Here is a 260734-nt window from a genome sequence, read left to right as displayed (position 1 = left end):
CGCAAGTGGCCACTCAATTTTCCACCCTGTTTGTAGATAGAGAAATTGGGGGGACAATTTCACTGAATTTCTCCAGGGGGAGGAGAAATTCTCCAAATATTTCTCACCAGTAAGCTCCGCCATTGTCAAAGGTTGTAGAACAGCTGCTTCCTTTTTTCCTAAGGTTCTTTGGTTTTTATGCACTGACACTGTAAAAAAACAACTGCAAAATACCAAAACAAAAACAAAAAATCCACACTACCTGGATGGGAAATGCGGGAAGCCAAGGAGGCTACAGAGACGTGTCAGAGACGTGACTGTACAATGAAAGGCAGGACACTCACACACACTCCTCGGGCATCTCATAAGTAAAGTAATCACAAGAACCCTGAACCAAATCCACGAGAATTTCTCTGAAATTTCTTTTCCTTTGAATTTCTTTTTGGAAGCAATTTCTTATCTATCAAATTGAATGAGAATGGTCAGAATTTTCATGGGAGAAATTTTCGGCAAAGCTCTAAGTCTAACCACACGACAAGAGGCAGATTACAACACCTGAACAGGGTTAATGAATTTCTGGGGATTTTCCACTTCATGGAAGCAAAGGGTCCATCTCATTTGAGTTCACTGCTCTCACCTTACTACTTTTAGGCACAGATTGTTTGTGTGATCAGTTCCCCACCCTGCAAAACGCATCATCTGAACTGGATTTAAAGAAGGGCTAGTGCCTTTTTAACTGATTATGCTGAAAGAGGCTGTGTGGGATGCATTCAGAAGACACATCCAGCAAAGTTGATGGGACCAGACCATCTTGATGCTAATGCAGAGCTGGTTGAACACTTGTATATTCAACTCCAATGGGAGCATCATGTATGTGCCCAAGTTAATGGCTAGATCTACATTACTGCTTTATAGTAAATAAAGTGCACTGATGAGTGTTGGGGCACAATCTACATTCCCTATACCACTTCCATAGTGTTATTTCCTGCTTTTTATTCCACATTCTAAATGATTTGACACAAGCTGTATATCTGGCCAAAATGAATAGCCTTTCTTGCAACCTAAAAATAACATGCTCTTACTAGAACATCCTCCGCCCATTATGATCTCAAAGCCCCATCACATGTTAATTAGCCAAATTCTAATCGATGTGTCTGGAACGTCAGCTAAGTGCTTGAAGGCACATTGGGTAATGAAGGCTCCTCGCAAATGGAGCCTTCATTAATATTTTGCCTCTACCTCACCTTTAAAGACAGCGACATACTTCTTTGAATTAGCTGTCAAGCCCGGAATAATTCATGCACCTTCGCCAAGGAGGAGAGCGCCTTCGGGGCAAGGATGCTAACAGCATCTCGTGAAGCAGCTGGCAGCCATGCAGCTATGCTTGCTAATGAGACTAGCCATAACACAACCCTGTGTCTTGGGCTATTGTCATTTCTCAATTATGATATCTAGCTTGCATTATCAAAGGATCATGAGAGTGGAACGGGCCCCCCTGTGTCATCCCGTTCACCCACACCCCGGGCAACGACGTCTGTTAACAGAAGTATCCTCTTCTCCCCCCAAATTAACCCACATCATCCATAATTCAATTATGGGCAGATTTTTTTTTCCAATTAAGAGCATGTAAGTAATAGAAGGATTTTACTATAGAGCAATGGCCGGAACTGCTGTGGAAAAGAACAGGCGACGTCCCTCCTAGCGTGAGTGATTCACACAAAGCAGTGGAGCCCTTTTTACAACTTCAGTGTTTCAACTGGGGGTGGGTGAGAATGTGAAACAACCTAAAGGACAAATGTCTAAATCTGCATTCAGCGATTTGGCCAGTGAGTCTGTGACTCAAGTAATTGCTTTCAATATTAGCCTTAGAAGGCGTCCCAAGACAGAAACAAGCTTAATTTCAAGATTCTTTGAACAGTTTACCTTAGCATTTGGATTTAGACTGGACATACATTTTCTATTGGGTGTACACCAAAGCTACAAAATCGGTTTAACTGTTGGGACTTTCTGCGCTGGCAACAGTAGCTTTGTGAGGATGCTGAGGATTCTCTGTTAGAAGAGTCGTCCCCCAAATCCGATGAGGGAGGAGCAGGGGCCAAGTGGGTTATGGCAGCACAACTGATCTAGGTTTGTACTGCAGATATTCACAGTCCACAAATGTGGTTCTCACTAGAGAACGTTCCAGTTTGAGTGAAGTTGCATCAAGGACTCAAACAACTAGTGATTTGCAATTTTAAGACAGCTGAATGCACGCCAGTGCATACCCCCCCTTCTAATATAAAAGAGTATTCGAAGTTCGAAGCAGCTCTAGGGGAAATTGTCTTAAACTAGAGCAGCCTTCCCCAACCTGGTGCTATCCTGGTAATTTTGGAAATTAATTCCCAGCATCCCCAGTCTGCATGGCCAATAGTAAGGAATGCTGGGAGTTATAGTCCGAAACAATCTGGAGGGCACCAGATGGGAAACAATGGGCTAGAAGTATTCATTGTCACAAAAACTTAATTGTTTGGATAATTTTCTGATTGATAACTGTCCACTAGCTAAAATCTAAGTCTCAATAAATTCAGTGGGTCGTATTTCATGTAAACGTGCTTAGGACTAAGCTACAAACACACAACACATTCCCTCTAAAATGTTTGAAGTTGGTAAGCAAAGTTGGGTTTAGAGAACATGCTGGCAGTAACCACCCCCCTAGAGTTGGGTAGCCTTACCTACCTCAGTCGCATCTGTCACATCATATGAAACGTTTCCTACAGGTAGCCTTACCTATTTCAGTCACATCATATCAAATGTCTTTCACACGAATGTCTTTTCATGATAAGGCTACAATGATAAGGCTTACCTGAGAGCAAGTTTCACGGAATGCATTAAGACTTACTTCCAAATAACAGATCAGGCTAGAAGCCTGGAGCTACATGTTGGCCCCATTCAGAAGACACCTCAAACCATGGCTTTAACCACAGTGGTTAAGTCAGAAAGCCAGGCCTTGTTCAGAAGATGCCTTAAACCATGGCTTTAACCACGGTGAATAAGGCTTTCTAGTTTAACCACCATTGTTAAAGCTGTGGTTTAAGCTGTCTTCTGAATGGGGCCGTTATGAACAATAAGAATGATCTTATGGTATTAGTTCATCTTGTTGCTAATGTTCACAGCTCTACCAGCCAGTGTTGTGAAATGGGAATGAGGATAAATTCTCAACATGGTGACGAATTCACATAATAGCCTAAGAGAGCTTACACAGATGGCACTAGTAGCCCTGTGTCATACGTAGCGTGCAGTTTCAAACTAATGCTCTCCGTTACCTTTTATTTTCAGTAAGCCTGCAGGTAGGAAATAATTGTGCAGGGCACTTCCATATTTAGCTAAATTTATTTTTATTTTTTTTGGAAAACAATTTGAACAGCAAAACATTTGTGATAACCAATCCCCACTCCACCCATCCCTTCTTACAAAAGGCTCTCACGTACTCCGAGAGGCCGTCCATTTCCCATTACGACTAAAAACAATTCAACAGCCATCACAAAATCAGAACGTATTGGATAACAACCTTTAGACATCTCATTTTGAAAGTGGGGTTTGTTTCTCCAGTAACAGGGAATGGACACAGTTGGGTTTCCTTTGAGCCAAACCTCTCCCATTAAAAGGTACACCCTGTGATGCAAACCTCAATTTTTGTTCAGATGTGAAACAGGAATGGGAAAAAAAGGGAAAAAGAACAGTAACACCCTATTTATCGAGAACTTTGGGCACGAGAATGACACATTCACTGCGTAGCTCTTTAACAGAAGAATACCAAAGGAAACTTGGGATTTCGGAGGATGAAGCAACAAAAATGAGATAGCCTAAGTCACCCAGCAGGGATGCCTATAGTTTTGTTGCTAACCAGAACAGGGTGCTTTGGCCCTTTCGGAGAAGCTTGAAACTGCAGCAGTGAGCTATTTTAGTTCCTGTATACCAGGAGATGGGGCTCCAGAAATAGTAGGGATTGCAACTCCCATCAGCCTTAGCCAACACAGCCAATGGTGAGGGATTGTAGGAGTTGCAGTCCACCAACACCTGGAAGGTGCCCACCCCTGTTCCTCTCCTTAACTGCTGGGTTGAGCCTGCCATAGCTGCTTATATGTGGGTCTTCCTACTGTTGTCAGCATGCTCTGCATGCCGCAAAAGCAGTGAAGGGGTGGTTTTCTTCTTAAAACCAAAAAGAGATAGACTTATGTCATGGCCAAGACACACAGCAAGCTGCGAAAGGGAAGAGCGTGGGCTGATTTAGGCTCCTGGCATTAAAAGGGTAATTTCCAGAAGCGCTTACAATTTCTGGATCTGAAAGCTGGTCTCATAAAACGAGGTGGCACCACACACAGATATTGTGAAGACCAAAAAACAGGGGTTAGGCGTGGGAGAGAGATTGTGCTACTCAATTTAAGTGTGCACAAAATTTAAGAGCACAATCGAGTCCCACCAATTTCAGTGGGATAATACGGGAGGTTGGTGCTTACTTTGGATGGACTGAAAGCTTTCAGAAGATCCCTGTCGGAGGAAAAACAAGAACAAATTTGGGCATAATTCAGACAGAAGTTGAGGGCTTTTAAGTCCCACTGATTTCAATTGGAGAGATTGAAGCACATGATTAACTTTTTCAAGGGAATTGATGGAGCTTTAAAGTGCTTAACGTGAGTGGATCATGCCTTTGATGTCTTGGGGGAAAGAAATACGTTCAATGACTTGAAAGCTGTGGGCCTGGAAGAAGATCAGCCAACTTGATCCTCAAATGTCCAGCTGCAGAAAAAGAGGTGTGCTGTCATTACAGTCATGCACAGAAAAAACAACAGGACGGGATGTCACAGGACGGTTTTCAGCTTTTCAACAAACAACAGAAAAAAGTCACGCCTTACGGACAACACCAAGAAACATGCAAACACTCGAAAGACCTGAAGAGACAACTGTGAAAACCAGAAAGGGAGAGTCCCAACAAACTTAAGATTGCTCTTTGCCACAGCTAAAGGCATCTCTTTGAATGAAATATCAAGGTGTGGAATTTCCTCGCTCATGCGGTAATGACAAATGTCCTTTGGAGACCAGGTGAGCAAGGGTTCATTCACTCTTTGCTCAGATTCCAACTTTGTTTCGGTATTCTTTAGGCACAAAGCAGCCTTGTTGCATTTTGCATCATCTTCAGTTACTATTTAGCTGTCACACTCCTCTTTGTTTTCTTTCCTCTGAGGAGCAAGTTCGAATGCTGGGAAGCGGGACTTCTCAGGGGCTAATATGTCAGAGAGGAAGTGGATAGCTCCTGCCATACCTGAAACAGACAAATCAAATCAGTTCAAAAGCCCATAAAGAGCAGAAGCAATCTTGAGTTGTGGATCCTTTGTCCATGACCTTATGCTGACACAGAACTGTAAGGAATCCCTTGGAACAGCCGTGCATACCAAGTACACACACACAAAATTACCAGTCCACAAGGAAAGAAAAAAAATCTTCCTGTCTTCTACTATTACACAGGAGCACAGTGCTTCCAAAGAGAACCCAGCATTAAGATTGGTCAGCATTCCCCAACCTGGTATCCTCCAGATGTTTTGGACTTCAGCTCCCATCAGACCTAGTCAACCAGGCCAGTGGTGAGGAATCCTGGGTGCTGCAGTCCAAAACATATGGAGGCCACCAGGTTCGGGAAGGCTGATTTATATAATCACATTTATACCCTCATTTCCCCTCAAGGTTGGTGTAGATGGGGTTCTCTCATTTTAACCTTTCAATATCCCTGTAGGAAGTGGGTGGCTTCCTGTGGAGGGTGTGCTCACCTAGATATGGCGGTGCAACCATCAGAACTGCTGTGCCGATGAAACAAAGGCTACTAGTATTTATATCAGGAGTGGCGGCCAATTCAGAAGCTTCATCCTGCTAGCCAATCACAAGCCCCGATTCCTTTTTGCAAGATGCAGTGATTTGCTCTAGGCCATCTAAGAGGCTTTTCATGACTAAACAGGGATGAACGCTCTAATAAATTTTCATAGGCCATTACCACCAACTGCTCCTGTGCGGAGGGAGGGGCTTGTAGGCAGGCAAAGGCCACCCTCAGGCCTTACTCTAGATAGACTATCCCCTGCCACAGGAAGGCCACTACCACCAATTACCCTATGGGAAGGTTTCCAGGAGAGAGAGAAAAGTAGGTTCGTAAAGATCACCTCAGAGCCCTGCTCCAGAAGGACTGTTTCCACCTTACCTCACAGAGCTTTCAACCATCAACTGCCACTGTGGGATGGACCCTTATGAGCTGTTATTTTAAATATTGTTTTACTATGGTTATTATCAAGGCACTGTCTTAAGTGTATGCCGCCTCGGTAGAATTTTATCTTGAAAGGCAGGGTATAAATCATTGTAATACTAAATAAAAAATGATGGCCAGGCATTACTGCACATTGATTCAGATAATAAATCTTATATTCTAGAAGGAAAAGCTGTATCCTTTTACATTTGTAAAGTACCTTCAGCATTTTTTGTACTGCTGCACTATAACTAATTTAAAAACAAAATAACTCTAATTTAGGCACATGTGGAACTAGGGTGCTAAAACATTCCACCCCCCACCAAACCCCCAGTCCCAGTTTAGGTAAGAAAAGTTTGGTATCATGTCATCTTACACACTACAACTACATTGTAATACTGCTTCTAGAGAATATTTCTGTGAAGGAGAATAAAGGCTTGCTCTAAATGTGTGAAATACAGAACAAGCATTAGCATCATTGCGGACAATCGTGAATATTTTTTGCAATTCCACTTATTAACAAAAGATGGCAAACAAGAGGCATTTTCTGAAAATAGCTTTTCAGAGTTGAGCATTAATGGTGTGTTTGTGAAATTAAAAAGGCAGAATTTCTATCAGAAGAGTCACACACACACACACACACACACACACACACACACACACACACACTGCTGAGCAATACTCTCCGAACTCCACCCTCCAAAAGAGGACAATGCTGAGCAAACCAGACCCTCCAGGCAACCGTGCAATTCAGTCACTTTGGTAACAAGTGGAAACATCTTCCAGTGGAAGATATAGACCTCACAAGGGCACGATCCAACAAAAGCTACTCACAACTAAATTGGCAAATCTATGCTAAATTTTCCAGGGCTTTGGGCAGCATCCAATGCAGCCGCTTTGCCTCGGCTGGTTCTGTTGCACTCGTGGGACCCACTGCTTGCGCGACAGGGACATAAGGGGTTCTAAAAGTAATCCCGGAAATGCTCATTTCCGGAACGGGAACGATCCGCAGAGCTCCCTTCTGCAAGCTCTACTGATCTGCGCCCTTCCGTAAACGAGTGGTTCCGCTTGTTTCAAATTGCTCTGGGAACTGCTAGGTTCCCAATGCGCTAGTGGTAGGTCCTGCTAGTGCACGGACAGCACTGGATACTGCTCTTAGTCTGTAATCCTAAACAGACTTACCCGGGAGTAGGTAAGTAGACACACAGAGGATTGCACTATTTGCCACACAGAACTGAGGCTTCCTTCCACATCAACATGGATAGCGCTGGGCTGCCTGTCTCTTAAAGCAATGGAATGGAGATTGTGGCGACTTACTTAAATCTCAATATCAATGAGACAACATTTGCTGGACTGTAGCCAAAGTGAACACAGTTAAGCACACAATTCCCCCCTGTCCAGCCTTCCATCCATGAGGAAATATTGGCCCCAGAACCTAGGGGGAAGCCTTAAAATGTTAAGAGCCAAGAGACTCAGGTTGATGTAGAAAGCATCAGGGATACCCAAACCCTCAGCGATGTGAGGGGAAAAATACAATTTTGCATGTCAAGTCTCTGTTTCGCCAAGAATATTATACAGACACAACACAGAATACCATTAAACAGGCTTGCAGTGCCATCCTACACAGGTCTACACAGACAAAACTCCCAATGCGTTTAATGGGGCTAACTCCTTAGTGGGTGTGGGTTGAGATCTGCAGCCGTGATCAGTTTAAGTCAAGGGTAGACAACCTGGTGCCCTCCAGATGTTTTGAACTACAATTCCCATAAGCCCCAGGCAGCATGGCCCATGGTCAGGGATTATGGAATCAAAGTCCAAACCATCGGGAGGTCCTACCACTGGTTAAAGGGAAATTCACTTGCAGCTCAACCAAGCCAGATAGGTTGGAATTCAATCATCATTGCTGTCTTATTGAATGCAGAATTCAATAATAAAAAAAGTCTTACCTTCAAACAATGAGTAGGGCCGGTCAGGAATACGACACCCATGTGCACCATACTCTAGACACCACTCCGCAAACTAAGGGGGGTGGGGGGAAGATGCAATGAAGTAGAAAATAATGACTACCCTGACAACCAAAATAAATGAATAAATATATATACATCCAACAGATATGAAATACTGCAATATGCAAGATGGGGAACACACTGCAGTCAATCTGTCTAGATTAAGAGGTCTAATCTCAGTCCTGGTAAAAGACCATGATTAGATTTCAGGAAACTGGAAGTGCAGATTAAGCAAAATCTACTCTACACTGATTAAAGTTTGCATACCAAGGCTGAACTGACCTTTCCCTCTTTCTGAACATAGTGGAAAAAAGATATTAGCAACATGTCAGTTCCAAGGAGAAATGGCCACCAACTTACAATAGAGGGCAGTCGTGAGCAGTCAGTGACCCAAAGTCTAGAAGATTCCACCAGAAGGAGAGGCAGAGGGGCCTTCCCCCATGGGCTGGTTTCTACCAACGTCCAGGTCAACAAGAACTGACATTTTAATAGGGCCACATTCATGGCCAAGTGTATCATACTGCAGAGAGGGAAAACCACAAGGTCCCTGATGTGGATCAGTGGATGAACGACTTTTTGGAGGTTATGAACAAGTCATTTACCTAAAGGGAGGGAGGGAAGATAAATTCCAAAATGTCTGGCAGAACTTTTTAGAATTCTGTGTGGACTGAAAACATGTTCCTCTGCCTTGCACCAGCCACTCGCCTGCACCCACAACACCATGTTCTCTTTTGCCTTTTTCTTATCTTCCTTTCCTTGTCAAATCCCTTTTCTATTCTCCTTTGCCACCATTCTTTGGTTTTCTTTCTTTTAAAAATACCTTGCAAATTAACAGATGTGAAAGTACTAACTATAAATGGTTTCCCTTCCCAGGGAAATGAAGGCTTATTGTTTTATGTCTTGTATAATTCAACTGTATAATTGGGATGGAGGGAGTATTTTTAATTGTTAAAAAAACCCTCAAAAAACTTTTTATGAACTATAAATAACTAAAAAAACACCCAAGAACTGACAATACAGTGCAAATAAGTGTGGAATTAAATATCTGTCATTACTATGAAGCTCCTGAATTCTACATCCTGCAACTGCAGTCACTGAATAGAGATGGTAAACATAATAAATATCTGTTGCTATTAACAAGAAGCAATCTCTTGGTCTTCAATTCCATACCCTACCCTATCCATAAAAAGCTCCAGATGTGTTGGACTACAACTGGCTGGGGCATTCTGGGAGATGCAGTCCAACACATCTGGAGCGCCCCAGGTTGAGGAAGGCTACACTAGGCCTTGATTCAGTGGCAGGACTTTGGCATTTGAACCAACCAGTCAGAGCAAGCCAGCAACATTTTCAGTCTTGGAAGTCAGTCTCCTATACACACAAATATGTATTTTATCCTGCTTTTCAAACAATTATTGTCTCCCAAAGCAACCCACACCAATAAAAAAGGCAGGCCCTGCCAACATGCCTACAAACTAAAGAAGACCAGACCAGACACACACATGAAGGGGAGTGGATAGAAAAGGTAGATGAGGGGAATACTCCAAAGTCAGAACAAATTGGTGAGCTCCAAGCGGGAATTTACATCCAGTTTGGCCAGGCTAATCTTCCCTTGCTGGTGTTCTTGCCTGAATAGCAGTTAATGGCTCTTGTTCCTTTGGCCAATGCATGGGGCCAGAGTGCTTCCCCCCTTACTTCTGCAGTCCCAGGGCAGTTGGAACTGAGTGTTCTTTCTGGCAGGGAGAGGGAAAATGAGGTCCCTGCATCTTCTCTTTCTCTTGCCGGTGCATGGGGCCAGGTTGGTCTTCCCCTTTTATTATTATTTTTAATTTATACATTGATGGAGTCACTCAGCCAGGATAGGGCCCCCAAGGCAACTTACTTGATATTATTCCTGGGAGGCAGTGGCTGCCACCTCCCAGTGCAGCCTCCTACGCCCGCTGGCTGATGGCAGAAACCAGAGACTGGGTTCACACTACACAGTAACTCGCACTCAAAGGTTGAGTATGGATTGAGTGTGGATTGTTCTCGAGCCATGGGTTGTTGTCAAAATGTAGGTTATCGTGTTGTCTGAACCCAGCCATGCTAACAAACCATGGTTTGTTAAAGATGAACAATCCATGAAGAAAACCCATTGTTTTTTGTTGGATTGTGAACTGTGGTTTGTTTGTGGTTAACAAGCCATGGTTTGTTAGCTGGCTAGGTTCAGACAACATGACAACCCATGTTTCAGTGAGTGTGGGTTATCATTTTGTGTGAACCCAGACACTGTGGGCTTCCCTTCTGCTCTCCAATCCTAGGGCAATGGTCAGTAGCAAACTCATTCTCCGAGTGTGGATACAAATGTAGCCAACATGGCACCATCCACACATAAGGGGGATGTGTCAACAGGCTTGAGGGACACTCACGGTTTGCGGAAGTACAAAAAGTATTTAGGAAAAGCACCCTAAAAGGGTGGGAGATAACCAGAACCAGCTCAGTGAGGACAGAGCATGCCCAGTGGTCACAGAATGCACACTGACTACCAAAGGGGAAAATTCAGGGAAAAAAGAAGTGGGTGGATAGGGAATGGAATGGTGTATCCTGGAAAAGGACATGGGTCGCCATCCAGAACTCTGAGTAGGTGCACCCCACCCACACTGCCACATTTTGTTCCATAGCTGGACATTGAGCACGTTCCTCTCCCTCTTCCTTGTTACTTTTGTTTTATTTCTTTTAGATTGCAAAAGATTTGAGCAGGGACCTCTCTGTTTTATTTTTTATACAGCACAGATATAATTGTAAGATCGTAAAGAAGATGATGATGATGATGATTACTTTTAACTTATTTTTCAAGATATACATATTATGTGATGGAAGATTCCTCTCTTTCCTTTGCAGTATTGATTAATGATAAGGGCAGAAGGAATCTGCCTTCAGCAATAAACCATCCAGGATAGATAGAGAAGGAGAAGATGTATGCAGCAGCAAGGTACCTTGCAAGCTCGGTAGAGGTACTTTTTATCCTGAGTGAGCTGATAGAGGGATAAGAAGGAGTAGCCGTTTCCAGCCGTCCCGTGGCAGATGCCGTAGCCTTTCCTCAACAATCCTCTCTGCCAAATGACATCGCTGCATTCCATGGCATCCTTCAGGTATTTATCTTCTTTGAAAATCTATGGAAATCGACAAACACAGGATCACAGACTTGGACAGAGACCTGTAGGTCACCTAGTCCAAATCCTGCTTGATGCAAGAAAATGTTTTGTCCTCTGGGTGGATTTGAACCAGGAACCTTCGCAGCATGCTTGTTTGTTCCTGCTTTCCAAATTTCACCGCAAGCTTTGCCACAGCAGACAACTAGCAATAATCGTTATAATGTGAACACTTCTGCCCTAAACCAGAAAGTAAGATTCCACACGTGGAGATCATGGCTGTTCCTATCTGTCCTGGGAAACTCACCCACATTCCACTGAGCTGGTTGGATGCATCTTTTGATGCCGAGGTACGCTCTCCTCCAGGCTAGATCTGGATTGAGGCCTTCGATTTTTAGATACCACATTCCAAATGTTCAAAGCTTCGTGCGGCTTCTCTCAGTAACTCTCAAAAAAGCCCTGAAAGGCATGCCAGTTTTATTAACCCCATAATGCAGAGGTGAATGCTGAGAATAGGGGAAAGGAGCCTTCCAAAAACCATCCAGCGAGTTCCTGGGTGAATGAGATTTGAGCCAGAGATGGTATCCTAGGCTGTAGCTCCCCCACCCTGCTAGTTCTGTTGTTCCAGCGGAAAAGGCCACTATTTGAACAGGAGCTAGCAGTTCCAGAAATAACCCTGGAAATTAGTGGACATACTCATTTTCAGAATGATACAGGTCAGCGGAGCTCATTTCTGAATGCTCCACTAGCTTGCTCCTTTCTGCTCCTTTCCAGTTGTTTCAGGAACCACTAATTCCTGTTGTGCTAGCGGTCCAGGCAGTGTAGGATACTGCTTTCCCCGACTCATAGAGCAATTCCTCTGCTGTCTTCCTTCCCACCTCAACTGTCTCAGATTAAAAGCCCCTCAGACCAGGGAACTGTCTTTCTTTGCATCTGGGTGAACAATAATTCTCTCAACCCAAGCAAAGGAAAAAGCCTTACTAGACCTGGAGAAGTATGCCTCCATACTTTGGGGCAGCCTAGAGGTTCCTGTTCAAAATCTGAAAACCCAGCTGTCACTTTAAAATATGCATGTTTCTGTCCCTTAGGTGTGTGGAAAACAAGGCCGTACCTTATATGCTTGCATGAGCATATGGATGACTCCCGGGGCACCATGACACCAGTGCACCAGCCTGTCAGATTCGTTGCTTAAAGACGATGGATAATTCCCCGATCGGAATTTTTTATGACGCACGTAGTCGATGCTTGGCTTCACCAGCTCTGTCAAAGTCTCCTGATCCACATTGGACGCTGGCTAAAAAACAACATAATCACGCAGTAAAATTTCACTCTTCGAAAAACAAAGTGGTGAGGCCTATATAGTACTATGAATCCATGTTCATGAACGCTCATGTTGCGGAATCCTTTGCCTTCAATTATTAACTGGCTCACAGTGAAAGTGGGGCACAACTGCGCTGACAGAAAATGAATTTGCCCCTTGGCAGTGTACTGAGAAGACGGCTTTGCGCATTACAAGAGAGTGTGTGACATGTCCATCCTACCCAGAGACACATCCAAACTCCCTCATTTGGAATGTGCACGTTGCGCAACAGAGGAAAATGCATAAGCACATTAAACCAGAAGTGCAAACATAGCATGTAGGCATGACACGGGCATCCCTGACCAGCACTTCCTGCTTGTAACCGGTGAACCGGCCCTATGAATCAAGCCTCCTGTGAATAGAATATGGAAATAGATGGTAGCCATTTTAAGGGAAAAAGATACGGAAGGGAACCTCCTCTGTAACTGGAGATGCATGTTCCTTTCCTCTAAATGAGCCAAGCTTAAGTCAAGCTCAAGCAAATCCACATCCCTTAAGTGACAGAAGAAACGTGGTTATTTGACAACGTTTCGGCTATCAACCTGGAAGCCCTACGCCTTCCACAGTAGGGCGCTGAAGAAACTCTGGAAAGCGCACAGTAATCTTAGAGTGAGGAGACGTGAATTATACTGACTCCACTGGCACATCATGCTGGCTTACCGTGAATGAACGGCATGCCAGAGCACTCCCACGAATGGCCTGAGGCTCAATAGCCCTAATTTAAGGGATGCTTAAAGGCAGATTTCTCAGAAGGCAACACTGTGCGTGCCAGGTGGCATGCAGGACCGAAAGGAAAGTTGTTGCATGACTGGGAAATGGGTGCAAAGCCCCAATTGCCCCTAATTTTTGTGAACCGCCCAGGGAGCTTCTGCTGTTGGGTGGTATAGAAATGCAATAAATAAATAAATAAAAATTCTTAAAATAGGGCCTTAGCAGCTGGGTTGCTAAAGACGGCAGGAAGGGGATTCTCCTCCCACATGTGCTGTTGCTTGAATGAGGGATTACATCTGGGGCCTTCTGCATGCAAAGCACATGCTCCGCCGTTGAAATATGATGTCGTCCTGCCCACTAGTAAGAGTGGCTGTGAGCATACGCAAAGGGCCTTTTCCCCTGACCAGAGATCACTGGGTGGTTTCCCAGCATCTGTGCTGTCCCCCGCCCCCACTTTTTCTAAAAGGTTGAAATGTCTCTCCCAAGGCTCAGTGACTTTCAAGAAGTGCTTTAAGCTAAAGTGTGCTGACATCCGTGGTATTTTGGCCCCACCCCTCTTACCTTTGGCCCCACCCCTGCTGGAATGCAGTGGCCCCTGAGAACTTCTCTGAAATGGGATTCAGTCCTCAGGGTGGAAAAGGCTCCACACGTCTAGGCTAGAAGCAGGGCAGGGCAGAGAGAGAGAGAGAGAGAGGGAGGGAGGGAGGGAGGGAGAGAGACTCCTGTTGTTCAAGATCATTCACCTGCAAGAGAAGTTTGCTCCATGCTAAGCACCATGAATGGAGGCCAACCTGGGCAGACAATCATGGAACGTTACCTGCATCAGCATGTAGTAGATGCCAGACACGCCGTGGGCTGCACCAACATACTGCTTCTTGTGCCACTGGTACAATAACGGGCAGCGTTCAGTCTTCCGCTCTTCTCTGGAAAGGTTTTTCCCCGATTCAGTGATGGAATCCACCACCTAATGCAGACAGAGGGAACAGTAGGCACAGAGAACATCTCACACCTGGTTGGTACATTTAGCAGCCCAAGTCAATCTTATAAAGAATTTAAAGAAGAAAATTAATATTAAAGTTGCGCTTTCATATTATTATTTCGTCATGTTTTTAATATTATTATTTCTTCATGTTTTTAAGAGGGCCTGTCCTGCACCCCTCACACACATGTGGCCTGGCATTTGGGAAGACCCTTTGTTTTATTTATCTCCAAAAGCAGGAACAGGAGTGCAACGTCCCCCTGGCGGTCTCACCACACGCCTTCCATTATGCCTCAGGACAGAATATCTGACTTGCATTAGATTCTGGGCCAGGCTGCTTCTCTTTTAGTCTCACCAACGTGCCTTCTGGGAAATATTTTGTGATCTGCCACGCCCACTATGGCAGCCATTTTGCGGGACCACCCATGACACTCTCTCAAAAGATAGGGGACCCCTGGCTTAGAGGAAAACGTGGGGACACATAAAAGGCACCCACAAGCCCCATGTAATTTCTCCTCCTAAGGGAACCGACTCAGTGCAAAGCTGACCCTCTAGAACTTCCCACAACTCAAGGAAGTGGGAACTCAAACTCCCCAAATCTGTGCTTTCTCTTACCTCTTTGATAACAGACTGTGGCACAGTCTCAGGACCAATTTCAGTGTTCAAATAAAGCAAGGCATACAGGTAACCGGCTCTTCCATAGAGCAGCTCATCTGGAAGTTCAGAATCTGTGGCGAGGACCATCCTCTGGAGCTGCAGGAGTCTGGGGTAAAACAGAATTGGGAAAAGAACTAAAAGTGGCTCTCAGTTTTACTCTCTCCCAACATCACACCACGTTCTCAGCCGTGATTCATGGAATATGATCCAATCAACGCTTGCAAACAGAGACTTGCCTGGTTGCCATGGTGAACAAGAACTGACACCAGGTAACCTAGTAGAGAAGCTTTATTTCAATGGCTCTCTTTCTCTCAGGCTGTGAGTGTGCCAGCAATAACTAACCGAGTAGGTTTATGTAGCCCGGTGAGCTGGTATAAACCTTTGTGGACTAGCCTCTTTGAGGAACTTCTTCGTGAGGATTATTCAATCTGAGGTAGCTTTTAAGACTTGCCTAGATCAAATGTTTGTGCACCCTTCTGCCTGGTGGGAGAAAAATAGCTTGGAATAAAGGACCAAAACAACATTTTCCTCAACGTCTTCACAGCTTTTTCAGAAAAGGTACACTGAACTTGGGGAACGACCGGTCCCTCTTGGCCAGTGTTGTCTACACCAACTACAGCAGCCCTTCCGAGTGTTCAGACCAGGATTTTTCCCAGCCCTACCTGGAAATGTCAGAGACTGAACTTAGGGGTTTCTGTGTCTAAAGTGTGTGCTCTACCACTGAACTATGGCCCTTCCTGTAGAAAGTGTGCCGAATCTCAGCGCTGAATAAAAATAGTGCATTGGATCCATACTGAGTCATGCTTAGAGTAGGCCCACTGAAATCAATGGGACAAGAATGTCAAGGTTAACTTAAGTCCCATTCATTTCAATGGGTCTACTCTAAGTATGACTCAAATGGGATCTAACCCCAAATCTCTACGAATTACCAACACGCAGATCAGCCTCCAAGCATCCAACATCACACCTGCCTCCAAGCTGTTCCCGAGCACATCCTCCCATTCCTTAGATCAGGGGTGTTGAACCTTTGGGCCTGCCTCCCAGTAGCCTCAATTCCTTTCCCCAACCGCTGAAAGGTTGAAATCCTTCTCCCAAGGCTTAGTAAAAGCTTTAAGATAGAATATGCTGGTATTTTTTGGATAACGTGGCCCCATCCCTTTTGCCTTCAGTGCACCCCCCTTCCAGAATGCAGCCCCCGAGAGCTCTTCCAAAATTGAATTCAGCCCCTAGGCTGAAAGAGGAGTGTCCCCCCTGCTTTACCTGGAGGAGAATGCCCAATGGAATATTGTGTATTGAACCACACACAGGATGCTGTTCAGTGGAGCCAATTCACACATTCAGTTATCAAGGGTACAGTAAACCAAGTGCTGAACATTCCTGTGTGAACCAAGCCATCAAGAGGGGTTTTCTTTGTCCTAGCAGTACCCCACCCACCCCCTAATCATGCTGTAAGCTGCTCCACGTCCCTTGCCTGTCAAAAGTGGCTTATGATGCACTCATTTGGATGGGGGCAGGGCTGTTCAGAAAAAGGAGAAAGATATCCAGCTGTGCTTGCAGATGTGCCCCCATGCCGCCTTCTGGATGGCCGCCACTTCCTTTGGAAGTAAGCCCAATTGATTCCAATGGAATTTATTTCCCATTAAGCAGGCTTAGGATCCTAGCCTTAATCTCATTTTACTCTTCGCTTGCACTCCACAAAACCGTCTGGCTGTTTCCAAATCTAAAAAATAATAATTAAATAAACCACCTCCCTGGCTTTATCCTCAGCAGAGAAAGACGTTCCATTTCAAATGGAAATATTCATATCAAAAGCCGTGGCGGAGATTAATCGCACGGGGTGTGTGTGGATTAGGAGACTGATTAAATGTTCTAAATATAAACGGCATGGCAGCGGCTGCGGGCAGAGCCCTCGAGAGCTCATCTGCAACAGCAGGCAGGGACCAGAGATGCTGGCGGAATGCTAACAGGTACGGCCACCGGGCCAAATGCACATGGGAAGCGCTTTGGGGTTTATAACCCTCCCAAGGTTGGCTCCAGAGCAGGAGAATGTTGGGAAAGCACCCCCTAAAGCCTCTGGAAACAAATATTATTTCCTGGCATGAAAATATTAGAAGCAACATAACAAGAAAGATGGATCTCACATGCTAGAGTGGGATGACGACGACGAAGATGACATACTTTCTACTAGTCACAGGCAACTAACCAAGTCACTTACTTATAACCTTTACGGAGGAGCTTTGCAGGTGTTTTGGCTTCTCTTTAAAACATTCCATGAATTAAAGGGTCCCTGCTCCATGGATGCGCCAAAGACACGTCTAAGCACGGGCAGCTGATTTGTTGGCTTGTTTTTAGTTACACCCAGGGTGTCTCAAACCATTTGTCTCCTAAACTGGGGGAGATCGTCTGTGGCCAAGCTTAATACTTAACCCACAACCAGTTCCAGTATGAAATGCAACGAAAGCTGCAAATGGGTTTGGGGGAGGAAAACACACATATTGGGCTACCGTGCATAAGGGTGCCTTATCAACAAAGAGCGGCCAACCCTCTATGTGGGTTGATTCATTTAGATGGCGTAAACATTTCACGACTGCTACGCTGATTAAATAAAAAAGAGCACTCTTCGCAGCGTGCAGAACCATAAATACTTAAGAGGCAATAAAAGCATGGAAAAATCATCTTCATGTTAAAAATTTTAAATACATTGGGTTGGATCCAGATTTATGTTGGATCAACTGCACTGGTGAATGTAGACATCCCCGCTCCCTCGTTTCTACTGCAGTGGCATTTGTTTTCCATTAAGCAGGCTCCAGCCCCTTGAAAATGTGCCATGGAGAGTCAGGAGACCCTGCTGAATGGGCTAAATTGTGGGGTGGAGGGGAAGGGAAACACACACACCCCAAATCAGGCAGAGGAACTTTCCATAAGCAGATCCTGGATGCATCCCACTATAAGCAATTTACTGAGTTGAAACAATGGACATGCATGCGAACACATGGGCACACATCCATGCAAGCACACAAAAAAGTCACAAGAGCCTTAAAAAACATTGGTGCAATAAAAATATGTTTTCACTGGCAACTTGACTCCCAGATGCTTGGGACAATCAAGATGGGCTGGATAACCCCGCCCTGCCCTCCATGAAGATTTTGACCGGCCACTACCTTGGCAACCGAGCGCTAGACTACATGGATCTGCGTAGGGCAATCCTAGGCGTGCTTCTTTGGAAGCAAGTCTCGCTGACTTCAATGGCACTTCCTCTGCGGTTTGCACACAGAATGGCAGCCTTGGTTTGCTCCAGCAAAGTGTATACTTAATATTCTGCTTCTCCGGTGCTTAAAACCGCCCTGGCCAACTGGTGCGTTTCACGGCTGCTACGCTGATAAAAAAAAGCACGCTTCGCAGCATGTAGAACCATAATCATAAATCCTCAAGATGCAATAAAAGCATGTCCAACTCAAGAGGGCTCCCGGAAAGAACGCCTACCCCCCACATTGACTAGCCGGTGCTTGGAGGTCAACTTTGGAGGCCCTCCTCTGAGTGCCTGCGCCATCTGAGGTGTGGCAGGTGCCGACTGGGAAGGAATGCTGGGGTGTCTTGTCTTAGGCATCCTCCCTCCTCCCCCAAAGAAGAATCGCTTGAGGGCTGTTTTGATGTCCTCTTGGCACCAGGCACAGGCCTTTTCTTAAACAAGCTAAGGGAGTAGGTGCTATTGTTTTACAAGTATTCCTATAACAAAAACTACATGATATAACATTTAAAAAACACATTAAGGGTGAAATTTAATGCCTATCTATACTGAGAAAAGTGTGGGTAATATGAGAATAGTTCGAGAAGTTCACAAGCAGAAGCTGCAATAAACAGTCCGTCAAGACTTATAGGGCTCCATCCGACGAGCGTTTTATTACACGCTTGTTACTGGATTTTTCGCAGGTCCCTCACATGACGTCATCTGCCTCCCGCGCGCCTTCCGGCCCTTCTGGCCTTCCTTGCGCCACAAGAAAAAAACACAAAAAGTCTGAAATATTTTTAAAACCAGAAGTTGCTGCTGTCTTCTGCTGTGTGCTGGAGAAGCAGTGTGATTAGAACTCCAGACTGAATGGGCCTCGTGCTCAGTGTTTACTTCCTGTTTTGAAACAGGAAGTAACTGAGCAATGAAACCAGGAGCAGAGAAGCGACGGTAGGGAGCGTGTTTTCCCACGTGTGATGGAGCTCATAGTCAAGGTGAAAAAGAAAACAGCAAAAACTTTATTCCAAGTAAAAAACATTGGTAGTCATCTCCACTTCTGGAGATAAAAACCAACAGACCTTGTTGCAGAGTGAGGAGGAAAAGAAATAAAAAAAAGAAAGGGAGGAGGCAGATTAGAAGGGAAATGGTCAAGATATAGGAGTGGAAGAAAGGGCAGAACTAATTAACCAATAAAGGCTAAAAGGAAAGTTAATCAAGTTAACCCCTTATTTACCAGAGAGAGGATTAGCCAAGAAGAACACAAAGAGCATTCCTCCCACTGGCCCAACCAACCCGAATTCCAACCAAAAGTCCCAGCATGCCCCAGCCATCATGGTTGGCCAGAGGGATGCTGGGAGCTGTATGATTTTTTTCTGTTCTGAACATGCAGAGGATTGCACCTTAAGTTGTGCTTTAATTTCCACCTCAAATACTTTGGGTCAGAAGCTTGAGGTGCACTGGGACAAAAACCTAACATGGGATACTTTTCTTAGCTTGCTGTTCGCTTAAGACAAGTAAAATAAACATGCTAAATTACACCACTCTCTAGAGCGTCAGGATATTTTCCAGCGCAAACTGGAAAATTTCCCCTATGCAAATTAACCTAATTCACATGAGGAAATTTTTCCAGTTCAGAATTTTTCGAAAAACCCACATCACTATGAAAGGGCAGGGTCTAAACATGTAAAACATTCTGTTTTTTAAAAGAATAGTTTTAACAATGGTGCTTTCTTTCTTTTTACTTTTCATTTCTTATTTTCACTGCTCCGGAATCTGTTTTAGATATGGAGCAGCATACAAATATTGTAAATAATAAATAAATAAATAAAACAAAACAAACACACTTACTTAATCCTCACCAGTTTCTTCCCTTGGCCTCAGAACCTATGCTACTGGAGTCATGCCAACCGCGAAAGAATGTTCTGCTTATCCCTAGTGTTGCTCCCTAACCCAATCACTCCCAGATGCTCACTTGGTCACACACTCCTTGGACTCGCTGTCATTCTTCAGCTTGTGGTACACCACCGCGCCCACTGCCAAGGGCCCAGCGTCGCCGCAGAGGAACGTAACCCGTCTTCCATTCAGATTGCGCAGTATTCTCTTCACGTAGTCCAGGGATCGCTGTAGGTGATTTGGCTCTTTCGTCACACGATACAGCTGAAGGTACAAGAGGGCGACCCCTGGAATCGTCATACAAAAGAGGAATTAAATTTATTTATTTTATTATTGCATTTATATCCCATCTTTTTTTCCTCCAAGGAACTGAAGGCGGTGTACATAAACCTCCTCTTCTCCATTTTATCCACACAACAACCCCGTGAGGTAGGTTGGGCTGAGAGTCTGTGACTGGCCCAAAGCCACCCAGTGAGCTTCCATGGCTGAGTGGGGACTAGAATCCAGATCTCCCGACTCCCAGTCCAGTACTCTAACCACTACACCACACTACACCCGTTTCTCCCATTTCCTCAGCATCCCTGGCCACCATCCAATAAAGTAGGGATGTTGAACCTCTTTCAGCCCAAGGGGCGAATTCTGCTTCAGTGAAGCTTTCCAGTGATGAGCAGGGCCAAAAATACCAGCATATTTTAGATGAAAGTTCTTACTGCTAGTAGCTAAGATTTAGGAGGGGATCTCTTTTTAGAATGGGGTAAACACTTCAAAAAGCCAGGAAACCATCCAAGGAGCTGTAGTTGGGGGAAAGGAACTGGGGGAGCATGGCCATCAGGGGACTCCAGGCAGGCCAGATTTTGGGCCCCGGGTCTGAGATTCTGCACCCCTGCAATAATGAGAATTACATTTACAAAAGAATTAAATCAGTAGTGGCAAATGTCATCAGTAGTGGTAAATCAGTAGTGGACTCACCCTTAATTACAAAAACAACAACACGGGATTCGCCCAATTCTTCACCATGTCTCTTTCCCCGTCGGTTTCTTCTTCTCCCACCCTGCCCTTCTAGCTTTCCTGTGTGTGGAGCTCCGCTCACAGAATACTGCAGCTGGAACAGGGGTGGGCAACTTGTGGCCCTCCAGATGTTTTGGCCTACGACTCCCATCAGCCCTAGCCAGCATTACCAAGAGTGATGGATGATGGGAATTGTAGGCCAAAACATCTGGAAAGCCAGGAGCTGCCAATCTCTGGGTTGGAGGGAGGGGAAGAGATGATTTTCACTGACCTCCCCCCCCCCTTCAGCGCCTCCAAAAGCTGAGCCAGGTGGTTGTAGGAACAATGTAGGAGGTAGTGCTGGGGCAAAAATTCACTCCTCTTCCTCTAGCAGTAGGACAGGGTTCCTGTATCTTTAACTGTTGTCTAGAAAAGGGAATTTTGGCAGGTGTCATTTGCATGCATGAGGCACCTGGTGAAATTCCCTCTTCATCACGACAGTTAAAGCTACAGGAGCCCTGCCCTTAGAGTGACCAGATACAAAACTCCCCATAAACCCTCACTTGGGGAAGGAAATAACACTGTGCTGCTCAGATTCAGGGGAAGGTGCCTGTGGGTACTAGTATTTCCTCAGACATTTTCCTTGACATCACTAAGATGCCCCCCATCTATCTATCTATCTATCTATCTATCTATCTATCTATCTATCTATCTATCTATCTATATTTAAAAAAACACAATTTCTTATCGGCAGCTGGGATTGCTTCAGATCAAAGTGAGGACATCCAGCTACCTTAATTTCCTGTGAATGCTTCTGGGCCACACATGATGCTTTCATCGGCCTCACGCCCATTTTGTGATGGCGCCAGGACAGTTTCTCAAATGGCTAAATGTGCCTACGGGCCCAAAATGGTTGCCTGCTACTGCTCTGTGTATAAATACGTAGCATGGTGTTGTAAGACGCAAGTCCCACTGAGTTCAGGAGGGCTTACCCACCCCAAGTATGCGCTCACAGAACGACAAACTTAATGCGGTTGACGGAAGGGAGGGCGCAGCATATGGGATAGCGCCATGGGGACATGACTCCCATCCAGCAAGAGGAGTATGGGAACACAGTCATGCCTGAGCAGGAATGACAAAGAATAATGCTGTAAGTGGAAGAGGACAGGTGACAACGCAGGGGCATGCAAGGCATCTGCAAAGTCATTTTGTTCTTCCATAGTTTTTGTACTATGACACTGCATGACATCACCACACTTCTTTACCCTCTGAAAATTACCTGCAGGGGGTGATATGTAAGGACGCAATCCTATGCACGTTTAGACAGAAGAAGTCCTACAACTCCCAGCACTTTTTCTGGGAGTTGCAGGACTTTCCCCCCCTATCTTAACGTACATAGCATTGCGCCCTAAATTTAGTTTATGTAGGAAAATATTGTTGTCTTTAAGATGAATCAAGGGCTTCCTAAGTGCTTTAGTTATTGTAAACAGATATTCTCGGAAACTTTCTGAGGTTAGCAAGTTAGCACATTGCTACCAGGGGAGGACACCAAGTGAAACATCCTTGATATTTCATCTCTCTTTTGCATCGTCCTTGAGCATTCTTGTACAAAGCTCAAACCATCCTCCATAGGGCTGATATTACTCATCCATCCAACCTGTTGTTCTAAGGGAAAGGTTGCACTGCACTTTCCCTTAGTTGAATTAGCAATGCATTCTCTTGTGCCCAGCCTCAGAATTTTGTTCCGTTCCACTTCTTAAAAAACAGCAAGTGAGAGGCGGCAATTAAAAAGAAAAAGAATCAGTTCCATAAAACTGCTCCCATTTTTAGATTTTTAAAAACAAACCAATCACAAATGCCACCATTTTCTCACCTCTCCACCTACAGAACCATCTGCTCAGAACGCGCCGAATCCTTCAAAAAAACCATTAAAGAGGAAGAAGCAGAAAAATAATGATCTTCTACTTTCAGAATTGAGTGTGGGCCAAGCCTCTTTCAGATTTAACTCTTCCTAGGGACAAAGTTGGAAGAAACCTGAAGACCATCTAACCCAAGCATCAGTTTCCCATCTCCATCAGCTCTGCTGAGACACCAGCTGCATTGTGCTTCTCCCTTCCACACCTATCAGCAGCTATTCCAACAGAGGGAATGATAGGAAGTGGGGCTATTCCATCCGCTCTGCTGAGACACCAGCTCCTTTTGGCTCTTCCTTTCCTGAACTGTCTCCATCTCAGCTGGTAGTTATAAATACTTCGTAAGTTTAAGAACTGATGCCTGAGTTTGCTTTTTTCCTTCTTCGCTCCCCTTCCCCTTTTATGTCATGTTTTTTAGATTGTAAGCCTGAGTGCAGGGATTGACTTGTTATAACTGACCTTACATGACCCACTTTGGGAGCCTCTGCAGCTAAAAAATGGGGTAAAAATGCTTTAAAGTAATATATAATTCTAGTATGCCACAAGTACAGAACAGGAGTCCAATACAAGCGGTACCCAGGATTGTGTGTACTCAGTATGAATAAATAAATGCTGCACTCTGAAAGTACAAATTTGGTGTCAGAAATCCCTGTGCATTCTGCTTCAATTATAAAAAATTAAGCAGATTTGCATAAATCTCCTAGTTTGCATATTTTACTCTGCATCTTTACTTCCTTGAATTATTCTGGCTAGCTGCTGTTGGGGATGGGCAATGAGCAAAGCACAGTACTGAAGTCCTGCACCCAGGGATTAAAGACTGTTAATCTTTTAGACTGTAAGAGAGCAATCCAGCAATCCCAGGTGAAGGTCCCAAAGACCATAGAACACCTCAGATGGTACGGAGAGAATCGCAACAGCTGCCTTTCTGAGGTTGGAAATTTAATCCTGGAGAGGAGGAAAAGGGAACTTGCCAGTGGGAAGGTTAGAGGAGGAGACCAGAGAGGCCAGGATACAAACTATCCTAAGCCTCTTCCAGGCTTTCTTCCCCTTCCAAAGCACCCTTGCTAGACAGGGTAGCAAAAATATAGGCGATCTTAGAACGGGGAGGCAAAGATCACATCCACTGCTCCTCCCTCCCTGCAGGGCATAGGAATCTCAGAAGTCTCTAAGTCCAAAGGCTTACGAGTCTTACGAGAGTAAATCTTATTCAGCCACTTCTGGTGCTTCAGAGATTCTAGTAGGCATTCCCCATGCACTTTCAAGCATGTTCTTGCCGAGATTCTCAGAAAGCGGATTCCTATGCCCAATACAACATCTGGTGCATCTTCTGTCGAACGGAACAGACAGATACCCTCACACTGAATTCTGTTCATTAAAGCAACAAATTCTTTTTTCCTTTCTTTCAAAAAATCCAGGTGTCTCAATCCACCAGCCAATTAACCCATTCAACTAATTAATTGGATCTGCTTTTCTATGAAGTCATGCCCAGAGTGTTTGACAGGCAAGACATGCACCTCCACCACCAGTAGGGTGACCACATGGAAAGGAGGACAGGGCTCCTGTATCTAAAAGTTGTATAGAAAAGGGAATTTCAACAGGTATCATTTGTATGCATGCAGCACCTGGTGAAATTCCCTCTTCCTCACAACAGTTAAAGGTGCAGGAGCCCTGTCCTCTTTTAGAGTAACCAGATACAAAAGAGAGCAGGGCTCCTGCAGCTTTAACTGTTGTGAGAAGAGGGAATTTCACCAGGTGCTGTATGCATACAAATGTCACCTGGAATCCCCTTTTCTATGCAACTGTTAAAGATACAGGACCCCTGTCCTCCTTTCCATATGGTCACTCTACCTCCAGCCCAGTTGGCTGCTGTATGTAGAAAGTGGGGACCTACTGGGCTCTTCTTGCTTATTTCCCCAGTTAAAACAATGATTGGATGATAGAGAGGACAGCTCTTTCTTGGTCACTGAAGAAACTATGTAGGCAGTGTTCCCCATTTAGAAGAAATACTCACTCCGTTTATTGCTATTTGGCCAGGTTAATTGAATGGTGGTTGATATTTGTGGTATTACAGTATTTAAAGCTGAAGGAGCTATACTAGAGTGACCAGATACAAAAGAGGGCAGGGTTCCTGCAGCTTTAACTGTTGTGATGAAGAGGGAATTTCACCAGGTGCTGCATGCATACAAATGACACCTGTTGAAATTCCCTTTTCTATACAATTGTAAGATACAGGAGCCCTGTCCTCCTTTCCATGTGGTCACCTACTGGAGGTGGAGGTGCATGTCTTGCCTACAATACTGTCAAACGCTCTGGGGATGACTTCATAGAAAAGCAGCACAAAACATTATGAAAGAATGTGATTTCAATAGAAACGAGGCCTGAGCCCAAAATCTAGCATTAGATTGCAGAAGAAGTGGAGCATCTGTGAAGCTCTTGAAAGCCCCACCTCCAAGGGAACCCTATAATTACTGTCAAGTAGTTCAGGCACCTCACCTGTCCACCCAGTGTATGTAGAGCAGTCATGAGGATCTGCTGTCTTTAGCCCTTCTTCCATTTGCTGCAACAGATCCTTAATTTTAGTTGTGACCCTTTTAATGAAATAAGTGCTGAGCTGCAGAAATTAAGGAGAGATATTATTTTATTTATTTACAATATTTGTATACCACTCCACATCCAAAGATTTCGGAGCAGTGAAAAGCAGAATAAAAACACTATGTTATATAACACACACACACACACACACACACACAAATGCTATATAGCATTAAAAGGCATATAAAAGGGCAGGAGAAAACCAAATCAAAACTACAGTTCATTGATATTTCACACTGTCTTTAATGACTATGGAGAAGGGAGATTCGTCTGTTCCAACTTCTCCTAGGATGCTTCAGTAGGGTGTCCACATGAAAAGGAAGACGGGGCTCCTGTATCTTTAACATATAGAAAAGGGAATTTCAGCAGGTGTCATTTGTATGCAGGCAGCACCTGCTGAAATTCCCTCTTCTTAACAACAGTTAAAGCTTCAGGAGCGTTGTCCTCTTTAGCTAGAATGACCAGATACAAAAGAAGGTAAGGCTCCTGCAGCTTTAACTGTTGCAACGAAGAAGGAATTTCACCAGGTGATACTGCTGCATCAGCTCTCGGGAGAGCCCAGCCACCCAGTGTCAGCCTCCTGCCGAGAGGATTCTCAGCTCGAACCGGAGGGCAGGTGGCCTCAGAGTGAAAAACAGAGTATGTGGCTGCTCCAAAGAGCCCTGCCAGCCACTGACTTACTGCAGCACTTGTCACGAAAGGAGAGTGGGACTGGCAGGGCTCTCTGGAGCACCCACTAGCATCCCCAAGTGGGCAGCTGCTCCAGAGAGTCCCATCTGCTACACTCTCCTGCTACAGCAAATGCCTCGGCAAAAGAATGGCTGTCAGGGCTCTCTAGAGCACCCGCTGAAGGCAGCGGTGGCAGTAGGTCACCAATCTGCAGGCTGAGGCTGAGGCTTCACACCACCTCAAGGAAGGCCTGTCTCTGTCCCCTGCATCTTGCTAAACTGTGTGTATGTGTGTGTAAGAACTGTGTTTCTTCTTAGGAAAACTCTTCAGAGTGGAGTTCATTTCCCTTGTGTCATTGGGAACACACTTCTGGCACGATTCAACTGAATACAATGAGAGAAAAGGAACTTCAATTGAAGGAGGGCACAATGACCCCCACACATCAGAGACTGTGAAGCATGGATTTTCTTGATTAGCCTGGCTGGCACCCCTGAAATGTGACTGCCTCAGTCAATTAACTCTACGGCTTATTGGATTGGGCTATCCATGCATGAAAATTTAATCAAGGTGAAATCTTCTGATTCATATGGATCTAAATTCTAAAATATCACCAAAGTTTATTTATTTATTTATTCATTTATTTATTACATTTATATACAGCCCCACAACCAAAGCTCTCTGGGCGGTTTAAAAAAGTTAAAAACGCTGAACATTAAAAACAGATATACAAAATTTTAAACCACCAAGTTGCCATCCTATACCCACTTACCTGGGACTAAGCCCCATTGAACTTAATGGGATGTACTTCGGATGTGTAGGAATCAATCAGCTTGAACTCTCAGTCCCTCTTTGTGTTACTCAGTTCTTGTAGATGGAATTACCTTCTATTAAAGCTTGGCATGTTCTCAAATTAAGCTAAGCAGTCTTTGGATTTAAGGTAGTTTACAGTTCAATCATAAACATGTCTACTCAGAAGTAAATCCCACTGAATACAATGGGGCTTGCTCCCAAGTAAATGGGTATGGGATTGCAGTCCAAAATCCCTTCATAAGACTAGAACGTTCACATGCAACTACTTAGATTCAGATAATCCTGCTCTCGCCGGAATAGGAATCCTTTTTGTTTTATTTGCAACGGGATTGGTCATTAGTGTAAACATTCACAAGCTATATAATAAGGAAGTTAGGTAGAAGTGATGCAGGGGAAATTGTTTTTTAGATTAAAATGCAAGAAAAGCCCTATTTTAAGCAAAACAGAAAATTAAACTAGATTAATTCACAGGCCGCAGCATACAGTGTCTTGCTACACAAAGATGTACTAGCTCATTTGTCTTACTAGCAAATTTGTAAATTAGGGTGACCATATGAAAAGGAGGACAGGGCTCCTGTATCTTTAGCAGTTGTATTGAAAAGGGAATTTCAGCAAGTGTCATTTGTATGCATGGAGAACCTGGTGAAATTTCTTCTTCATCATAACAGTTAAAGCTGCAGAAGCCCTGCCCTCTTTTGTAACTGTTCAAGAGGGCATGGCTTCTGCAGCTTTAACTATTGTGATGAAGAGGAAATTTCACCAGGTTCTCTGTATATACAAATGACACCTGCAGAAATTTCCTTTTCAATACAACTGTTAAAGATACAGGAGCCCTGTCATCCTTTTCATATGGTCACCCTATGTAAATAATCTGTGGAATATTTATGGACTCAAGAGAAGAGAAACAACTACCTTACAGCTTGTAAAAGCTTGTCTGATCATTTAGAAGCAATTGTTACTTGCCACAGGCAACCCAACTGTGTGACTTGCACAGAAGTTGCAGGATTTATCCATCTCTACTCTCTACTAGACAGCCCCGAGCACACCAGATTAGAGAGCCAGTCTGGTGGTGTTGCAAGAGAGATGGGCCTGCTCAGATCCCTACTCAGCCATGAAGCTTGGTGGCTGATCTTGGACCAACTGGACCATCTTTCAGTTTATTTTTCCTTATGGACTTATCGTAAAGTTAAAATGAGATAACCTCACATACAGCTCCTTGGCACAAGGGTAATATAGAGATGCGATAAATAAATCCTGTGGAAAATACACGTCAAAGACACGTCAAAATTCTGGGTGTCATACAAATTCATTCTTTGATGCAGAAGGTATTAAAAACCAATATATAATTGAAGGCGGAATATTTTCTGCTGGGTTTAATGGATGACCAGATGAAAGAGAACTTTGGGACCTTGTTTTTGTATATGACTATAGCTGCGAGACTACTATATGCACAACAATGGAAAGTCTCAATATTACCTACTACAGATGAATGGCTGTTGAAGGTGTTGGAGATGGCAGAGATGGCAAAACATATGTCAATAATCAGAGAAAAGTCAACATCTAGGTTTATAACTGAATGGAAACCTTTCATAGTTTTTTGCAGGGACTAGAAAAAAATAATTTGCTTATCTGTAGATTCAATGAATGAGAAGAAAATGTTAAAATGAAAGAAAGAGGGAAACTCTTTTTCTAATTATAGAGTAAGAAAAAATATTGTTACATATTTTTTGCTGTGGAGGGAATTGGAAGTCCATCTTAATTGTGCATGTTTTGTATGTTGATGTTTGATTTTGTTTTTTGTAATGTTTATTTGTTTGTTTTATTTGTGTTTTAGAAAATAATAAAACATTTAAACTGGAAAAAATCTGGGTGTCATCTCCAGATCAATAACATCCAGATGTTACTCCATAAGCCAAACATAAAGTATGGAGCTATTTAAATCATACCATGCAATTTACCAAAAAGATAACCATAAGTGTCTTTACCACAAACATAAAATGTAAGCAATTCCCAAGCGGCCACCAAACAAACGCCACTAAATCATCTGAAGATGTCCTAATTAACAATTCCCACTAACCAGCAAATGTTTGCCATTAAGTATCATTAGCGTTCAACTGGCACCCAGGGAATCAGTGAGAGTCGAAAATAAGCCTTAATTACATGGTGCGTGCAGTGCAATCCACAAATATGTCAGGGCACATACAAACAACCCATTAGTACTTAATATTAATGTCTTGAGTGCATTCCATTCCCTGGTTTTTGGTTTCAAAACAATCAGACACACAGAGACATCAAGATTTGACGGCAGCTTTTGATTATGCTCTGCAGTCACCTATCATATCGTTGGTACTCAATTTAAGGCTGTCAAAATATTAGGATTCTGGGCCGATGATGCTCCAGTGATGTGACTGAGCCAAGGTAATGGCTTGAAAGAAATGGAAGAGCAGCTTCTCATGAATGTTGTTTCAAGACTAGCTTACTAATCAGAAAGCAGCCCTCAGCTTGGGGAAGAAAAGAAACCGCCCAGAGAGCTTTGGCTATTGGGCGGTATAGAAATGCAATGAATAAATAAATAAATAAATAGATAGATAAGAAACACACAACCTAGAATGGCTACAGAAATCTGTGTGATGGGGAACAAAAGATTGAATGAATGCTAGGCATCCATAAGTTGGCTCATGGGGGCAAGTCACCTGTCCTTCCTCTGCTTCAAATCGCCACACACTTACCTGGAAGCAAGTCTCACTGAGGCTTACTTCCGAGTAGACATGTATCTGATTGCACTGTATAACTGGGTATTTCCAGGGATCTGTGCAATGTTGACATCCTGCTTTTCCCAAAAGTAAACCTTTCTTTTCAACCATCCCTAGTTAGCAACTTCCATTGCTAAACATGGGGCTACTCCAGTCAACTTCAGAGATATCTCAAAGCGCTTTCCACCATTAAACAAAAAGGGCAACTCAGGTAGGGTGACCATATGAAAAGGAGGATAGGGCTCCTGCAGCTTTAACTGTTGTAATGAAAAGGGAATTTCACCAGGTGCTGCATGCATACAAATGACACCTGTTGAAATTCCCTTTTCTATGCAACTGTTAAAGATACAGGAGCTCCATACTCCTTTGCATATGGCCACCTTAACTCAGGGCTACACGCATATAAGCTGGTTTAGCAGTCATTCCCTTTTAACAGAAACCGGGGGGGGGGGGGCTTAGTGGAGGGGAAGAATAGAGATTCCTAACAGCAAATTCTCAGTACTTTACCAAACTATAGTTTCCATGATCCTCTGGGGAAAGCCATGACAGTTCAAGTCATATAAAAGACATACATGTGTAGTGTAGGGAGGCCTGTGGCTCTAAGACAATTGCTCCTCTTATTTATTTGGGTCCCATTATGACTACTTACAATTGATCAACAGGTACAGTGATCAACAAAGGAAAGGACTTTCTCTCCTCCATACTGAGGAGTCTTGTCCAATGTTCACTTTATTATCTTTTAAGTTAAGATATTTCTGTTCTCTCCAAAGGATGCTGTTTTAACCCATTGGAACTGAAGATTTAAATTGTGTATTTTGCTAAATGCATTATTTGCTGATTACCTTTAACTATGGTATATTTTATCACTGTTTTGTTTTAAATTCCGCAGTTACTTTAGCACTACCTGTATAATTTCCCAAAGTGGAATGATGGGATACATCAGTAAGTGGGGATATAGCACTTACTATATAGGTTAGGATACAGGTACTGTTATGGTGGAAACTCTCAAAAGTAAATTTCTCATATATCCTAGGCCAGGGGTGAGAAACCTTTTCAGCCTGAGGGTCAAATTCAATTTCGGAATTGCTGGGATGGGGGCAGTTGCATTCCAGTGGTGGGCAGGCCTGAAGGCAAAGCAGGCGGAGCCAAAGGGGTGGAGTCAAAAATATATTTAAAAAACCCAGCCGATTTTAGCTTAAAGGTCTTACTGCCAATAATTAGGCCTTAGAAGAGGCCATTCAACCTTTGGGAATGGGGGGAAATGTACAAAAGCCAGGAAACCACCCAAGAATCAGTAGTTCAGGGAAGGGAGCGTCACCATCTGGAGAACCCAGAGGGAGGAATTTGGGCCCCTGGGCTTGAAGTCCCCCACCCCTATTCTAGGCTACTATATCATAACATTTGGGTTATTCGATTACAAACACAATACACATGTCACAAGTCTATTCTAGGATTACCAATAAGAGGCCTGAATGTAAGCTCGTGAAAATTCAGAATGAATGCATCACCTCATCACCACACTGCCCCAATTTTACCCACAACAATATTTGCCCCGGAAGTCCCCTGTCTACTTCCCACAGAGTTAGTCAACCTGCATCTGGGTTGAATAATTTCAGACCACAGGTCCATTAAAAATTATAATAAATCCCTGCATATTGAAAACTAGACATCAGGGAGAACGCAGTGATATAATCTTCCTCTAAAATGCTATTTTTCTTTGGAAGGGTGGTGGTTTTTGTATAGAGGAGCATTCAGTCATGTGAGCTCATACCAGCAGTGGTCCAGGTGAGGCTCAGTTCCACCTCACTGAGAACTAGTCGCTTCACTCCATGGTCCAGCAATTTGGTGATGCATGAAAGATCCCTAAACTCTACTTTTTGGCATAATTCTCAGTGATAACATGGAAAATTAAAGGTTCCTATTCAGTTCATAATGTCAGTCTGATTTTATCAGCATGCTTGCATCTTCACTCTTGTGTGTGCATTAAAGAGCAGCAGCTCAGGCTACAGGGCGAGACTAAGGCCATAGTTAGACCTAAGGTTTATCCCTGGATCATCCAGGGGCCAAACCTATTCATCTAGGTAACACACAGGGGATCCAGTACTCAGGGCAGGGACGAAACCTGGATGATCCCAGGATAAACCTTAGGTCTAGCTGTGGCCTAAGAGAGAAATGCAAACGAGTCGGGGGTGGGTGGGGAGAGATCACCATCTATGACATGACACAGAGAGAGGCTGAATTCAGACGACACGCTAATCAACTTGTGAGAGTGGGGGGAGGTAATAGGAACAGAATGGGAAACAACCGTTGATTAGCGTGTCTTCCGAACTCAGCCAGAGAGTTTGTGTCCAGACACCACAGTTGCCATTTTCCTTGGGCCAGTGTTTTGTACTCAGATTAGGCCCATTGAAAAGAATGTTGCTTAAGTTAGGCTAACAATCCAAATACTCGCAAGCAGCAGCCCCGCCCCGCCCCGCCTCTTTGTAACCGGGGCGGGGCAATTCCCCAACGTTCGAACGTTCCAAACACACCGAAACGCCACGAGTCCCGCAACCCAGGCGCGCGTTCTAGAACGTCGGCACTCCGATCAGCAACCCACGCGGCGGCGCCTGCGGCCCTCCCGGCCCGGGACTCCCTCGCTCGCTCGCTCGCTCGCTCACTCACCGTCCCGTCGCTGTCGAAGGGGAGGGCATCGTCTCTCTCGGGCGAAGCCGAGCGGCCCCGCTTGCCTTCCGAGTCGCTGGGGGAAGGCGGGGCAGCGCTGGCCGAGGAGGCGCTGGCTCCGTGGGGCGAATAATCCGGGTAGGGGTTGTTGAACGCCCGCTCCTCCATCTCCGCCTCGCCCCCCAGTTGCACCTTCAGTCTTTTGGACATGCCTTCTCCCATCTCAGCCCTGCCCCCTTGCCCTCCCACCGTGGCACGGCGAGCCGGCGAGGACACACTCCCCCGGCAGGGAGGCGAATAACAGCAACGCGCGCCGGAGGCTGCAGAGCGGCGGCAGCTGTTGCACCACCAATTAACAACAACAACAAGAAGAAGAAGACGACGACGGGGGTGGGGTGTGGGGATGTTCAGCAGGTGGTGGAGTTACCCCCGCGGCGGGGAAGGGTGGGGAAAGGCGGCCTGCTTCAGAGCGGAGGGAAAGGCGAACCAGGGTCGGTAGCTAACACCCTGGGCGGCTACTGGCATCGCTCCAGTCCTGGCACATCTGGGACAAGTGTGTGGCTGTGCTTGGCCCTTCTTTCGCCCGTTCTGTCATGCAACCTGCCAACTCGCAATATACGCGCGCGCGTATGTGAATGTGTGTGATGGGTTTCCTCCCTCCTTCCCTGGGGGGATGTTCGGGCAGGGAGCACCACGCCCTGCCCAATGATGGGGCAGTTTCCTAGAAATCGGGCAGGCGGACCCACGGGGGACTGTCGCACCCGCCCTTCCCCGGATCGATCCTCAACAGCAAAACCAGGCAGAGAGACTAGAAATCCGAGGCATCGTGCCCCTTTCCGACGTTCATCCTGTCTCCCTCCCCCACGATCGAGAGAGAGAAAAAGAGAGATCAGGCCACCGCTGCCGCCGCCACCACCGCCGCCGCTGCTGCTGCGGCAGTTGTCATCGAGCCCCGAGGCTGCCAAACAGAGCTCGTTCCCAGTGCCTCTCCGCAGTCGCGAGGGCTAGTCTCCAAAACCATTTTAGATCATAAGCATCAGGACCATCAGCGGGACAGAAAAGCCGAAGATGAGAAAGTAGACCAGCACATCCTTGGGCAGGGACATCCGAAGCCTCCGGCCGGCTGGAACCATCAGAAACGATGGGGGAGGCGAGGATAAACGAAAGCCACCAAACCACCGCGCAACAGCCCACCGGACACCCCTGTCGCCCTCTTCTCTCAGTCGGAGCCCAAGTAACTGCTCCCTAGCCGCTGCCTCCTGCTGCTGCGAACGCTGCTCTTCAGCTGTCACTCACAGCCCATCCGCCCCAGACAACCTGGTCCACCTTCAGTTCCTCTGATGACTGGATATAACAAAGGACGGGCTTCCGCCTGCCTTTGGTGGCTGTGGAATTGGTGTGTGACTGCCTTGCAGTGCCAGCGGATGAACACAACATCGTAAGGACACGCAGGCGGGGAGGGCCTCAGCCAGCTTTCCTCACAGCTGTCAGGAGTGAGTGCACAGAAATGCGCCACGTACATCTAGAGGATGCGAAACTGTTCTTTGGAAGGGCTTTCGGGAAGAGCAAAACGAACTTCCAGAGCGATCCTGTACATGGCTGCTCAGAAGCAAATCCTAACGGGTGGACTGGAACTTACTCCCAAGTAAGCGGCTACAGAATGGCAGTCTTGAATTTCATGGTTTAAAAACAAAGTCCAGGGGCAATTAATAGTCTATAAAAGACACTGCTTCATGTTCCCGAATTCCCACGACAGCCTTTCATAGGGTCAGTTCCCTTGGCAGGGGAGAGTACCGGAGATTTATGGCGAGATAGATCTGATTTACAAAGATACCAATGACTTGTGCGAGGCAACACAGAAAAAGACAATGCCAGCCTGCAACGCAGGGTTGTCAAATCCAAATGGGTTTGGAAGCCAAACCTACGCAAATGCCCAATTTGAAAATGACTGGCGCTTTTAAAAGTTGAACAGTGGTGGGGGTAGCAATAACTTCTAAAATATACTCCCCTGTTCAGTCCCAGGGTGTCACTCTTCCACACCCTAACTCCCCAAATCCAGTACCACTGAAACATTCCAGACCCCACAGTTCCTAACTCTGCTCTAATCCCCCTTTGTCCAGACCGTTGCTCCAAAAGACTCTCACAGGCGCCAATAGCTCCTTCCCAATCCTGCTGGCACAAACAGCTGCCTCATCCAAACCTCTGTTTCCATTCCTGCCCCCATTTTCCATAGGAAGCAGTGGAGGCTTGTGGCTTCGATGTCACTGGGGCGGTGAATCTAATCTGGGTTTCAGTCAGAACTCTAAAGCACCTTCGATAGCTCCTTTAGAGTTCTGACTGAAACCTGGAACGGACGCTGATATCGAAGCCACCAACGTCCACTGATAGGAAGCTGCCTTATCCCGGGTGAGATTAGTTGTGCATTGAAACCAACACTGACTGGCAGAGGTTGGCCAAGGTCATCATCCTTTTAACTGGAGATACTAGGGTTTGAACCTGGGACTTCTTGGGGCCAGGAACTGGGGCCTGCCAGTGAGCTACCCCGATGTTTTCCCTCTTTTGCTACAAACATGGACTAGTTGTAATTACAATGCTTTACTCTATTCTCCTGTGCTATATACACCATTACTCTATACTCCCCCACACTCCTTGGCATCCATGTTCTTCAAAGAGAGAACTGGATACTGATACATAGAGTAGCCACTGACAAATCACCTCTACTGTGAAGAGATCACTTAATAGTCCCAAAGAGTCTCAAGGCTGCTTTTGGTTAAAAGAAAAACATTGGGAGAGAGATACATACAACTGACATACATGTGGCTTCTGCTTAAAAGCTGAAACATGACAGAGGCAGGTTATGCCTCTAATTGCTGAACTGCAATGACTTCAGCTGGCAATTGGGGGAATCACATTTGTATTGCTCTATATTAAAATATCTGGAACGATATTTGGTACTTTGGTTTTGTTATAACTTATGTCATAATAAACAAATATATTCTTGACAGATATTTGGTGCAAGGACCATCATGTCTTCCATATAAACAACCCAATGCAGAACACAAAGCAAGAACAAGATATGCGTTTGCAGAAACCAAAGGGAATGAGGACTGAGTTCATTTAGGGCTGATTCCCGCAGCTATTCATTTAACCGATTGAAAGCAACACAAGTAACCCTCTTCCACAAATTTGCATACTGACTGAGTTTTGTGAACAGTTCAATCCATACATTTATTTATTTATTTATTCATTCATATACCACTTTTTGGCTTACAAGCCCCTGAAGTGGTGAACAACATATAATAATACAATAAAAACAATAGCACCAATAAAAACAATTCTAGTCCATATTCAGCCTGTGGCCACGGTGATCATGAGAACAACATTTTCCTTTTCGTAGTTTTGATCTTGCTTTTTAAAGACCTTGGTTTTCTTAAGGCACGTCTTGTGAAGTCCGGATAATTTCTATCACAGCGTGACTGTAGTTGCTCATCATAACCAAGAATGATCATTCTGTCAAGAAGCCTGTCTGGGTACCTAATTAACTTTCTCTCCATGCCCTCCCCCTTCCAGCCTAGGCTTGCAAAAGAAGACGGGACAACGTCAGCAATTGCTGGTCTGGTCTTGGCTTGATGAATGCTCACTAATAGGAAATGATAAGCTTGAGAGGTGCTTGCTGAGCTTCAGTCTATTTTAGCTTTCTGTCAGTCACATATTTCCATTTTCTTGTCATCTCTATCATAATGTGTTCCAAGTTCACATCAGTGAGGAATAGCACTAATAATAATGCCACCCAATGAAGCCCTTAATCTCATCTTCCCTGCATTTTTTAAACCATGCTGCTGAGTGGAGCTGCTTTGTGAAGTGGAGAGCAGAAGGCAATGAAGCAGGTAGGGAGACAGCTGGAAACGCAAGTGATGTAAAACTCCTCTGAGTCTAACTAAACCAAGTAATAGCTCATGATTGGGCCTACTCAGGACCAAAACAGACATTACTTTAAATGTGGGCCTAGTATGGATGTCATATATATATAGGTGCTGGGGGGCAATTCAGATCTTAAAAGCCAATTACCTCCACCAGGCTAGGATCCCAATCCAGATCAGGGGGACCTGCACCTACACGAGATTAAAAAATGAAAATAAAATGTAATTGCTAGAAACACTGTGAACCGCCCAGGGAGCTTCGGCTATTGGGCAGTATAAAAATGCAATAAATAAATAATTTTTTAAAGTAATGTCTGTTTTGGCCCTGAGTGGCAGTGAAGAAGTAGTGAGGTCCAACAGAGCCATTCCAAGTGGTTCAAGCAGGGCCAGCCCTCCCATGAAGCAGAGTGAGGCGCCTACATCAGGTGGCAGAGCAAGAGGACTGGCAAATTGTTCCCCCTCCAGCCTATGGGAGCCCTATGGCTGCTCCTTCCAGGCATGTGGCTCTTCAAACATAAGGGGAATGGGGGAAGCAAAAGGGGAGGCACACTGTAGAGGATGGAAAATGACATGATCCAGTGATGGTGGTGCATGTTCTCTCCTGCCTCAGGTGGTGAGAGAGCTTGTACAGGGGCTGGGTTCAGCTTTGAGTTCTCTTGCAATTTGGCCCATATTGGAGCACACTGTGACTTATTTAAGACACACTTTTAGCATAAAATATCTCACATCTATCGCAACTTGGATGCCACTGTTGATTTAGTAGGAAAGGGCCAAGGTTTAGTAGTAGCGCAAATGCTTTGCCTGCGGAAAGTTCCAGCTTTGATCCCCTGTCAACTTCCTGCCGGAGACCCTGGAGAGCTGCTGCCAAACAGCCAATGGAGGTGGTTTTGATGGCATCCACTTTTGGACAGTGGGGTGGTGGTGATATTTCATGCTGCCCTGGGGCTGCAGAATAATAGCCCTGCAGCCTTAGGGAGAAAGTCGGTGGTAGCAATGTCCAATAGACCAGAAACTGGTTCAAGGTCTGAGAGGCCTTTGTCTTGCCTAGTCTCAAGCTGTGTGTGACTCCCATGAAAACGATACAAGATGAAAGGCGAACCTTTGACAGGGTCTGAATTTCCTGAGAAACTGCAGAAGGCAAAAGGAGCACCTGCGTTCTTCAGTTTGCTAAAGCAAAACAAAAGCAAAACCTTTCACATCTCCATTGATTACTGCTAATTACAAACAGGAGCCCGAGGGACTGCTGGTAATGATGTGCAGGCAAGCCCAGTAAATCTCTCTCACTCTAAAAAAGAAGAAGCAAAAACACTACCTACAACCCCATTGGTTATACAGCATCCTCCTGGCATAACTCTCTGTGCTTCTCTTAATGGAAAATTTTAGTTTGCCTGCATTTCAGAAGGAAAGCATATCAATAGTGGCACTAACACTGGCGAACACGTATTGCCAACTAGAGAATGCACGATTTCTCAGAAAACATCATCATCATCATCACCTTTATATTTATTTATTTATTTATTTTATTACATTTATATACTGCCCCGCAGCCAAAGTTCTCTAGGTGGTTTACAACAATTAAACAATAATTTCATAAAATTAAAACAGGGTCAAATCCTAAAGCAACATATCAGGCTTACCTGTGCTATCATCACCCCAGCCATCCCCCAGGGATCTCGGTACCCGTCGTCTCCCTCCTGTTCCTCCTTTTCCCCTCGCAACCCTGTTGGGCAGATTAGGCTGAGGGAAAGAGTGCGTGTTTGAGTGTCCTAAGTGTTGGGAAGTCAGCTGTGACTTACAGCAGAGCTACTTTATATAGAGAGAAAATGTAAGGCAATAAATGCAGGCTAGAGCAAGTTTTAAAAGAAGTCGAAACCAACTTATTTTTTTAGTGTTTCTACACACACTCACATGCTCCATGTGCTGATCATAAAGGCAAGAGGGAGAAGGAAGAGGAAGCTGCAGGGCAACAAGGACAATGGACTAGACAAGCCACTCTTGATGCAACACATCCCCACCCCACTGTTCCTGCTATCCAACACTAAGGGTACTCACTGAGCTTTATGACTGGGTAGGAATTTGAATTCAGCTCTTTCTGTTTTAAGCCCCGTGCTCTAGCACAGCCTGGAGGCCCGAATTCATATTCATCAGGAGGGCCGGATTCAAGTCTGAGGTTCCCCACCCGTGCTGCAACTAACAACACAGTAGCATTTTTTTTTTACCCATTTCCTGTCTTAGGCCCTTTCTATACCTATGGGTGAGGACAGAGGGAGAGGGGGCGATCCCGGACTTACCTGCTTCCGGGATCATCGCCCTCAGTCCACATGGGCCACACGACGTCCCAGGCATTGCACCCGTTGAGGTGGCCTTTTTTTTTTTAAAAAAAGAGAAAGAACTAGAGCGCACTTGTGCTCCAGCGAAAAAGTAAAAAAAAGGCCCACCCCTGCTCCCCACCCCACTCCCGATGGCCTTGGACTCCCCCCGTCCTGGCTCCTTCCCTCTTTTGACCCCTGCTACTCATGGGGAGGAGGGAAGAAGCCGGGACAGGCGCCCACACCACCCATGGTCCTTGGGCTCGCCCCGGGACCACAGGTAAAACAGGGATAACTGGGGTCTCAGTTATCCCAGGGAAATGGAGGGATAATCCCTCCCTGCTCCTGGGAATCCCTGTGCATCATTTGGATGCACAGGGATGATCCCTGGAAAAACAGACGGTGTAGAAAGGCTCTTAGAGTTGTCATTCTTACACTCCCTGTCTGCCCCTGTTTTGTGCTGCTGGTGCTAATGGCCCTTGTGTACCTTTATAAAGGGAATAAATGGATACCACATCTCTCAGCACTTGCCATTCTTGCTTTTTCCCTTGGAAAGACTATTTTCTTAGGTGAGCTTCTCAGCTTCTCCACATATTCATACCATGACAGCCTATTTCCTGTACGGCTGCAACCACCAGCAGGCACAGTATTCGTTTTGTCGGTGATCTGAGGCGAACAAGATTAAATGCAAAACAAGGCTAAATTCTTGCCATGTGTATGGTAAAAGCATAATCATCAAAGCCTGAAAAATGTCATGCTTTTGCAGAATATTCAAGAATATGGAGTACAATACTCAGGAAATGACACTTACCGTGCAGTTCTATGAATGTTTACGCAGAGGTAAATCTCACTGAGTTCAATAGGGCTTACTCTCAAGTATGTGGCTGAGAAAACCCTGCAAAAACCTACCATTTGGTTTTGAAGTGCTCATCAGATATGTTCTCTTTGTCATTGGCACATATATTATTTCATCAATAGGCCTGAGTTTGCAATCCTAAACATACTTGGAAGTAAGTGTGTATAGGGTTGCAGCCTTAGCCTAGATGTGTACATTTAGGGTGTGAGTACCCACTTGTCATTTGATTCAATGGGTCCTAAGTAGACATGCAAAGATTGAGTCATAAATCTTCCTTGTCCCTGTTTTCCAAGGAAGTGATACAAAAAGATCTGGATTGCAGCTGCTATGCTGGCCAGGTAACTGAGCCCAGATGGACCTATTTTCACTGGTTCTGGCCATAAAATGACTGTAAACAGAAAATAAAATACAGATCACCTGCTGGTGAGAAAACAACCTTTCCTTGATCTCAGCACACATATAAAGCCTATCTTGGACCAGAACTGGAAGCCAGATTTTATTAGATTTTTAAAATAGCATTCAGCACAAGAATGTATTAGACAAGCCTGCTAGCAAGGAGATTTATGTGAGGAAGCAAAATCTCTCTCTCTCTCTCTCTCTCTCTCTCTCTCTCTCTCTCTCTCACACACACACACACACACACACACACACACACACATACACATACACACACACACACACACACACACACACACACTGCCTGCTACTGACAGCTTTGTGACATGCTTTATTCTTACTCTGCAGGTTATTTGGCTTGTACAAATGCTTCAATCATGCTCAGCTGAGCTCTCAGGCCTGAACAAAGGATGGGAAAACAAACAGTAGAAAATGTGCAAATAATACTGTGCTGGAAGCTGTTTTGAGTCATCATATCATGAAACTGCAGAGCTGGAAGGAATCTGAAGGTCGGGTAAGGTCGCACACCCTTGGGATAAGATCCAGGAATAGTCATATTTAAAGGAGACCTCTTGAAATCAATGGAACTTATATTAGTTATGTTTCACTTAAGTCCCATTGATTTAAATGAGTATATTCTAAACATAACTAAGTATGGATCCAATCTGTAGGTTGCAATCCTATACTTATTTGGGATTAAGACATATTAAACTGAAGGGGACTTATTTTTGTGCTGTTAGAGCTAGAGTGCATATTATTCAGAAATATCACCCTCCAGGGATTGTCATGCAACATGGGGAAATATTGCCATAAATTTCCTCAAGCATGATATACAGTTTAACCTTATTTTTCCCTCGTGGCGATGGGGTTGCTGTTCCTCCACCCCCCCTTTCAAACCTCCATGCCCCTGTAAAGTGTACCCTTCCACCCCCATGCTTCAGCCCTAATTAGGAAAAGAACAAGTGGGACCTGCAATAAAAGGCTGTAGTGCATCCTCACTTCCTAGCAGGGATGCTTCTATTTAGGTCTCTAGCCAGCCATGCCATCTTCTAACATACTGAGCTGTAAGGAGCTATATAGCAAGGCATTCCACCGTCTCGCCACCCCATGCTTCGTTTTATTTTCTAATTGACATGCAACATTCCATGGCTGCTGTTCTTTGAAGGAGTCAATTGCACTGGTAGAAGTGGACTTTCCTGCTCCCTCCTTCCTGCGACAGCCCCTCCAGCACCCTGAAAATGCTACGCAGAGGGTCAGTTCAGACAACACAACAGCCCATTGTGGGTTAATTAAGCTTTGAGGGGCCATCTACCATTATAACTATGCACCCCCCAACTAGGGGTTGCCCGGTTTGTCGTCTTGTGCAAATTTGACTAGGGAGGGCTATTCAAGGATTAAACAACCTTGGCATGACCCATTGTCTGTTCTAGGGTTATGTGAGGGTTGTTTAATCCTTGAATAACCCTCCCTGGCTGGGTTCACACAACTGATAAGCATATTCATAATGGTGGATGACACACACTGCACCCCCTCAAGGGTCAATTAACCCACGAATGGACTGTTGTTTCATCTGAACTGTGTAAGAGAGTCCAGAAATCTTTCTGAATGGGGTGAGCTGTCGTGTGTGGAGGAGAAAGGCAATCCCCCAAAATCAAGTGGCAGAGTTTCCCACAAGTAGAGCCCTTCCTCTTGCAGAAGGCAGTTCCTTGACCCAATCCCATATGTTCCTTTTAGTAGCCCAGTCCATATGTCCTCCTTTACTGTATCGGGGTGCATGCTCTCTTCTGGAACGGATTATGAAGTTGCAATCCTGCCTCACTGAACATAATGGGACTTTGTTTTGTGAAGACATGAACAGGACTGTATTGTTAGCATTGGGCTGAGGGGGGAAGAAAGTAAAGGAAGTTCAGAAGAACGTTCAAAGAGTGCGATAAACACTGCGATAGAGAGGAATGACAGATGTGAATAAGCTAGTTTATTTGTCTTATACTGTATCAAAAAGTCTTGACAGAAATTCCAATTAAGCATTTCTTTCTAATTAAGTAGTTTCAGCATTACAGCACATTCAGGCACATACATCATTCCAATGCCATCATGCAGTTCACTTGCAAGAACCAAACTACATACAGAAACCTACATACCGAGCAGGTATATCAAGGCTTGTGGCCTTGCTTTCTCACATGCTAGGACATAAATGACTCTTGGAAGCATAGGCGTACGTAAGGGGTGTGCTGGGTGTGCCCAGGCACACCCTAATGTCTCAAGCAATACGTGCCAAATTGAGGACGGGGGCACTGAGTCGGGATCCAGACGCAGTGGGAATGGCCTTCTGGCTGCTCTCCAGCAGCTCCAGCAAAGAACCGCTGCCTCTGAGAGAGCATTATTGCTTCCAACAGCAGGAATGAAAAGGCCAGTGTCACCGCAAAGCCCCACCAATGCTGGGGTTTGAGGAACGGCTCCTCTCCACCCACCACCTGCAACAGCCCTCCCACATTCAGCCAAGCCAAACACGGGGTAGGGCATCAGTGTCTACAGTGTTTAATAAACAAATGAATAAAAATAACATCCTTTATTATTCAATAAATGTTCGTCTTTAAGGAAAAAAAACACCCTGGGTGCACACTCTAATGAAATGTGCTGCGCATGCCTATGATTTGAAGATGGAATCACCAAGGCCCAATCTACAGGAGGTGTCTTCTGACAGTGATGCTATTTAAAAATGCGTTTTCTTGAATTCGCATCTACTCCTTCCATGGCACATGTAGCCAATTAATCCATTGTAGGCTTGATATAAATCTTGCTTTTGTGAGTCAAATGTAATCTTAAACTGAATTAATTTGGCTATGTAGGTAGAGACTTGGGACGTCAATAACTTTCCTTCCTTCCTTCCTTTTTTTTTTTTTTTACATTCATTAATCTTATTCACATGTACGATGATGCATAGGAGTGTAGATTCTGCCCCCCCCATCATCACAAAATAGGGTGACCATATGGAAAGGAGGACAGGGCTCCTGATTCTTTAACAGTTGTATTGAAAAGGGAATTACAGCAGGTGTCATTTTTATGCATGCAGCACCAGGTGAAATTCCCTCTTCATCACAACCGTTAAAGCTGCAGGAGCCCTTCCCTCTTTTGTATCTTGTCACACTAAGCAGGGCTCCTGCAGCTTTAACGGTTGTGATGAAGAGAGAATTTCACCAGGTGCTGAATGAACTTCCTTTTCAATATAACTGTTAAACATATAGGAGCCATGCCCTCCTGGTCACTCTAAAAGAGGACAGGGCTCCTGCAGCTTTAACTGTTGTGTTGAAGAGGGAATTTCACCAGGTGCTGCATGCATACAAATGACACCTGCTGAAATTCCCTTTTCAATACAACTGATAAAGATACAGAGGGGGGATCAAAAGTCATTTTTGTGCCTTGTTTCACAGACCAAAACACATACACAGTATCTGCCTAAATCTTTGGACTCTTTCCCTGTTGTATTATTAACACACATTTGCAGTTGCTTGGCGGCCCTTCAGCCATCAATGCATATTTGATGAGAATACATTTTCATGAGGCTTCGCCTGTGCTTTGCACTCTCCAGCTTCAGTTGAGACCAGATTTAGCAACTCTGAGTAGTTACTAGGTAGTCCGTGGCATCTGCAGCTGCCAATAAAGACGCCTGGAGTAGGGCCAAAGAGCTGGCTGCTGATCTGAAATTCAGCCCTCTGCACAACCTCTTGGGTCCTTTTTCTTACTGGCCTGCAAGCTCAACCTCCAAAGGCTGAAAGGACCATTTCCTTTCCTTTTTCTTCAGCTGGCAGCACTTTTCTTCTCCTCTCCTTAGGTCCATATGCCATTTCTTCTTCACCTTGATTTCCCCCCTTGAGGCCTCAGTGATATTCCTCCACCTCTGTGGAGGCTTCTGCCTTCTCCACCCATCCTGCTCGCTGCCCAATGCACTAAAGCAGCCTTCCCCAACCTGGTGCCTTCCTGATGTTGGACTACCACATCCATCATCCTCAACTGACACAACCTTTAGCCATGCCAAGGGCACCAAGTTGAGGAAAGCTGCCACAAAGCAGTCATCTCTCTGCCAGCTCTGTATCCTTCCTTCAGCCACGCTGCTTCTGGATCCTCTCCCAGTTTGGCTTCCTGCCATTCAGACTTCCTGCTCTCTGCACTCCTCTGCTCCTTTCAAGAGTACTTGAGGCTCTATCTGAGATTTTAAAAAACTAATTTGACCTTTCTCTTCCTTCACAGACTCTTCTCTTGTCAAAATTCCATCTGCTGACAGTTTCCCCCCCTACGCAATTAGATTGTCAACAAATATTCTGTGACATCGCAGAACTCAACCAATGTTGTATGAGGTCAAGAACGAATCACAACTTCTAGCAGCATTCTTAATCTATTAGGTTTTTCTAGCTAAATATATGAAGAAAGACATTAGAATAAAGTGCCTGTCACTTAAAAATAATACAAATACATGTAGCTCCTTCCTTTCCTAGCAATCTACCTGTCCTGTTTCAAATGTTTTTCATGCTCACAGACAGAATGGGGTTTCTGTCTACCTTTAGGCTACCAGTAGACTGGAATCTCTTCCAGTCCTCGTCTTTTATTTATACCTTCCTTGGTTGTTGAAAGATGCCAATGACCTATCTCCCAGGTGCTCTTCTGCATAAATGGTAGGCTTGCCGTTTCTCTCGTGTCAAAACTCTGCCCTTAGAGGTGTGTTCATTTCCCCATGGTAACGCCCGATATGAGGATCCAACTCCCCTATGTACCCCCTCCACTAGTTCCACAGGATTCAAAATTATAATTATTTCCTATGATACATCGGATTGGATCCAGATTTATGCTGGATCAATGGTGTTGATTGAAGTGGACTTCCCCATCCCCTCTTTCCCACAGCAGTCCCTCCAGACCCCTGAAAATGCTACACAGAGAGTCAAGAGACCCTGGTGAATGAGGTGATCTGGGTGAGAGGCAGGGGCGTTCCCCGGAAATTGAGCAGAGGGACATGCAGAGCCCTTTCTCTCATGGAAGGTCCCTTTCTTTTGTGGAAGGCAGATCTTGGATCCAACCAAAGGTCTTCTTCTGAACTTTATTTATTTATTTATTAAGACATTTGTATCCCGTCCTATATCGCAAGGATCGCAGGGCGGCATACAGATAAAATCATACAACCAATATAAAACAATAAATATACACAGCTAAAAACTAATTAAACCACTTCCATGTTGATCCTCACATGCCTGATGTGCCGTGCCAGCTGCTGCTTAAAACATTAAGTTGCTACGTTAGCTTGCTTTTTTTTTAATGCTCTTTGTCTTCCTCAGCTAAATACCTAGGCATCCCAAACCTAGGGCTCATCTACACCAAGCAGGATATTGTGCTATGAAAGTGGTATGAAAGCAGTGTATAAATGGCAGGAGCCACACCAAGCAGGATATAACGGTATAAAAGCAGTATATGGTCTGTGTCAATGGGCCCCAACAGTTTTCAGTGCACTCAATATACCACTATAAATCAGTAGTGTGGCTCCTGCCTTTTCTCTACCACTTTCATACCACTTTCATAGTGCAATATCCTGCTTGGTGTAGATGAGCCCCTAGTCTTTAATACATTTTTTCTTTAAATTGTCTGGTTTGTGGACTGGTGACTAGAAAAGACAAGCCGCTGTGCTTCTCTTCTGTGTCTTCTTGCCTATTTCATGCTATCGAGAGAGAGAAACTAGGGGTCTTGTTAAGGTGCTTCGTCCAGCAGAAACTGAAGAGGGGCGGGTAGATCACCCAAGTAGTTTCTGCGTTCCAGTTTAAAGGGCTTCCCATTAAGGCAGGCCACCATTGCAATGCCCTACAATGTCCCCAATGTAGCAATCCTCTGGGACACTGTGAGGCATTAAAAGGACAGCTAGGCCCAGCCAGCAACTCCTGTTAAGAGCACTAATAAGGGAGTTACTCGGATGGCTTTTTATGTATCACCAAAAAAAAAAAAAAAAAAAGGAAATGTGTCACCCAAAAAGATGACACAGATTTGCATAACATTTGCATATACTTATGAATATGTACAGGTAAAAAATTAGAAATAATAACTATAATTTAAACAGAAATGCAATATACCTCTCCATAGAGGAGAAGGCTGACCATGTGATCTGGGTCCCTGCTCAGCCTGCTGTCCAAATACTCACTGTTGATGGGCAACCTCAAGGATCCTGCGCTCTCCTCTTATGGTTCTTTGGTTTTTAACCAGATTTGGACTGGATATATCTTCAGATATAGTTTTTGTTTTATTGTTGTTTTATTGTTTTACTATGTACAGCACCATGTACATTGATGGTTCTATATAAATCAACAACAACAATTTCAAATACAGGACTGTCTTCTCCCAACTCTCCAAACAAAGGTTTTTCTACCCTCTTCCCTGGGCATACTATAACAAATGGTTCCTCCCAGTTTGGATCCTTTAACTCAGCTTCTCCAACCTGGGGCCCTCCAGATGTTTTGAACTACAACTGCCAGCATTCCTGGCCATTTGTTGTATTGGCTAAAGCTGATGGGAGTTGGAATCCAAAACCTCTGGAGGGCACAAGGCTGGGGCAGGTTACTCTAAAAACACAGAGGCAACTCTTGAAACAGCCCTATCCTCAGACCAAGGATCGCCATCCCCACACTGCTGAAAGATTGTCTCTGTCTTCTAATTTCATTTGTTCTGCAACAGCCATGTAAACTGCCCAGAGAGCTTCAGCTATGGGGCGGTATATAAATTTAATAAATAAATGTGGGTGTGGGTTCTGCCTTAAATATAGACTAGAGACAGATGTCTCATCCCATGCGACAACACTTGTGCAAGATGGGCCTTGCTAGCTGCAGCCCTTCATATGTTAGCTACATTGTGCATTCATTTACATGTGTCAAAATATGCCCCCCCACCCCCTGAGATGTAGTTTCTAGAGACGTGCAGCAGTGGGCTGAAAAATTAGATGAAAGGAAACCCTAGTGCCTTTTTGTGGTTGCTAACAAACAAACAAACAAACAAACAAACCAATGTAAAAGCACTCCCAAATTTTCCCAAATGGTGAAATAGGGATGACAATTGACCACGACAGATAGTCCAAAATAGGGACAGCTGAGCATATGCCATTGTGCAAAGTGAGAGTGCATCATAGATTTAGGGCGTGCGCTTCCTTCAGGGGCTGCTCACAGTGTCTGAGTCTTGGCAAGTGCCCAACAAGGACCAGCTGATCAACTGAATTTGATCAGCTGACACATAGGCCCCATTCAGAAGAAACCTTAAACCATGGCTTTAACCATAATGAATAAAGCAAGAAGCCTTATTCACCATGGTTAAAGCTGGTGGCTTAAGGTGTCTTCTGGACACAGCCTGGCTTTCTGGCTTAACCACCATGATTAAAGCCATGGTTTAAAGAGTCTTCTGAATGGGCCCATACTAAAGAGCTGTCAAAATCCTATTTTTCCTCTTTTGGATGAGCAAAACACTTGTGATGTAACCAGAACCAAACAGCATTTCCCGTGTGCCCTCTTAACTTGTCCACGTTTGTGTATGTGTGTGTGTGTGCTATTAAAAATTTACTTCTGATTTTTTTTCTTTTTGCAGGAAGTTTAATAAGAATATCTTGCTTTCAATCCCCAGTTCTATATAGAACTCTTCCCAGTTCTATATTTTGGGGTTTTGTGTTTTCATTGGGTACATAGCGCTTGTGACAGTTCAATTCTTATGGAAAAGGGGGAACAATTTTTGGGTTTTTTTTTTATGCCAGATCTTTTGTGTTCTGATTTCTTTTTGAAAACTTGGGGTGGTGGTGGGAGTATCTCTTTTTAATCTCCTCTGAACTTAACCTTGTTTGTCAGGTTTGGAAGAAGCCTCCGGTTATAAAAAGGGTCATACACACATCTGCTGCAAATAGGTTTTGTGCTTCAGGCCACATTGAACTGAATTGCTTGAATACAGCATGCTAGAGAGCTGCACACAGCCTTCCTTTGATCTCTTTGGACTTCTAGCCTGCTCCGTCCCTGGGGCTTCAGGCAGTTTACAATTTTTTTAAAAAAAAAGTCACATAAAATGAAAATGAGCCTTGCTGTCTGTTTCTTGCTCCCCATATCCAGGTGTGATAAGAAGTTCCAGGACAGCTTGTTGTTAGAGGGCCCGTTTTCTTGTTGGATGAGGGAACATAGGAGAATGATGGTGTCTTTCATCGCGAGCAGAAATACAAGTTGAGCTGGTAGCAAACAAGTGGGGCATCTCCCACTGGCAGCAGATGGTCAGCTTCGGGTAATCCTACCACACCAAGGCTTTTGAGAGAATATTGATGGAAGGGCCAAGCTACTAGTTAATGTTCAATGCATGATCACTTATGACATGTTTGTTGTTTTCTTAAAGAATAAAAATGGGGAGGGAGAAATTGAGGATTGGGAAGTAGTTTAACCTTTGCCTAGTGTTGTGAATCTGACACAATGCCCCCCCCCCCGCTTTTTGCTGTGGGTGGGAAGATGGAATTGGTAAATAGCCTGAAGGAGGGCAATTGTTCTTGGGATTGTGGTGTGTGTGTGTGTGTATAAAGGGTTAACCCCCTCCTCCCCTCCTGTTTCAGTCCCACTTCTGGGTATACTTCACACAAGTGAAATAAGGCATGCTCATGACTGGCCACTCACGAAAGTTTATGGATCCTTTTGATGTCGTCGTCAACCTCCTGCACGTCTCCTGTGCCTTCTCAGATATACCGATACTTCTGAAATACTGTGAGACTTCCTAGTGCAGCCGAAGTTGCACTACAAAGCATCCACTAGAGGTTGCTGTTCCATTCAAGGCTATGAGTTGGGAAGGTTTTCAGTTATAGACTGTGCGGTCACTCCTCTCAGCATGTGTAATGCAGCCCATTAAAATTGCGCAAGAGAAGCAGGAAGCAAAGCCCCGGTAAGGCAATGCGATTTCCCCTTAATCTCAAGAAGCCCCTGATCCATCACACCATGGCTGCTTTTTTAAGAAAAACAAATTCAGACATGTTAAACATAATCCACACATTTAATTAACTTGCACGTTGGCCCTAAGGGTAAGTGCTTAAGTACATACGGCATAAACAACATGATTAGCAATCACGTCATTGGTTTTTAAAAACAAAATACTGTGTGTGAATGTCTGTGTTTATGTATGAGGGTGACAGTCATCAACACAGCAGCAAGTGGGGAGGGAGGTTTAAGCTTTCCCTTCCCAGCTGTGACATCAGTAAAAATGTGGGTTCCTCCTCCCATGCTAGTTACTGTGCATGAATGTGCGTCTGTGGATTTTACTGAAATTGCAGCTAAAGAGGGATTGCTTGAATTTCACCTTCTGGCACACTATGGTGTTGACAACAATTAACATCTCCCAAGGCTAATATTTAATTAACCCCCCCCCCCAAAAAAAAACAAAATTGCTAATCACATCATCAGAATGCCTGCTTGGCACTTGGTCAGGTCATCAGGCTATCGATCTGTGCCCACCACCCATACTTGCCAGTACTTGGACCAGATTGCCTAACATTTTCACAATTTGTGTGAAGCATAGGATGCTGCAAAATGGGACCAAATAAGTCCTAGCTCTTAAGGCCCTGCCCAGTCAGTGACCCCACCCTCCTTTGCCAGCATAGCTTTGCCATGGCCAAAATAAACGCTGCCCATTTTCACCTGCTTTGCTGGAAGGAATGATGGTGGCCTGAAATCCCACAGTGCCAGCACTTGCACACCTTCTGGACCTCTAGCAGCCAATTCTGTGAGATGATGTACTCCTGAGACAGTCAGATTTATTACCAGTTCCATCATCCCTCCTCTCCCCTGTTCCACTTTAAGTCAAGACTTAACTGAACATCGCTAGAAGCTTATGCTGAGATACTAGTGGTCTTGCAAGAGCAAGCAGTGCAAGATGGTAACTAGCTTGTGGTGTCCACTATGATTACTTTGACCCCTGTTCAGATGACATGCTAAGCCATGGTTGTTATGCATTTTGAGCTAAACATTATGGCTTAGCGTGTCATGTAAACCATTCCTAACTATGGTGGCTACATAAACACAGTTTAAACATGCTCACTAACCTAGGTTGATCATATGGAAAGGAAGAGAGGGCTCCTGTATCTTTAACAGTTGTATAGCAAGGGGAATTTCAGCAGGTGACATTTGTATTCATGCAGCACCTGGTGAAATTCCCTCTTCATCAAAACAGTTAAAGCTGCAAGAGCCATGCCCTCTTTTGTATCTGGTCAAGAGGGCAGGGCTCCTGTAGCTTGAGTTGTTGTGAGGTAGAGGGAATTTCACCAGGTGCTGCATGCATACAAATGACACCTGCTGAAATTTCCCTTTCTATGCAACTGTTAAAGATACAGGAGCCCTGTCCTTCTTTCCATATGGTCACCCAACAGACTAACCATTTACTGCAAAAGGGTTAGCGGGCTAATCATGGCTTAGGAAGTGAGGCAGGTGGCTACTAGAAGGAGGGCTTTCTCTGCTGTGGCACCCAGGTGGTGGAATGAGCTCCCCAGAGAGGTCCGCCTGGCGCCTACACTGTACTGCTTTCGTCGCCAGCTGAAGACCTTTTTATTGTCTCAATATTTTAACACTTAATTTTAACTTAAATTTAAATCTTACTGTTTTAACTCTGTATTTTAATCTTATATCAATTTTGCTGTGTGGTTTTATCCTGGTTGTGCTTTTTATACTGTATTTTGTAATTGTGCTTTTAACCTGTTGGTTGTTTTATTGTGGTTTTAATTTTTGTGAACTGCCCAGAGAGCTTCGGCTATTGGGCGGTATAAAAATGTAATAAATAAATAAATAAATAAATAAATAAGTGTGTTGTCTGAACAGGCCCTTTAAAACAATCAGCAATGAAAATGGTAACCTGACCCCATTATCCTGATGGGTCTGCTCGCCCACTAATCTGAATCTAAAATAACTGCTATGCAGAAGATTTATTTCATAGGTTTTATTAAAATAAAACAATCATGCTTCAAAAACACATTACAATCATTTTTGAAAACAAGGAATATAAAATTAAGACTACATTGTGTATTGCATACAAATAAGATCTTGGTAGCTTATGCTGCCTTCATTTTGGAAAGCATGGGCTAAAGGAAAAACAACATTCAAATGGCTATTTTCGTACAAAGTTCACCTATGAAAGGATTTTAGAAAAGGTGTCTCTTTTAGCTTCAGAATAATAGGGACTTACTCAGACAGCATCTTCACTTTTGTTTCTACTTCCTCTGCGCTTTACAAGATGCTGTTTATATATAGACATTTAAAACAATACGTTTCCCAAGCTATACATCTTATTGCCCATCAAAATGCTAATGCTAATGCTAATAATAATAATGAAATAGGCCCTTGAGACAGATCAACACTACAGATTTAGGCGCAGTCCTATACACACTTTCCTGGGACTAGGTCTCCTTGAGCTCAGTGGGCCTTACTTCCGGGTAGACATGCATAGGATTATACTAGGAACCCTGGGAATTGTAGTTCTGTGAGGGGGAAAACTAGGGAATGCTGAGCACCTCCCCAAACAGGATTCTTCGGGCAGTGGGGGAAATGACAGCACCAGAAAAAAATAGTATAAAAGCAATATAGGTTTGCACTGCATATATGTTTTTGGCTTTTTCACTGATTGCTCAGGTTTTTTGAACTCACAACACAATCCTATATGTCTACTCAGTAGTAAGTCCTACTGAGTTCAATGGTACTCCCAGTTAAGTGGGTATATAGCACTGTAGCTTCAGAAACCAATATTTCCTGGGATTCTGTTGATCTTGGATTTTATATTTATTTCCCCTACCCTTTACCTGTGGATATGAGCCTCGTGTGGTGCAGAGCGGTAAAGCAGCAGTTTCTGCAGCCGAAACTCTCCCCAGGGCCTGAGTTCAATCCCAGCGGAAGCTGGTTCTCAGGCAGCCGGCACGGGTCGACTCAGCCTTCCATTCTCTCGAGGTCAGTAAAATGAGTACCCAGCTAGCTGGGGGAAAGGTAATAATGGCCGGGGAAGGCAACGGCAAACCACCCCGCTATAAGGCCTGCCAAGAAAATGTCAGCAAAAGCTGGCGTCCCTCCAAGAGTCAGTAATGACTCAGTGCTTGCATGAGAGGGTCCTTTCCTTTCCTTACCTGTGGAGACTATCACGAAGATGAAATCTTTGGAACATCTGGCATATCTTTATGTAGCTTCTGCAGAAGCCATATATGGAAACTTATAATTCTCTAAGTCGGTGCAAGTGATTTTCACACATTTGTATACATGGGATACTTATGTGCACTGTACAGGACAACAGGAATAATGATCTTTGAAAGTAAAGCAGTACTTTATTAGTAATTATTATTACAACAATTCTGGTCGTAATACACGGAAGTTCTATTCATCTGGTTAAGCAACTTATTAATTTCTGGTTAAGTCCTCCTCCTGACACAGTATCAAGTGCCAAAAGAGAAAAATATCAAAGACCAGTCATCACCAGTACTTCCACTAAGCTTCAACTTACAAGCCAAAACAGTCCATTTTTCTATCCAACGTAATACACTATATTACAATATCTATTATCCTCAAAACATTAAAGAACAAAGAATGGAAAAGAATTATGCACATCTTTTTTATCACTTAATATACAAATATATTTTTTCTTTTATCAATGCTAAAAAAAAACAGAATTTGGCAATACAAAATGTGGTATTTATTTGTACAAATTGTGCTTAGAGGAATACATTTAAAACGCTCAAACTGTTGCCTCTAGTGTAGACACATGCCCTGTGAGCCCTGCATAACCTCAGTTTATTGCAATGGGGTCTAGACATGAATGGTGCTTGGTGGTTTGAACCCTATAGCTAAAAAGATACACTACTGATTCTATCTTAATCTTCTCTACATAAAGCTCATTGCAACTTCAGAGATCTGATACAAACTTGGCACACGTTCCACAGGATCTTTATGCACCCAGGCCCCAATTCAGCTCTAGTCATGTGAAACAAGTTGAGGCTGTATATGGGGATGTGAACCCCATCTTCTTCAAGAGATGCACTCAACCAGTTAAATGGGATCTAGATGGCATCACCATGCAGGTCTGCATGCAGGGAGATTTGCTTCTGCATTCAGATTTCCGTTGGTGTAGATCAGGGCACAGAAGCTAGGTTCTTAAAAAAACCCAACTACCCACAAAAAGGGTGCACAGCTTTGGCCTTATACTGTTCACATTAAATCTTTCTCAAGACTCATTGGATGAAGTGAGATGAAAATTAGATTTCTTCTGACTATTAAGGTGGTGTAAATGAGGATGATGTGCAAAACTCTCATTTGTTTCCACAGGACCTTTATGGGACACCATCTATGAGTAGATTGTGTCCTAGATGGGACACCTTCTTTTTGTACAAGGTCAGCTCTAGCCAGGCATGGGAGCATGTGGAAACCTGCTTCTTGAAGCATTCACAATTCATTTTATATTTTAACCGAAGTGCAGCCAAACATACTGAATATTTTTGATGGCCATGTGAGTTTCATTCTTTTGCAACAATGGAACCTCATAGCTGATGGTAATATACATTTATTCCTTATATTTTTACTCTATTATTATCATTGTTATCATTATTATTTATTACATTTGTATACTGCCCCATAGCTGAGGCTCTCTGGGCAGTTTACATAGGATAAAAACACTTAAAAACAATATACAAAAATTTAAAATCACAAAAACATACAATTTAAAACCACAAAAACATACAAAAACAAACCCAAACTCTAGCTTTCTGTGTACAAAGGCATCAAAACAATTTTATAGTTCCAATACAATGGATATTAGCAACTTATGCATTTTAATGGGAACTTAGCTCTCGGATGGCTTTCATTGTGCTGGTCCCACATGTTGAAAAAAACAGAAACAATAATATACTGTGCCCTGCTCTATACTGTGTCCTTCTTGATAAGAAGCAGTGCTTATGAAACCCTTTCTTTGGCCGTGACCCTACTAATGTTTAGTTGTGCTTTAACAATCTCAGACACCCTTAAGAATAATAGTCTGTGTTCACAGCTGCTGTAGCATTCACAAACAGATTGTCATTGAGGTGCGTGTGAGAGATACATTTTATTGCTCAAATGCGAAATCCCAACCAGAACTTCTGGGATATAATAAACGAAGGATAGAAAAGTAAAAGTATGTGTGTAGAATCCATGGTCAATGAAGAATATGATGCAGATACAAGTGTGTAAATGCGGTCATGTTTTCACAATGTCACCCATTATCAGAATAATATTTAAAATTAAATTGAACAGAAATGTGAACACTAACGGGGTTCTTATCCAAGTATACCACCACCACCCTTGGGAGATTTGCAGGCATGTCGTATCTTAATGCTGAAATTTGCATTCAAGCAGTCCTTAAACAGGAAAAAATGCTTGATTTAATGAGCATATGTTTTGCCCCTTGTGGTTGATGTTGCCCCAGACACACCTTAATCCACTGTTTTAAACTGGGGTCTAGTAGTTCTTATGCCAGTTCACAGTTGATGGTATTTTAAAATTTACTATAATGAAAACCTATAAAATTGGTGATACATTGACTTTTATTCATGATTTAAACAAAAATGAGACAATATCTTTGGTCCTAACAGCTCATTTTTATGTAAAAGGATAATTAAGCTGTGCATATATACACACTTGTTAAAAAGTTAGGTGCTAGAGCAAAGAACAAAATGAAAAAAAATGGAACGTTACTGGGAAAATAAAGAAAGATTCATGGGATTTCAGTAGAAAAAACACACAATTAATAGTGATTTAAGAGTATAAAACCTTTAAAGTGTCACTCCTGGCAGTAGAATTCTATATAGTTCACAATATTTTTACTACATATTTTAACAAGAATGAGGAGGTGCAAACAGAAAAGACAAATTCTCACTTTGCCCAAACTAAAATATTTTCTCACAGAGAAATATAAAGTATAGAAAAACTAGAGCAATGTTAACAACCGCTGACATTGAAGAGGTAGGTAGCAGTTTTTGTGTTATTGCCCCTGCTGAACTTCTAAATCCCCAAAATGAAATGCTTGTCAGGAAATGCAAAGAGTCCTATACTTAAGGCTGCTTCACACAGAACCAAATTTCTACATAGATTTTCAGAGTAGGACTTATTATGAGATTCTAGTATAGGAATGATTGCATGTGATGATCCTACATGCTTTTTTTTTTTAATGCTGCCTACCTTCTACAACACATGGGTGATATTTCATCTACTTGCAAAACTGATCTGCTCTCATGCACCTCGTAGAAGCGAAGCTGTAGCTACTTGCAAAACAGAGCAGCAAACTTGCAAATAGGCCAGTGTGATGTGATAATGTATACAGGCAGTTTTCAGTATGGGCAGCAGCCCTTTGTCCTCCACCTGCAATGCACATGGAAGATCTTTCAGTCACTTGCAGAACGGAACTGCTCTTGTGCATCTTATACAGGCCCCAGCTAGACCTAAGGTTTATCCTGGGATCATCCAGGGTTCGCCTCTGCCTGAGCACTGGATCCCCTGTGTGTCACTAGATGAACAGGTTTGACCCCTGGATGATCCAGGGATAAACCTTAGGTCTAGCTATGGCCACAGTAAAAGGGCAGTGTTAAAAATCACATCTCAAACTGAAATTAAGGTGGAACATCTTCTATATGTTACGAGATGAGGTAATTTTAACAACAGCTCGGCTGCTTTTTTCCAGCTGTACTACAGCTGATGGCAACGAATCAACACATTTACAAGACTAAGGCTACAATCCTACTGTACATCCATTTACCATTAACTTCAATGGTGTTTCCTTTTGAGGAGACATGCACAGGATTGTGCTGTAAGCCTACACAAACTTTCCTGGGAATAAGTCCCATTACCTCAATGGGGTTTACTTCTGGATAGATATGGTCAGGTTTGCACTGTAATGCTACTTCCATATATAATAACTGGATTGGCCTGAAATTCTTCCAGTATTGGTGTTATTGTGGATTAATTTCTGTGATCAAGTACAGCTGAATAATCCTTGTTTCTGTCCCTGCTTTTCCCATGGGAATCCTGTGTATTGGCTTGTTATTCATCATGTACCAACCAAGACAATTGTCATTGTAGGGCTGGATTTAAATGTATTTTTCCTTGTTTGTAACTGCTTTCAGAATTTTAATTTGAACCCCCATTACTCTCTCCAGTGAATTACAGATTAATGGGAAATTCTTCTGCACAAACTGCATTAAAATAAATGGGACCTAAGCAAGAGCATAAATTTCTATAGAATTTCACAGATTCTGCTGTGTGTGTTCAGTTGTGCCTGTATTCATAACCAAATTTCAACCTTTGCATTTCCTCACTATTTAAATTCACAACAATGTGTCCCAAATGCCATCAAGGCAGTGAGGTGGAAATGTTTTCTTTTGTTTGAATATTGTCATCTTTTCCATGTATGGCTTTTTAGTTAAACATTTAAAATGGATTTTTTTTAAGCAACTCTAGAGAAAACAGTGGAGCCAGGAAACAAAAAAACCAAAAATGCTATTCAGTTTTAGAGTGAGCATTTTAGAGACAGTCTAGTGAGTACTTTATAAGCATTTGTGAACAATGCCTTGTTTGCAGAGTTCCGGCTTCCTAACAGTAGTGGTCAGTTGGCAGTGAGTGCTTTAGGGAAGACCTTCTGCTAAATGGACCAGGGCTACTCAGATTCTCCTTAATCTATTCGGTTTTTCTAAGAAATATCTTAAGCAGAAACCTCCCATTTATTTCCAAGATGCCCTTTTCTCCTCATTTGTATAACAAAATATTAAATGACGCTGGTGTTTAAAGAGCTGGACCAATGCATAATGAACAGTTCTTCCCCCTTTAAATCTTAAGAGGTTGGTCAACTCTATTCAGGAGACACAGAAAAATGCCTTGGATCTCGATTCCTTCCCTCATCTTCGCATTAATCCACATGGCACCAATAGTTCAATATCTGGTCATCTTGACATCATAAAAGCTCTTAAAAATACCAAAACTGTTTTATGAAATACAGAGCATCAGAAGGATTTAAAGTGGATGCTAATCACAGTTGTTAACATTCATCCAGAGGATGCAATTCTATATAGCTTGTTAAGAAAAGAATGAATGCAACAATGACTTCTTGCTTGCTGGATGATTTCTCTTTGTTCCACACTGCATCTTCCGCACAGACAAAGGTAAGGGAAGTCTTAAGCAAGCTGGGTAAAACTTGGAGGAAAGAAGAGTGAATGCTGGTACATTGTGACTGCTCTTTTATCTCCCTATAGTTTGTTTCAACCTGAGCCAGCTCTATCACTTGAATTCCTGTCCTTGTTGTTGGTGCTACAAGAAGTCTCTCTTCTCAGTGGTCATGCTGAGGCTTCAATGTATTCACATTTTGGTGCCGCTAACCTTAGGTATTCGGGATTCTCAGCTGCAGGAAGTTTAGAGATGCCATTAGGTTTGGTCTCCCTGGGCAAGAAGTCTTGCTGGTAATCAGGGTTGTCCAGATTTATTTGGTGGTTGGCTGGCAGGTCCCAAAAGGGGGAACTGTCAAAAACGGTGTTAGCAAAAGGAGAGAGGCTTGTATTGAGATATTCTGGGTTATCCAGTGCTGTGTTATGGGAATTCTGATGGTTTGAATCAGCCACAGGCTTTGGATCAATGGGAGGGGAGAAATTGTTGTAGACTGGATTTTGCATGACGGAAGCAGATGCTTTTTTGGCTGCTAGCTGGTTCACATATTCTGAAATGGTTTCAAGAAAAGACAAGAAAAAAAGACTTTATGAAGTTGAGAATTAATTTCGACAGAACAGGCGTGGCTCCACAATCAGTGCTGGGTTGCTTTTGGAGAACAACCAGGGAAATAACACTTGCTTACTGCATTTGTTGCATTTCAAGGCTGTTCATTCAAGAGACACCACAAACCTGCAACTATTCCAATTTCCCCCGTCTTTAAAGATGTTTTCCTCCTTTTTTTTTGAATTTTTTTCACACTATTGCAAAGTATTTTATTATTTTATGTATTACCTAATACTATTAACTGTTGTAACACATTAAAATAAAGACAGTCCCTGTTTTATACACAGGGCTGACTTTTGAAAACTTCTAGGAACTTTCGGATACTGCAAACAAGTGGCTCCTGGTTACTCTCTGGGGTGATTCTTTAGGGAACATGAACCTTCCAAAAACTCCATTCTTCATCTAAAGCCCTCCTCCAGTTCCCCCTCACCCCACTATGGAAGGTGGAATCAGTGAAGTTCAACAGAGTTCTCAGAGTTCCACCTCAAAGCTCACTCTGCGTCGTTCTCGTTCCCAGTTGCAAGTTTCCTTACACAGTTTGAATGGGAAAAGTATGCAATTGGGGTGTGTTGTTGTTTTAAGTACACACCTAAATATGTACTTTCTCCTAATTGACTAAAGTTTGAAAATGCACATTTCTTCAGAATTCACATTTTAAAAGTGCACCCTTTTCTAAAGTATGCATTTTGAGAATGGGTTCTCAGGAATCTGCGAACTTTGCCCACAAAATGTGCTCGCATTTGGGGTGTGTGAATAGGGCAAGTTCTGGTCTTAAACAAATGGAAACGAAATTCTCATACATCCCTAGTCAGCTAAGAGGTGACCATATTCTGATGTGATATCTCTGAAATGGAATGCTGTTCATGAAGAAAGTTGTTTGACACCATCTTTTTGGAATAAGGCAAATGCCATTTTAAATTAAAAAACCCCAAGGCTTTTCAGCACATTTTAGAGCTTGTTTAATGTTGTTTATAGTGTTAGTGGATCTGGGTGGGTTTTGCTGAGGCTTCTGTGATTTCTTTTTGTTTTTATTTTAGTGTAAGTCGCCTTGAAAGATCTGTTAATGAAGGGTGACTTATAAATAGTCAAAATAAAGTAAAGATTTAAACCTCCCTTCCACATCCCAAAAGTAATTAACCCTAATACTGAACACTGAAATATACCATATTTAATTCATTAAGGAAGATACATTATTCTTACTTTGCTGCATTTTCATTGAGTTGCAGTACAAAGCAAGGAAAACATGGAACTATTTGGAGATTGTCAAGAAGAGACATGGAAAAAGTTGTGCAGATTTTGCCAAGCCTCTCCAGATATACAACAGCAAATCCTCTTGTCAGAGAATGAATACAAAGACTCAGTAGTCTCTGTGTACTCACCTGGAGCAGGCAGAAAGCCGTCATCCAAGCTGTCATCCAGGATAACTCCTGTTGGGTCTGAGCTGTATCTCTGGATAAAGCTGTCTTCTCTCACAGGATATCCCAGCTGGTTAAGACAAAGGACAGATTAAAATGAGAAATGTACATCACACTGTTTCTGATAGCAAGACATGGCCATTCTGGATTACTTGTGGAGCGGGTTTTCTTTTAAACTCTCATCAATGGTAAAGAGAAGCACAAAACATTTTAGCAGTTGCTGCCTGTGATTTTGAATTGTTCAGACTTACCCCATTTCTATCAATGCAGGTTTCAGCTGTAGAATTATTGCTGGTAGCACTCTAAAAACAGAAGAGGAAAAAGTTCATCATTTCAATTTTAATAAGGAAAGAATACTAGATTATTTGATGGCATTCCATGCTAAATGTTTTAGGGAAAACATGCTTGGCGGCAGCACCTTAAAGACTAACACTCATTGTGGCATAAAATCTGGCCCAGGAAAGACGACACCGCAATGCATTTGGAAGTCTTTATGGTGCTATCAGGCCCATTGCAATTTTTGCAGCAACAGCTATCTAGCATGGTTACCTCCCTGGAATGTGTCAAAATGGAATATTTTGGTAAACAATTCCATACCAATGAATTTAAGAGAGGTGTCCGTGAATTTGATGGGCTGCTGAAAAATCCCTGGTGTGGAATGAGGTATTCATCGGCATCCACAATGTCCTTCATATCCTCCTCTTCCATCAGGCTTCGGTAAAACTTCGAGTCCGTTGGGCTTGGTAAGTGCATTCTATCATCTCCCTGTCCGGAAGCAAAGCCACAATTAGAATTTGTGATTTCAAGATGCACCATTATAAACAAGTAGTCTTTCTTTGATAATCTCTTCCTATTGCCTGAGCTGTAAAATATCAATTCAGACTGAGATGAGGAATGGCTAAGCTGTGTATTCTTGGGAACAACTTGACTTTAAGCACATCAGAACATGAGAAGAGCCCTGCTGGATCTAAGATCAATCAAGTCCAGCATCCTGCTTCCCATAGTGGACAACTGGATGCCTCTAGGAAGCCCACAAACAGCAGCAGCGTTGCACCCCAGGCAGCTGCTATTCAGTATCCAGACAATGGTCCAGGCATCCATGGTCTGTGTGTGTGGAACCCACCTTGCGAAATAACCCTACTCTTACTGAAACTCTTTTTGCTTCCCTTCAAATTCCTCAGACATGTCACTTGAGCAGAAAACACCCAATTCAATTGGGTGATAACTTTACACAGAGAACATGTACAAGCATATAGAATCCAGAGAGAGAGAGAGACAGAGAGAGATAGCATGAAACAACTGAATAGTTTTATCTCAAACACGGTTTTAAAAATAAATTGTATTATCTTTGCATGTGCAACTGTAGCCAAACATTTTTGTACAAATTCATTATGAGATTGTAGGGCCATGGGGAGAGGGGAGATACTTTGTGGGCCAGATCTGACCTCTGACCTGACAGGTGACCATTCCTTTATTTGTAGCTAGACCAATATACAATATCATATAATATCTGTTCTTCAAAGTGTTCAAGACCTAATCAGTATTACAACGCACAGGTTTATAAATCCAGCGCTAAAACATCAAAATCATATTACTTGATTGTAGAATTATGTTTAATATAAAATTGTCTTTAATATAAATTTGAGCCATTTAACCTTTTTTGCTTTCCGTTTTATAGATGATAGTTATTTTATTGTTGTTTTCTATCGTTCTGGCCATTTTTCAGAGAAACCAGTACATAAATTCAGTCACAAACCAGTAATTTTAACATACATTTATTTCTATTGTTTTCCTAGAAAAAAATAACCATCACATTACTGATGATCAGTACCTGTATAACCAGGTAGCGTTGGGGGTCCCGAGCCATTTTTGAGAATTCTGCCATCAGTTCCCGAAATTTGGGGCGACTCTCTGCATCTATCATCCAGCCTGAAGGGGGCAACACAAAAAACAAAAATGAAGAGACAAAAAGGGCTTAAAGTGACACACCAAAAGCAAGAACACTTGTTAGTAAAAGGATAAATTACAAGGCCTTCACAGTTTGGTGCATAATACCGACCACTAAACAATCACTAGAAGTATCCACATAGAAATGATAAATTGTGTGAGCGCCTGGCTGCATGTGCCTGTTGGTCACATGGGAAGTGGACCGTTTAGAATATCCTTCCCCCAATTTTCCCAACAGGCAGGAAAGGCTGGACTGGCTTGAAGAGAGGGATTAGCTCTAGTGCTTTCCCTGCCCTCTCAGGAAGGAAAGAGATGGAGACCAGGGCAAATCAAGAGAGTAAAGAACAGCTCTTGGGAGTCTATGGAGAAAGCAGGGAAGATTTGCAATTTGAGAGTTAACTTGTCCTCTTCTGTTAAACATCAGAAAATTTTAAAATAAAGCCTAACCAGAAGTAAGGGGTGACATGGCTCCTTCCCTTAGGCAAGGAATTATTTCCAGTGCCTTTGATTTGTGCAGGGCTATCCCTGTTGGGATAGTCAGGGGAGAAAAACCGCTAAAAAGTCAGTTTTCCAATTTAAGCAGCTGTAGCATGTCTGTACCAGTTAGTAGAAATCATTCAGACATCCATACAATATATATAATTATACCATATATATCACTTTGTCCACCATCTTAGACCAGGGCAAGTGACATATTTGGCCTTTAGAACTGTAGCAGGTAAAAGCATGAAACTAAAACTGAAAATTCCAGAGTTAAGTATCTAGTTAGTTGAAGATGTAGAACCTGCAAAGATTCCTCCTTGCAAAATAAATTGGGCTTGATGGACTAATGGTCAGATTCAATAGGCATACCTATCTATATCTGTCTGTCTGTGTGTTTTACATTTACATATAGTATTACCAGCGTGGTATGGTAAGAGTTATGTGGAAATGGTTTCCATGTTGTCCAGGGAATATTTATTGTGAACTGCTGAGGGATTTTATTATATTCATCAGTATACAAGTGTCATTAAATAAATAAATATGAATCAGCCCTATATTAAGTCAAGGCATGAGACACTGTGGTAGTATTTGCAGTGGTGGTGGGAGATGCATTTACTTAGAGTAGAGTACAGGCTGTCTGTCTCAAATGGATAAAGTAATTTGAAATTATTAAATGTTAATAGGCTTATTAATGTCTCATTTTTAGGCTACAGCCCTGCAATTATTAAACTCAACAGGAACTCCCAATTCATGTCTAAGGCTTTAAGCTTTGAAATTTATAGGCTACAAAATTGACGGAAATTCAGAATGAAGTATTCTAATGCCATCTAGTGGACTATTTATGAAAATCTTTTCATAGTCTGGAAGAAATGTTACAAGTATTTGCAATCCCCTTAAAATGTATTATTTAGGGTATAAAAAGACACCAAATTTCAGTTGAGATTTGAAAAGAGGGGAGTAAAAAGGGTCCCCAAAAGCTTCAGAGAGTACTACCATTGGACAGCAGCCCATTCTCTTGCTTTCCTCCTTCTCCCCTTTTTCCCCCCTTCTTTTTTTCCGCCACTGCCATCAAGATTGCTCTGAGGGAATGAAATGGCTGCTGCCAGTGGGGCTATCATTCTTTCCTCAGAATGCCCCTCAAAATGATGTGGTGTCATGACACAGCATCATTCTGGGGCATTATGAGGGGGGAAATGGTGGATCCCTGTGGCTACTGTTTGTGGTGACTAGTCTTGAGAGTTTCAACACATTCTGGGAAGGATGAGCTGAAAGACTCAGAAGGATTACCTCACCCTTAACCCACTAATAAAAGAGGCTAGTTTGTCTTTATCACCAGTGTACCACTGTAAGAAATTTTCCATTTTGGAAGTGTAGTTATTATTTTGCAACATTATCAGTTATTGCAAATTGTCACTGAATGTGTTAGGTCTACAGGAGTACCTGATGAAGACTTTATAGAGTTGAAACAGAAATACACCGGGGTTCTGTGTTTGAAATAGACCAGCATAACTGATATAATTGTTTTGAAATCCTGATTGACTGTTTCTAATTGTAAACCAATTGGCACAATTGAACCTCTAATTATTATACATTTTGTAACTAACTGGCTTAGTTCTGTGTTGCAGATCTCTCACACCGGGAATGTCTGTACTGATATTGGGGATCTTTTCCTTTTTGTTTTGTATAATCAGATTTTGATCCTGCATATTTATTGTGTTTGATGTTGTTTTGAGTTGCTTTATATAAACTGCTGAGGGCTTTAATTTGAACAGTGGGACAGAAATGACTGTACCCAAACAATCCCCCCTGAAGCATCCTTCACATTTTCCAGGATTCTTTTGAACCAGAGTCAAATCCACCTCACATATATTACTCAGAAATCCACATCAGTATTCTCTCAGTTCAATGTGTGTGTTTTATCGCTTCCCACTTATATCCTAGTAGGCATTTTCATTCTTCCTAGAACACAACTGGTTTTATTATTATAATCTCATGTACTGAATATCTTTGCAAGAGGATAACTTTCTGAGCATCTCTCCCTCTGCTACCTTTTCCCAACCATTTTTGAGGAAACTAATCTTAAAAATGGATCTTGTGACTCTTCACAAGCTTCATGTCAGCCCACACTATTGCACCCCTAGTATATGCAGATGTTCCCAGGAATATAAACTGTAATCTTGCACAATTAGTCATAAGGCAGACACAGTGAAATGAACAGTGTATGCACAACTATACACTAAGTTATATGCAAACAAAAGATATGCAAACAACACATTTTGGAGAGCATTTTGGTGCAATTCACAAGCCTCTTATTCTGGAATGGTCTACCTTGCATCTCACTGATATATATGGCACTACCCAAGAGTATCTGCCTTGTGGATTGTAATTGTGGTCATATTTTCAGATGAACTGCAAGATTAAACACATATACATAATAACTCAAATGAACCATATTTACATGTACAAGAAACTGACTTACATTTAACCATGATCATGTAGACATCAATTGTACAAATGGGAGGTTGAGGCAATCGTTCCCCTTTCTCCAAGACAGAGGAAATGTCACTTGCTGGGATACCATCATATGGTTTTGATCCAAATGTCATTAATTCCCAAACTGTGACACCTGAAATGCCATAGTAGAAGAGGATGTTAAAAGACTCATCAATTAAACTAGAAGGCTGGATATTCCCAGGGCACAAAGGAACTTGCTTTGTTTAGTGGAGGGACAACTCTTCAGAGGTTGGAGACATTGTTAATCTTGGTTTCAGAGCAGTAAGGACTCTTTTGAAGGGTCGTTACTACTTGTTTGTACTCAGGTTAGAACAGAAGAATATGTTCCTTGTTAGGGATGTAGTTAATTAAATGAAGACAAGTTTTACAAAAGCCATGTTGGCTCTTAATTTCTTTCCAGCACTATTCAACCTCTTTAAAAGTATGCATTGTTACTGCTTGCTTTTAATATAAGCATTTTTGGAGGGCAAATTAAAAGACAGTAATATAGGACTTATTTTAACTAATGTCTTTGAAGATAAAATAATAAACTAAAACATTAGCTGAGTTATGGGAGATACAACCTAACCCTTTCCCTTGTTGTTGCTTATATGATAGATGCACGTATCATAAGTAGAGGTGTCAAAGAAATCAGAGCAATCCGGAGAAATCCATAAAAACCGGATTTCTGTTTATTTATTGCATTTTTATACCATCCAATAGCCGAAGCTCCCTGGGCGGTTCTATGAATCTGACCTGTGCAGCAGACCAGCTTTACCTGAGTCACACAGATTCTGCAGACTTGCTTTTTAACTTTCTGGAATTTTACACAAATTTAGTTGTAGAAAAATACATAAAATAAATAAAAAAACACTGGATGAAAACATATATTTCCCCCATAGGCTAAAGCATGAAAATGCCCATTTGGGGGGATTTGTGCATGGGGGTGGGGGTGGATTTGCACTTTTTTTTTACAAGAGTGAACTTGAGCAAATGTGAATTCGCACAAATTCGGGAAATTGAAAAAAAAAATCTGATTCCGTCAGATGAGAAAACTGGTTTTGTCAGCCTACAAAACCTTGTTCCATAAGCATAGACAGCTTTGGAGGAAATATCCACAGGTAGAACTTAATAACTGACTAGACGTTGATTGTTGGATCAAGCAATATAGCTACAAGCTTGCAAGCTTGTAGACCTTTCGGTTGGGAGACATTTATTTACTGATTAAGGCCCTGCTAGACTTTAACAGAGGAGTAACAGAGGAGTAACTCCACATTTTCTGAATGTAGTAGAAGACAGAAATGCAATGAGAAGCTGTTGGGGGTCAGGATAGCTCTTGTGAGGAATATGGTTGTGACAGTGAAGACATTTATTTATTTATTTATTTATTTATTTCTATACCACTCCCTATCCGAAGATTTTGGAGTGGTGAACAAATGAGGTAAAAGAATATAAACAGAATAATATAAACACATTAAAATACACTTTTAAAAGAAACAAAGTGCAAATAAAACTGCAGCTGGTGATTAAGGGAAGGCATATGTTCTCCACAGTTATTTTTGCTCTATCTGAGCTATGCACAAGGAGGTTGTTAAAAAAAAGCATATGGACAGATTGTTAAATTTCCTTCCTTCTATTTCCTTAAATCAGGGTGCAGAACTACTTTGGGGTGGGGCAGAGGCAGATGACCCCCATTCCCCCCATAGCCCTCCACAGGCTGTATGATGTCAGGTGTTCGGACTTGCCTGCATGTGGGAAAAGCAGCTGCTTTCCCTGGGACGGCCAAGTCCAAATGACGCTCCAGCAGGGGAATCCCCACTGATACCTCTGATCTCAGCTCGGACATATCAGCAGTAGGATGCCCTCAGAGGGGATTCCTCCAGGGACTGGGGCTTGGAACCTAAACCCCACACTCTCAAGGAGCCTCAAGAGGCTGCGCAGACCAGATTGGGCTGTCACGCAGGCGCGAGGTTCCGACCCCTGCTTTAAACATTCTAGCATCATAATGACTCATTCTGTGTATATTATGCATGTGTCTATCCCAAGGGGTTTGGACAAAGAGACAGCTGCGCCTAAGCTGTAACACTTCAGACTACAGATGGAGGCTCACATCACTGAAACAAAAAACAAAAAGCCCACTCCTCTGCATTTAAAACTATGTGTTTGGGAGAAGATTACAAGAGATTTTTTTTTTTAATATGAAGGTACATTTCATCATGTGAGCCTCTGCCCATAGTCTGAAGTGCTACAACCCAGCCAGGCTTACCGCCTCAGAGGATCACATCCTTTTTCTGGATCACTCTTCTTTTGAAGGATTGGAAAATGCAGTTGCAACAAACACCTGAGAAATCCTATTCCCCCCTTCCACACACAAACACATAAAGAGGTATTTGACTACATTGCTTGAGTGTACTGTTCAGTGTATTTATAATCATTTTATCTTCAGTTGATTTGCTACTCAAACTATTATTACAAAACTATAAAAAGGAGAAAGCTCTTTTAGGGGATTATAAAAGGAGAGAGTGAAAAATCATTGCAAAACAGCTCAATTGCCAACCCATGGTTAACACTGCATTTCTTTCAGACTTACCATAACTCCAGACATCACTTTGGTGGGTATAAATGCGGTGCAGAATAGACTCCAGAGCCATCCATTTAATAGGAACCTAGGAAGAGTTGCAATGCAGTTGCTGAAACTAACAGAAATCCTTGAGAAACACTTGAGAGGAGGGCCATGGTTTTAAAATTAGTAGTATATTTTATTTAAAGCATTTATTTTAAGTATTTTTATACCTGGGGAACTTGTCACCAATAAAACACTCTCTGCTTAACATATATTCTTGTTATTTATAACTACTTCTATTGACCATTTTAAAGTTGTTTTGTGATAGATGGCTTCCAGGATAGGTGGATGACATAGTACTATGCCAGCACTAAGTTTTCCAGTTTAAATTTCAATGCCCTGTTTTGTGTTCTTTCTTGGCTGAGGCAATAGATTTCTTCAGGGGCAGTTTTGGAATGGTTCAAAGACATTTGGGGCAGTAACGCATGAGATCTAATACGGTGAAGTTTAGAAGTAAGTAGCTACAGCAACAATCTCTATTTAAATAAAGCTATGAGCTGGTCTAGATGTTACTTTGACCTTCTTCAGACAAGCGTTTTATCGCACGCTCACGACTGGCCACTCACGGAACTTCATGAGTCATTTTGATGACTGCACATCTCCCACACCATTTCCCAGTTTTAGCGTTGTAAATTAATCCCCAGAAAAGATGATTTTAAAAAAATAAGACGGTGTTTGTCGGGGTTTCCTGCCATGTGCAGGAAAGTTGCGTTATAAAATGCCCACTAGAGGGCACTATTCCCATTGATCTGTATGGGACACGTGGTCTCTGCTCTCTTTCCCTGTGTAGTTTCAGCTCGTTCCCAATGTGGAAGAAAGCAGTAAGCAAGAGTGACGTTATGTGAAGGTAAGGAAATGCAATTTTCCCCATCTGAAGATGCTTTGTAACTGCACAATACCAGTGAGGATAAAAACTGATGTAAAGCTGAAGACCAAATCAAAAAAGACAGCTGCACCAATGGTAGGTTCCTGACTCATTTCGAGAAAACCTCTTTATCAAGGAGATCTCAAAAGTCTTAAACGCTGCTCAGGAGGATTCTCTTCCCTTTTCCTCTTCCAAGAAGATTCTTTGTTGGATGAAGAAAAGAATCACTTTTGTGATTCCCTTGATAAAGAGGTTTTCTTGAAACGTGTTGGGAATCTACCATTGGTGCAGCTGTTTTTTTTGGTTTGGTTACTTAATCTGCTCCCTATCCACTTCTTTGTATGAATTTGCACTGCACTGTAACATCTACAAGCATTCCCCATTTGATGTGGAAGTTACAAGTTTCCCTACTCCCACCAGTAAAACTGATGCAGAACAGGGACAGTAGAAACTCATACAAGGAAGTAGATCAGATGCGGATATGTTCACAGCTAGACCAGCCCCATATGGATTTGGGAATTCTTGCTTTAACCTTCCCCCCACTCCCCCACATAGAGAGACTACAGTAAGTACCGTATTTTCCGGCGTATAAGACGACTGGGCATATAAGACGACCCCCAACTTTTGAGAAGATTTTCCTGGGTTAAAAAGTAGTCTTATATGCCAGAAAATACAGTATGTATATGAAAGCATCCACTTCGTATCAAGGACACCGAGAGGTAGCAATCTATTATCTTCCTTACTTTTCCTCCTTCTGCATGGTACTCCTTCTCCTCTGCACCAAGCAATTTGGCCAATCCAAAGTCAGTGATCTTCACATGCTGAGGAGTCTTGACAAGGACATTCCTGGCAGCCAAATCACGGTGTACCAAGCGGCGTTCCTCCAAATAATTCATCCCCTACAGCATGTATGCAATGAACAATTAGAAAATCTTTTTTTTTCTTACCACCCAACACTTCTAACCACATTGCAAAGAATGTAAGATAAAGGATGATATCTTTATAGAATAAAAGGCCAATTCCAATAAAAATGATTCAATTTCAGCACAGTGGGAAATGGTTATATGGCAGGAGAATATGATTATATCCACATTATTTGAGTGTACATTGTTGCAAAGATCCCTCCAACTTCTATGAAAATAGGATTTCACCAGTAGATTTTGCATTTCATGGATTAGTCTATTTTCCTGCATGACCAATCTCACATGGAATCACTTGAACTCTGAAATGGTTGTGTTTGCTATATAAGGACTAAATCACATGATCACATTGGTGTGTTAAGGATATGGGTGAAGTGAATGACCATGCAGAGTTTAGTATGAAGGGAGGCTCCTGCAATTGCAATTCACAATTGTAATTGCTTCAGAGGTTTACAATCACTTCTGGCAGCCTTACAATAACCTAGTAGAGAATCATAGTGTTAAATTCTGGGTAAACAGAAAAACAAGCTTAGGAGTGTTTCTCCATGTGCTAAAGTTTGGACAGATCTACTCAGTCACCATTCTGAACATGGCAATTAAGATGTAAATTCATCTTACGTGGTCACAATATTATACAGACATATCACCAGACATGATCCAGACAGTTAGTCATGCTGTAGTCTCACTGACAGCAATAAGGCCTAAATCAGTCATTATTAACTTGTCTCATTGATTACAGTGGGGCTAAAGCACGACTCACTTAGTTTGAATGCAACCTTCTGTGTCCAGCCTCTTTCAATCCGACATCTCATAGAAAGAGAAGTGCAATCAAACGACACGTTAAGGTGCGTTCAGGCGATACGTTAGTCAACGGTGGACTATTTAAGAAACCATTGCTTAAATAGTCCCCCATCGACTTAACGTCTCATCTGTCGGGGAAAAACCATGCCACTGTTAATTATTTTCTAGAAATAACTAATGGAGATAACCAACTGTTTGCAGAGTTGATTACCTGCACAACTGTTGATTATCATGTCATGTGGTGGGCTCCGTGGATTATTTCCCATGCTTACAGAGTTGTGAGGCAAGAGTGGCAGAAACCTCTGCCACTCTTGCCCAGTGGGGCTCTATTGGCATGGGAAATAATCCTGTCCCAGGAAGTACTTGGGGAGCCGCCAACTGTCCAGTCCCTTGGTGAGGCAGCATGATCAGGGGCTCCCCATGCGTTTCCCAGGACAGGCACCTGCCATCCATGTGTGGCTGCTGCCGATCGCGGCGCCCCATGTGTTCACAGGGCCGTGCATGTCCCTTGCCCCTCACCCCACAATCCATCTGGAGACTGGCTGAAGGGGATGGAAGGAGCTCCTTCCATCCCCTTGTGTCAATCTCCAAATAGATCACTGGCGTGGGGGTGAAGGATGTCTCCTGTGGCTTGATGTGCAACGTCAAACTACAGGAGAAATCCATCCACTGATATCGGGGCGGGAGGCGCAAGGATCTGTCCTACCCCTGTGATGAGCAGGAGAGATGCTTACATGTCCCATCCCCATTAGCCACACAAGAAGGGCAGGGGATGCGCAAGCATCTCTCCTGCTCATCACAGCTGCAGGACAGAACCTTGCACTGGCGCACGCCCTTCCTTCCTCGTTGGGGCCGTCACAACAGGGAAGGGGGTGGCATTGCTATAGCCACCCCTTTCCCTGTTCCTATGGCATTGATGACGAAGGACGCATCGGTGCTGAGAAATGTCATGCCCTGTCAGGGATTCAGGCGATGTGGGGGCTGATGCATCCTTCGCTGGCAGATGGATCTTGTCCCCTGACATGCGAGGAGACCGTTCTGCATCTTGTTGTTTCTGCGGCACACACATGCATGGAGGAACATGTGCCATGCCCATTGCAGAATCAACAAACTGTGGAACGGTCGCCTTGCGTGTCAAGGACGAGATCCATCCACTGGCAAAGAACATACTGGTGCCTGTGTCACCTTTCCCTTCGGGAACCTGCAATGCCATTCAATGGGGCAGCCATGGGAGGGGGAGAGATGAATAATCAACAGAGCATGAACACTCCATGCATGACTACTTCCGTGTCACCCAAGTGTGGCACACAAATAGTTATCTGCGGAGTGGACTATTCACACTCTGCTGACGAAAGTGTCATCCAAATGCACCCTTAGTGTAGCAGAGAGAGTACAAACTGTTGCTGTTAGTGGGAAACACTGCATTTTGGGGCTGAGTGGGAGCTGTGCATGCACATTGGGTAATATTCAATTGTGCATGCGTTATTGTTATCTCAGCCATTTGTTAACAGTGCAAAGATGGAGATTATGGGTAGTATCGAATGCCACCCTGATGTGAACAGCCCAGGCATGCGAGCAGTGGCACGCACAGACCCTACCACTGGTGGCCAGGATGATGCACTTCTGGGGGGAAATGCCATAACGGGCACAAATGCTGCCCCTTCTGGAAATGAGCATTTCCGCAAGCTGCAGCCCTTCCCCCTGGAAGTGCTACATTGTGGCCACTATTAACAATTGGCTAAGACAGCATTCGCACAACAGTGCACTTCATTCCATTTGAAAGGAATAAATGGCCAACAGTGAAAACAATATCAGTGCTATTCTACTAATTGGATGTCTTTTTGCTTGTAGTTACTATTAGTACACCAATGCTAATAACTATAACCAGAGTATTTACACAGACATGAAACTATGGTGGAGTTTGTATTCAATCATGAAAGAGTTATAATCACTAACTGTTTCATTTTCAATATACAAGAACAGGGGGAGGGAAATCTAGTGTGTGAATACAACCACCAAATATTTTTGTGCGTATTTTTGCTAATGTGATGATGATGATGGAGCTTTGGGAAAATGTTTTTCTCCCAAATGTTCACCTCCGTTCTTTCTCCATTAACCTTGGATCAACATCACAGCATCTACTAAAGAGTTTCAGATGAACTCCCACAATGTGCAAAGGGCTTCCAATGTTGCCAAACAAATTATCCCAGCAAACTGGCAAAAGGCCACTATCAAAGCCGCTTTCATTAAATAAATGTAGTTTTAATGAGCTGCGATTCTCAAACAAATGGAGTCAACAACCACAATGCAATTCTATTAACGGTAACCTCATCTGTCGAGGCCGCACATAGTTCCTATTTATTAAATCCAGCTATTTTCCTGTGTTTGAGAACATATTTTTAATATGTTCTCAACCCTACAATATCCCTGGAATGATGTGTATTTACAAATATTTTCATTTGATTTAATTCTAGAAGTATAGTAGAAGTTATTTAAAATATCAATAATTTATACACAGCTAGGTATCAAACATATCGGAAGAAACTGTGTGCATGATGCATTTTAATAATGACACAGTTGGACTTTCTTTGCCTCAAGAGTAGTCCCATTCAAATCAGTTGTTGCTGACTCGCCATGAAGAGGATACTTTCTGTAAGAATCAGAGGCCAAACACTTTCTTATGAACTTCCCATAGTACACTGATACCCCTACTCAAAGTTCATTTTTTTTAAGTTAGGAAGTTTATGATCTGCCTCCTGAGACACTTTAGTGCTGAGAAACATTCTGTGTTTCAGATAATTGAAGATAACGTCCATGAGACAGAAGAAAAAAATTACTATTTCAAAGCCACAGAAAGCAAAAAAGAAAAGAAAAGAAATAAAGAATGAACTGCATGGCATAGTACCTTTGGGACCTGGTTTCCTGTTTGTGAGTTAGTAAAAATGAGAAGATTTGCTATGTTTTTTCTAGATAAGCAGTGTTGGCTTTTATCAACGAGAGAATTTCAACGCCACTTACCTAATGTGGGTTTTAATTTAAAAACAATAAGTATGCAGCACTACCCCCATGTTCTATAGCAAGATATTTTAAAATCTCATCTGAGTTCTCAAGCAATTTGCAGTGTGGTATGGAGGGCCCAAAAATTCAGACATTTTGGTGGGCATCACCATGCCTTTGTGTACGCTTCGGCCAACTCTAAATTGTGGCCCACGTTAGATAGACAAGGCTGAGGGTCAGTTCCATAACACTGGTTATTGTCAAACAACTAGATGGAATTTCCTGTTAATTTACCTTTGCAATCTGCACACACCAATTGAGAAGATACTGCGATCCAATGTTATCCTTGTGCTCTCGGATATAGTCAAGAAGGCAGCCATAAGGCATAAGCTGGGTGACGAGCTGAACAGTGGATGTGAGGCAAATTCCCAGCAAACGGCACACATGGGGGTTGTCAACACTCGCCATCACATATGCTTCCTAATCAGGAGAGAAAAGAAACAAAAACAGATTGGAAGATGTTAATTTTGGGGGGATGTAAGAAATGGGGTTGTTAATCAGACTCTTCAGACAACTGGCTGGGTGGAAGCAGACTCCCCCACCCTCCTCCCCATGGCAGCCCTTCCATCCCTCTTAAAATACTACAGAGGACTGCCTCTCCCGCCTCCCCGCCCTGGCTGAATGGGATAAGCTGTGGTGCAGGGGGAAGGGTGGAAATTGGGCAGAGGTACCTTCTGTGAGCAGGAGGTGCCTCCACCCAATTTTGGGGGATTGCTCCTTTCCCCCAGCCCCACAGTCTAACGGCATCTAAGCCATTTTGAGTGTCTTACCAGGCTGAACGGCAAGCTATAAATTAAAAATAAAGCAGCATAATTGTAACAGAGCAGGACATTTCATTTATTACATTTTTTTCCACCCCATAGCTGAAAATCTCTGGGTGGTTTACAAAACTTAAAAACCATTAAAAAAAAATTATACAAAAAAAAAACACATTTACATAAAACACCTGCAACATATATCTGAAAACAATTTGCCAAACATCAGCCAAGACGATCCAAGAACTAATTAAGGCTCAATGTATGCTGCCAAATGCCTGGGAGAAGAGGACAGTTTTAACCTGTCACCAAAAAGATAACAGTGTCGGTGCCAGGCGAGATTCGTCAGGAAGATCATTCAATAACTCTCTCTTGTTGCTGGCCTCTGAGCTTCCCTCGGAGGAGTTACCTGGAGGAGGGCCTAAGATGCTGAGCTTAGTGTATGGGTCAGTTCATGCTGGGAGAGGCGTTCCATCACGTATTGCAGCCCCTAGCTATGTAAGGCTTTAAATGACAAAATCAGCTCCTTGAATTTGGCTCACAAATATATAGGCAGCCAGTGCAAATTGACCAAAATTGGTCTTATATGTACTGATTCCCCCCTTCTGATTCCCCCTTATCAATCCATGTTTTTCTAAGCAGTGTTTTCTTCAACTAATAGCTCTGACGATTTTTTAAAAATGTATTTATTATATTTATACATCACCTTTCTGCCAATTCACTCAAGGTAGTTTGTTTGTTTATTTATTTATTTCTATACCACCCGATAGTCAAAGCTCTCTGGGTGGTTTACAGCTTAAGATATTTATTTATTTATTTATTTATTTATTACATTTTTATACCGCCCAATAGCCGATTGGCTACAATCTAATAAGACATGACACAAATGGAAAAAGCAGGGGAGGGGTTGAAAATATGCAAATTCACAGGCCAACTCTTATACAGTATTACATAATGGTTGCTTAGAATGCCTGCTAATGGAGACAATTTTGGGAGAAACCAAAATGACAGCTGGTCCCAGACAAGCCGACAGAGGGGGCCTCACCATCTCACCCTTTTCTCTGATGTAGTCAGCTGAAATATTATAGGAAAGAAATATTTTAAAGAATAGACCAGGGTGTGTATGGGAAATAAGGAATATATAAAAAAGGAATGGCATGTGGGCATGCATGTAAATGTACTGTATTTATATTATAAATTTATATATAAATAGCTCCTTAAGAAGTAATTTCTTAGAAAGATTGTATTCTAATTCAGCTGGAATAAACTGCAGTATCGTAATGGTAAAGCAAGTCTACTTCTTCCTGTTATGACAGATACATATTTTATTAATTTTCTAGCTAAGTCAATATTCCCCAAACTTCACCCTTAAATACTGCCAAACTGGGAATTTGATTGTATGGACTGTGTGCCGTATGTTGGCCACACAGAATACGGAGCTGTTCCAACATTTGACAGAGGCTATTAAATTTGATACTGCAAAGCGAAGCAGCCATCAACTCCTTGAAGAAAGAATAATGAAGCCATTGTGCGGTCATATGTTCGTTAAACGTTTTGAGAAATTACAGCAGGGCTTTTGTTTTTAAACTTTATCTTGGAAATCTCTGAGGTATGCCATGACCTGCTTCAAGTATGCTTGGTATTTGGCAGCAAATCTCCTGAATTAGCTCTTAGCCTAATAAAGCCATTAGGAGCAGTGGTTGGAAAATGAACTGGATTAGATGACTGTTAATATTTGAAGTGCGCAAAAATTCTAAAACAGCAGAGCTAATGAGAGATCCTGCTGCTCTATGCAACAGTGGAAAAGCAAGAGTGAATACTGACCCTCCTTTATGACAGAACCGGTACACATAGAGACACAACGTTAAGAGGTGGGATTAGGCCCCATTAACAGGATTTAGGACCCGACATTAGGGATATCACTGTGGACTGCATCCACAAGCAGCCAGGGTCATACTGCAGTCAGTCTACATGATCCAGAACGCAGGAGAGGTTGTGTGGAGAAAAATAAACCTGGCCGTGCACAAACCTGATGGGAACAGCTTAGCAGCTGCATGCCTTAAGGGCCACTGACTTGCTGACTTCCAGACAAAAGTACACAACAACTATTCAGATCTTTATCAGAGGCCCTGCTCAGGCTGCACCCAACCTTGGAAGTGAGGTGTGTTTCACAAAAGTCGGGGCTTTCTTGGTAGGAACTGCTTAATTCTGGAACATCTTCTCTTCACCCATTCTGGGCCTTCCTCAATGGTTTTAGGCGCCAGTTTAAAATGCTGCTTTTTATTCAAGCTTTCAATGGAGTCTAGGATCTTTTAAAGTATTTTATTACTGGGTCTGATGTCTTTTAAGCTTTTGATGTATGTCGGCACTGTTCCATTTTTTACTATTTTTATGACATTTTGCTTTTGTTCTTTTTATTGCTGTTTTGGTTTTACTTCTTGTAAGGATTTTTAAATTTTGTTGTATACTGCCTCAGGAATGACGATTGAGAAGCAGGATATAAATATTTTAACTAAATGTCAAATGTGTGAAGTAGTTCCAAGTCTCCATGCCCCCCCCCCTTATTCTACTGGTTACTTTAAGGTCAACATTATGCTGTAATGTCATCTACTAGTTCACAATGGTATGAGCCAGAAGAAAGAAAATATCAGAGTGTTTATGAAATATTCAGGATCTTTGCCTCTCTACATTTTGGTCTATAACCCAGTGGTTACAAACTGAGTCTATTTGCTAGTGTGATCTAATTTGCACAAAATATTCTTAAGAGCTCATTTCCTAAACTCAGTCATCTGATGACGGAGCTTCCGGATGAGTGGTGACAAGGACAGTTCTATGTGAGGCAGTGCAGCAGCAACACACCCAGCCATCTGTTTGCTAGAGTACTAACAACAGCCTAGACCAATGGTTACTACACCATTATTATTATTATTATTATTATTATTATTATTATTATTATTATGTATATAGCGCCATCAATTTTCATGGTGCCGTACAGAACAAAATAAAACAGAATACAAAACACCCTGCCCTATGGCATACATTCTAAAATCACAGTAACAAACAAACAGGGAGGGGAAAGGCCAACCAGCATGGGGGACAATAAAACAAATAATAAAAACTAGTATCGTCACACTACGGATTATAAGCTTTTGAGAAAAGAAACGTTTTCAAGTAAGATTTAAAAACTGAGATCGACGTCGCGGTTCGCAGATGCGGTGGAAGACAATTCCAGGCATAGGGGGCAGCGAGCGAAAACGGGCGAAGATGAGCGAGAGAAGGAGAAACTCTTGGGCGAGTGAGAGACATAGTGTTATGAGAGTGAAGGGTGCGAGCAGGACAGTAAGGTGAAATAAGAAACGAGATATAGGGAGGAGCCAGACCATGACAAGCTTTAAAAGTCAAAAGGAGAAACTTGTATTGAATTCTGTAGGAGATAGGGAGCCAGTGAAGGGATTTTAGAAGCGGGGTGACGTGATCAAAATGACGAGCCAGAAAAATAATCTTAGCCGCAGAATGATGAATGGAAACCAATGGGGAAAGACGAGAAGAAGGAAGACCAGTCAACAGATTACAATAATCCAAGCGGGAAATAACCAAGGCATGAATGAGAGTCTTGGCGGAAGAGACCGATAAGAATGGGCGAATTCTAGAGATGTTATACAAGAAGAAACAACAAGACTTAGCTACAGCTTCAATATGGGAGGAAAAAGAAAGTGAAGAGTTAAAAATAAAACCAAGAGCTTCCTCAACAGGGTAGAGTATAACGTTATTAACAGTGATAGAAAATGAGAGAAGAGGAGAGGGTTTAGGAGGAAAAACTAGTAGTTCTGTTTTTGCCATGTTTAGTTTCACACGACGCCGAAGCATCCAGGCTGAGACATCGGTGAGACAGGCTGAGATATGATCCTGAACATCAGAAGACAAATCAGGAGATGAAAGGTATAGTTGGGTATTATCGGCGTACAGATGGTATTGAGGACCATGAGAATGAATAAGATTACCCAAAGGTAACATATAAAGAGAAAACAACAACGGGCCAAGCAACAGCCCTGTGGAACCCTGGCTGAAAGGGGAAAGGAAGCAGATGAGAGGCCATTAGCCAACACGTTAAACGACCAGCCTGATAAATAAGAGACGAACCAGTCATAGACTGAATCTTGAAAACCAAGGTTGCAGAGGGAGTCCAACAGAAGATCGTGATCGACCGTATCAAAGGCCGCGGCAAAGTCCTTTCCCTTAACATATTTCATAATTATTTTGGCCTTACCTATAGAGAAATATGGCTGAATCATATATGCTGCATTATAGCAACTGCTGAAAGCTATTATATAACACCAATATTTCAAAAGATCTCACAATGTGCATTTGATTTTGTTTTAAATATTAAGAAAATTTAAAAGGTAGTAGGATTGGGTCGTATCCAATGTAATGATAGTAGAAAAATTCAAGAGGTGGCCTAAATTGCTCTGCTGCTGTACATTTGGGTGACCTGTGGCTGCTCTCCATCCAGCCCAGGAAGCCCCACTGCATAGTTTCAGGCCATGGGTTCAGATGCTGCTCTGTGATGTAGCCTGGATTGTGAGGTTCTGCTATGGTCCAGTTTTTAGCAAGGGTTAGGTTAGGGCAGGTTCCTCAGAAAGCAAGATGGGAAGACATCAGCACCACAGGTTGTGTGTGTGTGTGTGTGTGTGTGTAGTCCCTGATCTGCCAACATATGCATTCCTTGAGTCAAAAAGAATGCCCAACCCTGCACTAGTGATTGAGCAAGCAGTAGTGGAACAAGTAGTGCAACTACGTGCACAACTGGAATCAAAGTACTGGAATTGTAAATATGAAAACAGGGTTTTCACAAGCAGTAGAAGCTTTGTGCTAGTGGAATGACATATGGCATACAATCCATTGTACCTTTCTCACATTTCTAATGAAGTTAAAAAAACCCTCTTATCTCCACACCCAGTTTTGAAAGAAATAACCTCTTATCTCCATATCCAATTTTATCCAGGTTAAGGATTTATTTTCTTTGAGCTGAAATTTCCAGGTGATCCAAAGGAAAATTGTCTAGTATTTATAGACTAAAAAGACTAAACATTTTGTTGAAAAAAGTAAAGATCTCTCCCCTCAAAAGAAATAAAAATCAGTTCGAGGATGTGTATATTTTGAGAATAGGAATTGTAGTCATATCAGCAGAACTACTAAAATAATTTCAGGATAATTATGTAAACGTATCCCATTTTACAACAATGCATTTATATTTGTATGCTATAAAACCCCAATAGCCAATATTTCAATGCATCAAAATATAAAATGAAAATGAAACTCACATCAAGAATTTCTTTGTTGGCTTTGGGAGATGTGGCCTCTCTCAATTCCTTAATAGCCACAGGAATTTTAACTCCTTCCCCTTCTGGAATCCAGACCCCCTGTAAAAAAAGAAAAACCCAAAGGGATACGTTTAACACAGAAATAAAGTGCAAAGTTTGCATATAAAGTATATGGAGCCTTCAGAAAGAATGTGAATGAACCAACCAACAAACAGGCAATCTGCCAAGATAAGTATATATCACATAGTTTCTGGAAATGATGAGTGGAATTTGAACTTTATAAGCATAGATTTTTTTAAAAAACTAAAAACTTGAGAATTCAACTGTGCAGCAGCCTGATTCCATGCATGTTTACTTGGAACTAAATGCCACTGACTTCAGTGGGATTTACTCCCAAGCGTATGCACAAAGGATTGCATCTATGTATGAAAAGGTGGTCACATTACCTTAAAGACAGTGCCAAAAGCTCCAGAGCCAAGAACTTTGAGCTTTTTAAATTCTGTTTCCTTTAGAATCCTTAAAAGTGCTTGGTTCGGTGCCTCCCCGCTGGGCGTCAAGGGCTCAACAAGCTATTGAATACCAAAAGAACATGGCTTAAGAAGACATGTTTCCTTTTTAAATACAAGACAGTTTTACGATTACCTTTTTGAGAAAGACAAAACAGGTGACGCAGATTATCTGTGCTCTACTGTTCAGGTTACTTTGACAAAACATTGCAAAACAAAACTGAGTCAAGCCTACCTATTTGCAATGCTACGTAACATAGCAGAACAAGATCTTTGGAAAGACTCTGAATTCACTTTACAGAGAAAAGGGAACAACTTATAAAGCACATTTCATCTGATCCTCCCGGATCAAATTCCAAGAACAATGAGTGCACATACAATGTTGATAAGGAAAAGTATCTACACTAGGCACTATGTTAAGATCAATGCAAGCGGCATGATGGCCCTGAACTCAGCCAACATAAGAAAACACTTGGCTGAGTCTCAGCCAATTTACCTTGGCTGAGACATGAATGCCATCTGTGGCATGTTTCCCACAAGCAGCATGGACAGCATGAGTTTATGGCACTCTTTTATGCCTCTTTGGGTTTTATGGTGCTACTTGCTCCCCAGCGTAAGCAGACTAGAGACAAAACTATTGCAAAGCATGAGGAGCTCCTATTATAGCTCATATTGTGGACTTTTCTTACTGCACACTAGTTAAACAGGTAAGCCATCACTTGTCGAAAAACAGATGTACTCTTTTCATGGCCTACCCAGATGAATTTTAAACCAAGAATTTTAAGATGTCTTGATTGTTTTTTGATATTGTATTGTTTTTATATGCTCTTTTAATTAATTTTATGCATTTGATTTATATTGCATTGTGGTACTATTGTTGTTCCCTGCCTCAATCAAAAGGCAGAGGCGAGTAAGAAAGATGATGATGATGATGATGATGATGATGATGATGATGGTGTGGATTGTAAGTTCTCCTTATCCCAAGCATAAAGTGCACCTATGCAGAGGATTAAAAACTAGACATATCATGCAAAGGTGCAGAACTTCAGGCCCGGTGGTCAAATCTAACCCATCTGGGGTCCCAAAGTGGCCCCCGGAGTTCCCCAGATGGCCACACCCCTTTCCCCTGCCCCTACCCTATTTCCCCCAACTGCTGATTGTTTGGTGGTTTTCTGACTTCTTCTTTTTTTGCAGTTGTTCGACATTCTAAAAGTTGAAATTCCTCTTAGTTACTGGCAGTAAGAGCTTTAAGAGGCAATATGTTGAGTATTTTGGCCCCTCCACTTTTGCCTTGAGACCCACCCACCACTGGAATGTGGCCCTGAGAGCTTCTCCTAAATGAAATTAGGAGAATTACAGGCTGAAAGGGGTTCTGCATTCCTGACATACAAAGTATCCCGGTTAATCGTTTTACTTCCCTGGCTGCTTATACAGGATTTTTATTAATCACGTAATCCCCATTCATGAGTAATGTGGTATATGTAGACTCGTAAAGACATCTTTGAACAAGACTAAACTATATAGTTGTTAGCCCTGGTGCACTTTAGATCTCGCAGTGAAGCCTTGTGAGTTCCAATTCAAAGTCAACATTGTGATGGCTACTCCAAATTAAATGAGTGGGGGGGGATGATGGAACATCATTCCTATAGGATGGCTGTGTTACTGTGCTAGGACAGAATAGCTCCCCCCACCATTTTAAAGGCTTAGTAATGTGTGCAGAAAAGGGGAGTGTTTGGTCTGGAGAAAGGGGACTCAGGCCGTGCCACTTTAGGCTGCTGCTCCCCTATCCCCCCAAAAACTGCCAGCGTACATAGAAGGATTTGGCCCATCCATTTCCCCAATATGTTGCTCTCCTAAGCAGTTCTTTTTCCATGGGGGAGCACTTGAATATGCATTTCAAACAAATCCCACCTCTGGAGACTTAAGTGGCTTAGTCAAGAAAATCTACGAAGGAACACAGGAAATTCCCTTATACTGAGTCAGACCATTGATCTGTCTTGAGTTTTTCCTGCCCTACCTGGAGGCGCTGTGAATCAAACCTGTAACCTTCGACATGCAAAACGTGTGTTCTGACACTGAACTCCATCCCGTTCCCCTAAACCGTTTGCTTTTGCTACTTCACAAGAGGTAACACTAGTTAGCCTTAAGCAATCTGCTCTGTATGTCGGCTGAGAGCTGGCACAACATTGAGGGTGCAGTTGTATTCCTCATCATCAATAGGATCATGGGACTTTTAATATCACATTTCATATCACAATGGTCTTGGCAAGCATGGCAAGCATACTTAGAAATAGTAGAAAAATGTGGAATCTCCCCAAACAGATGTGCTTCCTTGAGGGAAGACACCTGGATTCCATCGAAGAAGTACAGAATAACTGCATCTTTGTTCTGGTATCACCGATAATATGGAAAGGCCCCAGGAGGCTGGCATGCTTTGTTTGAGTCAGTCCCAGCCAGTACATTTCAGAATCACTTTCTGTACCTACCTCTCTTTCTTGTAGCAGTCTGCGCAAAGTGCGCTTCCTAACAATGCGACGCCTACGCAGATAGAGACCAATACCCAGTGCTATCACAACTACGCCGAGGATGCTTCCAACAACGCCAGCTGCAATGGATGCGACTTTAGAGCTAGAGGACAAAACAGCAGGAAATATCATTGAGCCTGTATTAGAGAGATGAAGCCGGCTCACCATCTACTGAGCATTCAGTGATAGTTTTGCTTTTAAAGAGACAAAACAGAACTAGGTTATTCTTCTGCAAATGAGAGCAAAACCTGCCCTCAACTGTGACACGAGGGGCCCACATTGGAGGGAGGGGTTGCACAAAGTGTCTTGGTGCACAGAGGATGAACTGCATCCCCCACTCTGTCTATCATAATGAATGGTCAGTCATAGCTAGTAAGAGAAATACCAAGCAATGTTGGTTTAATCTAAGATAATAGGTTTATGTACATTATAATATGCAGTAATGACTTGGGAGAAATAAGAGATCCTAACCCTTCCCCTGCAAATCCTTCCCAACATTTTTTTTAATTCCCCCCCCCCCCCAGCTGGGCTCTAATTCTGAGACGGGAAGAAACCTGGTTCTAGGAAATATGGCCTGGAGGAGACATTTGTAGGAAATAATTTACAAGCACAGGAAGTGTTACGCAATTTATTGCCCACACTCTGATCCTAATTCTAGAAATCTCTCCTTCAATCCCTCCATTCACATTAACCAATACACAAGGCATTGATCTGGTTTGCATCATGACAGCCCATGGGTCAAATAACCACTTCCACTTTTACTCAGCAATCAATGAGCAACTATATCGTAGTTTGTTTAGCATTGTCTAGAGGTGAAACAACCCAGCTGTTAACTCATAGCCTGTTGTTAGGTTAAGCGCTAGATTTTTAATCTCCATCTTTGGAGCTACAAGGCATCAAGGCATGCGTGATGCTCTAAACAACATATAAAAATAAAATATCAAATTCTGCTTGTCATGACGGCTAACCCTTTGGAGCACTATGTTGTACTATTCAAGTAAATCAGTTTCAGCATCCACTCATTGCTAAAAGTTAAGCTTGATTAACAACAAAATCAGTAACAGCACACTCCTATAGATGCCTACTCAGAAATAAGTCCCATTGAATTCAATGGGGCTTTGATATTGGATTTCAGCTGAAGTCTGACAAATAAAAGAAGAGAGAAACAAGGGGATACAGAATTTCTGCTTAGGACTCCGGGTGTGTGTGCATTTGTGTGTCACATAATTAAATGATGTACACACACCCTGTATACAGAAAACTAGAAATCATGGAGAATTCTAGCCTATCCTTCTACCTGACTTGACTAGCATTGTAAACCAACAGGTTTTCGTTTTGGTATGGAGGAGCATTCAGCGGTGAGCTCTCAACTGCAGTCTGAAGCACAGTTTGCCAAAAATAAAAAGGAGAAAAACAAATGTATTAAATAATGGCTTGAATCCAATGGTGCAAGGCAGGTGAGCATCAAGATGAATACAAAAAGGGGAGAGTAGTCTCAGGATGCTATAAACAAATTTATTGGAAAAAAGCCTGATGCGTTTCAGACTCTTGCTTTTTATTAGGCCTTCTTCAGGGGATTGTAAGAATGTTTGCAGAAATTATTTATGACAGATTGTCTTGCTATAAACACTGGCAACTCCAGTGTTTATAGCAACCAGTGTAACCCCAAGTCTTCTTCAGCAGGTTGGGGGAATCTCCATAGCAGATTGGCGGATGCATGGAGGGCTGCAGGGTGAAGGAGAGACCTGGAAAGTCTGCTTGCCTGATGGGGGATTTGAAACAAAGTGTACACACACCAAAAAAAACCCACGTACATGTTATGTTATGCTTACTGTAAACATATAATTAGCAATACTTACCCACTAGGACAACCTTCAAGTCCTGGCCCTTTGCATCTGTAAAAAGAAAAAACAAAATAAAACAGAATGAATTAGATTACAGCTAGATATGTCGTCAACTGACATTTTAACTTTTGTCTCTCTGAACACCAATAATTTGTTTGCTTGCTAAAGAAATAAACGGCTTGGGAAAATATCAGGAGCCTTGGATGAGGTGCCTTTGCCCAGAGGGCAGGGTACGCTGTATGTTCCACGGAAGTAGCTGCCGCAGACTTGAGTGTCTAACCATATTGGGAAGAGAGCCTGCCAGAACACTATTCAAGTCCATTGTTCAAGTCCTGCACAGAACTTTCAACTACCCACCCCCCGTTCCAAGTACAAGTTCAGTGGCTTATTCACCAACTTCAAAAAGCCTGTTCATCCTGACCACACAAAGCAACCTATCACAAAGAGATAACTGTTTGCTGGCCTACATGAAAGGAAGCAGCAATCTTGCTGTGAGTGGACAAAACGTTCACTCTTAACATTCTTGGAAACCGAAAGGTAAATGGTTGAAAAGCTCTTGGGATGGGGAAATCTCTCAGTAACAGACCTCCGGCTATTCAGTGCAGCTGTGCGCACCCTATACAATAGTACACTTCTGTGTTTGAAGGAAAAGCATTGACCTCAATGACTTGACTTGTGACTTTGGACTAATATTCAGGAACAGAGATTTCATCACTGAACACTATTGAGCAGCAATATTCTACATTATCCAGCAGTAATATTTTAGGAGTCGCTGTTCTAATGAAGCTCTGCTTCTTCTCCTATTGCGATTATATACAAACTACCACCACAAACCATTCCCAAATCCGTTATTTCAAGAATGGTATTAAGTTGCAGCTAAGGTACTTTGGAAAGCTAGCACTCTCGGGGAGAATGGCCAAGCTTTCTCCCTGGCATTAGCTTTCTACATGCAAGGAGTTCTTCTCATGGCGATGCACCAAACATGGATTCTCTGACTGATGGCTGCAGTAGTACAGTTTCCACAACAACAGAACCACGGGTATGCCTGTGCTTGCCAAGACTTAGGAACTGTTTATGTGAATTCATTTACAAAGGACTTTGCCTTTCGTCCACCTATCTCATGTGGAATTTTATGGCAACACTCTGCAGAAGTAACCTATGTTTTAAGGAATAAAAAAAATCACCACTGACATTCTGGAATGGTTACCCGTGCTCCTTCAACTAATCTAAAATAAGAAATGTGGACATAATTGAGTCTTGTTACTGCCAGACTTTGAAATGCATCTCTTTGCTCTCTGTTTACTGTAAAAGTTAAGCCAGCATGCACATCCCTGAAACTATGCAATTAATGTGCTGTCATCATTGACACAGGTTTTCATCAGCCCATACATAAATAGTAATTAACTTTGGACAGACACAGCTGGTTAGGGTCAATTTTCCATCACAATTTTACAAGTTTTTTTTTTTTTTTATCAGCCTATTTCCAATTTAACTACTACAGCCAGATTAGATTTATGGCCTCATATGCAAGATTTATAATGCAATTCTATGCATGTCTACTCAGAAGTAAGTTCTACTGAGTGCAATGGGAGTTACTCCCAGGTAAGTGGATATAAGATTGCAGCTTCAGAAGATGACAGTTCAGGATCCTTTACAGATCATAAATGAAATGGGAAGTCATGGGCTTGGCAAAAAGAAAAGTGTCTCTGGTTGGACCTCCTCTTGACTTAGAATTCTAGATAGCAAAAACAATTCCATCTCAGAGAAGCGGGGGGTTGCAAGCTTATTTCCACAAACTCTATATTTAAAGTCCTTAGAATGTAGACAACAACAGCTAAATTTGTTCAGACAGTCTATCCAAGATGGAGGCAGAGGTCTGCTTCTCATCTTATACATTTGCTGTTGCTACCTAAGGAGAAAAAATAATAAATATTTTACATTTATGTAGTGTTTTGTCTCAGTGATCCTTTCAACAACTGTATTAGGCAAATTACTATCATCCCAATTTTACAAATGGGGATGAGTGGAACTGAGGCTATTGTAATTTTAAAGTGTCATTTATTTACTATATGTTTTTTATACTGACTCCAATTACATTCCCAGGGTGGTTTACAAAAAGAATAGAACAATTAAAATGTGAATTGCCTAAGGCAAACCCTAGCAGTTGTCTTCACGCTGGGTTGGTGCCGTCTCCCTCTTAAACCCTGAGCTTTCCGACTCTTGGGGTGGAGTCAGGTAATCCCGACACCGAGGAGGGAGCGCGGGGCTTCTGGGAGGCCATCCGGGTACTGGAGCTTGACCCTGCCCTCTTCCTGGTAGAAGGTGACCAATTGCTGGTCGCCTTCCACCAGGCACCGCCCCCGGATTGGACCCGGAGTGATGTCAGAAGCTCCGTATTGACATTGCTCTGGTTGAAAAAGTTGGGGTAAACCCCTGACTTTTTCAGACTGCAGCATCGCAGGAAAAGCCTGTGGTGGCTGCAAAGCTGTGACTGCATCATGTAACTGATGCAGAGCAGACCCACAGCCACCGTGGGGCTTTCTCCACAGACAGACAGTGACTTCACAGCAGGAGAGATTTCAACTAGCAACTTCCTGATTCACAGTTTCTTCACTTAGCCACTATGCCACACAACCTCTCAACCCCTTAGATAATTTACATTAAAGAAACCAAACCACGTCATATCATATTACACGATTTCAAATCTCACTGGACAGACAACTCCAGAGGTTTGGGAGGAAACCTTTAACACCCACCCACATCATCATCATCATCCGTATCCCGCCTTTTGCCCAATGCTGGGCCTCAAGGCGGATTTACAAAATTAAAACATATACAGTTAAAACCTATAAATAGAAATATACAAAAGTTTAAAAATATAATTAAACATGCTTCAATATTAAAACATTTAAAATACATAACAATTTTAAGAGTCCTATGCATAGATGGAGGTCCAGACTATTCACCAAAGGCCTTTTGGAACAACAAAAGTTTTTGCCTGCCCCCAAAAGCACATCATGGAGGGAGCCAGTTTAGTTTCCCTGGGAAGGGAGTTCCAGAGCCCTGGCGCAGTCACCAAAAAGGCCCTCCCACCAGGTGTGCCTGTGATGGTGGTGGAACGAAGAGAAGGGCCTCCCCTGAAGATCTCAAAGCATGGGTAGGCTCATAAGTGAGAATACAGTCTTTCAGATAACCTGGACCCAAGCCGTATAGGGCTTTATAGGTCATAAAGCCTATAAAGCCCAGAAACAGACTGGAAGCCAGTGGAGCTGTTGTAACAGGGGAATTGTATACTCCTTGTAACCAGCCCCAGTCAACACTCTTGCTGCAGCTCTTTGAACCAGCTGGAGTTTCTGAACTGCCTTTAAAGGCAGCCCCACATAGAGTGCATTACGGTAATCCAATCAGGATGTAACTAAGACAGGTGTCACTGTGGCCAGATCAGACATCTCTAGAAATGGGTGCAGCTGGTGCACTTGCTTTAACTGTGCAAATGCAGTCCTGGCCACCTGGAGGGGGTGTACTTCTAGATTCAGCTCTGAGTCAGGCATCCAGGCTCAGGGCTGAATCCAGAAGTACATCCCTTGTGGACCTGTGACTTCAGGGGGAGTGTAACCCCATCCAGCACAAGTTGAATTCATATTCCCTTATCTGCCTTTCGAATGACCAGGAGCACCTCTGCCTTGTCTGGATTAAGCTTTTACTCTTCCAGTCAATTACTGCCAACAGACACTGGTTTAGCACCAAAACAGCTTCCTTGGAATTTGGTGGAAAGGAGTACTAGAGTTGGGTGTCATCAGCGTGCTGGTGGCACCGCACCCCAAAACTCCAGACAACCTCTCCCAACGGTTTCATGTATATGTTAAATATCATGGGGGACAAAACACGGCCCTGGGCGACTCCATATGTCAATGGGCAAGGAGTCAAACAGAAGTCCCCCAGAATCACCTTATGGGGCTGCCCCTCCAGGAAGGAATGGATCCACTGTAAAACAGTGCCTCCAAGTCCCATCCAAGCAAGGCGGCCAAGAAGGATGCCAAGGTCAATGGTATCAAACAACTTAGGACAGAGTATTAAGCTATCTTAGCCCCATTCAGGTATTATTTAACCTAGTTAAGTTCAATGTGGAGACAGGGCCATATGGAGGAGCCCTGTCCCTGATGTCATGTGTGCTGAGTAGTTGTGCTGTCTGTGTTAGCTGGGTTCATAGTTGCATGGATGCAGGGGTGGAGCTACCTGGCACGTGTCACAGCCCCAGCCCAGCCCCACTTGTGTGTTAAACTAATTAGGTTAAATAATGCCTGAATGGGGCACTTTTCAGACATTATTCTTGAAAACCATATCCACTCTTGAATATACACAGCTCAAATAAGTAACATTGGCCCGCCAACCTGCTGAACTTTTGCAAGTCCCCATATGACTTACTCATGTAGTTTGTTTATGCATATTTGCAGGCAAAGAAATGACTCACAGGAGTCATCTCATGTCTAAAAGTAGTAAGACAGGAATGTGAAGTCTAAACTGTACTTAAGCCTACAATCCTAAACACACTTACTTGAGAGTAACTGCTATTGAACATAGTGGGGCTTACCTCTGAGTAAGTGACTTCAGAAATTTTCATCTGTACACATAAGTTAGCATATGCAAATGTCATGCCAATTTGTGTCCCCTTTTTCAGGGATGCCTAAGTGGCCATCCTATTGCCGTCATATGGTTGTACTAGTTTGCCAACAATGGGACTGGAGAGAGCCTTGTGTCCCTTCCCTGCCTGACTTGTTACTTTGCCACTGTATTAGGAGCAGAGGAAGAACTGGGTCGATGTATAAGTGGACAGCTACATTATTAATCTGTGGGCACTTTATACGCGAAGATTTTATATTGGAAAATTGTAGCCTGACAATTTGAAGGGCACCAGGCCAGAAAAGGATGATCTAAGAGGCTATAGAATTTAAATCTAGGTATAGCCTATATGTGTGAGAGGGTGGTGGCTTCTGTGATCACATACTAGACTATAAAGGAAAGGAAAGGAACCTCTCGTGCAAGCACGTGAGTCATTGCTGACTCCTAGAGGGACGCCTGCTGTCGCTGACGTTTTCTTGGCAGACTTCGTAACGGGGTGGTTTGCCATTGCCTTCCCCAGTCGCAGTTACCTTTTCCCCAGCTAGCTGGGTACTCATTTTACCGACCTCGGAAGGATGGAAGGCTGAGTCGACCTGAGCCGGCTGCTTGAGAACCAGCTTCCGCTGGGATCAAACTCAGGCCGTGGGGAGAGTTTTGGCTGCAGTAACTGCCGCTTACCACTCTGCGCCACACGAGGCTACACTATAAGCTGCTGTTTTATTCTGGATGAAAAGTGGCAATCATCATCATCATCAGGCATAAACTGAGACATTTGTTGTATAGGTATCTCCTAAAACAGAATGGATGCCCCTTACGTGAAATAATCATTTTTGTGTACCCCCATTTTAAAGGTCTGATAGGGCAACCTTGTGATACTATTAGGGAACCCCAAGATACATTACACCAACTATCCACCAGGTGTCAATATAGTTCCAACCCGAGAGGTTCTCAAAATTGGACATTTTGAGGACCTGCTTTCATGCAACAAAGAGGCTACTAGATGTGATGTGATTGAGAACTGTGATGAAGATGTCCCAGGCTTTTGAAAGTGTTAACAGCTGAGGGAGTGGTACTCAAAATCAAAACAAGACTGTAGCACTGGAGGAAGGTAGTTTTTTTAAACCCATTATTAACCCCCTGTTTAACCTTTGATTAAATGCCCCTCCCAAAAGCAGTTATTTGGCACATGGGGAAAATCATACATGTTACCATATTATGAATAAATCTGAATGAAAGTTAAAATAATGGGATTTCAACATGACAACCTTTCATAAAATTTTGTGGATTGTTCACAGCAACTTTAATGGTACCATTCTTGACTATTACCCCCTTTTACTGGATCTGCTTTTGTGTGTGTGCTATTTTCTGCCTTTCTTTTAAAAAAACACATATCAAAAACTCCTAGAACGTTCTTCATGTTACAGCTCTTTATAATGTGGTGGTTGTATTTGTGTTCTGATTGTACTTTGTTTTAATATTTATGAGCTAGTTAAGTTTCTACTATTTTTCGTTTACACAGTGAAAATTCACAAGTTAAAAAAAATATTAAGCCTATTACTTCAATTTGTTTTAAAATTAAATATTTCTACTCACCCGTGAATACAGTTTGGATGACAAAATTGACACACTGAATTTTCATCTGTATATTTCCATACTAAAGTGTCATTTTCACCTGGAACGCCAGCAGGACAAGTTTTGACACAATGAGGACCATCCATTGCATGGGCACATGCTGTACAGTTGTCTGGACCCTGGATAAGAAACAAGACATTGTTTGTGGATATAAAATACATTTGCCTATAAGCTGACAAATGTTGTAAGTGAATGACATAAATCTTAGCATCAGCTCAGTTTACGTGTTACAATAATCCTGGCTTACTGTAACCGAGCAAGCGTGCTTGTGCGTTGCTTGATCACACCCACTTGGCTCCTTTCCCCAAAGAAACTATGGCTCCTCCATTCCTGGTTTCTTTATTGTGATGTCCAAACAGGTTGTCTCTCCATAAGCAAGCCATAGTTTGTTGTTTGCTTATGACTCGACAGGACAGGGTTCCATGTGAACTGCCCACATTTGTTCTCATAAGGTTTATTTTTTCCATTATGTTACTAATTTCAGTTCCTTGCTCAACAGGTTTACACAGGATGCACATTACTTGTTTATATGCATTCTTCTATATTTTGTACTAAAGATTTTTAAAGAACAAAATGATTACTCACATTGCTCAGTTGTGGAAGCATGGGCAGATTGCTCCACCTAATTGCATGGACACAGGAGTCCCGGACATGCTGAATCTTTCTAGGTGTCTAATCCAGATGACATTCAAATGCCCCATGAACTCCCTCCTTTCTCATCACCCTGAGCCATACTCTAATTTCTTACCCAGGTTAGGTATGAGATGGGGGAGATGTTCATAAAGGTGTGCCAGCTGTTTGCATAACTTGCAAATGAAAACACGTTATTAGCTGCAGCTCTTCAAATACTTCAAAGATGATCTAATGCTAAGTAATTTGCTCTCCTCTGTTTTAAGGAGTGCCTGGATTTTTCAGAAGCAAATGAATGGATGAGGGTGGTGGTGGGAGCGGGTAAGAATTGGTTTCTTGCTTAACATTTCCCAACAATATCTGGAAGTGTTTAGAAACTGCCTCTGGGTTACCAGAATTGAGAAGCAAGTCATTAATTCAGGCTAATTCACCATTCTGCACAATAATAAATTATTAGTAGTATGATAGCCCTTTGGCACAATTACCCTACATAACAGAGATACACAGCTTCCTACTAAAAGTGTTACATGCATATTTATTTCTTTATTACATTTTTATACCACCCAATAGCCGGAGCTCTCTGGGCGGTTCACAAAAATTAAAACCATGAAGAACATAATAAAACAACCAACGATCTAAAAACACAAATACAACATACAGTACAAAAAACACAAGTGTCAAAAAACACTGCTGTCCCTCACAGTAACACACATTCTCAAACACAAACACAAACCCCAAACACACAAAGAACAAGCAAATACAATACCCTTCTCCTGGAAATGAAAAATAAATTAATTAAATAACCCCAGGCAACACACAAAACCCCCTCTCCAACAGGCAAGCCCCCCCCCCCACTAAACACTTACTCTGCCAGGACCACGACAGGCAACACTCCCCACAAAACACCCACAGTGCTCCCCACTACCCCACGTTTCCCCTCTTGCTTTCTTCTTTTAAAAGGCAGCTTGAGCAGGTAGTTAAAAAGCAAATACGGCTTGCAAATGCACTGCCATCTTCCTTTCTTCCCTGACCTATCTTCCCTTGAGCAAATCTGTATATTGCTGGCTGGCAATAATGTATTTATTACTGATCTGGTTGCAAAATTCGCCTCAGCTGCAAGAAAGTTGAGAGCTAGGCACCAAAACTCCCAACAAGTTTCATAATGGAGAGATGGAGAGTTCGTTCCGGTATATGTACCAATCTAGTTCCCCACTCACGAGTTCTTAATGTATGTTAATGTGATTTTTATCTTTATATTCCATTTGTGTTCATTATTTTCATTTTACTTTATATTATCCATTTTAACCTACTTAACTTATTTATTTTAGCTTATCTCTTTACTTGTTTTTATTATGCTGAATTGTGATGGCTTATCGCTTTTAGCAATAAAGATTTCATTCATTCATTCCCTGCAAATGCCTCTGGGCACAGAGTGCATTCTGGAGAAAGGGGAGGAAGAAGGTCTGCACTCCCCTTTCCACTGTGCCTAGCCACTGCTCAAGGTTAACAGTTTGTTGGGGAAAAATAGGAAGGAGCAAGAGGCCTCGACAAGCACAAAGGACAGTGCCTGGGATGTAGGGAGTGCCCATAGGCACCATGTTTGTAGACTCCAGCTTTCAATGTTTCTAAAGTTGCTGTAGTCAATTAAACCTCTCTTATCTGGACTTTCGAACATGATCTATATCCTTCCTTGTTCACTGCATCCTCTAGTACTGACAAGTTGTATGTCTTTTAGGCATTTTAGGTATGAGGAATTATGTTGAATGGACCTTTTGGTGGGGGAGGGGCAACAAGGATGTTTTATGAAAAACTGCACTTCTGTCTTTCACATATACATTTTTGTGGATGAATATTGACCACTGTGGTGCCAAGGATTATAACTGAATATTAACCAAAGATTAAATTTTTCTTTCTTTTTTGCAATGGTTATAGGATTAAATGATCATCTCTGAGTAGCATGGTCATTGTCCCTCATGCCAAATTTCTAAATATAGTCACCTAAAACCACTTTTTAAAAAAATAGCTGTGGAAATTCCAACATGCAAATGGAGCTCAAGCATCTACAAAACCTTCCTCATTTATTTCAGGGAAGGGACCTGCTGTGCACATGCAAAGGGACAGGTGCTCAAGTTCACTGAAATGAACGGGAAGGGGCAGGGGCATGTATGCAAGTGACTAGTACATCTTCCACGTAGAGAAAAAGGATACTCTGGACATGGCTGGGGTGGTGGTAGAGTTGCCCCTAGCCATGTGAGCCCCCCCACAATAGATTTGCATGTACACCTCTGTCTGTTGCTCAGTGTATATTTGAGCACACACAGATTTCTGGACTGAGACAACTGTATGTTAAAGTGTTACTGGGAATAAGTTTGCAAGGTAATATGTACTTACAGATCCTGTGCACGTTAAAATGGATTCAGTTGAATTTTGCACCAGGCATTCCGGATGGCATGGAAGACACTCAGAATGACTTAGAAACTCCCGAGGCTCCCTGAAATGGGTAGGAATAGGAATATAAGCCATAGCCACTAACATATTGCACTCATAGTCACACTCTCAGTTTCTGAGCTATAACCTTAATGTAGCATTTTAGTTTGTCTCTACTGGAACAGATAATGACACCACAAAAGGATAGAAGAGAACTATGACGTAGCACTGAAAGGGGCAGCAGTACAAGAACTAGGACACTCAATCACCCCAGCAATTGTGAGAGGACTAATTCTCTCACTGACAGCCCAAGCAATATGCTTTCTTTCAGAAGCAAAAGATGCACATAGATGACTTTACTGTTCACTGTGCGGTGTTCCAGCACTTTACAGCTTCATTCTGGAAATTCAGGAGAACTGTGCTAGATCAGGAAAGTTATCATGGCTGACAGATTTGAGCTCTCTTTTGCCTTCATCAAACTTTCTAGTTGGCTTCTGTCCATAATCAGGAATACATGATTTATTACTTAAGAGTTGTTGTTGTTGTTGTTGTTGTTGTTGTTGTTATTATTATTATTATTATTATTATTATTATTTGCATTTATATACCGCCCCATAGTCAAAGCTCTCTGGGCGGTCATAAGTAATGACTTGTGACAAAAATGTTCTTAGCAGTTATAGAAAACAGACATAGTTTGGCCAAATAGAGAAAAAGTATAAGAGTGAAAAGTTAGTTGAAGAAATAATATATTATCATTCAGGTTATATGCTGAAGTGGTCAATTCACATGCTTTTTGCCAGGGTTAAATGAAACACAAAGCAATGCTACTATATGTTCCTATTTCTACATCTACGGCCTCATCCAACTAGCGATGCGACAGTCTTTACTCAGGACACACAGAAATACATGTTAGACACTTTCCATTCTAAGAAACAGAGAGTCAGCCAGTGAAGATGCCTGTGGCTGGCTGGATGAAGAAACAGTATGTACGACTAGCACCAGTTGGCCAAGCAAGCAGCCTGGGCAGTCAGGAGGCACCCAAGTGAGTGGCCACTTCTTGGTCCTGCACGCCTCCACCCACCCAGACTGCTCACCTTACAGTGTGCCGCTCCCTGGCTTGCCTGCCTCTCCAGGAAGTCTCGTGTCTCACGAGACTTCCAGGTTGAGGTGCCTGATGTCTTGCAAGAGGCAGGCAAACCAAGCCAGGGAGCAGTCCACTGCGTCCTGTTCAATCTTGCTGCCTCCAGTTCAGGAAAAAGGCTGGAACAGGAGGCAGCAGGATGGAGGTAAGTGTGCCGCTGCCTGCCTCAGCAGACAGCCTGGGTGGGCAGGAGGCGTGCAAGTGGGTGGCAAGAACAAGAGGTGGTTGCTCGCTTGGATGCCTCCTGGTTGCCCAGGCTACTTGCTTGGGTAACTGGTGCTGGCTGCGCTCACAGCTTTTTCATCCTGCTGGCCACGAGCATGTGGCTGGTGGGACCAAGAGGTGGTGGGTGGGCTTGCTGACTGCTCAAAGAAGCAGTCCAGGTGGGTTTGAGCCACCTGGGAGGCCTGCAGGAGTGGCCATTTCTTAGTCCCGCTGGCTGTTTGCAGGTTGCCAGTGGGATCAAGAAGTGGTGAGCGCGCCCACAGGCATCACCATGCCACTCTTCCCAAATTTTGCCACCTGATGTGCCTGCATCAAGCTGCTTCAGGGAAGGCTGGCCCTGATGCATAATCCCAAGAAGTGCCCACCCCTATAATCTCCCAAAGTGCCCACATTTGCATCCTGTTTCTTGGGGGAAAATAGTGTTTAAATGAGGCAATCACAATGCATTTTAAAAAAATCACATCACATGATTGAATTATTTAGGTTAAGCAGAAATCAGATGATAATTAAATTCATACATTCCCTGTATATTATTAAAATATGAAAACTGGGAGCAGATGGTTCAGCTACTACATAACTTATAAGTAATTAAACTATGTCTGCTTATAATTTGATGTGAAGAGACCAAATTTGCAATGTAGGTCAAAGCATTACCTGGAGGAAGTTTACTTTAAAAAGGTAGCATCTGCTGATAGATGAGTCCTTTAAAAAGTTTGCATACCGTATATTTTGTTTTAGGGATTTTATTTTAGACCAGCTACAGAACTTTGGAAAGACATAGCAGGCAGGAAAGCAAGGAAAATATTTTCCATGGCAAGTATGTGGAGGAGTCAGCATTACATAGTTGACGTTAGAGAAGAACAGCACGTTCTTCTTGTTTCAGGATCACAATCATTGGTTCGGATTGAAAGAACTGCACAGCTAGTTCTTAGCTCCCAAGGATTTGTGTTCTTTTTTCAAGTCCATCTTCTAAATGAGTCTCTCTCTCTCTCTCTCTCACACACACACACACACACACACACACTTGGAAGGGGGACTTGAAAGAGGGCCTCAGATGACAACCTTAAAGTCCAGGTAGGTTAATTTTCAACAAGATTTATAACAAAAGGGAGAAAAGACAACTAGGGTGAATTTTTTTAAATTAGGATAAAAGATACCAATTTTCATTGTTTCAAGATTTCACCCTGGAAGTGTTTTTCAAGAATAGCTAAAGAGAACTTTTACAAGAAAATGAAGTATTTCTATGGCCAAAATAATAATAAAATCAAATTAAAATGGTGGTGATTTTAAACTTTGTTTTATCATATCTGTGTGAGGAAAGCTTCACTATATTTTGAATGTTAAAGCTTATATATACCAGAGCACAACCATTTATTCTGGCTTAATCAGAATAGTGATCCATTGCTTCATATAAATCATTGATCCACACATAGAAGTGAAATGGAAAAAACCACACCACCCTTTGATCATTTGTGTGAACAAACAGGATGATAAGAAAACAATAATCCACATTAAGGTGTCTTCAATACACTTCCCTAAATACAAATGTATACACATCTCAATGGAAAATAGTCTTGTCTTGACCTTGAGATTAATGCCTTGCCCCATCATGATATCTACAATGGGACTGCTACCATGGGCAGACGAGAAGGGCACGATTGCAATCCTCAACATGTTTACTCAGAAGTAAGAGTTTAATGGGTCTTATTCTCTAAGAAGTGTGCTTAAGTGTGCAGCTGAAGGATGTCACTGTACATACACTGGGGCAAGCTATATTCATTATTACTACTATACACACTTATACAGCCCGGCATTTTCGCTTATTTAAATAGAATGGAGAGAAATCTTACCCTTGCAAAATGTTGCATTCTTTTATACACTCTCGTTGACGACTAACGTAGAGGCAAGAAAAGCACTGGGAAGGTCCTGGGCCCCAGCAGCCTACGTCTGAGCAGAGGGGATGACAAACCTGTTTTGCAGCAACTAAGAGACAAAAAAAAAGAACCTTAAAAACCAGTAACTCACCACAACTGAAAAAAAGATGGTGTCAAAGTTACTAGAGAGCAGAAGAACTGAGGGCATGATGATTTAATTCCTGCTGGTATTTGTTTAAATAAATTGCTATAATCCAAGAAATCACTAGTCCGGCAGCTACTCATAATGCTTTCACTGTACATCACAATCTCTAGAAGTATTCTCAGCCAGTCAGCTGATCTCCAACTCAATCCTTCTATATGCAAGTTATCAATAAGTTATCAGCACAGCAGCTTTCCCTGCCCTTCAGAGTGTCACATAGAGCTTATGTACATGATGCTGTTAATACACTTTAGCTACTTTCAGTTTTGTCCCAGAATTGAGATCCAAGCATTACACGAGGAGTGATTTTTTTCACTGCTTTTCTGATACATTGCCTCTATGTGGCACTGTGGTATAGCACAAATACACAAGAGAAAATTGCATTGTCTTTAGCTTTCACAATTAAATGACACACTTCCCCTGCTCTAAAAAAAACTCATCAAAAGTGCTGGTTAGACACAGAAGTGAAACTTGAGATTCACGACATCATCTAAAGAACCTGTACCATGAGTAGGGAATGATGAGTGCATGATAAATGCCTGATGTAGAAAAGCCCACAACCTCAACTCCCACTCTAAAGTTAGTCTTCAGAATTTTTCAATGCAGGTATTGTTGAGCTGTTGTGGAAGGCAGATGCTGTGGTTTGGCCCTGCAGGTGGCATTTCTTACTCATCAATAACTTGGTAGTAATGAAGTTGAATGGATGGGACAGTCACATAAGTCATAAACTTCTTCATTCTGCTACAGTGCAAAACACCCCAAACAAACCTGGTAAAGAGTGATTTGGAAGACTGCAAATTTGGCAATATGGATGGATCTTAGAAGGACCATATGTGCCAACTGCACTTAGTAAAGTTTCACCTATCTGAAAGTCTATGTAGAAACAGCAGGAGACAATGAAAGAAAATGGCCTCTTTGTAAGAAAGGGTCAGGAGGCTGCTAACAGAACCCAGTTCTGTGTAATCCATCTGGCCCTGACTACACTTATGTGACACTTCACAAGCCCAGTATCATTCTCTTTAAATATTTAAAGTATTCATATACTATCATTCAGATTGAAAATATTCAGGTAGCTAACAAACAAGGCAAACATAAGAATCAATTAATGAAAGATACCAATAATATGAATTTCTAAGAATAAAATCCTTACAATAAAAAAGCAGTAAAAGCACATTGCAGCAGCAGAAAATAAACAAAACAAATAGTTACACGCTCAGATAAAAATTGTCTTGATGTGGTACCAAAAGCTGGTGTCATGCAAGTGCTTTTGGGAAATGTATTCCTAGTCCACAACTGAGGTGTCACCACAGAAAAGACTCTCTGATTGTGATCCACCTAACCTCTAATAGTAGGAACATCACAATAGGTCCTCTGAAAGTGATCTCAGAAGGTGAGGAGGGAAGGCAGTTCTTATGTCCAGCTGTGTCTGATATGCAGGTGACACAGCTCAAGGATTAGAAAGAGTTGCACAAATGCACACTTGTGAAAAAGCAAGGTATGTAAGCAATGTATATAAACGAACTATGTAAGCCCAGTCTGATGGCAGTGCATTGATAAACGCAGAAATCAATAATGTGAAGAAAATGTGACTGGCCATTACGACGACAATGTAAAGTCAGTTTTCTGAAATATACACATATTTCCAGTAGAATAAATGGACTCTACTAACTTACCACATTGATTCTCATTTTTGTTTTTGTCAATTTTTGCTTTCTGATTTTCTATTACAAAAAGTTTCTTCCAATCAACTGTGTTACCATAGCAGAGCTGGTAATTTTTCAAAATGGTAACGTCTCCATCACTTATTTCCTTGAGAGACCGCAATCCCAGAGAACTTATATTCAGGTTAACGATTGAGAGAGCATATTGGCCCCTAAAATGGAATAAGGATGATAAAACAGTAAGAAAATATAGAAAGAAAAGCACCAATTCCCTCCCTGTGCAGGGAACAATTTGTTCAGTTAACTTTTTAATGCAAACTTGCTTAATTTTGCACTTTCAAACCACTATGTAAAGCAAAATTCAGTTATCCTTCAAAATCCACATTTTTCTGAACTTTGCAATGGAGTTCTCCAATCACAAAATGTGTATATTAGACAAAATAATGTATTATATTAGGCTACTAGCAAAAAAGTGTATATTAGGCAAACATGCATATATTAGGAGAAATTCAAACGTTTTAAAAAAGTCTTAAAGTTTGGGATGAACCAAATTTAAAATTGGGAAAATGAGAAACTTAGAGAAACCACTACTGACCGATTCATCCATCCCTAACTCTGTGTAGCATGAGCTACTCAGACATTTGGAAAATGGAGTGTCTGCCATGGGAAGGCTAGGACTGGGAAGTCTCTTTCCATCAGCCCAGTTGCATGTGCTTAAATCTGGGCTTCCTTCTAAGTTCACATGCCTAGGATTGCATGGTAAAAATAATATTCTGTTTTATATTTAACTACAGCAGTTTAAGAACATAAGAAGAGACATGCTGGATCAGACCAAGGGTCCATCTAGTCCAGCTTCCATTTGCACAGTGGCCACCCAGCTGCCCATGGGAAACTCGCAAGCAGAACATGAGTACAACAGCACCTTCCCACCTATGTTCCCTAGCAACTGATGTACATAGGCTTACTGCCTCTGATAATGGAGGTAGCATAGATGCATCAAGACTAGTAGCAATTGAAAGCCTTGTCCTCCATGAATTTGTCTAACCCCCTTTAAAAGTCATCCAAATTTGTGGCCATCATAGAGGGCATGTCTACACCAGGGGAGGGAGTGGGGAGGATCTCACGGTATGCTGATTGCAAGATCCTCCCCCTGGGTTCACTCGTGGTGCACGATGTCTAGGGAGGAAGCAGGATGTTGTGGCCGCCATTTTTTTTTAAAAAAGGCAGGAGCTGGAGCACACTTGAATATTATTCTACATAGAATAATGAATTAAAGACATATATTCTCCCTTTTTCATACCTTAATGGAAAAAAAAGGAAACATGGGGGCTGTGGTGCTGGTGAATGCCACCTTAGGTCAGCCTGCAATCCAGGGCTCATGAACACCTACCGGTTATCCGAGACAGCGGGGACGATCCCAGGCTTTCCTGGTTCCAGGATCGTCTCCCAGTGTGCACACGCCAGTGCGACGTCCCGGAAGTCTGGAGGGACGCTCTGGTGCAGTGTGTGTGGTTTTTTTTTTTTAAAGCAAGAGCCGATCATGCAACTGTACAGCCCCAATCCTGTACAAAATGTAAGTACAAAAAATCCCACCCCAAAACTTCGCACCAAAAAGCGCCAGCAGCCATCGTGGTGATGGCGAAACTGTGGTCTCCCCACCCCCCATGAGCACAGAGCCACCCTGTGCAGCTCCATACCCATTTGAGGACATGGGAACCTGTGCCACACTGCCTGCGGTACATGGGGTTGTCCTGGGACCACGGGGAAAATGGGGAAACTGTGGATGCAGTTATCCCAGGGAAAGTGAGTGGTCATCAGGTATCCCCTGTGCGTCATTTGGATGCACAGGGATGACCTAGAGACGACCCTGGGATAATGGATGGTTGTAGACATGCCCCAAGTTGTAGACCACGATTCAATCAACGGAAGAGCTAAGGTCTAGCCTTTTTAAAAACAAAACAAAAAAACACACCTATACACAAGCACAGTTTTTTGGCACATAGTTGTACATACAATTGTTTTGTTCTGCCGCGTATAATCTCCAGATTTTCAAACGCATTTAAATCACTGATATTTTGAGGCCAAACCTGGATCGACAAAAAACCTGAAACAAGACAAATAGCATTAAAAACATTTACAATTTTTGTCAAGCAAGAATGCCTTTCCTCTTCTGCTTTTATGAGAACATCAAAACGAAGAATGACATTTCAGGGAACTTCAGTATAGAGCTATTTTTAACACTGCTTTGTAAACAGTTTACATGCAGGCCACCAAGATCGCTAAACATTACAAAGGCTGGTGTCTACAGTCCTGAACAGCTTCAGACACCATAGAAAATTTTGCTTCCCTTAGTAAGTTCTGTTGAAAAGCTGTACGTTCAAGTGTGGCATACACATAACCTATTTCCTGCACTAGGGAAGGCCTTCTAAAAAATGTAGAAAATGTGAAAGGCAGAAAAAGCACAGTGGAATTCAACAAGTACAGCTATGTCCATGGAGCTAACTATAGGCTTGCCAATTTTTGACAATGAGGGCCTGCTCAAGCATTATGTTCCAGAGAGAACTCTCAGACCATTAAGCATCATGACCTGTTTTTTTTGCCCCTCTCACTGCTGGGAGAAAGCAACAAATGAAACAGGCCTGTACCACATTTATTTGTACTATTCTATTTGAAAGTTATTGGTTAACTGGACTATACTACCCAAACAGATAGTGTAGAGGTACAAACAGCACAGCCCAATCCATTTGTTACTTTTCCCCTGTTGTGAGGGGCCATTTTAAGGGGGAAGGATTGCAAGAATCAGGCCACCATGCATTCTGGCCTTGACATGGAGTTCTTGTCTTACAAGTGCAGAGTTCATGCCTGTCGTTCACTATGGAAATTAGACTGCTGGCAACTAACCTGCTCTACAAGACACTTCAGCTTCGCAAATGCCTTGCTTGTTTGAAATTCAGCTAACTTTGCTAGAACCAAGTTGCTAGATTGCTCTGAGCTTTTAGAAGTGCAAATATTAAAATTGCTTTCTTGTCGTCGTTCCCTCCGTTCCCCCCTCACCACACACACACACCTGTTTTGGTACTTTCATCCTAGAGCACATATTGGAGAGGTGGAATAAATAATCTATTGCCCTGTGTCCCCCTCCCCACCGCCAAATTAGGAAGTGTAAATTTGCAGAGTAAACAAGAGTTGTGCAGTTTCTGGTGAGGCTGTCAGGAGATCAACTGAGTGCCATTCTTCAAAGAGTATTTGAGAAGCTAAAAAGATTCTTTAAAAGAGATCTGTTCTCTCTGAGCCATACAGCAAAAGAAACCAAGTTCTGGATAGGTCATTAAAATAAAACTTGCCCCCACTCCATCACTTTTCTCTCTTTCTTTTACTGTATTTTGTCTGTCTCTTTCTTCAGAATATACTTCTGCTACTTAGTTGTACTTGCAGAAACTCAAAATATGTTTTGTTCACTTTAGGGGGAAACGTTGTTATGAAGCGTGAGAATTCCAGGTGTAAAAATGTTTAATTTTTATTTCTTTTGGTGTCAGATACCACCATGGTGTTAACAGCTCCTTTGAGAACAAACACTGTTCTAACTTATATGCATGCAAATATAGAACCGATGGCTCTAAGTATATATCATTAAACAAAAACCCTATGGTTTACAAAACAACGTTAAGGCTCTACAGTTTCAACCAAGCACCAAAACCCAGGGAAATTGGGAGTTAAGGCTCACAAGCCTTAACTCCACATCCTCCCTAAGAAGGCAGAAAGTGCAAGTGAAATTCACATTCTCCCAAAGCAGATAAACCATGAGGACAGGATGGAGAATATGATATGCAGAGGTGACTGTGGGGTTGTGGAAAACGGATGATGAACAACTTAGGGCCACCTACGTCTCTTTTTTGTTTAGAGCAGCCCTTCCCCAACCTAGTGCCCTCCAAAGGTGTTGGACTACAACTCCCATCATTGCAAGTCAGCATGTGTCATGGTCAGGAACACATGTAAATGACACAGTTGGCTCACTAACATAACACAGTGTGTTCTATTGGCATATATGGAGATAAAAATGTCTGGTTGTTCCTTAACAGAGTCAGTAAATGCTAGTCTCCCGCAACCTTAGCCATTTTTAACCTAGACAATTAGGCTTTAAAATAACTTTATATTACTAACCTGTTATTTCTTTAACAGTTTTAAAAATTTCCAGCTTCTTTGGGTCCAAAGGAAGTGTGTTTGTGTATTCATCACTAGAAGAAAGATAACAATGGAATCTTTGATTGCTGATCTAATAGAAGAATCACCTTGAGCTCTTTTCTCTTTCCCATGTTAGACACAGCAACAACTTACCCTGAAAATGATACTTTCAGAAATGTGAGATCTCCATTAATTGTGGTGCAATTTTTGAAATAGTCAATATTGGATGCATTGACAGCAAGAACACCTTTAAAGTCACCTATTCCAATCCCACCGCACACTGGTAAAAAGGAAACAACATAGCATTAGGACTCAGTAGGGACTTCAGGCATCAGTAATTAAAATCAATCTTGCACACAAACACATACATTATACAGTAGGGATCCACAATTGCCAGTCCTTGAAGAGCAGAAAAGTTTGGGGATGAACAGCAGATGTAACAAAGGAACTTGTTCACAGGTCATTTTTGTTTTATGTTTTTGTTTTATTTAATGCATGAATCGACTCCTTACTAGAAAATCATCATAACGAATTGGACATATATAAACAATATACAACAGAAATCTAGTTCATTCTATTTAAAATTTTAACACTAAATTCCTTTAAACTGTTCTTAATGAGCATATGGCTTCACATTGCTGTGTGCTTGATTCATAATCAATAAACTCTGTTCTCTCATCATTATCCATGCCTTCCCTCTTATATTTTTACTATGATAGTAATTTTCACCATTCATGCCATGTCCCAAATTCTCAGTAACAAGATTCAAAGATACATTTAATAAAGATAGTTATTGTTTCATAGTATACACAACCTCGTCGGAATGGGAGAATAAAATTCCAAAAGATGAAAGATACATCTTTTGTAATGGATCAACTTGTCTTCTTTTTTATTTTTCTGACTTACAAAAAAGAAGAAAATGTTTAAGAGATGAAGAATGATACATATGTGCTTGTATATTTATATATTCATATAATATATATATATATATATATATATATATATATATATATATATATATTGTAATAGATATAATAGTGTCATTGATTTCCTATGAGGGGAGGAGGGGTGGAGTAATTATGACTGTTTGTATTTTCATTTCTATTTCTGTTTATTATTTCTGTATGTTATAAAAAAGAAAAAGAATTATATAAAAAAAGAAAGAAGTGTTTCTGCTCATTTCCAGATCAGGGCAGATCAGCAGAACTCACAGAAAGAAGCTTCGCTCACCTACCCTAATCTGGAAGCATGTGTTTCTTCTCATTTCCAGGGGTTTGGGGGGAAAAAAAAGCTAGTTCCTGTTGCGGTAGTGGAGGGTTCTGCTGGCACAACAGAAGTCCATTACCCCCGCTCAGCCAGTAGGGCTTGAGTGGGAGAATTGGCAGTTGCAGTGGGGAAGAGGGGAATAAAAGCCTCATGTGTAGGCCCACGTGAGGCAGGGGTGGGGTTGAGCTGATGAAGGCCATTCCTGTCCCGTTCTTGGCCTCTCTGGTTTTTTCAGCTGCACGAGGGCAGCACTTACCAGAGAGCTCTCGCCTGAGGCACCAGCTTCATCGTGTGCACAAACACCCTTCTAAATACATCTAAACAGGCCTTTCTCTGCCCCTTCCGGACTCTTCTGGGCCTGCCATCTCTTCTGTGCCCTGGCTAGGATCGTAGTTTAGGCGGGGGAGGGGGGACTGCCTGGTGGCATCCTTTTCATTGCAGGTGCAGGGCATCCTTACGCCCCTGACTTTATTGCCCCACTCAGGAGGGTCGGTTTAAGCGTGCCCACACCTCCCTCAAAGACACAAGCCTGTGCTTGGCTTAACATATGAGGGCAGGCTGGCTAAAGCCGCATCCAGATCCCCCCCCCATTTTTTCCTGTCCCTCAGCAGGCGTGAGCCAGGCTTTCCTGCATGGGCTGAGGGCATGGAGAGCTGTGGCCTTTCCGTCTTAACAATAACAGGGCCGGCTGGACCATTGGTCTGACTCCCAATAATAAATAAATGAGAGACAGTGTGGTGTAGTGGTTAGAATGTTCAGATTGGGGACTTGCTCCTCTGGGTGGACTGAGGCCATGAGGCTTTCAGTGTTAACTATGAAGGGCCGGATGGACTGTCGGTCAGACTCAGTATGAGGCTGCCTCCCAATAATGAATAAATGAGAGACAGTGTGGTGTAGTGGTTAGAACCCCGTTCTAATACACCTCCCAAAAGGGCAGGATCACAGGAAGGAAGACTATACTAAGAGGCTTTTTAATATGCTTATTTCTTCTCTACTTGGGTCAGTGGTTTTGGTTTGAGAAGGCAAGAGGATTTCCTACCCTTTGCATGCCACACTAGTGGGGAAGTATGCTCGATTTAGGGAGACAAGGAGAGAGGCCCAGCATAATCTATGAATTCCAATTTCAGCTCATCAAGTCCAGAATCCCCTTACACCAAGTGACATCAATCAGATTTCAGCTCAAATATACCAATGGCCCTGTATCAGATGGCTGCATTGGAGGTAGACTCTCCCCTACAAGTGAACTGGCACTGAGGATACTCAAGTCCGGGATCCCTTTCCACTAACAACTGCATTGGCACAAGGGAATATGCTGCAACATGCATTGCAGGTTGGCCAGTTTGGCACCAATGGGACCTTGCGGCTTGCTGCTGGTTTGGCATTTTTCTGGTCCATTGGTTCTTCGAGCCCAGTGAGGCGGACAGCTCATGGGTGGAGCCAATATGGGCAGTGATCCCAATGGAGGTGGTCTGCTGCTGGTACCCTTTCAGCGCTATTTCACCAGCTGACCATGCTATTCATATTTGTGGCTGATAGAGATGGGGCCTTTAGACACAAGAAGGCTTTCAATTCTGTATTCAAGTGGGATGTGAAGGGGCCTGAGTCTGGCTTCAATTCATGATGCCCACCTGGTCAGTCCTGGGAAAGTGCATCGGCAGTGCTCATGCTGTCCTGCCTAGCTGGTCCTCTGCCAGTGTGGACTTACCAGGGGCACAGTTTTCTGTCTGCTTGGCCCGGAGTTTTTGCTTGTGTGCTTGCACTAGGGAACAGTGCAATTCCACCTCGTATGTTCCATATGCTACAACCCCCATCCATCCACAGGATGCCCTCAGGTTAAAGGAGCTAGGGGACCCAGGGAGCCACATTAGAGTGCAAGCTTGATAACTCCCCCTGCTTTTGTGAAAAAGCTTCAGCTCAATTAAGTTCATGCTTGGCACCTCAGGAGTGGGGCTGGTTAGGGTCATGAGTCCTGGTAGCCCTCAATTAATCTCTATTTTGCTTGCCATATTCCTGGGCTGGATAATGAAGTCGGCGACCCCAGGTCACGCAGCCATGCAGGATCCTGTAGTTCGCCCTTGTGTACCAAGATCCTATGCCTGGTGTGCTTGGGATCTGGGAGAGGTGAGTGACAGAACCCATGCAGTCAATGGCCCTCTGCACACAGCCATTCTACCAGATTTCAGCTTTTTCCAGAGCTGAGAGGAGCTTCTGGCATTATGGCCCATCCTAGTCAACCAAATGCTTAAATTCTGGTTGATACCACACCACCAGGGGCCATCCACTTGAACTGCATGAGGTAAGCTGGCTAGCCCATCCTTCACTGCCATGGCGTAAGAGGTTTGCAGGCAGCATGGCAAATTCCATGTTTAAAGGATGCTGGAAAGGCAGGCAGTATTGTCTGATGGGCTGGTAGGGCTCTTCAATCATTCTGATGCTCAGCCAACCACTGAGTAGTACTACTACAGGTGCTGTGGTAACACCAGCGGCAAGTAAAAAAGGGAATTGGGTTTCTGTTTTATCACAGGAAGGGGCTGCCCAGTAACCAGTACTATTTATACAGTAGCCAAGAAGCCCCTTCAGACATCAGGCTTATGGAACCTGACTAGAGATGCCATGGTAATGCTCACTTCGGTCTCGAGTGAGTGTATATGCCCATTTGCAGTTTGACCCTTCGGGGGAAAGAACAGGGAGTGCTATTTTATCTCAGGAAGGGGTTGCCCCTTATCCTGTTCCATCTTGACGGTAGCCGAGAAACCCCTTCAGACATTGGGTTTATTGGACACCCAGGGCTGGTGCCAGACTATTTTGCACCCTAGGCAAGGCAAGCTACTGCGCACACACGCACACACACATGCACCCCACCCCAAAATTGCCAACTCCGATTTTTAAGAACAGACGTTTTGTAGAAAAAATATTTTCCTTTCATTATGTTTTTTCTTAAAACAGCTAATTTGTATAAAACGGTGACCCTTGAAGCGCAGTACTGCGCCCCTCTGAGGTCTGCGCCCTAGGCGGCTGCCTAGTTGGCCTAATTGTAGCACCGGCCCTGTGGCCACCCATTTAGAATTGGGCCACCGCTGCTGCAGTGCAGCTAGGAGATGACAAGATCTGGGCAGTCTTGGGCATGCATAATTGTACATTCTGTAAGGAAGATGGGTGTGGTTACTGTAGATTTAATGTTGATAATTGTGTCTTTGACAGATTAATGAGTAAGCAGATTAGTGAGGATCCTAATCTGTCATGGCATGGCATCTGGGCCAGCCACAGAGCAACATGAGCAACTGTTGGTACACAGTTTGGGCTCAGTCACATGGCCTCTGCCCAGTGGGCTGGTCGGAGAAGAATGTGCTGGGGTGGTCTCCTCCAGGCATTGTTTTACGTTGATACTCTTCTGGGCCTGCCGCAGGTTTTAGTTCTTCACCTGGGGGGCAATAATTTTGGGCTTCTGAAAGGGAAGGCCCTAATTTCACAGGCTAGGGCAGACTTTGAGACCATATGGAGGCATTGGCCAGACACATGATTGTATGGCCAAACATATTGGCTTGGTGCCAGTGATGTGAAAGATGGGATGCCCGCAGTTTAAATAGGGCTGTCAAGAAAGTTAATAGGCAGATTTGGCAGGCCCTACAGGGTCGACAAGGTTGGGTCATTCCACACCCGGCCATTGTACCTTCCAGAGGGGATCTTTATAGGGCAGATGGAGTTCACCTCTCTGATGCAGGGAATGATATTTTCCTGCAGGATCTGTACGTGAGTTTGCTGGAGTTTTTCCAGAATTGGTGGTGGGAGGGTGCCTAAACTGAGGCTTGGCGCCCTCTGGTGTGCGCATGCACCCACGCACCCCCACCCCCCAAAGAGCCCTGTATGGGAATTTCATATAGCAGAATAGGGATGGTGACACTCTGGCACCTTCTGGTGATTGGCATGTCTGGAGCTCCTACTCCTCAGAATTTTTATGGCTCCCATGTCAGGATATGGTATGCCTTTGGAGATCCTCCTGCCTCATCTACTCAGAGTTCTACAGCATTGAGTGGGGATGACGTGGGGTGGTCTCCCAACACTCTCAAAGTGTCGTATAAGAGAGGGGCTGGGTTTACCCGATTCTTGGCTTACGAGAGTGGCTCACACATAACGCCAGGCAAGTTGCCTGAGTTAAGGACATATAGATTCCCACACTTTTTACATGCAGATCCAGAAGGGGTTGAATATCCCTTATTGTTTAAATAAAGAGGCCCTAGTTTATCCCAAACTCTGGTGTCTGTGTCTTTATTCCATGATTCCTTCTCTACTTGCAACTATTGAAAACTCAGCGGCAGGGTAATCCTACATACTTGGGAGTAAGCACCATTCTTTCTAATAGAGACATAACAGATTAAGTGACAATTTATAATTTTACACTAAATTAGATAATTCTTTATTGAAAATCAATTGTTTCATTTGTTATGACTTTTCACTAATCTGCTTACTCATATTCATTCCAAGATCGAATATGCCCTAAAATATCCGAATTCTCTGTTTCTTCATTATTATAAACCACCGTTAAGGAAGATAGACTGGGAGTAACTGAATTTTAAACTTACAACAGACTGATTAAAGAATTGTTGTACATGCATTATATAACAGCTAGCAAATCTGATTTACTACAATGCCATAAAATGTACCTCGAAGTAGCTGAGACTCCTCTCTCTTCTAATGTTAAAGCTCTATCCTGACTATAGCAAGCTTACAGATTTACTGAGATGGCTTCAAAATAATACTCCTTCACTTAAGGAAAATCCAATCCCTGTACTTCAGTAGATCAAATCAAATCTAGCAGTATTTTTGGCTTGTCATTAACAATGAAGCAGAGACTTGTAGTAGGATATTCAAGAACAGAAATAACAATTCCGGCAATGCAAGGATTTTTATAGAACTCCTTCCAAATCATGATTTTAAAAAGTTGTTCCACTGTACTAATTTCGTTTCATTTTATGCATATTTTTTCATGGTTATTTTGAAGTGCGGGGCTTCATTCCCCTTCTTGTATCCCTGGACCAGGAGTTGCTGATCAGAAAGAACACACATCCATTTTATTAGTGTAAAATTTTATATTCTGCCTTTCAGCATAAAAACTTCTTTCTCTAAGGTGGCTTAATAATAAAAGTTATAAAATCATGAAATCAAAAACCAAATGCACTTTATTATCAGTAAAACCAGAAATAACTGGAATGAAAAGTACCAGCCCCCAAAAGTCCAGCCTCAGCCACTTCCTCTGAAGGGGAGGACACCCAGAGAAGGGCTTCTGATCAAGAATAGGCAGGTTTATATGGGAAGAGGTGGTTCTTCATGCACAAGGGCACAGTAATGAGCACAGTATTATGCATTATAGATGTAAAGAGTTAACTGCTAACTTTATTCATTTATTTGATTTGTATACAACCTTTCTATCAAAAATGGCAACCAATACACCCAATTCAGAGGTGCTGTTAAAGGCTCAGTTCAGAGAACACATTAGTCAATGCAGTGTGAAAACTCCACTCAATGTTTGAGTTTTTAGGGGGCACTCTCCACACATGTTCTAACTCCAACATTGTGTGACTGTGGGCTACCATGGAATTGAGTAAAATCTATCATGATGTTTGATTGATAGTTCCTCCACCCTCTCTCCTCTCCTGGTCCTCCTGATGGTATCTCATCCGCCATTGCTGTGAAAAAACAATCCCGGTGGCTCTCCTAAAGTGGCGCTCTCTCTGCTTTTGCTGCTCTTGCCAGAGAACTTTGTAGCCAGCGGGAAAAGTCAACTCAACGCATCAGGAAACTCCATGGAGCCCACCACACAACACTCATGCAGGCACTCTTCTCTGCACAGCATTGATATTCTCCACAGAGTGTTTTTTAAAAAGAAACCCCACTGTTGCATGGAGTTTTCCCACCAGACAACACATTTTTCAACGGTGGTGTAAAAACTCTACCGTGGAGTTCTAAAACCACCACTGAGAAACATGTTGTCTAAACTGAGCTGAAGTTCGTAATATTTTGTTCTTACCATGTTGTCCCCTGAACTCCCAAGTATCAGTATTAAATGATTTTTGTACATTGTACCATTTTTACAGTAATCATCAGCTTCCATTGATTATGTGTTTCCTCTGATAATTAGAGTGTTCTTTTCATTTTGGGTGTGTGTGTGTGTGAAGTCTTCATTACATCATATTTAGATCTATGTACTCTCTAATGTGGCCATTTTTAAACATAAACTCTGCTGAGGTGAAAGGGAAAGTAGGGAGGGGTATCTTTAAAATGGGTTTTTGTAAAGAACTGTGAAATAGCTGGGCTATTTTAAAATCTGAAAATCTGAGAAATTGCCTCTAGGAAAACAGAAGAATATGTGGATATACACATGTTCACATATTAACACAGAACTTATTCAATCCTGAAAAAATGTGGAGGAAGAGAGGTAGTGAAAGACAGACTTGTGAAACACTTATCCAAACACTCATTGCTAATATATCGCACCTTTCAGTACTGACACTAATTTGTACTAAATTAGTTGAATTGTAACTATAGCCAAGAGCCATCTCTTCATCACTACTACTGCATATTACTATAGTACACTTTTAAAGGTTTTATATTATGTTGTATTTTAGGGTTTCAATTTTTGTGATCTGCCCAGAGAGCTTTGCCTATTGTGCAGTATAGAAATCTTATAAGCCTTGGATAGAGTTTGAGGGCTTTTCTGCAAGAGGTATTTATCACTTCCTTGTCATTCTCTCTTCACATTCTTTACAAGTTCTTTAGACGGTGTTATGACCCTCCAGTTTCACTTCTTTGTCTTAAGAGCACTTTCTGCAATGCAGTATTTAATTGTAAAAGTAAAAGAAAATGCTGTTCCACTTGTGTAACAGCACTATTCTACTATACCACAGTGGCACGTAGAGAATATGTAGCAGAAAAGCAGGAAAGGAAACACTCTTTGTGCAGTGCTGTGATCTCAATTCTGTTATGAAACCAAAACTAGACAGAGTGGATTAACAGATGATTAACAGCCTCGTGTAGAAAAGCTCACAGTCAAAACTGAAAGGTGCCATGTATTAGTGACAATCCTTTGGGTAAGAGTGCATTACACAAAGTGATTCTCTAGTTTTCATACCTTTGCTACATGGGCCATCACATTTTTTACACTTTCGAATGCCATTTTGCTCCACCTCAGTATAGTCTGGACCACATGACCGGACACATGAACCATGGTCTGTTACCACATAATTATCTGGAAAAGATAGGAAGGGAGAGAGAAAACAACAACAGGGGGAAAGGAGAGGTGTTTGCGTATTTAATTGACTGATCCAACTTGTCTTTTGAATAAAAAACAACAATGTACAAAAAAGATAGTCAAATGTACAGCAGCAGCAGCAACAACAAAAACCGTAGGAAAAACACCACTATAAACTAATCAAGATGAGTAGTGTATAAAAACAGCATCAGCAAACCTATATTTAGAAATCTATAATAAGTTAAAAAAGAAAAGAAAAAAGAATTCTGCACCTCTAAACGGAAAAACACAAAAAAGAGCCTCCCCAGATTACTAGAGAAGGAAGTGAAACTCTTATAGCAGTTGGTTCTCCCTACATTTTCTGCAGTGTATTATGAAATAACAAAAACACATCACTACACCTTTTTCATACCAGGTAATTAATGTAAAAACATAGGGCGACCATATGAAAAGCAGGACAGGGCTCCTGTATCTTTAACAATTGTATTGAAAAGGGAATTTTAGCAGGTGTCATTTGTATATATGGGGAACCTGGTGAAATTCCCTCTTCATCACACCAGTTAAAGCTGCAGGTGCCCTGCCCTCTTTTAAATCTGGTCACAGGATAGCTGCAGTATAGCTCCTGCAGCTTGAACTGTTGTGATGAAGAGGAAATTTCACCAGGTGTGACATGCATACAAATAACACCTGCTGAAATTCCCTTTTCTATGCAACTGTTAAAGATACAGGAGCCCTGTCCTCCTTTTCATATGGTCACCCTAAAAAAACACAATTTCAGTGCTGCTTATTGCTTCCCTCTAGAACCAAACTTTGGATGGCCAAGGCAGGCACACTTTGTTTTCCTGAAATAAATGGGAGGAATATTGGAAGAAGAAAAACCCAGGAGGTTTAATGGGCCCCAGGTTTGCTAATTCTGCCATGTCCCTTCATCAGCAGTGATTTCATGACCCAATCTGACCAGATGGAAAGATACAGGAGGATTACTCTCCACAAAAGGAGGCTGATTACACAGTCACTCAGAGATACATTAGTCATTGCATTATTTGATTTCTTCCTCACACCATAGTACAGCCTTCCTTAACCTGGTGCCAAGAGACCACCAGGCTGAAGACTAGCATGCTCCAGTGTACATAGTGCTTGGGAATTACTACACTAGAATAAACAGCTGGGGGCACGAGAACATATCCATCAGACATAAGCCAGGAATTAATTTGAAGCATTGTGAGTAGAAGGCAGAAAGAAATTGACCCCCTTCCTCTTCCCAGACAAACTAGCATTGCTAAGTAATGTTTAAGCAGACTCACGTGGACAGTTCTTTACGCAGGTTGCTCCAAAGCTATATTTTCCAGCTGGGTTGTCTTCCACCTGATAGGTGATAGGATTATACGTATGCAATAATGGGCAAGCGTCCTTGCAAGTTGCATCGTCCCGAAACCTGCGACATGCCTGTCAAGCAATAAGGTAACAATAATGCAAAACCAAACTATTTTCTAACAAGAGAGGAAACAACAACTAGAGATCTGCTTAATAACCTTGTGCCTGCAAATGTCTTTGCTCCCTCTTCTGAATGTATATTTTAACTATAATTTTAAACTTATGTATAATACTTGTGTGGCAAGTGGGCTCCATCTTTTTATTGGAAATACTGTATTGATTGTATAATTCGATGGTCTTTCCCCCCCTTCCCCTCCCTTCTTTCACTGTAACTGTGACTAAAACCTACCTACACTGCTTGCCTAATATATATATATATAGAGAGAGAGAGAGAGAGAGAGAGATCTAAAGCAATTTAAGAAGTTAGAAACCAATCTTGAAAAGCATTCACTAAACCAATCCCAGTTAAAGGTTCCCATGTAATACAAGGGTAACAGTCTAAAGCCTAGATGGAGCCTGATCCTAAGGTTGGAATCTTAAGTTTACATGCTTGAAAGCATATTAGATGGAAATGAGCACATCTTACTTCCATGTAAAAATGGTAAGATCAGGCTCTCAACCTCAAGGCCAATGCTGAGTCACATGAATTCTTAAGTCAGAAGTAAGTATTCTCCGTGGTCACATGTAGAGCTCCATCACACCTGCACGCAGGGCCGGTGTCAAACTATTTTGCACCCTAGGTAAGGTGAGCTACTTGCACCCCGCCCAAAATTGCCAACTTTGATTCAGCTCTTCAAGAAGAATTTCTGAACTATTATATTTTCCTTTTTTTAATGTTTTTTTCTTAAAACAGCTAATTTGTATAAAACAGTGACTCTTAAAGGTCAGTACTGTGCCTCTCTGATGGCTGCCTAGTTGGCCTAATGGTAGCGCCAGCCCTGCCTGCACATTTGCCCTGGTTTACCCTCAAATTATCCGCCATCGTTTCCATAGTGTGTGAAAACCTGATCAACTTACACCTTTGCACTTTCACGTTTCATTCATCTTTACACCTCTCCTCTTGTGCGCACCAGCGTATCGCTGTTCTTCTGTTGAGATGCACATCACCCCCAGGATCTCCTCTGTACCTCCCCCTACAGTTCATTGGTTGGTGATAGTTTGACACTGCACCCTCCCTACATGGTTATTCCCTGTTGCCTAGGCTACGCCCATTCCCCTCACCCTGCCTGGAGGCTTTGGAGCATGAACATACTAAAGTCAGATGCAGGCTTACCTTTCAGTAAACACCATTGAACAGAGAGAGACTTACTTTTGAGTAAACAGAAGTAAGACCTCAGAAATAAGCATGGGATTGCAGAGCACTTCTTTCCAGTTTGCTGTTTTAAGACTTAAAAAAGAAAGCTTCTGAGTAACCACACTATTAAAAACCAGTTCTATATGTGTTTACTTAGAAGTAAGTCTCTCTCTGTTCAAGGAGGTTTACTCAAAGGGAAGCATGCATGGAATTTTAGTATGATGTAAATGAAGTTGAAATCAATGGGATTATTTTTGAGTAAGGGAACCAGCAGATCAGTAGTTTATGAATTTGAAGATGCACAGCTTCCCATGATTAAAGGAATGGAAGATTGATCCTTTGCACTAGTGAACTACCAGGAAAAGGGTTTAAGGGGGGAATTTAAAAAATCATAACCAATCTGATTCAAATTTGGCATGATCAAAGCCCTCCTAAAGAGCTATCACTATGCCAATTTTGATCTCTTTATCTTTAAAACGTATGCAGATGTAAGCATTTGTTTAATTTATATTTTAAAAATCCCTTAAAATCAAGGGATGATCCAATCTTATTCAAACTTGGCATGGCTAAAGTCCCCCTTGAGAGCTATCACTGTGCCAATTTTGATCTCTATCTTTAAAAATGAGGATGATGCATTTCCCACATATCTTTTAAGATGAAAATGCCTACTCAGGAGTAAGAATAGAGTTCAATGGGACCTCTTCTTGCTCCAGAGGGCCTGCTTATAACCCACATGCAAATTTAATCCATAGATTGATTAATCAACTAAAACTCCTATCAGCTGCCACTGGAAGTTGCATAGTGTCACACACTTCCAATAGTGTGTTGTTTTTATACTGTTGTTTTTATGTTTCTGATGGTTTTTTAAATTTTGTATAGTTTTTAATGTTTACCATTTTTAACTGTTGTAAACCTCCCAGAGAGCTTCGGCTATGGGGCGGTATATAAATGTAATAAATAAATAAATAGCACAAAAGGACGCAGGTGCATGGGCGTGCTTATTCACAGTTGCATTCTGTTCATTTCAATGGGCTCGAACCCCCCTCCGCTTTTGGATACTGAGTTCAGGGAAGCCGGGAAGATAGGGATGGCTTGCTTCATGAGAGGGGGAGCCTGGCTGTGATCCTGCGCGTGCTTACTTGGGAGTAAGCTGCACCAGAGCCTTGGTTTGAGGGTGACGTGCAGCCCCCTTTTATTGAAAAAGATTGGGGAGAAGGTGCGGGGGGTGGGTGGGCAGAAGATCCCTGGCTGGGTCATGCGCAAGGCGGGCTGCCTAAAGTGGGAGGAGCCTGTCTGGCAGCCCCCGCCCCAGTAGGGGTGCTTCTACTCCTAAGCAAGCGTGGCTCAGGCTGCAGCCCAACCCGAGCCACATTTACTTGGAAGTAAAGGGCAGTTAACTGCTAAGTCCGCATGAATCGCTGGAGGCTTTTGGGCTGTGAGAGGTAGAGAAAGAGATGCAGCAGGAGGAGGAGGGAGGGAAGCTATGCAGCCAGCCCAGTCCAGCTTAACACCTTGGTGGGGAAACAAGCCCAGAGAGCATGCCAGGTAGCCTCTCCCAACCTCCTAGGGAATGACGGTGAGAAACACCCTCCCTCAGTCCCCCTTCCTCTAAGATGTCACCAATGCATCCCCCTCTCACTTCCCCGCCCAAAGCAAGTCATGAAGCAAAGGTCAACGAATGAAAGTACAATAGACCATTCTTTCATTCACCCCAGAAGCCAGGAAGCAGGAGGAAAGGATTTGAATTTGAATTTAAAAACACCTGCTGGAGAAAAGGCACGTCCCTCTCTTTCATCATCAATACTGCCCCTTGAACACACGCCCACAGAACATTGGATTGAAAACGATGGATGAAAATACACGTTAAAGTTTGAGCGATGTGCTTTTGCACGGGTGGGGTGGAGAAACGCAATCACAGCAAGACATGGATGATGTCATCTGAGTCCTTTACATACAATGAACAGTGACAGTGAGCTATAACGCTGGTGTGATGGAGCCCGTAGTGTTAATTGTTTTTATTGCTTTTAAATTTTTTCCACTGGTTTTAATTTGTTAACAATACTTTTTTTTTTAGCTGTGTATATTTACGTTTACATTGTTCTGATTTTATCTGAATGCTGCCCTGAGATCCTAGTGATATAGGGTGGGATACAAATGTTTTAATAAAAATAAATAAAATAAAATAAGTATTATGCTATACATTGGACTCCTATAAAAACAACAACTGTGTGTTTGGTTTCTTTCACTGTAACATATAGTACAACTTACATGCTGACATCATAACTGTGATTGGGTTCATGTAGGGGGAAGAAGCCATTGTGGCTTCTTGCCTTCCCCCCGCACATGCCATGTGTGATCGCTATTTGCATAATTCCCAGCGCTGCAGCACAGGTTGGTGAGTTGTCCAAACCCGGCATCCAGCATGGCAGGGATGACTTCGTATCCGCCCTACAAGCCACAATATGCAGTAGAGGTTGTAGAATAGGTATAAAGATATCTATGGTGTTCATATGAAAAAGAGGATAGGGCTCCTGTACCTTTAACAGTTGTATAGAAAAGGGAATTTCAGCAGGTGCCATTTGTATGCATACAGCACCTGGTGAAATTTCCTCTTCATCACAACAGGAGCCTGCCCTCATTTGTATCTGAATTTTGTGAAAATCATGCACAAAGAGAATTGCATTCTAATTACATGAAGCAAGATCCATCATTCTAATATTTGTTGGCAATATTTGTTCTTTACTTAACTGGTGATACAGTATTGATATTCAGCCTTACTTGACAATTGTAGCAGATATTATATGCTGATTATCCAATATAACTTCCTTTGCTATCAGAAGCAATTATGCAGTGTCTATTAAAAGATTATGTAAATAACGAACAGCATAGTTTAGTACAGAATCCTCTAACAGTAGCCAGGATAACGGTATCTTTTAAAAAAATGTAGATCAATAAATATTCCATGACACTTCAAGTGTTTAATTAAAGCATGGAACATATGCATGAATAAATTGAGTTTAATGACAAGGAAAAATAACAGCATAGACGTTTATGGTTGTTTAGCAACCTTTTTGTGTGTTTTTTTGACCAACTTGTAGACAAGATAAAAATACACATGATTTGATTTTTGTAAATCTGTAACAAATGTAGTGGTTCCCCCCCATTGTTTTGCTCTGGAAATATTATAATAAATACTCAGCTTAATTGGATTTTAGATTGGCCTGTATAAAACTGGCTGAATTTTATTTAGGTTTCTGCAGCATTCTTACCAGGCAATCACTCTCTTTAGGGCCTGTGCATCCTGCTGCACACTGGGTATGACAACAGTCACTCGGCAACTGCCCCTTGCACCGGCCTGAACACTGTGCTGCACAGTCAACCTTCGTTACTGAAAGACAAAAATGCCGAAATGTTGTTGTTACAACCAAAGAATATGCATAGTAAGGAATGGTGTAATGTATATAGAGTGCTCAAAGCACACAACTACACAACATACATGCAGTGATAGACAGTAATAATCAATCCCATTTATTTACTAATATATAAAAAACTGATGCATAACACCTGCATGCTCATCAATGGCAAACTGATTGCCTAACAAAACTGTGCGTGAAAAGTACTCCTAATACAATAATTCTTTTTCAATAATAATTTCCAATGTATAATATACATAAACCACAATCACAGTTTTTGGACACAATACAGTGCTAGTAATGGCATCAGTATGGTACCTTTTTAGACATATATTTATAATTGGAAGTTATATTTATTATTTTCTAATTCTTATCATATTTATTATTTTCTAGTTCTTATCAGCGTTGTAGATTTTATTTATTGACAGGTCTCCGCAGTTTATTTTCTACAACGCTGATAAGAATTAGAAAATAATAAATATGATAAGAACTAGAAAAATAATAAATATAACTTCCTATTATAAATATATGTCTAAAAAGGTACCATACTGATGCCATTACTAGCACTGTATTGTGTCCAAAAACTGTGATTGTGGTTTATGTATATCATACATTGGAAATTATTATTGAAAAAATAATTATTGTATCAGGAGTACTTTTCACGCACATTTTTGTTAGGCAACTAGTTTGCCATTGATGACCATGCAGGTGTTATACATTAATTTTTGATATATTAGTAAATAAATGGGGTTGATTATAACTATCACTGCATGTATGTTGTGTAGTTGTGTGCTTTGAGCACTCTATATACATTAGATCATTCACACTACTGCCTTCTTTTGTTTGAATAGTAAGGAATGGTGGAAATGAAAAACATATTCGGAATAATTTAATTTCTCTGAACACTTTGAGGGGACGCACACAAGATGTCTCGATGATCCATCATTTTGTTAAATGAAATTTCTTTCTACAGGACTACACGGTCACAAAGTTACAGGGGGAACACGGTGAAATGTAGGCTATCTGGAGATTTTGAGGGGGGGAACCCCCAAAATAATGCTAGATCTATTGTGACAAAATTTCTCATAGGCTTTGAATCTGAAACCAGAATTTGTTTCGAAACCTGAATAAATGGGAATCGTGCAACTAACATCAGTGCTGACATACCCCTTATGCAGTTCATGTAGAAGTGGAGAGAATGCAGGAAGAGGTCTTGCAGCCAACAACTGATCTTTTCATGAAAGAGCTAACATTATTTCTGTACCAAGACCCATTGGTTGGGACTGAAGTGGGTTTGTCTATATATTAGAGTAGTGGAACTAAAAACTAGATGAATAACTATGATTCCTGCATTGAGCAGGGGGTTGGACTCGATGGCCTTGTAGGCCCCTTCCAACTCTGCTATTCTATGATTCTATCATACCAGATAAGATGTTGTAAGATGAATTGGTCTATTTGGTGTATAAGAACAGACATAACAGAGAATAATATGTCAAAATGAAAATATGGCTTGTTCAAATAGTCTATATTAAGTCATAAACACATTTTAATACAAAGAAAATTAACATATATACTTACGTATCTGGCAGTTCTCTAAGCCAGGACCCCAGCAATGCCCTCGTGTACAATTGGGATGGCACTGGGGGGCTAAGAAATGGAAAAACTTACATTTACAAAATACCTCTGAACATAATATATTGTTTCTATTACATTTTTATGGAGAAGATAAAGCGGGGGGAAACCACCCCCACCCCCAAGGGAATCATTGGATAGGCCCTGCCAGTTTTGAATTGTGGATCTTGCTTATTTAAGCTAACTGGGAAGCCCAGAAATAATAACTGCCAAATCTTTCATACTTTTCAGGGAACCTCAACAAATTAGTGATGTCAGGCAAGTTTGTAGCACGTAACTAGGCTGTGTAGGGCAGGTTTGGGGGACTAGTTTTGGGTGGGTGGGGGCTGGATGACCCTCCAGCACTTTGTGGGCCAAATGACATCAGGGGCTATGGCCACACCCGCTGACGTCACTTGGTCCTGATGCGCCAGGTGTATCGCCTTCAGCCAGGAAAGCACATAGCATGACACTTCCCCTCCCATTTGGGCAGTGGACTAAATAAAGGGAATCCCTACTGTTCTCTCTGATCTGGAAGATTGGATGGGAGTGGCAAGGTGGAGTGAGTCCTACCCTCTTTTGTATCTGGTCAGGAGGGAAGGGCTCCTGTTGTGATGAAGATGGGATTTCACCAGGTGCTGCATGCATACAAATGACACCTCCTGAAATTCCCTTTTCTATTCAGCTGTTAAAGATACAGGAGCGCTGTCATCTTTTCCATGTGGTCACCCTAGCTGGCTAGGGCTGATAGGAGTTGTAGGCTAAAACATCTGGAGGGCCAGAAGTAGCTCACCCCTGCTTTAGATGTACTGCTTAAGTAAATGTCTGAATTAGTCCTTCTTTTGTATACCAGGCAAATATTGTACAATATATACAAGCTGTAGCTTCAAACCAGGCAAGAACAATTAGTAACTTGGGTTGATCATATTTTTTAAAAAGTGCCTATGTATAATGCTCCTATAGTTATTATAAAGATACTAGAGATAAAGTCGTTGGGACTGCCCTAGTTTAAGAAACAGATTTGGGCTCCAATGGGCCTATAGCATTTCAATAGGCTTGTGGTGTAAATGTCATTAATTGTATATTATTCAGCACATACTTACAAGTTTTATTGTCCGGCTTTGGCAATGTCACTGTATGTTCAAACCGAATAAAAGGCATGGGATTAAGTTTATCAAAAATGTCATGCCACAGAACGTTATCCATGTTACGGAGATAAGGGTTATTCTTGAATTTTACTCCGCCTTTTAGAATTTCTGCCAAAAGAAGTTAGGACAAAGACGTTAAAAAATAACATGGTTTTCTAATTTTTTTTAAGGTGTGTGTGTGTGTGTGTGTGTGTGTGTAGGAGGGAATAAATCTTTTAATTGCTTATAATGAAATACTAATGAAATACAGCTATTGCATCATCCTACTGACAGTAAAACATTTCTGTCTAGAAAACATGGGTTCAAATTCCACTTCTACCTTAGTGTCACTATGTGTTGAAGCCACTGGCTTCCCTGTCCCAGTTTACCCTTCTGTAAAATGGGAGTAATACGTATTTACTTCTTAAGGCCTTTTTGATTAAAAAATGAAGGATACTCTCAGGATACTAAATAGAGTATGGCTTAAAGACTGAACCAAGAACTACCTGATTCAAATTTCTCTTCTGTCATTAACTTGTTGGGTATCTTTAAGCAAGCCTCTATCTTTCAGCTTGAGTACCATCATCTGCAATACAGGTATAACATTACTGGTTTAAGTTACAGTACTCTTGTAAGGTTTACAGAGCTAATGTCTGTGAAATGCTTTGAAGACTCTACAGCAGCCTTCCTCAACCTGGGGCGCTCCAGATGTGTTGGACTACAACTCCCAGAATGCCCCAGCCAGCTGGCTGGGGCATTCTGGGAGATGCAGTCCAACACATCTGGAGCGCCCCAGGTTGAGGAAGGCTGCTGTACAGTATTATGTATGTGCTAATGAACAATGGCAACAATGAACTGCAATAACAAATGCAACTACTGTTGTTGAAAAATTATAATCTTCATTTGACAATTCATGTATAGTAAGAAGTATGCTGTTTTGTTCATGTCTCAGCAATGAATTAATGGAAAGCTGAGTATTAAGTGTTGGGTCAATTACAAATGTTCAAGAAGGCTATGGACTATAGGCACATATTCTGCTAAAGAGTCAAGGATTTTTGACAAATAATGTAACCATATGCAATATTGTTTGCACCCTTCTCTCTCTCAAATATCTCACCTGTTAAATTTCTCATTTGCAGCTGTTCGAGTCCCCTCGTATCAACAAAGTTTATTAAAACTGCCAGTGCAGCATTTTCATGAAGGTTGTTTCCTCGGATTATCTGGAGATTCTCCAAAGGTATACTTCTCACTGTGTTCATTGCTATAAGCACATATCCACCAACCTCTTTTATGCTCTGGAAGGTTCACAACAGAAAGACAGAGAATATTAGACATGTTTCTTTTAGACTGAGGGAGGAAGTCTGAAAAGCTATTCATCTCTAAGGTTGCTCCCCACCCCTGCCTTTCCGGCTTTTTCTGAACTTGTGAGGAAGTGTTTCATTTCACACTGGGAGAGGCTACACCAGAGGGGTGGACAACCGATGATACCCTGCCAGCCTCCACCCACCCTTGCAAACGGCATACAGTGTTATGCATAAAATGAATGATCAGAAGGTACTTTGTTTAGCATGTCCTATAAAACCATTCTGTCCTATCTGATGCATGGTCCTCAACCCAGTCTCCGGTATTTCCATCATCTGTAGAGTATGATGCTAAGATGCTTTGCTGTAACGAAGCAGCTTCCTCCTAATTCTAATTAGACAGAAATTCAAGCTCAAAGCCTGGATTTATATTATTTCCAAAACATTTCATTCCAAACAAGAGTTGCTGCTGTCCACCCTTCACCAGCATTTGTGGAAAAATGTACTTCTGCCACCAATAACTTTGACTAAAGGATTCCAGAAGCTTTGTAGTCTGTTTAGAACAGATGGAAAATAGTGGGTTTGCTCAGACCCAGTATTTCCAGACCATCAATTCCTAGACCTACAATGTAAAGCAGGAGCTTGCTTGAAGTACAACGGTTCCCAACTGTTGCAATCTGTCTTTGATGGGCTTTAAAAAAGTTCTATGTATACGTCTGTAGTTATTCCTAGAGAGGTCCTTCCAATAGCCCAAGGACAATTGCTAGCCCCAAGAGCGAAAGAGGGATACAGACAAGCAGCACCTGTAACAATATGATGTAACAGAATGAGATTTTAGGAGGTGGGAGAAGAGGAACTGAGCCCGCTGTCAGCCCCTCTTTCCTCAACAAAGTGGCCCACCAGCAAAATTGGTTGCTGACTAAAGTGTACGTTACTGCTTTCAGAGGCTGCCACAACCATGCATCTTCCTTCTCATCTTCATCTGAGCCAAAGCAATATGACTCATCACACTAACCCTTAAGAAACTGAGATTGTAGTTGTGATCCATATAGGTGATCTCCAGATTACCAAGCACCACCTCACAGTCTTCATACATTCTCTTTAGGAGGTTGTAGTGTTCGTCCATAGTTGCAAGCTGTGTTATCTTGTTGTTGGTTCCTTGGCAAACTGCAGAGAAGAGAGTAAAAACAAATAGTAACACATGACACACTGCACAGAAATCAGGAAAAGCAGCGAGGAGTGAGCCCAATTGCATATCTGGATCCAGCCCAATAGGTGCAGAGTTCAACTACTGCATAGATATTTTGAGCACCCCCCCCAAAAAAAAAAGCCAATGCAAAGTATATGACTTGAAAACACCCCCTTCAGTTCAGGAACTTTTAACTAACTAGACAACAAAGTGACTTAGCTTGTCTCTAAATGATGATACTGTTGGTGCCTCCCTTGCAGATTGGGCAAGGGCAGTCCACAAACAGGGTGACAACACTGAGAGGATCCTCTTCCCCATTGCTACCTACTTAAGCCTTACCAAGTGGGGCACGTGGAGAAGGACCTCTGATGCAGATTTTACATTTGGTACAGTTTGGTACAGGAGATGACTCTTTAGGTCATAACGTGTTTAGGCCTTTAAAGGTTAAAAGCATCACCTTCAGTTGAGTCCAGAAATGCACTGGAAGCCAGTGTAGATATTTTAACTTTGCTATTCCTCTCTCCTCTTTAAACTATGATATACTGAATGACTCAAGTTCGTAAAGACTAAAGATTTTCTCAGCAAGCTTGAGGAGTTTGCACTCCTTCCAATATTGGCAAACCAAAATTGTGGGATCCAAGCTAGGGCTTCTCTCCAACCCTTGTGATTTAAATCTGCCAGGGTTTATACACCAATAACCAACATAAAATTCAGGATGCCTCAAATGTATGAGTATTGGCTGGGAACCCAGAAGTATTTCAAAAGGCCTAATTATGCATTTTCAGTAGGGAAAGAATAATAGCTCCCACATAGAGAACAATTAAGGTTATACAGGCTTATGGTTGAGCAATGGGGAAAAATTAGTGTGTGTCTTACAGTCTATTGTTACCCACAAACAATTAATGCAGCTATTTTTAACTTATTAAAGAAGAATAACACTTAAAGTTCATCTACGTGAAATGTAATTTGTATATGGCCTCTAATTCTTCAAGGCACTTATTCTAGAAAAAAGGAAAAGAAAAAAAAACCAATTCCTCCAGTCATGTCTAGGATATAGATAGATAGATAGATAGATAGATAGATAGATAGATAGATAAATTTAAAACAGTGTTAAATACTATGCCCTCAACAATAGCAGGACAAAACTGCATATAACCACACTCTAGTGCCCTGCTCCAAGGGTTAGAAGATCTGGTCTCCCCCATGACTTGGGAGGCAGCAAGTATTTGCAGAATTGTTGGTAAGATGCAAAGTGAGAATCTAATTGCTTGCCTAAGCAACAAGTTGCCCAGACTGAGCAAGTGCAGATGATCACGGTGTTTTATAGTAAGCAGTGGCACAGAATCAGCCACAATAGAATCACCTCTATGCCATTGAAAATCCCTTAGGACTTTGAGGATCAGTACCTGACATGCGTCAGGTTTGAGCTTCTGAAACATTAGTACTCTATTGCACTGAAAGAGGCCATGATTCAATGATGAACCAGAGGAAACTTGCAGAAAAAAGTAGTATGCATGTATGTGCATGCATGCACATGACCACACACACACTTCTGCCAAGTCCACAAATTCCTCATTATGTTTGGGTGACTAACAGGTGGCAGCTAAACTATGGAATTCACTGCCAGAAGACCTGGTGATAGCCATCAACCTTAGACAGCTTTAAAAGTAGACTAGACAAATTCATGGAGGAGAAGCCTATCAATGGCTACTTGTCATTATGACTATATACTACCTCCAGGATATGAACACCAGTTTCTTGGGAACAACAGTGGGAGGTGGCTATTGTGTCCAGCTTGTGGACTTCCCAGAGGCATCTGGTTGGCTATTGTGGGAAACAGGATATTGGACTAGTTGGAATTTTGGCCTGATCCAGCAGACCTCTTTTTATTCTCTTATTTTTTTTAAACTTGAAAGAATACCTCAAGCAAAACTAACCAACTTTTCCTTCTAGACTGCAAGTCAGAGGCTACATGTAGATGTGTATGCTATTTATCATTCTTATTTCACTTTCAGTATGCAGAACACTTTACAATCTTTACCTAAGGCCAGAATGTTTACCTAAGTTAATTTGTTCAAATGTGCTCAAGTTCATTTGCTCAAATATGCTCACATGCAGCCTTGAACTGACTAGGAACAAACTTACTGAGAAAATAACAAAAAGTTTTTGATGTTTCTTTTTGTGATGATAAACAAGGCCATAAAGATGTTCTCTGACATGGGTTCATGGGGAATTGGGGAATTTCTCTTAACAGAAATGAACACTTGCCTTCCTTGCTGGTGCTGGATGGAAGGCGGTATAAAAAATGAGAGAACAAAGGAAAAGTTCCATGAGATAGCACTAACCCACTAGGGTGACCATATTTAGGAAACCAAAAAAGAGGACATCTAGTGTGTGTGTGGGGACTCAGCCTTCTGAGTCCTGCAAAAAGTACATTATTCCCCCACCACCTTAAAGAACCCGATTGGAGTGGAGGAGGGGAAAGGATTTCATTCTGCACCACCACCATCCACTCCAATTGGGGCCTTTTCTATAATGTCCACGAATGACCCACTTTACCCTTTAAGACCTCAATTGGAGCTCGGGGTGGGGGAATGATGTGCCTCAAGAAAGCATGTCATTCCCTCCTACCATGCTAATGGCAGCCTTAAAGAGGAAGGTGTGTCATTCCAGGACATTATTGAAAATTATAGAAAATCCCCCCTGACACCATGGAAAGAACAAAAACCAGGACAAATCCGGGGAAATCCTGACAGTTGGTCACCCTATAACCCACAGAGGAAGTGTATATAACAGCCAGCTTTCTAGTATGGAGAAAGGCTCCAATTAATTTGTGCACAATCACCTCCAAGTGCTTTGTTTACACCACCAGTTACTGTGAAAGAACAAATCTTTAACCTCCATTCTCAAGAGATAACAGGGGTGCTGCCTGGTGTAACAGACCAAAAGGCCATTTAGTCCAATTATCTGTTTCCCACAGCACCCAGTGAAATGCCACTGGAATCTCCCAAGCAGGACAGGTAGATGTTCTTAATATTTGGTATTCAGTAGTATTCTGCCTTTCTACCTCCATTTAGGTATTATGGCCAGCGGCTGTTGATTAGAACTATCATCCATGCATGTGTGCAATTATTTTGTAAAAGGATCTAAGCTAGTGGCAATCACTAACTCTAATGGCAAGTTTCGCAAGTTTCCATATGTGCTAAATGTAGAATTATATTTTTTCAGTCCAGAACCTGCTGTCAAGTAGCTTCGCTGGTTGACCCCAAGTTCTAGTACAATAAAAAAGGAATAAAAATGTCCCTATTGATTAATATTAAAAGACACACCCTCCTTCACTCCCTGGGCAACAAGGCTGCAAAAAGATTTGGACTGGTGGCCGCAGTAATACAGAGCAGCAAAGGACTTACAGTATGATGTGCCACATTAATCTGTACACATGCAAGCATTCCATTTAGCAAGGGCGGGGAAGAGCCCGCTTACTGTTATGAATAATTAAATTACTCTGTGCATAAAATCAGTGAGCTGGACAGAAACATAGATTTTCCCAAGGAATAATTGTTAGAATTATTTATGCAGACTGAACATGGTGTTTTACAGACTTTCATAAGCAAAAAACAGACATGTCACTGTCCCATAGTAGCTTACAATCTAAAATCACATATGATCTGGAAACACTATGTTTACATGTCCCCTCCCTTGATTTCCTGAAATAAAAATGCTGCTGATGGGTGCTTGTGCACCTTATAACCTCTCACTATGTAAAACAGCCAATGGTTATGCAACTTTTTAATAACTTTAAAATCAACAATACATCCTGACTAGAAAGAGCAATAAAGAAATTAGATCAGAGTATGTGAACAACAACAGGGCTTGGCTCCTTGTACTAACAGAAAGATATATGTTACTTCAAGCTTACTAGCTCACACAGTCACATCTGTTTAGCACATGGAATCTCAGAAATAATTTTGTGTCAAATTTCTCTTCTTAAGGAAAATATTTTAACAGGTTCTCAGTTCCCTAAACTTAAAATATACACTGCATTAGCTTAAATCTGGGCCCACAAGGGATAGTTAGCCAATAGCCTTTACCAATTTTTCATGTGTATAATCTACTTAAACCATTTCTAATTACATGTAAAAGCAGCAGAAGCTGATCTGAAATCACCAGGATAATTTTTCAGTGACTGTTACTGGTTTTGAATTATGGCATGGGAGATATGTACATGCCCATCTGGCCACCCCAATGATAAAATCCTTTAAAAATTAAACAGGGATACTGCAGTGAGCAGCATCAGTTCAAGTATGCTGTCACCTGCCCTGGTGCTGACACCAGGCCTGCTTGATCATGCCCCTTTCTGGGACCCCTGGGCTGCAGCACCCTGGACTTTGGTTCCAAGTTCCAGCACTAGCTACACCATCATATTTACCTAAGTTGTATACAGTCACTCCATTCCATGGGTGGAAACAGGAAACTAACATATATTGATGTATTATCTCTTTTGGCTTCCTAAGAGCAGACTTGTTCTGAGTGTCAAAAGGATAGCAGTGAGATCATGAAATAATTCTTGGATGTCCAATTCAATTATCCTGAGTCCACGTTTTGTAGTAGTTCTAGGGTGCCAGAATCTCTAGTGTAATTACAGCTTAAACTCTCCACAGGTGGTGGTGGTTATTATTATTATTATTATTATTATTATTATTATTATTATTATTATTATATTTATTTGTATCCCGCCTTTTGCCCAATGCTGGGCCTCAAGGTGGCCTTACAAAGTTTAAAATATACATGGGTGGGGGAAAAACAAAACCATAAACATTTAAAATACACAACAAAATTATAAGACATTAACATAGATGGAGGGCCAGACTATTCTCCAAAGGCCTGCTGGAACAAAAAAGTTTTAGCCTGCTTCCGAAAGCCCATCAAGGAGGGAGCCAACCTAGCTTCCCCGGGAAGAGAGTTCCAGAGCACCGGAGCAGCCACCGAGAAGGCCCTCTCCCACGTTCCCACCAAGCGTGCCTGTGAAGAAGGTGGGACTGAAAGAAGGGCCTCTCCAGAAGATCTCAAAGCACGGGCAGGCTCATAAAGGAGAATACGTTCTTTCAAATAACCTGGACCCGAACCATATAGGGCTTTATAGGTCATAACCAGCACTTTGAATTGTGCCCGGAAACAGACTGGAAGCCAGTGGAGCTGTTTTAACAGGGGAGTTGTGTGCTCCCTGTAACCAGCCCCGGTCAACAATCTGGCTGCAGCTCTTTGAACCAGCTGGAGTTTCCGAACACTCTTCAAAGGCAGCCCCACGTAGAGCGCGTTACAGTAATCCAATCGAGATGTAATTAAGGCATTATCTTTACTTCTTTTAATATATCCTTTTCTACAACAAAACTGTGTTTTTCCCCAAGTAAATGTGCTTAGCAGAAGGAAGCACAGCAAATTCCATTTTATTCCATGATGTAAGAGAGAAACCAGTTTCATATCTATATAGGACTACAGAAACTCAATGTTCAAGCAATGCTGCAGACTCCTAAGCACTTGATTTAAGTTCTGTCGTTAACTATATACATTTGATGCTATATGCATACAAAATTAAAATACCTAACATAACCATCCTCCAAGTTAAATAAAAACCCTCCCAAAATTCCTCACATAGGGTAAAGAAAGCTGCTCCCTCCCCAATCTTTCAGACAAACATTCCTCGGGTAGTCCCATCCCTAAGAACAAATTGCCACTTTGCTTAAAAGTTTTCCAAGAGCCTCTCCACATAGACACACAATTCATCCTGACTTCATTCTTCTCTCTGAATTATTATTACCTTTGTTCTTGAGTATGTTCAATGTGTACTGTTCTGCAGGGATGGGCAGAAGTTAGATCTGGTTCTACTGGTATATGTTTGGGTGATTTATAGTGGTCAGCAAGGATTTCTGACTCTTAACTGTTTAACAGTAACAGCAACTAAGTGACCCCCCACTCCACCCCATCCTAAAGTATACAATTGACACAAAGAAATCTTTGGGGGGGCGTAACCAGGGCAGGATCTATACTACTGCTTTAAAATGGCCCAGGAGTGGATTTTTATATGGAAGGACTGCAAGCTCCATTCACTTCTAGTATTCAGACAAATTCCTGGGCTCAGAATTCTTCAGTTGCACCAGCTGTAATTGTTGGATCTTGGAGTGCAAGTAAAAAACAAAGTAGATTCTGCAAGCCTGAAGTCTGCCCACAACACGGTACAGAATATACTACTTCAGAGCAGTCAGAAGAACGTATATGCCTAGGGTTTAGCACTAGCCCGTGATCCCAGCAGAGGATAACTAGGCAGATGCTACTGTGGGAATGCAGAAGAGAAGGGAGGAGATTCTGTCATTATTTGTCAGCCATAAGAATGAAGACAGGCTGCCAGGCACAGGAACTCCAGTGTCCATGCCAGGGCGTTGAGTCATTTAATATTTTTTGCCTAAGGTGCTAAAATATTTGAGATTAACTCTGCATTTTCTCAATGTAGTGCCATTCTGCCATACAAGATAATGCCATCTGTGTCTGTTCATTTGTCTTCCCATCATCGCCACAGCAACAGGACCATGGAATCTAGATACCTGAAATTTGGCATGCATACTAAGGGGACCCTAAGGGTGTGTAACTTGGGTTATTTTGTTTTAAAAAAGACATTAATTTTAATGTGTACAGAAGGTTGAAGCCTGTAGTAACATCTTTACCCATAAGGAGAAGACTTCCTTTATGAGGACATAGCTTTGCAGTCCATACCATTTGAAGCCAGGAGAGATTAGTAGGTTTGAGGACAGGATAGTTATTTATACCCACTCCACAGGGGAATGGAATGAACCAACCACTCCTTTAAAGGTGTGCACCTGACAGGGCTCTGGACAAGCAGTGCTGGTGGGCATTGTTTCACTCAGAAGGGGTTGCGCACAACGTGTCCAACACTTGACAGCTGTATGGGTTTGCTTGAAAGCTTTGCTGTATCAAATTAGAGCTATTTAAACCTGTGCAGAGCTGGGTCCATTCAGCAGAATTAGTGTATAATTTCCAATTCACAGAGTTGAAAGTATACAAGTAATTCCATTGCTGCATTTTCCCCGTTTGGCAGAAGGCATCTTGAATCAAACATATAAAACATATTTTACTTGTACAGCAGTTTTTATGTGGCTACAATCTGATCCAATGCTGCTTCTGCCTAATTTATTCTGTTAGTGCTGACTAAACAAAAAAAATTTGCATGGATTTAAATTAGCATATAATCTACACAGAGCGATCTTGAAGTCAAACACTTCAAGTATACTTGTATTTCATTATATATAAATTATTTTGTAAGCCACTTTGGGTGCCATTGGACAAGAAAGCACCATAGATATTTTAACAATAAGTGCACACGATATTTTTTAAAAAGACAGAAGCATCCATGGAATTAGATCACTAACGTACAAGTTGTAATCTTATATTAAGGAAACAGTTTTTCTCTGTTTTACAAATTATGCAACCAATTTCATATCTTGGTGTAAAATGACTAAATTTAGTCCAGTTTACACTAAGACTAAATAAAGATGTTTGGGAACTGGGGAAGCAAATTGTACCAAGCAAGGTAATTGGAATATATGCTGCTAGCTCTTACAGGTACTTCAGTTAAATGAAGCATCTACTGTAGTCAAACATTAACATGTTTTATAATATTAATTTACAATTTTCTTGTTACTGTTCTGTAAAGTTATTTAGATTCAGATCCAACCATATATGTTGATATCTATTTATTTCAAAGGTATCATTAGCAGCATTTGGCTCTTTAGAAAACCGCTTAGCTTAAAAAGAGAAGAGGGAGTGGGGTGCCGTCATGTAACCTCACTCTCCATCACGCATGTTACATAGCATACCCCACCCCACCCATACAGCACAAATATCTGCAGGGACAGGTGCTATGTCCATACAGCTGTATGTGCATAGGCTTGGAAACTTGAGCTATTGCGGTTTCAAATCACATGGAAGCCCTCACACACATAGCTATATGCACCTAGGCGTGCTCTCTTCAAACATATGTGCTGTATGCATGTATGCCAGGAGGGCTGACTATGAAAACACATGCAACATTGGGGCCACGCCATGTAGTCCCACTTCCTGCTCATATCCCTCCCTCCCTCCTCGCCCTGCCACAATCCATGGCTACTACTCTGTCAACTTGGGTCAATCTCCTTTTTACTCAATTTTTCACACATATTTTCAGGTTGGCATTGTTTCATTACACAACATAAATTAAAATTTAATCCAACTTCCTTTTGGACCTTGAAATCATGCAAATAAATATGGGTGCTATAGCCAATAGGGGGAAAAATGCTGGTAAATGAGTTATCTTCAAACTGAACTCATGCTAACTAAAAAGGCTTTGATAAAAAAAAATTAATACTGCCCAAAGGGAAATCTGGTTCATAATTTGAAATGTTTATATGGCATCAGGATGTATTTCAGATCATGATTCCCAAGCCCCAAACCCCTTGTACGCCCCTGATAAAGTCTTGCAGTCAGGTCCCTGTTACCTCATTAAAAACAGTATTGTAAAACTTGAGAATTGGATATTTATGCCAAATATATTTCTACATTTAACAATATATTTCTAGGGAGTATTTCAATGCAGGCAACAGATATTTTATTCCATTCCACACACACCTCACTGCCAATAAAAAATTAGTACCAGCTATTAACTTGGCAATGTGGAAATACAATACATGTATTTCAAGAGGCAGCTGGACAACCATCTGTCAGGGATGCTTTAGGGTGGATTCCTGCATTGAGCAGGGGGTTGGACTCGATGGCCTTGTAGGCCCCTTCCAACTCTGCTATTCTATGATTCTATGATTCTATGATTTTCTGCCAGCATTGGGTTGGATCCAGAGTTAGAGTAGACCCACTGAAATCAAAAGGACTTAGGTTAGTCATGGCTAATTTAAGTCCCATGGATTTCAATGGGTCTACTTGAAGTATGACTAATTCTGGATTTAACCCACTATCTTATGTTTGAAGTATCGCTTATGTGAAAAGATTCAAATCAGGAAAAAAGTCTTTGGTCATCATTCACTATCCTACAGATATCAGTGCTACTGCGATATAACTGCATCAGTAGAATCATAGAATAGTAGGGTTGGAAGGGGCCTATAAGGCCATCGAGTCCAATCCCCTGCTCACTGCAGGAACACAGTATTTAAGAGAGCCTGTTAGTTAAATGAAATATATTAATTGGAGTGCATGGAACAATGCAGCTTTTAAAATGTTTGCTACAAATGCTCTTGTCTATCTTCACTTCTCCCATAGTTCAACAAAGATATGTGTAACCAGGCTAAAGCAAATACTATATGGCTAGAACTGAGAAATCAGTCTATGAGGAGTGGGCCATAAGGTCAGGAGGCTGGGATGACTGATGGTAACGATCAAAGACATCATTTCATCTTGTTTCCTATTTCTCTTAATTTCCCGTTGAAAACACAAGAGAATTTTCAAATGAACAGAACTATTCATACTTCAACAAATACAGCACTTTCATGCCCATTTCTCCATGTGATTTACACACAAATAATTAATGGAAGATATTAAAGGTAAAACTTTGCTCCAGTTTAAATAACAGCAGGTGTCTACAAAACTTACACCCCATTCCTTACCAAATTCAGGGAAATTATATTAATTTAATTCAATAGGACTCCAAATAAATTTTTTTGGGGTTAGGGTGATGACACAAGATTGACGCTGAAATCGTGATTCATTTCCTTCTTATTCAGAATCAGGATGTTCTGTACATTACAATTTCCTGCTGAAACATCACCTCATCACACCCTTGTGCAAAGCTATGGGAGGTGTCCTCTTAGAACTCAATCAATTCCAAGTGCAAATACAGTAAGACAGTAAACCAAATCAAACCTGCGTCAGAGCTTGCTCTGTGAGCAACATGTAGAGGCATAGTTATTATGTTGGGTTAATATCTCCTCCAAGTATTCAGCATTCAGCTCTCTGCACATCTTGCTCCTAAACCTTTGCTTTCTTTCCTGGCACTGATTTGCTAATAATTAATCACAGGTAATCTGATGGACATCATATTATATTTATAAGGAAAAACATTGTTTAGTAAATCAAATGCAAATATTGATTCAGCCAAAGTAGGGATGGGAGGGGGGAGAGGAAATGCTGCCACTTCTGTGGTCAGTTATCTGTTTGTTATGCACTTTTAATTACACATTTGCTATGGTGGCCAGGTGTCCTGCTTTATAGAAGACAGTCTTCTACTCTGGAGAGCTGGAGAAGACAATCATTTACTTGAAGAAGGTGTCCTCTATTTGAAATCTGGTTTATAGTCAAAGAACCCCTAGGAAGGAGAGCAGGAACTTTGAAGTTGCCTATCAACAACACAAGTCATCTAGGGCTCATCTACACTTGCAGCCTTTTGGGGAGTGGGAAGGGATGATCATGGAGTTTTCCACTTCTGGGATCATCCCTCAGGGGCCACACGCCAGCGAGTTGTCCTGGAAGTAAAGAGGGACGTTCTGGGGAACCATTTAAAAAACAACACATTTTTTTAAAAGAGGAGACATTTGTGCAATTGTGTGGGCACGATCCTGTGCAGACGTGAGGTTGTTTTTTAAACAAACAAAAAACAAACTCACTCAGCACTAAAAGACGCCAAGCGCCAATCCAAAGATGGCAAAAATGCTCTCTCCCTCACCCCCAATGCCCACGGACTTCCCTTGCACAGCTCCATGCCCATTTCCTGAGTACCGCTACTCGTGGGGAAGAGGGAGAACCCTGGGAGGGAGAGCCAAACTGCCCACGGAGCTTGGGATGGCCCCAAGACAGAGGAAAAAGCTGGGACAAAAGCAGTCCCAGCTATCCCGGGAGAACTGAGAGCTCGTCCCAGGTTCACTCTGGGATCAGCTGCACATCATTTGGATGCGCAGGGATGACCTCGTGATCACCCCGGGATAAATGGCAGGTGTAGACAAGCCCCTAGTAGGTCTTCTCCACCTCAATCAAATAGAGAGACAGGTAAGAAATAATAATAATAATAATAATAATAATAATAATAATAATAATAATAATAATAAAAATAATAATAATTCTCCACTATGGTGATATACATTGTATTTCTATTTAAATAATAATTGTAATTTCTAATTTTTTTCTGAAACATATAAATTAGCATATGCAAATTGATGTCATCTGTTTTTGATGATTTGTAAGTGTCAGGTATCTAAATAGAAGGATAAAAAACACATCGCAAATTAGCAGTTAAAGTGCTGAAAACAGATTTTTTTTACATATACTTAAACCTCTATCCCTGTACCACTTACTTCCTGTCCATATATAGCCATAGCCTTAAGTTACTTCCAGAAAATGCCAAGCACAGTTCAAATGAAATATGATGGCAGTGGAGTAGCAGCTGCCAAAAACTGCTTCTATGTGAATCACGTTTATAAACAGCAAAGCTCATGGATTGCAGTTATTGCCAGAAATATTTCTAATATAGAAGCAAGTTTCTCTTCCACTTGAATTAGGCTTTGGCAAGCCTCTACAGCAGAGATGGACAACCTTGGGAGAAGGGCTTGGGAGCCACATACCAGCAGCAAGAGAGGGCAATCCTCAAAGTGGCTGGAGCCACCACTTCTCTCTCTTCCCATCTCTCTCCCCTTCATTCATTCACCCTTTCTTCCCCTCTTCCTCACACACGAGTTCATCCATGATCTCACCCAGCCAGTCTCCCTCTGAAACCCTCAGCCTCCACTTGCTCTCCCCAGCCTGCCCCCAGCCTGCCAGAGAGTAGTTTTAAAGCATAAAGAAAGAAGTATGACTTAATCTGTTTCAGTGAGATACTTTCATACAGTATATCATGCAATTCTCTGGCCATCATAGGAGTTTAGCCTGCTAATCTGCCTGCCCTGCTCCTGTCTTCCTTCTGTTGGACTCTCCACCTCCATACAATGATTCACCAAAGATGGTGCCGTCACTGCCACAACAGATAGAAGAGCCAGCAGGAGGCAGCTGAATGCACACGTGAGCTGGGAGGCCAAACCATTGAGCACAGCACCAGGAGAAGGGGTGGGTAACTTGTGGCCCTCCAGAAGTTTTGGCTTGCACCTCCCATCAGCCCTAGCCAGCCTATCCAATAGTGGGGGATAATGGGATAATAGCACTTGTAGTTTTCCAGTTTCCTAGACTATTGTTCAAAAAGGCTACTCTGGTTGCTATACTTCGTGGTTTTGTTGCACTTGTGCATGATTCTCTTTCTCTGGCAACACCGTTCTTGTTCTCTGATGGCAGCAGCAAGAAGCTGCAGAAGGGTGAGTGAGGTATCGGGGGCTATGCAGAGAGAGGGTGTGGGCCACATGCGACCCACGGGTTCCCCACCTCTGTTCTAAAAGAAAAGAGTGTTCCTGTTTCGTTCACTGCAGGTTAATCTTCATATGTGCAAGAACAGGGAATGTGTGGCCTGCCAGATGTTGTTGAACTGCAATTTCCATCAGCCCTAGTCAGTGTAGTAAATGGTAAGGGATGACTGGCATTGCAGTCCACCACATCTGGAAGGCCATATGTCCCCCATCCCTGCATTATGGCTTCCCCTGAGCTTTGGGTTTTTAAGGTATGGGGGGGGGTCCAGTGTCTAAATGAGAGCAACTGGAAAACTTCAAGTGCTGATTCAAAGCTGCAGGGAAAAACTCACAGAAGTTTGCTTTACCTCTCTATGAATTATAGAGGAGAAGAAATCTGATGTTACACTGTTTATATGAGTAGAGATTTCACATGAGCTGCTATTTGTACTAGCAAGCTTGTACTGACGCATGGTCTAATATAAATACATACAGGAGATTTGTCCTCACACCTTCATAAATGAAACAAATAATTCAAACAGAGTGGCTATATGGACCTTGTATTTTCCTCCAGACAGAGCTTGTCAGGGAGGGAGAATTATGACTTCAAAGTACAGTTGATCACTTTGTAGACTCAACAAAAATGAAGATATTTCTTCAAGTTTTACTGTGGCTTGCTGATTATCTGCACACATGGCAAGGAGAACAATGAGTCATCTGGGAAAGAGAAACCACTTAAAAGAATTCTGCAAGTACCTGGGCTCTTAGTTTCATAGGTATTTACATAAAACAGGAAAATCACCATTAACCAATCAGTACAAACCTCACCTTTCAGTTAAAAGCAATGTCAAAACCACAATTCGGATGAAAAGTCTGCAGTGATTTACAGGCAAAAAGTAGCCATTTGAAGTTGTTATGTTCAAACAACTGGCTAAGCCATTATTAATATTGGTTGCTACTGGCCCAAGACATTTTTCTGCCTGAAGCAGAGTCCATCATTCGGACACCAATTCCTGCCTTCATGTATTCCCCCTGCCCTTCCCATTGAGCCATGTTAAGCTGGTTGCTTCACACTGTGGCATGGCAGCCTGGCAGGGCTGGCCCTGATAGACACACCGGCTGAAGAAGAAGAAGAAGAAGAAGAAGAAGAAGAAGAAGAAGAAGAAGAAGAAGAAGAAGAAGAAGAAGAAGAAGAAGAAAAGGCATGGTCTACATTTGCTCCTTCTTGTTCTTGTTTGGGCAAAACTTCAATTTTATGAAGGAAGCGTTCTTTTCTATATAAAATACAACCATGCCAATTCTTACCAAGACATTGCAAGTTAACGATGCTGGTGAACTCTTGGACTTTGTGTTACCATATAAGTGTACAGACATGGGGCACAAAATACCAAAATACTACATCCTTCCATCATGCTTCCCCATTACAGCCTAACTCGAGAGTAAATGTTGCTACCACACAATTTGATTTTGTTTTTACTTCACTTATTTTTAAGTTGAAAAACTGACTTTCCAATGCATACAATTAAAATCATATAGCAACCAACATTTTAAAATTAAAGTAAATGCCATTGTTTTGAAGCAGAACACTTGGATTAAGCAAATAGCATTTTCTTTCACAGTACAGTTTGCCACTAAACCCTTAATGATAAATACAGAAGGCAAAAAATAGAAAATAAAAATCTCTTTGTAATAAAATAACACAGAGAAAATAGTCATAAGTAAAACAGATGTTCCAGAATATTCACTTTCCTAAATGTTTGGAAGGAAGATAGAATTGGCTATATTTAATAGTTAATCTTCTTGGACAAAGGTATAGATTATGAATCATTATATGACCCATTACTATGGAGCAAGTAACACTACAATAGTAGAACAAGCAATAGATGGAGGAAGCAAACACATCTAGACAGAGAGCTGCCATTTCCTGCCTATACATAGTCCTTTCTTGGGAAATGCATTATAGAACAAGAAGTTCAAACTAGCTGAGTTTCCAGAACATTGGGTTAAATCCAACATCATGCTAATGGATGTCTGCTAGTGTGACAGGACTTTCTCCATCTCTCCTCCCTGGACTGATCAAAAATCCTCTCAGGTTTCTCAGTCCTCTGGAGCAGATTTTTAGGGCATACAGAGGATAGGGCAGAAGCTTGGGGAAGCTTCCTCTTCCAGTTCCACTGATGGAACTGATTCTGTCAGCAGTATGACAGCGCTGGATCTAACCCATGCTTACTGTATCGATTTTAAAAAAAAGATAATATAGGCTGAGATGATGTCAAAAGGGCAAACTACTTTTGACAAGGATGAAACTTTCAAAAGGTGTTTACTCTATGGCATTAGTGGGGGGGGTCAGCTGTTTACATAATTCAAAAATTCCACTGGGCATGCACAAACATTGAAATATTTAATTTTCAAAATGTATAAGAAAGAAAAGGATTTCAAGGTGGTATTCACAAAAATCAGGTATTTTATACAATGAAAACCATCTAAAACCTAAACAAAAATATGGTAGAACTGAGAGGAATAAACATTATTTCCAATAGCCAAAAATATTTTTGTAAAAAATACAAATTTAACATTTTAAATGTCTAGGGAAATAAAAAGGGATTGTCCAAAGTAGTTGGTCACTAACCAGCTTTAATATATTATGAATAAAATAGGCAGAAACATCCAGAAACAGGAATTGCCAAATGGCAAATCAAGGAACAGAAGACAGATTTCAAGCAGTCACATTACTTAACAGATGTCTTCCTTTGCACACCATCGTAATTACGAATTGCTCTCTGCTCTGTTGGATGGAGGTCTATAAGAAAAGCACCATATTTTAGAGGCTTCTGATCAAAGTAATAGCTCAAAAGGCCAGTACAGTCATGCACTGCTACTTTGTGAATAGAACAGCTGCAACAAGGGCAGCCTTAAGATTCTCATCTCATGGTTTACAAACAGAAGCTGTTGTCCATACAAAGTTCTTGTAGTGTTCGAAATCTGATTTATAGTTACTAAATTCTGGCCAGGCTAGTCTTCTGATTTATATGTAAGTAGGGTAAAAAGTGTCCTGTGTGAGGTCTACTGCTTGAGAGAACCGCTGAGTTGCACGCAGGAAAGATATAGGAAGCAGGAAATTCAGACATGTATTTTAATTGCCTTGAAAATGGATTTAATGACATTTGTACTGGACTATGCAGAAATATTCACACAAACATAGAGAATTTTGTGGTGACTAGGTGCTGGATCCAATGCTGTGACCTACCCCTTCCAGACATGAGTGTTTTTGCTTGTTTAAGTTTTGCCCCAAAAGAACTGTATTCTGTCTGCCCATGCAAGGGCAGCATTGGTTCGAACTCTAAATATCTGCAACTATGCTGAAGGTCCCCCTTGTCTTGAAAAAATAACTTTTTGCTGGAGACAGGATAAAAGGAAAGACACCTAATAGCTACCAGTGCTCAGGCACTAGGTGGGTCTTTATGGGCTCCTGCAGCAGCATAGTAGAAGAGTTGTTATCTCAACCAAAGGGACCTACCTGCCCAATGTTATAAGCCACAGCATCAGGAAAATGTGTATGCCGCCCTGAGAACTTATTGATATAGGGCGGGATATAAACGTTTTAAATAAAAAAATAAATAATGTTTATTAGGATTTGTTAATGCTTTATTGGACAAATTGTATTTTCTTTTCTTTCAGTTCTGGTGTGAGAAATTTTATGTCATTAACATTTCATACATTGACCATACATGATATGTCTGTTACAGCTTTTTCAATGTCAGAATAAAATGTTCCAGATTTTCCCTTTGACTACATTTTGGAAACCTTCAAAATGATTATATAATTAACCACAATATTAGCCTCCTTTGATCATTAATCATTGGGTGGGTTAAAGTTATAGGAGACACCTAAGCCTTTTAAAGTTAACTCAGGTTCCAAGGAGAAAAGAGAAATGGGTGAATACAATCTCTGTAATCTCCCCAGGGGCATGAGTTACCATTGCTTGTTCTTGGAAAGAATTAAAAATAACACCTTCTGTCACCATGTTGGCCTTCCATTAAAACAAATTAAAACAAATTCAGAGGAAGTAGACCTATTTCACATAAATGTTTTATTCAACGACAGAGTAAAAAAACCCCCACCATGTTCAATTCCAGGAAAATGTACACATATGTTTATTCTTTTTCCGGGATGGTTAAATTAACAAAAGCCTTTATTTAACTCTATTTACTTCTGATGTCACCTCTGAAAGACCGAATAACCATAAACACTGAAAATCCATAGCCAGTGTGGAATAGTAAAATAGAACAATGGTACTGCTATTGTAGTAGCATAAAGTATTTAGCAAAACAGACCTGGTCAGAAGCCAATCTTGCTGAAAAAGAGTCAATGTTGCTTTTGAAAAGGTATATTCTATTCACTAACCATTTAGAGATTTTTGAGAGGGTCACAAGTGTGTGGATTGGGGTGATCCACTAGGCGTTGCTTACTTGGACTTTCAAAAGGTTTTTGGCAAAGTTCCTCATCAAAGACCCTTGAACAAACTTAACAGGTAGGGTTGTCCAAAGATTGGAACCAGTGCTTTTTAACTTGTTCAAAAGTGATCTGGCATTAGGAGTGAGCAGTGAGGTGGCAAAGTTTGCAGTTCACACCAAATTATCTGGTATCTTTGGTAATGCACTCCAGTGGAGCCACTGCAGGAAAGGTCCTTTCGCTTATCAGACTGGGGAATGGTCTTCAAAATGGCAAATCTCATTCAGTGTAAACAAGCATAAACAATGATGCATGCTAGGGCAAACAGTCCTAACTTTGCATATATGCTAGCATTGAGTGCACAGGAAAAGAATCTTGGGGTTCTGGTGGAGAGCTTGCACCAAGTCCAGTTTAAAGACAAACAACCATAAGAACTGTTGTCTGTCACCAGTTAGCTCCTGGACAGCAGACTGAACAGGCAGACACACACGTCACCTAGTCATAGTCTGCCATACTGTGTTGAGACGTACTGTATTTTTGCTTAAATTATTTCTAAATGTGCATTTCTACTAGGGTGACCATATGAAATGGAGGACAGGGCTCCTGTATCTTTAACAGTTGTATTGAAAAGCGAATTTCAGCAGGTGTCATTTGTATATATGGAGAACCTGGGGAAATTTCCTCTTCATCACCACAGTTAAAGCTGCAGGAGCTATCCTAGACTGATCAGATTTAAGAGAGGGCAGGGCACCTGCAGCTTTAACTGTGGTGATGAAGAGGAAATTTCCCCAGGTTCTCCGTATATACAAATGACACCTGCTGAAATTCCCTTTTCAAAACAACTGTTAAAGATACAGGAGCCCTGTCCTCCTTTTCATATGGTCACCCTAATTTCTACCTATAAATTAACAAAGCATATTTTATGCAAGTTGCTTTCCTCTTTTGTCCTCTTTTTGGGTGACGTATTTCCTCTTAGGGGGTGATTCATAAGTGGCCACCCTACGTGATGCCTATTGACATAGGTACAGGCGACCCATTAGTGCTGGTCCTAACCATAGGCCATGAGGTTTCAGTTTGAATTCCAAAGTTGCTGACAAAGAAATGGGAACTGATATATTAGAAGCTTAAAATCTGATATTTTTAGCAGAAAGAATACAAACACTGCTGGTCTTTAATGCATTGAACACACATCTCACTTTGCTGGAGGAAGTTATAAAACAGATTTTAAATTTTCACTCAAGAAGTTAATCAGCAATCTTGGGTTTGCTGAACTATATAGTTTCATGAGCTACTATCAGCAATGCTCATAATGCTCTGTGCTGTGCTGTGCCTCTACAACACACACACCTTTTAAAAACCATTGCCAAAGAAACTATTTCAGAACTTGTGTGTATTCATTAACTTTGAGAAAAACAATGCTCCACTAAATTAAGTCAGGTGGTGTTTTATTAGCTCATCAAGTGATTTTCCAGTTATAAAAGACTCATTGGTAATACACTTGGATACTGCTCTAAGCAGAAAAGAAAGCATATTTTAATTAAGAGAGCAGGAATTGTGAAATACTAGCCTCAGCATTCGGACAACACAATAGTCAGTGGTGAGCTAACAGTCAACTCCACAGTTGATTATCTAGGGGTACTCTCTAGGGATGTGCTCCGCTTCTAATCGGACCGGCGAATTAGAAGCGGAGCAGGGTCCGGATCCTTCGCCTCGATCTGGAGCTCTGCCAGAAAGGTAAGTGGGGTTTACTGGGCCCTGCCGCTGTCGCTGTCGCCCATGCGTAACCCCCTCCCGGTAACCCCCTCCCTCTCCCTTACCTGCCTCCGTCCGTGGTCCCTCAGCTTCTTCAATTGAGCCCGCGGTTCAACCAGGAAGTCTAGGCCGCACGGCCCAGACTTCCTGGCTGAACCGCGGGATCAATTGAAGAAGCCGACGGACCGCGGACAGAGGCAGGTAAGGCCCCCCTCCCCCTTGGTCCCTTACCGGGCTCTGCCACCGTCGCTGCACAGGCGCGACGGCAGCAGGGCCCGGTAAACCCCCCTGCCCTCCTCTCCCGGCCTTACCTGGCACCACTCCCCTCCACTGCGGAGCTCCGATTCGGAGCCGGAACCCCGCGGCAAAGAGGAGCGGAGTATGGGTGGAGCGGAGCGGGCCGATCCGAAATTTTCGGATCGTCCCGCGGGGCAGAGCGGGGGGTCCATGCACACCCCTAGTACTCTCCACATGACATAATTATAATCAACTGTGGTGTGGATTAAGGCCAGTGTCGAGATGACTATTAGTCAACGGTGTGTTTGATTGACACATCCCTCACCCTCTCTCCCCCCTCAGTCCTCCCGCTAGTATCCCATCAGCCATTGCTGTCAAAAAAACTATCCTGCTGGCTGGACTAGAGTGCCAGGGGACTCTGTAGTTGCCAAAAATAACCAGTGGTGTGCAACAAAATAGTCAATGGTGCCTGACACATGACACAATAACCAACGGTGGTCCAAATAATCAGCTGTGCACAACATTAGTTATTTGCATTGCTTATTTTAGCCGAATAACCAACTGTGGTGTGAAAAACTCCCGACAGATGACACAAAACCCCACCATTGCTTATTCAACCCACCGTTGCTTATTGCCATTTGGTCATTTGCTGTAACGAAGTTGCTAGGCACTTCGAGGAGAAAGTTGTTGGTATTCGCTCAGAACTTGATGCCACAGTTATTGCAGAGCCTGAGGAGGTGTCCAGTGCCCCATCTGGTCATGTTTCCTGGGATCAGTTCCAGTTATTGCAGCCTGATGATGTGGACAAGACGCTTGGATCAGTCCATCCCACCACACATAAGCTTGACTCTTGCCCATCTTATAATCCAGCAGAGATGGAGTGATTGGGTGGGTCCAGGGGGTGGTAAATGCCTCACTCTGTCAGGGAGTGGTGCCTGCTGCTTTGAAAGAGGCTGTAGTGCACCCTCTCCTGAAGAGGCCCTCCCTGGACCCAGAGTTATGTGAGAACTACTGCCCTATCGCTAATATCCTCCTTTTGGGCAAGGTGCTCGGGCATGTGGTGACTGGGCAGCTTCAGATGTTCTTGGAGGAAACTGATTATCTCGACCCATTTCAGTCTGGTTTCAGGCCAGGGCACAGCACTGAAACAGACTTGGCTGTTCTGACTGACAACCTACTCTGGATGAAAGACAGGGGGAGTGCTACCCTGTTGATCTTCCTGGATCTCTCAACAGCTTTTGATACCATTGATCATGGTATTTTACTGGATAAGCTCTGCAAGATGGGAGTAGGAGGCACTGTGTTACAGTGGTTCTGCTCCTACTTGCAGGGCCGATTCCAGAGAGTGATATTGGGAGATTCCTGTTCCTCCCCTTGGCTATTAAGCTGTGGAGTGCCACAGGGTTCTATTCTATCCCCCATGCTTTTCAACATCTATATGAAGCTGCTGGATGAGGTCATTAGGGGTTTGGGGGTTGGGTGCCATCAGTATGCTGATGATACTCAGCTCTACTTCTCCTTGTCATTGGAGTCAGTTGGGGCAGTGAAGGTGCTGGAACAGTGCCTAGAGGCTGTAATGGGCTGGATGAGGGCTAATAAACTGAAGCTGAATCCTGATAAGATGGAAGCTCTGCGGATTGGTGGTTCCCAAGTCCAGGAATTGGGCAAACAACCTGTTCTGGATGGGGTTGCACTCCCGCTGAAGGAGTAGGTGCGTAGCTTGGGAGTATTCCTAGATCCATCCTTGTCACTGGAGGCCCAGGTGGACTCCGTGGCCTAAAGTACTTGGGGTCAGCTTCAGCTGATCCACCAGCTATGGCCTTTCCTAGACAGGGATAACCTAGCCACGGTAGAGCATGCACTGGTAACTTCGTAATTAGACTACTGCAATGCACTTTATGTGGGGCTGCCCTTGAAGACGACTCGGAAGTTGCAGCTAATGCAAAATGCAGCAGCTAGACTGCTGACCAGTACATCTTACAAAGACCACATAACACCGGTCTTAAAAGAATTGCAGTGGCTGCCTTGGAATTCAAGGTGTTGGTAATGACGTTTAAAGCCCTAAATGGTATGGGACCTCAATACTTGAGAGAGCACCTCTCCCTATATATGCCTGCCCGAGATTTGAGGTCTGTTGGAGGAGCCCTCCTCCACATCTGGGACATATGCTTGGGTGAAATGTGGGAGAGGGCTTTCTCTGTTGTGGCACCCCGGCTGTGGAATGCCCTGCCCTTGGAGGCTGACTGGTACCAACACTGGCTTCATTTCAGTGCCAAGTGAAGACATGGCTTTTAAACAAAGCCTTTGATGGTTAATATTCACTAAGCCTATACATAGTTTTAACTGGTTTTATTGGTTTTACATTTTGTACTGGTTTTAGCTTATTAATGGTTTAATTTGTTTTTATCACAGTTCCTTCAGCACTGGAAGGAGATTTCGGTAATCTGCAAATTTATTCAAATATTTAAGTTACACATTGATATATTAAAGGCAGATGATATTTTGGAAAGCATTTTGGAATGAAGGTGAGTGAGTAGTCTTACCAACCCCAAAGTGTCATGGGTGGGTGGGGGAAGAGAATGGCTTTGCAACAGTAACAGCTGTACAGAGAAAAATGTTCTTCAAGGAGCAGATGCAATGAAAAGCAGATGCTTACTGAGCTCAGAATCCTTTAGTCAATTACTTCTAACTTATCCAGATGGTACTCCATTATACGCCAAGTACAATTTCTTAGATAGCTAATGGACAGACAGGGTAGTTGAGAACATTTTTATTTTAACATAGCATTAAAAATCCTAACGCCTTTGAAGAATGAGTAGATTCTTCATAAACTTCACCAACTTTTTTTCGTGCAAGCTTATTGGTCAAGTTCAAGAAGAAAAAGTAACAGACCAAATCTTAATGTGAAAGGCATTTCATCAACACTCGGGATTACCAAGGGTCTCTTCAACAAATGGCAGTTTAGCATAATAAGAAAGGTGGTGCCTACAAGCACATGTGCGCACCTCCACCCACACTATCTATTTCGTGCAGGGGTGAGCAACTTATAGCCTTGCAAGATGCTTTGGCCTACAACTTCCGTTATCATTGGCTATGCTGGCTAGGTCCAATATAAGTTGTAGGCCAAAACATCTGGAGAGCAACAAATTGCCCACTGCTGTGTGGTGGAAGGCATACAGAATGTCCTTCCAGTCACCCATTCTAATAATCTATCAACTGCATGATGAGGCCTCAGGTGCTGTGGAAAGCACTCTCAACAGATTGTAGCTATCAATTGCTATACTGAGCAAAGTATTTCAGAACTCTCCTTAATACTTTACCATTTCATCACAGATGGGAAACTGCATCTTTGAATAATGTTCCTCCTTACAAAAAAACTTGGTGCACACAGAAGAGTATCATATCAGGGGAAAGGTGCAAGAATAACATTCCACCAGGTTGCTACTTTATTGTGCAGAGGTTGTTGTTGTTTTTTGGTTTTATTTTTAAAACATGTGATATGCTTGCAGTTTGAAGTGATACTCTACAGCTGCACCATGTGATTTTCCTGCAGATTGTGTGTACTAATTTTGATAACTAGCTTGTAACAAATCCGGTTACTATATTGACAGTTTTGAACACAGCTTAGAATTAAGCCACTCAGACCTCTCAGTTGTGTGTTTAGGCTTGCATTGCACATCTTTGCAAATGTCAATGAACTCGACTCTGCCTCCTTCTCGAGCAGCAGCACCGACCACTGTACGGGTGCTCTGACTAAGATTATCCGAATCCCATTTATTTATCTGTCAAAAGAATAAATATTGAATGCTCTTTGACTGTCTCTTTCCAAATGCAAACATATTAAAAGGCTGAAGAAAATATCAAAGTTAGTGGACGTACATGAAAAATGGTTGTCTATTTGCTTATGGATTTTCATACATATTGCCAGTTCCACTATACTGAAGTCTTGCCATTTGGAAAATAGCCTTAAACAAGAATGACTTTGTCACTACAGTTAGGGTACTAACTGTATAAACTTAGCCATCAAATTGTTGCTATTTTTTTTTAGAAGTTTGAAAGTCAAACAAATGCAACTGATTTGTACAAAAAAGGAAGAGCGTTTATACTAAAGTACTCCATGAACAGCATGGGTACAGGGAACCTTTCAAGCAGTACACAAAAGCTTAGGTTCAGTTCCTGGCACTTCCACTTAAAAAGGATCTCAGCAGAACCAAGGGGGTTTCTTGATGGTGGCGCACCTACGCTGCCAGCCCTCAAACCCTTGCATTTGCGCTCCTTCATGCTGTCCCCACGTGAAGGAGCTAGCGTGGGGTTTACATGGGAGGAGGAGTGAATGTGCACTGCACCTCAGCTCAGGCACTGCCGTTCCTCTCTCCAGGGCAGGGTCTACACTACAGCTTTAAAACAGTTTATACCAGTTTTGATAACTGTTAGGGTCCATGACACACTCTATATACAGTTTTCAAAACGTTTTCAAAGTGTTTTATCTTGCTTGGTGTAGATCTGGCTCAGGTTTTTTTTAAAAAACTTTTTTTTCTTGCACAGTTTTGTGGTCCAGCAAGGCAGAGGGTGGCTGGATCACCCCCTACCCTCTCCCCGCACCTTCCTTTTTAACTTTTAAAAAAACTTTGTAACTTTAGGAAGAGCACATCCTTGCTAAATTCAGGGGGAAATCTTCCTACAGAGAGGGATAGAAAGATAGCAGGGCACTTACAAGGCTGGCGGTGTCCTAGGGAAACCTCCAGCAGAAATGGGAGGCAAGAAGGAACACATTTCTCAAAACATCTCTTAATATGGAAGCAGAAAGTTCCCTTAGAGAAACAGCAGCAGCAGCTCTTTTAAGTGACCCCCTTTTTAATAAAGGAGAATATTGCTCCACTCGTAGATTTGGACAGGATCTTCGAACTACAAATGATATCTTCCCTCATGGCAATTTGCACAACGACCTCATGGTTCACCATAAACTATCATGTTTTGCCACACAGTCCTTAGAAGGTAAAAACTTAAAGGTAGCTGTAGTGGATAAACTTAGAAATACTTCCACCGCCCCTCAAAAAGAACAGTCGGCAGTAATAAGCCCTTAAATCTATGTGGCCACCTGGTTAAGGTGAAAAGGCAACCATTTTGTAGATGAAGCTCTACCCTATTATATTTCTGCTAGAGGGCTTAGGGCACCATTGGGGGGGGGGAGCATGGTTTAGATGGGGAAAGAGGGGCACCCTTCTTCAGTACTACAGATCCTATCAAGGTGGGAACTATCTACAGCTGCTTTAAAGGGAAAAATGTAGATGTCACATAAAATCAGTAATGCAGGAAAAGCATCTTAATGGTAGATTCCACCCCCTAATGGGATTGACAGTTTGAGTCACGTTCATTTATTGCTCCTGTTTAAATATTGATATATTCTGTAATCGGTTTAGGCAGACATTTCATTGTTTTGTTGTATTGCGCTGTTCCTCTACTTACTGGATATTATGGCATTTTAGTTATATTAGCTGTAACTTTTGTGGTTTGTAAGCAGCTTTGAGAGAATATTTTAGTTCTGAAATGCGGCACAAGGATCGTATAAATAAATAAATAAATAAATAAATACTAACATTGGTCCAATATTAAGGATAATATCAAAACATCACTTTTGAAATCCAAAGCTATGCTAACAGATATAGCTAAACAACACTTGCCACAAAACTAGTTAGCAAATGTGAATATGGGAATCTGCACTACAATCCCAGTTCTATTACTTATTTTTACCCATCTGTCACTGATTATCATCATCAGTGAGATCCACATGCCCAGTCAGATCCAGCCCACACTAAACCATAAATGAAAGGAAATCGTTATTCAGAACTAATTGCTCACAAAACAAGTTAATTGTATGCAGCAACAACATTCACTCTTACGCCCAGTCTAAGAGACCACAAACCAAGAATGGGATGGTCTCTTCTATCCTGCCAGTTTCGCTCTTCTTGAATCAATCTCCTGAAAAACACTTACTACACTTTCTTAAAGACATCTTTCAAATTGTCAGCTACTGCAGTTATTTTCTTAGTGTTCACCTCACCTCAGGCAGACAAGATTGGGAATCATGGAAATTTTAACCTATTTGAAATATTCAGAAACATATACAGAATAAGCATTATACAGTATGCTGTATTAAGGAGGGCAGTAAAGGCTGAACCCTTTCAAGAATATGAAAGTAACTTTTCCTATTTGTGGTGGAATGTGATAAAAATAAGTAAGTTGTCAAATATCCAAGTACTATGAGATAATTTACCATGCAGTACGCCAACACTCCCATCTCTTCTATTCACACAGTCACAATGAGATCTGAAGCGTTTGCTTTCATTTTCAATTAGTGTTATGCCCAAATCCTAAACTGTGGTTAAGCTTAACTATGTTTTGTTGAAACAATCCAAGTTCTTATACCACAGTTTGAAGCTAGCCTGTTCCAACAAATTATATGTAAGACTACTCATAGTTTGTTGGGTTTGGACAATATGGCAAACTGTGGTTAATTGAAAGTGGAAGTGAAAGCTTTCAAACTCTCTGCAGCTGTACCAGAGAAAGGGGGAGTATGTGAGCTCAAGATTTGCTATGGCCCATTTTTAAAATGCTAAAGTATGGTTTAATGTTAGGTCTGCACCAGGTCATTATCTTCATTTCCCAAATTACTTTCTTCATTGAATCCTGCCCATGCAGAGGAAGATGGCCAACTAACACAGAGAATTCCTCATTAAAATTTGATAAACTGTTTCTATAACACAAGCTTCTGAAATAACATTTTCTAGTGCTATACATTTGAAAGATCAGCATGAGAACACGATTTTTCAGATAATTCAAAACAAATAGTTCAAAAATGTGCTAAAAATGCTACCACTATTTCCAATGGGTTAGTTAAACCTTGCATAGGAACACCACATTAATAGCTTCATCCTACGTACCTGTTTCCTTCAAATTATCCCTACAGCGCTAAGCTGTCAGCATTGTTGTTGTTGCCAGTCAACAAGATCCTTTGCATACCAGGAAGTGGGTTTAAGGGGGGAAATGTAAAAAAATCATTAAAAATCAACAGATGACCCAATCTGATTCAAATTTGGGATGCTTAAAGCTCTCCTTAATATCTATTACTGTGGCAATTTTGATGTCTTACGCAGATGTAAGCATTTGTTTAATTTTTCTTCAAATCCTGCTTCTGCGCCCCAGTGGCCACTCGGATGATATGCTAGACAACTAGTATCAAAATACAGTGAGTCTTTTGCTTTTATAGCACAATTAAAGCAGGATGCATGGGAGTACTTCAAAATAAAAGCAGATTATAAACTGGAAAACTTTGGAATCCATTGAATGCAGTTCGCAGTGATTGCACAGTATAAAGCTGGTGTGATAAAGCTCTAAAACTGCTGTCTGCATTTTATTCAAGTGCCAGGAATGACATCACTTACTGAAGTAATGTGGTGGCTGTGCAGAAATACTTGTAGCTTCTGGATTACTATCATACCAGGACTGGTTTTGGACTAGATCAAACTGATCTCTGAGGCACTCATAATATTCAAGAACTCCTCGGTCACAACCTTAGGAGTATTTCAGCCCTTTATCATCTTTCACACAGCTGAATTGCTTAACTCAATGAAATCAATGCAATTTATAACCATTGTGGACTGCTGACCTATATTGGCTCCATATTGGTAAGAGGTCAATACAGTCAGGATCATGTTACACTCTGGTTAATTTGGGTCAATAGCTTTAACTGAAAATACCAGGTAGACATTGTCCCTAATTCTGTGAATAGCTGCAGAATATCAGGCCCCACGTGGATAAATTTTGATATGCTGGATCTAAATCTTGTGTCTTTTTTTTACAGATTGGTATACAAGATTTGTAAGCTTCAATTTTACCTTCATGAACTGAAACACTTCCCCCATTAGCATGGAAGACAATAAAATCAATTTTTTATTGATTTTTGAACCTACAATAGCTAACTAACTAAAATATGATTGTATTATTATTGTTAGCTACCATGAGCACTATTTGGTGGAAAGGCAGGATGCAAATTTAAACAAACATGTATTTTCTTCCTCTACTCTTACCTGCCTTTACAATGAAAAAGAAAGCAAGCAAAGCAGAAAGGGGTTAAAGGGGTCCTTTATTAGGATCAACGAAAAGTCCACAAAAGTGTGCAAATTTTTAAGTTCTCCAGAACTATTCATCAAGTTAAGCGGTACATCCCCTGCTTTTTGTGAAGAATCATAGCCTGATTGAAGAATTATATTAAATTAGTACCCCAAAATTGTGTTTGCTTCTCCCAAAGTGCTTCCCCGTGTCTTCAGAATTTCTGAAAAAATTACATCTCTATAGAGTACTGGTCTGCAAGTTTGATATATTCCATTATAAGAGATATCTTTGAGTAAATATCATGCAAGAAAATACTAAATTTGTGAATATATGCGTCATTCTACACAAACTTACCTGATTACTATTTCTTACATGTCACCTATTCATAACTTTTAAATTTAGAAACAAGTACACTGGACATTTCCCCCATAAATGTGTGATGAACAGATGTGCAATAGACAAACATTTGCCAAAGTGTTCCATACCTAATCAACTGTGAAGTAAACCCAAAGGGCAAACATTTACTTTTTTTTTTTTTTAATAATTTTTATTCATTTTCAACACTATATAAACATAAATGAACATTTCCAAAATATAATTGAAACAAACACAATAAGAAAAAGAAATACATCAAATATCTGCTTCATACATATTGAATAATTGTTGAGTACAAATATCAAAAACTATTACATATGCCTTATCACACTACAACATTTTCATTCTTAACATAAAAGTGCACCCCCCACCTCGGGATCATTCTTGAGTCCAAAATCTAATCGTTTCTTCTGATGGTGGTTTCCCATTTCCCTTAGTAAACACGAACACTAGGAACTGTTTCCAAATTCCTTCGAACTCATTTATTTTAGTTACGCCTTTTCTCCACTTAATATTACATGTCAGTTTATCATTAATGGCTATATCCCATACTACTTTATACCACTCCTCAATAGAATATTCCCCTTGGATCTTCCAGTTCCTAGCTATCATCAATCGTGCTGCAACCAACAAACTCGATATCAGCTCTATAGTTCCTTTTCCACACTTTATATCTTCAAATAGTGACAGCAATGCTATTTTTGGTGTTTGTTCTATTTTCATTCCCACTATTTCTTCAATTTCTGAGAACACCATCTTCCATAATCTTTGTACATATTTGCATTGCCACCACATATGTAAATACGTTCCTTTTTCCCCACATCCTCTCCAACAATTTGCTGAATGTTGATCACTTATCTTGTTCAATCTAACCGGGGTTAGGTACCACCTCCATAAAATTTTAAAATAATTCTCCTTTATTCTTACTGATAAACTTCTCAACACTCTTTGTTTCCATAGTCCCTCCCAGCTCTGTCGCCCTATTTGTATCTTCAAATCTGATTCCCAAATCACTTTCTCTGTATTCTCTCTAAACTCCTTCTCTAACAATATTTTATATATTTCACTCATTAATCCTTTTGAAACTATACTACCTCCTTTTCCTTTCTCCTTACTTACTACTAATTCTTCAAACCTCGTCATCTTTCTGCACATTCTATTATCTTTAATCCACTTTTTATTCCATTGTTCTAATTGACCATATTCTAGCCAAGATAGCTTCTTCTCCTTTAACAAATTTTCCATATCTTCTCTTGTTTTAATATCACTTACCCAATCCTTTAATTTTATTTTATTTTTCTCTTTTAATATTTTACATAATCTACCCTTTAGATCCTCTGGGAAATTCTTTAACATTATTATCGGTGCTAAGGGAGAGTTGCTCGGAAGCAGCTTCCCTTTAAATTTGCTCCAAATTTCCCATTGAGTCCTCAGGAGTGGATTATCTATACTTCCAACCCATTTTCTTCCTCCATCTTTAAAAAAAACATTCTCCAGATTCATCTCTACCTTACTTATGATTTTTTCTTCCATCCAGTATAAATCTCCTACTCCCATAATTGCTTCTACAACATGTCTTAATCTATTTGCTACGTAGTATAATTTTATGTTTGGGAGACCCATTCCCCCCTTTTTTTGGCTTAGGTACCAATTATTTTTATTCACTCTTGCTCTCTTTTCTCCATTACAATATTTATTAATAATATTTTGCCAACTTTTTATCTCGGTTTCTGATATTTTTATAGGTAGCATCCTAAATACGAAATTAATTTTAGCTAGTATCTTCATTTTTATCAAAGCTATTCTCCCAAACCAAGATAAATTTAATCTTTTATATTTCTCCAATTTCTCTAATACCTCCTTCTTTAACCTCGTTAAATTTTCCCTTTCTAAATTCTCTAGATTTTTTGTAATTTTAATTCCCAAGTATTTAATCTCATTCTTAACTTTCAATTCCATCCCCTTAAATTCCCAATCCTTTTCTTCCTTCTTAGTATAGTTAAACAACATCATCTCTGATTTAGACCAATTTATTTTTAACCCTGTAATTTCCTCAAATTCCCTCAGCTGATATTTAATTCTTTCTAATTTTCTTAATGGATTCTTAATGGTCAATAAAGTATCATCCGCAAACATGTTTAGCTTTATCTCCCTTACCTCTCCAATTCCTTCTAATTCTTTATCCTCCCTTAGTGCCTTCGCCAAAACTTCCATAACCATTACAAAAAGGACCGGCGAGAGCGGACATCCTTGTCTTGTTCCTCTGGCTAGTCGTATCTTTTCAGTAAGTCCGTCATTTACCACCACTGCCGCCGTATTTTGGGAATATAACTGTTCTATTACATTTTTAAATTTATTTCCAAATCCCAATTTATCTATAATACTCTTTAGTGCCTGCCAGCTCACACAATCAAAAGCTTTAAAAATATCTAATGCCATAATACCTGCCTTAATATTTGCTTTTTTTATTACATTTATTACATTTAAAACTCTACCCACTAAATTATGCATATGTCTTCCTACCACAAACCCACATTGATCTGCTCCTATATATTCTGCCAAAAATTTATTTAATCGTTTGGCCATAATAGATGTAAAAATTTTAGCATCCTGATTTATTAAAGAAATAGGTCTATAAGAATCAGGATTAGTCAAATCTTTATCTGGTTTTGGGATCAGAATTATCACTGAATGTTCCCATGATTCAGGTATCTTCTCTCCTGATAATATCCTATTATAAAGTTCCATTAATTTTGGAACTAAACAATCTTTGAAGACCTTATAATATTCTGGACCCAAACCATCTGCTCCTGGTGATTTACCCACTTTTAACTTATCAATAACTTCTTCAACTTCTCTTTGAGTTATTACTGACTCCATTAACTCCTTATATTCTGATTTTATTTCCTTCTTTATAAACCTTCCAATATACTCCTCCACCTTTTCTTGTTGAATTTCTTTACCCTTGTACAATTCCTGATAAAATTCCTGAAAAATTTTTATTTTAGCTTTCATTGCATGACAATAATTCCCTCGACTATCTTTCAACGTTTCTATCCCATTCCTCCCTTTTTCTTTTTGTGTGAGCTTGGCAAGCAACCTCGAGTTCTTGTCACTGTTTTCAAAATATTCCCTTTTCATATACATTAAATTCTTTTGAATCTCTTCTATATTTAAGTTTTCTAATTGTTTCTTCTTAGCTTGTATTTCCACTAATTTATATTTATCTTTACTTCGCCAATATCTTTCCTCCAAGTTTTTAATTTCTATCTCTAACTTTTCCTGTTCTGCACGTTGTTGTCTTTTTAAACTACATGTTTCTCTAATACAGATTCCTCTTGCTACAGCCTTCATGGTGTCCCAAATGACTGACCCAGCTGTTCCTCCTTTTTCATTAATTTCCCATGCCTCCGACAGTTCCTTCCGAATTTTATCTACTATTTTATTGTATTTCAATATCTTTGTGTTCAACTTCCATCTATATGCCTCTTTATAATCTTTCTTAACTGTAAATTCTAAACTTAACAAGGCATGATCGGTTACTTTTATTACCCCCATTTCCATTTTACAAATCCTCGTTGCAAAGTCTTTTGAAACAAATATATAATCTATCCTGGAGTATGTATGATGAACTGGGGAAAAGTATGAAAATCCAGGCCTATTCCCGTAAAGTAAGCGCCACGAATCTAAATAATCATTTTCTTTTACTAATTTATTCAATATAGTCATATTGTTCCTCTTTTCAGCATTAGTGGGATTTGACCTGTCCCTTTTATTATCCATAACCATATTAAAATCCCCAGCTAATAATGCACACCCCTCCTTAAATTCTTCTATTTCTTTGAACAGCTTTATAAAAAATTCTCTATGCCTCTCATTTGGGGCATAAACATTAATCAAAGTATAAACCTTTCCCTCAATTTTACCTTTTAACATAAGATATCTACCCTTATCATCCTTTTTTACCTCTTCTAATATAAACCCACTTTTTTTTGAAATCAAAGTGGCCACTCCATTTTTTTTTGATGTCCCTAATGATTTTTCATAATAGGCTAACCACTTTAATTTTATCATATTCGAATTCTCGGAGCCTTGGTGTGTCTCTTGGATCATTATAATATCTGATCCCTCTTTATTTAGCATTTGTTCTATTCTCTTCCTTTTCACGACTGCCCCTAAACCTTTAACATTGAGTGTTGATACCTTTATCTTTTTATCCATAATCACCCTTTTGAAATCTCTTCCGATCCCTTGTGCTCAGCAATTCAAACTTGCTTACATAAAAACACAAACTCCATACATAAAACCCACACCCTCCTACCCCGATCCCTCCTCCCCTACCTTCCCCCCCTCCCCACCCCCCCACTCTAATCCCCCCCCCCATATCCCCGTGAGTCTAATACTCCAGCCATCTACTTTAAAGGGGGAGGGGGGAGGCAGTGCTGTGCCTGGCCGGCAGGTCTCTATATTAGCATTTTTATTTGCAATTATCTCCAACATAATTAACAATTCTCTTACTCTCCAGATGTCCCAGCCTCATTCCCTCCCCCACCCACTCCAGCCCCATCTGCTTCCCCATCCAGACCCAGCCTCTTCAGCAAATCTTTACCTTGATCCAATGAGGTTACTCTGTATTCCCTCCTCCCATATGTAAATCTTAAGAAAACCGGGTAACCCCATGCATAAGGAATTTTATTCTTCATTAATGTTTCCGTTATTGGTTTAAGACTACGTCTCCAATTTAATGTGCGTTGAGAAAGATCATTGTAAATTTGCACTGGTTTGCCTTTACACTGTATCTGAACCTTAGATCTCAATTCTTTCATAATTTGCTCTTTTTTGTAATAGTTGCCAAATTTCACCAATATGTCTCTAGTCCCTTTGTAGTTTTTCCCCCCCACACGGTGGACTCGGTCCAGATCCGATCCATCTATTGGAATGTCAGGCGTCAGCTCCTTGAACCAGTTCACGATAATTTCTCTAAGATCTTCTCCTTGCGTCTCCTTCAGCTGCTTTATTCGAAGCGAAGATCTACGAGATTGATCTTCCAAGGCGATCAAACGCAATTCCCATTCTTTAAATTGTATATTAGTTGATTTTTCGAAAGCCTCTTGTTTCTTCTGGTCCAGATCCACTTTAGCCTCTATCTTTTTGATCTTATCCGAATTTTCCATCGTTTTATCCATAATAGTACGCATTTGTTTTCTGAATTCACTCATTTGCTGATCCATTTTTTTAAAAATAATCATGTTATTTTCTGCTATAATAGCCTTGATTTCCATTAAAGAGGGAGGGTTACTACCACTTTCTTTCCCCCCTTCTGCCATGTTTCCTTCTTTATTTGGTATTGTATCCAAAGAGACTGGGTCTATATCTTCCTCTTCCTGTTCAACTCCAGGGGCTGTACTTCCCAGGAAGGAGAGGTAAGCCAAATTATGATTTGAAGGTTTCTTTTTTTGTTTATTAAGCTTTTCCCAACTTTTGATCTTTTTTTTAACATTGGGCATGGGTCCCTTCTGGGTAGGGCATAAATCTTAGAGTCCAACTCTCTTCCTTAGCAACTTATGCTGGCTTCTCTATTATATAGCACTCACAGCTCCTTCTTCACGAGGAGGGGGGAAAAATCCAGTTCACAACAGCATTCACTAGAGGGGATCAGATTTAATCACTCAAAGTCTCTCACATCCCACATCTCCCTCACCGAATGCCAAATGCAGCTTTTTTCACCCCTTCACCCCCCTTCTCGCCACGCCAATAAATCCAGTCAACCACTTTAACCTTAGAAAGCCAGCATTCCAATCGTTCCCATGTGAGATAAAGATGAGAGGTTATATCACAGATCAATGTCCAGCAAACATAAATTCCTTCTTTTTAAACTGCGTCAGTCAGCGTTTACTTTCACTTTTCATAGGGTTGCCGTTTAGACAGACATTGCATTAATCATAGTTCATCTCACCTCCCTTCTCCAAATCTCTCCACTTTCCCGGCTCCTGTTGGTTTTATAATCATTTTCTGTCAGTTGCTCAAAGATTCATGCCCATTAAAAGAGAGATAATTGCCTTTTCCGGCAAGCGCCGTTCAGAGCCTCAGAAGAAACCCGCCATCGCTCAGGCTGCCAAGCTCCGCCCCCCAAGGGCAAACATTTACAAAGAGCAGGCAGATACAATTTACTCAGGTATCATTTAAATGTTATGAGAGATGTCTTCTTTATCAGCTCATGCTAGGTTGTGCATTGGCCTTTTCAAACCAAACAGAAATGGCTGTAAGTTGAAACATTTTAGAAGTTGTAGTTCATTTCAAAATTCAGTCCTGTTCTCTAAATAGCAAGTGAATATACAGAAAACTCATTCAATTAGTACTGCTGAAACTAAAGCCAAAACTGAGTGAATTTTACAGTAATTTGTTATGACATCTGCTTTAATTAAAATAATCACATCTGCTTTGATAGCAGCCTGTCTCATACAGGAAGCATTTCTGATATAATATATGAGTGAGTTAAGGACAAGCGAGTTAAGGGCTATGGTGGGTGTTTAATTGATACAGTACCAAGTTGTAAGGTGTGGGCTTTTTCCCTTTTTTACACTAGTCAGTGGAATCTGTAGTTCCAAATGAATAAATGTTATCACCAGATGTCATCCTGTGGGACACACATTAGGAATTAGGTTTTCCCTAGTAATGCAAAAAAAAATGGTTTAGTGCGTGGTGGGCTCAATGAAACAGTATGTTCTTGCTTATTAATGTGAAAAACAAAACACTTATTAGAAGACAAGATGTAAACTTCTAAATGGTAAATGTTTCCCACTTCCTATAAACAAACATTTGTTGAATTCAGCCATAAGAAAGGCAACTATGAAAATAAGTGAGTAAAATCCAAATGGGTTTCAAATCTGGTACCTTCAAGGGAACACATTCCAGGTTGTTAAACAATAATTTAGCATTATGAAAATGAGCTTAACTCCTCTTTCAGTGCAGCAGTGAGGAGACTGAAGTTTCTGCTTCCATTTTAGATTAGCCACAGTTTAGCATGTTGCCTGAAATCTACATTGTGGTCAATTTTAACTATGGTTAGTGAAAATAAGCTAGGTTCAGAAACTTTGGTTTGAAATTGGCTCATTTCCACTATCCATAGTAAAGATTAACCATGGTTTGTCTGGATTTGGATGACATGGCAAGCTTGGTTAATCAAAAACACATGCAAAATGTTCCAAACTCCTGTGTCTGCTTTGGGGGGAAAGGAGAGCGGTGGACCACACATGTCTGGGTGGGGCTGTAAAGGAAGCACGCACCAGCAAAAGCCGGCCCTTGGACTGGATTTAGCACAGATCCCCAGAACAAACGCTCACAGCTCACAATGTGGAGGTTTAAGACCATTTCTTAAACCTCCACATTGTGAGCTGTGAGCGTTTGTTCTGGGGATCTGTGCAAAAGCCGGCCCTTGGACTGGATTTAGCACAGATCCCCAGAACAAACGCTCACAGCTCACAATGTGGAGGTTTAAGACCATTTCTTTGGAAATGGGTAGGTTACATGGGATTAGCATACTAAAACTATTAAAACATGCATATATAGAAGAACCCAGAAAAAGCAAGCTAAAACTACAGTTCATACATCACCCAGCCTTGGAGTCAGCCAGCCACGCTGAACTCCCCCCACAAAGTATATTTTATAGTTTCTTTTCTCCAACTCCTTCCCCCCTCCCCTTGGTTTTTCATACGTAGATCTTTCACACCTCCGCCTGAGATGTTAATGTCTCTCAAGGCCGGGCGGACATGCCCCAAGCGGTTCCTGCCTCACCAGTCTCCCCCATGCAGCTGGGCTGCTTATCTCCCTTTTCCTATGAACCATAATAATAAAATTAACACGTTAAAAGACAGGCCATTCTCAGTACCATTCACCCATCCCTTACAGGGGCTACGCTCATTCTCATAATGCTAAACTATGGTTCAACATTATGTCTGAACCAGACCAACAGCTTGCTACATCTATTTTTGAGAACTTTTGTTATTCCCTGATAATAAAGCATAAGCAAACTCTGGCTTGAACAAATGATCAGGTAAAAAGCCGTTTCCTCTACCCTGCCCCAACTTTTTCAGGTAATTTCAGGATCAACTGGTAGGTAATTTAAGAATTAATGTGCTTAATTTCCATTATTATAATCAATTTGCATAATATGCAAATTGAGTTGACTATCTTGCCAAGGGTCCAATAATTCCTCAGTTTTAAAGCATTTAAAGCTAATTCATATAGTTCAGAACTGCATTGCGTCTCACAAAGAAAAAATAGACACACATTATTAGACCATAACTTGAAGTGCTCCTCGTAAACTCATCCAATTCATCCTAGCACTGATACAACAAATGTCAAGCATATAAGAGTGTAGTTAGATCCAAATTCTATCTGATTTAAGTACAGATGCCTTGTAAAGGGGAGAAGGCAACATCGCTTCTAACCTGGCTGCAACCTGCCCCCACAGCTTTTTCCTGTATGCAGAATAGTCATGTAATAAATCTATACCTTTATACAAAATGTAAAATCATATTTGCACATAATTATTGTATTGAAGAGTCCATTTTCAAGGGTGGAGGGAAATTACCGCACACAGTGAATTGTTGAAAACCTAAGGCCATCATTCTTCCAAATCACCACAGCTCCTCTAAAGGCTGCACCTGGATCCCAATCCCCAGGAAATTTGTTCTAGGGTTGGAAAGGACCTGTTCCCTTCCTCATCCTTTACTTTATAATGAAAAGCTGATAGGAGGCTCAAAACATGCTGTGATCTCTGAGCATTTTAAATACATATCATTAAAAATGTCTACAGTTGGATTCATAGTTTTCTCCTTTGCATTGAATTTGTATTTTTAAACGTTTCTTCTCTTTACTGGTGTGGCACTGCCCTCATGTAATTTTGTCTTCTTTTACTCTGTTCACTTTTTATATTCTATTAGAGGTTACCAGGCCTATAGCTCAGGACAGAAGGAGTAAAATGACAGCTCCCCTATCTTGTCGATATTCCTTCAGCACCAGGTTCATAGAATGCTCTCCCACTACCACCTTCAACAATACGCCACCATGTGAAAATTATTCAGATAAGGCCAGCTTTAGCAGATTTAAAAACGTGATGATAGGTGATGTCTGCATCTGTCAGTCAAATAGTTACAAAACATCTATAATTTATTATGGCAAGTGATCAATTCCAGAGCCTCTGAATTTATTATTACTTTATTACGATTGAACTAATGGCCAATTTAGATCTTTTGCAACTATTTGAATTATAGATGCAGGCATTACCTGTCATCATATATTTAGATTTTCCTTTCAACAAGAACTCAGATTAGTGAACAATGTAAAGTATTTAAAATCAATCCCTACATCTATGCTAAAAAACAAATCTCATTATCTAAAAGTGCTGACACCCAGACCTCATCAATGATCCAAAGTACACACCCCTCTTAAACAACTAAGACTTGTAAGTAGTTGGTTTTGTACTGCAATTTATGTGAAAGTCAATGAATTTGACTTTGTCACCAGCCGTCACCATGACATGGGTCATCTAACAAAAGATTGACTGAGTCACACAGTTATTTATCACATTAAACAAATATTGGATGTTCTTTTGACTGTGGTTTGCAAAGTTAAGCTCACTAAAAGGCCAAAGGAAATAAAAGTTACTGCGTAAATACAGAAAAGAAGTATTTGTTTATGGATTTTCTTACTGTATTTCCAAATCAGAGTATATGCAAGCCTTTAAAAATGATGTTTTGCTCTTCATCTGAAGAGCATGTACAAAGCCACAGAAGATTTGGAATCAGGCTTGCAAATATACAAATTATTTTGATTTCTAGTTACTCACTTTGGCGGCTTGCACTCTTCCAGACAATGTTAACATTCATTTAATTAAATTAAATTAAAAGCAGTATTAACACATCTCTTAATCATATCTGCACTGAATGTGTTGGAAATTTCCTCATAATGGCAGACTTGAAAATACTGAAAACAGAGTCATATAATAAAAAGCAGTGTTTTGAAAGAAGCAAATCACCACCCAAAATATGATTCACTTTATTATGCTCAGTGGAGAAAGGTTTGCAGTATAGATGCCATGGCAGTCCCCCAAAATAAATCTTAAGTAGGGAAGCTTAACAGTATTTCATGAATACCTAAAGTTTTGCATACTATCATAAAAAAAAGAAAGACTTACTATACAGATGTCACTCTCCCTATTTATTTATTTATTTATTTATTACATTTTTATACCGCCCAATAGCCGAAGCTATTGACTATCTTGTATTTGCAAAACTACTAATTTCAACTCAAATTCATTAAACACTACATTTATTGCATTAATGCACCATATCTTGAAACCTTGACATTTCCATAACTGCTCAAAGCTTTTGAAAAATGGTATTGGACAATGATATACCCATAATCTTAATGCTATAGGGAGCTTCTCCTATATTCATAAAGATTAGGTTATCCATATGAAACACTTCTGAACTCAGGGCATGAATTCTTGCCTTACGAACTACTAAAGAATAGGTTTTTCACTTTCTAGTACTCCTCTTGGAGCTGATGTGTCAAACTTTTTCACCTTTCTTGAGTGTTTCTTCTGTGAAAGGTAACTACATTGGAATAACTTTAGTAAGTCACTACAGCTGCTTTTACTATTGGGTGAAAGTTTCAACAAAGGTTAGGCTGCAATCCTATACATACTTACCTGGGTGTAAATATCACTGAACTCAGTGAGGTGTATTCTGAGTAGACATGGATAGGATTCCACCATTAGTGATCATGCAGAACACAAAATTGATGGACAAGGATTTGGGATGACTAGCATTACCCTTCAGTAGTAACAGCTGCAACTTATTCAGTGTGTGTGTGTGAGAGAGAGAGAGAAAGAGAGAGAATGAGAGAGAGAGAGAGAGAGAGAGAGAGAGAGAGAGAGAGAGAGAGAGAGAGAGAGAGAGAGTAAAAAAAGATAAAGAGGTCAGAATTAATTTCTTTATTGACTAAACCACCCCATCCTCTGCATGATTTTTCAAGTATCTTTAAATGTATTTGATAAGACTTCAGTAATCAATTTATTTCAAAACACCATCATCATCAACACATCTAAAAATGCCAGTACAGGTTCTTCCTCTTATTTCAGGATCAAAAATAGAAGGTTTTTTAATAATAATAATAATAATTCCATATATATATATATATATATATATATATATATATATATATATATATATATGTAATTTGGGGCACAGAGTTAATTCCCATAATGTTTCCTTTTTTGGGAGTAAGAATTGCAGGAATCGGATACACACATCTCATATGACATTGCATGCACAGCTTGGCATGCATATATGAGTAGTCATGATGCTCCACATATATACAGGATCATTGGTTTGAAAAAAACACACACCATCAACTTATCTCTCTGATATGCAAGTAAAAGAAAGTCGACTCTGCTCTGCAATAGGGCTAGTTGTTAGCTGCGTAATTCCAGTAAGTTTTATTCCTCCATTATACATGATTCTGTCCAGAAGCGCAACTATGACCTCCATTAATTCTGGAGTAACTGCATTTATTTCTGAATTTATTTCTGAAATTCTTTTTGGTCATGTCTACACCAGGCGATATCCCGGGGATCGTCCCAGTGCATCCACATGACGCTTAGGAGATCCCGGGAGCAGGGAGGGATGATCCCTCCATTTCTCCGGGATATTGACATACCCTTTTCCCTCAGTTTTTCCCCTGGTCCCAAGATGATCCCGAGGACCGCGGGTGGTGTGGCCACCCGTCCCAGCTTCTTCCCTCTTCCCTGTGAGTAGCAGGGGACATTGGAGGGAAGGAGCCGGGCTTGGTAGAGTCCAGGGCCATTGGGGATGGGGGGGGACTTTTTCATTTGTTTTAAACTTACTTTTGCATTGTTCACATAATACAGGTCCTGTGTTAAAAAAAAAGGGGGCGGGCGCAATGTCCGCCTTCCTCCCTGGATGTCGCACGCCACATGTGAATGCAGGGGGAGGATCTCACGATCAGCATATCGTTAGATCCTTCCCCCTCCCTCCCAGAATACTGGGATGTGTAGACATGCCCTATGTGTTTTACCACAAAATATTCAGTACTGTGCCTATCACACAACACTAGTACCAAAATCTTGCAAATACTCATGCCAAGTTCTTGCACACCACTCCTTTTCTTCCAAAAAGAAAAAAAAAGAGCATTTAACATATTGCTTCCAGTTCTAAATAATAAATCGACACTGGGGGGGAGGGAGGAGGAGAAGGGGGAAGAGGCATCTTAAATGCCCTGCCATCTAAAGTGCCAAGGAGTCATTTTAAGGGGCAAAATCTAAAAAGAACAGTGTATTTGATTGTCAAGAAAATTAGCTAAATTTTAGCATTATAAAGACCCTTATTTAGAAGAAATCCGGGATCTTTTATTTTGGCTGTCAAGTGATAGCAGAAGATATATTTTAAGTGCCAGTTTGTTCAGTAATCACAGGGATGAGATAGCCCTAACCGTTGTGTGCACATGTCAAAGTCCAAAGGTGTTCTACTATATTGTAATTTGTACTGTAAAAATGTACTATTACCCTTGAGAAAAAAATACACATTTTAATTTGCATGTCCAACTGCCTGGCTACTAAATTTGAAATGTCACTGAAATTATCATGGAGAACAAATGCCCACAAGCATTCTTCATCGATGTGTTCTTTGAATTCTCTTAGCTGGTTTAGCCACTGCAAATGAAAGAGTAGGCATGCAGATAACGGATTGATATAAATTACAGAGGTTCAGTTAATTCTTTTGGAACTTTTCTGTTAATATGTTCAATGCTTGGTAAATGAATCTATTGAAATCTAAAAATCGTGTCTATTGCTTGAAGCGATAGAACTCCCAAGGTTCAATTGTTTTTTTTTGTATAAGGATAGGAATAGAATTTTAAACAACTCTCTTAGCTAAACAAGACGTGCATTTTAAACAACCTGCTATTCTCTTTCGCCATAGCTCTGTAGAATAAGTAATGCTTGTTCCATGGATGGGAAGAGAATGGAGGCTGAGAGATGAGGCTAAGCAATTCAGACCATGGTAGAACTGATGTTTGAACAAAGTGCTCAGAAGGTCCAAATTCATGTGTGTGTGTGTGTGTGTGTGTGCACACGTGCAAGAGAGAGAAAAAGAAGGAAGAAAGGAGGAAGGGGGGAGAGGGAGGGAAGGGGGAGGAGAGGAGAGGGAGAGAGAGGGAGAGGGAGGGAGGGAGAGGGAGAGAGAGAGAGAGAGAGAGAGAGAGAGAGAGAGAGAGAGAGAGAGAGGCACCATTTCAAACTCAAACTCAATGTTGGGCCTAAGCCTGGATTTTTATGTTTTTCCAATCCCTTTGCTCCCCCCCTTTTGATTGGAAGATAAGGAACATCATAAGAAAATTATCTAGTTTGCATGAGCTTGTCTCCAATATTTTCCAGTCTTTCAATGACTAGAAGGAAGCTAATTTGAAGACAATCTGGGCCATAACAATAGAAACCACCGGGCAGCTCTACTAGAGTGGATGCAAATAGCCTACAGTTTGGGCCTCTCGGGTTTCCCACTACAGTATACTTACTGAATCCCTTTGCCATATTAGACAGCTGTTAAAAAGATAAATTTTCTCCCAAGACAGTGTTGTCATTGCTCATATAGTTTCATAAAATGCCTGTGGGACCCATTCCAATGCAATGGGAATAAATCTTTAGAATAGAACCATCAATTTCTGTTTTGGGAATTCAAACATACATAATAATCTAAACATACTTTAAAGCAAGCAGCATGAAGTAAAGCATGAATATGAAATGTATATATTTCTACAGTGTTGATGACCCTACTCCTCCCTTCAGTAACTTTAGATAAAATATGTATTTAATTTTTGCTGCCCTAAAATAAACCATGCTGACTAATTTTGAATCAGCTTCATGAAGAATTGCATGCCAGACTTGCAATATGGCTATGGGGAGTAGCCTCATTTTCTGTGACAGCCAAGGAATGGGACTGGGTGGGATTGGGTTAGATAACTATTTATATCTGCCTTCTCTTTCTTTGTCCTCTTGTTTTCGTCTGCTAATATTGCTTTGCAAGCCTTTAGAGCAAGGAATTGTGCCTTTTCATATTTCATATTCTATTTGGTATATAGCCTGCCCCATCCTATATATTTCAGGCAGGTAAGATTTAAAATAAAAATAAAAATAAAGGAAATGCAAACTTCATCTCCAAAAGACCAAATTAAATTTAAAAGGTTTAGAAAATGCTCAGGCCTGATTCATAGATTATTACCAACACATAACTGCAACTAAGCCAGTGCTAAATCCTATACACTTTAGCACTAAAACCTGAAGAACTAAAATGCCTAGGAGAATAAACAGGTCCCAAAGCAACCGCAGTGTAGATGCCAGGTGAGCCTCTCTGGGATTCCACAATCAAGGCGCCACCACCGAAAAGCCCTTTCCTTAGTAGCTGCTCACCTCACTTTATTTGGCGGGGGCACCCACAGCAGGGCCTCTAGAGATGATTTTGGGCTCCAGGCAGGTATAAAAGGGAGGAGGCAACCCTTCAGATCACCTGGCCCCAAGCCGTTTAGGACTTTAGGAACGCTCTTCCAGAACATTTGAGAACTACAAGTTCAACCACAGCTTTTAAAGCTCAGCTAAAAACTTTTCTTTTTCCTAAAGCTTTTAAAACTTGATTTTGTTCTGACTTTATACTGTTAGTTTTACCCTACCCAGTGCCTGTTTACCCTACCCTGTGCCTGTTTGCATTCTCTTCCCCTCCTTATTGTTTTATTATGATTTTATTAGAATGTAAGCCTATGCGGCAGGGTCTTGCTATTTACTGTTTTACTCTGTACAGCACCATGTACATTGATGGTGCTATATAAATAAATAAATAATAATAATAATAATAATAATAACTTCCAGTAACATTTAGAAAGAGGACATGTGTAAGATGGCGGCTTATATGAAGAATGACAGAACCATTCAGATGGAACTGGGCACGCAGGACGGAGCTGGTGCAGATGTTGGAACACCAGTGTAATGTATTTCTGTCAAGCCACACTCAACAGATGTCAAGCTACAGCCACTTCAGTAATATTTTAATCAGCCCTTGGACCTTTTCAATGCACACTTATAGGCAACACAGGTTTCTAATCTACATTAGTAAGTGTAACATATGGCAAAAATGTGGTATTACAGAACACAGCTATGACTCCATATAAAATTACAATTCATCTTCAACTTTAATTCCTTTGTCAAACAAAAAAGGATTATAAAAGCAATATATAAAATGATAAGCAACAGTAAGGAAGCAATTGATTCATGTTATACCTTTTAAATGGGGGAGGGGTAGTTCAGTTTAGTCAAAACTATATATAAGAATGACACACACACCCCAATTACTGCTTTATAATGGCGGAATGCAGAATCCACTCTCCGCTCTTAACTACATGGACACTTCTTACTTCTTCCCTGCGAGTAGTGGAGGTCATCAGAGGGAAGGAGCCAGGATGGGCAGAGTCCAGAGCAATCGGGGTTGGGAGCGAGGTCATTTTTTTTATTTGTTAACTTACTTTTTTAAAAATGGTGGGCGCAACGCACGTGTGAACCCAGAGGGAGGATCTTGCAATCAGCATATGGCGAGATTCTCCCCCTCCCTCTCGGAACACTGGGAGGTGTAGACATGCTCATATAGATATATAGATATAAAGGGTACATTGAACCAAAGCCTTGATAGACCACTTTTTGGTTCACACAGACAAGCCATTTTTAAAATGTCACCGGGGATGGAAGTAAGAGTTGCCCATAGAACTCAATGGAGAAACTGAAGATTTTAAAGAAGATTGACCTGGGAAGCACAATACCTTAGCTATAAAGACTAGAGTCCTTGCTCTTCCTAAATCAGGTTCTATTTAGTATGAAACATTTTAAAAAGTAAAAATCCTGCTAATACAAATTCCAAAGAAGATGCAGTTCATTGTTCACATGATGCAGGTTGGAAGAGGCTGTGGATAGCAGAGAGTGGTGTATGACTGCCCTGCAGTGTAGTTCACTGTTATGCCCCTACTGCAAGCTGGTATGCTGTGCTGAGAGAGAGAGAGAGAGAGAGAGAGAGAGAGAGAGAGAGAGGGAGGGAGGGAGGGAGGGAGGGAGGGGAGACTTACAGCAACCTTACAATGTAGTTCAGTGTTCTATTTCAGGCTAGAGGTGGTCTACCTAAATTGACCCCTCGGACCATGGCAGGATCTACACTACTTCTTTAAAACGGTTTATAACAGTTTTGACAACTGTTGGGGCCCAAGACACACAACATATACAGTTACCAAAATGTTTTAAAAGTGTTTTATCCTGCTTGGTGTAGATCTGGCCTCATGGGCAGGACCTACGCTACTACTTTTAAACGGTTTATAACAGTTGTGACAACTGTTGAGGCCCAGGACACACACCATATACAGTTTTCAAAACGTTCTCAAAGTGTCATATCCTGCTTGATGTAGAGCCAAAAGCCAAATCAAACAATTCCATGCAGAAAGCTCATGCTCCATTGGCTTGTATATAGATTGAATAAACGTTTAAAATGTTAAAACAACAACAACAAAGAAACAAAAATTACATATGAAGACAGATCCAAGTTAGTTAGAGCAGAAACTCCTGTCTTTGATGCTAACTTTTATTTTTCAACCTCCTCAGTCACAGGCTCAGGCACACCAAGGACATAAAGCAGTATTTTGTTGCTAGGCCTCACTTGTCCATTTTAAGCTGATTCCAGCAGCAATACGGCTGGGAATGGTGCTGGTTGTTTCTTCTGGGCAGCGGAAATAGTAAAAGCTTAAGTAAACTATGACCATTAGATAATAGGGTCATTATTGCACTGTACAACTTCCTGAACAGCATAGAAAAACAGAGACAGTCTTGTTTCAGCTTGAAGGAAGCATAGACTGTAGGCAGCTATAACCCTTTGCCTATGTTATTTTAGCGGTTTTTTTTATTTTTTAAAAAAGAAAGAGATGCATTTTGTGCAGCTGAAGGCAAGGGACGAGAAGTCTATTGTGGGCCTGATGAATCCCACATACTTCACACATCACTCTTAGTCAGCACACCATCTGCTTTCGACATTCCCTAGTTGCACTGCAGTGCATTCCGTTAATGATGCTGGCAGCATACACTCAGGGATGCTGTAGAAGCAAAAGGAAAGGAAGCAGCCAGTCACAACTCACTCATCATTTTCTATGCCTTCTGTTGGTGTGAAGGGGGCAATTGGGGTTGGAGGAAGCAATAGCAGAAAAGTTATATGCAAACACCTCTGTTTATGAAATTAACTGGGGTGTGTGTGTGTGTGTGTGTGTGTGTGTGTGTGTGTGTAGAAATAATTATTCAAGCACACTTGTTACACATCATACCAAGAACTAAATAAAATTTGAATGCCCCATCTCTTCATCAAGTGTGATTTGAGAATGCAACAGAAGAAGACTGACTACTGTGCCTCTACATGAAAGTGTAGGGGCTCATCTACACCAAGCAGGGTATTCCACTATGAAAGTGATATGAAAGTGGTATATAAAAGTCAGGAGCCACACTAGTGCTTTATATAGGTATTGAAGTGCACTGCAGGATCTACGCTACTGCTTTATAGTGGTACTGAAGTGCACTGACAACTGTTGGGGCCCAAGACATATCATTTACACCAAGCAGGATATAACACTATGAAAGTGGTATGAAAGCGGTATATGGTTTGTGTCCATGGGCCCCAACTGTTGTCAGTGCACTTCAATACCTCTGTAAAGCAGTAGTGTAGCTCCTGCCTTCTATATACCGCTTTCATAGTGGAATATCCTGCTTGGTGTAGATGAGCCCTAAGTCTGAGGTGTGGCTCCATTTTTAAATTCAGGGGTGGGGGGATGTGGCTGCATTATCAGACATTTGGGAAACCCTCCTTTATGCCATACCACAATGCACAGTACATTATCAGCCTGACAAACCAAATCTGTTACATATCTAGTGTATTTGTTACCACCTAAGCAGGAGATGTATTTTGACTGCATCTTATACACACTTTGTACCAAGTATTGTAGATTCACACTGTGAAAAATTAAAATTAAAATTTCTGGTGCATATGTCATGGTCCAACAGTAAAGTTTGGGGCTTGCTGTAGACAGTGAGGAGAGTTTCATGAAACCACTAGTCTCTGAGGGTTTTTCTTTGTTTAAGGAAGAAGAAAGTATATCTCCCCTCCAAGTAAGTCAGAGGTACATTACTCGGTACAACATTCATGAGCTTATATGTTTTCAGTTTCTGAATTGTGTGCCTTTACCCTCCCAAAGCTGTGCTTTTCTCTTCATAACTTACTTCATCCTCTGCACTCAAACCTCTTCTGTTAAAATCACATTGTCTTGTCCCAAATTTACATAAAATGCTGCAGCCCATGTTGTACTCTATAGCCAATTTGTTTCTTATGCTACACTACTAATTCATCTAAAGGTTTTTGTGTCAAATGAAACAGGATGTTTCATTCCCACAACATTCTTCTAAGACCACACCGCACACTAGTCTTACTTCCTCCAACTCAATATTTGGTTATTTATAGTTCTCAGTAAGTTCTTCACCTAAGTTGCCCTTTTTATTATTTATTTAGATTTACAAGACTCTGTTTAACAAAAGCTGAGGGTGGATTAAAGCATTTTTTGAAATTTAAAACATAAAATGTTAAAATGCAAAACAAAAGTTTTGAGCATGATTCAACATAAGGAGGTACATGAAAATTACTTCCAGATATGGGAATGAAGCCAACAGATAGTTCCAAAAGGGTCTGCTTAGTGAAGAGTCTCTGAGGTATAGGAACATAGGAAGCTGCCTTATACTGAGTAAAAGTCCTTGGTCCATCTAGCCCAGTATCATTGGCACTGTGTGGCAGCAGCACTCTTGGGTTTCAGGCAGGGTCCATTCCCAGCCCTACCTGGAGAAGACAGGGATTGACACTGGGACCTTGTGTATGCAAAGCAGGTGTTCTACCACTGAGCCACAGGCCTTCCTTTCATCACATCATGAACACATGAAGCCGATACATAACTTATTAGATTGTAAGCCTATGCGGCAGGGTCTTGCTATGTACTGTGTTATCTGTACAGCACCATGTACATTGATGGTGCTATATAAATAAATAATAATAATAATAATAATAGACATTCCAGGTCTGACTATTAGTCTGCCTACCCTAATATTGTGCACTTTGCTAGCTCTCTAGATTCTTGGGCAGAGGTCTTCCTCCATCACCAGTTACCTGATCCTTTTAATTGGAGATGACACAGTTTGCATTGCTGATTCCATCACTGGACATCAATATCTGCTTGTTTAACCTTGCTTATCTTCTATTTGCAAGACACATTCGTGTTCGCCGTTTGTGCTTTTTAGCATACTAGTGGTACATGCAGGAAGCAATCACTGTCTTCGGGTTCGTTGCTGGGCTCTATTCAAAGTGCTGGCTTAAACCTACACCGACCACAGTAACTGAAGGGGCACCATATATTTCTACCAGTGACTGCAGATAGTCCCTGCATCATGAGGTGGGGTGACTGGCTACTTTTGAGCAGTCCCTGTCATTGGCATCCCCCAGTTATGGGCTGCCCTCCCCAAAAAAGTCCAATCTGGGGCCTACCCTAATGTCTTTGTGGTGCTAGGCAAAGCTTTTATTCTCACAGGCTTTTCCAAATGTTGTATATTCTTTGCTGTCCGTTTTACATCTTTCAGTGAAACATTTTAGATCTTTTAGTGGTTACTGTTTAGTTCTTCAGTCTCTGCTGGTTTAGGTTGGTGTGTGTGTGTGTGTGTATTGCTTTTGCTTTTGATCTTATGTATGTGGATTTTATTGGATTTTTTTTATTTAAAAAGATAATAAAGTTTTAAAAACTATACTAAAACAACAACATAAAACTACTCAAATCCAAACCAGGAATCTACAGAATACAAATAATAAGCAGGGGCACATTAGAACAAAAACACCCATTTAAAAACAGCTTTAGAGGGGGGCAAATGTACATCTTGTAACCATCAATCTGATTGACCTTAATGGCAAACATGTAAGCACTGATTAGGGTCTCTATGGCCCATTTTATAGTCCCAAACTGAAACGAGTGCAGATGATACTTCGAATAACCTGGTCCCAATTAAAAGTGCTAGCAATGACCAGGATTTTAAATAGATGCCACAAATGCACCAGCAACTACTGTAGGTGGTACAGAATAAGTGTTATTCTGAACTCATATGTAACTGACGGGTGAATACTATAGCACCTGACACTTCTGAACAGTCTTCAAAGGCAGCTCGAGTTAGAGAGTATCACAGTAGTCTAATCTGGATGTAACCAGGGCATGATTAACTGTAGCAAGGTCCTCCTTCACTAGGTAATATCACAACTTGCAAATCAGCCAAAGCTGATAAAAGTCACTCCAGCCAAGTCATCCCACCTGCACCACCACAGGTAGCACTGAGTCCAGTGTGACTCCCAAGCAGTATATTTGGTCTTTCATGGGAAGTGGAGCCCCATCCAGCAGGTTGGCCATGTTGACTGGAAAAGATGGGAGGTGTAGTCCAACAAATCTGGAGGGCACCAGGTTGGAAAAGGATGTCATGGTCAATGGTACTGAAAGTCACTGAGAGATCCAGGAGAACTAACAAGGTTGCACCCTCCCCAATCCATTCCCCAGTTTAAGTGATTCATTAGGTGGCTATTTCTGTCCCCAAACCTGGTCAAACCCCAGTTTGGAATGGATCTAAATAAGCAGTATTATCTAAAACTACCTGGAGTTCAGAGGTCACTACTCATTTTGCTATCTTACTAAAAAAATTGGAATGCTGGGCAATCGTTTTCCAAAATTGTAGCTTCTAATTTAAACAAAAATAGAGGTCTAATTACTGTCCTCTTAAAAGGACAGAAGAAACTACACCCTCCCTCAGAGATCCTCTCAGATCCAGATGGTAACCCCAGTTCAATAGGCAGGAAGGACAAAGATCTGAAGAGCATGTTGTGAGTCTCAAATCTTTGAAATCATGTCCACATCCATATGGAGCACAAATTCAAGAAAACATGATCAGATGGTGTCCTGAATGCATCCATCTGACTCTGTCAATATCATGGCATCCATGCCAGAATGAATGACAGTGATTTTATCCGCAAAAGGTAAAGCGAATTAAGTCACAGCTGACCTTTGAGGATTCCACCATCTGATCAGGTCAGCCTACAGAAAGGAGACTCCTCATCACATAAAGAAGTTCTACTGGCTAACATTGTGCAGGGCCAATGATGGCCAAGATGTAAGATTCCTTTACTGCCATAACTACTTACAAGAGTAAGATAGTTTCTCACCTGTGTTTGGTTCCATTCCTTATGAGTCTTTTGGTACCTTTGCTCTAGTTGTTGATCCAACCATATCATTGCCCTTGGCTTCTCAGAATATGAAAGTGCTTATGTGTATCTACTATTGGGGTGAGGATGGTCGGGAGGAATCATACTGATTGCCTGAGCCATCTCCCCATTCCATGCAGAGACCAGGGTGTCAGCTAGACTGGAGGCAAATGCTGCAATCCCTAGAGATCTCAGGAAACCATCTGGATTCATCAGCCTCTGAGGGTGGACTATTAAAATGGACCGCCTATCCCTGCAGAAGCTAAAATTGGATTTGTTCTTTCTGCAGGAGCAACATGAGACTTTGAAGTCTTGGATACACTGAATGGGTGTGCTCAAGCTCTGGAGAAGCCCACATCTACTGGCACGTGTGTCCATAACCTGCTTGAGATAAACTTGCTTAATTTATTTCAGAACCTAATTAGTTCTCCTGTTTCTCTCGGAATTTTGAATTTAACAAAAGACAGTTGGTGTCTGACCACAGACTATTTTCTTCCTGTTAGTGACCATCTAATCTTGAGGATCAACAGTTATTAAACAAATAGAAAAGTTCATACATAAATCAGGCCATTTTTCGTGTTTTATATGAAGGGAGAATCTGTTCCAGGATTGTGTGCAATGAGTAGCTCCAAGAAACATCAGGGTGATGTCGGAAGTGAGTCAAGGGAAAACACATTCTTTTAAGGCTTTATTTACAGAATTGGATGGGCAGAATGGATAATTAAAATAGTCATTCTTGCCAATAAAAGCACTGTTGTTAGAAAACAGGGAGAAACACAAACACATTGAGGGGTAGTTAATCACTCAATACAGTAGTTTAACAAGGGGGACATATTAGAAATGTAAAAAACAACCACCTATAAATATGACCTATAGATTGATATCATAAACAGTTCCCCATATAAGAAAATGAAACTGCTTTCTTGTTAAAGATTCTATTAATGGATTAGAATGCCACAAAAAGCATTCATGCTTCAATCCTAACAATATCAATAATAACAGCATTAGATTATTGATTATTTCCATAACAGAGTATTTTGCAATGGCAAGAAACGAATTCAAAATCCACCACTATGATAAACAATGTGTGCCCTTTTAAAATTACTACTTTCTTACAATTTCCCCCATTTTCAAGCCAAACTATTGACTGTTTTACACACATCTTTTCTTAGTGATAGCCTATCTTTAGTAACAATGTATTCTTCCAATAAAGCTACCTAGGTACAGCAGGTAAATCACCATCTCAGTACCATCTTTAAAGCAAGATCACTTTATATAGCAACTGGTTTTGTCAAAGGTATTCTGGTGATACAAAGCAGCTCCAAGATTCACACTGGAGGCTATGACGTATCTTGCATTTTAAAAGGAATTTCTTTTGACAATACTGGGCCCATTGGTTATGTGAAAGAAATGTATATCCCCCACTGGTTTTATATAATACAGTATGGCATCTACAGCACTCATGTTATATATAGTAACACTATCTGAGATACTAAAACATCAGTTTGTGCCTCCTGGTTCAACTTCATATGGAAAATTGAATAGATAGTAGTTCAAGGTCAACCACTCTTTCTGGTTGGCTGTTCACATCACATCATTGACAACAGAACTGTAGTAGAATTTTTTGCTCATTTGTGCAGCTCCAAAAACTCAGAGGTTTTATTTATTTATTTTATTTATTACATTTTTATACTGCCCATCACCTGAAGCTCTCTGGGCAGTGCACAACTGCATTGTAGCTCCCATTCTCAATCCAGTTTTAAACTCTCTTTTAGAAAAGTCTGGAAGAGTTCTGTGTCTGCAATGCAATATATATATATATATATATATATATATATATATATATATATGCTAGTTGCTCTACAAAACAGTACTTTTAAATCCAATGTGGCATGATGAAAATATGATAGGATAACAGTGAGTATGATCCAGTTCTGTTGGGGAATGAAGAAGTTGGGGGAACGGAAAATATACATTTTATCCAAACTTCCATTACACTTTTATAGCCTTCAAAACATGAAAGTTCTGGTTTTTGAGTCACACAAAATGCTATTTTCTACCCTGTATTCTCAAGCTACGTAGCATCACATTTAAAAATTGGTCACAATTGGATCACAATTATATTTATTCATCCATTCCATGTTATGTTTTCTAGAATTATGTTTTCTAGAACGGGTTCAAGTTAAAGGAAGCCAGATTCCAGCTGGACATCAGGAAAAACTTCCTGACTGTTAGAGCAGTTGGAATCAGTTACCTAGGGTAACTGATTACCCTAGGTAACTGATGGAATCAGTTACCTAGGGAGGTTGTGGGCTCTCCCACACTAGAGGCATTCAAGAGGCAGCTGGACAACCATCCGTCAGGGATGCTTTAGGGTGGATTCCTGCATTGAGCAGGGGGTTGGACTCGATGGCCTTGTAGGCCCATTCCAACTCTGCTATTCTATGATTCTATGAATCTTTCTTTTCTCTCTTGTCCACAAAGCCAAGTGAGACTAAAACAGTTTGTGGGCAAATGAACACAATATATTATGTTTTTACCAACTGAAATTAAATAGAGACAAAACAAAAAGAACCTGTCCTCTTTCTGTTATATTAAGCAAGAATTGTTACAATTTTATAGTAGGATATAAATAAAACACCTCTTCCAAAATGGAAAAAAACTATGATTACACCCTGCACCCAAATTCATACACAATTACGCAACAGTCAACAGGCTTTATGATGAACAAACCATTAATTTCATTGAAAATAAAACTACTCTTCCTGCAGAGTGTTTACTTTGTTCCCCAAACCAGTCATGGTAGAATAGGTGATATCATTTTTTAAAAATCTGTTTAATTTTACTATAGCAACAATGAGTTTATGATATGAATACTCACTAATGTTGCTTATCCTAATATGTTGACATGCTTTACAAAACTGATTTTATAAAGCTGCATTCCATCTGTTTTCCCACACTCCCTTCAGCACATGTAATGAACTTAGTAGCTTACTTACACCAGGGCTACATTTTGCTCAGAACTTTCTGCTTGCATACCAGAACAGCAGTGCTTGTTCAGAGACATTTGTGGTTATTTCAGTAACATAGAAGTATTTTTTTTTTACCCCAAACACCCACAGTGCGTGAAATTGCACAGGGAGAATATTTCTAGAACTCTTGTTCTGTATTTAACTTTCTCTAGGCTTTGAAGGAAAACTCTTCTGCATCTCTGCATGAGCTGGATTAATGGCAGCTGATCTGTACACTGGCTCCTTATTTGGCTCTGTGGGCAAGAGGGAAGCCAAGGATCACTTTTCATGCTGATACTTGAAGACGTAAGATGGAATAGATGAATAAATAAAGCAAGAGCCAGATTTTAAACATGTCAGATATAAAGAAAACAACACAACTTTGCAGCATCCCATATACTTAACACTTCACTTAAAACAGCTCCTGAGCTTGCAGCATTAGTATGCCAGTATGGCATCTACATCTCTTCTCTTATTCCTATGCAACAAATCTAATATATGAGAAAAACATAGTGAGAACTCCTTGATTCTATATACTGTTTTTAAAGATACACCACTAAAAAGTCACCATTATTTGCCAAATGCTTTGATCCAGTTTCATAGGCTCTCATAGGGCTTTGATAGACGTACCTGTTAATCCAGGTGTATGGAGGGGCCAGCCTGCACTGCACCTAGCGCAGGCTGTCGCTCCTAGCTAGACGTCGGACGTGACGGGGTAAAGGAAGCCCCGTTGCATCCGCCATTTTTTAATGTTTTAAAGGGAAAGGAGCGCTCAGGTAAGTTTTTTTAAAAAAAGGTTTCCCCGCTCACCCCCTGCCCCCAATCTCCCACCCCCCGGCCGTGATCTCCCTTCCCCCGAGCCACGATCTCCCCACCCTGGCTCTGCTCTTCCCCCCATCTCTCCCGCTGGCTCCGCTCTTCCCCCCCCCGGCCCTGATCTCTCCCCCCGCGATTCCCCCCCCGCCCTGATCTCTCCCCCCCCCTTGATTTCCACAGTTAAAGCTGTGGTTTAAGGTGTCTTTTAGACACAGTCCAGCTTTCTGGCTTATCTAGCATTTCACTTATCCAGTGAAATTTTAGAATGTTTTTAGGATGTTTGTTTTAATCACGTATGCTATGTTTTTAATCAGTTTTTAATGTGTTTTATATTCACTGTTGTTCCCCGCCTCGATCTAAGTGGAGAGGTGGGTAAGAAATTTATTATTATTATTATTATTATTATTATTATTATTATTATTATTATTATTATTATTGCCATGGTTTAAGGTGTCTTCTGAACAGGGCCTATGAAAGAGGCTTGAGAGAGGTATATAAAAGGCAGAAGCTACACTACTGCTTTATAGCGGTATTGAAGTGCACTGCAGGGTCTACACTACTGTTTTATAGTGGTACTGAAGTGCACTGACAACTGTTGGGGCTCATAACACATCTACTCCAAGCAGGATATGACACTACGAAAGTGGTATATGGTATGTGTCCATGGGCCCCAACTGTTGTCAGTGCACTTCAATACCTCTGTAAAGCAGTAGTGTAGCTCCTGCCTTTTATATACCACTTTCATAGTGGAATATCCTACTTGGTGTAGATGAGCCCCATGTCTCAAGAAGGTAACACCTGAACTGTGACATTCCCTGCCTCTGTGATATATAGCTCAAAAGCAAGGAAGAGAGCAAGTGCATGAATCCAAGCCTTGTTCCTGAACTTACCACACCCAGAGGTAGTGTTGAGGAAATATCCAAATAGGGGAATGTTGGGAGTTGTATGACTTTTTTCTGTCTAAATATGCATCAGATTGTGCCTTAAGATATATAAATGACATGGATGTGCTTCCTGCATTATAGTCCTCATAGTTAACCATGTCTTTCTTGACCTCCTGCATTTCCAGGCCCTGTTCACCATGTATAGGAATATGCCTTTAATAATAAAACTTTAACTTTTCCTTCCTGAAGTTCCTGCTCATCTATTTAAGACTCAGGGGCTTTCCCAAATGGGCATCATTCTAGGTTCTTAACCAATGGCTAACTGAAGGGTTCAGCATCTCTCCCTCCAAGCAGTATTCCTAGTTATTGTGGTAAGCTCTTCATCCAAAGCTTTGCTTTTCACACACACACACACTTACTTTTGGAAAAGGATGGACTCCACTGAAGTATCTGTATCTATAGGAAAGCCAATCCTCTAGGGCAGGGGGAGAACCATATTTAAAACAAAAGTAAACATGTGAACAAAATACTTAGGTGTTTTGCCTCATGGCTTGCTAATGTATTTGACCTAAAATATTTATTACATTTACTATATATGCAGGCTGCCTTGCAGACTAACCTGTAACTCTTAGAGACAAGCATGTGCATACTCAGCAGCCACATAAAAAGCACTCATGCAATCTATGTTTTGCTTGATCCAATAGGGGAACGATACATACATTATTAAAATATTTATACGAACAGACATATATGCAATCCTTTCAGCTTTCCATCAAAGCTATCCAATCAAGCAACCTGATAGAATTGCTACAGGAGCAACAAATTGCTTCGTTTGCATGCTGGAGGAGGTCAATAGTTTACTTGACAAATAACATCTAAATCTGAATAAAAGATTTTATTTTATTTTAACTGCCAGGAAGCTTCTGCTACCCAGTATATTGCATTCTTATGCTGACCCCTCCGTGGTTATTAATGTCAATTTCACCAACATTACTTGACATTCAATATGTATATCTTATCAACCCCACTTTACCCCAGTGTTACCTGAGTAACTTCAGAAGTTAAATTAATATAAAATCAAAGTAACAGAACTATATTATTTTTAAATTTCAAAATAAAATAGCAATCAAGGATCTCACTATTTCCACCAAAAGCAATGCCAAACATCAACACAAAAAACTATATGTGGTTGTACCCACAAGGATCCTAGATCTTTAGGGACATTTTATGTTCTTTCCATGAAACTTTCAGCTTTCATTGATTAAAAAAAGTAAATCTCTAGCACTTCAGCATCCAAGTTATAGGCAAAGTATGCAGTCAAGCCATGAACAAACCACTTTCTCCCACTTCATTCCATGTTCACACAAGCAGAGAAGCATACTAGGAAGTCACAATTAACCATAGCCCAGGCTGGTAAACAATGGTTAATGGCTTCCAAACAAGCCAGTATTTGAAGCCATGATTTAAAGTTGGGTTCCAAATTTTGCCTTGTTTGGAATCTATTAACCATTAGTTCGCCAGTTCTGATGTAACGGAAAACAATGGTAAACTGCAGCTTCATGGCTTGCTTGCTCACAGAAAGGACGAGCAGATGCGCTGCAATATCCTGGCTTATTAAGACAGGAAGTGATAGTCCAAATATGACTATTGAGTCTAAACATTAAATCAGCACTTTCTACCAGTCTTCCAGCCAATCACTGCAAAAACATTGGCCCAGCACTTTAAATATGTTTCTGCTAAAATTTAATTTGTATTTACATTGCTGTTTCATGTTGATATATAATGCCCTGCCCAATGTATCCTTATATACTCCTCCCATCACTTTTAGGGTCCTGGCTATTGGTCTGCACATTTATTAGAAAGTAAATTGTTTGAGAGTTCACTGAAAAAGTCCTCTATAAAAAGGGCACTTATCCAAGTTAAACGAGAGGGTGAGAGGGAGAGAATCAGTCTACTGAAATAAAGAAAGCTTTCAACTAGTTTTATTTTTGTGGGAAAATATAGTTTTGGGGTTCACTGTAAATACATGACAGAAGTTACTGTGGCTTGCATTAGTTACTAATGCAGCTGCCAGGAAGATCTTTAGAGAGGAAAAATTGCCACAAGAACAAAAACTCTCTCTCTTACAAAGGTTGTTAACTTTAAAAATGTGTGAACAATTATTTAGCCCACTGTGGGATGTGTGCGTTCAGCAGTAAAAAGAGCGCTAACGTGAGAGGCGGAGTTTATATAGTGTTACTGTGACTTTTTTCATTAATTTTTATGCATTACAAGCACTACCATGAAGAAAAATCTGTGTAGGCTCATAAAAATGTTGGGGAAGTGCTATGTAAATGTAAAGTCGCCCATGAATCCTTTGTGCAGCTGCTTTTTACTGTTTCTGTTATGCTCCAAGAGTGGACATTTCACCACAGTGGTTCATATTTACACACATGAGATCTGGTTTGAAACATATTGCAGAGGTCAGTAACACTAAGATTCTTGACAAATAACAAACTTTCGACACAAAAAGTGAAATGAAAAATGAAAGAGAAAGTAAGCAGTGCTGCAGTTTTGAGTGCCAGTATTTATGTAGCTTAAGATACCAAAACACCATTTTCAAATCTATTTTCGAAGTGCGGAACTTTGCCCATAATGTTCTTCTCAACGATGGAATTTTCCACAATTTGGATAATGTTATAGCTTTTCAAAAATCAATGTAGGTAAATCTGGGATCTAGCGTTGTCATGATATACCCTTCTAGAGAACTGTCTACCTTTCATGCCAACCTTTCAACATCCACCAGAATTTGAAGACAACGTGCCTTGTACCTCTATTAAATTTCAAGGAATACCAACTCCTAGTTTCTACGAATGATTTAGCACCGGGTGCCCCACGAACATGCGGTGCACTACAGGCGAGTGGTGGCCCCCTTCCGGCCACGCTCCGCTCCCGAGACGAACGGCTCTCCTCATCGGACCTCTATTAAATTTCAAGGAATACCAACTCCTAGTTTCTGAATATCAAGCTCACACTGGTTTCCTAGTGTATAAATTTTGTACTGACTGTGTTCCACAAAACAGGAAAATTCAGTAGCAAATGTGCTATGTATAGTTGTGCAAAATGTCAAGACCCAAACTGAAGCACAGCTTAAAGTTTAAGCTTGAAACAGAACTTCCTCATACTAGAATTGTGAATGCCATAAAAAGTACAGAAGGTGGGCAGTGGGCAGTGGAGAGGGGGAAATTGTCTCACATTCAGTGTGATGTAGTGGTTAGAGTGCTGGACTGGTCGTAGGTAGGCCTGAGTTTAAGTCCCCACTTGGCTATGAAGTTCAGTAGGTGACTTTGAGCTGATCGCTCTCAGCCTAACCTACCTCTAATTCATTTGTGAATGAATTGGAGAGGAAGGTCATGTATGCCGCCTTTGGCTCCTTGGAGAAAAAAGATCAGATATAAATGTAACAAATACAAACAGAAAAACTTCCCTCAACATTTCTTTTGCTTTTCTAGCAACTGTGGAAATTATCAGATGCTAAGCTATCTGGCATTTTAACTACAAATTCTGAAAATATGGTCATCAAACTATGCATTATAAAAGGATACTCTTTCCTTCACCTGCTGTGGCCTAGACAAAACAACACAGAGAAGAAATACCCTAGTGAAGATATTTGACACCGTTTATAAGGTGGGCAAGCAAGCAGGCACTCTCAAATGTGGAAGTAGTTTGAACACAATTCAATTCTTTCCAAGGCATTTGTTTTCATGGCTGAGAATGTGTGTCTTCAGCCTAAATGCCAGTGTTTTCTAAAAAAAACAGTTTGTGCTCTCTGGCTTGCAAGCATTCTTATAGAGAACCCTACAATAAAAATAATGTCATTTTGTGTTTCCCCAAATAACTATGTGTTCTAAATTTTGAGACTATATCCAATGCTTTCATAATACCCCAAGTGGGGAGGATGGTTTAAGAGTAGCACTTGCATTTAGGACTTGCAAGCAGAAAGAGGTTGCCTCTAGTATATTTGCGGAGAATGCCGTGCTACATCATTCACAGAAAATCTAGTTGGGGGTTGAAAGTCAACACTTGATTTATATTAAGGACTCTTATACAGAAGAAATCTATCTATCTATCTATCTATCTATCTATCTATCTATCTGTAATACTTATATGCTGCTTTACATAATAAAATCTCTAACTGATTCACATATATAAATATTAAAAATCACATTATAACCTTGAACATGGCTCAGTAGCTAATAGGCAGCTGGTGCAGTTCTTTTAATACAGGTGTTATGTAGGGTGGCTATGTGAAAAGGAGGACAGGGCTCTTATATCTTTAACAGTTGTATTGAAAAGGGATTTCAGCAGGTGTCATTTGTATGCATGCAGCACCTGGTGAAATGCCCTCTTCATCACAACAGTTAAAGCTGCATGAGTCCTGCCCTCTTGACCACATACAACAGAGGGCAGGGCTCCTGCAGGTTTAACTGTTGTGCTGAAGAGGGCACTTCACCAGGTGCTGAATGATATGACACCTGTTGAAATTCCCTTTTCTCTACAACTGTTAAAGATACAGGAGCCCTGTCCTCCTTTTCACAGGGTCATCCTATGTTATGTAAACAGAGCTATATGTCCCTCTGAGCACCATAGTTGCCTCATTCAGCACTAGCTGCAGCTTCCAAACCAGGCACAAAAGTATTCCCACACAGAGTGCATTACAGTAGTCTAATTGTGAGGTTACCAGTACATTATTATATATGAGGAGTGTTATAAGAAGCCCTTGTCTTCCATTTTCCCCTTTAACTTTTTTTATTTCTTTAGCTTTGAAAGAAATATTAAGATTAGGTATACCTTTGCTCAAATTTAAATATAGATCTAATAATACAAGGAATTGTTAAAGGTATTCTTACTACAGTTACACTGACAAATTATACTGTAGCATTCACAATGGAATTTGACCAGGCTGATGTAGTCGGTACTGCAGACAGAACCATCTGCTCTTTTATAATTAAATTGTTACAATCATAACTCTAGAGCATGTTCTCATTGTTTGGGGGTGGGGAAGGGAAGTTAAATCTCTTTATAAAATGACAAGTAATATTAGAACTATTTCCCCCTCTAAGTAGGTCACAGAATACCAGGAATTTCAAATCCGTCCATCCAAGCAGCCCAGTCAGTACAGCCATTTTGCCAAAGATAGCATTGAAGGAGAAAAAGAAAATAAATTTCTTACATCCTGCTGCACTTGTTTCATTGGTTTGTTCCTTGCATGGAGCCAAGTGATGGAGAATGCTTTACTACTTTTTTTCTGTGTCAGACTGCTGTTAAGGCATGGATGCAGAGCTGTATGGACTTACATGAGACCTAAATCAGTTCTCTCTCTCCTGTTCGTCGCTGATCACTCCAACCTCTTAGCTGCTTTAAAAATCCAGGAGTACATTTTACTTGGTTTTGCCTCCTTTATCACTTTCTAAGGAAGCAGAATACTTGGAGTGGAATGGGAGGCTGGATTAAAAAAAGGAAACCTTGTCTTAAGTGTGTCCATGGGGGACTACTAAACACAGGTCATTGAGCACAGGTGCATTTTATGCGTTTCAACGAAAGAGGTACTGCAGTGTGGTTGCTAGTGAAAGAGGAGGCTGTCTGTGTAGATCCTGCCCATGAAACATTATCACTTTTTAAGGACTTTTACAGAAAGCAAGGCTCTTGACATTTCAGTTTCTCAACTACTTACAAGAGCAATACACAAAAAGGCAATGATTCAAGATGCATATGCACTACCCATAAACTCATACTGTAGACCTAATTTTAGAGTTACTAGTGTAGATTACATTATTCTTCAAAACAACAACTAGGTGCCTTATAAGAATTTGGTCTTTTTAGTTGCAATTGTGACTTGGAGACAACTCAGCAATAATTTCTGATTTCATTAGCAATGGGATTCTGTAATTGATGCCATGCCAATGGCCAAACCCAGTAACTCCAAAGTTACAGGTAGTAGGTCTTTACGTCATAAATAGTGAACTTACTTTCCATTGTGACACAAAGCACAACACTGAACTCATAATTGCACCCTACATTAAGATGTAAGATATACTCATTAAAATACATGCATCATAACCCATGAAAGGTACTGGAGACTTCGAATTTTTTCATGACAACCAAGTTTTCTTTATATCTTGGCTACAGAGAGGCTGAGATTTACAAGCTTCTTAAGGGTCTATTTAATTCAGGATCCTGAATAGCAGAAATACATCAGGCAGTTGCTTTCAAAAACAGAATACAATGACACCCGGTATTACAATCAATGCTATATCTTAACATATTAGATTGAGGAAAGGGAGTAATAAATTCCAATAATGTTTCAGAAAAATAATTCATATAATGATCCTAGCATTGAAATATACTTGGATACAATGTAATATATATACTTGGATACAGAGAGTTTCGGCTATTGGGCGGTATAGAAATGTAATAAATAAATAAAATAAATAAATAAATAAAGAAGAAAATATCTTCTTCCTCTCATAATATTAATTGTATTAATATTATTAACTGACCTTTACTAATTTAGTTGAATTTAGGTCACGTGGAAATCAGTGGGATAAATTAGCCATGCCTTCAGTTAAGTCTCATCGATTCCAATGGGAATAAAGTGCAACCAACTTAGTCTGAATCGAACTCAATATATAGTAATTATTAGTTACTGTAAAATATGCTGATAGACATTAGTTCCTGTTGTTTTAAAGGATTAGACAAAGTTTTAGAGGGCAGATCCATCAAAAGCTATTAGCCATGGTAATTAAAAATGGTACCTCCTTGTCCAGAACCAACATACCTTTGAAAACCAGCTGTTCAGGACAAGCAGGAGGTCTATCATCATCATGCCTTGCTGGAGAGTTTCCTAAAGAACTAGAATGCTGAAAGACTGGGTGGCCTTTTGCCTTCTTGGCTCAGAGCATCCTTATACCCCTGTGTTCTTACAATAACCCATCCCAGTTTGTACGCATCAGTGCAGTGTTATTCAAATTGTAAGATGCTGTGGCCTACCCTGACCTATTTTTCTAGGGGATTCTTCTGCCACATACCACTGTTGGCCACAGTGACCAATAGCAGTTTCCTTAGGATATGGAGAATGCCAGTCAGGTGGTTCAGAAGATTAGATGACACAATGGTCTTCCTATCTAGGAATAATAGAATCAGTTGGAAAGGATCATTAAGATCACACTGAATCTAACTTCCTGCTGATACAGGAAATCTACTACAGCACCCCTGATAAGGTGGCCATACTGCCTCTGTTTAAAACCTCTATCAAAAAAGAGTCCACCACCTTATAAGGCAGTCTGTTCCACTGTTGAACAGTTCATACCATCAGGAAGTTCTTCCTAATGGCTTAGTCTAAATCCTCTCTTTTGTAATTTGGGCCCATTGGTTTAGCACCTACACTCTGGAACATCGGGGGGGGGGGGAAGTTCCATCTACGTGACAGTCTTTCAGATATTTGAAGACAGCTATCATATCACCTATTCATAATCTCTTCTCCAGTCTAAATATACCAAACTGCTTCAATCTTTCCTCAGAGGAGTTGGGGCATGTCTACAGCAGTGTTTATCCCGGGGATCATCTCAGGATCATCCCTGTGCATCCAGATGATGCACAGGGGATCCTGGGAGTAGGGAGGGATGATCCCTCCATTTCCCCAGTATATCAGCAGGCCCTTTTAGCCTGATTTTTCCCGCAGACCTGAGACGATCCCGAGGACTGCAAGTGGTGTGGGCAGCCATTCTGGCTCCTTCCCTCCTCCCTGTGAGTAGCGGGGGTCAGCAGAGGGAAGGAGCTAGCTGTGGGGAATCCAGGGCCATTGGGGGGGAGTGGGGTCGGGGCTTTTTTTTTAAAAAAAAAACTTACTTTTTCACTGGAGCGCAAGTGCGCTCCAGCTCTTCTTCTTCTAAAAAAGAAGGGGAAAAAAGAAGGTGGGCGTGATGTCTTGCTTCCTCCCTGGACGTCGTGTCCAGCGTGTGAACCCAGGGGGAGGATCTCACAATCAGCATATCACGAGATCCTCCCCCTTCCCTCCCCTGGTGTAGATATGCCCTTGGTCTCTAGGCTCCTCACCCTCCTCTGGAAACATTCTGGTTAGTCAATACCCTTCTTGAACTGCTTTGCCCACAACTAGACACCATACCCCAGGTGAGGTTTGACAAAAACAGAATGTACTGGTATCATTTCATGTCATGCCACCTTAGAACTGCATTAGCCATTTTAGCTGCTCTGCTGACATGTTTAGCTTCTACTCTACTAAAGCCCCTAGAGCCTTTTCACATCTACTGAGGAGAAGGATACACAGTTCATCAAGAGGTATCATATTGTAGCACAATACGATGTCCCAAATTATGTGGAAAAAGAGAAAGGGGTTATTTGCAAAAGCACTATTGGTGTTATATAGATACTTTGAAGAAGTCACAGGTATTACCCTACTAAGAAAACAGTGAAACAAGTCCTATTTCATATTAATGGCTTAAAACAATTCTTGCTTAGACAAACCCAGTCCAAAGATAAGCAGGTACCTTCATCCAGAACAATGTGTTATCTATGCATAATCCAGAAAAAGAAAAGAGAGAAAATAATTCTCTAATGCCATTACCAAAAAAGGACTGTGCCGCAAAGTAGCACACACAGACACCTCAGTTTTAATTAGGATTAGTATGTAATGTGTTTACAAAATGTCTGAAAGAATATGCAGAAGCTTGTTAAAATACTGCTATTTGAAAGCAACAGTGCCTAGTTTAATAGCCTTAGCAGATCAGCAGCACAGCTTTAAAAAGTTGATTTGCATGGATTTAACTCAATCCTATTTACTCATGCTAAACCTCAAAGGGCTGGGGGACGAAGGGAAACAACAAAACAAGATTCCAATTCCAAGTACATTCTATTGCACTCAGGGCTCAAGAGGATACAGCTGTAGTGTTTGTGGAATCAATTCTCAAAGCATGCTCTTCTTGCCAATACAGAAATTGGGATGACAGAAAATATTTTATATGTAAAGGCCGATAAGCAGTGAAGTTTGCTTCAGACTAAGAGCTACTAAACTGAAAAATACAAAATCCAGGAAATCTTAACGTTAACACCAGGTTAAGTCATAAAATTTGTCACTACATCCACAACTTAATGGCAGTGAGACTTGTATTGTATGAAATAGTATTTCATTTTGTTTGTTTTGAACCTACTACGAATCAATATAACTGAGAAATCCTCAAGATTATGAAAGAGCAAAAAACTCTACTCACCCTCTCAATTACATATAAAAACGTATCAGTATTTTTTTTTAATAAAATGCTCGTAATGAGTACTTTCTAATGTCTAAGAGTGCAATCCTGTGCATGTTCAGACATGGAATGTCATAAAACTTCCAGCATTTCCCAGCCAGGCCCTTTTTCTGAATAAACATCTCTAGGATTGTGCCCTTAGAGAGAAATGGGGCTTGCATGTGTAATAGTTGCTATAATTTTATATCACAGACCTATGCATGCTTAAGGATGAAATCCTATGCATATTTTGACAGAAAATAAGTTTTACAACTTCCAGTATTTCCCAGCCTGAACTTTTCTTTCTTTCTTTCTTTCTTTCTTTCTTTCTTTCTTTCTTGGGTTTAATATTTCCAGCCAGGACTCTCCCCCCCCCTTTTCTTTTTCTAAAGATGCATAGGTTGCATCTTAAATGTTTTTTGAATCGTGCTTTGTTTTAAAGTTTCTTCTCATGTGGCAAAACATGTTACCAACTTTTTTTGTTGTCTATACTTTTATTTATTTTCCACAAAACAATCAAAACAAGGTCAAAAACAGATACATAATGAAAAGGAAAAAGAAACAATATACACTATACGATATACAACACAACACAGACATCTACTAAAATAAACACATAAGGCTATAAATTACCAACTTTTCAAAACTTTACAACTTCATGACATGCTATAATTGGAATTAGTTCACAAATGCCACGTCCTTATTACTCAGACACAATAAAACTGGTAGTAGACAACCTGGTTTAATCTATACCCTTGGGAGGGTGCATTTCTCATAAGCATATATCAATATTATTCAGACACATTATTAATGTATTACTACTTATTCAATATTTCTTTAAAATTTATATGTATAAGACATATAAATGTGTGTGTGTGTGTGTTGTGCATCACACACATGCACAAAACAAAAATGTAAGTATTGAGCATAAGTGAAAAAACAACATTGTTTTAGAAGGATGAGATTTAAATTGTATTCTGGAGAGAACTTGTGGCAAAAAGACAGTATTGTTTTCTGTTTCCAGAAAAGTAGATTCCAGATAGAGAGACAGAGTTCAAATTACAACTTAGCTATGGCTAAACACAAGCATTTGTGGTGAGAAACAGAAAGAAAGCACAGCTTGCCACAAATACAGACTAAAATTGTAAGACTTGAAGAAATGGAAGCACAGTGTTCCAAAGCGGATATGAGGAAAACAAAGAACTGGGGAGATCATATAAGGCAAGGAAGCTGGGAAGAGCAGGAATAGGTGCAGGAGTAGAGGAAACTATTAGGCCAGGGTTTGTGTGTAAGACTGGAGAGCATGGCAAGTTGAAAGAAGAAAGGCTAGACAGCTGTGCCAAGAACAAGAAAGATGAGAAACTGGGAGCAAACTCAGTGATGGAATAGAAGTATAGATGCCAGCTGTAGTCAACGGCTGTAGGAAGAATGGCAAGAAAGCGGCAAAGACGTGAAGAGGGTGAGTGAGAAAACAGCTGGGGTAAAAGGAAGAGTGGGGTGGCTGTTATCCCTAGCTTAAGGCCTTTCAACTGGTGAAAGTTAATAACCAAAGTAAATATTATTGGGGTTGTATTCTCTGTAGGTCAGGAGAAGAATCTGACTCTTTGCATTGGATTTGGAGACTGTTACAAAAAGAGGTTACGGTTCAGACAGAGTCTGCAGATAAAAGGATTTCAAATTGTGTATATAGGCAGCTCCATAAAGAATCATCTGTTTAGTTTACACACTGTAGGGATTCTGCACACTAAATGGAAACAAAAGGAAAGCATGCTTTATAAGAAAACTGAAATCAGAGTTTTGTCAACCTGGAAATCATTTAGTGGGCCCCCACACTGCGTGGGATCATATGATGTCACCAGCTATGCTGTTCCTAATTTGTACAAATAAGCTGCAAAAGGGAAACTAGTAGTGGTGGGAAACAGATTTGAAGGCAGTAAAAACAACAAAAAGGGTTTTAAAAGCTGGCTTTGTAATTGGCAACACACAGGAACTCAAAATGTGGTTCATCAGCTCTAGTTAAACTGTCAAGCTCTCCAGAGGTGGATCAGTCACTGAATTCAGCATATACATAATTCTTCACATGTCTTAGATTACTCCCCAAAGCTGAGGTTCATAGTTGGTTCTATTTTATTGTTGCTGGTGCTGCCACAACAACAACAACAACAACAACAACAACATAAGTTTGCAATGAACAAAGAGTACTTGTTAGTTAGAGCAACTAGAACCTGCACTATTTTTCTCCCAAGGGCTGCATTTCCTTAGAAGTAATATTATAGGGACTGTATGCCAGTGTCTCTCTCTCTCTCCCCCCTCACTCTCAAGATCAACACCACCTCAAACAGTTTCTTGAGAGTCTCAAGAGAAAGAAAAAGGGAGAGAAACAGTGTTGATTGGGGATGATCCTGAGAAAAAGTATGGATTTATGGGGATTATAAATTAGGGTCATCACCACCTCATGCTCACACACTCCCCACAACACCATCCAACCATCAACACCCACACCTACACCATTTATCTTCCCTCCCTCCCTCTCTCTGGGCTCAACTACACCAAGCAGGATATTCCATTATGAAAGTGGTATATAAAAGGCAGGAGCATACCAAGCAGCATATAACAGTATGAAAGCAGTATAAAGTATGTCTCAATGGGCCCCAACAGTTGTCAGTGCACTTCAATACCGCTATAAAGCAGTCATGTGGCTCCTGCCATTTATATACTTTCATAGTGAAATACCCTGCTTGGTGTAGATAAGAACACACTCTCTCTCTAGGGGATCAAAATGGAAAAAAATCCTGGCGATCTACCAGTACATAACAACTATTTGTAAGAAACTTAGGTTTTAGCACAAATTGTATAAAGCTTCTCTGAGCTCCACTATTCCCCATTGCTATCTATAACAGAATTAAAAATAAACTAGCTTACATTTCAAGGTAAGATATCAAATTAAAAGAACATTCCCAAACTTCATGCACTGAAAGAACATTTATTTAATAAGAACATTTATTTAATACTGCCAATTGGTCAGAAAAACAATCACAGCTCCTTTTGTTCAGTTTCTGTGATCAATTTTTTGATATATAAGTTTATAACCCCAAAAGCATCACACCATATCCTCAGAGATTCTCTCACCATTCTTGAACAGAAAATAAGACATGTAGGGTCAATAGTTCCATATGCTCTAAGAGCCCAAAACATTGAAATTGTTTTAGATATATATGAAATGCTGTTTGAAATTGTTTTAGATATCTTTGTCTGCAAATGGTTTTACACATTTTATAATGTATTTTAATGGTTTTTATTCTTTGGTTATTGGGCAGGATAGAAATGCAATAAATGAAAGGACATAAATGAAATGAAATGTTGTTGTCAGTTTATTTGTGTGCATATTGTGGTGATTGGAACAATGATTCCTTTACAAATTATCACTTAAAATTAAAGCATCACTTTTGAGGCAGACCCATGAGATTTATTTATTTATTTATTTATTTATTACATTTTTATACCGCCCAATAGCCGAAGCTCTCTGGGCGGTTCACAAAAATTAAAACCACAAAAAACATCCAACAGGTTAAAAACACAATTATGTAATACAGTATAAAAAGCGCAACCAGGATAAAACCACACAGCAAAGTTGATTATAAGATTAAAATACAGAATTAAAACAGTAAAATTTAAATTTAAGTTAAAATTAAGTGTTAAAATACTGAGTGAATAAAAAGGTCTTCAGCTGGCGACGAAAGCAGTACCGTGTAGGTGCCAGGCAGACCTCTCTGGGGAGCTCGTTCCACAACCGGGGTGCCACAGCGGAGAAAGCCCTCCTCCTAGTAGCCACCTGCCTCACTTCCTTTGGCAGGGGCTCATAGAGAAGGGCCCCTGTAGATGATCTTAAGGTCCGGGTAGGTACATATGGGAGGAGGCGTTCCTTCAAATAACCTGGCCCCAAACCGTTTAGGGCTTTAAATGTCAATACCAGCACTTTGAATTGGGCCTGTCTGACAGACATTTTTTAATTAAATTAATGCAGCCTGTCAAAACATGGAACAAACAGCTCCTTACAGAAACTAATATGACATCTCTCATACAGTATAGCAGGGATAGGACACTACCCATGAGCTTCATGCAGTAGGGCCATCACTGCCCTGCTGAAATTTGCAACAGCAGTAGCAAAAAAATGGTGGGTTGCTACTAAATATGAGCACCATGCCACTACAGAGACTTTGAGTTTCTTCAAATGAGTGTTTTATTGCACGCTTGTGACTGACCACTCATGGATCTTCGTGGGTCATTTTTGATAATGCTGTGTTCCTCTTCTGCGTCTTCCACTGGTCTCCCGCTCCTTCCGCCATTTTTGTTGTAAAATAATCATCCAAAAACATGACTCTTCTGAGCTATTGTGATATTTGTCGCTATTTCCTGCTGTGTGCAGCAGAAGTTTTGCTATAAAACACCCACTAGAGAGTGCTGTCCCATTACACTGAATGGTCATGTGGTCGCTTCTCTTCCTCCTGTAACTGCAGCTTGTTGCAGAAGCAGAAGAGATGCAGCTTCAGAACCAAGAGTAAGGGAACGTGATTTCCCCCTGTGCTGAAGGAGCTCTTAATAACAAAATATTTAGCTTGAAAAATTAAATTTGGCATTTTACAGCTTCTGTAGTGGTTTGCGGCTGACATTTGGCAGCACACCTCTGAATTTTTGCTGCCGCTGACACACCACCAAATTTCAGCAGCACAGCAGCAGGAGTGCAGTCCACGGGGAGTGGAAAGTGGCCCTCAGACCCCCAAAGTTGCCCACTCAGAAAGCTGGTAATGGCAGCGGAGGAACAACAACAAATGCCTATATATTACTGGGCTATTGACTTTCATACAGCTTAAATGTAGTGACCAGCTTAGCGTTATAACTCAACCTTTTGGCCCAGAAGCTGACTCACTGACCATTTTTTATTTCCTGTTCCTCATTTGTGGTCAAGGGGAATGTAGTTGTTTTGGCCACAACAAGTTTGCATGTATAAAATGGAAATCTCAAATATGAGCTTTCTTCATTATCCTGATTTTTTTCTTTTCTCTCTTTTTTATTGTGAATATCAACAAACAGAACAGAAAATACATTGTGAAAACAGGGGGGGGGGACCCCATAGATTGTGTATATAAAATTATCATCATTTTCCATCGTATGTACCGTTCAAAAAAAAATAAGGGAGAGAGTTATACAAAGGTTTTAAGAAAAGCAGACCAGATATCCATATGTTTATCCACTTGCAAGTTGCGTTTATATAACACTCGTTCCAAAGTTGATAATGTTATTAGGTCCTCAATCCATTGCATTATGGGAAGCATGAATTTGTCCTTCCAATGTGATAGTATAAGTCTTTTGGCTTTCATAAGGGCTCTGAAGATCCATCTGCGCTAACCAGGTGCTAACTTCCAAGAAGCCGATAGGTAATTTAGGAGGAGATGTACATTATTCCATATTATAGATTGTTTCCGTACAAAGTTCATCCTTATTATAACTTCCTCCCCAAAAGGGGCAACTATGGGGAATTGCCAAAACATATGAGTTAAAGTAGCATTAGATGCATTACATCTCCAACAATTATGCAAGTTAGACAAATGCTTATTGAAAAGGCATTGTGGAGTCCAATAGAACCAAACCAAAGTTTTTTTGCTGAGTAAGATGTAACCTGAGATCCATAGAAGCTTCAGATACAGATGCTAGAGCAAACGTCCATTGGTTAGGCAAGATAGGGCACTCCAATTCTCTATTCCAATCTAGTCTTAAACTATGGGTATCATATTTACTTGCTGCATATATATATATATATATATATATATATATATATATGTGTGTGTGTGTGTGTGTGTGTGTGTGTGTGTGTGTGTGTGTGTGATGGATCAACGTGTCAGTTCAGCTGTTATAAGTGTTTTTAACAATGCTGGAGGCTCTGAAGCTGTAAAAGCAGCTGGGCCAAACCTAGATTCCAGCAAGTGTTGTAATTGTAAGTATTGTCATTGAGCCGTAGCAGGTAAATTATATTTAACACACAAGTCTGAAAAGAACAAAAACTCTGAGCCTATTAATTGATCCAAAGGAAAAATCATCTTATCCATCCATATCCTCCACAGAAATGCTTTCTTTCCATTTTTTAAATATGGGTTTCCCCATATAGTCTATTATCCTGATTATATCATATATCTAACAAGATATCTGTACAAAGTTTCAAAACGGCCGGAATGCATTCTGAATGAACATGTGATCCCTACATTACACATGGCATGATGCTCATTGAGCAGTGGTTCCATTTGTTACACATGCTTTAAGGCAAACTTTTTTTTTCCTGCTGAGGGCTGCATTCCCTTGCTGATAAGTTGTTGGGGACCACAGGTCAGTGGTAGGATGGGCCATGGTCAGGGCTAAAGTCAGCAGAAGAGCCAGAAGCAAAAGTGGATGGGTCACCCCGTTCCTTTCTAGCACCTCCTTTCCTCTGTCTTTCTGTCACCCCTCCCCACTTTTTATCTTTCTCCCACTTCCTTTCTTTCCAGCAGCCTGCTAGGGAAGGGACAGCACACTCTTGTCAGAAGTCTGAACTGGTTATTATTATTATTTATTTATATAGCACCATCTATGTACATGGTTCCATGTAGAGGGTTTTTGATATCAGGATGAGGGTCACATGAAGTTAGGTCAAGGGCAGCATGTGGCCCTAGGGCTGTAGATTGCCCACCCTTGATCTAAAGAGATCAAGTTTTGTTTGAGCATCCGTTGTGGAATTGATATGATTTTCCATACAGGGAACCTCCTGAACACGTGAAATTGACATGACTTTTGGTACAAGGAACTACTTGATTTAATAGGTGGATTTCCCCCCGCCCCATTTCTGGTTTAGGGAAATTTTAACTGAATTTGTGTCATTGCATTTTGTAAACCATTAATTATCTATGCCATTGCCCCCCCCATGTTTTACTGTTTCGTCAGTCAATGTTAGTATGATTTTATTGTGTTTCATTGCTTTTGAACCCTGCTTTGAGTTTATTTTATAATGAAAAGCAGGTAATACATTTTATAAATAAATTACTAAATACATTACATGGAGACATTCCTTAAGATAAAGGTGACAGTAGTAGTAGCAGTAGGGTTTCAGTTATTTGAGGTGACCATCATTCCCAATTCTGCCGTCTATCATACAACAAATGCAAGGCCCACAGAACAAGATGGGGTTAAATATTGGGAAATTTTACTTCTGATGTCTACACCTTGAGCAAATAGTATTGCCGTATTTTCAAGATTTTCAACAATCCCGAGGGCTAGCAACTAACTTGGAAAAGAATCTGTGAGCTTCTTCTTCTTTTCTTTTTTTACCTATCCTTCCAGTAAGAAGACCTTGGTATGTTATTATCAGTACAGATACTTCACTGTCTGTCAATTTAGAATGCACAAGCATTATTCCCCACCCCAACTACCACAGCACGAAGAATAAATGTGTAATCATTCATGCAGTAACAATAGGTAATCATAGTCTCAAACAGCAGGCCCTCCATATTTCAAGAGACTAGGCTTTCCATGCCAAATTCTCCTCCCATTTTCCACCCGCTGAAACCAACCCACAGTGATATTTGAGTGATTGGCATTATACTCTCTTTTGTACACATGTGGGTTTTATATTAAATTATTTTGAAGAGATGACGACAGTTAATTTACTTATTTTTTTGTTCCCATACTAACTAGACTACAAAACTGTACAAAACCAAACAATTTGTCATTAATCTGCCAGTCCAGATGGAGACGCTGGGCTATGATAATAGCATTTACTCTTAAGTGGTAAAGACAGTAGAATTATGCTGGGAAGAAAATGAACTGAACTGCCATGAGAAAAATAGCAATCTCTTGGTATGATTCTCATGCTGTAACGTATGTTTAGAAAAGAGCCTGCCCTTCACAAAGCATTTGAATTCAAGATCCTTGATGCATCTGGGAAATTTTTAAAATTCTTGCTGCAGGAGAATGTAAGATTCTAATTATAGGAGACAGCCAGTGTCGTTTAGCAGGTTGACTTCTTTGGAGGAAGGAAAGGATCTAAATGTAACCATAAATAAATGATAAATAGTTCCTAAATACTAATGCAACAGGCAATACAATTAGTTCAGACTAGGTAAGTACTGTCATAGAATTGGGGGGGGGAGGTGCCCTCCTTGCAGGCTCAGGCTAAGATATCTAACCCTAAGGCAAAAATTAATAAGGAGTTAAGTTCTCAAAAGGTAGCCTGTACAGGTAAAGCAGTTGTTGAAGGAAAGCCAGGAAATGGGTAAACTCAGGAAACCAGGAAAAAAAACTTGAAGTCAAGGAAAGATAGCAGGAATAGGTAGAGGCAGACTGAGGAACAGCTATGGTGACCTGTTTTGTTGCGTAAAGACTTCCAAGAAGAGGAAATTACAAAAGACCAGCAAAGACAGGGGGTGTCGTACCCCTGCTGGCAAAATCCTTCTCTGAGAGAGAGCTAGAACCCCTAGAGATGAATGACTCCAAGGAGTCACCAATGTCAAGGCCTATGGTGGGGATGTAATGATTCAAGGAACAGGATTTCTGCCCAGCTCCCCGAGGTATGAAATGACCACAGTATCCTCCTGGAATGTCTCCTTGAGTTGGGGGTTGGAGGCACTGTTTTACAGTGGTTCAGCTCATACTTGCGGGATCGGTTTCAGAAAACAGCTTTGGGGAAATGCACTTCTGCCACATGGCAGTTGCACTGTGGGGTACCACAGGGCACCATCCTTTCTCCAGTGTTATTTAATATCTATATGAAGCCATTGGGAGCAGTCATCAGGAGATTTGGGGCAAGGTGTCACCAGTATACTGATGACACCCAGTTCTATTTCTCTGTAACATCCGATTTGAGAAAGGCCGTGCTTGGATACAGTTATGGTTTGAATGAGAGCCAACAAACTGAAGCTGAATCTCGATAAGACAGAGACCTTGTGGGTTGGGGGTTCCCAGGTCCAAGAATTGGGGTGTTTGCCTCTTCTGGATGAGGTTGCACTCCCTCTGAAGGAGCAGGTCCATAGTTTGGGGGTGCTCCTGGATCCAGCTTTGTCATTGGAGGCTCAGGTGACCTCGGTGTCCTGGAGTGCCCATTATCAACTTCACTGGGACACCGAGCTCTGCTCATATAAAACCTGTATTAAAAGAACTGCACTGATCGCCTGTTAGCTACTGAGCCACGTACAAGGTTATGCTGTTATCCTACAAATCCCTAAACAGTTTGGGACCAGCATACATAGCAGACTGCCTTCCCTTATATATACCCAGATGACAACTACGATCCCCAGAGGAAGTCCTACTGGCCATTCCGAAACGAACAGAATGGCACCATGAAGAACCTCAGTGGCAGGCCATCTCTGAAGTGGCATCCACCCTCTGGAAAACCCTCCCTTATGCGGTTTGTGAGGCAGAAAACTTAACATCTTTTAAACGCCTTCTGAAAACATACCTTTTTACACTGGCTTTCCCTGCTTTTTTAATTTAACTGGTTTTTATATTGCTTTTTAAACTCTTAATGTTTTTAAATTTACCTATATTTGTTTGTCTATAATTTTGCACTGCCCAGATTGCTTCGACTGATGGGCAGTATATAAACGTAATAAATAAAATAAATAAGTTCACCTGTGGTTGAGCAAGATTTGAGCTCCAAGTGTTCATATAGATACACGGGAGGAAGGGGGAAGCATGAAATGTAGCCCCATCTTGGTCTTTACTTTAATCCATCATTGGAAGGTCTTTTGTAAGTGTGCTTTTAGCTTTGGGAAATAAAGGCAAGGAAAAAGAGAGAAATAAGTGCTATCCAAAATATAGTGAATGGAAAACCTACAACTCAGCCAAATTCCCAGTTTGCTCAATAGTTATGCCTGCTGCTAATCCTTGTGATTTGCTAAACTCCTTTCTTCCTCGTTTCCCGCTCTCCCTCTTGTTTTTTTGGCACAGGATTTACCTGCTCTACGCAACTTGAATGGCATGTTTAATCTGTGCACCCAGGTTGCCATGAAACAGAGAAAAACCTTGCAATTCACCAGAATTAAAATAGATACTCTCAAGATGTGTCATTTCAGTACCATTTTTTTTGTTCCCCTGCCTCTTAAATCTCTCTCCCTGCCTTCAAAATAATGCAAGGAGTGTGAAGTAAAACATGTAGCATCTGCTTACTTGATAGGATATTTACATTTGTTATTTAAGCATTATAGAACTGGCTTATTAGACACTCCCAACATGTTTTCGCTCAATGCTTCATTCAGCATAATTAAATCAGCAAACTGCATTTTGCAGACATAAAACACAAGTGACAAAGTGGAAAGGGAGGAATTTGCCAGCTACATTTCTTTCATTCCTTAGCTTTTCTTGGAAATGGTTGACTTTTTATTTTAGCAACTGAAAACATGTCCTCAAAAATTTAACTATGACTAGAAACACAACCCCCAGGTGTTGTTCTTATTTTATTATGTGAATGATGTAATAGACAGGATAGGACAGATGTAATTTAACCCTTTGGGTTTAAGATATGGGGAGCATAACTCAACTATCCTGACTTCCTTTACTATTATTATTATTATTATTTATTTATATAGCACCATCAGTGTACACGGTGCTGTACAGAGTAAAACAGTAAATATGGTTTAGCTTTGCTTCTGACAAATGTTAAACATGGTTAATACAAATGTTAGGACATGCTACCTCTAGCTTTTGTTATTCTTGATTTCAGAACAAAAGGAAGCAACTCTTCAGGCACTATGCCGGACAAAACACTCCTTGATTACAGAAGCCTGAAATAGGGTGCCGTACCTAATTATCTGGGGCAGGATTTGTAGGAGCCAACGCTTAGGAGCCAGCTCTTAGGAACATCAGCAAATGAATAAAGGAGTACCAGGGACAGAAATACATGTCTTGATTTCCTTTGTAGACCACTAAAGACCATGTGGAGTCTTTGTAACATTCATTTTATTTACATAAAACAGGCACTCCTACAGTTGGCAGCAAATCTGCTAATCCTGCATCTGATCCCTGGTAAGAATCTCTGCACCCCAAGGAATATTTCACTCAACTCATCTCCCTCTCCTGCCCTCCCCTTCTCTCTGGCTGTCTCTCCAACATTGAAACTATTCCTCTCTATCCTCTCATTAGTTTAAGGGTGGCCTAATCTACACCAAGCAGGATATTGCACTATGAAAGTGGTATAGGAGCCACACTGCAGCTTTACAGCAGTATTGAAGTGCACTGACAACTGTTGGGGCCCATTGACACATACCGTATGCTTTCACAGTGCTATACCCTGCTTGGTGTGGCTCGTGTCTTTTATATACTGTTTTCATACCAATCTTATAGTGCAATATCCTGCTTGGTGTAGAAGAGGCCAGTGTTTCCATCTCCCAAAACCTGATGGACATTGCATTCCCAGCTATCAGGATAATATCTCATTTCATCAATGGGAATTAATGACAGATTAAGTTATCACATTGGATTATTTGCAAGCCATCAGCCTAACAAAGAATGGTCTCCAGCATCCATAACATCTACTTGATGCTAAAGATGCTGAATGAGTGGTTTTCTACACTTACTGATGTTATGCTTGAATAACAGGCTCTGGTTGCTGATCCAAGTGAACTCACTCCATCTGAGTCCATCTCTCTACAATGGACTGAGAGATCCAAACACTACACATACAACAGAAATAAGCCAACAATAAGTGGCTAAAGTTCTATAAAAACAGCTTCTGTTTTGTTGTTTTCATCTTTCACTCTGTTTCTGCAACCTTTATATAAACTTCAATCTTGCCAAGTATCCCTTACATTTTGACATCTGCATGCTAAGAGAACCACTGTTGACAAAGAGTATGTTTGCACAGTGTGGTGCCTATATCTGACTAGTCACTGCAAGTTATGAATAAACATTTCATTAAAATTGTTTAATTGGTTGTTAAATGAGAAAAGCAGCGGCTCACTAAAAAGTTGAAGGGAAAAATATTGTTAATGTTAACATACAATTAAATCATAATGCAGGCAGCATAATTGATTTAATCCTGTATTATGTAAAATCTGTGGTAAAAGATGAAAGACAATCAGGTGGCAAACTGTGGTTTGTAAAAATCATCCACACTGCAGTGAACTTTTCACATATAAGTCCTTTGTTTACACAAGCTGAATGTCTGAACTACAGCTGAGGTGACAAGGGGATATGGAAGATTTGGTTATGTTTCCACTAGCTCTTTTTATGTAATCTCAAAGGAAGAATGTAGCTGCAGCCCAAGAGCCTGTTGATAGACTGTTTCAGAGTCCAGGGTCAAACAAGACATGATGTGGGTCAGCTACATTTGTTCTTCATTTGTTTGCCCCTGTGAGGATTTTCCACCCTAGCATTTAGAAAAAAGGGAACTAAACCACCTCCTCCTTATTTTACCTGTCTATGTTGTGTCATTATATAGAGAGCTTCAGCTATTGGGCGGCATAAAAATGTAATAAACAAATAAATAAATAAATAAATTTATATGAACATTTCTTCCCAACTGGATCAGTTACATTAGAGCCAGATTTGGAGAATGATGTCAGAAGTGACTGAATGCAGCAAGGTGGGGCAGAGGCAGGGCTCAGCTCTTGTCATCCACATGCACATTTTGTTGATAAATTATATCTCTATCCTGCCTTCATTCTAAATGTGAATGAGGCAGACATGTGAACAAACCAACGTGACCAATATGGTCACCTCTACTTCAGTCTTTGGTGTTCCATTTCTTGGTTTCCTCATGTGCAATTTCCCCTTCTCAAGCAATCATAATACCGTTTTGGGGTTGCTAGCAAGTTAACATGTCAGATGTCAGCTGATGCAACCCCTTTGTTGATCATTGCTATTGTGAACATGGTAGAAGGATCAACACAGGATGAAGAGCAGTAATTACAGGAAAATGTGCAATGATTCCAAATTCCCAGGGTAACCAAGAGTGACTACTGGGTACATTACGTTTCACTTCCAGTTTGGGGGATATTTTTACTGGGGAAACCAGATGTCTCGAAGCATTGACAGTGACATTCAAAGAGATAATACTTTTATTTAGATTAGTTTTGACAAATGTTTGATGTTTATCACCCCAGCCATCATCTTTCCCCATCACTAGTTTAGGATGCAATCCTATGCAAATACAGTCAGAAAAAAAGTCCTACAACTCCCAGTATTCCTTAAACCATCCCATCAGTCTGCAAATTTATTTAGGAAAAGGTGGTTATTTGTTAAGCTCCTAAAACCCATGAAGATGTTATGAGATCTCCTCATCTCCCATGTAAGATTAACTGGTGTAGCAGTTTTCAGGCACAGGGATATAAATTTATGGCCAGCGTTACTTTTTAAAACGTAAAAAATGAGCCTACAATTTTGAATGGAAGAAACGTACATTTATAAGAAGGTAGTACCACAACAAATGTGGCAGAGAGGGCAAAATTACAGAAACGTGTACTTTGTATTTAATCCTAAATCCATGAGCAGGCCCCCATCCTTATTGGGACCACCATGCAGGGGAGGGGTTAAACTTCCCCACCCATCTGCTTCCTTCTGGATATTTCCCTTCCCCCTTCACCACCATATGGGAGTTAAAAGAAGAAAAAGCTCCATTGGTGCCAATAGTCTCTATCCCCCACCTCCATTTTTTAAATCTACTGCATGGGGCGGATGGTTCAGGAGAGAAGCAGCTTGGAGCAAGATTTAAACCAGGGATTGGCAACTTGTGGCCCTTGAGATGTTTTTGGACTACAACTCACATCATCCTTCACCATTGGCTATGCTTGTTATGGCTGATGGGAGTAGCAGTCCAATCTCTGAAGTGCCACAAGTTGTTCACCCTTGGTTGAAACCTCCTCCCATTGTATGTATGGATCAGGGCCTTGCTTGCTTGCGAGTTAATAAAATATAGAGGTGCAGCTTCATGCTGTGGATTCAGTGTGTTTTGACCCTCATAAGGGTTTCTGGAAATAATATTAAACTGGTGCCCATTAAGATCTCAGGAACCAATTTATATTTATTTTAATCATTCATTTAGAGAGGAAAAGCACTGTTTTGTCTCTCTGTGTGTAGGGGCACAGTATTTAGGATTACACTGGACTTCTAAAATTCTAAGAGCAACTTAAAAGCATTTCAAGGTACGTATGATTATTTCTACTGAGCTATTAAGAGATTTCTGAATTAGATGAAGAACTGTATTTCTGTCTGCCATTTTTCTACTACATTTTTATATTGTATAATTTTAAAGCTTCCTTTCCAACCATCAGTTGGTAGAAGAAGGCCTGTCGTATTCCACTCCCAACTGATGCTTGTGTTTTCACTTGTGGAATTCCCATCTTGATGAGAAATACCTAGAAAGTGCTTTGGTGTTGGAAATGTTTTTTTTCTTCATACCCCTCTCTACTTCCATCCCAATTATTTTACCTCTTGGTTTTAAAAAATAGGTATTATACATTTTCATGCCATACTATCCCGTGCCACATATTTTTAAGTGCCATTCAATGGCATATCCTTTTTCTATACTGTCACATAGTGCACACATACACACTTTGGCTTTTCAAAAGAAGCAGCATGCACACTTGGGGATAGTAAAAATCAGAAGGGCGGGCGGAAATGAGAATAGCAAAGATCTCAAATATATTGGGCCCACTGGTTGTTTCCTGTTGATATATTTCTTAATTTTTTTACTCATGTGAAACCTGACGCCATCTGTTTTTAACATCTATTCTTTGGCTGGAATCTCTATGCTGCAATTTAAGCAGCAACAATGCTCCCATAAGAATTGAGCACTGAGAAAAGTTTAAAAACTTTGCGTAGTGCGGAGGAAGGAGGCACGATATATAATTGGAGTACCATTACAACACTGTCCTGAGACAAACCACAGCTGTTTCAGAAAAGAGTTAGAGAAAGTTTAATGTGACAACTTCAAGTTGATGTGAAGACATCCCAGATGTAACTCAAAGCAAGCAGGGGTTGGGAGAAGAAGCCCTGATATAAAATTCAAACTGGAAGATGTTATTGGTAGGGCAAGGTATTTCTTCTACTGTTAACGTTGTTGTCGTTTTAAACAGTCATGGTTTTCCTATGTCACCTTCAGCGTGGTGGCTCCCCTCCTGTGGAATTCCCTGCCTCTGGAGGTCAGGCAGGCGCCAACCTTGTACTCCTTTCGGCGCCTCCTGAAAACATCTTTATTCCAAGAAGCCTTTCCTTAATATGCAGCCTTGAATCTCTGTTTTTGTTTCTTTTAAATTTTGTTTTAACTGTTTTATTCTGTTTTCATTTTCATTTTATCTTGTACACCGCTCCGAAATTTTTCAATGGGGAGCGGTATATAAATATTCTAAATAAATAAATAAACAGTCTTAACAAAAACAAAGAGTAGCTTCAGACAATATAGCATTGCTGGGGAACCTCAGACCTGAGGGCCAAATCCAGTCCTTGAGGACTCCCTTCACCCTGGCCCTATCCCCTTGTCCCCGCCCCCCAGCTAGTGATTGTTTGCTGGTTTCCTGGCATTTCTGCAATTTCTTCCTCTTTCTAAAAGGTCAGAATGCCTCTTCCCAGCAGTAAGAGCTTTAAGCTAAGTTGGAATTTTTTGTTTTGGGGATCCACTCCTTTTGCCTTTGGCTCCACCTATCACTGGAATGTGGTCCCCAAGAGCTTCTTCAAAACTGAACTCAGCCCTTGAGTTTAAAAATATTCCTCATCCAAGAAATAGGGAGGAGCAGTAACTTCTGTGCATCCTCTTTGTACTTTGGTTTGACAAGCCAAAGGAAGAATTCATGCATCTCACCTTTGGCAAGAAGCATGAGCATTTCTGCCCCATATCTGGAGCTCATGCAATTTTCATAAAGAAGGTGCTTGGGTTCCTTGTGACATTACATCATAAGTATGGAAAAGGAGACACTTGACTTATCCATGCATCTGCCAGCTGATGGCAAGAAGAGGTGAACACAGTGCTGGGATTAAATAGGTCATTGTTTCTATTAATTTATTAACACAATCAAAAAATTAAATCAGTGATGACAGGTACCTAGATAAAACACAATGCCTGGGAGGACTGATCTGGTTGTCCAGCCACAATTATCCCCTGGCCTCCCAGCTCAAACAGAGCCAGAGTTTCCTTGGGCAAGCCTACTCTCCCTCTGAGGATAAGGAGAGTGTCAGGGAGCAAGTGCCGCCCAGGTACGACCACCCAGATAACATCCTGCTCATCCTATAGGTCACTGGAGCATGTTCAGAGCTTTACTATAGTTATGCCAGACTTGATTCAATTATATTTACATCTTGCTTTTAGACATTATTTAGATGCTGCCACAATATCTCAAGGAAACAGGAGGAGCTAAATGTAAAAGACAAACTGAGATAAGGTACATGTTTTGTTTCTCTATTGTACCACTCTAGGTTTTGTCCTAGGCTAGATCTACACTACTCTTTTATAGCGGTATTGAACTGTTGGGACACAATCCACATTCCATATACCACGTTCATAGTATTACTTCCTGCTTTTTATATTCCACATTCATAATGATTTGATACAAGGTGTAGATCTAGCCCTAGAATCTTCAGAAAGTTTGCATCGTTGAGAGCCAAACTACACATTGGCAAGCCATGATTGCATTTAATAGGTTTGTTTGCAAGAGCCCTTGTTAGAACTACATCTCCCATAGCTAGCATGATAGGCAAGAGAGAGATGGAGGGTGAAAATATCCATTTTATCTTCTCTCCATGCAGCTTTACTGCTTCAGCCACTGAGTGAAAGGAAGAGAAGGGGAATGTGTTTGTGTGGTGGGAGGAAGCAGGCTGAGTTGGTCATCATCCCTCCATTTGATTTAGGCATTCCATCCATAAGAATGTAAGAGCCATGCTGGATCAGACCCTGAGTCTGTCTAGTCCAGTATTCTGTTCAAACAGTGGCCAGCAAGCTGCCCATGGGAAACCCACATCCAGTACATGAGTGCAACAGCACCCGTCCACCCATATTCTCCAGCAACTTGTGTACATAGGCATAGTGTCTCTGTTACTGGAAGTAGCATAGAGCCATCAGGACTACTAGCCATTGATAGCCTTCTCCTCCATGAATTTGTCTATTCCCTTTTTAAAGCCATCCAAATTGGTGGCCATCGCTACATCTTGTGATAGCGATTTCTACTGTTTGACTATGCACTGGGTGAGGAAGTACTTCCTCTTATCTGTCATGAATCTCCTACCAATCAGCTTCGTGTGATGAGCCTGGATTCTTGTATTATGTCACAGAAATTTGGAAAAATCCAGGAGAGCTTTGGAGAGCTCACTTGACTTTAGCTTGGGCCCAGTGGTGGTGGGGAAGACATATGGGGATAATGTAGCATGACCATATGAAAAGGAGGACACAACTCCTGTATCTTTAACAGTTGTATAGCAAAGGGAATTTCAGCGTGTCACTTGTATGCATAGAATCATAGAACAGTAGAGTTGGAAGGGGCCTATAAGGCCATAGAGTCCAACCTCCTGCTCAATGCAGGAATCCACCCTAAAGCATACCTGACAGATGGTTGTCCAGCTGCCTCTTGAATGCCTCTAGTGTGGGAAGAGGATGCAGCATTTGGTGAAATTCCCTCTTCATCACAACAGTTAAAGCTGCAGGAGCCCTGCCCTCTTTTGTATCTGGCCACTCTAGTATAGCTCCTGCAGCTTTAACTGTTATGATGAAGAGGGAATTTCACCAGGTGCTATATGAATATAAATGACACCTTGCTGAAATTCCCTTTCCAATACAACTGTTAAAGATACAGGAGCCCTGTTCTCATTTCCATATGGTCACCCTAATTGAATAATGCACAAGAAGTTCACCTCTCCTTTTAGGGCAGGATTTCTAGGCTCCTAAAGTTTGATTTCAACCCAAGCTTGTAGAACTTTGCTGACACTTCTAACTCAGACTTGTGCTTTTAAAGAGCAGCCATGTTATATTAAAGTAAGCCATTTACAAATACAACCACTATCTAAATGGAGGATAAGTCAAAAATACCAGCGGATGAATGCCTCCCTAAAGTATTTTCCTGAATTTGACCCAATTGAGATGTGAATTATGAGCAATGTAACAATGAGAGAGAGAGAGAAAGAGAGAGAGAGAGAGAGAGAGAGAGAGAGAGAGAGATCTTATAATGGAGGAAACACAGAGCAAGTTCAATTAAAAGTTATTTTGACACAATTGGTTTTTGTCACAGCTGTCATTTCCTTTAAATCTTCACAACGCTTTCAATATGCCCTTGAACTATAACGCATATTACAGGCAATTTATTGGCAAGAAAAATGCACAATAATCATCCATGCCAAAACTATATGTATAGATTTAAGAAACATTAGTGAATGGCCTCTTAAGCATGGATACATGTTATTGATTTTTCCTTTAAGCAATTATAGTTTGGCACCACCTTTTACTGGACATTGTCAAAACAAAACAAAAAACACTGTTTCAATGAATTTGGGATACATACTGCACCTTGTTTAAATAGGGTGACCAGATGAAAAGGAGGACAGGGCTCCTGTATCTTTAAGAATTGCATAGAAAAGGGGATTTCAGCAGGTGTCATTTGTATATATGGAGAACCTGGTGAAATTCCCTCTTCATCACAACAGTTAAAGCTGCAGGAGCTATACTAGAGTAACCAGATTTAAAAGAGGGCAGGGGCACCTGCAGCTTTAATTGTTGTGATGAAGAGGGAATTTCACCAGGTTCTCCATATATACAATTGACACCTGCTGAACTTCCCTTTTCCATGCAACTCTTAAAGCTACAGGAGCCCTGTCCTCCTTTTCATATGGTCACCCTAGTTTAAATAGTTCAAAGAATTTGTCCTTTGCAGATATAGCAAAATCTAGCATGTACAAATGAAATGATACGTTATGCACCAAGTGATCCTAAGAACCACCATTCAAAGGCAAACAGACTAAAGCATACCCAAGATTCGAAATTGACTGACTACCTGCAACAATTTAACTTCTGTTTAAGAGACGTATGGGAGCCAATCTACTCATATTACTTCCTCATCTCAACTAACAGATTTCCTAAAGAGCCCCAACAGATCAGTTCAACAGAAATTAAAATACAATTTACAGTAATAAATGACTCTCAGTAATTTTGCTCCGAGCCCATTCATAAGCCATTCACATTTGTTCAGCTGATGGCTGGAGAAGAGAAGATCTTGACTGTTCACCCTGACAGCAGCTATCCAGCAGCTGAGGGAAATGTCTTTACCAGTCCTGCCAAACGTGATCCTTCCAACTGGAGATATTAGGAATTAAACATGAGACCGTCTAGATGGAAAGCATGTGACCTGCTACATACCAATAGGTCCTGTTCATAAAATAATTTTTAAAAGTACAGTCACCTTTAGTCAAGTCTGCTTGACTGGGATTGACCAGGATCCTTTAAAACTAGGAATGCAACAAATATGTGATTTTCCACACCCAATATAGAAACTGGTATTTCCTGAACAGGCAGAATCTTCTAGATTATCAAACCAGGGGAGAGAAAAAAATCTGTAATAGTGTTTGGGAGCACAAGCTGATGCACAATTAAACCAACTACACAAGCAATTCACAACAATGATTCAGATCTGCTTACACTGCTTAGAGGAATATCTGTGCTTTTCAGTGAGAAGCAGGACACACAATTACTGATAACAATGTCTATGTTGTACAACAATTCAGAACTACATTGTAAAAAACACATGACTTCTTTTTGTGGAAAACTCACATAAATTCTTTTGTGGATAAATGGAATGCCAACACACAGAAATGCAGAATATTCACAAAAATGAAGGGTTATGTTGCACATATATCTACTTAATCCAGCTCTGTGTCATTTAGGGCCTGTTCAGATAATATGCTAAGTCATGGTTAGGCCGCTAATCCCTTTGCAGCAAATGGTTAGTGAACATGTTTAAACCATGGTTATATAGCCACCATAGTTAAGAATGGTTCACATGACACACTAAGCCATAATGTTTAGCTCAAAATGCTTAACCACTGTGGTTTAGCATGTCATCTAAACAGACTATTATAGCGAACATCCTTCCTTTTTTGCTTCTTTATAGTATCCAGGACAGGGACTGTAGTAATTCATGCCCTGCTTGCTTCAGCACTAAGCCTACTCATGTTGCATGTTCTAATGGGGTAAGGGAAGAACTTTTGGAAGAAATGTTCAAAGTCATATCCCACACCATGGAACATGCAGTACTGCCGATTTGTTAGCATGAGTACAATACGCTGTTTTTCAAGGTTTGTAGCAAATACAATCACTGTGCCCAAATATCCATTGTTTTATTCAATTGTTATGCAAACATAGCATGGGGTGAGGGAGGGCTTCAGCTATTGGGCAGTGTAGAAATGCAATAAATAAAATAAATAATAAAATAAAACAAATAAATTTAAACATGTTAAGATCTCAGTCTAATATAACATAATTCATGTTAGTAAAGTATTTTGAATTCCTACTCACAATTATTCATTGATCTTATGGCATTGTGAGAGCTTTTTACAACTCCAATAAGGCATTTATGAAAGTAATTCTGGAATTGTTATCCTGTGATAAGGCTTTCACACATACACTGTAACTGCACAGTTTAGCACATAACTGCATGTTCATATTGCATGCGCACTTGCTAAGGTACACAACATTCTGAATATGTGCATGGAACAAGTATATCTGACATAAATAAGGCCATCGTCACATAGCTACCCATGCAATTAAATCCTAAAGTTGTTTGCCACCCTACAAAGTGAAGCGGCATTGGGTAACCCAAATTACACATTTCATCTCATGATAGGGCACTGCATCAGATGTTTTTGTTCTAATGTGGATTGGCAATCTGCCCATCCTTTGAACCTTAATCAATGTACCAGCACTGATACACTGATACCAGCACTGTCATACTTCTTTACATGGCCCTCCTTACCATAATTATTCCACACACAGACAACCAATAATAAGATAAGATGACCTCATAAGATGGAAATCTCCAAACTTGACCTCCTTCTTTTGCTGCCATGTGTAAGAAACAATGTACATGAGATTGCTGCTACACAAATTTCACATTAAAAATATTCTACATTGTTGCTATATCTATATGGTAAGCCATTTATATGCATATTGCCTCACTGTATGACCAGCTGCATTTCTCCAAAATACCTCAGACAGCTGCAGAAAAAGGTATGTAGTGGTGTGGTGTGAAAAGATATGCTTCACCATGTGGACAGAGAAGCACCTGATGGAACAGATTAATGTGTCCTCCACATGGTAGCTGTAATGAATACACCTGTCCCAAGACTCAAACTAGGACCTCAGAAGAAAAATACCAGTACTGTCTCAGAATATGATGCTATCAACTATTATGCTTCCATAATGTAGCAAAAGACAAGCAGAGAAAGTAGAAGGTACTTTGGATCCAGGTTTTCCTTTTTATTTGTAATTAATTTGTCTGGCATAACATGAGTTAAAATATTAGACATGAACCACTTTGCTTTCAGATGGCGACCCATAGGCCATAGCTAGACAGGGCAAAATCCCGGGGCGATCCTCAGGGTCATCCCTGTGCATCCACATGACGCACAGGGGATCCTGGGAGCAGGGACGGATGATCCCTCCCTGGCCCCGGGATCTCACCCTCCCCTTCGAGCCCACTTTTTCCATGGTCTTAGGCTGATTCCAAGACCACGGAACATGTGTGCGGGCATCGCGGTTTGTCCCAGTTTCTCGTGGTTACTTGTGAGCAGCCAGGACCCATGCATCAGGGGTGGGGTGGGGGGAGAGGGGAAATTAATTTAAAATTAAAAAAACCTTCTTTTTTTTAAAAAAAATGGTGGCCGTGACATCCTTTCTCTCTGAGGTCATCACGCACTGCGTGTAAACAGAGGGTGAGATCTCACGATAAAAATATCACGAGATCCTCACCCCTCCGTCATGCTAGACCAGTAGGTCTAGCTGAGGCCATAGTTAGCCACCTGGTTGTTTTCAGGATTTAATAAGAGAAACGTTTACAAAAAGAGTTATAGTATTTTCTGTAATTTAAAAATCATGCACGTTCCAGACATACAACATTTTTCAATAGTTATATTGTACATTCTAGTTTAAATAATTTGGTGCCAGTTTAGTGTGACACACACACACACACACACACACACACACACACACTTTAAAAAAAAGACATTTCCTTGTTTTTGAGATTGCAATTATGATATGATTTAGGACAGCAATAGCACATTCTCTCTGCAGGATTTATATGAGTTCAGACTGTGCATGTTGATAGAGCAATGCTCAGTAGCAATAAAATATTTGCTATAGTAATCATAAAGCAGCTGTCTGCAAGGTGGTGATAGTCTGGAGGCACAGACTGTCTTTAGAGATCTCTGCATTTTTGTTTTATATAATGTACTATGCAATCCTACACATATCTACTCAGAAAAAAAGTCCCATTGACTTAATCCCAAATAAGTGCACATAGAATTGCAACATTAATCTGCATCACTATTTTGTATAATTTTATCTGCTTCTGCTCATCATTTTCACAATTTATATTAATTCAAGTTTATATTTGTCAATCAATAAAATAAGCTTTAAACAGCATATGTATGATATAGCATCTATTTTCATCTGCACTGAATTCACTAAGCTCCTCTTTCCTTCAACATAACACTAGCAATTTAAAATCCTACATAAAATTTCCTCCTAATTAAAAACTATGGCTTTTTATAAGAATGTTATATCCCCAAACATCATTTATCCCTCCCAACAGTTAACAAAAAAATCAAATATGTATGAAAACATGAAGAAAGAAAACAAAGGGATAAAATAGATAAACTGATAAACTGATAAACTGAATAAAGCCTTCATTTTACACTGCATATATTTGTACAAGTCCACATATTTCTTTATAACTCTGTTCCACACCTGAGGTCCCATGCCTCTTCCATAGTAGGGAAAAGTTCTTATCTCTGATCAGCAAGTGATTGAAGGTAAGAGCTGTTCCCCAAAAGGGGATTTTTTTTCAATGCTCAGCAAGAAAAATCTTTTTTTCTCAAATTAGGTACTAATCAAAGCATCTAATATCAAAGATAGCACCTTTTCCATGCCAGGAGAGGGGGAAGAGGATGGCAGATTGTGTGGTAAGCCCTGGCAGGCTAGAGGTTCCCCATGCCTGTACTAAACCTCTCCTACCCCTCATTCTAGGGCCCAGTCCAGATCAGAGCTTCCATGCTTACTTTAGAGTAGGAAAAAGCTATAGATGTAGCTGCATGTTTAAGGTAACGTGTAGTTTACATCAGTGTGGGAGGGACTGGTGCTCCAGCTTTCAAAATATACATATAAGTTTCATTCCTGCCCTTTCCTAAGTGCTCAGTGCAATAGTTTATAATGACAATAATACTGCAAGGAAGGTTACTCAATATGTTACTCAGTATGTTTAATGGCTAAACAAGGACTAAATAATTGCAGCTTATTACAGCTTGTGGCTGCTTCATATATAGACTTTTTGAATGAATACCATCTTAGGTGAAGATCACACAAATATCAACTTGACCACAAGTGATAGGACTTTGTCCAGAATGCACAATTGCCAAATCTGTTGCCAAATGAAGAAGATGAGCCAAAAACAACAGGTGGCTGTTCTGCCTTTCCAAATGAGTCTTAAGAGGAGACCAAAAAACTGCTATAGGCATTTTCCCAGGGAATAATGGCAACTTAAGTGGAGTTGGTCTATCAAATCCATTTCCTGCAAACTAGGGGAACTATCTAGGGAAAAGAACACTGCATTAGTCCATTCCATTATATCAACATGAACGGAATCATAACAGTTGACTGATTTCAGGTTAATGGCTTGTAGTTCGCATGTTCAGCAATGCTCTTCTTAGCTACAAATTGGTTTGAGGAAGGGAGACTGGTTTACAATTAAGGGAGATAGCAAAATATTGCAATATGGGTTAGAGACAAAAATCACTATTTGCCTGCAATCATACAATTGAATTTATGTCTATATGAAAAACATTTCTGAAATTGAAGCAACCTGAAAAAGGATGGCTGTAGTCAAAACAATGATTGCAGCTGTCATTCCATAAGCCATTACTTCACACTAAATATTCTATGCACAGTCATGTCCCCAAATACATGATTACATCACGAAAATACATGCTGGCTAACTGTTAATGCACCTAATTTTTAAAGCCATTTTGGAATGTCTAGATATGTCCTTGAAATTAGTGAGCTAAGATTCCTAGAAAAAGTGCAAGAGAGAACTGCCAGAATCTAGCAGGTGTGAGCATGCTGCCTCCAGCGCACTAATCGCTTTCGCTTTCAATTAATATCCTACAATCAACTCCTTTGTAGGATGTTAGCCTGGGGTCCGAACCCAACAACAAACCATTGGTTAACTCTGGGTTGTTTAACTCCTAAACAACTTAGAGAGTCTGGGTTCAAACATTACACTTGTGTTTGCTAGATTTCAGCAATTTGTGGGTTAATTAACTCACAATTGCCTTCATGTGCGAACCAGGTTATCATGAAGTATGTTTATTCCTCCTAGCAAAAATGCACAAACATCCAATATAACAAATCATCCAAGATAATTTAATACCTGGGGCAAAGAACAAACATTTCTTAACCAAAACAAAAGGTATTCTTCTTTAGACATGGTCTGACATGCAAAAGTAAGATGAAAAGGTTCTGTGATCCTTGAGGGGGAAAGCACTGCAATTAATAGTGCAATCCTACAGATCTCTGTTTAAAGCTATTCTCTCTCTCTCTCCACACACATATTTCTGTCTTCTCCATGGGGTTCATGCAAATTGTTCAGCAATTCTTTTCTCTCCAAAAGTGGTTTACTATTCTTCAGTTTTATACTTTGTAATAGACATACTATCATTCTCACAAAAAGAAGACTAGATTTTCATGGTCTTTTAATTACACAATGGTTTCCTAATTACACAATGTGTATATGTTGAATTCCTTTTTTAATGCCTAAAATCTTGACAATCTGGACCATAGCTTATGAGTATTAATTAAAAAAAAACCCAATGTGGGAAGATATCCCTCACACTTTGAAGTAGAATTTATAAAAACAAAAAGAAAATAATTCTGAAACCCAAAATTTCATTAAAAAATGCAGATGTAACTCTAGAGCAAGAAAGGGCAATTAATAAACTTCAAGAAAAACAAGGCAATTTAGTCTGTGCCCTGACAATCCTGTAAACTCTTTAAAGATTAATTAAAAGCAAGAAGTTGCCCAAAGTTCAACCCTATAGGGAAATTATTTCAAGTTGTAAAAACAGAGGTAATGCACTTTTTAATGTGGCATCTTGATTTCGGATTTCATATACAATATGTAAATACCCAGTTTTATAAGTCCCACTATTTTATTTATTTGTTTATTTATTTATTACATTTTTATAACGCCCAATAGCCGAAGCTCTCTGGGCGGTTCACTATGCCTGAGTATATGCACAGCATAACTAGGTTGCCCATATTGCTAGATGGCACTAATTTTATTATTATGAGCACTTGTTAAGGAATCAGTTTGTTACAAAATACACTTCTAATCCCCAGACCACTTTCTAAAGAACAGAGCAGTCCTTAAGAATTAAAGACAGAGTTTGGACATCTCACTTTCAGTAGTATAATTTTGGATTCAATGAAATGTAAGGAATGGCTGCAGAGACAAAAGAGAAACTTCAGTTTTAAAATGAGATTCATGCCAAACCTCAGATTCCAGGTTCTGCATTTCCCTTGTTTAGAGGCATGCAATATCAGTGGAATTCTCAGTAAGAGCCAAACTACACACTACGCTCATAACATAGCATGTAGCTCAGGGTGAGCTTTTTATTTACTGCCAATGGAGACTTTCCCTCCTTTTTAAAATCCCTCTGCAGAGATTGGGGGGGGGGGCAATTTCAGGGGGGAAATGGTGTGTGTGGAAGGGAAATCTTTAATCCTCCTCTCCCGCTGTGCAGTGGTTCTGATCTGAATCAGGGGCATGCATAGTTTCACTAGAGTATGAAAAGACAAGCCTCAGCTGCATACTATGCAATTAGCAAAGTAATGCTAATTGGCCCTATGACACAGGGAGATAAATATTCAGTGAGAAACTTGAGTTCTTGTGTAACTGTGTAACTTCACTGTGATCTTGTGCAACTTCATTGAGCAAAATCAGTCCTCCTGACACGTGCTTACAAGCTGAACTAGGTTGCCAATGCATTCCTGTAGATGACTTACTTAGGTACAGGTGGATGTTTCCACAGAAAACACTGTCCTTTGTTATTTAAGAGCCACAGCAAAAATTAAAGCACTAGAAGTCTTTATGCTGTTAGTGCTTCTGGTTTCAAATTTGTAAAGCCTGTCCCAGGTTATATGCTGGAAGAAGACCTATCCTTTGGGTCAATGTCTTGCATGCATGATTTAATTATATAATTTCTATTACTAAGTTAGCAGAATATCATCTTCAAGTGTTGGTTTTAGAAAAAAAGGCTGGTGCGCAGTGACTCCTCTACAGACACTAAACACATTTCTTGTAGCAATAAATATCTGTGCCTTTTCTGAAGCACAATGTAGATGATATTCTTAAACACCTCTAATGAACTGATCCATACTATTCTTGCAATGCACCAGAAAGGAAAAAGTATCTAGAGTATTAGAATATGGAAGGCTATAGTTCTGGCAACCAAGTAGCTAGCCTGGGAGCCTACATGCTACCAGAAGGTATAAAGCCTCTCCAGCTTATTTTAATTGACCCAGTTCTACAAATATACATAATTCTGAAGATGACCCTGCAAAGAAAATGAGGCAGACCTTTCTTGCTATGCAAGATCTATCTTGCTATGTTCCCTTTTTACCAACCAAGTCCTTCTTGACCTTTTCAATCATGTTGACTGGATTAGTAGTTAGACTGCTAACTCCCCGACCCATTTTATCCTATACTAACTGCACTGACTGGGAAGGATATGCACCCCGTCCTTTGCTTTCATTGGAAGTTCTAGGGTTCAAAGGTGACCACCTTAGTTTTGGCTGTTATTTACTTTCTTGAGGTTCTTCCTTTTTGGAAACATTCAAGTATGTACTTCTTCCTCCCTCAAAAACCAACACACTGCTGTCCTCAGGCAAATAATAAAAGCTAGCACTACCAGGCTTTGCATTTGAGCTGCCTTTCCAAATAATTAACTTGGGGAAACGTTCACCATGGAAAAGTTTGAGAATACGTATCCAAACAGAATAAAACATCCATGACAAGGGTTTAACTTTCCCATAGCTTCAGAATCCCTTTTCTTTCACTCATTAAAAACAAATGTTTTCCAGATTAAACTCTGAAAGGAATCTTCAGTGCCAGAGCTGATCTTGCCAAACCAGGGGACTGTTCTTCCTGTTGACTGGACAGCATTGAGAGCCCAGCCAAAGACTGTGAAGGAGATTTGGCGATCCAACACACCACCCTACTGGCAATGCATCAAAGGAGTAGTACTTGCTCCTCAGTGACACACATTGGCAGGAACTACCATAACCAAACGGAAGTCTGGGGAAAATACCACCTCTGCATCACGCTCTAGTCCTGGAATTACATTTTTTTTAAATGAAAGAGAAAAGGGGGCAGTGGCAGACAGGTATGTCCACTGATATGCGCTTTAACAACAGAGGCTGGTAACTCCTAGTTCAGAGGGACGGAGAATCCACTTTAGGTTCCAGTCAGAACTTTAGAGACGCTATCCAAAATGCTGAACCCTATCCTCAAAATGGGTTCATCACCTTAGACTGCTCCTTTAGAATTCTGACTAAAACCCAAAGCAGATTAACTGCCCTACCAAAATAGGAGCCACCAGCCTCCACTGCTCTTTAAAGATGCTTGCATAAACTTGTCCAAAGTATCAGCAAGCAATTACCAATGTGAAACTAAAGCCATGAGACAGACCATTTTGAAAGAATGGAATGGAATTAAGAAAATGTTATCACCAAGGGTTTGGAGACATCCTAACATCTGGCCAGGGCAGCCTTTCAACTGCATTATCTGATATTTCATGAAGAGCCATCTGCCCCTTGGGAAGAAGCATGCTAACATGCACAGCTGCAAAGCATACAATTCTCACAGGGAAATAAAGCTGAAGTGAATGAGTGACAGCATGGAAAAATACAAGATTCGGAGCTCATGTTTTTAGCTGTACACCTTTCTAGTCTATACTGGAGATGATGCCAACCAGGAAGATGTTGCACTTTGGATATTTTGATCTAGCTTGGTATACAATTTTGATTTTTTAAGTTAATAATTTGGTTCTAGTTCCTGTAGAATTAGAAGGCCCCATAACTCAGTGAAAGGACACATGCTTGGAATATGCAGGAGGCCCCAGGTTCAATCCCTGAAACCTCTAATTAAAATTATCATAGGTAGTGATTATTTTAATTGGGTGAAACAGTATTGAGCTAAATATACCAAAGATCCAATTCCATAGAAGTCAGCTTCATTTGTTCACAGTTTCCCCATTAATTTTTGTGTGACTTTAATTAGGCAACACATTAGTGCGACGGATGGGAGAACCGGGGATGTTCAAACATACCAAGATTCTCCAAACTCCACTTTGAAGCATGATTTTCCCTGCTCCCATTGTAATTTGCAACTTGTTTTTCTTTTCATTTGAACTGTGAAAGTATGCATTTTTGAGTGGGGAAAAGTGTGCATTTTTCTCAAACACACTTTCCCCCATTGACTAATGCATGAAAATGTTTTTTTTAATGTGCATTTCCCCAAAATATCTATGCATTTGTTATTGTCATTGCAAGTTTAGGGTTTTGCGTGGGGCAAGTTCTGACCATCTGCAAACTGAAACAAAATTCTCATACATCCCTATCTAGAACCCCAGTGGTACTTTACAACAATCTCAATTTCTCATCCACTAGCATTCCTATATTCAAAGTCGAATAGACATACATTCAACTGTCAGACAGAATTTCTCCCTGTTAAAGAAGTCAGTTATCTCTGACTGATGGAAAAAATAGACCGTTTTATTTTATTGGAAGATGCAGGGTGCTTCCAGACAGACAGCTCTTAGCACTACCAATCAAAAGACACTGTGCAACTATCCCATCTTTCTCTCCTTAATGGATTTTTGTGGTAAGAAAAAATATAGAAGAAGCAGTGGGAAAACGGGAGGACCATAAATGGAAATTCCATGAATGGGGCAGGATGATTGCATAATAGAAACCTCATCTGGAAGCAGCCTTAGATATATTATTATTATTATTATTATTATTATTAATAATAATAATAATAATAGGATCCAAGCAATTAACTTTGTGGAAGATTGTGAAAACTGCAAGTAGGAAAAGGCTAAATTCTAAATTCCTCGTTCTGAGATGTAGGAGCCATGATATAGATTCTTCCTGTGTTGGCAATACTACTTGTTTTGTTTTGTGCAGATCCTCTCTGCATCTCCCTAGGGAGATCTGATGAACACTTTAAATTGAAAACTATCTTCTATGTTCTAACTTGATGGACTTGTGAATACAAAGTGTAGACTCTCTCTCTCTTTTTTTTTTTTTTAATGAAAGAGATCTTATAAAATTTTGCATAATACTATAGTATATGCTTGCACTTGCTTGGTTGCTTTTGGCAAGTAAGGTAGCAACCAGACAAGGGATATGTCTGTAAACTGGAGAAGAGTTGGCTCTCGCCTACCTTTGACCTTCTCTTTGCTTCAAGTGATTAAAAGTGCATTCGTACAGTATATGAGTACTCAAAAGCAAATCTCACAGTGTTCAATGGGACTTACTCTCTGAAGTAAATACTACATGGCTGAAGTAAATACTACAGGGAGGTAAGTTATGAGAGGGGAGAATCAATGGCCCCCCTCCAATCTGCTCATTTTACTGTTCAAGGTCTCCCTCCACTTTATTTGGCAGGGCAGGGCAGACACATAAAAAACACACGTGTCTACTACTATTACATCTAGTTTGGCAAGTCTCACTGAACTCAAGGGCTTGCTTCCAAATAAATGTACATATAGTTGGGCTGCTGAAGCAACTGATTTTATCACACTTGATCTCAGCATAGACTTTTTTTTTTGCAGGTATCAATATCAATGAACAAACGGGAGAAGGAGCAAGAGATTAAGCAGGAGAGGCCTGCTGTTTACAAACCACTTTATTCACCTCCTGATATGCACATCCAACTCTCATTTGTGCATACCAGTTGCTAAAGGATAAGAGCCACAAAACCTTGAAAAGGCAAACCAACTCATATTTAAACAACATCCTTTCAGCTTACTGCACACATACTTTAAAAAGGTCTCATTTCAAATACAAAATAGATCCCACGAATAAAACTGCAAGTCTGTCTGTTCTCATGAGAGCAGTTAGCAAGGACGTAGATTCTCTCTTATGTGTATAACATACAGCCTGTGAAAAGATGTGTGCTGTGCAGCCTTGACTTCAGCTGAAGGGAATAAATTATTGTAATCCTTGGGATCTGTTAAATGTACTGACCAGTCCTGTAGACTCTACAAAAAATAAAAGGATGCAAGGCACGTTCTCACATGACTTTAAACTTGTGTGGGGGTGGGTGGGGGGTGGAGAACAGTCTTCAGTTGCTTTTTGTACTGTCCTGTTTCTTTATTGTCATCTTCATCAGAATAAGCACAATAAAAGTAGAGAGCAGGACTATCAGAAAAGTTTGTAACCTTCCCTATTCTGGAGTATGCAGCCCTTTCCCACAACACTTGAAAGAACCTGCCTCACTGTTAGGGTGACCATATGAAAAGGAGGACAGGGCTCCTGTATCTTTAACAGTTGCATAGTAAAGGGAATTTCAGCAGGTGTCATTTGTATATATGGAGAACCTGGTGAAATTTTGTCTTTATCACAACAGTTAAAGGTGCAGGAGCTATACTAGAGTAACCAGATTTAAAAGAGGGCAGGGCACCTGCACCTTTAACTGTTGTGATGAAGAGGAAATTTCCCCATATATTTGACACCTGCTGAAAAATCCTTTTCAATACAACTGTTAAAGATAGAGGAGCCCTGTCCTCCTTTTCATATGGTCACCCTACTCACTGTCAAAGTCATGGATTTTGCCAACTATGGCACCATACTTTAAAGTACTAACCCCATTAGATAGAAGTGTTTGAGTCTGTCACTGAGGAAGTGTCTGAAAGCACATTTATAGCGCCACATAATTTGAATAACTATTCAGGGTAAGTAGAGCTTTAAAAAGGTAGGTTTTCCCTCTCAACACTCTCTATGAACAGGCAGAGAAGTGAATCTAATCTACCACTTGCAGCTGTGTATAAAACTTATGGGCGCTAGTTATTCAAGATAAATCTACAATAAAACATGTGCATGTTTCCTTGTGGACAATGGTTCCATACCATTAATATCCCCCTGCCGCAAAATGCTTATCCTCAAAGCAAAAGATCAAACCCTCTGACTTACCATCACAAGTTTCAAAAGATTAGCTGTTTATAAAGGTGGCCTAGACTGTAGAATATATCTGGTCCATTAAGCAAAGACAACTCAGATGTCCAAGTCCCTGATAAAGGATTAGGCAAATTAATGGGGAGAGGTCCATCAATGGCTAGCTACCATGACAGCAAAATGAAACCTCTCTGTTCAGAGGCCACATACCTCCAGTTCCAGAGGATGGGGACAAAACAACAGATGCTGGCCATGTTATTCATGTCCTTCTTGTGATCTCTCAGGGGCATGGAGCTGGACACTGCAGAAAATAGGGTGCTTGACTGGATTAACCTTACTTTGGTTACATATGATGCTATCGGCGCTCATAAAGAGATTAAGCACCCTATACATCTGCAGGCAATATGGATCAATGCAAACAAAGCAAAGGGCCTTGTAAGATGTATGCATCATTCCAACTTGACAGTGGAAACTGCTTACAAAAACAGAATGCTGAACTCGTGCAGAGATCCAGCCATAACAATGGTTTTGACATAATTTTTTTAGCTAGTGGGGAAAAAGCAAAAACACACTTCATGAACACATTTACTTAATGCCATTCTTACCAAGCAGCCAACTCCCACAGGACCCAGCCCTACCACTTGCTAAATATTCTCAACTTTGTCAACAGAAGTTCAGGCTGCTTAGCATCTTGTGGGTTGGTCATCTTGGGTTCTGATTCTCAGAGGGTTAGGCTAGATCAGCAGGTACAAAGTCCAAGTTGTTAACAGGAAGGTCAGCATAGTGATGCAGAACTGTATGTTCATTTCCAGTATTAAGACAACTAGAAACCTTTGCTGCTAGTTTAGCTTTAAGAAATCTAAGCAAACTCTTGAGTTAGAGTCAACATTATTTATTGTTTATAAATGCCACTGATATGCCTGGCACCATATAGAGAAATAGAACAGCTCCCTGACTCAAACTGGCTTCACAAGACAAAAGAACATAAGAAAAGATGTCAGAAATGCAAATACATTTATGATAGATTTGCATGCCTATTGAACATACTGAAGTTTTTTGTATGCACAGTGCTCTGTCCGTCCACACACACACACCAACCATGTAGGCTCATGTCTGGGGGGTTCATTACTCAAATCAGGAATAGGGATGCTAAGCCACTGAAATCAGCTGCTTTTTTAACAGCATGGTGTCACATCATGTTACCAGACCACACATGTTTAACATGTTAATATAGCCAGGTTTTTACATATGTGTATATCGACCCTGTGAATTATTTAGAACCTGCTCTCTCTCCAAAGAGCTCTATGTGGTTTTTTATTTGCTTCTCCGGTTGGTTCACGCTGAAGCATGCTTAATTTCAGAAGAAGGATAACCTGAGGAATGGATTAGAGAAAAAACTAGGCAAAAACTGAGAGAACATTGCAGACATGGTCTGGAAGAAATTCCAAGTGTGAGATGCAATAAGGGGGCAGAGCAAAAATTATTCACTGAAGAAACTCTGGGGCAAGAAAGTGTTGTGGAGTAAAATGAACTGAAGCTGCACAATGCTAATTGGGGTATTATATGCCCATACCATGTGGGCTGAAGGGCTCCTTTTCAGAAAACCTCTCTTAATATAAACAAAATTGTTTGACTATTCTTTATAAAACTCCAAGTTTACATAGCCATTATATAACCCTTGACAATGTATTTGTCTCTGTTCAGTTATATAGTATCAAGAATAAATGGAAACTTTAAAAGCGATAGTAGTATTAGGGTCAGAGTGCATGTTACGTTAATTACATAATTGAGTTGTCTCTTGCTTTTATACAAAACAGTAAGTGTATGTGGACCCAATTTGGACTGGCACCAGCATGGGATGAAACCTCCCGTCCCAAGTTGTTTTCTTCCTGAAATCCCCCCTACCCCACTTTGGGAACTAAACTGAAGCCCATGGGGGCTGCTCTCTTTTTTTAAAAAAAAACAACACTGGGAGGGGGCAGATTTGGGGAAGAAAATGGCTGGTGGAGTGGATATTTAATCTTCCCCTCACAGTGCACGCTGGTCTCAAGCTGAATTGGGGCCATGTGCACTTATTCTTGAATAAGAAAGCAAAGAGGGGGGAGCTCCATGCTATTGAATTAACATATTGTGTAGTTTGATCCTTAGTAGTGAAGCTAATAGACTTTGAACCCTGCTGCTCTTTCAATCAGACTGAGGCATACAGTTTGAAGACAAACTATTATTATTGTTGTTGTTATACCACCCCATAGCCGAAGATCTCTGGGTGGTTTACAAAGGTTAAAAACGGTGAACATTAAAAAGAAATATACAAATTTTAAAGCCATAAAAAGCACAAAATGCAAACAAAAACAGACAATACCCATTCAAACTACAACTCATTGCTAAAAACTGTATTTGATATCCGAACATACACATTAAACACTCATTAAAAGGGATTAGCCGAGAATGAAATTTGTCCATGAATTGTACAGCCACCCTTCCACCAATGGCTTAAGAACTTTAGTACTATACATTGACTCACTTTGACTCTGATAGCTTTTGGTTAACAAGTAGAATACAGATGGTATCTACCCAGGTAAATGTTTGCTAATCCTTGCTAAAGGAGCCTCCCTTTATCAAACCCATAGAATTATTCTTTTTTTTAACTTAGTTTAAAGAAGCCTTGAAAAGCATGTCTACTGTTAAAGCAGAAGGCTTAATCTCTGTCATGTCCGCACTTGACGTATAATTAGGAAATCCAGACATATTAATTTTTCTAACAGGGTGGTCCTGGGACTGTTGCTGAATGTTTCTGTACAATGTTTCCTGATCAAAATATTGAAATATCTGAGCAGAACAAAGCAGAGCAATGTAGGAGAGGTTAGCACAGGAACCCACAGTTTAAAGAAGAAAGACCTCCACACACCCCGTCCCTGGCAAGATATACAAATACAGTCAGACTTATCTTCAAGCATAAAGGGTTTAAATTACAACGACTTATCTAAAAACACAAATATTTGTATGATAGTACTCAGAAAATGGTTGACCCCACCATGCCTATGTGCTCCAGCAGAACCTGCTCTGTTGCTTCTCCTCCTCCTGTCACTTCTTCCTGCTTCTTTCTCAGGGCACCACCACAGCATGCACAGCTGGCCCATTGCCCAGAGCAGGATCTACACTACTGCTTTACAATGGTTTATAACAGTAGTGACAACTATTGAGGCCCAGGACACTCTTCACATACAGTTTTCAACCCATTTCCAAAGTGTCATATCCTGCTTGGTGTAGATCTGGCCCAGCTGAAACCTTCATAGCAATGCAGTGCAAAAAGGCATACAAAGACAGCCATAGACACTGCAGACACGGGGGATTCATTAAATAGATCCGAGAGTCACATGCAGAGTTCCTACTTGTGCTCCATCTAGCAAGAAACTAGGTGAAGGTGAAGTTCTGTAAGTCCCATGTATTCAAAAGCCTACTTGTAGCTATAGGCGAGGAAACAACTACTAAAGGACTGTCTACTGGTGTTGCCTACTCCATAGTTCTGAGAAAACATGTATATGTTTATGTTCTTGAGGAAATTCTCAATTCTTCTTTTTGATTTTCCTATTCAAATTCAAGCTCTCTCTTGCTTTATTCCTAAATGGAACCATTCAAAGATCAGTAAGAAAGCAACCTTAAATTAGCATTCCTGACTTCAAGAGGTTTGGAGACCCTCTGGAAGCAAACTTTTTCCTTCCCCGCTTCACCATAAAGTAGAACCTAGGCTGACCCTATGAAAAGGAAGACAGGGCTCCTGTATCTTTAACAGTTGTATTGAAAAGGGAATTTCTGCAGGTGTCATTTGTATATATGGAGAACCTGGGAAAGTCCCTTTCATCACAGCAGTTAAAGCTGCAGGTGCCCTTCCCTCTTTTAAATCTGGTCGCTCTAGTATAGCTCCTGCAGCTTTAACTGTGGTGATGAAAAGGGACTTTCCCCAGGTTTTCCATATATACAAATGACACCTGCTGAAATTCCTTTTTCTATGCAACTGTTAAAGATACAGGAGCCCTGTCCTCTACCAGTATATAAAATATAAAGAAAATTGATTTTGATATAGCATTAAATTAACTTAATTTTTCTTCGAAAGTCTAGATATCAAAAAGCCTCCTTCAAATAACCTGAATGACTTAAGCTGCAATCCTAAGCATACTTAGACAGAAAAAAGGCCTACAACTCCCAGCATGCCTGGCTAATGCATGCTGGGAGTTGTAGGCCATTTTTTTCTGCCTGAGCATGCATAAGATTACACCCTTAATGTGCTTTTAATTCTTAACTGAATTGTACAGCTATGATTAATTCCATCTAAATGCTCTCTCTTTCTACTTGTACTTGGAGAATGCTTATGTAGTCCAGTGACAAGATAATTACTATTATTACATTCATGATGTGATTGAGTAGGAGTGCCCTAAGGGGAAAAAGTGGAGAAGATGATCAAGGAAGTTGGCAAAAGTAGCTATGGAAAAGCTTTATCGGCTGACCTTGTATCTCCAATGGAGAATTAATGAACGTGGCCATAGAAGGTGTTCATTAAAAAACAATGGCATTAACAGGGTGGAGGGACTGAAATCCACAGACTTTCTGACCTTTACCCATCATGGACTGCGTAAACAACCTTAATTCCCCACTTCCCAAATCCCCACCACATCAATGTTGTGATCCTAAAAAAACATTGGCTTAGAGCATAAATTTTCTTCTGTGAATGGAACAGAGTTCACATTCACACAATAGAGGTTTCCCACCTCCCACTTCCCTCCCTCTCCCATAAAGACACCAATCCTGGGGGTTGGGAGGCCCTTGGGGATACTATCAGCCACTGCAGGTGTATTTATTTATTTATTTATTTATTTATTTATTTATTTATTACATTTCTATACCGCCCAATAGCCGGAGCTCTCTGGGCAGTTCACAAAAAGTGTAAGGGGGAGTTGTACAGAGGGAAATCTAAGCAACTGTTATTTACTAATATTATTACATTTATAGCCCTCAGTGGAATTCAAGGCAGCCTACATTGGGTACCCATTCCAATAGGCATGTGCTCCGCTCCGATTAGGAGCGGAGAAGCAGTAGCGAATTGGCCTGCTCTGCCTTACCCAGAGGCGGAGTAGAAGCAGACCACGGACCCCTAGAAGCAAGGCGAAGAGAAGCGGCCATTTTTCAGAGCTCCTCTTTCAGGCGGAGCGCTCCGATCGCCATCTTGAAAACATTTCGCCCATAGGATTGCATTGCGGGAAATAATCGCGGATAACTGGGTTGTTTTTGAAGCTATCATTCTGAAAATTCTTGTGCTCAGAGAGTCGTGGATGGGGGTCATTTTGAGACTACTCTCAGCTCTCTGCGTTGTGCGGGTCACGTGCTAGAATTTTTAAAAAATCGGGTAAACAAACGGACAGCACGGGTCAAACGGCGGTTTTCGCCCATAGGATTGCATTGCGGGAAATAATCGCGGATAACTGGGTTGTTTTTTAAGCTATCGTTCTGAAAATTCTTGTGCACAGAGAGTCGTGGATGGGGGTCATTTTGAGACTACTCTCACCTCTCTGCGTGGTGCGGGTCGCGCGCTAGAATTTTTTAAAAAATCGGCGGGAAAAATACCTTTTTCAAAGGGCTGAGGGGCAGAGTCAGCTCCCGGTCATGATGATCCCAAAGTTGGAGGAGGGGATAGGCAAAACGGGTAACTTAGGATTCCGGGAAACTTCTCTTTCTTAATCTGAACGGACTTTTCCCAGTGTTTTTTAACACAGTAGCCCCACCAAATGCACAAACACAACCTGAAATCATATACTAAGCCAATAATAAGAGATAGAAACACAGCACTGCTACCCACCCTAACTTTGGGGAACAACTGAAAAGATGTGGTGCAAGGGGATGAGCTCCCCTAGGGCATCTCATTGTGGACGTGCCCCCACTCTCTCCTGTACTGGAAGGCCATCAGAGCCTTCCAAAGAGAGTAACCCGGTGGAGCAATGCCTATCATGAGTCGAAGTGAGCGTTCTACTTCTCTTAGTGGTGGAGCAATGCCTATTATGAGTTGAAGTGAGCGTTTACTTCTCAGAGCTGTTGGTGAAGCAATGGCTTTCATGAGCTGAACTGGCAGCTGCTTCCCTCTCCCCCGGGCACGTCCCCCTATTACTGGTAAAAGACAGATATAGCTTTTTTAAAAAAGTTTTTCTTGTTGTTTATTCAGCAACACTGCTGCTTTTAATTCCACCCCTCCATTGTTTATTTATTTATTTATTCCATTTTATATGCATTACTGGCTTATCCTTGGCTCACTTCCTTATGCCCCCAGAAATGTCTGCTGCCTGCCTGCCTTCCCTCCCTCCTCCCCTGCCCGTCTTGCAGGGATGTTGTGTGTGTCTGGCTTTGACTCAGGGGAGAAGTCCTTCCTGCGCTCACTTGGAGTTTTGGAAGTTCCAAATCCATTTTTCAAGTGTGGAAGAAGATTCATACTCCCCAATTCATGGCATGTTGGGATTTCCTTTGAAATGGCCCCATTGAGAGGTCTGCAGGTTTAAGCCCCGCCAAAAAACAGGGGATGATGGGACTGCCTTGAGTCTCGGCGTGCGTATGTATCCCTGGATAAGCTTTCATGGTGGTGAGTTTGAGGTTTTTTTTTAACGTGCAAATTGATGGAGCTATGGAAAGGTGTGTGAATGGGTGTTGGATTTTCATAAATTCCCCAAAAATCAGGGGATGATGGGACTGCTTTGAGTGTGGGCGTCCATGTGGACACATGGATAAGCTGTCATGGTGCCGAGTTTGAGGTTTCTAACATGCAAATTGACGGAGCTATCCCAAGGGGTGTGAATGGGGTGCCCGATTTTCAAAAATTCCCCAAAAATCAGGGGATGATGGGATTGCCTTGAAACTTGGCGTGCATGTGGACACATGGATAAGCTTTCATGGTGCCAAGTTTGAGGTTTCTAACGTGCAAATTGACGGAGCTATCCCAAGGGGTGTGAATGGGGTGCCCAAATTTCAAAAATTCCCCAAAAATCAGAGGATGATGGGATTGCCTTGAAACTTGGCGTGTGTGTGGACACGTGGATAAGCTTTCATGGTGCCGAGTTTGAGGTTTCTAACATGCAAATTGATGGAGCTATCCCAAGGGGTGTGAATGGGGTGCCCGATTTTCATAAATTCCCCAAAAATCAGGGGATGATGGGATTGCCTTGAAACTTGGCTTGCGTGTGTATACGTCCATGAGGTGTCATGGTGCCAAACGTGAGGTTTCTAACTTGAACAGAAAAAAAGTTGTTTTTTTGTGGGGGCGGGGTGAAGCAGCCCGCTCCAAAAATCACGGATCTGCAAGTGAAGCGGAGCGGGGGGTCCGTGCACACCCCTACATTCCAAGCAGTCTCCATCCAGGCACTGACCAGACCCTGACCCTTTTAGGATCAATGAAGTTGTTTAACTTCAGCAAGGTTATTCATCTTCTGGAATATTAAGGAATGTTCATTCCATTCCTTTCCTTCATTATCAAATTAACCAGCCGTGTACAAACTTTGTTAAAACAACAACAAAAAACAAAACAAAAATAATTTGTTTTTTTTAAAAAAAACAAAGCCACAGTAAAAAAAAAAAGTCTACTAGGCTAGGCTAAGCTTAATTTTGGTTTGCTATAGAGGTTTGAAGCAGATGATACAAGAGAGATCTGTGACTGGATCTCATGACAAATGCTGGGAGCACTGAATTTGACTAGATGAGCAATGATGTGGGAGGAAAAATATAATTCTTTCCCTTGTGCCATTCCTCAGATCTAAATTACCTCCCCCGCACACACAAAGCTCCTAGTAGCCTTCAGTGGAAGACAGAAGTACCTATAATAAAAAGCTAATGGCAGCTTTGGGTAGGGAGATTTAGATTAGCGAACTGACAGCATTGTAAAGGGTTAAAGTCACCAGTCCCAATGCTTCTATTCCAATCAGATTTGGAGTTCCCTGCAGCTGCTTTCATCTGAAGTGGTAAAGATGTCAGGAGAACAAATCGTAGATCTGCATCTTGTTCGACCTCAAGTACATTCATTGCAGCTAATCCTGGGTCTCTGATACATGTACTTGCATGATACAAGTATTTCCAAACTTTTATTAGTCTCATTCAAACATTACATCTTTAAGTGTGCACCTGAAAAAAGTGTAAAACAGAACCCATAACTGTGCTTAGTGTTTGCAGTAAGGAAGACTCTGAAATCTATTTTAAAAATATACAATTTTAATTAGAACATAGTATCCTTGGGTACTGAAATAGAAGAGTTATCACTAAGTACAATGAAATACATACAGGGCAGTGGAATCTACCTTGCAACATGAAGAATAAAACAGGGTTTGCCACAAAAAGGGAGAAATGGCTGTATATGTTTCTTCACACTCTGGCCTCATCTACACCAAGTAGGATATTGCACTATGAAACTGGTATGAAAGCAGTATATAAAAGGCAGGAGCCACACTAAGCAGGATACAGTGGTATGAATGTGGTATATAGTATGTGTCAATGGGCCCACAGTTGTCAGTGCATTTCAATACCACTATAAAGTAGTGTAACGCCTGGCTTTTATATACCGCTTTCATACCACTTTCATATGCAATATCCTGCTTGGTGTAGATGAGGCCACTGACAAAATGATGTACTCAGTCCCTCCAGTTTTAAATATAAAGCTTTTAAACACAAATTTCCATTTTAACAATTGCTTAGCCAGATTTCCATGTACCACACAAAGTTGCCTCTGTACGAACCACATTTTGGAAGAGAAGTTTTCTTTACAGAACAATTAATAGAATCATAGGGTAATGAGTCCAAGGATCAACTAGAGCAACACCCTGCATTATGACATTATTCTCTATAAGCAAAGGTTCCAAACAGATAAGCCTATGTAATAGGAGACTACAACCTATGATCATCCAGATTATGGTTTGCCACACAGAACGCAGAAGTGACCCGGGTGCGCCCCATTCCAGAAGTGCTAGTAGAGCAAGGAAAGAGTTTATAACACAAATTCAGATGCCTCAAGCAAGTGCACAGTGTTGTAGTGAAAGGCAAAGAAATAGGATGCTGAGGCAGGTGGGAAAGAAAAGCCAAGTTTTGTTCCTTACCAGGAACTTTGTGAAGCCCTGTATTTCAAACTGGGAACTGAGAGGCGGCAAGGGAAACGGGAAAGGCAGAAGAACTGATTAAGGGCGCAAACCTATGTACGTTTAGACAGAAAAAAGTCATATAGCTCCCAGCATTCCCCAGCCAGCACGGTTGGTTGGAGAATGCTGAAAGTTGTAGGACTTTTTTCTGTCCAATCATGCATAAGATTGCAGCCTAAGAAGTTTAGCATACTTCTGGGAAATACGAATCCTGACAATATCAATTAATATGATTAATTTTAATTTTTGTGAACCGCCCAGAGAGCTTCGGCTATTGGGCGGTATAGAAATGTAACAAATAAATAAATAAATAAATATGAAGAATGTATAGTGCTACAGTGATGTATCATCAATTGTTTAGTGACTCTAGACATTGATCTGGTGGTGGTTGACAAAGGCCTGGTTCCATGTATGTTCTTCACTTGATGACTAGAACATCAATGGTAACAGATCTATAATGGGACTTTCACATATGCCACATCACAGATATAGCTTATATATAAGCTCAAATGCAATGCTTTGCATATGGAGTCAAATCACACGTTTAGCTACCAGTCATCAAGTATGAAGTAGTCAGGTGCTGATAAATCAAGTGATGTATATGCATATATGAACCAGTCCATAGTTGGATAGAAATTCAGGCAACGACATGCACATTTTATAGCCATTCAAAATGTATGCAACTAGTAATGTGTGAAGGTTTAGCTTTTAAGGTTCTAATTCCTGCAATGAAAACTTCAGAGCAGACTCAAATCTTCTATTGCCCACAATAATTCCAGGACATAGTTTTGTTATTCTTTCTAATTGAACAGTCAGGAGGTACCAAAAAAAAAGGCACTTCTCAGGCCTTAGTTAGACCTACCTGTTAGCCCGCGACGGAGGAGGGAAGATCTCACGTTGTGTTTAACGCGAGATCCCTCCTCTTACATGCGACGACCTCAGAAGGAGAGCCATCGCGCCCGCCATTTTTTTAAAAAAAAACTTAAAGGGCCAGCAGCGCATGAACGCTCATGTGCATAAGGTAAGTGGTTTTTACTATTTAAATTACTTTCCTCGCTCCCCCCACCTTACCCCCAATGGGTGCAGCTCCCAGCTCTCACGAGGAATCACACGGAGCCGGGTCAACCCGCGGCACCTGGGACCACAGAAAAATTGGGGCCGAAGGGGAGGGCAAGATCCCGGGGCAAGGGAGGGATCATCCCTCCCTGATCCTGGGATCCCCTGGACGCACAGGGACAATCCTGGGGATCACCTCGTCTAGCTATGGCCTCAGACTCAGCAAAGCACAGTTTGAGTATGATCAGAAATCTTCATTATGGAGGGAGGAACTGATTAAAAAGAGTATGTGACTTAACTTTCAGAACTGAAGATTTTTATTGTAGTCAATGAGTCAAGAATAATTAAAAACTGGAGGACAAAATGGACACTACTTTAAAAATGTAGCTAGTAGCTACATCTTTCCCCCATTATTACTCTAGAGTACATCAGGGGGCCTAATCCCATCCTTTGTATGAGGATAGAGGGCTTTAATTCTTCCCACCACTATGGGTTCTGGAATTTCTATTGCAAAAAAGTGATTGATTTGCTTTAAAGATTTGGCTTCCTGCATCTATTCTAGGGTAAAAATGTAAGATGATGTATCTACTAGTTATGTCTTTAAAGTAATGTCTGTTTTGGCCCTTCCCAGACTCAGCAACGCAGAGTTTGAGTATACTTAAAAGTCTAACTGAGGAAGAAGGAAAACTGGTAGATGATAATGCTGATATTAAGCCATTATGAGCCAAGGTGAAGTGTGTGTGTGTGTGTGTGTGTGTGTGTTGGGCTTAGCTCATAATAGCTTAGGGATTTCCCAATTGGTGCAGTGTGTTCCTGAACACCCTTCCCAATTTTTGAACTTCTTTTTGAACGTTGGATGCAACACTTCCCTATGGTTCTTATAGTTAGTTAAATATAATCAACGTCTTCCTTATTTATTTATTATTTTATTTTATTTAAGGATTTTTATGGGTTAGGGTTAAACATGCAATATATAAAGGTCGTGGAACACAAAATGATGTGCAACTTGTCACGTTATATTCCTAGATGCTGTGTTCTTTTATTACTAGTCACCCTTTCATTTTAATGGAGATGGAATATGCCTCAGCCTGACTCCAAGAAACTAGTTACTAATTTAAGCAATCCCTTATTTCTTTGCTGAAGGCAGTGTTGAAATATCTGACCAAACTGCTAAAACAAGTTATTAACCATAGCTCTGTCTCCACCCTTTTTATTTTATACACTTTTCACATTTACATTTACAGAGGAAGGGGGGAATGGGAATGTACATTTGACACTTATAATAGGTGCACTGGGGCACACTATATGATGGATGCAATTCAGTACAACTCACTGATGGGTTAAAACTTGCTTAACTCTGTTATGGCTTGATTTAGGGGATCATCAGATGGGGGGAAATCATGTTTCTCCCCACTGTCGTTCCACAATACTTCCTCTTCCTTCACATGGATGACGATCACAGAGAAGTTCCGTGATTCCCACCTCCGTTTCATTAGCATATCAAGCACTGGTCACTTTGACGTGCATGTGTTGTTGCGCTATTTTGCCTTGTTTACCTTTTCACCTGCGACAGCTCATGCTTCCTGGTATTGCCACCCCACCCTGCCCCTTCTTCCCCCTCCAGTTCATTGGTTCTGATGGACATGGGCACCTCCCCACCCCTGCTATGGTTTTGTTGTCTAAAGTTTAGTGATTTAGCGTTTCATCAGCTGGGTACTTCGTATAGTGGGCAAAAAAAAAAAGAGGGAAGTTGAAATGGGTGGATGATAGAGCAATGAGAGTGGGGTTGGAGCAGTAAAAGTCCATTCAACCAACTCGGCAAGACCACCCTTCAATGCACATGTCCCCAAGAAGGGGTGTTCTGAGACATAGAATGAGGATGGTAATATATGAGGATGGAAGGGTGTTTTTATCCCACGTAGAGAAAAAAGGCCGCACTTTCCCCACCCCAAAAAAACACCGAAAATGGAGGGGAAGAGGCAAGATGACTGCAGGACAGGGACAATGTCATGTGAGGGTTGCCGGGCAAAACGGTAAACAAGGCAGGATGACAGTGTGGTAAAACACTGGTATGATGGAGCTCTAACTCCTTGACTAGATCAAAAGTTATGAGTTGGCTCGATTAACAAGAGGGCTCACAGGGGCCTTGTCCAAACCTGAATATTGCTAGCATCTGAGAAGTATAGAGTACTAGACGTTGAACAAAATCACAATGCATTTTTAAGTATTTTAATGTTCACACTTCAATTAATGCATAATTTCTCCATTGTGTTTTTCCTTCTTTAAAATGATACCCACCCACCCCTTTAATCTAACCTGGATATAGGCCTACAGAAGCCTGCAACTAGACTCAGGGAGCAACTACGAAGTAGTTTGTGACATCATACAGTACATAGTCTTTTCTGAATTACCTGCTTACCCATTTAACCACCATTTCCTTCACCCTCTCCAATCAAATGGGCACGGTCAGTGGAAAAGCTTTATCAATTTTGCCAATATCTTAGGGGAGCTTTTTAAACAACAATCCTGAAGTATTACTATATGCACCAGTGCTGGTCCACAAACATGCCATTTTGAAGAATTAAAAATCACAGAACTGACAAGGCATTCCTCTAACTGTATCAGTTTCACCAGAAACTGAACTGTGCAAGAAATGAGTTGCACTGTAGGTGACATATACCAATTCTATCTTTTAAAAAGAAGTTAATTAGAAAATGATCATTTTAAAAAGGACAATTTAAGGGGTTCCCCCATATGATCAAGGTTACAATCTTTTTATCACTAAGTAAATATGACACCCCCTTTCATTCTTTGATAGCTCCAAGAATGATTAATCCACCAAGATTAGAAGAAGCCAAGTTTTGGTAGAGCTTTATGTTCCTTTAGGGATTCTACTATAAACATCCACATAAAGTGACTGAAACATTGGAAAATATAGTTTACTAAATAAATGGAGAAATCTGTTCTTGGTAATGGCCCTGACCCAGGCACTAAACTGCCTCTTACTGCTCTTATTACCACCACTCATATTCACAGGTCTACCTTACCAGTTTACTAGAGTTTGAGAATAAAGATTCAAGCAATTTAAGATTGCACTCCTTAGCAAACCTTAAACTCAGGGGTGGGGAAGAGAATTGCATACATACTGTGGGGACAGGAAGGGGTACCAAATGAAAGAAGGAGAGATGCCCCCAAAATTCAAGTCAGTGTAACCAAAAGGAGGAAAACAGTATATTAGAGAGCCAATTAATTTAAATAAACTGCTGTAATATTGCCTAAATTGGTATAGAGCCAGGATTTCAGGAAATTTAAATATGCAAATGAAGGATCCAGCCTTCAGGGGAATCACAGGAATATGCAACACAACATTCCTCCACGGACTCTCTTTTTACAGAAGAGTGTGATAGAGTTTTCTTGTACTGCAAAGTCTCCAGGGCAGGGATCTTGTTTTCTGTTTTGTTTGTAAATCTCTGAACTCTCTACTGAGATTAATAAATACTAGAAATATTCAGGTTTACTCTATCATATGTCGTCTTTCACAATGAACATACTTTAATTTAGGGCTCAACTATACATATAAATAATTAGCACTCCAAGTTCTATAAAGAGGAGCTATGACAGCAAAGAGTGACTTACACCAACATAACTGCAACACTAATTTTGTGGCATTCCACATTTTTGTGGCATTGCTTCAGTGCAGTAGGGGGATGTTGCTAACATTGCAGTATTGAGGCTGCTGTATTGCTATATCTTAGTATGAGCTTGCAACATCAGCACAATGTCACAGTTACAGATATTATCAAAAGACTGATATTACAACTTTGGAAGGATAAATGTTCACCTCCCATAATGCACACGGACTGAGGACCTAACAGCACTATCAACGTTTGAATGAGTGGTATGTAGGCGCCACTCATGAGTGGATAAATATATGGCTATTTGGTCTGCTTTTCTTGAAACTTATGCATAATCACCCCCTCTCTTTTTTAAAGATTGTTGTACACTACGGAATATTGATATTTCTATGTATGCAATTCTCTTTTTTTAATTTTTCCCCGCACAACTTTTTTCCCTGTTCAGTTTTGTTAAGTTCACAATAAAAGGAAACTGGCTAATAATAATAATAATAATAATAATAATAATAATAATAAGTAGTTATAGATATTGCCTTCAAGTAGGAATCCTTGACCCATTTCCAACACATTAGTTTGCACAGCGGCTCATAGGATCAGGCTACAAACACACAGAAACTCAGGAATTTATTGTGCCAGAAACTCAGAACTGCTTCACATGTTCTGGGAAAAACGTGTTCCCATTTGTCCATCGTGGGTCTCTGCAAGTGACAGATAGATGTAGGTCTTAAATGCAAACTTGGGAAACTTGCAACTCAGAACCATGCTCTGGGTTTGTGTTTACTGTGAATTTTCGAGATATGTGTCTGTTTTCCATCCATGCATTACAGTACTAATTACAAATGCACACTGTGAACAAACGGGTGCTCATCTGCAATCAAAAACTGTCCTTCATCAATGCACAGAACTCCCCTGTAATATTATAAAGCACGATTGCCAAGCAGAGACATAGCATAGACTAAAACATTGTGGAGGGAACCTATTTTAAAATGTTTTACTTTTATAAAACTGTTTGTCGGCAAGAATAAAACAAAATATATTTTGATGTCCACAATACTATATCAATATGCATATCACAAGCCCCTTGAAGATACAAAAAGTTTATACCATAACAGCCCTAATTGGCTACTAAAATGGTAGATGGAGGGAGCAATCCTATGGCCCCCTAGACATCCCCCACCCCATTGAGGTCAGAGACAGCCCTCCAAACTAGGAAGACAGAGTTGGATACCCACCCCTTCCCTGCTCCCTCACAGCCACCACAGAAAGAACCATAGTGATAACCCCCCAAGGTAAGAAAAGCAATTTTGGGCCTTAGCTAGACCTAAGGTTTATACCGGGATCATCCCGGGGTCATCCCTGTTCATGTAAATGACACACAGGATATCCCGGGAGCAGGCAGGGATGACCCCAGGATAAATCTTAGGTCTAGCTAAGGCCTCAGAGAGGGAGAAAAGGGACAGGGAGGGGAGGAGACTAGATATGAACTATCCTGAGGCCTCTTCAGCCTCCTTCCCTCCCCCTCTGAAACCCCCATGCAAACAAAAATGCAAACAAGAGGATGAGGACACCAAGATTGCCTCGGCTGGTTCTCCCACCCTACACTGGATGATCAGAAGCCTCTGTGTTCAGGAGCTTTTGATAATTGTGGGTGCAGTCGATGGGACCGTGCCCTTAGGAATATTTGCAAAAAACTTAAGAAATTGCTGATGCGTTAATTTGCAATGGAAAAAAGATACAGCACACCAGAATCTAAGCAAAACCACAGAACTGTTTCATGCTTTGAGCTGCACAATATAATTCCATACATATTCCCAAAGTACAGTGCTAATTTTCATGAATGTTTGATATCAGAAGTGAACACTGATGGCAAATAGTGGATATGATACAATTATATGAACTATATAACAGCTGCAAAGCTGATCAGATTCAATGGCCAGGTGGTAGCATTGTTTAGGTAGACATATTTTTAAAGAACCTGTTCAGTGGGTCAGATCATGGTAGCAGGACCAAACCAGCCACTGCCTTTTCTATGGATACCGTCCTTATACCCCCATTTCTGCATATCACAAAATGTGAATTGATAATATATAGGACTGGAGAGCTGACTGATTCATGAAATCTAACAATACAAATGTCACAAATGTGCATGAGCCAATCAAGTCACATTCCTTACATTATGTATAGGGCTGTGCACAGCCCTTCCCCATTCGACTTGGAGGCCAGTTTGGAGTTTCTAAATTGACCACTATTTGACTCAGGGTACCTTGGTACCATCCTGGCTCACCTTGAATTCAGTTCTAAATCCGAAGCAGGCTGGCTGTTGCAATTTCCGGATGCTGGAGTTTACAATGGTAGATCTACAGCAGGCCAGAATGGAAGATAGGCAGTTCACTGGTACATGAAGAGGCTTCAGGTAAGTCCCGCGGATGGTTGGGGGGGAGCAGCTGGCTATTGGGCCGAATTGGTCCAAAGCACTTCAGCCCGAGGCAGCCCAATTTGGTCCCAAACAAGATTCAGGCTGAGGCAGGCCGAATCAGCCCACTTTGACTGGGATTCGGGTTTGGAACCGAGGCAAAGCACAGGTCTAATTATGTATTCATACTGTAAATTTCTCCCAGGTCTGCAAAATATTTGAACTAGTCCCATGGATCCCATTTCAGAACAGGCAGGGCAAAAAGTAATGTGTGTATGACTGTGAGGCACAAAGAGGCATAGTTGGTATGTTACTGCAGCCACATTATTTTAAACCCTGGTTTAATGTGAATTTTAAACCAGGGTTTAAATTTTAAACATTATTTTAAACCCTGGTTTAATGTGAATAAGCCAGTGTGCTAGTTCACGCAGCTCAATCACTCCCACTGTCAGCAAGAACAGCTAAAAACCCATGAATACTCTTTCCCTGGATTGTTTATTTCTCATAATTGAACCTGGAACTCTGACTTGTCTCTTCCCCAACAAGCTAGAATTGTGTGAACTGAGCTAGAGAGAGTTTTTTTCAGAAAGGTTTAAAGGGATTGTTTTGGATATAACCATGGCTATGGCTTTAGCTAGACCTAAGGTTTATCGCGGCATTGTCCTGGGGTCATCCCTGTTCATGTAAATGACACACAGGATATCCCGGGAGCAGGCAGGGACAATCCCGGGATAAACCTTAGGTCTAGCTAAGGCCTAAGTTGCAGAAAAAGTGTTACTCCCTCCCTGCCTTTTTTTTTAAAAAAAAATAAAAGTGATGTGTGCCTTTGATGTATAAACCTAATACACAGACATATTTAATTGGTTATACACAATGAATATTATAGCCAATCTGTTATTCAGAATAAAAGGGGAATATTCACTTATGGTCTAATACAGGGAACTTGCCCTTTCCAAATGATTCCCCCAATGGCCCCATGGTTGGACAGTGGTGGAATATCTAAGATAGCTACATTGTTGAGTTAATCTGCATTTACGATGGCATCTCTCTCCCTCTGTGATCATAATCTGTGTAAATTAGTGGAATCCTTTCTGATTAACTTCAACAGCAGAGCAAAAATCCTGCCTCAAGTGTTTGAAGTTTCAAACACCTCTATTTGTTTTAAGAAACCGTGTACTGAAAATTCTATGTAGAATTATAAGGACACTTCCAAATGGAGGATTCGTAGCACCACTGATCAGAAGGCATTGTACAGCTATTCTGTCTTTTCCAGCTCAAAAGGTGTTTTTTTAATGATAAGAAAAAATCAAAAGAAGAAGTGGGAAACCACAGGAGCACTACAAATGGAAGATGACCTTGTCTGGACCTCCTGTAAAATTCTGCGAATGAGGTAGGGTAATTGCACAATAAAATCTTCATCTGGAAGCACTCTAACACTCTGCCAATTTGCACTTTTCCAAGAAATATTAAATTCCTTCTATATTTATTTTGAGATATCAGTGCTAGCAAGAATTTATACTTAGTCCCAAATTACACCCTGAAGGGAGATGCATCGGTATTGCCTATCTGTGTCCCCCCCGACCACTGTATCTTTCAGCTAATGTGAAATTGGGGCAGGGGATACACATATTAGCATTTCCTCTCCCTCCTCCATACCTGTGCTTCATTGGATGCAAAATGACACCACACCACATAGTTTTACACTGTTGGGTTGACTTGGGTTGGCATCATCCATGGATCTCCTCATAATGCAGGGGTGGACAACTTTGGGGACTCCAGAGGCCAATTTCAACAGCCGCCCCCCACCCCCAGAACCAGCACTGTTGCACACTGTTGAATTCTGAAGGCAGTAGCATTAAAAGCAATCAGCAGTTTGCTTTTGAAGCTAAATTTTAGGCCACCATCATGGTTTGCAGCTGAAATTTGGCAGCAAACTACCCATTGTTTTGTCACTGCCTCCAATACAGCATCAAATTCAGGGGCAGTGGGAGCTGCACTTGAAGCTCAGAGGGCTGCATGCAGCTTGCGTATTGCTCACCTCTGTCATAACATGTTGGAAAGGGAATGTCAAGAAGTACATTCAATTTTTTACTTGTATTAGAGTTTGACCTACTGTTCTTTAAAATATTTGTATTAGGATCAGGGACTTCAAAAAGGGCAATACACAATGAACTATGGGAAAGGTTTTGGAATCCCAATATACAGCTCATTGTCAGTTAATATGAATTTTTCCAGCCTATAAGAATTCCCCTGGTTTCACCTGCTACAGCATTTTGTTTCCAACACAGACCAGCCATATATCTCTGGAAAGCTCATGAACAAGGCATAAATGTGAGAATTATTTCCTCCCTGTCCCCTAATATCTGATAACCAGTTATACTGCCTTTGGATATGGGCGCTCCATTCGGCTATTATGGCTAACAGCTACTGATAGACTTCTTTTCCATCAATTTGACTCAGCCCTTTTTAAAAGCCATCTAAACAAGTGGCCATCACATTGCCACCTCTTGTGACAGAGACATCAGTTGTGTACAGAAGAACTTCCTTTCATCTTTGTCCTGAACCTGCTACAAGGCAAGTTCATTGTGTGACTCAGTTCTACTATTTTCAGAGAGCTGGGAGTGGGGGATACCTATTCTCTCTACAACATTGATACTCTTATGAAATCTTTTATTGTGTCTGCCATCTGTCATTTTTCTTAACTAAAAGCCTCAAACACTTCAGCTTTCTCTCATAGATGAGGTGCTTCAAACCCATTTTAGCACAAGTAGACCAATACAAGCAGCATGTCATGAATATCAAATGAACACCAGTTTGAGCCCTGTATTAGCAGTTGCCCAAAATAAGCAGGCATAGTATTCAGTAGAACGCTCTGTAGTGTATTTGGAAGAGTAATAGTAACATAATATTATTAACCCAGTTTCTCCAGGAAGATTCGTGTCTAAAACTCTAGTCATCACCAACATCTGAACATAAAACTTGCACATGTTCACATTAATCTTTTAATTTTGCATCCCCTTCCCAGTTTCCCCTATCATTTAAATGTAGATTGTAAGACCCTCAGGGTAAGGGTCTATCTTTTTATCCCTTATGTTATCGTGTAAGTGCCATAGGCAATGCACCCTAATCTGTTGTTTTTATGAGTCTTCAGCATTATGCCATGCAAAAAACGTCTATGGAAGCAGGGGGAAGTTGAACAGATATTCCTGCTCTAGTAGACAACATTGTGGACTGAGAAAACAATTCACATTCCTACTAACACATGGAAACTGCATTTGCTTTAAGATGAGTGTCCACGTTTAATTATATTATCAACAGAGGTCACTAAGTAATTGTCCTTTAATAGCATTGTATCAAATACATATAATACTAAATGCTTTGTTTCCAAGTTCTCTTTTTACACTTTTATCTTTTACAATGCAATCCTACACCTGTCAACTCAGAAGTAAGTTCCATTGAATTCAATGGAGCTCACTCCCAGGTAAATGGGCAAAGGATTGCACCTTTAGGAACCTAACTCTGATTAGCCACATTTCAAAATGGTTTTATCTGAACCACACAAAGGTAGTTGGGAATCTACTCAAAAGAAAAGAAAAGAAACAAGCCCTGCCCTGATTACATCATCAACAGGTATGAACTTGCTCTTTGGAGAGGAGAGAGAAGGAGAAAGAAAACTTCTTGATCTTAAGATTGTGCAATTAGCCCTTCAGAGAGGCGTTTCTCCTTTTCAAGATCGTTTCATTGTCTGGAGCCATGAAATACTTAAATTACTTTTGCTCAACTGATGTATCATATTTTCTAAGCTACTAGGTTTTTTTCTCAGGAAAGAGGCAAAAGAAAGAAAGAGGAAAATCTTAATTTTTCTCCTTTTGGCAGATTTCCAAAATAAAGATGATTTGCCTGAAACTGAAGCTGGCTGCTTGCTTTCGAAACTTCACAGAAGTTAAGGAAAGAAAGAGGCAGAGGGAAACCGTCTACTGGCTGGAATAAAAATTACCAAACTCCTTCCCACAGTCTCCACTGCAGCTTTCAAATTGGTTTCTCAGCAACAAAAGAAGCAAACATTTTCAACAGTTATTAAGCCAGGTGAGAGGAGATGGAGCTATGGGATGAAACACCAAGTAAGTCCAGCTGAGGGTGACATGGCATTCAGTCATAAAGGCTAAGGAACTATTTGGACTGGGAACAGCACATATAAACCCTTTTAAAAAGAGTTGGCAAGGGAATGGTCTCATAGCAAACTGTTCCTTGTGTTGTTTAACTATACTGTGCAGATGTAGGCAGAAAAGATAAACAACATCTAATAGTTAAGAGGGCTTTAAAACACAAACATACACACATACAATGCACTTTTAAGTTTGAAGTCTATATGGAACACTGGCCACTAAGTTCAGGCATTCCTATGAATCACGTGGGTTTTCCCCACATTACAGGAAGAGGGTAATAATCTTTGGGCAGTAATCTCTTTGTAGGGTATTTGTGTTTCTGTGAAACTAACACATCAGCCTGTTACAGGGGCCATGTAAACAACAGACATCTTTCCTCTGCCAAGTTGTTCTGGTGATACTTCAAGGGCTTGAGAAAGGAAAAAAGAGAAAAAGAACAGCATAACTTGGAAACTTTGAGGTATCTCTCCAAATTTTTAGAAGGAAAGCCATGACTCTTGCAGCAAACACACCAGAGAATCCTCTGGCATCTTAAAGGCTAATAACTTTACTGTGGTATAATCTATGAGGAGCTAGAACCCACTTCATCAGGTGAATGAAGTAAAAAAGGTCTCTAGGACACCACCTCATGTGTGGCCATTCCAAAAAAAGTGGGAGTCATCCCCATTCCAGGGGAAGTCTGCTCCCATTCCTGACAGATCTTCTTTTGGCTAAGGATGTGATTGGAGGAAGTAGGTGTCCTTCTGTTTCTGTCCAGCTGTCTCCATGATTATTATTTTTTAAAAAAATCAAGCTCACATTCAGAAAATTTTAAGTCAGCAACCATGTTACCAGGAAGTGGGGAAGGAATGGGGGCACTTGTACAATCTCCTTCTCCTGCCCCCCAGAACAGTGGACCTCTTGCTCCAATACCTAGCTACTAATAGCCACCATGATCTGCTTTCTGCAAGCAAGAATTACATGGAGCAAATGTTATTAATATCGCTAATAAATGTCATCTGCTTTTTAGTGAACCAGGTGAGATCAGGTGTGCTTGGCTTGTGTGCAAAGTTGTGTACATGGCCACATATAGTCAAACAGTAGGGAGGCAAGACTCAGGGGAAAGCCCCAGAAACAGCTTAATAGCAATAACAATAATAATATGCCAGAACTTCGCTAGAGGTAAAAACTGTGGAACCGCAAGGACGAACTCCCCCGAGCACATGCAGAGCACATCACAGCGAAGGTAAAAAGAGAGCATCTCTGAACTGGTTCAGCAGTGTGAAAGTACTGGTGAAGGTGCTCCTGGCCGTGGGCAAAGTGATTACAGTGTGGTCTTCTGAACAACCAGAGGCAGCGCCCATGTACCCAAAATACAACCCTCGGGTAGGCTAGAGCGCCGACACCTTGCCTGTTGGAACTTCAACCACTACTGCACCCACGGTGGCAGCACACCAGCGCCTGCCTGCCTCTGCTTTTGACCCGTCCTCCAAAACTTACCTCTCTTCTCGTCCACGGCGGCGCATAAACTACCGGCCAGCAACAACCGGAGAAGGACGGCGGCGGCGGCGGCACGTCTCGCCCCAAAGCGTTCCCCGCCGGCTACCGAGGCTCCTGTCCAGCGCCCCATTCCTGGGCTTGTGGCAATAATCCGGAGCGCGCGTACTTCCGCTGCCGCGGAGGCAAGGCGAAGCCGTGTGAGGGAACAGTGGCGCAAGGGTGCGACTCCCGTCTGCGCGCGTTTTCTCCGCTCGCTCCCCTCAGTAAACCCGCTTCGCGTCTGGCTTCCTCTCCACCGCCGACCTGCGGAAGACCATGTCCAAGGATTGCGGCTCTCGATGTTCCCAGATGACAACTCCAGAAGAGGGGGGGGGGGTTAAAAAACGGGGGGAGGAGCGAGGAGAAGCTCTCCCTGTGGTTGCTGCTCGCTCGCTGATTGGGCGAGGGGCGCTTCTCACACACAACTGGCCCCTCTCCACGCGCGCGCGTCGAGAGGGGAGGGGGGCTGGGGAGCTCGCGTCCCTCGCCAGCTGCGGGCCGGTATAAGTACCGCGCGAAGAGCTGTCAGCCGAGTTGAGCAGCACGCACGGCACGGAAGAAGGAGAAACAGAGAGCGAGAGAGAGAGAGAGCTTGGTGTTCCGCCACTCTTCCCCTTCTTCCTCCTCCTCCTCCTCACAAGCAAAACTTTTCACCCCCTCTACGCTCTGTCGTGCGCGCAGCTCTTAGGAGCTCCTTCAGAGATGACTGGAAAGCCAATAGGGAGAAAAAAGAGGCGGGAGGAAAACATAAGCAAAAAAAGAAGAAGTGTGTGTGGGGTGGGAGGGGCTTCGTCAGCACTGCCTTCAGGTGGAGTTTTGTACCTGTCCAGCGCTGCTGGTGGGAACTGGGAAGGGCGAGAAATTCCTGTCCAGCTGGCTGGGTTGAGCAATGCGTGCGCGCGCGCGCTTTCCTCTCCTCTGGCCTCCGCCGCCTGCGCTTTACCTTATCAGCTGCTGCTGCTGCTCCACCTTATTTACCCGAGGTTGCAGCTTTCCAGCCCTTGCAAGTCATCAGATTGAAAACCAGGCTCGCGACGGCGAAAACAACGCGAGATCCCTCAAGGATGTCAAGTTCCGCGTCGGGCCCGGGGTCTGTATCGGGGGCGAAGCGAAGTAGAAGCCCTGCCCAAGGCCAGACTACAAAGGATGCGTGTTGATTCCTCCCGAATGGCCATGGGTTATTCCCCAACGCATCGCAGTGGCCTTTGGGGAAGGAAGCTGCCTTATAGTACTGAGTGGGATTCCTTGGTCGATCTAGCCCAGTATTGCTCACCCTGACTAGCAGTAGCTTTCCAGAGTTTCAGGCAGGATTCTTTCCTAGCCCTATCTGGGTTTTAGGCAGGATTTTTTCCAGCCCTACCTGGAGGTGTTTGGGATCGAAACTTCTGCTGGCAAAGCACGTGCGCTGCTACTGTGCCATGATCCCTCCTGGCTGTAGCAACTCGGAGGCAGTGAGAACGGGACGGGTAGAATTAGGGAATTTAGGGGCGACTCGTTCGCTGTCCATTGCACTCCATGTCCATAGATTGAAGGAACTTTCCCTCGGAGTAAGGCTTGTGCTAGAAAAGTGGGTGGAAGTTACTTTTCTTTTTTAAACGGGGAATTTCTTAGGAAGCAACAGGAAGGTAAGCAGCCTAGCTCTGCCCATTTAGCAATAGCTGTAGTTCCTGTTCTTGTATCTACCTAGTGGTTGCAAAAAAATTACTCTGAAGGCTATTCTTCATTCACAATATATCTCCCTTGCTTCATTACTTGCTCAAAAGGGGAGTAAGCAGTCATGGGATAAGAGGACACGTCTTCCTATGGTTCAGTTAGATGAGGAAAAGGAGCCAAAGAGTAGGAATAAATGGAGAGTTCTTTCAATAAAGGGATGTAAGAAGTAGGGATTGCCCAAAGGTCTGTTTTGGGACCAGTGCTTATTAACTTATTCATAAATGACCTAGAGTTAGGGGTGAGCAGTGAGGTGGCCAAGTTCGCTACCAAATTGTTCAAGGTGGTTATTAGGGGCTCGGAAGGGATCTCTCCAAAATGAGTGAATGGGCATTAAAATGGTAATGTAATTAAGTGTAAAGTGTTGCACATTTGGGGGTGGGGGAAATCCACATGTACATCAATGGGGACTGAGCTGGCAGTGACTAGCCTGGAAGGGATCTTGGGGTCATGGTGGATAGCTACATGGAAATGTTGACTCAGTGTGCAGCAGCTCTGAAAATGGTGAATTCCATGTTAGGACTTATTAGGAAAGGGATCGAAAATAAAATTGTCACTATGCCTTTATACAAGCCTATGTTATGACAACACTTAACTGTGGTCATGCAATAGAGTTCTGAGTACTATGTAGAGTTCTGGCACACTATATCCCAAAAGGAATATTGTAGAGCTGGAAAGGGGAACCCAAAATGATCTGAGCACTGGAGCAAAGGCTGTAAAGTTAGGGCTTTTTAATTGAGAGGAAAAAGGTTGGAAGGGGGGACATGGTTGATTTCAGAAAATGATGTATCATGTGAACAAAGTGGACAGAGACATTTTTCTCCTGTTCTCAAAATATTAGAACTTGGGAGGAGGCCTCAATGAAAGTGAATGGTAGGAAATTTTGGGCATAAGGAAGTATTTCTTTACACAGGACATACATAGATAGTTAAAGTATGGCACCACAAGGCGTGGTGATGGGCACCAACTCAGATGGCTTTAAAAGGGGATTAGATAAATTCATGGAGGAGAAGGCTATCAATGGCTACCTTGAGGATCAGAGGCAGCCTGACTCTGAATGCTGGTTGCTGGGAAATGACAGCAGGTGGTTGCTATTGTGCTCATGTCCAGCTTGTTGGGCTTCTCATGCACATCTGGTTGTCCACTATGGGAAACAGGATACTGTTCCAGATAGGGCATTGATTTGATCCATGGGGGATCTTCTGAAGTTCTTATAATATGTAATGGTGGATATGTAACCTCAATCTCATATCGGAAAGCCTGTTGCTGGTAGATCTGTGTTAAAACAGAAAAAAAAAATATCCCACAAATTGTGTCCTTAAAAAAAGAGAGAGGAAGATCACGCACAAAACATTGGAATGCAACAGTCTGATAGCAACATTGCCTGGATTCTCCCTAATAACTAAGTGGACGAATTATGTCAATTCCAGGGAAAACAGCTAGTGTGAAAACAACCTTTGTTCCCTAAAGCAAAATTCTCATGCAAGAGATGGAAAATTTTACACACAAAAACTATGAATGTTGTCTACAGTGCCTTGATGCCTGATGTCTAGTATGGAGGTATCTTCTGATTAAACATGGAACAAACCATAATGCCCCCCTCAGTTGCTGTACAATGGCAGGCACATTGCTACTACTAATAAAAGAACGAGTGTGTTTTCTATGACCATACACCACTTACGTTGTTACCCCACTTAATAATTACCCCACTATGTAGTGATTACACCACTGTTTAACTACTACAGTATTTCGACTACCAGTTTTACAGACATTTATAGCTCCATCACACTGGGGGTGGTGGTAATACGCTCCCTACCTTCGCTTCTCCGCCCGTGTTTTCATTCCTCAGTTATTTCCTCTTTTCAAAAGAGGAAGTACCCAACAAGCACGAGGCCCATTGAATCTGCTGTTCTAATGGCGCTGCTTCTGCACACAACAGGAGAGAGCAGCAATTCTGAGTTTTAAAAAAAACATCGAACTTAAAGAGATTTTGTGTGTGTGTGCGAGGAAGGCCAGAAGGGATGGAAGGCGTGTGAATGCTCATTGGATGGAGCTTTTAGTTCATTGAAACCTGGTGGAATCAAGCCAAGTAAAGCGAGCTGATATTCTACCCCAATTCAATGGGTTCTGCAAAAATGTTATGTTAGTCTTAACTTCTTAAATGAATGTAAATGAATGCATTTGTCAAGACCAACAACCATAACAAGTCAACGTAAACTAAACACACACCAATAGAATAATAAAAAGGACAAAATCATACATCATAAAATCATGCAGGCAACAACATGTTCAATACATTTTTTTAAATGTGCATCTATTGTAGCATAAGCAAGGAAGCAGCTTTCTCAACAATATACATGGGCAAAAATCCAATCTTTTGGTGGCTGGAAGGGAAGACCTCTTTGGTTATATGTTCTTCTAGAGGAGGATTAGTCTTGTTGTAGCAAAACCAGCACAAGAAACTTTCTTCTTCACATGCAAGATGGATATTTAGAATTATTGGTGTATGTAACCTTATTATGTAAAACTATAGCACAGAATAGAAGTCAACCCTTGACTTGGTTTTTTTCCCCCCAACCCCAAAAAACACCTGTTCAAAGTAATCTTATTTGTAACAGGACTACAATCACTCTGTTTCCCCTTCATTGCTTTCAAAATGTTTCAAAATATACAGATTGTTTAAATGAAATAAAAAAGCCTCAATGAAAAATAAAGTATAAGTAATATACTATGTTTAGCAATAATTGCCTTCCAAACTTATCGATTAGAAAGAATGTTAGGGCAGAGCGCTTCATTTTCCTTATCATACCTAGCATTTCACTACTTGTATTTTTGCGACTGGACTTTCTTCTATTACATGTGTGCCTTAACCAAAGACAATTTAAAGTGTTTTGTTTTTAGTGTGTGCACCTTAAAATGTCCTTCAGAGGGAGAAAAATAAACAAGTTACTTGATTGCATCGGGGACTTTCTGCAGAAACAACAATTCTTTTTTTGTTCATTGGAGACTGGTTGGCAGTTTGAATTATTTTATTTTACATTCTTAGTTACTTGCTTAAGAGGGAAACTAAGGTTTTGTGGGCACTGTCTAACCCAAAATAAGCATATTTAAATCTGATTAACTTTAGCTGGTATGTACTTTCTTCCTTTAAAATAAATGGAAGTATTTCTGTGGTTGGATTATGTTTGGGTTTTCGTGAACTTTTCTTTTTTTTATGCTGTAGCTCTATACATGTATATTAAGAAGTAAATCCCATTGAGTTCAGTCAACCTTACTCCCAGGTAAGAGGACATAGGTGCCTTAAACATCTTTTAATATCCATCTGTTGTAGTGATTTCACTGGAATCAGACAATAGTTTTTGAGCACGTCAAAGTGGCTTGAAAGAGGCTTTTATTTCTCATGGTGCAGGCATATTCTTTTTGTTCCATTGCCCCCTCTAGCTCAGATATTTCAAAGGTTTTGAAATAATACAAAAAAAGCTGCAAAACTGAAGTTTGTCAGAGGTACAAGTGTACATACCAACAGCAGTATGATATCAAAAAGATATAAAAGCCTTTTCCCCCCCTAGCCTTAGTACCCCCTCCCCAAGAGCTGAAGACAGTTTAAAAGATGAATTATGGCTCTTGGTGTGGCCATTTGCCCAACTAATGCCTTTAGTAAACAGATTTTAGAGGTTTTATATCCCCCCCAAAAAACCTGCAAAACATACTTTACTTGAGCAGCAAAATAACTGTGTGTGTGTGTGTGTGTGTGTGTGTGTGTGTAAGAGAGCAAGAGTGTGAGAGAGCATGCAAACGAGAAATCCCCTTCTGAAACCAGTTTCGGTTACCTTTCAGACTATTGTCTGTCTCCATCCTTAGAAGTAGCCTATTAAGACAACTGATCCAGGCCACAGCTAGACCTAAGGTTTATCCTGGGATCATCCAAGGTTCGCCCCTGCGTGAGCACTGGATCCCCTGTGTGTCACCTAGATGAACAGGTTTGACCCCTGGACGATCCAGGGATAAACCTTAGGTCTAGCTACGGCCTTAGATTTGTATTGTGTCTGCCCACAGTGGCTATAGTAAGCAAAGCCTGGAGAAGAAAAACACTCCAAAGATTTATGACTGATCAGCTCCTTAGAATAAGGGACAATGTTAAACGTTAACTAGCTATGCGCATTTAATGGTGTGAGTACAACTTCAACTCCAAACAAGTGTGTGTCGGATTCCACGTTGAACTCCATGTCCCTGCTTAAGCCCATCCTGCTGTCTTTGTTGACTGTCCCTCATACAGTTTCACATCCAGGAGTCCAGTCTTCACAGAGTTTCCCCTTCCCTTCATGCTCCTGTCCAGGGATGGTTCCAGAGAGAGAAGCAAGATCGAGCACTTGCTGCAGTCCAATGACCAGCTCCAGGTTTTTCATTTTGCATGAAGCATGCAGTAAGATCAGAGGCAGAAGGAAAGACTTCTCCATTTGCATGCACCACCTCTTTCAAGTTGATGGCCCCCACAGAGGGTGCTCCCAAATTCCTGGCACCAGCACTGCTCCCACCTACTTCCAATAGGCTCTAACTTTCCCATCGTCCCAGTATAAGTCTCATCAGCTGACCTTCGCCCCACTGAACTCTCTGTTCACTGCCCACGAAACCTCTGTTCCAAACCCTTAACTTTATTTCCTGTGGCAAGACCCTCAATTGTTAGGGCTCTGCCTAGAATAGGGATAAAGCAGCATCTCCCCTAACCCCCATTAAAATGGCACCCTCCACGGTTTCAGGAGGATTTTTGTTCTTCAGTTAGTGAGAGGGGGACCAGAACTATTGCAACATGAAGCGTCTGCAAAACAGAGTACACTGGCCAGGGTGATGCCTCTTTAAAATTGTTCTGGCTGCTCAAGTATTAAGCAATAGCTACCGACTGGAGCATGAAAGAACAACAACAAAAAACTTCCTCAATGCGAATAGGATGATAACATGCTTGTGACTTACTGGCAGATCATCGGAGACAATCTCCTCACTCTGGTTGGATGATAATAGGCACGTACCATTTAGATAGTGTTTCTAAGCAGTCAGAGCAATTCACATCTACTATTATCTCAACAAGCCTTGCAACAACCTTGTCAGGATGTGTGTGTGTGTGTGTGTGTGTGTGTGTGTATTACCATCCGTATATTGAGGGGAGGGAGCTGAAATGCAGAAAATACTGGCTTGCCTTAGGCCACCTGCTGCATCCATACCTGGGCCATTTCTACACCTGCCTTTTTTCCAGAGATCGTCCCGGGATCATCCCTGTGCATCCAAATGACACACAGGGGATCCTGGAAGCAGGCATGGATGATCCCTCCATTTTCCTGGGATAATCCTTAGGTGTAGAAAGGGCCCTGGTGAAAGTTGAAGCAGGACTTCCTTTCTTACAGCTCACACTCTGAGGGGACAATCCTGTGTGTATTTAGACAGAAAAATGTCCGACAACTCTCATCATTCCCCAGCCGGCGTGGTGGCTGGGGAATGCTGGGAGTTGTAGTACTTTTTTTGTCTAAATACACATAGGATTGTGCCCTTAGCTGCTGTGCTTTCCCGTCTTCCCAATATAAGTCGCATCAGCTGACCTAGCAGCTTTCTCACAAGACATAACCTATGCCTCAAAACCAATGCATACATTTTAGGCATGGATGAATCTGTCCGTTTTGATTGCTCTCAGCTTCTCATTTCTGCAACCTTAAGTTTGGTTCATCCCATTTCTGCATCTGAGTTTTTTGTTTCTTGTGCATATTTGTCCCAATACACACCTTTTATACACAATTTTCCTTATATATACATTTTATTGCAAGCAATCTTTCTGATATTTGAATTTTTGAACGTTACTTTCCCTAACGCACACATTTTTGTGCACATGTTCTAATATATGTATTTCTGTATGCATTTTTTTAAAATGGAGAAATCCACTGCAAAATTCGGAGGAGTGTGAAATTGAAAAGATATCAGTTTTTCATTTTTGGTGCAAAGGTGCAAAATTAGGGAGGTTTGCATTAAAAACTTCAGTTTGCATTAAAATGTAAATGGAACAAATTTCTCCTCTGTCTCTGCAGTCCATGGTCAGATTTTTTGTCTTTTCTCATCTGATCAGTATGTGTGTCTGTCTGAACAGGTGGAATAAGGCCAAATTACACTACCTTACTGCAAGGCTGAGCAATTTCAGGAGGTCCTGGGGCCATTTTCACCTCCAGGACCTCCCTGTGGGTCACACTCATGCTGCTGCCAGCACCCCACTGCTGTCCATGGAACAGCAGTGACAGCAGATCATCATCATCCAGATTTGCAGTCAATTTTCAGTGGTAGCCCACTACAGAACACGACAATGGCCAAATTTAGCTTGGAAAGAACCTCAGTTTGACCAACGTAGTATTCCATAGTGGGTTGTTACCAATTTTCATTGACAAATTGACATACCAGTTTTTTTTTCTGTCATAAATTTTGGTGGGGCAGTGGCAGGAGCTGCACTGGTGTGTGTGCGCATGCACATGTGTGACAGAGGGTGCATGCAGCCCACAGGTAGTGTGTTGCCAACCTCTGCCTTAGGGATTTCTGGGATCACAGTTATCTCGGTTTTACCTGTGGTCCTGGGATGATCCCGAGGACCGTGGGCAGTGTGAGCGCCCATCCCAGCTTCTTCCCTCCTCCCCGTGAGTAGCAGGGGTCAGCAGAGGGAAGGAGCTGGGCCGGGAGGGGGGGAGTTCAGGGACATTGGGGGGGGAGCAGAGTTGTGTGTTGTTGTTTAAGTTACTTTTCGCTGGAGCGCAAGTACACTCTGGCTCCTGTTGCTTTAAAAAAAAGGTGGCTGCAACAGACGTGACATCCCTCTTCACTACTGGGATGTCATGCGGCCGTCTGGATGCAGGGTGACGATCCCAGAAGCCGGAAATCCTGGGATCATCTCCCATGCAGCCCTCTACACTCTTTGGTGTAGAAGGGGCCTCTGTTGACTTTTGTGTCTCTTTAGGGAAAGACAATGATTTATTAGTGCAAGCTGTTGTTTAGCTTAGTTGTAATGATACCAGAACGACGATTACCAAAACAAAAATCAATGAAAACCAGATCAGCTCTGTCTTTGAATAAAATGAGAGCATGGATAGAACAACTGATATACAACAGCTGGACAATCCTGAAATCTGTGAGTGCAAAACCCTGTTGTCAGCTGTAGAAATGGAAAACCCCATTTGCAATTTCAAGCGAGAGAATGGACTTATCACCTTATGCAGGCCAACGCCTTGATCCAACTGAAGTCAGTCACACTAAATCTTGTTGAAAGCCATGGGTCCTAAGATAATCATGACTATCTTTAGGTGAATTAGGTCCATAATAGGAAACTCCTGTGATTTAAAAGATCAATATTAATAAGGGATTTTTCCATCAGTCAGGTATGAAAAGGAAAGTTTAAGAATGGACTCCGATGACCACTTTATCGCACATTCCCTTGCAAATTTATACCTGATGTGTAGAACTTAGCAGTACAATAGTGACAGCCTGGACTACCAAGTGGTTACATGCACATTGCAGTAAATTACTACTTGGTAAATGATTGTCTGAATCAGCTGTAAGGTGTGACTAATTGTGAAGAAGATATGGATCCTATCAAAAAGGGCTGTGTCGAATCTTTCATATCATTGGTTCTTGTAAATATTCTATGACCTAATGCAGAGTTATTTTCTTTATAATTATTGTCACCATTTATCCAAAGTGAAGCATTTCTTTTTAAAGGCAGTGCCTTTCTAAGGTAGACATGGATCTAGCCTGGGTGAGATCCTTCATTGTTTCTCTGCTGCAAGATTATTCTCTGTGGAAATGGTTATTCTCCCAAAAATTCTCTGAAAATAAATGTACAAGTCTTTTCTAGTATGTATAGTGAAAGGGAGCGGAGTTGAATAGATATACTTCTTTCTTTCCTTTGCTCCACTTGGGCCAACCATCCCAGATTTATTAGTGTTGAGTAGCAAAAGTCAAGGATTCATGGAAATATTACAAAATGTGTGTGTGTGTGTGTGTGTGTGTGTGTGAGTGATCCCTAGAGTGATGCACATAAGACTACCATATTTATTTATTCCAAGAAGCCTTTCTTTAACATGCAGCCTTGGATTTCTGTGTTGTTGTTGTTTTGCTTCTTTTTAAATTTTGTTTTAACTGTTTTATTCTGTTTTTATTTTCATTTTACCTTGTACACTGCTCCGAAATTTTTTCAATGAGGAGCGGTATATAAATATTCTAAATAATAATAATAATAATAATAATAATAATAATAATAATAATAATAATAATAATAATAATACCATATAACTTATCAAGGCTCTTGAAGTCTCTTGTTCATATCAGCAAACAGTATCAGCTACTTAGTGTACTTATATAGCACATGTTGAAACATGAACCCACCAGAATCTCCTCTGCTTCAAAATGGTGCCACTCTGGTGGCATAAATGGATAGCTTTAACTAGAAGCCGTTAGACAAATCCATGGAAGATCAGTAGCCAGTCATGATGGCTTACACAACCTCCAGATTCAGGGGCAGCATGCTTCTGAGAACCATTTGTTGGGCTGCAACAACAGTAGATAGAGATTGCAGTCTTTGGTCATGTCTACACCTTAAGGGTGTAGAAGGAGGGAGGGAGGAGGATCATGGACTTACCTGCTTCCGCGATCCTCCCCCTGCACCTTGACAGCTGCATGACATCCCAGAAGGAAAGAGGGACATCGGAGTTGCCATTTTTTTTCTGCAATGGGAGAAGGAGTGCAATTGTGCCCTCCAGAAAAGTAAGTTGAAAACCGGATCTTGAAACAGATGAACCTGTGATCTGATCCAGCAGGGCTCTTCTTATGTTCTTATGATAGTTACACTATCTTGGACAGACAGATTTATATTATCTAACTGGGATCTGTAATATTGCCCAAATTGCAACATTATATTGCACCAACTACCTCTCTTTGCATGAATCAAAGGGCATGGGACAAAGATCAACACTTTGGTCGATAATCTTTTAATTAATGTTATGTGCAGGGGAAATGTTGTACTGGATGTGAATCACATACTATTTTCATTTCTCTCCATAACATACGTTAAACACGTTTCTATCTATTCTTTCCAATTAGTAATCCAAGGCAGCTCACCATGGCAACCAGAAAAACAACCAGGACGTTATAGAGGAAAGCGATTAAAAACATCCTATAGAACAATAAAACCAGAAGCAGTGAAAAGAAACAAACACCCAAAAAATCAAAAGCTACCTCTGGTCAGATATGGAAGGCATGTGAGAATAAAAATGATGTTTACTTGGCACCTGGATAGAAGCGGTACAGGTGCCAAGCTGCATCACTTTGGAAACCGTTTCTAGAGGGCTAGCCCTGTTAGTCTGTTGCCACAAAAACAGCAAAGAGTCTTGTACCTTAAAGACCAACAAACCTGATCTTCAAGGTGCTACAAGACTCTTTGTTCTCTTTGGAAAGAGTGTCAAAGAGCCAAACTCCCAAAGGCAGTATCTCCAGTAATTCAGTTTACAGTTCTAGAAGGTACCTCAAAAGAAAACTCATCTTCATGTTCTGAAATGGAACTACAGATTTGTCCTAATGTTTAAACTTCCATTTCAAGTATTCTTGCTGTATTCAGTGGGGTGCAGCTAGGCAATTTTAGACCCTGGACTTAAGGGTCTTATGGCAACCCCCTTTAGAAAGCTGTATGTATTACTTTGGCTGTGAAGCACATACTTCCCTTTTTCCAACTGCCATTCCATGCTTCAAAACTGCTTTTGCATTCCTACTGTGTTAGAACAACAGCAACAAAAAACATTTGCTGATCCTGATTTTAAAAAATAATAATATTGGCAGAGCACGTGCAGTTTTGCATTTTAAATCCACTTAAGTCGTAGCACCATCATGACTAGAGAAATAAAATGTAGTTTGTTTCTATACCAGCCACCCTCTGCGTGGTCATTTGGGGGACCCCTGGGCTGTGGGGATCTCAACTTTGGCCCAAGATCTGGACTTTGGCCTCAATCCTTAGCTGCACCACTGGGTATTTTTGGCTGTTTCTCATATTATTCCAAGGTGCAAGGATACCTAGCCAGAACACCAAATCTCCCATTCAGTCCTCAGCATAAAGAGTTGCAACACAAGTGTTCCATCAGTGATGTTCCTGTTAAGAATGTTGTCATACAACAAGGAGTTAGGGCATTCCATGTTGTCTGCTAAGCATTTAAATGGATTTTGAAGACTTATCTTCTCTCCTTATAGAGCATTTCTCTCTCTGGCCTAATCCACACCAGCTGTTTATTCCAGAAAAGTATTGAAGGATGTCCCTACTGTGTCACATGATGCACAGCTGATCCTATGGTGATCTAGGGACGACCCCTCAGTTTTCCCGAGATTTCGATGACAGCTTTTGTCCCATTCCCCCCTCCCCCCGCTCTCGTAAAAATCCGGAGGTGCGCAGCTGATGTGCTCTCCCCTCGCGAAGCTGTTGCTATTCCTCGCGAGTTGCTGTTCCTCAGCGAACAGGCAACCAGCTGTGTGGAGTGAGCTCATGGGTATTGGGGGTGAGAGGGGCAGCACTGTCGGCACATTCTGGATGGGTCTCAGGGTCGTTCAGCGCTCTCCTTCTGTGTTTTTTAAAAAACTCATCTTTGCCCAGGATCACAACTCTGCTTTTGCGCAAGAGTCAGGAGTCCTAAATGCCCCTGGAATGGCTCTCCTTAAATTGTGGGCAAACTCGCTGGTGTGTGCCCCATGAGGGACAATCGCTGAAAACTTCACAATCATCCCTCTGCCTTCTCCAAAGAGCTCTAGGTGTAGATGACCCCCCTCCCCCAGTCTCTCTCTTTCTCTTTGGTCCATTGGCATTGGATAAATAGAGAACCCATTTGTTAACTGATAACTTGCTATACCATGCATGTAACAACCCGAGGAATCACTTGCATGTTCTATTCTCCCAAATGGTCTGGAAACACTTCTCACATATCTGCACCCAATCCGAAAACTAGGGAAACGAAGAGGTGGCAAAATTCTCCTCACCACTTAGCAAGATATTACAAATCTCAAGTTGGATGTTGTCACTTGATTTTCTATATTTACCCATCCCCTGGGTTCAATCAGTAATAACCATATTTAGTGTCATAGGAGGGAAAGAACAGAATCTGTCAGACAACCACATACTGGGGACATATATTCAGAGCTTTCCCACACTTGTAGTTCAGTGTCATATGTCTAGAAATGTTGCGAGCAGCATAATACTGCTTTCCCAGGGCTCCTTCCCACAAAGCTCTAGAACAGCCTTCCCCAACCTGGCCCCATCCAGAATTTTGAACTACAATTCCTATCAGCCCCAAACAGCATGGTCAATGGTCAGGGAGTTGTAGTCCAAAGCATCTGGAAGGCACCGAATTAAGGAAAGTTGCTCTAGACTGTTTAGATCAAGGAATCACATAGGAGGGCTAATTCCCCTCCTCCTACTCAGTCATTGGCCAGCTGGGAGAGAGGGTGACAGTTGGGTGCAAAGCAGTCACAGGACCAAAACAGACGTTACTTTAAATGCATGTCTAGCACATCAATGTGCCTTCAGACACGTCTCTTGGGGCCCCATCAGGCTCACGGCCCCTCCTGATTTTTATTTTCATTTTAAAGATTCTTTTTTATTTTATTTTTTGAAATCAATTTTTGATTGTTTCACAAACATACATGACATAAAAGCATTGCATAAAGACATTTTATCTAAGGAAAATGAACACCCAAGGAAAGGAAAAGAGAAAAAGGAAAAAAGAAAAGAAGAAAAGAAAAAGAAAAGAAAAAGGGAAATACATAAACCAAGGTTAAGGTATGTTTTCGGCTCTCTACACATCAGAGATGTGAATTATATTCTCTCATTGTTTAATACATTTAACACAATAATCAATATTTTTTTAAAAAAATCTTTTTTTTAAAGATTCTTTTTCTTTAATTTTTTTTTAAAAAACTGGTATACTGCAAAGTGATATGTTGCTCTCTAGTCCCACCTTTATTGGGGTTCAAAAGAGTGTTTTTGTGTTTTGGAGCTCAGACTCCACCTCTGCCTCGTTATCACGTTCTTGGGTAAGTGACTTTTCTTTTAGTTGCACCAGTTTGCCTTTTTGGAAAGGGGTGCTTTGTGATAATCCATGCCCACCATTGCAGCCCTTTTATAAATGGGCAAGCCCCTCCCCATGGCAGCCATTTTGTGAGAGCACCCATGATACTCTCTCAAAATTCCAAATGTGCCCACAGACCCAAAAATGTTTGGGATCCCTGGTCTAGCAGCTATGTCTTGCTTTTTATTTTATTTTTTACTCTAGAGTACACACAGAGCTCTCAGTCTGGATCTTAAAACCCCCTTGCTGCCATGCTAGGATCCTGATCCAAACTGGACCTACTCTATAGTAAAAACCAAAGACAACTGTTAAAATAATGTCTATTTGGCACACAATTAGCCTTACATGGTTCCACAAACCTGTGGTCAAGTCACAGGGAAATAGTCCTATGCTGCTGCTAGGCAAGTGTAGTCCTATGTTGCTGCTAGGCAAGTGTAGGGTGACCACATGGAAAGGAGGACGGGGCTCCTGTATCTTTAACAGTTGAATAGAAAAGGAATTTTCAGCTGGTGTTATTTGTATATATGCAGAAACTGTTAAAATCCTCTCTTCATCGTAACAGTTAAATCTGCAAGAGCCCTGCCCTCTTTTGTATCTGGTCAAGAGGGCATTGCTCCTGCAGCTTTAACTGTTGTGATGGAGGGAATTTCAGCAGATTCTGCTGAAATTCTCTTTTCTATGCAGTTGTTAAAGATACAGGAGCCCTGTCCTCCTTTTCATAGGGTCACCCTAGGCAAGTGCACATTAGACCTTACTGTGCAATTGTGCAAAGCAATATCTGCACAAAGAAGGTGTGGAGCAGCACAGGATGTTTTATTCCCACATTGCTCCTCTGCCTGTGAGGACACTATGAGATATGCGCCATCTGATTCATGACATCTGTGGTGCGGACAGGCAGGGAATCTGCACTAGCTGTGCAGCCTTTCTTTGTGGATTGTGAAGGTGAGGCACATCAAGTGAAGAGACATTTGCAACTCATCTGACAATGTATGGAAACAGAAGAGAGTGAATGATTGATGCACTTTACTCCTTAATCTGGTATCAAGACTCCGTTTTGAAAGGAGGGGAAATACTTCTGGTATTGGAGCACAGATCTGGAAACCCATCAAGCAGCTGCCGTTCTTATCTGGAGCTTATTAACCAAGGGCCAGTTTACACATGTCTGTGCAACACTTGATGAGACAGCGCTTGATGATTTGCAGCTGAATGGGCCCATGGCTAAACATGGTGCACAGCGGTGACATGAACAGTCTGTCTGATCTGTGATGGCTCATTCACAGATACAATTTGCCATGATTTGGCAATAAGCAATGAACATACATATGAATTAAGGATTGCTTATATTTAACCAAGATGATATCAGTTTTAGGGGACTATTCCTTCCCCACCCCGACACACACACACACTGGAAATGAATGGAAATTTCGAGTTTTGCTCATTCCTCTTGTTTTATTATTTCTAAAGCTTCAGGGTGGAGCCAAAATATATTTCATCAAATTTAGTGACTAAGATTACAATCATAAAAATAACACAAACATACTAGTGAGTGAATTCCAGTGAACTCAGTGGAACTAACTTCTGAGTAATCATATGTTAGTGCTGTGAGTGTTCTCTTCATTCCCACTATTTACACACACACACACACACACACACACACACACACCACATCATATTAAAAAATCAACATTTTCTAAAGCAGGGATTTTCAAACTGGAATCCTCAGAAGCTTATCAGATGTTCCACATTTAGAAGATCTGTAATGGCAGACATGCACCCTGAAAATTAGTTCGCCTACATTGCCCATCTTACCTTGCAGTGCACAGCTGCAGTGGAGTATTGACCAGGTTCAAGAACAAGGGTGGGCAACTAGTGACTCGACTGATGTTGTAGGACCATCAGCTGTAGCCAGCATAGTCAATGGTGAGGGATGATAGGAATTACAGTCCAACAAGATCCGGAGAGTCACAAGTGGCCCACGCCTGTTCTAGACCACACTAGGTTGAATCCAATAGTAACTTAATTCCCATTCATCTCAATCGGTCTACTCTAAATAGGACTAATATTGGATACAAACCATTGTCAGTTTATGTAGAGAAACAGTGAGGCCCAATGGATCTCACCCATACTGTGATTGCACAGTACAACAAGTAATGTTGCCCCATCCCCAGAATCTTTTGTATGGTATCTGGGGTTCTGTAGTCCATGTGGAGAGTTCCTAGGCAGGGGAATAAGTGTTTAATGGGTTCCCTGTGGGTGGAAAATCTGAAAATGATGAATCTATTCTAATTGTGACATGTTGGATGCAAACCATTAACTTTGGACTTTTAAAAACAGGCAGGGCAATGCAAGCTTTCCCTTTAATATATTAAACCTTCATAAGTTTGCTAAGTATAAATGAGCTTGTCATGGACTGATGCAATACGCTGCTCTGCACCAATTTTTATCATTTAAGTTTTCCATATGGCTCTAATTGTACAGATGCTTATAACATACCCCCCCTTTGTGTAGATAGATAGACAGACTTGTGTTGGCTACATGTGATTGTAAATATGGAAAACATGCCTGCATTACTGCATTTATTATTTTACATATGTAAGGCATTAGGCCTATTACATTGCATATGTTTTATATTGCATAAATTCCCAATGTACACAAAGTCTGATTCTCTCTAGCAAATCAGTGGTAAGGTTGGAGTACCATAACATTGTACTGTCATAACATCATGAACTGTGGTACTGCGCGGGTGTCAGTACCTGGACACCCATAGCTGCACACACGAGTATCAGGCCAAAAGGATGTTAGTTCATCATATTAGAATGTAAGCCGGGTGTTGCTGTTTTATTCTTTTACTATGTACAGCACCATGTACATTGATGGTGCAATAATAATAATAATAATAATAATAATAATAATAATAATAATATCACTAGACTGGAGAGAGACATGGTACTGCTGAGCTCCTTCCAGTGTCTTATATTGCCCATTCAGTGGTGTTGTGTCAGGGGTATCTGTGTTGGTAATGAAGTGCACTGGTAATTTGCCACTGCTGAGTGGTGAGTGGGTGGGGGAGTATTACTGGAGTGTGCCTCTGGGTGTCAGCAGTGGCAGAGAGCAGCCTGCTAATACCACAACACAAGGTACTGGAGATTGCTGGTAGAGCCCAAAGTGAGTGTAGGCCAATTACATCAATGGCTTATGCAAGGTGCCACTGAATGCAAGGCTAGTGTCAAGGATCAGGAGGACCAGTGCCCAGTCTACACTATTGCTTTAAAGCGCCTTATAACAGTTTTATAGTGCTTTAAAGCAGTTAAAGCACTTTATAACTGTTATAAAGCGCTTTAAAGCAGTAGTGTAGATCCGGCCCAGTAGAAATCACTGCCAATTTGCTCATTGCTTCTCTGCCTGGCAAGGAAACAAGTGGTAGCAATGATGATGATGAAGGGGAGGAGGTACAGTGTTTGGTGAGAATGCTGATAAGAAGGTAGACTCACTGATGGAGAGAGCCCCCTAAGGATATCTGGCCAAGGGCCCTCCAAAATCTGGAGCAGGCACAGGTTGGATCTACTCCAACACCTGTGTTCTGGCATCTGCACACTGCCTTCACCCATGTAGTTCTATTCCTTTATTCAACTTAATCATATCTATTTATTCTTCCATTGTTATGTTTTCAAGAACTGGTGTTAGCAAAGGGCACAGCCAGAAGATATGGGCTGCATATTCTTGAGCCAAGAATATTCTTGGCAGAAATGAGATAGTGCTGCCAGGTAAAGAACCTGTTGAGTGTTGCCAAGTCACTCCTTATTAAATTTGCTCCCATATGTGACGTGACCCCTGCGCATGCACACTAATCACAGTGCGACCAGAACTGGGCCTTTCTCTTTCTCGCTCTCCAGAGATGGAATTCACCGCTTTCGCTTTGAAGGGTGCACAGTGACACCGTCAATCAAGTATAGAATTGCTCATGCCAAGCTCTTTCAGCTGTAAAATTGTTGCATTTGTTTGAAGACAGGAAATTCACAATGATTTACCACTGAGATTTAAAAAGTAGCATCAGTTTACAACAGGCCACGGAGTGAATGATGGGGCCACATGGTGGGTGGAGAGAGATGGGAGGAAGAGATGAGTTGATCGATCAGTTCTGACTGGAGGCAGGCAGCCTTTGGAGAGCAGGAGGTGGTTTAAAAAAGGCATCATAGTCTACAGCAGACTCCCCCAACCTGGTGCTTTCCAGATGTTTTGGCCTCTGACTCTTATCAGCCCCAACCAATGGTCAGAAATGCTGGGAGTTGTGTCTGAAACATCTGGAGGGCAGGTGGGAGAAGGCTGGTATGCACATTAATTTCATTTGGCCCACTCTTGTCCCAATTCAAACAGGCTTTTGAAGAATGACTACAACTTGCAGTACCTGTTTCCTGGAGATCACAATGGGATGCCTGTGTTTTGGAATTTGCTTTCTGTTTCTTATGTGCCAGTTCAGATTGAGCTGATAAAGTAGCAAAAGACATCCCAGCAATCAGATAGCAAAACTTCAAAATGGAAGTATTAAGAGAATCATTAGTTTAGATTGCTCTGGGGTTTGTTGGATTTTCACACAACTGTATTTGAGGATGTATGCAGGAGAGCGGGTATAGCATAGTGGCTGAAAGACCAAGATGTGGAAATCCCCAGTTCGAATCTTGTTTGAATCTATGAATTTAGGCAAGCCACTTTCTTTCAGCCTCAGTCTTCCTATCTGCAATGATGATGATAAATAATACTGAAATCTCACAAAGTTGTAAAGATTATGACAAGATAAGGCATGTAAAGTGTTTTGGACACGTGGAAGTGCAATACAATATTAAGTAATATTATTATAATATGGAAATGGCCATGGCAGCCTCTTCTTCCACCCATCTATCTATGTGTTTGGGAGTTGACATGCAAATAAACTTCAATACATATTATTCAGATGAAAAGAATATGGTACAAAGTTACTACCACCTATATGAATTTGTGAGGCCTTGGCAAGGATTAGGTTCAGTGGAGGCTGGTGGCTCCTATGTCAGTGGGCCAGTGAATCCTCTCTGGGTTTCAGTCAGAGCTAGTCGCAACTTTAGAAGAGCTATCCAAGGTGTGAAGCATTCTGATTGGTTCTCACTGAAACCCAGAGAAGATTTACTGCCCCATTGGAGCCTTGAGCCTTCACTGGTTAGGCCCAAGGCTGTGAAGTACCAGAACCCAGAGGCCAAGTTCTAATGGAACAATAGAAGACTAGGCGAGTCAGAAAAAAGTATATAGTAAAAAGAAAAAGAAAGGGAAAAAAAAACTCTAAACGTCAAGTTCTGGGACAGTAACCAAAGTCAAGGAACAGGAGCGCAGGCAGTGCCCTCATGCAGGTGGCAAGTTTTTTTGACTGAGGAGCAAGCTTTGGAACTAGAGCTTTATAAGGCTTGGTGGATGTATATTGGTTCTTGAGGTCAGCTGACTGGAAGTTCAAGCCGATGGATACTACAATCTAGGCAGGGCCGTCGAAGCACCGTGTTCAGTCTGAAGGGCTTGCAGTGGAGGAAGAGCACCTGTGATACAGGAGGCAAACCTGACTGCTAGGAGCCCTGTTTCAAGGGCCCCTTTCGTCACCCAGAACTTCACAAAATCTTCCGTTGGGTAAATGCAAAATGAGATGGGGTCCTCGGGGGGTGGTGCAATTTCAGTATGGAGTGTGTGTGCATGTGGGGAGCAAATATTTCAAGAGGAGAGCAAGATTCAAAAGCATATTCCTTCGGGGGGAGAGAGAGAGAGAGAAAGAGAGAGAGAGAGAGAGAGAGAGAGATCCATTGTTGAATTGCAACAATGCAACACATTTTAAGAACATTTCTGTTGTAATTTTAAAATATACTATAACTCCACTAACCTAGGTCAAGCAACCACTCCTCTTCACTCCTTGAAGCCAACGGATCTTTGTTTTTGGCAGGCATATTAGCACTCAAGCACATTTGTTTATAACAAACAGCCAAGCAGTGTGTAGAATTAGTGAATTGTCCAGAATTCTAGGTACTCCTGTGTGGTGTGAAGTACAGGAGAGAGGAGAGATGCTCCCTCCCCTCCTCCCAAATGACCTTTAGACAGTACTAATAAATCCATGTAGAGAGTGAAGAGGAGGAAGAAAAGCAGGGAAATACAAACAGTAAATATGTGATTAAAAATTTATTACATGACAATTTGCTGCTCTTTAACAGAGAAAACACAAATGTTTCCTGAAGTGAATTGCTTCACTTTGTCTAACGGTCCTGACAAGACCTGGTTTGCCTGATCACCACAGTCCACTGTGGTCAAAACCCTGCCACAGTTTCTCATGTGGTCTGAACCTGGTAAGGGTGGCTTGTTGGGGATTGTATAACAAACCATTCCACAACCCTACAACAGGCCATGAGTTCTGGGTGGTTTATTAACCACCCCAACAAGCCACCCTCAACAGGTTCGGACAACATGAGAAACTGTGCCTGGTGAAGCTAGTTATGTATCTCGGCCCAGCACACAAACAGCACACACAGGGTAGTTAACAAGCCACTGTGGCCTTTGTGTCATGTGAACCAGCCCTCAGGATTGGGTTTGGCTGTTTCCGGTAGGGTTGGGAGAGAATTTCATTTGGTTTGCTTTTTTCAAAAAAGTGAAATGACTTAATTCACACTTCCTGCATTAATACATGGAATGGAACACAGATCACACACTGAATTTTGCGATGCAATTCTCAGTTAGAAAATAAACGCAAAATTGTGTATATATGGGGAATATGGATACAATTGTATTTTTAAGGGGGAAATTGATTGCAAAAATGCATATTTTAAGGGGAAATGCATATGAAGCATATTTTATGCAGGAAAATACTTAGAATTTACATTCACACACACACACACACACACACACACACACACACACACACACACACACATATATATATATATATATATATATATATATATATATATAAAAATGTGGAAAACAGGATGGAATGGACCTATGATTGGACACACATGAAATTGACATGGATCAGAAATAGATTGAGCCAGCCACCCCCACTTTCTGGAAGAAATTCCCAGAAGAAACTAATTGTTGAGCTGAACCCTGCACACTGTTCACACATATATATTGGCAACACTAGTCTGAAAAATGGTTTTTTCAAGCGAAAAACAATATCCACAAAAGCGGTGATTGGCGGTTACACTTAATGATCACCGTCTTGTTGTTCATTAGTATCCACCAAATTGCATAGTATGCTGCCAAACTATTGCACTTGGCTCAACCGTATTCAAGTGTCTTGAGACAAGACTGAGAAGCAACAAATGTTTTTCATAAGGAAATGATTAATATCAGCTCAACTTGTGGAAGGAAGCTGGACAGAACTAAGACCAGATGGTTCCTTGCAATTTAAACCTCCCCACCTACAGAGTTATCCCACAAGAGCTCAAGTTATTAATCACAACCAGTTTCTCACCAGTGGGTCACCTACAACGCCTATTGTACTATGGCAGGCAATTGAAGCAATCTGATCCTAATATAACATTTACTATGCATGTATAATACCCGGAGGTGGAATTCCATTTTTAATCCTGCTTTTTCGCTTCAAGGTGTGGATTTATTTTCTGTAGGAAATTGATCTTTCTCTTCTAATAATTTGGGGTGATTCTGTGCCCCTTCCTAGAGTTGGAAGACCTAAAGACGGTAGTGCGCCGAGGCTCGACGTCTGCAATGCGCTCTACATAGGGCTACCTTTGTGCCTAGTCAGGAAACTTCAACTAGTTCAAAATGTGGCAGCCAGGCTGGTCACCGGTACACCTCGGGCTGACCACATTACACCAGTTTTAAAATCTCTTCATTGGCTGCCAATTAGTTTCCAAGCAAAGTATAAAGTGTTGGTTATCACTTTTAAAACCCTACATGGTTTGGGTCTAGGCTACCTGTGAGATCGCCTTCTCCCGTACAATCTGCCCCGCACACTCAGGTCCTCTGGGAAGAATCTACTTCAGCAAGTCAAAGTTAGGCTGATGGGTATTACCCAGAGGACCTTCTCTTCTGCTGCTCCCAGACTGTGGAATGGCCTGCCAGAGGAGATTCATCAATGTGAGTAAATTGGCATTCAGGAAAGCTATCAAGACTGATCTCTTCTGGCAGGCCTATCCAGTGGAATTTTAGGATGTTTTTAGAATGTTTTTAGGATGTTTTAACAATGTATATTATGTTCTTTATTCAGTTTTATGTATTTTATCTTTTCTGTTGTTCCCTGCCTTGATCAAAATGGAGAGGCGGGTAAGCAATTGTTGTTGTGGTGGCGGTGGTGTTTCCACTTCTTCAATACTGTGAACTGCCATCTTCAGATAAAGGCTGCAGAAGTTTTATTCAGGCAAAAGTATTTCACTTGCATCATGGATTTTGTAGTCTTTAAGGATGCACACATTTAAATCGTTCTCACATGCATATGGGAATAATGATGGCTTCGTACTGAAGAATTAAAGTATTGTGAATGCACAAATATTGAGCTGCCAGTTAACAAGTATGGAATAATCTGGGGATGAGAAATGAAGTGATGTACATGCATGTTTGAACAAGATAACCAGATAAACATAATCAAAAGAAAGATGTATGTCATTCTCATATTTTATGGGTTCTATGACGATACACGTGCTGAACATGCCTTAGTACTTGCTGACTTTCCAATATGCAAAACATCTCTAAAAGGAGAGGTGAACTGATTTAAGTTTTAGGAATCACATTAAGCAGGCTTTTCCTTGTTCCCAAATATTTAGGGTCATGGTTCTTTTTGTTAAAACATGTATTTAATATGCCTCGAGCTTTGTTTAATAATGTACTGTAGACATTGCTCAATAATAGCACTCTAATCACAAGCTCTGCTGGTTGAGTGCAGACAAGACTGGAGACAAAGTGGGGCCATTGAGAAATGAGAGGGAGGCATCAGCAAGCCCAGATGAAGGGATACAGTAGTACAGAACATTTTGTCAATAAACAAAG

General features: G+C 41.2%; 2 protein-coding genes across 2 annotated transcripts; both read right to left on the bottom strand.

The window, feature by feature from the left end:
- Positions 1-3382: 3382 nt before the first annotated feature.
- LANCL2 (LanC like glutathione S-transferase 2) lies at positions 3383-32970 on the bottom strand. Its single transcript, XM_063129304.1, has 9 exons — positions 32593-32970; positions 25598-25715; positions 20284-20491; positions 15044-15191; positions 14267-14413; positions 12490-12672; positions 11223-11399; positions 8191-8263; positions 3383-5278 (listed from the first exon to the last, which is right to left on the bottom strand). Exons 1-9 carry the CDS (start codon positions 32812-32814, stop codon positions 5163-5165), a joined length of 1392 nt encoding a protein of 463 aa, XP_062985374.1. The 5' UTR covers positions 32815-32970; the 3' UTR covers positions 3383-5162.
- A 23943-nt stretch (positions 32971-56913) lies between these two features.
- EGFR (epidermal growth factor receptor) lies at positions 56914-238229 on the bottom strand. Its single transcript, XM_063129290.1, has 28 exons — positions 237864-238229; positions 121653-121804; positions 120454-120631; positions 119313-119465; positions 118177-118245; positions 116455-116573; positions 111822-111963; positions 110398-110514; positions 102159-102285; positions 101985-102058; positions 99837-99927; positions 97836-98035; positions 95937-96069; positions 92685-92784; positions 89625-89782; positions 83427-83462; positions 81529-81670; positions 78983-79105; positions 78537-78635; positions 72695-72880; positions 68426-68581; positions 66785-66860; positions 64181-64327; positions 61103-61200; positions 59869-60036; positions 59523-59573; positions 59236-59341; positions 56914-57800 (listed from the first exon to the last, which is right to left on the bottom strand). The coding sequence occupies exons 1-28, from the start codon at positions 237991-237993 to the stop codon at positions 57424-57426; spliced, it is 3708 nt and encodes a 1235-aa protein (XP_062985360.1). The 5' UTR covers positions 237994-238229; the 3' UTR covers positions 56914-57423.
- Between the last annotated feature and the right edge of the window lie 22505 nt (positions 238230-260734).

Source organism: Elgaria multicarinata, chromosome 1 (genome assembly GCF_023053635.1).
Source record: "Elgaria multicarinata webbii isolate HBS135686 ecotype San Diego chromosome 1, rElgMul1.1.pri, whole genome shotgun sequence".
NCBI lineage: Eukaryota > Metazoa > Chordata > Lepidosauria > Squamata > Anguidae > Elgaria > Elgaria multicarinata.
This window is presented reverse-complemented; position numbering and strand designations above follow the sequence as displayed.

Excerpts from the sequence above, each read along its gene's own strand:
- EGFR (XM_063129290.1), bottom strand. The coding sequence starts at position 237,993 with ATGGGGCGCTGGACAGGAGCCTCGGTAGCCGGCGGGGAACGCTTTGGG. Across the intron at positions 83,463-89,624 it reads CATCCAAACTGTATTCACGG|ATGCAAAGGGCCAGGACTTG; the intron begins GTGAGTAGAAAT and ends TTCTTTTTACAG. Across the intron at positions 81,671-83,426 it reads CTTGAAGGTTGTCCTAGTGG|CTCTAAAGTCGCATCCATTG; the intron begins GTAAGTATTGCT and ends TTTGTCCTCTAG.
- LANCL2 (XM_063129304.1), bottom strand. The coding sequence starts at position 32,814 with ATGGGAGAAGGCATGTCCAAAAGACTGAAGGTGCAACTGGGGGGCGAG. Across the intron at positions 20,492-25,597 it reads TACATACACTGGGTGGACAG|GGGTCGCCCTCTTGTACCTT; the intron begins GTGAGGTGCCTG and ends TGACGATTCCAG. Across the intron at positions 8,264-11,222 it reads ACCTCTACCGAGCTTGCAAG|TTTGCGGAGTGGTGTCTAGA; the intron begins GTACCTTGCTGC and ends CACCCCCCTTAG.